The 288,358-nt window shown below is 39.9% G+C and overlaps 10 protein-coding genes, 3 long non-coding RNA genes and 2 other non-coding genes across 30 annotated transcripts; 5 read left to right on the top strand and 10 right to left on the bottom strand.

Annotated features, from left to right (window-relative positions):
* Window positions 1-18,255: 18,255 nt before the first annotated feature.
* On the top strand, window positions 18,256-23,402 carry LOC119890427. Its single transcript, XR_005442231.1, has 2 exons — window positions 18,256-18,296; window positions 22,527-23,402. It is a non-coding gene; the product is annotated as an uncharacterized LOC119890427 (long non-coding RNA).
* Window positions 23,403-56,039: 32,637 nt separating this feature from the next.
* Window positions 56,040-58,928, bottom strand: pou4f1 (POU class 4 homeobox 1). The gene is made up of 2 exons (XM_038701714.1): window positions 58,621-58,928; window positions 56,040-58,204 (listed from the first exon to the last, which is right to left on the bottom strand). The coding sequence occupies exons 1-2, from the start codon at window positions 58,741-58,743 to the stop codon at window positions 57,215-57,217; spliced, it is 1,113 nt and encodes a 370-aa protein (XP_038557642.1). The 5' UTR covers window positions 58,744-58,928; the 3' UTR covers window positions 56,040-57,214.
* Window positions 58,929-60,113: 1,185 nt separating this feature from the next.
* Window positions 60,114-66,312, bottom strand: obi1 (ORC ubiquitin ligase 1). The gene is made up of 6 exons (XM_038701886.1): window positions 66,154-66,312; window positions 65,814-65,949; window positions 64,088-64,179; window positions 63,448-63,669; window positions 63,014-63,102; window positions 60,114-61,897 (listed from the first exon to the last, which is right to left on the bottom strand). The coding sequence occupies exons 1-6, from the start codon at window positions 66,223-66,225 to the stop codon at window positions 60,544-60,546; spliced, it is 1,965 nt and encodes a 654-aa protein (XP_038557814.1). The 5' UTR covers window positions 66,226-66,312; the 3' UTR covers window positions 60,114-60,543.
* Window positions 66,313-72,337: 6,025 nt separating this feature from the next.
* On the top strand, window positions 72,338-92,746 carry LOC119890564. Of its 2 annotated transcripts, none has more exons than XR_005442257.1 (3): window positions 72,338-72,473; window positions 73,023-73,329; window positions 90,964-92,746. It is a non-coding gene; the product is annotated as an uncharacterized LOC119890564 (long non-coding RNA). The 2 variants fall into 2 exon arrangements; XR_005442256.1 differs by having other exon boundaries at window positions 73,006-73,329.
* Window positions 92,747-106,993: 14,247 nt separating this feature from the next.
* rbm26 (RNA binding motif protein 26) lies at window positions 106,994-124,414 on the bottom strand. 2 transcript variants are annotated; one of them, XM_038701366.1, is made up of 22 exons: window positions 123,928-124,414; window positions 123,569-123,687; window positions 123,315-123,433; window positions 123,060-123,151; window positions 122,692-122,966; window positions 121,377-121,652; window positions 121,036-121,281; window positions 118,411-118,551; window positions 118,166-118,306; window positions 117,781-117,889; window positions 117,489-117,645; window positions 116,769-116,966; window positions 113,661-113,762; window positions 113,489-113,557; window positions 113,316-113,414; window positions 113,140-113,214; window positions 110,103-110,270; window positions 109,724-109,828; window positions 109,326-109,529; window positions 108,556-108,642; window positions 108,208-108,321; window positions 106,994-107,729 (listed from the first exon to the last, which is right to left on the bottom strand). In XM_038701366.1, the coding sequence occupies exons 1-22, from the start codon at window positions 123,984-123,986 to the stop codon at window positions 107,640-107,642; spliced, it is 3,045 nt and encodes a 1,014-aa protein (XP_038557294.1). In that variant the 5' UTR covers window positions 123,987-124,414; the 3' UTR covers window positions 106,994-107,639. The 2 variants fall into 2 exon arrangements, with proteins under 2 accessions (XP_038557294.1, XP_038557295.1); XM_038701367.1 differs by having other exon boundaries at window positions 113,661-113,759.
* A 1,156-nt stretch (window positions 124,415-125,570) lies between these two features.
* LOC119890195 (cytochrome P450 27C1) lies at window positions 125,571-136,517 on the bottom strand. The gene is made up of 9 exons (XM_038701325.1): window positions 136,011-136,517; window positions 132,577-132,767; window positions 131,965-132,164; window positions 131,348-131,557; window positions 130,384-130,547; window positions 128,651-128,817; window positions 128,291-128,369; window positions 127,914-128,117; window positions 125,571-127,598 (listed from the first exon to the last, which is right to left on the bottom strand). The coding sequence occupies exons 1-9, from the start codon at window positions 136,299-136,301 to the stop codon at window positions 127,479-127,481; spliced, it is 1,626 nt and encodes a 541-aa protein (XP_038557253.1). The 5' UTR covers window positions 136,302-136,517; the 3' UTR covers window positions 125,571-127,478.
* A 1,956-nt stretch (window positions 136,518-138,473) lies between these two features.
* Window positions 138,474-150,105, bottom strand: ercc3 (excision repair cross-complementation group 3). The gene is made up of 15 exons (XM_038700499.1): window positions 149,914-150,105; window positions 149,061-149,260; window positions 148,675-148,911; window positions 148,476-148,525; window positions 148,248-148,383; window positions 147,689-147,859; window positions 146,682-146,886; window positions 146,051-146,365; window positions 143,906-144,090; window positions 142,488-142,690; window positions 142,285-142,381; window positions 141,888-142,005; window positions 141,677-141,795; window positions 141,139-141,288; window positions 138,474-141,017 (listed from the first exon to the last, which is right to left on the bottom strand). Exons 1-15 carry the CDS (start codon window positions 149,939-149,941, stop codon window positions 140,883-140,885), a joined length of 2,349 nt encoding a protein of 782 aa, XP_038556427.1. The 5' UTR covers window positions 149,942-150,105; the 3' UTR covers window positions 138,474-140,882.
* A 183-nt stretch (window positions 150,106-150,288) lies between these two features.
* gpalpp1 (GPALPP motifs containing 1) lies at window positions 150,289-152,951 on the top strand. The gene is made up of 7 exons (XM_038700500.1): window positions 150,289-150,488; window positions 150,630-150,753; window positions 150,827-150,922; window positions 151,033-151,285; window positions 151,507-151,671; window positions 151,787-151,888; window positions 152,028-152,951. The coding sequence occupies exons 1-7, from the start codon at window positions 150,401-150,403 to the stop codon at window positions 152,244-152,246; spliced, it is 1,047 nt and encodes a 348-aa protein (XP_038556428.1). The 5' UTR covers window positions 150,289-150,400; the 3' UTR covers window positions 152,247-152,951.
* A 95-nt stretch (window positions 152,952-153,046) lies between these two features.
* On the top strand, window positions 153,047-161,874 carry gtf2f2a (general transcription factor IIF, polypeptide 2a). 2 transcript variants are annotated; one of them, XM_038700501.1, is made up of 9 exons: window positions 153,047-153,191; window positions 153,887-153,960; window positions 154,243-154,267; window positions 154,621-154,759; window positions 156,012-156,071; window positions 158,816-158,897; window positions 159,369-159,468; window positions 159,931-160,074; window positions 161,168-161,874. In XM_038700501.1, the coding sequence occupies exons 1-9, from the start codon at window positions 153,126-153,128 to the stop codon at window positions 161,288-161,290; spliced, it is 813 nt and encodes a 270-aa protein (XP_038556429.1). In that variant the 5' UTR covers window positions 153,047-153,125; the 3' UTR covers window positions 161,291-161,874. The 2 variants fall into 2 exon arrangements, with proteins under 2 accessions (XP_038556429.1, XP_038556430.1); XM_038700502.1 differs by lacking the exon at window positions 156,012-156,071.
* A 92-nt stretch (window positions 161,875-161,966) lies between these two features.
* LOC119889707 lies at window positions 161,967-164,100 on the bottom strand. The gene is made up of 4 exons (XR_005442140.1): window positions 163,949-164,100; window positions 163,026-163,173; window positions 162,604-162,691; window positions 161,967-162,202 (listed from the first exon to the last, which is right to left on the bottom strand). It is a non-coding gene; the product is annotated as an uncharacterized LOC119889707 (long non-coding RNA).
* On the bottom strand, window positions 162,423-162,564 carry LOC119890869. The gene has a single exon (XR_005442328.1). It is a non-coding gene; the product is annotated as a small nucleolar RNA SNORA31 (small nucleolar RNA).
* LOC119890870 lies at window positions 162,828-162,963 on the bottom strand. Its single transcript, XR_005442329.1, has one exon. It is a non-coding gene; the product is annotated as a small nucleolar RNA SNORA31 (small nucleolar RNA).
* Window positions 164,101-169,920: 5,820 nt separating the features above from the next.
* Window positions 169,921-197,585, top strand: LOC119890162 (protein TANC1-like). The gene is made up of 26 exons (XM_038701268.1): window positions 169,921-170,023; window positions 171,562-171,692; window positions 173,535-173,823; window positions 174,554-174,835; window positions 180,486-180,602; window positions 180,748-181,038; window positions 181,887-182,014; window positions 183,844-184,075; window positions 184,938-185,104; window positions 186,717-187,025; window positions 188,239-188,439; window positions 188,589-188,692; window positions 188,860-188,968; window positions 189,323-189,445; window positions 189,534-189,770; window positions 190,063-190,272; window positions 190,458-190,539; window positions 191,905-192,038; window positions 192,122-192,245; window positions 192,344-192,519; window positions 193,125-193,257; window positions 193,651-193,680; window positions 193,765-193,856; window positions 194,000-194,146; window positions 195,154-195,254; window positions 195,403-197,585. The coding sequence occupies exons 2-26, from the start codon at window positions 171,612-171,614 to the stop codon at window positions 196,757-196,759; spliced, it is 5,256 nt and encodes a 1,751-aa protein (XP_038557196.1). The 5' UTR covers window positions 169,921-170,023; window positions 171,562-171,611; the 3' UTR covers window positions 196,760-197,585.
* wdsub1 (WD repeat, sterile alpha motif and U-box domain containing 1) lies at window positions 197,389-209,285 on the bottom strand. Of its 3 annotated transcripts, XR_005442195.1 has the most exons (14): window positions 209,200-209,285; window positions 206,899-207,310; window positions 206,365-206,552; window positions 204,900-204,986; window positions 204,174-204,267; window positions 203,234-203,267; window positions 203,065-203,105; window positions 201,250-201,350; window positions 201,092-201,109; window positions 200,590-200,616; window positions 200,244-200,423; window positions 198,772-198,906; window positions 198,388-198,619; window positions 197,389-198,328 (listed from the first exon to the last, which is right to left on the bottom strand). XR_005442195.1 is itself a non-coding variant. In XM_038701269.1 (13 exons), exons 2-13 carry the CDS (start codon window positions 207,294-207,296, stop codon window positions 198,468-198,470), a joined length of 1,455 nt encoding a protein of 484 aa, XP_038557197.1. In that variant the 5' UTR covers window positions 207,297-207,310; window positions 209,200-209,285; the 3' UTR covers window positions 197,389-198,467. The 3 variants fall into 3 exon arrangements, 2 of the variants coding, with proteins under 2 accessions (XP_038557197.1, XP_038557198.1); XM_038701269.1 differs by having other exon boundaries at window positions 197,389-198,619; XM_038701270.1 differs by lacking the exon at window positions 209,200-209,285 and adding an exon at window positions 208,887-209,059 and having other exon boundaries at window positions 197,389-198,619.
* A 1,210-nt stretch (window positions 209,286-210,495) lies between these two features.
* baz2ba (bromodomain adjacent to zinc finger domain, 2Ba) lies at window positions 210,496-274,666 on the bottom strand. Of its 11 annotated transcripts, none has more exons than XM_038702208.1 (38): window positions 274,428-274,665; window positions 262,494-262,536; window positions 239,134-239,307; window positions 235,216-235,407; window positions 234,972-235,133; window positions 234,100-234,296; window positions 233,788-234,000; window positions 233,106-233,663; window positions 230,449-231,208; window positions 229,625-229,894; window positions 228,856-228,916; window positions 228,613-228,721; window positions 227,700-227,801; window positions 226,896-227,118; window positions 226,286-226,378; window positions 224,949-225,010; window positions 224,594-224,659; window positions 223,860-223,925; window positions 223,527-223,571; window positions 223,219-223,251; window positions 221,257-221,322; window positions 220,789-220,929; window positions 219,993-220,247; window positions 219,455-219,678; window positions 218,862-218,936; window positions 218,550-218,781; window positions 218,394-218,456; window positions 217,608-217,752; window positions 216,416-217,227; window positions 216,017-216,269; window positions 215,616-215,771; window positions 215,194-215,354; window positions 214,885-215,099; window positions 214,049-214,184; window positions 213,790-213,936; window positions 212,886-213,187; window positions 212,104-212,247; window positions 210,496-211,945 (listed from the first exon to the last, which is right to left on the bottom strand). In XM_038702208.1, exons 3-38 carry the CDS (start codon window positions 239,303-239,305, stop codon window positions 211,789-211,791), a joined length of 7,068 nt encoding a protein of 2,355 aa, XP_038558136.1. In that variant the 5' UTR covers window positions 239,306-239,307; window positions 262,494-262,536; window positions 274,428-274,665; the 3' UTR covers window positions 210,496-211,788. The 11 variants fall into 11 exon arrangements, with proteins under 11 accessions (XP_038558136.1, XP_038558131.1, XP_038558133.1 ...); XM_038702203.1 differs by having other exon boundaries at window positions 214,780-215,099; window positions 274,428-274,664; XM_038702205.1 differs by having other exon boundaries at window positions 214,780-215,099; window positions 223,225-223,251; window positions 274,428-274,664.
* Window positions 274,667-288,358: the final 13,692 nt, after the last annotated feature.

Here is a 288,358-nt window from a genome sequence, read left to right as displayed (position 1 = left end):
ACATGCATTTTATATATTAAACTACCCAACAGTATATAACAATACAATTAACCTCACCTTGACCAGCTACATCATTAAACTGCATCAGCAGGGGAGGGTGATGTAGTAAAACCAGGCATATAATTTACATATATAGTTCAGTGTGAACAGTATGGTAAAATCACTGACAAATTCCTCCCATGATGAATATCATCATATTGTGCAACCCTATTTCATCAGTAATAATACTCCAATAATATGACAATGTAACATTGTCAGGAACCTTTTTGTTGCATATGAGTACTTTTAGTTTTGATAACTTAACTTAAGGAGTTTTACTTGTAATTAAGTATTTTTGATTTGTTGTATTGATCTGAATTCTTCTTCCACCACTGCATGGTGGTGGTAGTTAACATCACATTGAAGTCAAGTGAGAGCTATTATAGTCACATCGATTAAATAAATGAATTACCTGACCTAAACTAAATGAATTAACCTTAAATCAATTACCCTTGTGGCCTTATCAACCCCTCATGTGCCATGGTGTGTACAACCTGCAGAGGTTTAAATACTCTGGGACAAGCAAGTTAATGATGAAGCATCTTGAATAAGTCAAGAAAACAACAGTCCAGCAGTTTTCAGCTTGACAGTGTCATAACAACACTAATCCAAACAGACTGAAGTGAATACTGCAGTGAAGATTAGAAGAGTTAAGTTGAATCAGAAAACCAATAGACAACAACGAAATGTTTACACTCTGAATGACCCAATAGAGAAATCATTGGTGTTCATCCCCTGTGTCTGTTACAGTCAATTATGTATTTGTTAGTCTGGATGTGTTAAAAATCCTGAAACCAGAGGTCTGAGGCCCACACATGTGACAGCATCAGCATTTAAAGCCTCAAGCTTCCAATTTATATCTCTTTGCATAGTAGGAAGGAGCCAGTGATTTTGAAGACCCGCCAAATTTTTGACTTTTAACTAAAATAAAAAACGTTATTCTATAGCAATGATATGAGCCTAAAAATGTACTCTTATAATATCAGCATTGGGGGTTTTGCCGTGATCATGATCAGAAATACAAATGTCCTAAATAACAGAAAATGTATAATTTGTTTTAGCTGCCTTGGGTCATCATCATAACATTGCATCAGCCTTGAAATGCATAGGAGTATGCTAGACTATGAATCTTTATATTGTGACTATATCAAATCTATTAAAGCACAGATCTCAATAGCTCAATAGAATTCATTATATAAAAAGGGTGATTGCCCTGTCATTTGTGATCTCGGTATGTACAATTAAATGAATAAATTAGGAGTCTTCTACAATAATTAAGTAATAATAGATCACAGATAATTAATGTAACAGCCAACATTCATGTCAGCTGTGCAGTATGAAAACATAATCTGTATGCATGAAGCAGCACATGCTGTGTGCTGTGCTGTATGATATTTTGTTATAACTAACTAACCTCACATACCACTTTGTTTAATTCATGAACTCCCATTGGTCATCGCTCATTACACAAGCGATTAACACTCCTTGTTGTTCGTGTACTGCTGTACTTAACAAGTTGTCTTTTTATGTTACTCCATAACTAACCACAATGGCTGTTGTTTTAATGTACCACTTCTGAATTCAATGCAGAGAGACTCTTCTCTGGATAACCAGATCTTGTTTTTTCCAAATAAGAAATATAAGAATAAGAAATGTAGTCTGAACTGCTCAACTAGAGCTCCTTGTACACTTATTTATTTACATATTATATACATAGACTGCTTTAACGCACTATTCTGATCTCTTAGCATCTCTGCCCTTGACCATCTGCATGAAATCCAGACTGTTGCCACAAGGCTACTCTCTACGAAAAAAAAAAGACTGTCTCACATCACCCCTACTAAGATCTATTCACTGGCTCCTTGTTGCATATAGGATCCAGTTCAAAATTTTTACTTACAGAGCACTGCAAAGTAAGGCCCTGCATATGTGGCTGAGGTACTATGCCCTTATTCATCAAGCTGTTCTCTTAGGTCTAATAACCAAAATTTGTCTGTCCCACGCACTTGCCTTAAGACCTCTGGTGATCGAGCTCTAGCAAACTTTGGTCTGCTGATTCTGTGGATGTTTTCAAAAGGCAGGTTAAGATGTACCTGTTTGGACAAGCGTTTGGGTACAGTACGCACCAGGTCTGCAGCTTATGTATGTTTTTGTTTACTTATATCATGTACAGTGTACTTATCATGTGTTTTCTTACATACTGTGTAATTGTTATGGATGTTTAATGTATTTTACATTTTTATTACATGTATTGTGTTTTGCATTTTTATTACAAGCTGTGTTTTTAGTTAACTTCCTCTTCATGAGACTCGGGTGGTCATTTTAACTTCTGTTTTTGTAAAGCACTTTGTGATTCGTGTCTGTCAAAAGCGCTATAAAGTTTACTTACGTACTTACTAAAAAGCCAGATTTGTCCCTCAGGAGTTGCTGGAGACCAAAACAGAGCTAAAAGGAGAGAGAAATGTTGGATGCCTTAATGTTATTGTGTGCATTGTTCGGCCCGAATGATATGACTGGCTGGCCTACCTGCCTGTCTACCTTCCGACCTGCCAACCTACCTACAAGCGTGTTCTCTAGCTGTGTCATGCTATTTTCTCCAACATTGCCTACACCAGCTTTAAGTTGGAAAGCAAAATGAGGGCTGTTTCAGAGTTTAGTTCACTGTTGCATTCTACTGAATCCTAAACAGAATCCTAATCTGTTCAACATTCACACTGCCTTAACTGAACACCGTGAGTCATCCTGCTTCATCAGTGCTTCACAATCTATATCCAGAGTTCAACTTTCAGTCCTTTACTGTCCAAAGAAATTATACAATTCAAGCAATCACACCAGACTGTGTTTCATTCAATCTAATCAAGAAAAGTCTTTGGAAACTGCTTTTACCATACTGCACCAAAGCCATCTGCTGCAACCATCTGATAGACATCAGCACTCTTATAACGTCCAATTTGATAGCAAAGCTAAAAATGTTACACATACTATGTTTAAAAAAGCTCTAGAACAAAGGTTTCATTTTGTTTAATCTTATTTTATGCTTGCTCCTGCCGGTGTAAAATATATTGATGTGAACAATTTAAAAGTTGCTTTTAATGTTTTCTTCTATATTTTATTAGATAAAATATAGAAGCAATGTTAATATTAAAAATAACGTTACCAATTCAGCCAAGTTTTAATGCAGCTTGCTCTGAATTCAACAAATGTCTTCAACTCTGACTGGAAGATGTAACACCAGTCTTCTATTATTTTACTTGGAGTTTTGCTTTAAGGTGGTGGAAAACAGTTTAGAAATCTACAGCCAAGTGTGCACTGCAAGTGTTCATTTGGGCAACTGAAATAGCTGCCACATATGGGCTGTCACTCTTATGTTCCACAAATAATCCAGTGACAACTCATTCTCTCAGGCAGTTGTCCCCTTTCAAGTGGCCCCTCATCAAGAGAGAATTTGTCCTCATGGAATGAAGGTTGTCATTTACACTGGGTTTACTACTTATTACTGAATGGGAAGTCAGTGACACCTGTCAAAATACAGGGTGAGGAGGTGGACATGGAGCCATTCTACAAGTACCTGGGGGTGCATATCAACAACAGGCTGGACAGGACTAATAAAACATATTGTACAAGAGGTGGCAGGATACTGTTCTTCATAACTCTCACTTCTATCAGTGGTGGCCAGCACATGGTTCTTTGCAGAAGCGTGCAAGGGAGAAAACAGCACAGTGATGGATGCAGACAGGATCTCTACCAAACTTTTTTTATTCTGTTGTCTGAACCTGGATGACCCTGAGGCTGCAAGAGACTGAGACAAACACTAAACCAAATTCCATCCTCAATAACATTGCCCATCCCCTCTATGGTGATGTACGGCATCTACTTCAACACCCCAAGGTGCAACATGAAGGTCTCTTGGTGCTCATTTTTTCCACTCACTACCATTCTTATTCATTTCTAAATGGTCCTTCAGTCTCTGCGAACTGGGAATGTATTGAAGCAGTACGTCTGTGCTGACATGAGATTAACATTCTGGATCAAAACCAACATGTCCTCACACCTAAACAACAAAATAGGTAATTTGTCAATCCCATAAGTTTCCTGTACCAGCCCAGTTACAGGCATACCGCACAATAACTACATTACGTAAGTCACATAACATTAAACTTGTTGTCAACGTTGTGAATCGGTTGCAGTTTGGTTAGATTTAGGCAACATAACTACCTGTTTAGATTTAAAGTGACATAAGTCATTAACACTAACTCAACATTTACTTCTTCTTCTTCTTCTGTATGAAAGTCATGGGTCTGACCCATCCATTCATCCATCCATCCACCCCATCCAAGTTCTTATGTGGTCTTTCTTGCTCTTTATAATGCATCACTCGACTTCCTCCTTTGCGACCTTCATATGGCCACCAGATGTTGCGGCCACAATAAACATAAATATTGGTTGTAATAACCTGTTGGCGACCTATAAGGTTGTTTTTCTGGTGAGGACAGGCTGATTAAAACAGAGCAAGATATTTATATTCATTTACCTCTGCATGATTTCCTCCACATAATTCTGTATATAAAACAGCATGAATTACATTATTATGCATGTTCTGACAGTAGTGTTACTACGAACAGAAACAATGCAGACTTTGCATCATTCCAGCATGTACATGTATGATACCTCTATATTAGAGTTGTTGTAAAGGCAACAGTTTGCAATACTCAAATCCAAACCAAATTTATCAGCATTTATATTATAAAATTAATAATTATGAAAAACACAACACAGCAAAAGAGAGCGAGAGCACATATTATGTATTTATTCCCATTTTAAATCATCCATTATGAATGTATTAACATTTGTATCCAAAACTCTAAAATATCGTTATGTGAAAATAAAAACTGTTATTAAAATGTAATCATACATGGTAACTATCATACTCCTTCATGTCACCCACCACTGCAGTTGACTTAAACAACATCATACACGCCCTAGTTTTTACAGGCCCCCACACCTGTTTGTTTTTGTATTGTATTTGTGTGCCTAAATCTGTTTTGTTTCCTAATAAATCCTATTACTTTCGCTGCTGCCTGATTTTAAATTCTCATTGGGGATCAGTACAGTTTAATCTCAAACAAGGATAATAAAGCCTTTCAACCCTTTTCAGTATATGGTATTTGAAAACCCTCCATTGTATTTTTTAATATTTGTAATCTAAGTATTTTGTAAGTCTTTGAAATCACAGTTCCTTTAATTACTGAGGGATTCAGAAGAATTAGGCAAAATATACATATGTCTTTCTCAAAAATGCTTCTTATAAGCAGTACTTGCCTGAAATGTGATATATAAAGTCTTTCAATAGCAATTAAATATCACCTCATTCACTTCGGTGGAGTAGTCATTTTGAAACACCACTGTTGAGATTAATGGCAGCCTTTACCAGCCACTTGCATTTTATTTTACATTGTTTGCCCGCAGGTCAGATCTTTGTTTCTTTGAATGGCAGATTGGGAAATAGCTGTTGAGAGATTTCTTTGAGTACCTATCATTCATCTGAGAAACAACAACTTTGCTGCTCCTGTGAGGAGCCTCAAGTCAACAAGTCCTCTTTATCAGCACTGTGCTATTAGTTGAAATTGAAAAGCTGTTGAAAGCCTTTAAGTTCATGTCACTAAATTTAAAGATGGGATCCAGACCTTAGTCAAGAGTCATATGTTAAATGTGTATTTTCATTTATTTTGCTACTGGCTCAGAATGTCTGTCTCATATGGATGAAGTTTCAGCTGAGCTGAATATTACCCCCAGCCTGAAACCCACATGACCTACCAGGCCCACAAGTCCATATGTGGTTTACCACCATGAACTGATGTTCATTGCAAATCCATTAATCTTACAAGAGGGTGATTTTATATTGGAGACAAAAATTTAGCCAAACTGCAGCTGATATATAATATTTAAACTAAGAAGTAACGACATGAACTGGATAGTTTACACAAATGATTATTGAAATGTATTCCAGATATTGCTCTCCTGGGATGGGAGTGCCATGGTTTTAAATATTTATGGATTGTTGCATGAAGTACTTCTCATAATTAACAATACAACCCGTTGTTTAATCTGAGAGATTGAGAGCAGCCTCATATACATTTCGAAAATCTATTTTTCATTTTCATGCTACAGTTATAACAGATCATTTAATATAAGTAAGTATACTTATAAGTTTATAAATAAGTAAACTGGAGAAAACATCCATTTCCAAAGCAAGAATTTTGAGGTCTATAAATGATAAGCAAGGTGGGTCTGAAATTGCTGGAATAGTGCTGCAGACTAGCATGAGGTCGCTAAGGGACCAGAACCATTTTAAAGACACTGTAAGTAATTTTAGCCAGAATTTTTAATTGCATTTTGAAGATGGTGACTACATCCTTGATAGAATTAGCCATCAAACCCTCAAAAGATTCATCCATCTTTCTGTCAGCCATCCTCTAGGACATCAGGACCATGATTGGATAAAGGGGAAAATGTTACCCATTCTGTTGTCATTACCAATCCAACACTGGCAGGTCTATTTTTACTGTAAGTAATGAGGATGGAAGTTGGTTAATTCTGCCTTGATCCTTCTTGAAAGCCTAGTGGGGGTTTGGCCTGTGTAAAGAGGAAGAGGGATGTCTAATGGTTTCTTTAATGTGTAGTTTAAATATATCTTTTCAGTGAGACCTTTAAGAAAAAATGTACATATGAACAAGTGTGAATATCATCCTGTCATTCTTTTCAAAGCCTTACCTCATGCTTTTATGCGCTTAAGAGTGTTTGTGTGAGCTTGCTTTGATGATATTTGGGGGAGTGGATAGGTTATTGTAGCTGCAAAAAAACTGTATAGTACAAACATATACAGTGTTTGAATTACAATATACACAATATCACTATATAGTAACATTTATGCAAAATTAAAAAAAAACTGTTTATGAAAAAAATAACCACCAATGACAGCAGTATTTAGTTTTTTGTTTGGTTTCTTGACAAATCAAGGGACTTTTACCCAATGAGTTGTGTGTTTGAACTTCTTGTTTGTGAATGTTATTTTCTTAATTGGTTAAACTAACTACTAGTAGTAGTACTTTAGAGTACTAATCTAGCTTACTGCTATGCTAGCAACTCTGTGACTCTGTACTTAGGCACATCAGTGCTTTCACAGCATGCTAAAATGTCCACAACATGCTGATGTTTAAAAGCTAATCTTTGCCATGTTCTTCATCTTAGCTTAGCATGTTAGAATACTAACATTTGATAATTAGCATAGAGGTCAGCAAAGACAGGGGGTCACCAGATTCATTAAGATTCATCTTCTAGTGTACAAATCCAAGATATTTCAGTCTATAGGCCAAAGTGGTGAACTGACCAACATAAACATATGCATACATTTCACCATGATGACTATTCACATGTCCCTCCACACGGTGCTCCTAATTACATATCTCAGATTTTATGTTTTTCCTGGTGTGTGGGGAAAGGAAGAGAAAGCCCTGCAGAGAGATAGACTGAGAGACAAACACTGAGACAGAGATTATGCATGGTGTCTCCACCCTGCAGGGTGGTAAAGCATATCGAAGGTTGGCTAGACTGCACTGGGCAGCTGCTGTGGCGTAAAGATGTGCTACCCTGCCAGACACACAGATGTAGAGTAATGAGTCACTGTGTACTGGAATTTTGTCAAAAGCCTGCATCTCTGTTTTGCTCCTGTGCTCCCTTGTTCTCTCTCTCTCTCTCTCTCTCTCTCTCTCATCTTCTCCCTCTTTTTGTATCTCTCATTTGCTCTTTTTCTTTGTATTGTGTCTCACTCTGTTTATACAATAATTAGACTTGAATTTCAATTTAATAATATATCTTCTGTGCTGGGGATTGGCTCCAGCCCCCCCGCGACCCTGTACACAGGATAAGCGGTTGACGATGGATGGATGGATGGATGGATCTTCTGTGCCTATGCTTGTTTCCATTTTAAGAATGGCACTGACATGGTGCTCAGATGAGGACTTGACTCTCACTTGTGATCACATGGTATAAAATAAAGTTTAATAAGGTCAGATTACACAAAGCAGCAGCAAAGGGCAAAATTTGTAAAGGTCACAGGCAGGGATAGAAAGGTCTCAGCAGGCAGCTCAGTAGGGACAGAATAATATGACAGTGGGTAACAATTAAGGACAATAAACAAAGTCACTGAAAATGCTGCGTTCATTTTAAATTATTTCCTTCCCTTTTCCTCTCAAATATTGTTTGAGACAGAGACAACAGTGCAAGTATTTCACTTGTATTTGAGACTAAAAATAGATATGTGCAAACTGTAAAATGAGCATGTGTGCAAATAAAAAGTAGGGTATTACAATATTCAGCCCATGAGCCTCTATTGTTTTTTCAACAAAAAGGTTGCCAATGACTGACAGCCATCCACCACTGAGCCCTCTGCCATCGCAACATTGAGATTTTTAAGAAAGAAATGGCTCAGGAGATAGAACAGGTCGCCCACTAATCAGAAGTTTGGCAGTTCGATTCCTGGGTGCTCCAGTCTGCATGATGAAGTGTCCTTGGGCAAGACACTGCTGTGCCATTGGTGTGTGCGTGTCTGTGAATGATTAGTTACGGTTTCTGATGAGCATGCGTGGTAGCTTCTACCATCAGTGTATGAATATGTGTTAATGGGGTGAATGTGTCATGTAATATAAAGTGCACTGAGTGGTCGGAAGACTAGAAAGGCACTAGTACAGTCCATTTACCATAAAAGCCCCACCTTTTTGGCGAGTAAAATCTCGTTACTGAAAGTGCAATAAAAGCTTTGGGTGTAAAAAGCCAACAAGAGTAGTTTATCACTATGACTAGTATTTAAATTATTTTTATATATTTTTATGATCATATTATCTGCTTAATGAGGTAGCTTAAGCATAGTATTAATCATTCCTGCTGCAGCTTCCAGACTGTGGTGAGGAAGTACAGGGAAGACTTTGTTTTCCTACATGGCCAAAGTCAATGCTGACTTCGGGGCTAACGCCCTTCACTTCTACCCAGCAGCCGGGAAGCCACACAGGGAAACTTCGTGGGAGTGGCAGCTTTTATTCATAGGCAAACTATAACCTACACTGTACATTTACTGCCACTAGACAACATCACTGATTACCTTTCCTTCTGTTATGAGCACAGCCACCATCATTCTCTCTTTTGCTCGCTCAACCACACATGTGTTACTCTTACAAATATATAGGCTACAGGGAGGAAAACTACGGACAGACCCGGTGAGCAGGTGGGAATCAGCTGTGAGTGGGCTCAAAAGTGCAAAAAACATGGCATTTTATAATTTTTTCTCATCTTTATATGATAGCCATTTTTCAATGAAACTGTGAGGTACATTTTGAGTATATAAATGGACAGAAAAGTAGATCATTTTGCACTGGTTTGAGACTTTTTTTATGGGTATCTAACTGGCAGCAACCACAAATTTACAACAATGAGGCATTAGACTGTGTTAAAATGAAGTTCATCAGTTGTGTTGCTTTCTATAGATAAACTGTGGCCAACATGTTCAGAAAGCAACTAGCTGTTGTAGGGGATAAGTTGGAAAATAACATGTGGGTGGACCCTAGGACCACATGATTATTTACATAAAACAACACCACAAATAGACTACGAAGAATAAATATTTACATACACTAACAATAATACTAATAATAATCTATGAATAATTCAATAACACAGTAATCAATATAATTACAAAAATCAGCATAATTACTGTCTCAGAGCTCAATAAAGAATGGAAAATGAATTAATTTGTGCATTTTGTGCAATTTATTTATTTGGTAAACAGTATGTATGCTGTGCACATTAGTCAGTTAAATGTAATTTATCCATGTACGTAAATAGAACCTCTGGTATCCATTACAGTGGGTGTTTTTTTTTTCCTGGAGTGGAAATGGGTCACTGCAATTGATTGAATTCAAGATGATCACAGCTACAATTGTCAGTCAATGAGGAAACTTCGAGTTTTGTAGAACCAAGATTTGTTTAGGGGGAAAACTTGTTTACCTTTTAAGATAAGATAGTTTAGGGTGGAAATTCATTCAGTCAAGTGCTGCTTTGTACTAAAAAGTAGTTTTTTTAAATTATCATTTCTCTTAGAAGTTAGAAGGGCTCAAAAAATGCATAAATAAAAATGCAATTTTTAAAAGAATGTGAGCACAAAGTAAAGTAATTTCTTCATAGCTTAAACTTTGATTAAAACAATCGACAAACATTAATCTGCAACAATTCACGGAATCAATTAATGGTTAAAATCGGGTTCAGATGATAAAAAATGGGACCATATTTCTCGTAAAGCTGTCTCACAGTATCACTATGATGGAGTGTGAGGGTGAATTTAGCATAAAAGATGCCTCCACACAGGGGTGTCGCACAAAAATATGGACCCTGTACATGAGCATTCTTCATGGGCCCCCCTCTGCATGGCTATTCGTTCTCATTCGTTCCCTCCTCAAATGAGGACAAGAAACAGAAACAGAGTGACAGACAAGACACAAATAATATGTAAGCAACATTTCAAATGCACCTGCATTGTTTTGCATTTTGTGACTTTCAGTTGATTGAAAGACAATTTTTCCAGTCATATATTTCATCATTGAAGAATTCTTAAAAATAATGTTAAAATATCATCTCACTTCATTCATGTGGAATCAATATCGTGTATCACCTCATCTCGTGAGCTAAGTGTATCATCACACTCCTATTTATTAAGCATTAAAGACTAAGCATTCACTTGTTCCAGCTTCTCCAATGCTGAATGCATTTTAAGATAGTTTGTTTTAAATCATTAGTTTAAATATCTTTGGGTATTTGTCTATTGACAAAAAAAGCAAATGAAAGAACTTGAGATGGGCATGTGTCAATATTGACACATTTTATTAAAAGATTATTAAAGTGGTCTTATTATACTCATTTTCAGGTTCATATTTTTATTTAGAGGTTGTACCAGAAGAGGTTTACATGGCTTAATTTTCAAAAAACACTATATTTTTGTCATACTGCACACTGGTGCAGCACCTCTTTTAACACTTTGTGTTTGCCTTTCTTTTTCAGCTACTGAGTGAAACTTTTCACTTCCATTTGATCTTTGTTGGGAGTTGAACATGCACAGTACCTTGTTAAGCCAATTGGCTAGTAGCCAACAAGAAGCACAGTAGGGCTCTGACAACCCTGCAACCAGGGCTTCGGTTCAGCTGTACATGTTCCTAAACCAGCTTGGCAACCTAGACTGGAGCAAGAGTTTCAGACTGATAAGTTATTAATTTGTAACAAATTGATCTTTACTCATAACAATTTAACTGTGCACTGTCTCTATATCACAGCAACAACTTTATTTCACTCGATAGGGAGTGTGGAGGTGAAGGGAGGCAGCTAGCGGACGTTTTGTCCAGGCCCGCATTAAATTGCCTTGGGGCTGAGAGGTTTTATAGGCCCGCAATAAAAACACAATAAAAATGTTTAATGACCACGTTTGTCTATACAGTACGTATGATTGTACAGTAAAGGCAATGAGTCACCTTGTGACCAAAATCTATGCATTTTCTTGTTATTTCTGACCATTTCATCAACAAAATATATTCACAACCTGGAGGAGTAAAGGTATTAATGAGTGTATTAATAAATATTATAACATTAAATTAAAAGTATATTGCTAGTATATTAGTATATTTACAGGTTACACTTTATTTGGATAATCTGCCCACAGATAGTTTATTAGTCGAGATTTAGCTCTTTCACAAATAAAACCATTTTCAGATATTAGCCTACACCACTACAGCACTTATTGTTTGTGTATTCATTATAATTACAGATAATAGTATAGGCTACCATATAGTTTACCATTAGTTTCAATTTTGTGGAATTCTTCAGTCATTAAATTATTGTGGCAGAAAAATGCTCTACTAGGTGGTAAGTTTCTCATTTGTTTATACAAATTACTAACTTCTCCGTAATAATACCCGGTGTGACACCTACAGATGTATTGTAATAGCCGGTTAAAAAAAAGGGGCACAATGTGAATGTGTTTTTGCACAGGATTTGAGTAGTGTTTTTGAAAGTACAATTGCTCAGTAACGCCACAAGAGGGAGTTTCAGCTTATGTGGCTTCTGCTCCTCAAGGAGAGAACGGCCTGCTGAACGATCACAAGTGATATCTGTCTCTGCCATTCCTGTACAAAACAGGTTAGTAATGTGTGATATTCTGCTGCAATACATTTCTACATTTTAAAGCCTTCATTATGTTGTTCTGACAACGTTTTATGTGTAAAACAGTGGTTTATTCAGTTGAGAGACTTTGAATTGTAGTTTGCTAGCTCCTATGTAAAAAGTGTAACCAACATGGCGACCTTCCAACGTCAACGTTTTTTTGTTGATTGTCATTGCTCGTGGACATGTGTGCACTTTTCTCTGTATTTGCTAAAGCTAAAGTTTGAAGTACGGTTATTTAAAGTTAGTTGAGTTAATATAGTTGTAATGTGTCAGTAAGGTTAAAGACACAGAGGTACAGTATTTTGTATAATGCAGGCATGCATCTGTATTGTTTTTATATTTTGTATTTGAGAATGTTGTAAAAGTTCAAGGCTTAACAGTATCAAAGCTACTGGATGTATGATTTTGGTAAACAGCAGGAAGTGTGAGTAGCATAGTAGCAGTTGAGACAGGGAGAGGTGTATTTCTGTTGAACTGAGCAAGAAATTTGTACATGGATATGATTTGTAAAATGTTATTCCAGCGGTTTGATATATTAACCTCCATGCTGTAATGTGATGAAAAATGTGTAGTTTGTTAAATGGAATATTCAGGGATGTGATTTTTCCAGATTAATCCGAAATTCCGGATTTCCCGACCTGAAAATCTGACCCACGTGACGGCACCGGACCTTATGTTGTTCAAATCAGCTGTTAGCCAAAAAGCTAAAGGAAGTATGGAGAACAGGGAGAGAGGTATTTTCGACAGCTGTAAGTGACTTTATTGCCATTATTGTGTCACAGTTTACGATGCAGAGAACATTGTCGTCCGTTGTAAATTTTGTGCGACCAGCAAAAAGTTTTTGATCGCGAACAATTCTACATTTATACTTAAGCTAATTGAAGCATCACCTATAGCAACACAGCAACGTGAAACTCCGGTGTTCTGTCAATTATTACTATTATTACAGTACACATGGAGTGAGTAGTGGTGCAATATAAAATGATTCTGTAGTGGGAGCATTATTTGATAGGGGATATTAGTCTAGCAGAATATGCTACCCCTGAAATGATGTTACAATGTAATGTAAAAACAGAAGATGTCACAGGGCTCAATATTAAACTTTTTTGCAACTGGCCCCATAGGGCCACTTGGTTTGAAACTTACTGGCCCGAAGAAAAGGTTAACAAAACAATTTACTAAACAAAACATACTAACAGACTCAAACATGATGTGTCAATCACAAGGTAGTCCCGTCCAAAAGCATACGCTGCATTATCGTCTGTTTTCCCCTAAATAGGACCACAATATACTAAATGAACATCATGCTGTGTTGAAGAAGACTTGAAACTAGCGACTGAGACTATAAACTCATTTAAAAGTGTTTACTGAAGTAATAAATCAGCTGAGAAGTAGCATTTACCATTATTTCTAATGGACCTGAGGTGGAATAGAGATTTGCAGCTTTACGTTCCGTCTGCATGGTTTCACTTTCGACCCAGAGGTTGCCGCATGATTGAGATTAGAGAAATAACATTTGACAACCTCTCGTCACGTAAATACAACTCTGGATTGGACATCACCAAGAGCTGCAAAACAACTGCAGGATGTTGAGTTTCATTTATTTATTTATTTTTTAATAAACACTAATGTTGGCCAGTGAGTTGCTAGTTCAACTGTCCCGACGTTACGCTTTACTGGCCCCGGGCCATTGGGCTACCGTTATTGTCGAGCCCTGTGTCATAATACTGGGAGAGTTATAACTTTATGGGATTGGAAACGGGAACACATAAGGTAGAATTTTTCGATAGGGCAGAGTGACTCGATAGACTCTGCTCTCGATTTGCGCTACGGTAGCATTTTTTGACAAGGCAGCATATCGTCAGAACATCGGCCGTTACTGAGAGTGATGCTTGGACTCATCGGGAGAGAGTTGCGTTATATCCCAGTACCCAGTAATAAGTAGAGTAGCTAATATTACTTTTTCAGTATATGCTAAGTAACTAGTTGGTAATAGTTATATTATTTATGAGTAACTTGCCCAACACTGAGTTGACAATAAGGATCGGATAAATTGGGTATGTTTTGGTTATTGCTTGTTATAGGTTATAACAATCAATCACATAGGGCTATATAGGCTGTAATTTGCTGTATGAGTGGTTGCTTTTTAAGTCGTCCTTATGTTAAAGGTTTTGGCACGTTATAAATTAATTTCTTGTGAATTGTTGTGAAAGGGTTTATAAGGCCTTTTCAGATGGCTTTGATCTGCCTCATCAACAGACAGGCAAATAAGCGCTCTGCGAGGTAACCATGGCAACGGCTTCTGTGTAACTGGCACGATTCCATGGCGCGATCCCGTGAAACTGTCGGGCCTTCTCGTCTCATGCACACGCCTGCCCGCTGTCAGATTTGAAATGTCAAACTTTTTCCTACAGTTTATCAACAGACAGAGGCCAATCTGCTGTGTGATCTGAGTTTCCTGAATAATATAACTGTTCTTTAAGAATTAGGCCACCAGGTCTTAAACAGGCGACAACCTTTGCTGCTGTCTCTTATTCATTAAAAATAATAAATAATAAACTTCTACTGAGCTAATTTGAAAGTTAGTAGTTATATTATATAGTTATAGAATCAATTATTTCATGCTGCATGTTGCACATTTAGCTGTTGAAGCTTGGTAAAAAATTAATACAAAATAATAATTTTTATAGAGATGTTGCAATGTCGCAGTGGATTAGACACTTATCTTTGATTCCCACTGCAACACATCCACCAAATAAGTTATTGTCATGGGTCCTGCTTTACCATCCATGTTATAATAGAGCTGCAGCCAGTTTTATCGGGGTCTGGGAGGGTATATTTTCCTGCTTTTTTGCCCTTTGCCAATCACATGCCTGAATATTATTGTCAAAGTGGTTTAAATGAAGAAGAAATAAAGACAGAGAACAGCGTGCTCATCCATCACAAGAGACATCTCCTGTATGCTTTTCCTGTACAAAACAGGACCCAATATCTGTTCACAGGTCACTCATGCTTGAGGCCTGTAACACGTGCATACAGAGTTCAACATTTCTAAAGTTTGCTGTAGTGCCTCACTCTTTTTTTAATGTCCCACCTACTTCAGGCTGTGATTGGTTGGTTCGCAAAAAGTGATTTTGACAAGCCACTACGTAAGAGGGTGATGAAAGGCACCCAATCCCTGCAGAGATTAGCAGGCAGGCGAGAACGGGAAAAGGTGAGCGTCACGTAGTGCCCAGAAAACCTGATCCGGAGAGGAGAGTACCGATGCCAGTATGCCAAAGAGTAAAAAGTGACAGTACCGGTGGATACTGGTGTTCTGCCGATATGCTGCCTTGTCGAAAAATGCTACTATAGTGCAAATCGATAGTAGAGTCTATCGAGTTGCTCTGCCCTATTGAAAAATGCTACTTAATGTGTTCCCTTTTCCAATCCCATCAATTTATAACTCTCACAATATTATGAAATCTTCTATTTTTGGTTATATTATAACATCATTTCAGGGGTAGCGTATTCTGATAATCCCCTAAAATCTAATGTCCCCTATCAAATAATGCTCCCACTACAAAATCATTTTATATTGCACCACTACTCGTGTGTACCGTAAGGAGATGGGGAGCATGGTGAAATACTATATTATGCCATCTTTATTTAAGATATCAGGGGTAGCATATTCGGATAGACTAATATCCCCTTTCAAATAATGCTCCCAGACTAATAATGATTTATGTTTTTGATATTGCTGATGATCAGCCACTAACAGCAAGGTTGCACAGATTTATGGGCGTGGAAACAGACCACGCTAGTGGGTCAGAACCGCTAAGTAGCACATCTCGATTGGTAGCATAAATCGACAGCAAGGCATGGCAAGGCAAGTTTATTTGTATAGCACATTTCAACAACAAGGTAATTCAAAGTGCTTTACATAAAACATTACAGCAACAGGGAAATATAAAAAAGTTTAAAAGCAACATAGGAAAATTGAAAAAATACAAGTTACAGTGCAGTGTACAATCAGGGTTAAAAGAGTTAAATGGAAAATAAACAGAGAAGTACATTTAATCTACTCTCTCTAGCTAGTCTGTACTCGGGTCCATAGAAATCTTTGGGTCCACTGAAACTCCAAAAACCCTCGGACACTACAGAGAAACCAGGACATGTCCACTTTGATCCAGTTATACTTTGGACCCACCTGCGCGTTTACAGGTGGATAGAGGTTCCTGCAAATCACTCAGGCGTGAGATTTAAGACCACTTCCTTCATTCTTGTTCAATCTCACTCTCATTATCTTTTCACTCAATTACCTACTCATTTCTCACCGTGTAAATATTTAATTAAAAGCAATGGTAAAAAGTTCAGTTCAAGCACAAACAGCTTGTATATTGTGAGAAACAACAGGAATTCATGTCTACCATAAGCTTGAGCTTTATGGCAGAGCGTTCAGATGCAGCCAAACGAACACAGCAGCTGGTTTATTAATCCAGCGCGAGTTGCATGTGTAAAATACAGTGTCTGTGGATGAGAGAAGAGATGACTGCTGGAAGACAAGATGTCGTATTTAAGTTTATGTTTTGCTTGCTAAACAGCTGTTTGATAAATTACTATTAAAAAACATTCAGAGAGGATTTGAAACGTTTTTTTTCCCAATTTTGATCATTTTGGCACTGGTGATTTTCCTTTGGCGCATGCTAAAACCTCTTTGGGGGGCAGCAAAAATTTCTATGTGCAGGAAAACCCCTGACATTCTGATTGGCTGTCGTATCATGCTTCCCACGTGGGTCACTTGTAAATTGGATCAGTCAGCAGCCAAAAACATGAATATCAAGTGATGGACAGAAAATTCGACAAACTACAAAACAGTGTGGTGGGTGGTGATGGAGCAGTGGATAAGACGCGTGCCTTTGGTGTGAGAGACCTGGGTACAATTCCCACTGTAACACATCCACCAATGTGTCCCTGAGCAAGACACTTAATCCCTAGTTGCTCCAGAGGTGTGCAACCTCTGACATAAATAGCAGCTGCAAGTCGCTTTGGATAAAAGTGTCAGCTAAATGAATAAATGTAAATGTGATTATTTATTGGCTTATGATAGGCCCCATTGTCTTCATAGGCCTTGGGGCTTAAGCCCCAGTAAGCCTGTGCATTAAAGCAGGCTTGGTTTTGTCACTGTGTGTGCTGCAGCTCAGTGTGTTTCTGCACCAGTGTTTTTGAGGGTGTGACTCACTAGCCGCTAGGCGAGCATTATGACACGTGTTACATAGTAACACAGATAGGTTATGGAAGTAAAAGCTGGACTACAAGCAAGTTTTCAGGCAATTTGGGGTGGACTTTGAAAAAGGCCAAAAAGCATAGTAAGACCTCTTTAATCGAACGAACAACCGATAGATCAAAGGCACTAAAAATCATTAGTTGCAGCCTTACATTTTGTAAGATGTCTTTAAAATGAAATAATACAAACCACATCTAAATGAAAACAAAAATACTTTTTTAGCTCCACAGTTGTCCCTTCTTATATAAACTCCACACACCTCTTCCCACCCAGCAGCAGCTTTGGTTGGAGTTGCAGCACAACACTGTCGCCAAACAATGTTTCAAACTCCGAAACAATGCAATGTGTTATCACCAGCTACAGTGCCATCCGCTGGCTGGCTGGGCTGATGTGTGGACCCAATGTGGCTGGATGTGGAGGAGAGATAGGGAGCTCTGATACAGCCCAGGGCTAAAGAAGAGCATTGTGTGTTGCTAAATCACAGACTCACAGTGTTGTCTTAGTTATGCATCAGAGAACTGGATGCGTCTTCTTCAATCGCCCAGTTTCAGCTCCCCAATTCCCTCACTGTCTCTCACATCCTGCCAGTTCCTTTATTTAGTCAAATGTGTGAAGCAATGTGTACAGACTTAAACAGTGGAGACTGGTGGTCACTGTCCTACATCCTAATTACTCTTCCTGCTTTCTTTCAGGTGTTCTGATATGAGAAGGAATGGAAAATGGTTGGTTGTCGGTAAGGTTTTAGGGAAAAACATTTGAATCTGACTGACACAAAATATTGTTTAAGTACTGCAATAAGTCAGGGATGAAATAGAGAAAGACTAAAAGGGTTACATTGATTGGATGATTCAGCAAACCATAGAAAGAGAGACTGTGAAAGGAAATGGCTCAGATCGTAGTTTAATAGTATTCTCTCGATCAGGCATGAGCAAATCATCGGAGAGTGTGACCGACTTTGAGTTATCACCCCTTTTATTGTATCAAAATTGATCACATTATCTCCCATCCATCTCCGTACATTCATCTCTGGTGAAAGTGGTTGTCCAAAGCATATAATGGACAGATTAGAAGAAAACCTCTATTCTGGCAACACTCAATATTTCCCCATTAGTGCCGTGGCCTCTGGGATTAGACCTTTGCCACACATTAAAGATGTCAATACTGCTAATATTGCTTTTGGATGTCCTCCACCTTCTTAGAGCTACTTGTGTGTAACCAGATCTGTTTGATAAGATCTTTTGAACAGCTCTGAGACAGCAGGAGGACCTATAGGTCTTATCTTCTATTTGAGAATGGAAGACTGTGGGATAAAATGACCAAAGAGTGTTTTTCCTCAAAGTAGCTCTACTTTAGACAATTGGAGACCACATAACATTGCTTAATACACAACAGATTTATTTATTTATCATGTTATTCATTTTTACAATTTAAATACGCACTAGCTGTGACCCAAATCCATATTGCAGACTAAATCTAAACAAGATTTGATTGTGTAGTGTGTTCACACAAGAAAACAACATATACTAAAACAGTCAAAGTGAGAGTGTGCTGTTGATTAACACTATATTATTCCTGCAATGCATAAAGGAAATAGAGGAGCTTCTCATTGTTTTAACAAAATGTCGGGGGTGGTCACATTCTACAGCTGCAGTTTTATTGACATGCATCAACACATATTTAATTTATGTTGGAATAAAACATTTAATATAGATTAATAGTAAATAGTATATACTACATGTAGTATCATGCAGTATGTAACTGAGACAGACTCACGAGTCCCGGTAACATACTTCATATTGATTCTTAGCAGGTTTTGAGAGTGTAGTGTGTTCACACTAGAAAAGTGACAAAGGAAAGTATACTCAAGGCAGATTTTTGAATGTGCTGTAGATGAACACTGTTGTCACAAATGCAGTGCACATAGGAAATGAAGGAGCCACTCAGCTTAAAAAATTAAATTAATTGCAGGTTGCAGGTGTTGAAACCGCTCCAAAAACATCTTTTCAATTAAATCGACATTTTGATGTTTATTTGTGAAGTAGCATGTACTGTATAGAATTATTACTGTATGTACTGTAGTATTGATTTGGGAATGAAATTCAAAATCGGCAATGATGCATTTTCACCACAAGAGAGCACCATTGCACTTCATCAGAACACAAGAATTATTCCCGCAGTTCTGTGGATATTGTACTTGTATTGTAGACAATATGTATAAAATATATCATGCAACCTAACATGTAATACATCGAACATTTTCTAAATAAGTAAATGTGAAGTAAGGAATGGATGGATTTAAAATCACATATCAAGTGGGAAGTATTTCAAACATGGTTTTATAACACAAACCAAAATTTTAAAAATGGCCTTTATTTGATATTTCAGTCAGAAGTCAGTGTGTGCATTTTTGTCATGGATTTCCAGCATTATGGCCCACTTCTTGGCCATTTTTTTACACTGCTGGCTCATGAACTGTAGACTGATGTGTAGCCCTCAGCCCTGGATATAATTTCAGTGGTAAATGAAAACACATGCTCCTGCGTGTGTGAGAACGTCATCTCAGTACGGCAGTGCTGAGGTCATATCCATTGGGATGGCCTGGCAGTGTGTGGACAGGATGAGGAATAGAGCCCTACTTTCTGAGTTAGATAAATACCACCATCCGCCTTACTAGAGCATTCACCGGGGACAACACAAAGACCGAAATCAGCAATACATAAGCATCAATAATTAAGCAGCCACACAGAGTGAGAGGGTGAAGGGAGGGTTGGGTCCTGGACGGTGCACAACGTTGGCTCTGAAGTGATCCTAAATGCTGCTAATGTCTCTGAAGCTCTTCACAGAGCAAAAAATGGAGTAGGATGCATTTTCTTTTAACAAAGTGACACAGCTGTAAAGCACTGCAGTGTCTTTTCCTTTGTCTTAGTTTTATTTTCTTTCTTCCACCCCCCCACTCCCCACCTTTTTTTTTCCTTCTGTCTCTGTGTCACTTGTTTTCATTTGCTGCTAGTTTTCATAGATTTCTCTCTGACGACTAGACGTATTGGGTCAGACCTATCCTATGAACATGTACACCCTATGACTCAACCTGGCTGAGTATCATTTATTCATGAGAGCCACTATCACTAGTGCAATGGTGAAGAAAACAACAGTGACTGAATGATGCGATCCCTTTGGCCACCAGCAACAGTAGCTTGGAAAGTTGAAACTAAAATAATTGTTTAAACTTTAAAAAGTATTAAAACCTGCCTCAAGAATACAATGACAATGTATATCTTGAAAACAGAACCTAGTTAGGAATTCAGGATTTGTTTAGTCATCGTTTTCAACCTTTTTTAAGAATTCAGAGTGCAGGCAGATTTATTTTGGAAGGAAAGGGGACTTTGGTGTTATGTTCCAGGAGGGGCTTTGGGACAAGTGGAGGTCTAAGATTTCTTCCAGTGTCTCTTTGTCCTTGTGAAGTTTCCATCCCTATCTCATTCTTTTTCACCCCAATCTTTTGTACATCTCAGTTGCCCACCAACAGCAATGGAAAATACTTCTGTCAACTGCATGGAAGATGAGTTTGTGCTGCATTAGTGTCCAAAGTTTCGACAGTGTCACTTATAAATACGCCACTAGGGGGAGAGGTAGAGCTGATACAGGAGATGTGAAACAAAAGTGTAGGGTGAAAAGGGGAAATGGGAGTAATGTGGACAATGGGAGCATCTGAAAGGGGGAGGGGGTGCCAGCTTAACTGACTGAGAACATGTCTGAGACAGAGAGGAATACCTGATATAGCGGGTAAAGAGACAAGAAGAGAAATGTGAGAGTTGTAGAAATGTAGAGAGACAAAAACAGTAGCAACAAGAGAGTAAGAAAATTGTTTGTGTGTAGTTTTTGTGTATGTGGGTGTGAGACAGTAACCTGTGTTCCCTCCCAGTCATCTTTGGCATCTCGCTCAGCAGTGTATTTCCATTCGTGGGGCATGGAGAGAGCAGTGACCTAAGGGAGACCCTGTAATTATCCTCTGTGTCTGCGACAGGCCCGGATAATCAGTCTCACTGGGAATACTGGCAGAGATCTGTGAACAAGTGATTCTGAAAGACCTAATCCTCAATGAAGCACACTCATAGCTCTCACACTGGTAACTGGAGTGCTCTCACAAGATGCCTTTTTTTGCCATACTCACAGGTCACAATGTGTGTAATCCCTCGCTTATTCATTTTCTGTCTCTGCTTATATTGTATGTCTTAGTATCAGATGTTTGAATGAAATTTGGCAACAGGGTAAAAAGTTGACCAATCTTTAAACCATTTTTAGTGTCAGAATTCCCCAAAATTTTATGCATTTAAGTTGTCTGTCATGATACAATTTGTTTAAAACTCACACTAGTATTTATACTAATGGAAGTCTTAAACAATTTGAATCAAAACTTTCCCAGACTAACTTCTCTTTCCAGCTGTGGCATGCAGCTGTGTGTGAGACAGCCCCAAGCTGGAGGGCAAACTGAACTGATGTTTAGAACTTGTTTCAGATAATCTAAATTATTGGTCATTTATATATATTTTTTCACTTCTTAGGAGAATGTTAGATGTTTTAGGCCTACAAAATAGGCAGTTATCATGACCAAATAACTTACAAGCCACATTGAGTGCTGGGGCTTTAGGTAGAAAGCAAAAAAGTAAAGGTTAACATGCACACATGCGCTTTGAAGTACGCAAACACACAAACACACATCAGGATGTGCACACACAAACACAATAGTTCAACATCTCATAAATTTTTCAAAGAGGCTTCAGCAAGAAGTGAGCTATTTGGCACAAGTCACAAATATACAGACACAGGCAGAAATCACACGCACATAGCACATGAAAACACTTTTCAAAATCAATTAATCTGTCAAAAGGTATGCATGCATCCATTTATGTCAATATATTTATATTACATGTTTCTCCTATATTTCTCTCTCACTGTGCAACAGGAGATGATATCCTTTCATGTCAAGCTTCAAAGTGTTCTAGGTCAAAGTTTGTAGAGAAATAACGATGTGGACGTCTACACTCGTTGAAATTGATCATGTTGGGAATACTTGTGCAACTGCGCCATGCAAGATGAGGGGAGCAGCATTCCCACAGGGGGCCTGGAATCAATTACCATTCTCCCGAGGAAGTGGATTGGCTACCAAAGAATGACAACATGCCAGACAGCCACACAGTCAGGCTGTCATCATTTGATTTACACATAATCAACTCGTAATTGTATCACATTGGGCTGCAGGTACATGTAATTTGGAATAGAATATGAATTCACAGGGGTTTTGGCAGGCAACGCTATTGTGTCCCTCTGGTAATGAAGGAGAAGCGAGCGCTTTAATGTGGTTGGCCCCTGGTAGTCTTGTGCTGCTAACCATGCACAGTCATGGAGGCTTTGGAACCAGACTTTTGTGCTCCGACAGTTTGATCGACAGCTGACTTGACTGGCTCCGGAGTTGCCAGTCACTCCACAGCTGAAAGCAGCCCCAATGCAAGTGTCTTACGATCAAGAAAAACTTGAAAGGATTTTTCCCCCTCTCCTATATTGTATATATAGTGTTGTTGTGTCTCTCTCTCTGTCTCTGTCTCTCTCTCACTGAGTGATACTCCAGCAGTATCCTCTGGACACTGTGAAGTTTGCAATGTGGAACTACTCTTTGCAAAGTTTACAGCAAGAGAAATGGTGTCCAGGTTTCCGCTTCACTGTAATGCTGCTAGGTTATCAGGCAACTTAAATTATTAATTTAATTATGTGACACTCAGAGTGCTCTTAAGGGAAGTGAGATGCAATAAATCATCTCAGCTTTATGAGGTAACAGATGGCATAATATGGCTTCTTTCTTTAGCATTGTATAAACTTACTCTTGTAGTCCATCTATGACATCAGTGAGAAGGCTGCAGACTCCCCTGAGCATCAAAATGCAGACAGACTGAAAAAAAATCACATGACCGCTCTATTAATCTACTGTATTATGGCCTTTGATCAATATATATTTTGCTCTTGTTCAGCAAAAAACATTTATCAAGTCAACCTCACTCTGCAAAGGATAGCCTTTCACGTTAAGAGGACAAAGGGAATTCTGTTTAATATAGTTTTAAAACATATATATCACTGAAATACACTTTAAGACATTACCTGTACAGCAACTCTAAATGACAGTTCTTTTGTGAGTTGGATGCAATTGAAAGTTTATCTTATAGCACATTTTGGTCTTGAATATTTTTTTAACCATCCCGTTAAAATTAAATGTTTACTAACTGAAATTTACCAAAAAGAAAAACAGATGAAAAGTAGACCCTTAAAATGAAGGATGCTGTGACAAACATGTCAGGAACAAACACCTGCCCCGACCAAGTCTTGACTTTTGATAAAGTGTGTTTAAATTCACAAATCTGTGTCCATTAACTCAATAATCTGTTCACCTGTCAGGTACAAGCTGCAATCCCATTAGACAGGGACAAAGACAAAATTTAACCCTGAGGCTCATCTATTGATAGTGAAAAAGAAACCCAGTTTCTTTTATTAAATGTTCTACTTTAACCCCATTTGAGATATCTAAAGTACTAATCAGTATTTTTTGTGGTCATATAAAATAAAGTATATTAACAGACATGCGTAATGAGATGTAAGCAAACATTCCAAAAGTTTTGTGTGTGTCTGTAATATTTGTGTGCTTTATGTAACGCCACTCCCTCCTTCTATCTGCCATTATACATTTGACTTAGATTTTTATTAATACTTGGTTGAGAACTTTTTTCTCGTGGATAAAAATGTGGATGAGGCTCAATCTCACTCACACATCTGTGTCTTAAAATACAAACAGTACTAAGAGCTTGGGTAATTTGCAGGGCTCTAAAATGCCAGTAATTTCATAGGAAAATAAAAACTAAACAGTAAGTCTTAGATTCTAACTGACTCCCTAGCATTTATGCTATGACTTACAGTATATCATTTCAGTACGCTTTTTTCAGGCTTGTAAAGCACACTGTACTGTACCATTTTTTTCCTTCACCATAAAAGCATAGTACCTCTTTTGCAAGAGGATTTTAAGTTGTGATGATGGTAGTGCAAACATTATGGTGTGATACTGATTTCCTGTGTGTTTGTATTCACCTTTATTTCTTTTACTCTGACAGTTTCTATAACCACTGAACTAAACAAAATAGAACATTAATAACTTTCATTTTGGGTGACGGTAATTTGGTGTCAATACGCTCAGGCTCTCCAACATATCCTAATCTGAACATAAAATGCATCCTGCTAAAGGTTTCAACATTTCATGTTTGGCCTGCAGCCTTCGTCTAACCACTTTGTTCTTTATAACTCACCACGGAGCCACAATGGGGAGCAGGACATAGGCAGGCACCTTGGCTAAAAGGATTTATGACAATGAATGAATGAATGAATAAATGTTCTTTTAGAGTTTCACATTCTGAAATAAAAAGGTTTGACACACATTTAAGCCCCTTCCTAGCAGGTTGCTGCACAGCGTAATTAGAACAAAGAACCATATTAAATAAGGAGTTGTACTGTAGTAACAAGGATGTGAAATAAAAGCCTTAATGACATTATTTTGTTTTGTCTGGCCTGCATAAGAGATTTTTTTTGTTATCAGTAAGAGCAACAATCCTCACAACTTTTCAGTTCAGCCATAAGATTCTAAGTGTGGCCTTCATCAAAAAGACGTATTCAGTTGAGTTAAATTTAAGCGGCTCATGGATTTGTAATTTTCATAAAATTTGAAGTAACACAGCAACATGATTTAATAATTCATTGCCAATACCGTTAATTCTGATGAAAACAAGCAGCAACAGACACACACACAAGCACAAACAAGCACATGAACATACAACACCCACACATACAAAACAGGAAGTCATGGCAGCCAGCGGCAGCTCTGAAGCCAAAGGCCACAGCAGCTACAGGTGCACCTCTTTCTTTACTGCCTGACTGAGATGGATCTCAGCAATTTCTGGCGCTAGTGTTGTACTAAGTTGAATCTAAATAATTCAAGACTTGGAACACTTTTCAAATTGCTTTTATTTTGAACAGAATACAAAACAGACAATGAAAAACCTTTTTCCCTTTTCTGTGAGTGCAGACAAATTTCCTTGTTTGAGAAAAGGCATGGAAAAACAATGCATGGTAAATGATGTCATACATCCCTTCTCATTTCTGTAATATAATACACACCGTAGATTCAGACTTTCACAGAATGCAGTGCTATTTTTTTTTTAAAGTACGCCTTTATTGCAGCTGTTGTATTTCTTTTTTTTTCTATTTCAAAGAACGGTGCAGCAGCTTCGACATTAGTCAGCATTTGTACGGTCCATAGCTGCAGCTTCTGAGGAACAAATATACAAAGCAAGCTGTTTCACGCACACAACTCCTCCACTTAACAACTCTCCCACTGTCTGCGTTCTTTCTCCTGTGTTTTTGCAAAGTAAACAAACATCATTTCGAGTGATTCCTCACAATCCATCCCTCTGCCTCTGTAGTGTGCTTGAGCCTGCCTCGCTGTGCTTGTCAGAAGAGCTCCTTTAATCGCTCAGTGCCGCTTGTGATGTTCAAGGCCCGCTCCTCCTCCCAGCCATCTCCTCTCTTTATCTGTCAATCATGAGTGCTTGAAAAAATAGAGCCCCAATGCCTTTATTTCAAGAGGTGCCTGATCAATATCATCAATCCACCCACCTCCCCTGCTCGCACTCCCTGTATGTTCTTTCTCTTCATCTCTACCCTTCGTTCTCTTTCTTTACTTCTCTCTCTCCCTCCTCCCCCCCCCCCTCTCTCTCTCCCTCTCTCTCTTGGTTGCTGCAGCTGTATCCATTTCCTCCTGGCAAAAAGGGACTTTATGAATAAATGATACTGAATTGCTGAAGGTTCAGATACTAAATAATGAATTTCACCACCAAAAACACAACAACTTCTCCAATCATAAAATAGCTCTCCCCTTCCATATTGATTGTGCTTGTGCAACCAGATGCAGAGAGCACAGTCTGCATCCGTGCAAGGTAGAAGACCATACAAGGGAAAATGTATAAAATGATAGAGAGCTACCTGCTTTTTTAGCTATAGATATCTGTAAGAGAGGCTAACAGCTGCCTATGGCAGGAGCACTTTCCCTGAGCTCCTCTCTCCTCTTTGCCGAAGCACTGAGAGCGGAGTAGGTCTGAGGGAGGCGGAGGAGAGAAGAAAAAATCTGAAAACTTTCCTTCACGGGACATTTAAAGTAAGTGCGGTCATCTATTCTGTGCTACGGCAACGGGCAATGGCGTGTTGCTGAGTGTGTGTGTGTGTGTGTGTATTCGTGAGAGAGTCAGAGTATGTGTGTGGTTATGTGTGTCTGTGTACGAGCTGGCTTGAAGGAGAAAGAGTATTGGCTGGTGAGGCCATGATTTTTTTTTTCCTCAGGTCATATAGTTAGTTGAGGTGCAGCTGTAGTAGTGAGAGTTGCTCTGCACTGCCGAAATTATATTTTGATTAGTCATCTCATTGTTTTCCTACAATAATAATAATACGATGAGAAAACAGCTCACAAGCGCGAAAGTGTGTAAATGGGAATGTGTCTCGGGGGGTAATTGGGTTATTGTAAGAGAGGTTTTCAAATATTGTGCCCTATTCTTACCTTTGCATGCACTCCTAATACACTACCTTCTAATATAAACATACATATATTACATGCGAGGAGAGAGCAATTCAGTTGTAAAGATGCATGTGTGCGTTTGTGTGCGTGCACAGATGAGCAAACGCATCAAATTTACAACCTGGTGAAAGTGAGGGAAAAGATTGAAAATAATTACATTTAACATTAATCTTTATATTTCCATCTCTGTTAAACATATTCTAAACTAATTTATTTAATGTAGGCAGGTTCTAAATTTTAATAAGGAATTAAAGTACGTATATTTTGGTTTAATTATGGTTATGGGAAGAAACAATTATTTATATTATAAACCTCTGAAAATCGTGAATTTGTTGTTCAAAATTAATATCAAGCAGAATAAAAAGAACAAAACCTAAATAATAAATGCAAATCAAGGTGTCTTTCTTACTTTCTTTCTTTCTATATTTTTATATTTCTACATCTATATTTTTTTATAATATCCTGTTATTTGGTATTATTACATATTGATTTATTCCATTTATCCTATGTATTATTCATTAAAACACGTACAGTGGTATGTTATACTGTATGGAGGCACATAGTAATGCAGCAAGTCATTGTGTTGAGAAATAAATAATTGATAGCTCAATGAATATGCAAATGAGAAAGAGAGAGTGAGTAAGAGTCAGAGAGGAAGGAGTGTGGAGTGTTGTTGGTGCACGGAGCTAAACAAAAGGCCTTTGTGATTTCCATCACCCAATTAAGAAATATTACAGCCACCATGTTGGGACTACAACCGTTTAGAGTTGTTTGCGGTCCTGCATTCATGTTGCTTTGTGTTGGGAAGCCTTTGAAGTAATTGTGTTATATATTTCCCCTGATAGGGTTTTTCTTTTTACATGGTGAGATACAGTTTAACTGAATAGGCAATAAATCAGGGAAGGATGGGAATTTATTTTAATGAAGTTGGGTCTATTAGTATGTAAGAGATGGGTATTGTATTCAAAAATGTGCAAGTCATTTAAATAACATGTGTAGTCATCAAGAAAATCTAAGTATAGTGTAGTTTGAATGCAAAAATATTTTTTGCATCCTCTCTGTCTCCCTGTTTTACACCGGACACCGCACACACGCACATGTCATATTGTATTGCTTTCCCTGGTTTGCATTAGCCTTATAACCTACAAACTCAGGGAGACGAGAGTTTGTGCAGCAAGAGTGTAACAACCTTTCAGTGCCCAACCCTGAGAGAAAAATTAAAATTTGATGTTAATCAAGCAGCCTGAGAGCTGGAGATGACAGGTGCTTTCTACTCTACTTACCCCAGTCTCTTTCCATTTGGCATCACCGCTGAGCTCCAGCTCAAAGTTGCCCTTTTTAGCCCCGTCAAATGGAACTTGCCAATCAGTCATCTCATGTTTTAGCAGCATTTATGGTTTTGACCAAAGTGCATGACTGTGACTGATTCTGGCCCTGTGAATAATTTAACTGATTAATAAGAAAAGCTGTAAGATGAAAATGCAAGCTGTGGATTCTGTGTGCTACTGTCATGGAAAATGTTAAATTTGTTTCAGTCGGGCATACTGCACATAGTGTGTAGGTAATTTAAACTGTGTGTGACTGCTGAACAGCGCCATGTTTCCTGTTCATTATTTTTGTAGATATGACATGATGATATATATAAACATTAATACATTCGTACGACTTATGAAAGATATGTCAAACCTATAAATCTGTCTAACTCTATTCCTCTCATTCACTGGACCTTTTACCTTATCTTCAGATTATGGGGTCAACCCCCTTGTTTGCACACACACACACACACAGACACGTACGCACGCACGCATACACATCACCCCCAGGGACCCGGCTTTCAGACAGGAGTCACAAGGTTGAGTTGGTCATTATGGAGGTCCTTGACTAAGGCTCAACACAAACTTACAATCCCTAACATTCATCCCCAGTGAATGATACATGGAAACAAAACATGTGTATGTGTGTGCATGCATGTGACAGGGCCAACTGCCCTGTCGAATCAAATATACCAGCATGTTGTTCTTAAAGCTAACTACAATACAATATATAATGAGAAGCAATTTCCCTCAAATTCCATCATGCTGTAATCTACGCTGTCTGAACTTCCTTGTGCATTTGTCAGTGATTCATAATGACTGAATACTAGACCAGAAAAAGCTTTAAAAGATGGAGCTTCACTGCGTTTTAGAGCCATTTTAAATCTTATTTCCCTGCTTCCTGGACAAGATCTGAAAGAGAAAAAAAGATTTCTCTTCCACCCTGTCAAGCCCCTGAATTATTAGGGGCATCAATATCTTTAGCATATTGCCAAAGGCTTCCAGACAGTATCTGCTTTCATTATTAGTGTCAGCTCAATTATAGCTCACACCCAACTGTTTCTCAACATCTAATAGCATCAATCGACAAGGATGGTTGACGAGCCAGCACCCGCACACACACACATCCACACGCACAACCAACACTTTAAGTCACGCGCGCATGTACATTCACACCTCCCATCCATCCATGCTGTTGCGTTGTGTCATCTTGCTAATGTACACGGCTGAGAGGAAGCACAGGGCTCATAATGGAGGCCATGTTCTTAGTGGCGATGAGCAGCTGATGCAGCCTGGCCCATTTTCATCAAATATTAATGGCATGGAAAAATACACCCGGACTGAGGCCTCATCCACAGCCAAACTGGAGAGGCTGGGGGAAAGAGCAATGGGGAGAAAGTGCAGTGAGTGTGTTTAGAAGCACTGTCTGATGGCCATAATTAGGGCCGCTCCAATTAAAAATTCAAAAGCCCCAGTTTATTTGAGCACATGAATCTTCCACTGACTCCAGCATTTATTTCCCTTTTACAAAGTATTTTATTTTACAACATCAATTGAACTGGGCTTTTCTCCCTCTGTGTCTTATACTTTCAATTTCTCTCTCTCTGCCTCTCAAGCCAAAGAGCCGTTAAATGAAGGGGGGTGGGGGACAAAGCACAATTTTAAACGTGCTCAGCTCATTTTTCAGGAAACTCTTGTCAGGTTATGCAAAGGACTGGTAGCCATTAAAAGGAAAAGAAAGAAAATGTCACATAATGGAGACACAAACAATGAATTATAACTGTTGATAATGGCCACTTCACTCAGAGGAGGAATGCACTTGATTTCCCCCAGATATGCTCGGTTTTAATCCTGTAAATAACTAAAAATGATGACCAAAATTAATTCACAGGGGGTCTTTTTCATGTAGGATAGTATTTGACTGGCCCAACACCATTTTATTCACAATAACAGCCTTTCGCTTTTATTTCTTTTCTTCTTTCCTGCTCTGTTTAAGCATAGAACCATCACTGACAGCACTCAAAACAACCTTTGGCGTGGAAACAAAGCAGATAAAATGTGAGATTTCTGGCCTGTGCTTTGTTTGATTATACAAACAATTGCTTCACCTTTTGTGTCAGCATCACAAGGAGAAATGAGCGATGAAGAAGCGTGTGAAAAGAGCTAAGCTTTGGGGAAACACCGACTTCATTCCTTTTTTCTGCTGCGCTCCCCTATTTGCTCCCTATGCCCTCTTTTTATCCTCTCCATCACCCTCACGCTTACTACCTTTCTCTATTATCTTTCCCACTTCTTTCACCCATTTTCCACTCTTTCTTTCTTATACTTCCTACCACACCATATACCTCCTCTCAACACGCACACACACAAACATGACACACATTTGAGCAGTCTATTCCTCTTTTGAATAACACCTCTTTTATTAGTTTGGGTCTTTTCTCCCTTGCCCGCTTTAAACAGAGAAGGGAGATGGGATTCTAAAGAGCTGCCAGGGGCTCAGTTTGCACAGTGCTTTGATGTCATTGAGATGCTGTGAGAGCAAACACACACACAGACACACAGCCTCACTAGGCACCTCTACATAACCAGACAGCGTGCATCCACACTCTTAATACACACACACATATAAACATGCATACAGCACAGATGCACTTTTGGCTGCAGCACCACACATGTTCACACTTTTCCTTCCTTTTCTCTGTTTTCCTTGTTTTCCCCCTTTTCTGACCCACAACTACATTTCTTCCTTTATCTGAGCTTCTTCATGAATAAGGTGTAGTATTTGAAATAGGTTTCGGTTTGAAGGAAAAGCCTCTGACCCCACCAACACCTGACAATGTAGGTGATAGAACAATTTTAAACTGGCATAACTTAGCTCAGATACACACTGATTCTCATCTATTATCTTGATAGGTTAAGGAGATTTTATTTATCTTTGATAGAGGGGTCAAGAGCCCTGGGAAATGGAGGGAATAATCAGAAGTAGGGCCATGTCTTCATAATGTCCAAATGAGCTTGGTAGAGACTGGACAAATACGACACGTGCGCATTCAGCACTTCATATTCATGACCCTATTAAAGTGGTCTGGAGTCATTTTCTAGAGCAAATTTGATCAGCTCTACCCAAGGCATTGACGCTGATAAGTGTTATTTGGGCCTCGAACAAAATGAACGAGCGGAAATTGCGGAAATTAACACGTATAGTAATGTGCTCAAAGTGACAGGCACACACTGATTTTCATGTAAAATCTAGCCTGGATGGCTGTGCTTCTTTTCCAAGTGTTATATAACTCAGTGTCTGCCTCGTTCCTCTCTAAGTACCCGTGTGAGAAGCAGATCTTTATTTTGTGTGTGTGTGGGCGTGTGGGTGTGTGTGTGTGTGTGGGTCGCAGAGCCTCCAACCAACCTTGACTAACAAGCATATGTTAATTATGGAGGAGATCACAGGCAGGTCACCCAGCACTCTACCACTAAAAGAGGACTAAGATGCATTACTGGAGGGCATATCCAGGGATGGGGCTGGGTCTAACACCATCCTACACCAGCACCGCTCCTCCTTTACAGAACACCCACCTCATCACCTTCCTTTGCATTTGTTGTTCCTTTAAAAGTGTGTTCCTTTAAAGACATCTTCCCCTGCTTTAAAGTTTTTATTTCATTAATGATGTCCATTGCCCTCTAATATAAGGCACACATGAGTTGCATTGAACTTTGCTCTCTTCATTGGGCTAGCTGGTATTTCTACAACATATAACAAGTCTTTTGCTGCACGACAGACCCACACATTAAAGAATTGAAATAACTATATGTGATAAATATATGTCATACAGAAATGACAAAAGAATTTATGTGGAAGGGACCTTAACAAAGTTGTCAAAATCTGTGAAACTGCAATGTTTGTGTGGCTTTTTTTGCCCTTTTGCTGTAGAAAGTTTCAAAACCTTTCTAGGGACAGTTGGGTTACCTTCTTACACTACAAGCTAGAAAGACTACAAAACTCCTTTGGCTGTCTTCTTCACTCATGTGACCTTTTGTGTTGTAGTTGTCTGTCAAGAGTCCCTCCGTTTTCCATGGATGTTTGCAAGTATGCAATATAATAATGTAACCTGTAAGTGACTGCTCATGTTTAATGCCCTATTGGTATTCTTTTTAGCTTTTTAACCATATACCAAGATCTCACCATTTGACTGGTGAGTGCAATGTTATTATTAACAATAGGAATGGCCAAAACTATGAAAACAAGACACACGTTGTAATAAACCAGAAGTGTCTTTTAACAAGCTTCCAGAAAGCAGTAACCCTTAGTCACGCCAATGCTAAAATTCTCCCCTTTTGGTTTGTAAACCCCACCCCACCTTTCCCAACCCCCCTATGGCTTCTTCCTGACTCCCCTGCTGCTCCTTCCCCTCTCTCTCGCTCTCACACACACCCCTCTACCATATACCCCCTACCTCCTACCCAACCCCTAGGTCTTGCCCCAGAGCACATTGATTCTGCTGTATACCTAATTACTGCTCATAATCTATTCATTTCACCACCGCCAAAGAGGGCAGCAGCTGTCACAGAACACACCACCAGGGGACTGGAGGAGGGATACTGGGGCTGGAAACTGTGATGAGGGTGAGGATTAAAACTTGAAGCAAAGAATGACGGCTTGATGGCAGCAGTGATAACAATCACTCCTGAGAGGGCTTCATGCTGAACATGTTTTGCTCAAATTCTAAAAAAAAAAATATATAAGTTTTGATGTGTGATGGAGATATTTTGTTTTGGGGGGTTTTGCAATTCAGGGTTGCACTTCAACTCTTCACTGCTCTCGGGTTGCCACTGAGCAGAATTATGCTAGTGGAAGTAAAGCGTGTTGTTTAGGCAAACACACTCAGAGTTTTCCCTTGTTGAATGTGTTGAATGACACGGTAGATGGGAGTCAGACAATGTCTGAAATGTTCTCTTGCTGCCATTTAACCTTCGAGTTTTAGGTCCAGCCCCTGAGCACGTGCCTCAATCATTTGCGGTTTTTGACTTTGTGCATGTACATATTATTAAAAAGACAATGTAGAAAATATCAAGACGACCTATGAGTTCAAGATGTACACCGATGAGGGGAAAATGTGGCACTGTTCTATTTATCTATCACTGTATTCGCAGTTCAGATTCACTTCAGTGACTTACAGATTATATTAATGTGTCTTTGAATTAATTTAATTTATTATTTTAAAACTATAATAAAAAAAAAACTGAAAAATGATAGCTTAATCCATAGTTCCTTGTCTTTTTTATGTTAAGTTAAATAAAATATCTACAGTTATATTGATTCCTACATAAAGCAAATGTCCAAAAACATTTAGAGACATTTCTTTATTTTCCCTTCCTGTGGATGATAGATAAAAATATAAGCAGACATTATATTTACATGTATTTCCAGCACAGCTGCAGTCGACTTTGTCATCATACAGCTAGAAAAAATTTACATTTCAGCACATTTAGAGACCATTTCCCCATAAACTGTATATTGTTAGCATCCTCTCCACCTGTTCATATAACTCCGGATGCAACAAGTTCACACCCCTTATCTGGATAGGTTGATGAGCGGCATTCTGGGAAGCGCTGGAAATCATTAGGAGTAAGAGAAGAGAGAAATCTTGTTGGAAAAATGGGCACCAAAGATAAATTGCAACATTTCATCACAGTAAAATGCACTGAACGTCAGAGATTTAAGTCTGTGTCAGCAGAAATAAACTGATGAAATTTCAAAGGGAACAGAGAGAACATGGACTTGCCTGCGGTTTAGGGTGTTTTTCATTCCTTGCTGCATCTTGTTAAGCAGAGGACCTGTGGTTTAGTTTGCTGTCCAATAACACTCAGTTAATAAGAGACCATAGATGTGTGCACCTCTATTGCATTCAAAATGCCTCTCCCTTGCTCTCTCTCTCTCTCCCCCTCTCTTTCTCATTCTCTATATATACCTCTTCTTTAAATGATTCATTTTATTTTGTATACATATTAGCTGCCTGCAGTTTCGACAGGTGTGCAGTAACTGACAGTTCACACAAAATTTTCTGAAACTATTCCCCATAACTAAAAAGTGCTGCTGTATCACACATATCACAGTGTAAGACCTGTAATACTGAATGTGGCACTGCGGAAGTCACAAGGCAACATGCCGAACATGCCCAAAGAAATGCACCTCTCAGCCCGCCCAGGGGCAATCAGCATCTGTTTGTTTAATCTGCTTAATCTGCTGGTGAGCTCCACTGGGCGTGCCTAATTAGCAAAATTAATTTGTTAAGACATTAACGTCGTTAGAGATGGCCAAATGAGGCTGCACTGTTTTATGCAAATGCACTGTGGATTTGGCTGGCTGTGTTACCTCAATTAGACCCTTCTTTGATATCTGCCTCTTTTTCCTCTCATTCTGTGTCCTTCTCTTTCCTTCGCTTTCATCTTTCCTTTCTCCTCATTATCACTGTCAGATTTTGCTAATCATGAAATACTGCTATTGTATGACAGCAGAGCTGGGGCAAGGAGGGAAGATGGGGGGAGCAAGGCCCTGAAACTGCTAATCATAACAAAAAAAAAAAAATAGGAGATCTGGGTTTTCAATTAAGACGTACACTCTGGAGCTTCCACCACCACTATCACTGTTATCATCACCACTACCGGCACTGTGTGTGGTGTGTGTTTGTGTTTGTGTGTCGTAGCAGGAGCATTTCTTCCAGTGTGTTATCGGGGTAATTAGTCTCCCGTATGTCGCACCCCTCACAAGCCTGTTTAAGGGTTAATGAGGCCCCAGCAGCTTCTCAGCATGGGTTGGGGGGGTTATGTATGTGGGCTGGGGTTGGTACAGGCCTAGCTTCAATAAGAAACCACCCATAGGACGTCCCTTTGAAGTGTCAGAGGGTCCCCCCTTGTTCCGGGTGGCTCCTGTTTCATTTGTCTGAGTGGTAGCATAAAATATAGATGAGCTGCCAGACAACACAATCTATACACCCCTTCCCCCCTAAAAATCCTCCCTCACACATTACACCACCCTCACCCCCTGACATTATTCACAGATTAACCAACACCTCCCTGTCACCTGATAATGACCTTCCTTTCTCCTCCTAATCTAGCTTTGCAGGGTGACTGTAAAATTAGACACGCTAAGCTTTATTTATTTATTTTTGGCGTCATGGTAACAATAAATGAGCCTATTACCACCAGAGGACAAGTAAATTCCAAATATTATTTAAGATAATGGATCCACAGACAAAGTTTACAATGTGTATTTGTTAGTTTTGCCCTGAGGTAGGGTTTTGTAATGAAGGGTAATGCAATAGAGGTGCGAGTGATACTGCAGCCTTGGGGAGTTGTAGTTGTGGACTCCATTGTGGCCCTACTGTATTTCATCCTTCCTGGTCCCAGTGGGATGTCCAGTGGTCCATTTGAGCACCATCTCTAGTGAAGAGTCAGTCTCCATCGGCTGTGTAGACAGAAGATAAGGGTCATGTTACTCTGGTAAATTTTAACTGTGACAACTGACGGAAGGAATTGTTAAATTTACTAGCAAGTATATCATTTATATTGTCTGGACATAATCAATGTCCTCTTTGTATTGTGGAGGGTAAATCACCCAAAACTAAAATCTCAAACCTGTTTTATCATCAAATGAAGCTGAAAAAATTTAAAAAGCCTTATTAACTTTTTAATCATACTCAACTAATTAATCATATAGATGCTGATGACATTACAGGTTCAAGTTCATTGTTTATTTGGATCCCCGTTTGTTACCTAACAACTACTCTTCATGAGGTCTATATTATAGTAAACTATACAGTATGACCAACACTACAGACAATAAAACAGTCATGATTATACCTGACCCAATAAAATTGCATCAAAACTAAGCGCATGGCATATTAACATTAAAGAGAACAATTGACAGTAAAACATAATTGGCATTGTTCCACACCTATGCTAGAAATACAGATTGTGCTCATTTATTTTATAGGCATGCCAATATTGTCTTTCATTGCTTTTTATAATCTTTTGATTCTTGAAATCTGATGTATGGCTTACACTGAGAAATAGCTCAAGACAAAACGTCTTTCTCCGTTACAAAGTCTCCAACACACAGTCTTATGGAGAACAATTAAATTGTGAAACTGTGTTTTCAAAGTAAATTTAACTATTTACGGCCACACTCTTAATATTACACTTCACTTTCTGACAACCCGAGGACATGTGAAAATCATGAACCCTTTAGTTATTGATATCAAAAATGTGTACATTTCAAAATACTGAAAGTCAGTATGTAGTATTAAATTGAAAGCTGTACACCATGTGTCATAAGAAAAGATCAAGTTTATGTGTTACACAATTCATTTTAGCTGTTCATATGATATATATGATATTCATATTTTAAAAATCTTAAACTGAATTGTATCCAGCCACAGTTCCATGATGTTAATGTTTTTGCTTGTCTTTATTTCCGAAGCCTGCATCAATCAAGAGAAAGTTAGAGAAGACCATTAATATGTCCTCATGATGACAAAATGCATTAGAGTCGAGAGGCACAACATTTCATTACAGACTACAGGGACCTCTAATTTCATTCCAGTCCACTTTGTGGAAACGACAAAATGTTATTACGTTCAGCGGGTGTATCCAACATTACATAGCCACTATTTATTTTCACTTTATTTGCTTAAGTAACACAGGGGCTTCTGCAGGTAATTGGTTTAAGCTTGAGAGAGTCTCTGTGCATGAAAAATCATCTTTTCCTCCTCTGATCTCCTGGGAACCTTGACACTGGCCAACTTTAAATGGTTTCCTTGGAACAACTCTACATTTCTCCAGTCACTTTGTAAAACTTTCTCATCCCAATTATTTTTTTTGTTGGAGCAGGCTATTAGAGAAGCAAGGAGATTGCTTTGACCCCCGTCTTACTTCACATGTTTGCTTCAAAAGTGGAAATAGATAACTGAGTGGCCTGCGTGTCGACAAGGTCTGTTCTAATTACTGGAAGCATTCTTCATCTGAAACGGGAAAATGGTACTATACATGATTAAAGACAGCATATAGATAATAGAAATTTAAATAGTCATCCTTTAGGAGCAGTGTTTACTTTGTTCTATATAATTTATGACTGCTTTTTAAAGGCATCAGGTAAATCGTATGTAGTCTGGGTATGAAATAATATGATAGGAAAGCTGTAATTGAATAAGAATAATTGGAAAATTCAGTCTTTTGAGTTGTGTCTTTTCAGCGGAATGAAGAATGGAAATTAGTCTTGATGAGGATGGTTCCTCTCGCTTTGACAAATGCTCAGGAAATAGAGATAGGCCGTGCACAGAAGCCAATTGAGCAGCAGTTACAAACAAGATCACAATTTTTTCTCACTTGCTTGAACTTTGAGGAGGGTATAAGACATGAGAGCTGAGGATGAGAATGATAAGGAGGTGGAGGAGGGAAGGGGGCACTTTTAATCTTGAAATTATTATATCTGGACTAGTGAATCTTTATCAGATTGCTTTTCCTAATCATTGCACCCTGAGTATGTTTGATCTCCATGATGAACACATGATTAGTTTTTCATGAAACCGTTCAAGCAAAACGCTTGAACATGAGCTGTGGCTAGACACTGTTGATTTAGCTGTTTGAGAGGCAGCAGGCCCCTCCGTCTACCACACGCTAGCCTGAGCAGGAGCCCACATGGGAGTAGGGAGGGGTCAGGTAGGGTCAAGTCTATGGGTAATGATATATCACCTGCCGTATATTTAAGGTTTTGCTAATTCTCCGCTCAATTATGACCGTTCCTTTGACCTGTTGGCCTTGAAAGCAATGAGGCGACACAATCAATTTAAGCAGGGGTATACATTTTTGGCAGGGAAATGACACCGTCCGGATGCTGCAAATCACAGGCAGTGCAGCCCAGATGATCCCCCAGTGTTGACTTGCATACATGATAATATCATTGTCTGACAGATGAAGGGCATATTATGAAAAGTCGCCAAGAGCAACAAGAAAATATATGTATTATTAAAATTAAACATTTGGCTGTTTTTTATTGAAATCCCAGAGAAAATGTAAATATTTTGTTGGCTGATCCAATATATATTAATATTACAGTGAGATACAATAAAACAGGAAAGCCTGTAAAATGCCATTCAATCCAACAGCCATAGAATAATGGCTTACTTCAAAAGTTTAGTATTTGATAAATCTGTATTTGTTTGTGTGTTGACTCAAGATGAAACAATTATTTATCTATTTAATGTTTATGTTTATGGGGAAAGGTGAATAGGATTAAACAATGCCACATACTTTACCACAGCATTTATAGCTGAAGCTTGTTGTCTTGTTAGCCCTTAAAAATACATGAAACTCAACAATAAAATTCATACAAAAAAAACACAAGAAACGAACCATGCCTGAACAAATTACTTAGTTAATTGACAGAAAATTAATCAGCAACTTTTTGGATAAGTGACTGCTTTTCTTTGTCTTATGTGATCATAAATTGATAATTTGGGGGGTTTGATTTAGTTGGACAAAACCAGCAATTTGAAGATGGAAATTGTGTTTATAGACCAAACACATAATCAAGAAAATAATCAGTACAATTATTGATGATGAAGTCCTATGGTGCTGGCTCTTTACTATATACTGTGATAATCGTAAAAAAGTAGTGCATTTTAAAGGCTGCGATGTATTAGGAATTCCAATATAATACAGTCCAATACAACAGCACAACAAATTGCCACACGAAAAATGTCAATAAAGTTGACACAGTGTTTAGGTTTAAATCAATTATAAGTTTCAAAAAGGCAGTTTTTACTGTAAGACTATAGCTTGCATTAAAATGTACAGGAGTTTAACCTTGGGGAGTATGACATTGTTGAAAAATTCTTTCAGATTGGTATGATTTGAAGTCAAATTTGTTGAAAGATGTTGAATGACAATGACACAATGTCATGATAGTGAATTGACATCGCATCACTGCATATTAAATCTTACTTAATGTGAAGAATAAATAACACACCAAAGATTTTCTCGAGCATGGACATTTCCATTAGGCAGTTCAGAATGAGCTCAGTGTTTTTTAATATCTGTTGTGCAATGCGTCATAACATCACAGCACTCCTCAGACAAACCTCTGTAACCTCAAAGCTCCAGCACTCAGCATTTCACCATAATAGTTTGACTGCTCGTGTGAGCAGAGCGAGAGGGATGAAAAGAAGGTGAAATGGATTATTTAACCGACAGAGAGCAAAGAACTGCAGGGGGGTTCAGTTCTCCATCAGTAACTTTGTTCTGCTTGGATAAAGTAGAGAGGAGACAGTAAGTTGTGTGCTAACACGTCAGATGAAGGCTACACGCCCCTTTAGTTTTTGCACTGATTGAGTTAGTAGATGCACAAACTGCAGATGCAGCATATAATTTAGTCCTAGACCAATTCACACCTTTTGCTCTTCTATCATTTCTAAACATAATTTTAAATACATACATTAAAATTTACTGGACATTCACTAATCAATAGTGATATTTCAAGGATAGAGAATCTTTCAACGACTGGTAACTTTCTTTGTAAAGTCTTAAAATCATTCAGCAATACTGTGAGCTTTGTTTTTATTGCAGCCAACTTACTGCCATGAGAGAGTTCAGAAAAGCTTTAGGGACTGTGCAAAAGTTATTAGGTGGGGAGAGTGGGTCAATAAAGGTGAAGGATTATATATTTTTTGTCTTTGCTGCAGCGAGGCCAGTCTGAAATTTTTGGATGAGCAGGGGACTTTTAAATACATCATCCCATATTCTTTTTCAGCCTTCTTTTAAGTCGGCACCTTTGCTCGGTTCATTTAGTAAATGACAGTTTAGTTGTTCAGTTAGTAACTACCGGTTCAAAAATAAAGTGGCTAGAAAGTTTGGTAAATGGGATGCACTATATATATGTCATATGTCATATTTCTAATGTGAATTTGGTGACTATTGTGAAAATAATTTTCTACTAACATATTAAGTGGTTAAATATTTCAGGCACCTTATGTTTTACTGTTAAACAAGTTGGATCAATTCAACACTCTTAAATTCTTTTGCAAAACTTTTTTTTTCTAAGCCAAGTGGTAACCATACAGTTCTGCCGCACTCCTCACCCTGATCATTTTGGCACACTCCCCTATTTGAACCCACTGAAGACACTCCCTTATTTGAACCACAGTCTGTTGTGCGGCACAAGACATGGTGATTTCTAATTTAAACACTTCCAACTCCCATAACCCACTGCTCTTTATGAAATATGTTAAGAGATACTGTTGACAATTTATTCCATAATGTCGCAGAATGAGAAGTGTCTTGTTAATTGATGGAAATAGCTTCCCTGTTCTTCTCAGATGAGAATGTTTACAAATGAATGCAGTTTCTCATATTCTCATTCGCATGTAAGTGTTCTCTCCATGGGCAAGATGGTGTAGTTCATGTGTCCAGTAAGTGTTGGTCTTGCTTTTATTCATGTAGCCACAATAAGAATGGCTGGATAACTTTAGTACATCCACAAATAACAGTGTTCCTTGATTTTTTGGAGAGAATCTATTACTTTTCTTGTGGATAGTATTATGCCTATCCATGTTGATAGATTCAAGTAGCCTTTCCTCCCTTGTTCTTTGTATTTGATCCATATGATATTAGGTATATTGGGTCATAGACAAAACATCCTGCATATTTAGCCTATATGTTTTTTAGAGAGTTTTTAGAGAGAATTTAGAGTGTGCTGGGTTCTGTGGAAGTGAATAGCAATGAGAGTATGGAAACAATACACTAGTGTCTGCTTTAAGGGCCCGTTTCACATCTGGTGTACTTTCTTGCTCTACTGTTTAGCAACATCTTGTTTTGTGTTTGTATGACAACATAATTGTGTAGCTTGATCTGTCTTTCGACTCAGAATCATGTGGCCTGTCAAGTAAATTTAGGGTAAATTTTAACATAAATGCTATATAGTACATACATCTTGAAATTATTTCAGTAGTGGTGTTCTGAAGGATTTTTACCAGAGAGTAAGATAGAGAGTGTTTTTCTCTACAGGTGAGCACCTGTGGAATTGCCATCGATTGCATCATTGCAACAACTCCTAAGAATACTCAGTTTCTGTCAGTATCTCAATAGCAAGTATACAATAATCTGCCTGAAATACATTTAATGACACTGATCCAGATTTACTTTCATTGTGCCTTCAGTTCTTTAACAGATTGTCTTTTAATGACAATAAGTTTATTATCTAGGTTTATGTGCAGCGTTTTATCTGTATATTGCGTCCACAGTGACTACAAACATTAAACCGCTATTACTTTATCCAGGTGCAACTTGTTTCATTGCATTAGAGATCAATGTTTACTGTCTTAAGTCATACATTGTCTTGACTCTTGTGTTTTCAAGCAGCCGTTAAAGCTCACATTAACTATATACAGCATTGTTTCTGTTGTTTTTGTTGGAATGATGGCCTCATATTCACTTGCTTTTCCCGATACATATAGTTTTTACTTGCGATATTCCATCTTTCTGTGAGTCTAGAGGCTCTCCAGCTCGTTGTTTTCACAGGAACTCTACCAGGATGAGAAAAAACTAACAAGCACTTGTCAGTTCTCAGCCATCACTCTCCTGACAAGCCACTCTTGTGGACTTCTCCTCTTATCTTCCCTCTCTCTCACCTTGCAGTCATCTGAGAGAGCACATTTCATTGCATTTGTATGTGTGTTCAAGTGTGAATGTGCACCATTGTGTGTGTGTGTGTGTGTGTGTGTGTGTGTGTGCGTGCGTGCGCGCACATGCTTGCCTGTATGCACGTGCCTGTGTGTATACGTGTGTGCTTACATGTGTCAGAAACTCAACATGATCTTGTCTCCGGTGAAGGCCTTGGATCACCCGGCCCTGCTCACTCCAGACCTGACAGTGCAGCTGAACTAATCAATATCTCTCTGCAGTCAAAGGTGGGTTCTGCCATGAGGCCGCGGGGGTGCACTAATTGATGGAAACTCACCGCCGGCTAGCTCCATGCCCTGCGGCGCTGGAAGACGGAAAGCTAGGGCCTTCCACCGGAGTAGAAGGGGAAATAGAGGACAGAAAAGGCCGAGATCATAATCAGGGAGAAAGCTGTTTAGTGTTTGTCACTTGGCACAGTGTGATTTTACATACATGGGACAAGCTGCTTTTTGGGAGACATATTTTGCACTTTGGCATTTTTCGTCAGACTTTTTTGTCTTATTCTGAAGGGCAATAATGTTCAACATACCAATGGCCTTTTGGTATAGAAGTACAGAACCTGTGTTTTCATTTTATTTAAAACACACCCCCCCCCCCCCTATTTTATTTTCAGTTAGTTTATTAGGTCTCCTTGCCTTAAAGATCGTCTAACCCATAAAAACATTAGTCTGGTTTTAAATGTTTACTTTTAATGTCACATGACCTAAATTCATTCTCTCAGGCATAAAACGACTTTCAGATTTAAACTTTGGAGGAACAAATAAGAAATACAAATATGTATTTCATTTTAGTATAGACTTACTAAGGATTTTATAGCTGGATTTAATATTAATAGATTTCATGCTATTCATTTTAAATAAATAGATAATAGTGGTTATATTATACTCTGACATTGTATTTATTACTATACTTTGAGTTTATTAAAGTTTATTCTTTAGTTTCACAATTATAACCAGTTAATTGGCATATGCCCTTATAAAAACTACCCGAAAAATGTACTGTATACACTGTACACTGTACATACTGTATAGTAAGTATGAACCTTCTGTTGGGGTGTTATAAAAGTGTTATATGGCGGCCTTTCCTTTCTCACATGTTTAAGAGACTTTGTAGCCACATAAACGATCACATCAATAGAAGAATCACCACTATCAGAGTTTTCAGTCGAGGAAAAAACCAAGAGCGTCCCATTAGGAATAAAAGATAATTTGAGAGAATTCCCACTGACTTGCTTCTTGTTAAGAATATATTGTTATGGTGCAGACTAAGCACGCCATGATAATTACCATCAATAATTGAGTAAGGGGAAATGGTAGAAAGAGCTGCATTCAGTGCTTGCTAAATGTGCCTGAGAGATGCTGAGATGGACAGTCTGGCTAGCTAGCTAATTTGGCTCCTTTTTATGTGGCACTGAAGATTATCTTTATGTTTCCACCCGCATAGCTTTGGCTCTTATGAAGCCTGGGAAGAGAACACGTAGCGTTTCCTGTCTTTGCCATTCATCAATTGTTTGGTGGTACATATTGATCCCAAAGAGCATCAAAACAACAAGTGAAATGCATGTCTCATCCTGTAAGACATACTAAACTTCTTCGACTTTATTATATAAAAGACACTAACAGTTATAACTATTTCCTAATTAGTGATGATTATATCATAATAGATTTGTGAAAGGAATTAAGAATTTATTAAATTGATATTTATTTCTTTTTTATTTTAAAAAGCACATTTACACTTGTACATTTGTAGTAGACCATATATCTAGAAGCAAATATTGTAGGATCAAGTGGAAGTTGCTTCCTTTTTGCTTCTGTTTTGTGTTGTGTATATTATGCTGACGATTACCTTTCTGGAAATCGTGAGGCTGATATAACCTTAATGCAGAGCTAGCTCGAGGGCAGTTGTTGGCAAGAGCTATTTGGTGTGTCTTTAGAAGAAGCAGTTTGCCTCTGAAATAGGCTACAGATCTGTTGCAGTCCAATCATGCCCATGAAAAATGTGATCAGCAAAAAAAATGTAGTCAGCCTACTGAGAGAAAACTAACCTTGAAACTTACTAGATTATCAAAGTGTAGCAGCCTGTTTTGCTGCAATATGAGGAAACCTTTGGAGCAATCCAAATGATGATTAAATTGGAAGACTCTAAATACATTTATATCTTTCTCATACAGAAAAAAACATCAGGCAGTTTACCATATCTGTACGGATTCGGACAGAAAAATAATAAAACATTGTGAAGCACCCTTAATGCAGCAACTGTGTAAAGGACTGGAGAGTCTTCCACAACAAAGAAAGTTCAGAGTCAGTATTGACTGAAAATGATAACCTAACGCTAACCCCCTGGGAACAAGGTGCACTTTCCAAAATGTAAATCAGGCCTTCCCTGAGACATACAGGCTTCTCCCTCCCCTGCTGCTCAGAAAGCTTTGCCATTCACCTTTAAACAGCAGAAAAATAATCAATTGAGCATTATTAATGCTGAAATCATTCATGTGCTCTCCTCTGTTACCCTGCTGAGTGTAAAGCCACTGAAGTCATGTAGCCCATACAGTGGATTGCATTATATTGCATTATGCAATACACCTATTATGGCTGCACATACTGACTTGAAATCTATATTTATCCACAAATCATGACAGGAATTGTGTTACCATCAACTGAAATATTGATTTTTTTTCTTAATCATCCAGAGATGTTATTGTTTGCACTGATCATGAACTATTAACATACATTATGTCCTCCTGAGGCCTTTGAAACCTCCGACTCCCCACCAGTATCTTCTTCCTATATATTTCTTTTAATCCCTAAGGTTTTTGGGCACCAGTATCAAGAATTTCAATCTTGAGACAGAAAACAATCATGTATGTATGCTTCAATCTTTAATAAGCCATGTTTCCTCACCATGCTACACACGAGCCCTGACTCCATCCCTCAAAGACCCCGGTGTGAATTTTTCACAAACCATGTCTCTGTTTCTTGTTCATGAGCTGTCTCAATACACAGAGGGCTTTTTCTTTCATGGAGTACAGCCCAGCGTATTTATCGGACATTAGAAGAGTGCAAGCGGCGGAGTAGTACTCGGCAAAAGGAAGAGGAAAAGAATGAGCGCTCTCCTTCATTACCGGGGCCAAATATAAATCACTCTAATTATGGAGCCACTACAGTATCGAACCCATGGAGAGGAAATGAAATGATCAGAGAGCAGGTCGCAGCTCAACACAGAGCGAGTTAATGAAAATATTAATTACCTGATGATGTACTGGGAATCTGGACTCCCCCACCCCCCCAACCAGCCCCCATCTCTCTTACTCTCAAACCCCCCTACCACAGAGAGCATTTGTTTTAATTGAGTAATAATAAGACTGTTACATTTGGCTGAGTCACTTTATTTGAATGGGTAATTGACCAATAAAGGCCCATGATAGCCAATTATAAACTCCAATGTAGCACTAATTAGCCAGCAACTCAAGTGTCTGACTAACGCGGAGAACATTACACTTCAGTACAGATGGTTATTTTAAAAGTCATAAAATAAAAGCCAAGTGAGTTCCCCGAGTGACTTTGATCCACATGACAGATACTAAATTAGTTGCCTTTCTCTGGTCCACACACAAACACACACACACACGCCACCTCCCATCTAAAATTATGGTGTAATTTGCTGTTAATATCAGATTTTGGCCTCATGATCGATTTCCTCTGTGTTTTCATTCTGAATTATTCAGTGGTACACTTTATCTCCTCACCTTCCCCTCTCCTCGGACTGCCGCCCCTCTCCCCACAACCCTTGCCATACCATTTGTCACATTCGTCAATAAGTGTGTGAAATTTGGATCCTGACTGTGGGACAGAATGACTTGTAGGGTGTAGTTGTGAGGGTGGTGGGGACCCAGACAGATAATATTACACAACAGTCAATCAGGGTAATTAGAGGAGGTATCAACAGTAGTCTGGTCCACTGAGGTTTGAGGTAAAGTTGAAGTTCTTCTATTCTTAGGATCTGTTCATTTATTATCTTAAATGAATGACAGAGATCTTCTTTCGTCTTATGCTGAGGTTTTTTGAACATTTAACAATTTACGTCCAAGAGTGGGGATTCCAATTCTCAGGTTGGGAACTGATGGTTTACTGTACAAGGAGACCACATTAGAGCTGCGACTAACAATAATTTCTATGATCGATTAATCTGTCAATTATTTTCTTGTCTGTTTGATTAGATGTTGGTCTATCAAATGTCAGAATATGGCCAAAATGCTACAGTAGTCATAGTTTTGATTATCAAAATAGCTCTGGACCACATGTACATGTATACATGTAAATTATTTGAAGCTAATAATGGCGTTGGTTGGCTGATTTATTTATTGGTTTATTTGTCAGGGATAATGCTCATTGATCAAGAGAAAAAAAGAACTCTAAATGAGCTAGAGGTATCCTGTACAGCTAATTTCCATCGGTTGCCCATGGCCAGATGTCAAAAGGGCATTCAGTAAATGTGATGACTCGACATTTTCTTTTTAAAACTACAGAGATGTGGGTCAACAAATCTTAATTTGATTAACAAAAGGGATGTTTAAATATTCCCACGAAACAGTTGAGTTAGTGAGCCACTTTCCATGGTGGAAGTTTGGAGGACAAACTGATTATTCACATTGTTAATTATTCTAGATAATTACAACCTGTTAATTAATAAACTGGCAAGTGATTACTAAAATGACACCAAAACCACGCTCTGAAACACTGATGCATCAAAGTGACTGGTGCTTATAACTCAAGCATAATTAGTCATCTCAATATATCCAACTCGATGAGGTGACGCATTCAGTCCGCTGCCTATCTGGCTCACAGGGGAGTCACTGCATTAATTTTAAATAGTCCATGGCTTTCGTCCATTCAGAGTGACAGGCTAATCAGTACTTTGTCAAAGTCGACTCCAGCTCCACCTGTCAAAGCTAGCAGTCTTCTGTGGAGCCGATGAGCTCCCCCGAGTAATAAAACGGAGAGCTGATTTCACACCGTGTGACCTGCGAGGTGTGAAGTCAGGACGCTGAGGACATAACAATCAATGTCAGAACATGCGGTATTGATGAAAGGTGTCAGAAATGGCTGGAACTTACATGAGATCCTGCAGGCTCTCGGTGGGGGTCTCTTGGGCATGATCATGATTAATACAGAATGTTTTGTGTGGTATAACAGTGATGTAAGGCGGCAGCAGCAGCAACAGTCTATTGGCTATAGACTGTCCTGGCGTCTGAGAAGTCAAAGGATCTTGGTGAAGTGCCCTTGAGGAAAACATTAAACATTTACCTGCATGCTTTTATTCTGTTAAACTCTGCTAAAGACTATCTCACTTCATACTACATCACAGCTTTAGAGGAGGGCAGGAGGGTTTTTGCAGAGACATGAACACCACCCAATGGCGCAGCACTTGTCATCTTTATTGTGTGTTGGCTGGTTGATTGGTGACACTCAGGTTGAGGTGCTGATCTAACAAGTGTGTCAACTGAGTCGGATATTCCAGTAAGGGGATCTAGAGGATGATATTCCAGTCTAAGTAACAAGAGGCTAATAAGATCACAGGGAAACGATCAATGGCCAGTAAGCTGAGCTCTCTCTTTGTCTCCCTCTCTCAGAAACTTGTTTCCTCTTGCTGTTGAATGCTGTCTGATTTTTATGGTTCTTATGAACATCCTCCACAATTGATTAACCATGCCATAGATGATTTAGGGAGAAAATGCAGGTACTTCAGTTTTGTTTTTAAATTCTGGTAGAAACACATACAATTAAAAGAACTGGTGCTGAGATATTCATGCTTTTGCACTTTCTGAGGACCAAATGCTGAGAAAGCCTCCAGCATGAAGGCATTTTATTTGCCTCTCCACTTTGAGTTCATTCAGAATTATTTTTTAAGTTTAGGGCTTTGGAAGCATGGGTGCAGGTCAGGTCTAGTAAGCATTTGAATTAAGCTCAGGCCTAGGGTTAGAGCTGAAACGATTCCATTAATTAGTCGATCAACAGAAATTAATCAGAAACTATTTGGATAATTTATTAATTGCTTTGGTAATTTTTCAAGCATATTTTCTTGTTTCCACTCCTCTAATGTGAGTATTTTCTCTGTTTTATATAATTGAAAAGTAAATATGTTTGGGTTTTGGACTGTTTGGACATTTGAAGATGTCACCTTGGACTCTGGGACCTGTGTCATTTGTAACATGCCATTTTATATGCCCAATAACTAATCAATTAATCTAGAAATTGGCAGACTTATCGATAAAAATTATTGTGAGTTGCAGACCTACAGAGATTAGTAGGGCTGCAGTTATTGAAATTTTAAGGACTGTAGGTTAAGCTCTTCATTAACCTTGTGGTAACTGTTAGAGTTTGGGTTTACGTTAGGAAAAGGGTGAGGGTTAGGGTTTATGTTTCGTGGATGCCCTTCAACTTTAACATAACTTAATTTTTGTGCAAATTTGTTTCATGAAAATTATTTGTTTGTACAGTTTCACTAGAACCTGATAATTTGCACATTATGTAAGTTTTAATGTAACGTGTATGTGCATCTGAGTATGTGCATGTGTGTGTTGAAAAGCAGAAGCGAGTTAGAAAAATGTTTTTCCCCCTGTCATGGGACCAAAAAATCTAATTGCCATCAATCATCCAATTAGACTTCTGTTGTCTTGCTAAATGAGCCATGGGACTTTGAAGTTTCACAGCCCAGTGGAGTTTGAATCTTTAGAGGTTGGGGGGACTGGGGGAGGTGAGATACTGAGAGTGAATAGCTACTCTCTGAAAAAGACAAATAGGCTACTACTGCTATTGTACTACTAGGCTATTTGAATTGTCACTGACATTCAGGGGGATAACGATTCAGCCAAAAAGGTAAGTGTTGTGTGTGTGTGTGTGTGTGTGTGTGTGTGTGTGTGTGTAGGACTGCATCAACATTTGTTCCCTTGCATGCTTCTCAGCCCCAGTTCAGCAAATGAGTTGAACCAATCTTCCTTGGACACTCTTTCCTGTCTACTCCAACAACTCATGAAATATTTAACGTGCCTTGCAGTACCCCCCACCCCCCATCTCTCTCTCTCTCTCTCTCTCTCTCTCTCTCTCTCTCTCTCTCTCTCTCTCTCTCTCTCTCTCCCCCCTTTCTCTTTCACAGTTTTCTTTCTGCCGTTGGTCACGGCTGATGGTCACGGGATGAAAACGTTAATAGCCGCCTAAGCCCCGCTAGATTTTTAAAGTGCAAGTAGGCTATGCACACACCTGGTGAACTTCCTCTCCACACCGCTATATTATTTCGTGGGTGATTTCATTCCCATTTTATTGTATTCACGCTGGGTGAGTACAAAGGTAGCTGGATACAAATTTGACACCCGGACGATCGGCAGCTACCGGCTGTTTAATCAACAGTGATGAATATTTGATGGAGTGGCGGCGGGCAAACGGTGGCCGACACTCTCCTCATTATCGAAGTCCATGTGTACAGAGGAAGATATTCAATATCTACCGATGGGGAACTGGCCCCTCTCAGCCACATGAAATACCCCCACAGCTCCTGAACGAAAAACTAGATGTTATATGGTTCTAGAAAAGGTATCATTTATGGAGAAGTGTGTGTGTGGGGGGGGGGGGGGGGGCAAAATAAGCAATATCAGAGATAATAGGCCTACTGTAATTCATAAAATAGAGTATACGTTTAGTAGGTATTCAAAAAAAATAAATAATATGGAAACAGTGCAGTTGATAACAGTGTAAGTAAGTAAGTAACCTGGGTGTGGTTAAGTGGTGGAACAACATATGCAGACATGTGGACTTTTCTAACATTAATATGATTTTACACGTTTTTAAAAGGTGTTATACTTTTCTCTTAATATGCACTGAAGTAAAGGAATGATTCCTAACATAGCAGAGATTTTACCAAGTTTAGTTAACTCTTAAAAAACATTAGGTTCCTCAAAAGACGTTAACACTTGTGTTAAAACTAACCTGCCGCACAACTAATTTATGCTGTAAAGAATTTTTGCAAAGTTTCAAATTGACATCAAATTTTAAATTAATCAGCCTAATCAGTGGGCGAGCGCTTGAAATGGTTCACAAGAATCAATCAACCAGTTAAAGGGTTTGTTGAGTCATTTGGCCTACACCTTTAAACAGAACCTCGCTACTCAAAGGGAATCTTTGAAAAAGCTACCTTCTCTGCAGATGAATGTAAAATCACCTCATGTTTTCCATAAGAAGACCTCAATGTAAAACTTAAGTCAAGGCTACCATCGGGGGGAAGAAATGCACCGGGAGGACCGTGCAGCGAGTGTGATGTTCAGCACCAAGGTCAGCGACGTGGAAAACAGGGTCAAAGTAACGGTCCTAAAGCATGAAGAGCAGGCTACCCTCTAGTGTAATCTGACTGTATTTCATATGAAGGCTACAATACGTTTTCATTTCTGAATAGTTGGCAAATTATGATATTCCAGCACAGTGGAACATAAGCGGAACTACGTGTGCTTCATATAAAATGAGTGGAGTTCAGTCTGCCATAACTTAACTGTGAGGTTCATTGAAGTTGCAAACGATTTTTAAAGGTTATGAATGTGTGACGTCAAAAGCACACAGTGAAAGATATCTGCTCTAGTTGTGTGTCTCATTTGATCCCGGAAGAAGAAAAAAAAACTAAAGAACAACGCGTTTCTGCTATAAAGGAAGGAAACACTTGCGGTAATAGGCCCACGCTTATTCTTACCACTTTGTGGCTTCACACAATGGGGCTTGAGTATCTAACATTTGTTTGTAAGAAACAAAGCCTACATACATAGGTAATAATTTGGTAGGCTATAATATTCGATTTTTCTAGGTTACATGAAATTGCAGGAATAGCTATATGCCTATTTGTTGACGAACCCATAATTGCATTTTACTCACATTTTGCTTCAGTTTACACCGGCATTGACGTGGAATCCCCTTATATGGTGCTGCCTTGCCTATTGTTTCCGGTCGCGTGCGCTTCTCTCTTCCGCGCGCCATGTGTCTGCAGCACGTGTGGGTAATGACGACAGGGAAATGGGTTCAATACAGAGGTTAAAAGAGCACCGCGCCCGGGGCAATGGAGGCTCTTAAGAGGCAGGACTTGGGAAATGAATTTGGCTACATTTAGGCAGTAAAGCAGATTTAGCATAAAGTGGCATTAAGATGGCCATACATATTTTTTGTAGGTGAAACATCCCGCAAAGAACCAGTGTAGACGTTGAGGGCTGTTTTGATGTTTTAATGCTGCACGTCATCAGTATGGTTGTTGTGTCTGGGCCACACAAGGGAGTTAAAACATAGTCAGCTTTGTTTTGAGGCTTTCTCTATAGACTCTACATCAACTGCAAGGGCAGGTTGACAGTCAATTAAGTAGCCTACTCCGTTAGATAATTTGATGATTGAGGGATTAAAACTGTTACATGTAGTAGCCTAAAGGATGTGCATATCTTAAGCTGTACAGAGTGATGCTTGTTTCATTTTTATGAAGGCCTACTGTAAAGTGGACAAATGCAGGTGTTGCCAGTTACTTTCAGCAGATGCCAAAAGGTTGAGGCATGACACCAAACATAATCACAGGCTATCCTGTGAGCGATTTCAGGGCTATGCAATCATATTAAGAGGCACGTATGCAGATTTTTGTTACAATCAAACTGAACAGCAAGTCATTTGTTAGACGTTCTCACTGGTTGTAACTGTGTTTAATCAGTTGAATTAACCCTTTCAGTGAAAACTCCATATTAATCTATAGTGGGAAGAAATAAATGTTTAAGCAATCCATATGATTAAAAATAAAGCTGCAGGGTGGCTGTAAGGCTGTTTTAAAGCCTCAAACGTTTGTTCATAAAGTTAGAGTGTAATTTAGAGTGGACTCTATGGGAAACAGAACAGTGAAAAAGATTGCAGGCCCTGACAAAAAGATTTTAGAGAAAACTGCAACGGATGGTGAACTTGGAGAGTTGAAGTTGTATAAATGAACAGCTTTATTGATTTCACAACTTTAAGTGGCCCATTACAGTTACTACTTGATTGACTGTGCAGGGCTGGACAATATTAATGAAATTATTTAAAGTACCAAAAAATGTTGGTTTGGCATTCTACAGACTTCAGCTGTCCAACATATTTGGTTGACAATGCACTTTAATTAATGCTTGATTAAAGGCTCTCATTTTATTTGTTTCAAGTGAAACAATGGCACAGAGGTTAATCTTCACAATCTCCAATGGATTATGTTTTTAAAAATCTAAACTAATTATTTTAGTCACATCTTTGATGCAAGGCATCTGAATTGTTTCATCCTCCATTTCTCCTCTAGACTATAGAAAACTTTTTTGTGTCTTTCAGCTCTAGTTTTTTGTTAACGAAACCAACAACAAAAAGATGTGTGCTGACAGACTTTGATCTGTTTGTTATGTGTGTGTGCTCCATACAAATGGGAATCTATTCTGTGCTTTTTGGTATGCAGGCTACCTGCATATCCATGAAGCACATCCCCGTTTTTTTATCTGTCAGTAGCTACATGACAAGAGGTCAGCCCCTCAAGATCAAATATTTTTCTTATTAAATGACGGATTTATTAGACAAATAAGTTGTTCGTCTGACTCTGAACCCTCTGTGATTGAAATATACCCCTGTGTCAACAGCATCGCCTCTCAAACCGGGTCCCGAGCGATGGAGGACTGCCACTGCGGATTACTGAGCAAATATAAGCGGGAAATGAGAGCAGATCTGGGGGATCTACCCATCCACATCCCCGTTTTGACATTTCCGTCCAAAGGCCAACCTTCCTGCGCATTGTTAGATCAAGGAAGCCCTCGATGGGAGCTTTTGTTTTAAGATACAGCAGAAGTAGAGCAATGTCTGAAACAAGGAAAAGAACAAGACATAAGCCAATTCAACAAAACGGAACCAACGCAGTAGCCTATGTGTGCGCTCTCCATTTATTTTTACTTTAGCTAGTAGTCTTGTAATTATAATGATCTAATCCATCTTAACCTGGGTGCCTAACAGCTGCGATTAGGGTAGGTCCACTCCCTTCCGCTCAGAGCTATAGTAAAAAGTCATGCGCTCGTAAATCTGAGTGCCTGCGTTACCATAACGTGTGGTGAAATCATTATTTGGCGACGTGGTGTCAGAGAGTCTCTCATCTCGTCTGTCAGGAATCCAATTTCCTTTTATTTACATCCACGGTATAGATTAATTACTCCCCTGACTAGTAGCCTGAAGGAATTAAGTTATGAGATCCTTTGGTAGGCTCCATGATTAATCCATCGCGGCCTACAGCCTATATGCAAGGATACGAAAGAGGAAGAAAAGGATGTGATTAATGCAGAGATAGAATCGCAAACACTGTTACACAATAATAATAATTATAATTATAATATTGGGTGTGGTCACCTAAATTATCTGGACATGAATATATAGAGAAGGCCCTTACAGGTCCAAGCAAAAATGTTACCTATATGATCAGGCGATTCTGCGGCCCACTATTGATAGAGCTGTAAGGGTTATGATATCGGTGAAGTTACCGATGAAATACCCCCCTGATTAATAGAGGACTCTGTCGTAGCGGACTGACATATGGTAGGCGAGGCAGCTGGGGAAGGTACCTCAGGCATCCCCTACAGCCATTAACATATTAGAGGCTATTGTGCTGGCAGACAGTCCGACTTCATCCAGAGCCCTTGTGCAGAGAGACAGCACCCCAGAGCTGTTTGATATAGGCTTTCAATAATGCATTACTCTTCAATCCGCCAGCGGAGCTGTTCGTGGTGCTGAAATTATTGCCATGTGGCACGTGTGGTGCCGCGAGTTCAGTGTGTTCAGTGCCAGCGGTGTTGTGTTACTCTCGGTAGGTTGTGTTAGTTAGGGAAACATTGAACTCAGATAGATAGATAGATAGATGGATAGATAGATAGATATTAAGGCTACATACAGGAAATACATAAATACAGGTACACATGCCTGCTACATTAAGAAATGAACACTGATCAGATGCTGTGAAACGCGTCGAAAAGTCAGAATTTAATAAACTAAAGTTGATCAACTAAATCAAGAAACCTGCAATTACACCAATTACGCATAAACTCTCCAAGACAGTTTCTCCATATCCGTTTGTGCTGCGATAAAAATAAAATAGGATAAACGATAAAATATCTGGAGGAAATATTTTGTGTTTTCACGGTAGCGAGATTAAGTTTTTTGGAGGTAAATTTAAAAATATGTCCTGTTTTTTCGCTCTTTCCTTCTAGTAATCTTTACATTACAATTACAAACGTTTGGCATTATTTCTTATGAACTTTAAAGAATAAAGCGAGGCAGTTCAGTGTGGACTGGCAACATCACTAAGTATTGTAATGATCTACAACTTACCATGGAAAAAAATACTTTTGACAAACTGACATCTAAAGATGCTATCTGTGCCGATATATATATATATATATATATATATATATATATATATATATATATATATATATATATATATATATATATATATATATATAAAACAGCCTAACAATTAAGAAAGTGACTAAATCAAACTAACAATATTTTACTCACGTTAAGGAATCGCTCACACTTCTGTCCATGTAGCCAAAAGCTAAAGAAAAGCAATAAGGTGCAGCTTTATCTGCTGTTTAACAGCGGATTTCTCCATCCGCCTGCCTCCCCTGAAACCCGATAGCTGTCTGAAAATATTGCATTTTATATCAGCAACCCGCGATTAATATTGCATTACCTGCATTTAAAATTGTTTTATATATATGTATATATATTCGTTGCATTCGTTGCATTCACATATATATTTATATATATGTGAATTCAACGAAAAGGGAAGCCAACCAAAAAAATTCAAAGTATAAAGTGAATAGAAATATATGAAGGAGGGTGGAGGGTCAAACAGTGGTCATTTTAAATAAATCAACTTTTCTTCTTCTTTTCTTTAATCTCTCTCTCTCTCTCTCTCTCTCTCTCTCTCTCTCTCTCTCTGGTGTCAGCTGCTGAGTTATTCTGACTGCTGTGAAACTTCATTAAATTTTGATTGTTAGGTCTGTTTCAACACCGCAAAAGGCGGCAACTTTATCCAGACATCCAAAGTTTCATTTCATTTTCATTTAAAAGCCTATTCTGTTGTAATTAAGCCCATTATGTGCGCAAACGTTCAAATATATGGGCAGCTAAAAACACAACATACCAATTAGGCCTGCCTGTTTTAATCACTGTTCTAATTATAATAATTAGAACTGTTGTACCATTTAAAAATGTTATATTCCTTAAATTTGCTCAAACACTGATTGTTAGTCTATCAGGTAGGTGGCTATTATTATTATTATTTTACATGTTAGAAATTTAGTTTCACATTGGCACACAAATGTATTAGGGAAAATAACTAGGCAAAACAAGAAATGTTCATTTTTAAAAGTGTGTTTTCGTCTAACTATCCTTTAAAATCCTTTGCATGATGGCTTCTTAACCTTAAATGAGACAAACTGTGAAGTCATCCAAGCATTATTTCGATTGATGAACGTTTTATCTCGATGGTACAAATGAAGGAGAAAACGGTAAAATTAAGCAATTTTAAATCATACCAAAACTGACATCTAAAATTAAATAACGTCGGAATTCAAGTTGTGGCCATAAAAACACTTTTAACCAATCAACCAAATTGTACATTAAAACCTCAATAATTATGTTTAGTGAGGGCCCAATCACAACCAGAAAAACATAGTTTTCTTTCTTCAATTTATTAGAAGATTGCTGGAACACACCTCCCTGTTGGATTTGGCTTACAGGATGAATAGTACCAAGGAAAGTAAGAGGACAACAGAGGAGAGTGGAGAAGTTGTGAGAGAGGGAAGGAGACAGTGGGACATTTTCCATGAACGCCGCAGATTTGTAAACATACTTGTGCACAAAGTAAAATATTACTTACACAACGTTTCCGTAACAATTAACACGACAAACAACGTGGTGATCTTAATGTGAAAACAGGCATTTAACAGTGACTTACACCATCCACAACATCAGGTCTACCAGTAGACAGCTCTACTGTACGCAGTGAGTTTTTTTTCCAATGCATAGTGTGTTTGCACTGCAAACTGAAACACTTGAAAGAAAACTTAGTTTTTTCTTTTTTCCATTTTGATCTCTCCTTGATGAAGCTGACAAGGCTTTCGTGCTCTCTGGATGTGTTTGAAACTTTTCCAAGTGATGCCAATGGTGTTGATAGACCCATAATTTATTTCCAAAATACAGGAGCTCAACTCTGATAGGTGACAAAGTGATGTCTGTATATACAAAATCATTTCGAAATAACCGATCTATAAACCTAAGGGGTCTTTTGTGCAAATTCAAAATAAATATATCTATAGATGTAACAGCCTATAGAGGCTAAATTACTGCCCGTGAATACGGATTTCATGCAGGCCTACATTTTGTTCGTTAGCCATAAATGTTTGCAACTAAATTTGAGTTTATAGCAGCCTCCAAACTGAACTGGTGAATAAATGAACAGATTCATGAATTATTCTACCAACAACGACAAAAATCAAACCAAAACACAGTTCAACAATCAATGAGGTAATTCGTAAATGGCTATATTACTTCAAATAATAGGCCTATTTGGAGAAAATAACTCGCTATAGTATCAAGCAAATTACCTCTTTCCACGTGATTTAAAAGGCAATGTCGACGTCGCTAAACTTTTCCCTCGAAACAACTGAGCGAAATTTGTGTAATCTGTTATTTGCATACTTCACATTCACCGATAACGTGAAAATAAACAAGATATATGAAGCCTCATAATAAAATGGGTATCTAAAGCCCATTGTGTACCAACGTGTAAAATCGCTGGAGACAAAAGACTGAAAATGGTGTCTTAGTGTCCCTTGGTCCCCAAATTCAGTCACACAACTTTTTCTTTTCTTTTCCTCACCCATCAGTGAGTAGCTGAAAATTTCAATCTCTTCTGCTTCTGTCTTTGGTTACAAAACCACACTCGCACCACATTTTTTTTCAGGTCCAACTTTTCAGCAATAGCTGCTATTTTCTCGGACGACGGTCGAGGCTGTACGGCGAAGTAAGCCTCCAAAGACCTCTTTTCTGGGGCCGCTATCGAGGTCCTCTTGCGTTTCTTCTCCCCTCCGTTGTAAATGTCAGGTTTGCTCATTTTCTCCCTTTGGGCCCCCTCGGCCTCCTCCAGCCAGGCCTGAAGGATAGGTTTGAGCGCAATCATGTTGTTGTGGGAGAGAGTTAACGACTCGAATCGACAAATTGTACTTTGGCTCAGTGATCCCACGCCGGGGATTTTGAGATTAGCCAGAGCGCCGCCCACGTCCGCCTGGGTCACCCCAAGCTTGATCCTCCGCTGCTTGAAGCGCTCCGCAAAAGCCTCCAGCTCCCTTGGGTCTGTGTCCGAGTCATTGATGGAGGGGAGTCCGGTGTTAGTGAGACCTGGGCCGCCTTGACCCCCTCCGTGATGGCCCGGTAAGAGCCCGTGGTGGGTGAGAGGCGAGTTCATGCTCATAGCCTGGTGGGAGAGGTGACCCAAGCCGTGCATGTGAGAGTGCGGGTGGGAGGAGGTGGAGATGAGCCCTCCGCCGCCACCTCCGCCGCCCCCGCCACCTCCACCGCCGGTCCCGTCGTGCGCACTGGACATCAGGGCAAGGGACGGCGAGCTGAGGTGGTCCATGATGTCCGGGGGCTCCAGGTTCTGGTGATGGTGGTGGTGGTGATGATGGTGGTGGTGGGCCAGTGGGACAGTGGATGTCGACGAGCATGGCACTGGCACTGTGCTCATCGTGTGGTAGGTGGCGTCGGGCTTGAACGGGTGCGTCTTGCCCTGGGACACGGCGATGTCCACGGCCGCCAAAGCCTCAGCCCGGGCCAGCAGGGTCTCATCCAGGCTCGCAAATATGTTGTTCTGCAGCTGCAAGTGCGGAAATGAAAAGGGAGAGGAAGGCAGAATGAAGGGGTGGTAGATGGGCAAGAAAAGGGATGAGACACGGGGAAGAAAGGAAGACAGCAGAAAAAGAAAAAGACAAATAAATATAGTCAGTCGGGACTTCAGGCGACACATAACACAGCCGGAGTATTCCTTCAGAAGCGGCACGTCATAAAAATTAATACAAAAACAGTAAAGAAGGCTTTGCAAAGTGAGCATGCTTTCAAAAAGAAGTCTCTTCGAGTGATTGCAGTGGAATACATGAAAAAAACATTAAGAGCGCGTCTTGGCTGAATGTGCCTCGGAGCAGCCCTTGTTATTACGCACAGACATAGTTCAGCGCTACAAGCAGCCTAGGCACGAAAAAACGACAAAGTCGAAGTTTTGGGGGGATCATTTACCTGTGGAGTTTGTAGGCAGGCTCTCCTTATAGCTTCCGAGCTGGAATGCAGGGTGGTGTACTTGTGCTCGGGTAAAGAGGGATGCATGGCGAAGTGCGGCTGTTTGCTGTTCATGGACATCATCTTGGCGAGGTTCTCCAATTAAAGTGCACGGGAAAAAGGGGGGGAAACGGCTACAAGAGCTGGAAAATAGTCATAGATACACAGTGGTCCTTTGCCTATCCAGTAATGATGCCGTGTAGTTCGCTGTGTAGTGCGCCGAGTGCAGCCTTGAGCCCGGAGATCACAGAGATGCCTGCAGTCTCTCAGACGCACTTATCTGTCTACGGTTTCCCACTGCTGGGGATGAGAGAGGCTCTTACACCTGAGCGCCTCAGATCTCGTCAAGCCCGTGCTCGGCTGCTCTCGCGAGACACAAACTGCCAGAACAGTGAACAGCCTGACAGATAAAAACTGCTCACAGGGCAGGCGGTAACATCTGGAGACTAGACGCGTTTTTAAGGGCTCACTCCACTCCATCCAGCTACGGAACTTCGCCGGTCCCAATGCCTTTAGGCCTTATTCTTTACTTAGAGGCAATAAAACCATTGACATAACGCTGTCTATTTTAGCAGCCATACACTTTAGACTGATCTTCCATCTGTTTGTTGTTTTTATATAGAATTATAGGGAAGTGTAAAAAAAAATATGGCTTAGCATTTAATATCATAAATGATGTGATGTGTTTTTAATTAAAAAAATTAACAGCCCACAAAAATGCATGACAGGAAAGCAATATTATACAGGCGGCTCAGTATGAAAAGTTGACATTTATATATTTATTGACTTTATCAGTTCACACCCATGCCACATGCTTAAATGTTTGGTTACACGGTTTGCCAGTAGGCTCTTGACCCACTGTCCCGCTTCTCATCTTAACCCTCGGAAGTAAAGAGACCGCCGCCTTGTCATTGAAGCCCATCATCGCCAGATGAGCACTAAACAAATTGATTTAATACACCACCATAACCTTGTAGTCTTTACCTAAATTAATTAATCCCAATGAATTAACACTTCATTTATTCAAACCACAACGGTTACCCAATTAAAATTGCATGCAGCAATTAGAGGTATGTGAAATATACATGATATCGTTAAATTTGCATAATAAATAAGGCACTTCCTGCTACAATGGAATTACTGTGCTTGTGTGGTCTCCAATGTGTGTCGTTATAGGCTACAACATGCTTTTAACGGCATAACTAAGCTATGCCTTTTCGACTTTCAATGGCAGCAAATTAATAATTGTTACTGATATAATGCTAATCAGGAAAAGTAGAACAAAATATTAATACCGTTCTACCTGAAATCACAATATGGAAAATTCAACACAAAATACTAGGCTTTGACAGCAGGTAAATCCTCAAGACTGGTAGAGGTGACTTAAATCATATGGTCAAATCACTGGAAAAGGATCATAGAAAATACAGAAAAACACAAGATTCATACATTGTTTTTTCATTGCTTTACTATTTTATTTCCTAACACTCTTACATTGCAATGTTTTTTTCAAACTATGATTGGTTTTCATGCATGTTTGTCTTCAGTACTGAATGTCATAAAAATCATGTTTACTGAAATGACAAAAACATACAAGTAGGCTGAACGAATGTTTGACAAATTTGTGATGTACTACAGTGTAATAAAAATGTTAGTCCCATTAGTAGTAGATAAGTAGACTACACAAAACAACAACTATCTGATAAACCTGTCATATTTCATTTTTACAATATCACAGACAAAATGACAATTTCAGACAATAAGTTAGACCCGAGCATGTCATTCACAAATTTATTCTGAAGCAACATTGAGTTAATGTTTCCTGACCAAAAACATACCAGTGCGTCGTACAGTGAAAACACACAGGTTCAGTTTTTAAAACCTTCACATGAGCTTTGAAAGTTTTGTGGGACTGCTTGTGTTAAACGGACTGTGGGACTTCCTCTTTGTTGGCTGGTTGACGTTCAGTGCGTGTCTGTCTCTTGTGTTCACAGATTTACCAGTGCAGCAGGAAGAAGAGGAGGCAGAAGGGTTTACATGACCATGATCATGGCTTGCTGGACTGAGAGAGCCAGAGGGCCCGGCTTTATTCTCTTCCAATGAATCAAACAACAAATCAAAAGACAGTTCATCGGTCTGAGAGGGCCCTGCATGCTCTGCACTGGCAGGGTCATGGGCACTGCTCCCCCTGTCTGACACCAGCGCAGCAGAACATTCCTGTGCAGAGCCTTTTGGAGCCTCTTTGTCATTCAAGATGCCACATGGTGGGTGGCTCTTCTGGTCACACTGTATCACAGGTTTGCAACCACGGCTTGACAAGACATCGGGGCAGGTTTGTGGTTCTGAGATGAGAGTGTTGTCCAAGTCTGTGTGAGGAGAGGAAGCCAGGGAGAGCTGTGACCCCCGGCTACTGGAACTCTCTCCGTCCAGCATCATGGAGTCCAACTCTGAGATTTTGTCCAGGTATGCTGCATCCATGGAGGCCTCGCTGGACATCTGGAAACCATCTGGCTCATCGTCTACAAGATCAGTGGATATGGCTCCTTTAACAGAGCTTTCGTTACAAGGGCCTGGACAAGACTGGTCATTAGATTTAGATCTCTGCCAACCATCCCAGACAGACTTTGAGGGTTCCATGTTAGTATCTGGAAGCAGACCTTTGGAGAATTTGTCAAGGCTGTTGAATTGGTTCTCCATGGTGCCGCTACTCTTGCCAGGAACAGGGAATTCTTCAAAATCAAGCTTCCTCAGATAAGACACAGGTTTAAATGCAACTTTCTTTTCACGTATGCCAGGGCTTCTCAGAGTTAGGGACCGGAAGGCAGAGGACGGAGTGGTGGGCAAAAGGTCAGAGCAAGTGCTTTCCAAGTCCTCGGTTTTATTGTCTTCTGTCAGACTCTTATTAAACTCTTTCTTATCTGCAGATGGCATGATCAAACTGTGATTTCGAGAAAATGTTCGACATTCTGCCTCCGGATTGCTGCAGATCGACTCCCTCTCATTGTCACTCAAGCTTCTCATCATCATGTTGATTTTCTGCTGCTGTGTGAAAGCTTCTGACCCAGCCTTGCCACATGCTTCCTGCACCTCAAGCTGTCTCTTTTCAGACGTACTGACCCGAGACTCCAGGTCTTCAATGTACTGGTCACTGCGATCCAGAGCCCTCTTCAAGTGGTCCACGTCACGCTCATACTGCTGGATTTTAGCTTCCAGTGCTGCCACTGTGTAACGCCCAAACCTGGGGACAGATCATTTTGTGTCTTTAAACTGGTCAAGGATCATCATGACAGAGAGGCCAAGTAACATTTAGCTGAGTGTCATGCGTGTGACAAACCAAATGTATCTAATGCAAAACAGCTCATTTGAAAATAAAAATAATATAAAATAAATGAAACTGGTCTTAACTTTGTCTTTTAAAAAATACATTTCTAATGTGATCTGTGTGTTGTTGACTTGACGGATCACAATCAAATCATTCAGTAATAATTAACCTAAGCAGCAAGTCACTGCCTCTAATTTCAGACATTTTCATTAGAAAAACACTGAATTGAATTAGTTCATTATTCCCAATCCCTAAAATGTGCATCTACAGCCATTTGTAACAAATAATGTTGTCTGTACAGTTACCCATGACACTGACTTATGCTATGTTCACACTGGAGGCCTCAATGCTTAATTTCCGATTTATTGCCGAGATCCAATTTTTTTGATTGACATTATTATTATTTTTTTATGTGCCCAATGTAAGACTCCAGTGTGAACTGGCAATGGCCTGAAAGTGACCCGCATGCGCAAAAGAATAATATGACGTCATACGCAGCACACTTTCGTATGGAAGAAAAGATAAAGGCAACAGAGGTTTGCTCATACTTGTTAACCCTCCTGATTTTTCATTGCCCTTTCCTGTTTTTGTCCCCCGTGGTCACAATTCTCTACATTAATGAAAAATGTTCTTTTCATTGAATTCATTACAGTTTCTGGCAACTGCACAGCGCATATAAGCCCTATAACTCTCTCTCTGTTTCCGCCCGTACAAGTGGCACAAAATTGTGACGCACAAAGTCTGATATGACCATCCACACTGAGGTCGCATTTTAAAAACCTGTGTCTGACTTGGACCACACATTAAAGTGGAATCCATGTGACTGTGGCTGATCACACTGTTCAAATCAGATCTGAGTCACAGATCAAAAAAAGAAAGAAAAAAGACAAAAAGAAAAAATGATTTGGGTCACTGTGGCCTGCAGTCTAAAAGCAGCATTAGAAACATGCACCAAATGCTAAGTGCATGTAGACAAAGTAAAAGAAAGAATCAAAATAACTTATGCATCATTAAGACAAGAAAGATCCTTACTTCTGAGGAGATCTGCTCACCACCTCTGCCTTCAATCTCATATTCTCTTGCACAAGGTCAACATTTTGAGATCGTAATACCTTATTTGCCTGAGGATACAAATTTGCAGTACGTTACACGTTATTCCACAGAGGTAGCAAATTAACAGTATTCATGCCACACAGACCGAAGCATTAAGTACGCATATAATGAATCAGTGGTTCTACTGAAAGATGGTAAATAAACAACAGTGTCAGAATGTTTACCCTTTTGCTTAGAATGACAAGTATGTAATAATCACATTTATTCTATTCTCAATATTTGCAATTATTTTACCTGAATAAAATTACAGAATATAGACATCATCATTGAAATGTTTTTTTTTTTCCTTGAGCAAGACACTAGCTCCACACACATTGCTTTGTACCTTACAATACCTGCACCTTTGGGCATACCTCCTTAAGCTTGTCCATGTCCTGCTTTACTTTATTGCAAACATCCGTGGCAGCTCGCAGCTTGTTTGTCCATTCTTCCAGGACATAGGGGTCGACTTTTTTGTCGCCTGTTTGCACCGTATTAATGCTGCAGGGATCCAAAGCAGTCTTCAGTTGTGACTCCAGACTTAGATTTTTCATTTTCAGCTCCTCGTTTTCTCTGATGAGCCCTTCAATTTCCTCCTGTTAGAGAGAAATAATGTGAAAACAGGGTTTAACTATAACCACATTAACATGTCATCTTGATACTTACAAGCTTACCACAATGTAGAAAAGTTAGCACGGCTAGAATAAAAACTTTTTTTCCTGGATACTGTTGTAATCTCAAACAATAATTGCTTTCACAGAATATATACAGCCATATTATGTTGAGCAATTTACACTTTGTCTGCTGCAAACAAATAATGAGTAACAATAAACTGCTCTACCACATATTCTGAGTGTACCATTCAAGAAAATCTGGCAATTGAAACTTGATACCAGATAGCTTCTGCTTACATTTTTGTGGCGATAAACCTCTTGATGAACCTGTTTAAGAGCATCAACCTGCTTGTTATTGCTGTGAAAACATATGAAAATACATGGCATGACGCACCCGTACCTCATACTCCCGTAAAAGCAGTTCTCCTCTGGTTTTTCTGAGACATTTCCTCACAGAAGGGCTATCACTGTGATCACTCTCATTTGTGCCTCCTATAGGAAAAATACAAGTACAGTAACAGATAAAAAGAAAAAAACATTAAAGTAATGTCCCAATTCACTCAGCTTTGATGGAGGCTCTATAACGCATGAGTTACATTACCACAGAGCTGCTACCCAAAAACAAGTAAAGCGTTTAACTATGAAAAGCGGAAGTGCTGCCTTTTAAATTGAGTTAACGGTTATCTCAGCCTCCTAAGCCCAACTGCAGAGAAATGTGGTAGATTCTGTCTTGAAAACAAAGTTCTTAAGCCCTATCCTTGTAGCATTCACTTCACTTCATTTCATATTTTAGGTTGGCTTTTGGCTGTCTAACCCAGTGTTGGACAAGAGGATTAACATCTTAAAAACCTCATCCCTGTTTAGCACAGAATTTGGTCCTGGACATGTTTGTCCAACCTTGTCCAAAACTAAAAGCAGATAAAAACAGGTCTTGTTTTCATGTAGCATCTTGTTTGCAAACAATACACCCATGAGTCACCTTGTTTTTTTTCAGATGGGAAAATGTGCAAAGAGAACAGGACTTTTGAGGTGCTGTTTGCAGTCACTGAGCCCGGCTGATCAGAATTTGAGTTGTATTCACACACTGGGATCAAAAGGTATTTTATACTAGCACTTAGAGTGTTAAGTGTTATATTAATCCCATTAGATAAACAGATGCATTACAGCAGTGTTTCCCGACCCTCTCCTGGAGTACCCCTTGTCCTGCATGTTTTAGATCTCTCCCTGCTCCCACACAGCTGATTTCAGCAGCTTCAGCAGTTCATAACGAGTTGATCATTTGAATCAGCTGTGTGGGAACAGGGAGAGATCTAAAACATGCAGGACAAGGGGTACTCCGGGAGAGGGTCGGGAAACACTGCATTACAGCATGTGAAAGTTCAGGCGGCCCAGAAGCTGGAACAACAGTAATAAATGCTCTGCTAGTGGATGACGCACACTAGCTGGCTGGCTGAACTACATGTCAGTATAGACTGCAGTAAGATCCAAAATTATCAGACCAGCGTAAAAAACAAGGGAGAAAGGAAACCATGGATCTGTGTGATCAAGACTCATTTTCATAAAACAACACATGCAGGAACAAAAAAATAACAGCATGTAAATAAATTCCCAACATCACTTGCTAACCTCCTCCTGTCTGTCATTTTGAATGACTTATTTCTTCATGTCCCAACAGTGATGGGACATAAAAGTTGAAATTATCTTCTTTTCCAAAAAATTCACAAATGAAAACTTGGTTGAACCTGGCTGTCACACCTCAAAGTCAATGTTTACACGGCCTATTGACTGGTTTGGTGGAACAAGCAAAGTTAGTAATGTTATGTAATTTAATCTGATACAGTCCACTGTTTCCTATGAAGCTGAGGAAATCATTGTCCAACTCGCTGTCAAATGGGTAAATAGCAAACTGTTCATTTCACTCATAATTCAATAACTGAGTATTGATTGGGCTATTGATAAGACAAACATTGCAACTGCCTAAAAGTGACTGCAACCATAACAACATGTGTGGGTTAATATGATGCCATGATGACTCAACAGTGCGAGGCTGCATGCAGGTGAGGCTTCACAGTTTGTCTCTTGTCTGCTTTGTGACTGTTTTCTCTTGTTTGTACGGAGCTACTCACCGATGATTTCTCTGCAGGGGTTGTCTGCTGTGATGGGGACTCTGCAGGTGGGACACTGGCTAGCTTTCTTCAACCACGTATCCATGCAAGACGAACAGAACACGTGGTGGTTGCCACAAATGACCGGCTGCCTGACCTGCACGGAGAGAAACACCAGCAGATTAGTAGTTCATTTTGCCAATAAGGCACACTAATGCCAGGAAAGACTATCCTAACTGTAAATTACGGCTGCGTGAACTTAGTGTTACGTTAACGTGAAACGTAACAACAAGGTTACTAGGCAGCAGTTTATCATATTTGTTTAACGGCTGATGATTTCAAAAAGAGAGTCTTAGTTTACCTTTCCGAGACATATCTGGCACGAAATCGGCAAAGTCAGAGAAAGGGTGGATGTCTGAAAGTTGAGAGCCATGCTTTGAAAGAATCCAGAGCTCAAACACACACAAAACACACATCCCCCTGAGGAGATACAAATTTCCCACCGGGACCCGCTCCGCTGCGCGCTCAGTCTCAGAACTACGGAAAGCCAAAAAGGTCTAGAAGGTCCTGCATTCGCAAACGTTTAAAACAGTGGCAGTGTACTTATTACTCTCAGGGGTTGGAACCGGGTGGAATGTAACACATATTAACATACTATATAACATACATAGTACATTTGCTCAAGTAGCCTTCTTCTACTTTACCTGAGTTCCACTTTATGCTACTTTATACTTCTAATCCACAGAAATTGGGAGGCAAATATTGTACTTTTAATGCCACTAAATAACTGACAGCAGTTAGGCTACTACTTTGCAGATTCACATTAATCTGAAATATATAATCACCTAATAAATTAAGATTTATTATCAGAGATACTAATAAGTAGTTAAAATTAACTTAAAATTTTACCAGCTGCTACATTAATGATGTGTACATAGCCTAGCATCAATAAATATAATCCAACAGGCTAATATTGACATTTGAAATTGGCCATTCCACATAATTATAATGTTTACTTTTAGTTTTGATGCTAATACTTCTATACTTCTGTACCGTAACAGTATTTCTACACTGTGGTTATTGCTTTAATTAGGCTACGTAAAAGATCGGAATACTTATTCCACCACTGGTTAACGTTACTAAAACCTGTCGTTTCAAACTGTTCACCATGAAAAGGGTTGAGTACACAGAAACTCTCTTATGGGTATTAGCAAAAGATACCACCAATTTGTGCCATTGATAGAGGCAAAAAACTGTTGTTGCTGTCTTGGCAAAATATAGGCTAGCCTAAACATTTGACCGACATGGAGCAACATTAGCATTCATTTGGACTGGGATGTGTGGCCACCTATGAATGTAAGTCCAATTTTATTGTCGTTTTAGCTTTGTTTTGATCTCCACCATCTCCAGACAATATTTGTCTCTGTAACGTGTAAAATGTCCAGCTATCTCCACCAGTTAGTTAACTTTGTTTGCTTTGTAGTGCTGATTAGCATACATCAGGTTGATTAAAGCTCTTTTAGCTAACATTTAATGTGTTGTGCATTAGTGTTTTCTTTGAGAAGAAATAACAAAACAATTAACTAGAAATGTGTATGATTAACATGATAGTAAATGTAATTTTAACAGTACGTTCATAGGTCTTAGGCAGGGACTTAAATTAGTACCAACCACCTGCCAAAGACAGGGTAAATATTGTCTGTGGCAGGCAAACATTTTAAGTCAACAATATTCCATATTTCTACTGTCTAACTTACCACTGACTCAGTGTTTGAAATTCTAAAGCATTGTACAGAGTTTTCAGAAGTGGCTGACAAAAACATTGAGTGGCTGATCGAAATGTTCAGTGGCCTGCCACTATGGCAGGTGAGTAAAAAACATAATTTCAGACCCTGTCTTAGGTGAGAATAGATCGAAGTTGGGGAATTGGTTTTACCTTTTCAAGTTATAGTCTGCAGTACAGTTTTTCACCAGTGAATTTTGTTTACCCATTGTCTAAATAGTCCACCATGAAGTTTTACTTTCTATTTTATCCGGTGTTTTTGTATTTTCAGTATTGAGCACTGGCATAGAAGTTTGAAATTTAAATTGACCTTCTGCAACTGATTTAACTTGCATGTTCCAACACTTTCAAATAGCTAATATGAACAGCAAGTTACTGTCCAAAGGCGAGGAGGCTGTTTTATGGACCACTTTGTTTTATGGACAATTTACAGATTTGATATTAGTGAACATTAAAGGTAGACCTTACGCTGAAAGTTGTACATCATACATTTTCTAACACACTGACAACCATGCAAATGGAGAACACAAACTACAACATTTTGCAGAGCAAAAGTCAACTCATGGATTTGATGGACAAGGCAGCTGTATTACCCATAATAATCTAGGTAGCTACAAGTCATCCAGAGGGATGCTGAAATTGGGGTGTGATTTGCATGTCAGAAATTATACTGGCAAATAAATGTGGGGAAAATAAATGAATTAATATTAAACTTGCAGATATAGAGCAGAATGCAGATGCTTTGTATTTGGGTTAAAATTAGCTTGTAAACAAATATAGCTGCTACTCCTCCGTATTATTTACACAGTGAAGTTCTGGCAAAGCTTAAATCAGACAAGGACTTACTCAGTAGGTAAACTAGGTTGCTGTAGGTCAATGTGCTCCCAATAACAACTAACAAAGTACATTCTTAACATGTTTAGCTTTGGTTTTTCATATTTATTGTTTTGGTTGTATTCTTAGAATGATATATCACCATATGTTTTATAGCAATATCAAATAGAAAAACCTAGAAATGACTGCAAAAATGACAATTCCTTACTCAGATGCCACAAACAGCACATTTATTCATGAAAAACCTGCCCGTAATGATGATTGTAATGTAATCTTTTGCAAGTCTTCATCTCAATTAAATGATCTAATTTATAACGATACAGAGTGAACTAATATTAGCATAATATCCACTACAAATATTTCAAATTACATCCACCACAGTTTAGCCCTCCAGAGCCATTACTCATATCTAAACCAACATGTCCTGTGCTTCATTGTATCTCAAACGAGGACATCTTCTCAGGATCTAATATGATTAGAATTGACTGAATGCAGAAGGAGCTTGTACACTGATCCCAGTTTGAAAACATCTCCAGTACTTGTTTGGTTGTTTTCAACAGAATATTAAATGGATCACAGGCCAACACTCATTTTTCAGAAGACCATTGGTTTTAAGAGAACGTTTGAAGTAAATGCACACGATTAAAATGGATAAGTTAAATAAAGTTGGTTAAATGTAGTATTAATTTGCATAATTATTATATATGATGTTACTTTTTACTATCACTGTATAGTGAGAATTTATTAATTATATAATAATAATAATAAAAATAATCTTTATTTGTACTTGTAGCACTTTTCAAAAACAAGTTACAAAGTGCTTTAACAAGTGTAAAGACAATAATACCCAATATACAAAGTTTTGAAACAGCCAGTATATACAAACATGGAAATATTCGTTTTTTTGTAGTAACCATTTTTGATTGAACTAAAAAAAAAATCGGTGTGGATATGTTTGCAGTACCAGCTTTCATGTAAGCCCAAATTCGTCACAAATGACTTCAAAGAGCACCTGGCATGCAAATGCTGTGAGAGAGACTTTCAAGAGTGCCATAGTAAACCTGCAAATTGTAAATTAAGTGGTTCATGACTTTGTTACTGGAAAACTCACTCTAAAAAAAACAATAACTGACTGAAATGAAAGATATATCCATTTTCCGACAAGTTGCATTGCCCCCTGTAAGACTGCATTGCTTTACATCAGGCCAGTCATTAATTGGTGACAGTCAATTAATCACAGATGGTACAGACGGCTGCATCTATTGATCTTGTCCGGGTACTTATTTTTCATCCCTAAATGACACCGATTGCCAGATTTGACCAGCATGTGTAATGGACAGTGAAGAGCCAATGACCCGAGTGTCAGTCTTACCACTGGTCCGGATCAGGATCCCCTCCCCCATCTCTGGCAAATAGCATCTTTACCATTTAGCTTGGAAAGGTTTAGACTGCCCTAAGAGCACAGCAGCGAAACAGTGCGCTCTGGTGCTCAGATGACCTTTTCTGTTTAAGGCTTAATCTCTGACAAATGCTTGCCTTAATTAGCCTGATACCCCCTGCCTGGACAGCCACCCCCACCCCCACCCCTCAGCCTCTCTCTATCTGTCTGTCTCCATTCCTCTCTTTCTACTTTTCTTAGTCTTCACCAGTGTGGTTTTTGGAAATTCTCACACATCAGTGTGACATTGATAGGTATGAAATGACAGCCAGGTAGCCAAAGGTGGAGCAAAATATGGAAAATCTGTTTGAAGGATTGCCTTTTAAAGATATGATAAGACAAATAGGGTGTTCAAAACATACAATATACTGTGCAAATAGAAGCATTTTAGCATTGTGCCTAACAAGTTCCCATATAGTGGAATTACAGTGTATTAATCATAGAGGCAACTACAGTCTGGTTTAGAGAAGGTGATGTTTGAAACACACAGTGTAAAATATTTAGACATAGTCACCTATTTTCTATGCTAACGCATAAATAATGAATATCCAATTGTGTATTTGAAATGTGACAAAAGAGAACAAAACACAGAGAAAAGAGGCAATGTTGGGGAGAGAGTATAAGAGTAAAAAGATTAGCCAGTGCACATTAGGAGCTTTAAGACAACATGCAACGGCAACCTACAGGCCTCATCTATTGATTAGCCACTATCAGAGACAGTAGAGTCTGTGTGCGCCAGTGTTTGTGTGCCAATTCAAGACTATGCTTCATACGACTGAATGAGCTGAAAAATACCTTTAAGTAATTGAAATTTCATCGTAACAGCTTAATGGAGAAATTGTGCAAAATTTGAAAATATAAATATATAAACATCAAGAAGCAAATTGAGCAAATGTTGCTGATGACTTTCCAACACTGCTGAAATTAAATCCTCTCAGTTTTATCCAGAGACTGCAGCAGATCAGACCCCCCCCCCCCCCCCCCAATGCAGTAGCAAGCACGAGTAAAATAGATGCATGGCTACAAATCCTTGTTTTATTGGAAAGGGGCCTAATTATTAGGATGTAAGTCAGACTGTGACTGGAGGGCCGCCTCCTTGATGCGGGCCTGGTTTATATTTATCCCCTCCTCTGCAGCTACAGCAGCAGTGCCACCATCACTACCAGCAGTGTGTGGAGCTTTTATTACATCGCCCACAGGCAGGTTCAGCCCTGTCACAGTCACACACACACACACACACACACACACACTGCAGGACCGGCAGCCAGTTGAGTCCCCTCCACAGCAGAGTTACCCCACATCCCCATGCAGCCCCACATGGGCCCTTGGGACAATGGAGGGAGGGAGCGGGTATTATGGTAATACTATAGCCTGCTGCTCCCTTCCACTCTCTTGCAGCACAGCTGGGAAGGACCATCATTACAAGTATTGTAGCAATCTGTTTGAGAGGGACACATTGGAGAGGTTGGGTGACAGAAAGAGGATGAGTGCTGCATACATAGATCACATAAAATATGATTAAAATGTGTGTGAGGGGACCAGGAATAAAATGCAAAACTTGTTATGAACACCTTATATCAAGTCCACTGTCAAAATGGCCAGCTGTAAATCTCTATTTTCCCCTCTTTACTTTTGTATTTTATTAAAGGTTTCTTGTGTTGAGCTGGTCATATCTCAAGACACGGGGCCTGTGGCACATAAGGAATAAATAGGACATAAAGTACTTGAATCTCTAATGCCTCATATAGCTTTACCAATCTATATTGTAGTGTGTCACAAACTGGAAATCCATTAGAAAGTGACCAAAATCAAATAGCCTTGCAATACTGCAACTGCACTGCTCTTATGGTTAAATTACCCTGATTCTCCGGCCAATTATTTTGAAACACACATTAAATCCAGGAGATATCTATGAAGTCTTTATGGTAATTGATAAAAAAAAAGATGGAATGTCCAGTGAGAAACTCCCACAACACATGTCTCAGTGCTGCTTTAAATACCCATCTTGCAATAGATTGATGACTTATCAAGAAAGTCTGATCAGAATAAACAGCCTACTCCACTATTTTGCTAGCAGATTAGACCTTTGACAGAGCAGACCATCCCTCGCTGTTAGATTAGGCTGCTCAAATTCATCTACTTGCCTTGTTTTGGAGCAAAAGAGCATGCTGTGATTCAGAACCTTCCTCAGACTCCATCATCCTCACAGTATTTTTAGGAAACAGAGATATCCATTACAACTTTTTTTCCCTCCCTGTTCCCTCCTTCTCATTCTATTTCCAGCTCAGTTTTGAACAGAATGTTCGATTGATAAAGCACAGAATCTATAACACTATGCACAGAGGTGAAGGGTTATTGAATATTCTGAAGATGAACTATTAAAAATGCATATTATCTCATTATTCCTGCTGCCAAATAAGTGGAAACTAAATATGCCACAAGACAGAAAATGGTCCTCATCTTTTTTCTTTCTTGACCTGACAGAGGGCACGTGTGGAGGAGAGAGGGGAGGGAGGAGAATGGTCTTTTAAAAACCTCTTCAATGCACTAATGTCCCCGAAACCTGAACCCTTATTGGATCTAAGGGCATTATAAGACCAACGTCCTCCACAGCCTCTGTTTAAAGGTGAGGATTAAAGATGAGTGTATTAGTAACTAACTAACAGCAGTGTGTGTAACATCATGTTGGTGAAAACACAATGATGTTTAATAGTTGTATTGTGTGTGTTTTTTTTTGTAAAAACAGCTCCTTAAAGAGGGCTGGTGAAATAATGTTCAACAAAGACATTTGTCAGAACCCCCCCCCACCCACCCAAAACACACACACACACACACCAGGAGGCCTTATTAATTATTTGTAGCCACTTGACTTCATATTGTGCTGCCAGTGGCTTGGTCAAAGATTATAATTACCACTTCCCTGTTTGTATCATTTTCCATCTCCTGTGCTTTTAGTGCAGTATTACTTCTCTTGTCCCTCTCTCTCCCTCTCCTCCTCCCTCTCTCCCGTATACACAAGACCAAAAGTGCAGGCACATCATTTATTGATAAGACAAAAAGAATGTAATGAAATTATCAATGTTCTTGAATTAATTATGAACATGATTAAGAAAGCTAAAATCTCAGGAGCCGGTCTCTCATTACCCATTCACTCTTAGGGATTGCTTTCATTCAGGGAAGGAGAGGCGAAAAAGCCTTCCAGCAGAGCCCACTCCGACTCAGCCCTTCTCCCTGTGTGCCTGTCCCCTTGTCTCTGCTGCCGGGGCTGATTGACCAACTCTTCCAACAGACCGGCTGCCGGCTCACCCAGAAGGCTCTCTTGCGCCCATGCTTGCTACTGTGATGTAGCCAAGCACAGCTAGCTGCCTTGTGGCCTCTGACGTTTGCACGGAAAAGAGAGGATGCGCTCAACCTTCCTGTTCTACACCTGCTTTCAAACTCTGGGGTCTTGACCCTCCTAAAAAAAAAAAGAAACACTGGAGGTAAGTGAAACTTCTCAGACTTTGAATTAGGCTTAAACTGCTTGTCTGTTGTGAAGTATGTGTGCTTATGTATGCTTTTACCTAAAATCTTCTAAACTTTTAATTTATTACAAAAAAATACAATTTTTAGTCACAGAGTCAACTCTTTTTGAATCTTTATAATTGGAAAAATAATAACAATCACTAAAGGTTGTAGGAATACCAATGTGACATACGCAGCATAATATTTCAAAACTGTCAATCGGAGTATCTTTTTCCAATATAATCCATTTGTTTGATTATATTTAATTTAGTTTTCCCACTAGTAATGCCTAAATGATTCTCTAGTTAAATCATTTATGATCTGACAATTTCTGTTGTGGAATTTATGGCATATATTAAGTGGATTTATCCCACCTGCATAATGCAAGCTTAAGTCACAGTTTTTTTTAGATTAGTCTTAGTCTAGATTAATTTTGGAGTGATGACAGCAAAAATGCATGTCTGCCATTCACCCAAAATTTATATTGTAATTTATTTATAATATATACATTTAAATAATATAGGAAAATAGCATCCGTCTGCAGTGATCCATATTCATATCTTAAGATGTTTGTGATTTTGTTCGATGAATATCTACCTATAGTGTCCCCTCTGAACAATACCTATGACGCCCATTTTGTAGCATGGAACGCCATTTTTTTTATGAGAGTAGCATTGCACGTTAAACTAATTTCAGTGACTATTTATCCATTTATATTCAGTGAGAGCAAGAGAAATTCTCTGCAAGAGCTACATACCTTTGGTTCAGTCTATCTTTCTTCTGCTCACTCACATGGGACAAAATATGGGACAATACTCCCCAAAGTATTGGGAGTTTCAAACAAAGTCTCAAACCCACTGTCTCTTTCCTGTTCACACCATCTCTCTTTATAACTGTCTTTCTAGCTTTCTCTACACGTACACACACTCAAACATAAGCATACGTGCACACACACATCAGAATCATACTGTAGATATAGAAATACAAGCCTATGTTTTGTTTGACCTCCCAATACAAAAAGAACACATGCACACCTGCACATGGACATACTGTAATATAGTCACACTAACATGTACACAGTGTTTTTAAGATGATCCGAGATAAATGATAAAACAAACAATTTATTGTGAGATACAAGACAACACAGATTCTGACCTATTACCTTTTTTTTTGTGTGAAACAGACGAGTGCTCTTCCCTCCTGCTACAAAAAAAATATATATATATAGAGAGAGAGAGAGCGTAATTTTTCCCTCTCGACAATGATTTCATGATTTCTGCTGCAGTATCAAAAGAAGGAAAGATTCACTAGAAGACAGAGGAAACAAGAGGGAAATAGAGGGAGATCTCAGGGGTTAATGGCAATCCTCCTGTCTTAGGGATTGATCCAAGTATTGGATCGCACATAAAGCTGCAGTTACTGGATATTACCCTGCCGTTATCGGCCTGCAGTGATGGCCTGGATAAGAAGTGCTTACCAAAGAGGATGCTCCTCCAGGGCAGATACGGTTTCCCAGCCCTCTGGGAACAACAACCACATGCCTGCTGCTTGCTCAGGAACTTTCTACCTCATCGAGTAAATCCAGGGGCCTTATCAAGTTACTGGGCTACTGAACTGCTCAGAAAAAAGTTTAAATCTTCTACATTTTGAGTTGCATAGGGGCAAGGCAGTAATTAAATGGCACCTGCTTTTTAAAGATAAGAGTGTTGATTATTTGGTTTGTTTGGCTTGTGTTTTATGTCGGATGGAGTGGGGTTATCGCAGATTCACTTCTGAGCAGAATGCAGTTTCATAGATTTTTGCTGGGTTAGATTGTAAAGTTGCTGAGTTATTCTTAACAGAATCGTAAAGTTCACTTTTTGCTTCATGCAGATGTCACTGCACTTGTCTGGACAAATTATTGTAACTGCTTAAAATCCTTTAAATGAGAATGCTTCAAGGAACTGTCCTCAAACCAGTCCTGTCTGAATTTCCTCTTGTGGTTTTAATTCAGAACTGTATGGGGGTTAGCTGATTCCAGATCTGTGCCAAGGTGGGCAGCTCTGAGCATCTGCTGTATGTCTCTCTGTGGTATTACCCATGAAGCACCTGGCTTATGCCACACGCCAGCAACCAGAGCCCAGATGGCAGCTAAACAGACTAATTATTTCAACACAAAACTCTGATGTCTCACACCAGCACTGTGGGGCCTCTTTGGCTTTCTGCAGTTCCCTCTCTAGATCTGCCGAAGAGGATGTCTGCCACGGAGCTATAAAGATGTCAATTGGGTAATCACGATCATAGACAGGCCCCGGTACAGTGCTTGGCGTCCAGATGTAAAGATGGTCATATGCGGTGTCCTTTAGAGCAACAAAGGCATTTGGCAGAGTCGGATGGTGCATTGTCTTTGCCCTTGGTGCTCATTGATGCAGATGCATGCTCATTATATTCCAGAGTTGACAACAACATAAGTTTTGAGTGCATTGTTTTGCATCATCTCATGAGTATATACACCACCTGATTCAGAGTGTAGACCATTCCATTTCAAAACCATGTTGCAATTTTTTTGTAGCATTTTTATTAACTTGCCTGTGTTCTTCCTCGTGTGTTTTTAGACACTGACTGTTGGTGTAAGGTACTAAACTGCGTTTGTGGAATCAGGAAGTCAGCATCTATCTCAGATTCCACATTCAATCATTTATTCATTCATTCAATCATGGTTAGCCTGTCTGTCCCCTGGTGGTCGTACAGTGGTATTGTGATGTCTCCAGATGACACTCCAAAACAAAACTCACTTTCGCCCTCTATAACACTGGAGTAGGAAATTACATCATCCAGGACACAGTTTGTCCCTGTCTGAATGATAGCAGCCCTCTCAGCTCATACAGTAAATCTTGTGTGTGTATGTCAGACAGGCTCTGTATTGTTGAATCCGTCTCTAAGAATGTCAGCTGGCAGTTGCAAGCTCTCAACTACTCCAGCAACGGTGTACTGCAGCCTTTAACCAAATTACCCCTGGTGGTCCAGTAACTGAACAGTATCAACCTCTTTATCTGACATCAGAGGTTGCTGTTTCTCTGGACATTTTCTCTGAGGTTGATGAAGTGTTGCCATTAGGGCCCATCTCCTGCATCCACAGCCACATCAGAGGAAGAATTGGTTGTGCTTGATAAAGCTGGCACTTAGAACAAGGTGCAGGCCAGACAGCGATAACCTACTGACTCCAGTATTAAAGACTAGTGGGAGGACGGCCTACATCTTGATCTATTGCTTCTTGTCAGAGAAGAGTATTGCTGGCTGTAATCCTGTGTATTTTGTATTTATTATTGGCCGTATTCTGTGTGCAGGCATGAAGAATATATCTCCATGGATTGACATGGAGAGGTTAAAATACTAAGGATCTTCTTGCCTACAAAGGGTCATAGGTGATTTGATGCTCAGGCATTAAAACACACGCACACAAAACTTTGGACATTCATTTCCTAACTTCTTAAATCTGAAGATGTTAATTGTAAACAGGATATTTGCTTTCTTGAACATACTATTTTTAATGAATCTACACTTTTGAGGACCTCTACAACTCTCAAACTTTTGGGGGGGGATAAAATGTAAGACGTACAATGTTTATAAAAACATTTTTACTTTTAAAATGAATGTAGATATTCACTCCAGTTAGATCAAGTAGAAAATAAGCACTAATATAGACAAAAATACAGCCATTTAAACATAGGGTTAACAGAAATCTATTGTTGTGTGTTTGTAGACTCAGAGACAGATTCGCTGAAAAAAAGCAATAAACACTCTAATTTGTCCCAGTACAGTTATACCTCATCCTTTCACCCTCCTCCTCGTTCTCTCTCCCTAAAGTGTGTCCCATCTGCTTTGGGGGTCTCTCCCCAGCATGCAGGAGCAGGATAAGCACACCATTTCCCTGTCAATACTTTGCTATTAGCCTCTGCAGATCTATACATCACTGGGCTGTAGGCTATGAGCGGGTGTAGGGTGTTCTTCTTATCTGAATGGCTGAGGCTGAGGTTCTCCTCTCTGGTCTGCACTTTGATTTATGCAACCAGTAGGTTAATGAGAGATGGAGCCAGCCCCTTTACTCTCACCCTGAGGGGGTAAAAACGTGTGCATGTGAAGGGGTGGAGTGGAGTCAGAAAGAGGTCAAAAGATGTGCCCTAAAATGTCACAAAAATCACTCCAGTTTTCTCAAGAGTTATATATTATACAGGAAATACTGATGATAAAGAATTTGTGTAACTATCTGTATGTGAAAGTATAAAAAAGTGACATTGTAAATTCTGAAAAGCTTGTTTGAGTAATTGCCATTGAAAACTGGTTAATAGAAATATTCATTTAATAGTAATAGTTCAGCATTTTGGAAGATACACTAATTCATCTTCTTGCTAGCAACAAGTTACACCTTGTTTACAATATTGAAATATAAAAACATTTTATGGGTAGGTATGGGCCAGACTAAGCTAAATGTCTGGCTGTAGCTTCATAATTAATGGATCAAAATGAGAGTGGTATCGATCCTCTCATCTATCTCTCTGCAAGAAATCAAATTAGCATATTTCCCAAAATGTCCATTTCCTGTGTCCTGTTCCTTTAAAACAATACTGCTTTACAAAAGTTTTAATTCATAAAGTAGAAAATGAGGGGTACATCAGAGCATAGACAGAGATTCAAACTCTGTTTGTTTCATGCTATCAAACAAACACAACTGACAGTTTTTACTAGTGGGAAGCCAGTGAGGGATCATGTCCTTGTAGCTGCATTAAATAATAAAAATAACAATAATAATAAGAAAAATAACTTTATTTATAGAGCACTTATGAAAACAAAGGACAAAGTGCTTCACATAGAGACAAATAAATAAAATACCAAGATTAATTATAAAATGCATAAAGACAGTTAAATAATAAAAACCTATAGCATAAACAAAATGCAAAATGAGTATAATAACTACTGATGAAAGACAATCCTAAAAAGAGATGTGTAGCTTTTGAACACTTCACTAGATCACTGAGTTACATTGCCTGTTACATCAGTGAGTTTATGACCTGCAGATATTTGGCCTCAATCCAAGAAGAAACTGTCTAATGAGCAAGCTGTGTCAGTGTCTCTAGTAGCTTCCTCTCAGCAGTCTATCTGTACAGTTTGCAATGTAAGTGTGTGTGTGTGTGCGTGCGTGTGTGTGTGTGTGTGTGTGTGTGTGTGTGTGTTTGAAAGCAACAGAAATTCTATGTTCTAGGCATTTAGCTGTGGGATAGAGAAGGAACTCAGGAACTCACACACAAGCACAACAGGGGGAAGACAATCCACTGCCAGATAAATGTCCTACTTAGCTATTACACTATAGTACATTTCAAGAAGAAGTCACACCCCTCCCCCTGATTGCTTGTTACACACACACACACACACACACACACACACACCTTCCATGAAAATATCTAGCATATGGTTATATGCTTCTAGCTTGTTTCCCAAGGCCAGTTTCCCAGCTGGTTCCCTAAGAGAACAGAGAGAAGGGGGAGAGAAACAGAAGAGCAGAAAGGAAACAGGGAAAGCAAAAAGAAAAGGAGGTGCAGAGAGAGAGAGAGAGGGAGAACGAACAAGATATAGAAGTAAGAAGAGAAAGAGAAGAGGAGATGAAGGAGGTGGTCATGTGCCTCACATCCCTCCTCGGCCTGTGGCAGATGTATTGTAGGTTCGGACTGTTAAGTACCTGATAATTAGTTTGCCTGTGAGGCATCAGTCATTATGGTTCTGTAGCGACTAACAAGGTCCTATCTGGGACGACAGCTTTTCTCTGTGATTTACACCAGCTCTTACACCGGCGCTGTTACCCCCAACCCCCTAACCCCCATGAGTTTTTTTTTAAACAGCAGAATGTACTGCAAAAGAACATCTCTGACTGAGCGCCATTGGCAGCCCTTTTTTCCCCAAAAGTGAACCATATAGTTGAGCTTGAAGGTTCGCTATTGAACTTGGAAATAGTAGTTTAAACAAAAACAAAAATATGGGTCATGAAATGTGACTGAATGCAAAGGACATTTTTTAATAAGTGGACCTTGGGCATAAAAATCTCCACCAGATACGTTTTGAAGAAGTAGATGTACTATATGATTTCCGGTTAACAGCTGGCATTGTTCTTGTCTCAACAAGTATTGATCAATGCAGGTACTCCTGGATGTCTCTCAAGGACATCGCAGGCACAGTTTGTACAGACACTGTTAAGTACTGACCTTGAGTCTGTCTGTTGAGTGACACATAGTAGACCATAAGAGAGACTGCATTAAAAAGTAACCACTGCTAATTTTATGATCATATACATAAACATTTTGAAAGTTTCTTTTTTTTGTTCCCAACCAATATACATTCTATGCTAACTGTTGCAGATAAGATGTAGGTACAGTAGAATATTTAAAATGGTCACATAGACACAAAACAGAGAATCCAAAAGACTTTTTCTAATGAAACTACATTTTATATTTATCTGCCTCTCCAGAGAACAAGATGTTATAAAAAAAGTGCCCACTGAATGGGACAAAATGCACAGGCAAGCTATTACAACCTCTGAGAATTAGTTTAGATTCTAATTTGACACAGCTGGGAGCTGAAAGAAGCCATTTTGCATACTGCTTCTAATAAACCAACAGCATTGCAGACATCTTCATTACTGTGATTGCTGCTCTGCATTGTCTTTTTACAGTCAATAACTTGCAAAGCAACCTTGCATTTTCCCTTGAAAGGGTTAACATGATTTTCATGTGCCACTGCCTCAACATTCATCATGTTTCTCTGTAACCAGATCATAGCTTCAATCACAGGGAAGATTAGATAGTAGTCTATTAATCTCCCATATTAACCAGATCCATTTGTGAAAGCAAACGGCCCAGAGAGGCCATCCTTTCACTTGTTGTCTCTAAATCTGATTAGCAAGCATAACGACATGTTTCTTGAGGGTCACTGGAGATATAGATTGGCTTCCTGCATCTCGACTCTCAGGGGCCAGAGTGTTACAAGAATGAACAATTTTATGTTCAAGGACTCATGGGAATTTCTGTTGTAGTCACCTAGTTTATTGAGCGGGCAGATAATGGGAAGGTGGGTTCATTTGCAAAACACTGTGCAGTATATTGTTGTGAAATTTTCTCAGAGCATCCTCACTCTCAACATTTTACATACTTGCAATTTTAGAAAAAAACAATCTAGTGTCAATATTGTTGGCATCTGATCAGGTCTCAACACTTATGAGCAGAGTGAGAACATGTTTCATTAATAAACAAACAGGACACATTTGCAGCATTGTCTGGGCAGACTGGCTTCCCAGATGGAGTTCTAAATAAAAAAGTAGAAGTCTGGTCTGTGAATCTGTGCTGTGATTATGAATACATCTGTCCATTCATAAATAGCTACTACAGTGTGAGCTGAGGACCAGGGGTGGAAGAGGTATTCAGATCCTTTACTGGAGAAACAGTAGCACAGTGAAAAAGTACTATATTACCAGTAAACGCCCTGTTTTTAAAATGTTAGAAGTGTATATTGATGTGGCATTATCAGTGCTGTAGTTGTGTGAGTGAAACTATTTTATAGTATTATGAACAAAATATGCAAAGAATATTCATCTTCTTCAGTGAAAAGGCCAGGAATTTAGAATGTGGCTGTAGATTAACACTTTGTAACTGTAGTTCTGGGGATTTCCATGTGTACCTTAAGATAAGCTCAGGTTTATGCTCATGTACGTGTGTGTCAAGAAAAATTTTAAAACACTTCAAAATCTAGTGAATGCACTGACAAATTCATGGTCAAAAGCCAAAGGGACTTCTTGATTTAGAAAAGTTGACAAATCAGGGATATTGATTTCCAATAGCGCTACAACAATGCCATTCAAGTGTTCATGGGGAGATAGCAGGGTAATTTTTACACAGATTGCTACATGTACGACCCATTCAGAGGTCATGTCAGTGATGAGGATGAGGATGAAGAGTATACAGATGATGTCATTGGTCTTTATTTAGCTGTTTTACCTCAGCACACACTGGAAGAGAGCTAGCAGTAATGTTCTGCCAGGTATCTGGTGTCTCTCTCTGACTTGGCTGGGACAAGGAGGAGAAGCAGGAGGTGGAGGAGGAGGAGGAGGAGAAGGAATATCCGGTTACAGCAGGGAGCAGGGAGCGTGGGGACAGATCTGTTTACTTGGGGAAGTTAATTGATTGGGAGGAAAGGTGGTGAGAGGAGAAAGGAAGAAAAGTGGTGGAAGGGGCAAGGAGGGGAGGGTCTGGAGGGTATTGATCATGTGACTGCTCCTTCCATAACCTCCGATATGCTTCTGTGCGTTTATTGCACCGTAATGCCAAATAAGATTGTTTCTTGTAAAAACGGCAGGGAAAAACAACGTGTGCTCAATGAGAGGGCAAGTCAAGGCGATGAATCATTAAGATTTGGTTCACTCATTAAGATCAATTTTTACCTTTTTCATTAACACTTTGGCCTCCACAAAGGTTATGTCACAGAACATATTCTTCTGGACTAAGTGGGCCTGTCAATTAAAATCTGTATTTAAATGCAGCAATACTTTAGATACAAAACAAATTGTATAAGTCTGAAATAAATATATGCTTTTCAATATTACTGACTTGTCAAAACTAGCAAATCAAAATTTCCCTTGTGAAGATTCTCTTTACTCTTGTAGCATGTTTATGTTGTCGGTATTTATTATTTTAACAACGTTTTAATGCTGCCTTCTTGGCCAAGTCTCTCTTGAAATAGATATTTTAATATCAAGGTGAATTTTACCTCATTAAATTAACCAGTCCTGTTGCAAAAAAAGAAGCATGATTGTTTGTGGATGTGAGCTCCTTCGTGACTTAACTTTGCACTGCTTTAACAGTGCCTGTTTTAATCTGATGTTTATTGTCTTGTGTACTGTCTTTTTCACATCCAAGGTTATATTATTATTATCAGTATTATTACATTATCATGACCATGTAGTAATAGGCCGAGCGCTAATACTACAAACAAACAAAACCAAGCACAGTCATGCACATTGTGTCTGTCGACGGAGAGCAGTGGAGTGTAGTCTGCTTGCCATCCACTTTGTATTGGATAGACTACATTAATTATTTAACTGCATGGCTGTTAGCTATTATTACAGAAAAATAGTGAACTGCCTCTGGACGCTTTCGTCATGTTTGTATGTCAGTGCACACCTTGCCCTCGTGAGCTCACATCTTAAAACAAGGGCATGCTGTATAGGTCATATTCACAAAGCATGGTGCAAAACGCATTCCGTGTGTAGAAATCAATCAGATGAGATACAGCATGTCTGAATAAGATATAAAGAAACACGGCACTTTATGGTCTGTCTGCATGGTTTGTCCCACCATTGCACACACAACATTGCTCTGCACATGATGCTTTGCATTTGTTTGCATGTGTGTGCGAGAAAGAGAGAGAGAGATACTGGCAGACAGGTATAGTACAAGAGTGAATGTCTACCAGGTGGAACAGGGAGGGCTTTGAGGTGAGGGGGAAGTGGTTGCTCAGATTTGTTTGCAGTGCCATTGTTAGTTCTCCTCTCCTCAGTGTCGTCCCTTCCTGCTTAGATGGACATTTCTCTGTTATTCACTCTGAGGTTATGGTTTTAGATTGAGGGCAAAGCCCGGAGCCTGCTGTTTGTTTTGAAGGAATCCATTGTCAATACAGACGCGGCAGGGCTAGGATTGTTTGCAGAGTTAATAGTAGTTTGATGATGTCATTCTCAGTGACCTGAAGAGATACTGACCCCTGTTGTGTGAGTATTTCTAAAATGCCACCTGCACAATTATGGTTGGAGTGTCCCTGGGCTGTTGTATGTGGGGTTTGTTTTATCTAAGACAATCACACTCACACAAACACACATACACCCCGACACAAGCGTGTGAACACACACACACACTCACACAACATGCACTGCTACAGTTTAAATTGCTGACCCCAAACCTCCACATCTTCTGAAAACATGTTCGTTGAATGTCAGTAGAAATTAGGTTCCCCAAGGTGATGATGAAATAAGTTATTCATCATGAGTGACTTAGAGCATTTCACCGTGAACCTTTTACAAATATGTATTGGTTATTTTTTTGTCACAGCATAGTGTAACGCTCTAAAGTTAGACATTTTCAAAAGTGGAGTTATTTAGATGGGATTCATTGTATGTTGTTACCTGAATGACAAAAAAGGTTTTGGTTACATTTACACATGCAGACAGAAAAAAGATACATAGAGGTTTCCATGACAGGCTAAAATTGCATCCATCTAACACTCACTGTTACTCCTGCTCATATGTCTTTGATGCAGATCATTTTAAAAAATTCTGCTGACTGATCAAGTGTTTTGATGGTAAAAACACTTCTTTCCTTGTATTAGTTTAATCCTCAGATTCTTGTTGATTTTTTCAAAGAGGAAAAAATTTGATGGTAGGAAAAGGAAAGCAAAAAATGTTAATCCTCTAGAGAGATGTATAACTCATGCTTACAACATACCAGGCCTTCTGTGTGTGTGTGTGTGTGTGTGTGTGTGTGTGTGTGTGTGTGTGTGTGTGTTGGTCCTTATGACTAATGCTTTATGCTGTAGGATAATCCGCGTGTATAATGGTGAATCCTTGTCTCTGTGTCTTTAGGGCTCAGGGAGCCAACAGACTGGATTTAACTCAGGCCAAGGCCTGATTCAGTCATTGTGTGATTTTCTCTTTCTTCACTTGACGTGTGACATTATTTGTTTCACAGGTGAGCTGTGACTTTGACTGTGTGTATATTGTATCCATTGTACTAGTCTCTTTTAACACTGAATCTCAGAATCTACATGTTCTTCTTCAGTAGATGAGGATATGAAGAGATAACAACTGAATCTGTGATGTCATCAAGAGACACTGCCTGTATTAAGAATACGTCATTTTCAGATTCATGTTTTACAGAAATATAAGGATTTTTTAAATTTAGTTCTTAAAAAATGTGATCAAGACATGTAGTGAGTAAATAAAGTAATTGCAAGAATGCTTCTAAACTACCTCAAACATATCTTTGGCATTTCTGTACTGCAGTTTGTTGTCCCATATCAGCCTGACCTTTACACCAACATTCTGTATCTGCAATAGCAGCCAATGTAACACCTCAGATTTACTGTTTAACTTTTGGGAAACATTTTCATAAGATCAGTCACTTACTGTTTTATTTTGTCCCATGTCTTGTGAAAAGAAGTTATAAACACCAAGCATTTATACTTAATAGTCTTTTAGGCCTCAAGGTAGTAACGAACTTCATTGCCCTCCTCCAGGTGACGTAAACATAAATTATTGTAGTGTTTTCTGGATGGAGCGTCAGTTGGCTGTAGCTGAGGAAGGGGAGTATTGTAACAGATGGGACTGATGTCAGGTAACAATAGATAATTGTACTTTGGAGCCTCTGTAATAACTTCTTAAAACGTCTTCTTCCTCTTCTTCTCAGATTACCTTTCAAAATGTTTCTTTAAACTACTTTGTGTGACTGGTCCAATTAGAACTGGAGACTGGACTATATGTTCAAAAAACATCTGCACTTGCATCTAACTGAGTTTCATATTACCACAGTGCAGTGCTGTCCCTTTTCAGCAAGAAAAGTGCCACTGCAGGGGAAAAGAAAGTTATAATAGGGTTTACCGTCATCTTTTTTCAAATTTTCCAATTCATTAAATTCCATATTTAGGCATATGGTGTTACAGAGAAGCAGTCAGGGCAAAAAACTCTTCTCTCACCTGCCCGACTGAAGGAGACAAACAACCTCAGTCCTTTCATTTGCTCATTTGTTCCTGAAAATTCAGTTTGAAATCATTATAATTGACAAGTACAACACACACGTTAGTTTTTTACACTGTTAAGTGTTTACTGAGCTAAATGTGTTTTTTAAAGTATGTATGTACCAGCTGTATTATGTTGAGAGCAAACTGTGGGGCATGGCTGCAGTTGTCACTCCATCATGAATTATAAAAAGAGAGGATTCCCGTGTGTGTGAAATGGCATTGTTCACAGTTTGTGTCACATCAGTGCATGTTTAACTAGGCAAAACAAAAGCTTTTCAATATTTTAGTGTGCAGGGACTGACAGAGTGAGGAGACATGGCTGTTGTACTGCTGTTCTGCCTCCTCCTGTCTCGTCCTCTTCTATCTGGTGTCCTGTCCTCTCCCCTCCTGTCCTCTGAAGTGCTCTCCCCTCTTTTTAGATTACACCACCCTGAAAAACACCACCTCCAACTCACTGTCTCCACGTCAGACCAATTTTTGCACAATGAAGCCAACAAGAATTGACTCACAAACATCCCTCTTCCCCATTTATCACTTCTCCATCTGTCCTGTACCCCAGGCTACATTAGCTTCAGTGCATAACCATTTTAAGCCCCCTCCACTGGGTTTGTGCTATAGTGTGTACTATAATGCAGTGTTAATCAAACCCCAAACAGGTACACCAGGGTTTGGGTCTCAGAGGTCCAGTAAAAAGGCAACACTACAGAAATGATTAACTGGGGGGCTATTGAACAGATGTGGAAACAGAGACACAAGAGGTGTAGAGTGTAGAGTTTATAATATGGATCTAATATGTATTTACAAGTAAGTCTAATTTTTAGTTAAACGAGCTCACATGCATCAGAGCATCAAACATTTTTCATATTGTTCAGGGTTTTTGCACTTATGATCACAACACATGGGGTCCTCGTCTGCTAGTTAAGTCTTTGTGTTTATCTGCTGAGTCAACCCCAAAGATGGTCTTTACTGCTACAATCCACTTTGTGTCCTTGTGAGGGGACTTGTCTGATTAGGCGTTGGCTAATTTGGTCTGACGAGCCAGGCTTTTAAGTCACACGGCATCATGCATGAGGCCTGGTTAAAAGCTGATGGATGGATGAGACTGTCGAAAAGGCGAAACGCTACTGATGGGACTCTGGCTTCCCGGCACGAGTGGACACCATCTAGGGCAGTTGTTCCCAACCTGTGGGTCGAGACCATCATATGAGGTCGCAAAATAAATCCGGAGATGAGTCCTGAGATGATTAATGGGATAGCACAGAATCCAAAACATATTTTACTAGACAAATTATGTTCATACATATAGACAATGATTGCTAAATAGTCTATCCATTTATTTAGAAAAATTCAAGATACTGCTGTGTTTTAAGGGGGATACAAGTCATTTCCTGGTGGAACAAAATACAGGTTTAGGCCATGATGGCAGTGATTTCACCTTATTGCTGCCATTTATTAGTTGGTGGCCACATATTGTAAAGACAAAGTGACAAAATATTAAGCATCTACTTTATTTAAATCATTCTGCTCTAGGATATAAGCATTTTTAGATTTCTTTACCACCACAAATGCCATCAAAATTCATGTATTGTTCAAAGCATCATAAATACAAAGCACACTAATCAAACAACTATGGATTCTTTAGTACTGCTGAATCAAGTCTTGGTCGAATCCATTCCCTGCTGATACGGTAACACTACCAAGGTGGATATATCCAGCGGAAATCACAAGATGGAGAAGCAGCTAAAGCAGAGACATAGATAAGTGACAAAAAAAGCAGAGTAGTCAGATATTAATCGAGACATTTTAACTTTTTCATGAGAACGTTTGCCAGCTGCAAGGCGCTCTGCTGATGTTTAGCCTAAGGCTATGAGAGACAGGAAGGGATGTTACGCTATCATAGCGTTTGATCACCGGCATCACGGGAACACAGGTATCAGAGAGAGACTCATATCTCGACAGCTGTTTAGACTCTGTCGTGGGGCTTATTTAGATATTGGTGTAAATGGGATACAGAATATTTACCTCTGAAGATGTAAGCCAAGCTCTTTTTCCCTTTAAATCACTTTCAGAAGTCATGTATTGTACTGTCAGAGCAGTTCTTTGGAACTAAATCGACAGTCCAGGCAAATAAACATGTGTGTCAACAAGCAAAATATTATTCTCCACAGCTGTGTCATTGTGTTAAATGTACGTTAATGGGCATCACAGATTACAATTACTTGGCCCGCACATAATGGAAGTCAAATCAATGTATGGATCCTGCCCCCTACTGTCAATGATGAAAATGACATCAATAATCAATTAGTGGGTGTTCAGTGCTGAGGCCCTGCAGGCTGACAACTATCAAAAAAAATATGGTCTATCATTTAGATCCTTTTCAGGCAGAGAATTTGCCGCCCAGGCACCAAATAGCCTGCAATTATAGTACAGACATTACAATATGTTTTTGGTTTGTAATTTACTTTTATTATCATAATAATGTTTTATCTGGACATTTTCTGTGTGTGTGTTAACTGTTTATTCTGTTTAAGGAGTGCAATAAGTAGAGAAGCTTCTTTCAGTGGATCTTCAGTTCCACTGATTTTACACCCCACGTTCCCTTGTCATTCCCTCTCTGTCTCATGGAAAGAAGTCTTTAGGATCTGTCATGACCAGCCACCTCCTGTTGTATGCAGGGAACACAGCAACCTCTTCTGGACAAAAGGGAAAGTAGCAGGGAGTATAGTGAACCCACATAACAGTAGTGAGTAACACCTGCAATCACTATTAGTGTGACAAAACTAGGCATGCAGAAATTATGACAACGCTTCAGTAATTTAAATTGCCTTTTACTGTCATTACTGTATTGTCTGCTAAACAGTTGAGTTTGAAATCGAGCTATTGACTCTCACTGACATCTCAGAGGAAATGTTAGAATCCCAAATGTCTGGGATCACATCTAGACAGATAACTCACTAGTAATTTGACTTGTGAAAAATCATATTATTGCCTGGGGAAGCGTTAAAAAGTATTCCATAGTCAATGTATCTGATTAGTTTGCGTTGATGGTACACTGGTGAGCTAATCAGGCCAAAGGGATCAATGGAGCGACTGTCACGCTGCCTTGCATTCCTTCTATCTTCGGATAACTACAATGTAAATGACTGGGTACTAAAGGAAACCCTACTGGGACGCATACTAAACTCTGCCTGTGCTGCATTGTGCACATGGGAATCTCCACAGACACTTAGCCAGTTCTTAATCAGTAGTGTGCGAAAAATAGGTCCCTATTACACAGCCCTCTCTGAGTCTCTTATCATCATATTTGTCAGAGCTGCTTTATCCATTTCCAGATCAGTTTCCTCAGACTGTAAACTTTACAGCCCTTGTAGCAAATCCTTCTGGTACGATCCTTATTGTTGCTGATAGTCTCTGAACCTCTTTCTTCCTTCTCTCTCTCTCTCTCTCTCTCTCTCTCTCTCTCTCTCTCTCTCTCTCTCTCTCTCTCTCAGGCAGTAACAGCTTCGAGGCCACCAGATGCCCTCCCAGCCAATTTGTCTTGTCCCTTTCACAGACAAACTACTTGGCAAACAAAAGGTGGTGGCATGTCCTGTCGAGTACACCTGTAAATGCTTTACAGCCACAGTTCCATAGCTAAGTGGCGAATTATAAAAGGATCACAAAAGAGTTCTGATGAGGGATAAAATGAAGGAGGAGGAGGAAGTTGTGGTCCTATAGCATCATAGTCCCACTGATAAAACTGCCTGAAGACACATTAAGAGCAGACTAATTTTAATTTTCTTGATTAATTGTTTAATTCATTAATTGTTTGGTCTATAAAATGTCAGAAAAGAATGAAAAATGCCCATCACGGTTTCCCAGAGCCCAAAGAGACATCCTCAAATGTCCCGTTTGTCCAATCAACTGTTGAAAACCCCAAAATATTCAATTTTCTATTATAGAAACATCCTTTACTGAATACTGTAATTTAAAAATACTATTATTAATGCATTTGTGTGTAAGTGTTTTACTGTTGTAGTTGGTTGAGACAGAACAAATTTGAACTTTTTATGCTGTCTTGTAGTTATAAAAATGTATCTAATCTTATATTTCCCTCTGAACTGTAGTGAAGAAGAAGTACAAAGTAGCGTACAAGTTTGTACCTAAATACAGTTCTTGAATACAGCTATTTCTAAATGAGTGATTAATTGACTGATTGTTTCAATCCCACTGTAGATACATTTAGGAGGAGCGTGGATGGTTTGGAATTTCTGCAATTTAATGCAATCCAATACAACTCCGTCACAAGCTATGGCCTGCAAACTTACAACAGTTGAATCAATGCCTCGCTGACAGTCTTTGCAAAAACAGAACATGATAAGCTTCTTGAAGGTAGTGTTTCTTGCAGGACTTTTGTAATGGATTGCATTATGTTGTACAGGTGTTGCTGTTGTTGCATGTGAACCCCTTACTTTTTGGAAATTGGGAACAACAGAGGAAGAAAGAGAATGCTTCTTTTGATGTTTGTGCATGCTGTCTCCTGCCTCTGCATCTGTGAAAATGTGTCCCATCACCTGAAGATGTGTTCAGTTAAATGGGTGTGTGTGTGTGTGTGTGTGTGTGTGTGTGTGTGTGTGTGTGTGTGTGTGTGAGCCTGTCTGTGCACAGGCCAAGAAAACAGAGAGCCCCTGACTCCTTATCTTGACAAAGTTGGTTAATTAACGACAGAGCCTATTAAAGGGAGAATATTCAGCCAGTGATGAATGGCTTTAATAACAGGGCCATGTTCTCTCTAACAGAGACAGATCCTCCCGCCAACATCTCCCTGCCCACCAGATAAAACTACCCAGACTCCCATCTCACCACCCTCTTCATCTTGCCTTTTCCCATCGGCAGTCTTGCTCCTCTATTTTCTGTCTTTGTTTTCTTTTTCACTCACTTTAAAAAAAAAAAAATTGCTTTTCTCTCAAAGATTTTTATCTTTTTGTCTGTTTTTGACGCAGTTTGTGTTTGTAGTTTCACAGTTTAGTCACATCAAAATAGTCACATCAGAGAGACTTACATTTTATTCATGTGTTAACAAAAGCATACTGTGTACTTTCCACAAAAATACAAGCATGTATAGCATTTGTAATAAGTAAGCACCACCTTATCGTCTACCTGCATGAATGTTCGTGTTTTTGTAGGATGTGTTTGTGCATGTTTGTCTTGTAAAACATCGTTAGCCTCTTTGTGTAGGGGCCATGCAAATTGGACAGTTAAGAAGCGGCAGGGCCAATTTATGTTCCTGTGCAGCCCTTTAACAGGGGCTGTGCTACTGTTTTATGTGTCCTGGTGGGGTTGGGGGCAAGGTCTTACCACAGGGGTCACATTCATCACAGCCCCGTATTGTGAGGTCGAGATGTCTGTCCTCATTAGAATAGGCTGCTTCTGAAAGTGCATTCAAATGTACAAGAGTAAAGCAACCACTCCTCCATGTACAGAATCAGAACTGTGATAGTATTTCTGTTCTAGGTACTTGGTAGATATATGAGCAGATTTTACATATTCACACATACTTTCTCACTTAGAGAGATTTAGCCATGTAAATAGTTTTATTTGTCCAGGACAAATAAAAACCAAACTATATGCATGGCATAATATTAGCAAATGTCACTTTTATTAAATGTGAAATCCCAGTTTGTGGCAAGGGAAGGAGCTACTACCCAGTACTTTTAATAAGTTTAGAAGAAAAGGAAACCAATATTTTAAGGGGGAAAAAATAAAAGGAAATGTGTGAAGGATAACAATGAAATATATGTTTTTGTTTGCTTGTGTGTACTTTTCAGACTCAGAAAGGCCTGGATCCCAAGAATGGACAAAGCCAGATGGCACGAAAAATTGGGCTGCTGCAGTTTGGCTTTAGATTTGGACACACACACATACACTTTACACACCCAGTTCCTCTCCAAAGGGACCTTTGTACAGAGGTTGTAGCATCGGGCGCTCTCTCACAGGACCAAAGGCAGCAAGTCCATTAAATACACATGAGAGTCTAATTAGGGTCCCCCTCGTGTGGCGGGCTTGGAGGTAGGAGTCATTGGGGAATGACACTGCCAGGACCCTGAAACTCGGAGAACACACTCTGCAAATTAATAGAGAATGACCAAGAAGTACCTCTGTGACTGACTGGGACCTCTGCTTCCTTGGAGGCAAAAATGTTCAGTGCTGATTGCTCTCATTAAATTTGTTATAGTGATATAATTATGAAAATATGTCTGGAAAATGGGATGACTCTCGGTGTGTGGTTAGTTTGCATACTATGGTAAATTTGATATGAATGTTTAATATTTATATGGTTCATGTGACCTTTAAGTGAGACCAGGGAGAAGGTATTGTTCAGTATGCGTTTTAGTTTGTGGCCTCATTTTACCCAATTTCTCTGGTAATTCCAACCCATTAAACATCTCTGTTGTGGTCTTTAAATGAATGATAGTCAACCATCCTGAACAAGATTAACATAACTGATCATTTTGCTAATTTGTTCTGAATTCAAGCAGGAAAAGGGGACTCAATGATATTTCCCATTATAATTAGGTTGATAATAACATTGGCTGAATTATTGCATTTTTGTTATTCAGGAGGAAAGTCTTTCCTCTGGTGCGTGTCAGATGAGATATTAGTGCGGACATAATTCTTATTCTGGCAGCAGCATGGTGACTGATATTATTTAAATTACACCTCCTTGGGCAAAGTATTCGGAAATACTTTGCAGATGGGAATTCATCACAAAATGGTGTTGAGAAAATGAGGGGCATCAGGGCTTGATTACACTGACAAAAATGTCTTTTTTTTAGAGCGAAATGACATTAACGTTAACAACTGACTGAGGTGTGCAGTACACTGAAAACTGGCCACATCCTCCCATAATAGACGTATTTTACCACATCTAATTAATAATGTAATGTAGACATATAGATAGATATAGATAGAGAGAGAGAAAGAGAGAGAGCGCATTGAACCTTCTTCCAGCTAACTTCACAGTCTCTCACATGCCTTCTGGTTAACTGTAGTCTTTGCCACTCTCCCATAAAGCTCAGTCTCTCCACTGTCAACATCTAAAGCTTGTAACTCCTTCAGAACTGTTGTAGGTCTGCTGGTGACCTACCTCACTAGTCTCCTTGCACACTCACTCAGTTTTTGAGGACGGCCTGCACACGGTAGATTTACAGCTGTGCCACGCTCTTTCTATTTCTCAATCTCTGATTTAACTGCAAGGGATGATCAGTGACATGGAGTACTCTCCTTTTCTACATGGTGTTGGTTTTTCCAATGTACTAACTCACTTAAAAATGTATCTTCCCCATTGGTGTATTTAAACTACAATCGAGTGAAACCCATTGACTACACACAGATGATCCCCACTTAACTAATGACGTGGCTTTTAAAACCAACTGGCAGCACCAGTGATGATTTATTAACATGTTTATTATTAAAGGGGGTAAATACTTATGCAAACATGTTTTGTATTTTATATTTATAATCAAATTAAATCACTTTGTAGAGTATGTATTTTCACTTTGACTTTAAGAATCTTTTCTTTGTTGATCAGTGCTAGAAAAGCCACATTATATCCACTTTGACTCAGTGTTGTAATTTATTTTCATTAAAAAATGAAAACTTCCAAGAGGGATGGATAATTTTTTATAGACACTATAGATATATATATAGATTGACAGATACAACATGGCTCACCTGTGCAAGTTGGTGTTGTGTTTTGTATCTGTGAACTCCAGCAGCCTCCCACACTCCTCTCCCCACACTGCGCAACTCTGCTTTGTGGTCTCCTCTGCTGTGACAGCTTTGGCCTTTAAGCTCGGCACTGTTATCACTCGGGCTTCACATTTTAACAAGAGCGTCATTAACGTCATCTTGCTGAGAGTTCTGTCACAGTGACTGACAACTGTTTTGACACTCTCTACCTCGTCTACTGCACACACACATGCAGTTGGAGGGGTGACTTACAATAATGCAATACTAAAAATGTCAGCGGCTCCATTTAACTTTATTGGTTTTAAAGCCAGTGGCTAAGGCTTTTTTTATGGCCCACTTTCTTAAATATCTTACAATGAGATAGTGCAGTCTAAATTGTATTATACATTATAAACTTCTACAAGTATATGGCAGCAGCTACACAGGAAATGTGAAGCACACACTTTATGGCACACAATTCAATGTAAATGCATGTAGCGATAATCTAATTATCCTCATTTGTGGACCACTGTATGCTCACACAGATGGGCAATGACCATGTTGGCCAAATGGCCTTCTGTCTCAAACATAACAGTCCCTTTCTGTTTACCTTTAAAATGCCAATATATCTGACACATGCCGCTTCTGAGCATAGCTGTGAACTGCACATTCAGTGAACTGTAACCCCACATTTCTGGCCAGAAAGCCATAATCCAACACCATCCCAAACCTTTTGGTTTCTAATAGGCCTACTGTTCTATTATTATTATACCATATCTGAAATTACAGTGTAATGGGGTGCTGTTGTTTTTTTTTTTACATAAACCTGCCATTCTCAGAAGATTACAGCCACTTCGGAGGAAAGTTTATGTGTCTAGGTAGTTTTGCACTTTTTGTAATAAATGTTTTATCTCTTGTTTTCTTTTATGTACTGTATGATTGTAAGTCTGTCCAGCAGTACCCACCAATGAATAAGGCTATAGAATCTCATTTAACCCTGAATATATCTGCCTTGTGAAAAAGAATGGTAAAACAAGATTGTCATCCATAATCCCTTAAAAACAATCCCAAAAGCTGGCTTCATCCCATTTCACCAACATATTTACCATTTTAATATGAAGAGAACTCAGATTCCCAAAGAACCCGAAATGAACGGCATTTTGGATTATCGTGTAATGTTTCCAACATCAGATGGAGCAGGGAAAAATGAATTCTGAATATTTCATAATGCGTTGTGCCATCTTAGTTGAGGAAATTATTTAGGGACAGCATGCTCATTTTCAGAATGGATAAAGGGTCATTGCGAGGCACCAGAGTGCAGTAATTGGAAATTTCCAGTGATTCAACAGAGTCATTCAAAGATGAGTATGTCCACTCGATAGCTATGCATTCAGTACCCCATTAACCCCCTGTCAGATACCAAAAAATAATCAGCTCCATTCCAAACCTATCAAGCTGTTGCCATATAGGTTATTTGTGCCAAATATAAATCACACTTATATGACAAATGTGCAAATGTGCTTTTTTTCTGCAGATGAGCCCTGCCTCAACCACTGCCATCACAGCCAAGAAATGGTAACTCATGCACAGACTCACCTGATATTTTGATTTTAAACGCAAAATTGCAGCATTTAATATAAAAATGCATGGATTCTTTAGGCAATGTGAGTAAAGGTACAACTATCACACACTGATGTCAGTAACAGACAATGATAACTATTTTAGTGACTTCATTTTATCATGAAATAACATCAACAACTGAGGAAAACAAAACAACCAAACAACTTAAGGTTGGATAAATTACACACTTATATAAACACTCTGACTGGGATGTAAAAGAATAATTTTGTCGCCTCTAGAAAACATATGAAGAAATGTCAGTTGTGAAAAATGTCATCTTTAAAAGGCAAATCTAAATGTCAGAGAGACAGATACTTTACACATAGAGAGCACTGCCTTCTGGGCGTAACACAGAAAGGCGTGAGAATAATATTTTTCCCAGTTGAAATGAACTGCAATTACCCGGCATCAAGCATACAAAGCAGTACACTCAAATTCACACTCACATAGCCTGGAGAGGAGCATGGTCACTGTTCGCAACATTACTCAGGATATCATAGAAAGAAACACACAAAAAATGTCACAGGGAAAAATAGAGACTTAACAATGTTACAATGTGCTGTATGCTACTGAGAGGTAATGAATTTATTTTCAGAAATTAGCTGAAATTATTAGCAAAATAATTGGCCACATAATTCAGCAAAAAATAACAAACTTTTAATTGTTCCATCTTTTCAAAAGGAAGGATTTGTTTTGGGATTTTGCTTTTTTCTTGTGTATAATATAGTAAACATCTTTGGGTTTTGGACATTTGGTCAGAAAAACAAAGCAATTTGGAGACCTTGCACTTTAGGAAATAGTTATGGGCATTTAAAATAAATTCTTTTGCATTCATATTCAGAAATGATATACATATGACAGTAAACCTAATTAAGCTTTATTTATTTATTTATTTATTTATCAATCTTTGTAGACAGGTATTTATTGATGTACAGTATTTATCAAACACTTAGATAAAAAAATATTTCCTATTAAGACATATTTTATGTTTTTTGTTATGACAACTGCGTTTACTATATTGTCAATCATTATCTGACATGTTGCTTTATACACCAGCCTCCACTTAAGGGTGCCCACAGGAGGAACTGACATATAAATTAATAAACACTTATATATGCTTACAACTACATTATAGTGTGTTATAAAACATTTATTAAATAGTGTTTATTAATGCTAAATTAGAGGGGAAAGTGTTATCAAATATATTTTACTCAAAATATATGGAAATCACTGCAGCTAATTGATTCCTCAAAGCTCACTGTACAGCTAAGATGTTTTGCAACATAACATTTGCAGTTTTGTCAGCTTAACTGGTGCCTAAGAACTGTTGCATGCGAGTGTGTGTAAATGTTTATTTCAGCATGCGTATGTTTGTGTAATCCCTATCTTGTTTATTTGTGCATGGGTGAGAGTTTGGCTTACGGCTATTGGCACGGGGTCACAACTCTTGTAAAGAAGAAAGCAGAGACAAAGCAAGAGTTGAAGCAAGCCCTGTTTAAGTCTAAATTTTGCATGCTGGTGAATGTCAGTTTCATGAATATAATAAAGCCTTCCTTGGTCCTCAGTTTGTTTTTACGTTTGTTAGCACTTCCCAGCAGGGGAAAGGAGTATGAGCAGAGGCCTGAGTGGGTGATTCAACCCCATTTTAATCATCAGCGGGGTATCTGTAGGTAAGTAGCAAAAGGAAGAGGAGGACGACCAAATGGAGGAAGGAGACAATTGAGGTCCAAGTAGAGATGAAGAGGTAGGAAAGCATCGCAAGGTGAAAAAGGCAAAGACTCATCTGATCTCTGTCCCTGCTGTCCCAGGTCATGTGTTTTTATATTAATGGTTGAGGTCATGTGTCAGGTCAGGGAGAGCTAATCTTAACTCCGTGGCTGGAGGGCACCTTCAACCCACAGGGCATTTAGGTATCTCTTCATCCCAACAGAGAACCACCGGGCTCTTCTCTTAGCATGCAAATGAGACAGGAACAAATGTCCTGTCACTTCTGGGGCTCAGTGTCCCAAAGTGCTTAACACTCTTCCTGTCAACCCCCCACTCCAGCTGCTCAAAAAACCCCTCCTGCACTTCCCTCATTCCTTTTTCCTCCCTCTTATGTTCTTTAAATGAGCTTTCCAACTCCACTTCTTTCTCGCAATTCAATTTTACAAGGCCATTATCCCGGGTGTAATGTGGAGGTTAAATATATCGGGGCAGACGTTATGTGAAAATAATTAGTGTTAATGAATAATGCACTCATTCAGCTGATGAAGGATGGTTGTCAGGGTAATGGAGTGCAAGGGAGGGGCCCCTCTGATAAATGAAATTAAAATATTTAAACACTGTTTTACGATATTACTGGGTCCTCACACTCTTTCTCTGTTACCTACTCACTACACGGAGCAGGCCGGCCTCTATGTGACATGACAGGTGTGCCATTACTCATGTACAGCATCTCTCTCACCAAAGACAGAGCCCAGATACAAGGAGGAAATATCCATGCACCACACTTTTTCAGTACCTTACACTGCAGCTAATCATCACTGCCCTGATAATCACTTTGAGGACATCAGAGACGCCAATTCTATCGACAGCCGTCTGCCAGACCATTTTCGTTCCCTTTATTTATTGCCACTGCGCTCATTCGGCCTCTTATGATCTCATTCTGCACCCATTGTGTGACAATGAAGAATGTAGGTTTTAAATCGCCCAGTTTACAGCACCCTCCCAGCCAATTGGCCTTCTCGAATCAATAATGGTGGTAGACCAAGCGCTCTGTGACTGAAATGGTAAAGCATCAACACCATTTGATTAGACATGATGGTTAGAGGGTAGAGGAAAGTGCCATTGGCAGGGGACAGATATTGCATGAGCTAATAATACATATTGCTCAGTGCTTCATTTGCAAACTCTCTATAGGGTTTGATGACACTTCTGATCACCCAATTTACTAAAAAGCATCCACTTCTTCTGACTTTAGCCATTCTAATACCAGTTTTGAGATAGGCTATGTCTCTGAGATTTCTGCCACCAGTCCAATACAATGTAAGTGCTCACAGCGCTAAAAATGATATTTAAAAAAGACTCAAATCGACAGCCTTGCTAGCAGCTCTGTGAGGCTGTACATAGGTACATCAGTAGAGTTAAATGTCAACATGTTAACATGCTCACATTGATAATGCTAACTTGCTCATGTTAAACAGGTATAATGTTTACTGTGTTCTTAATTTAGAATGCTAGCATTTGCTGATTAGCACTAAACACATTAAATCTGAGGCTGATGGGAATGTTTTTAGTAATTCAGGTATTTAGTTTAATTGAAATGTTTGCAATCCAATCCAATTTTATTTGTAAAGCACATTTAAAAACAGCCAGGTTGACCAAAGTGCTGAAATTTTGACCTGATGACAGCACTTGATGAAACTTTTAGATCACTAACCTGAGGGGAACCTGAATGAGTGTGTCAAATTTAATGGCAGTCCAACCAGTGGTTGTTGAGATATTTCACTCAAAACCACAAATGTTAAGCTCATGGTGGCACAAGATGAAAAGTCAAAGGATCAGTAAAACCATGGGGATTCATCCTCTGTAAATTTTATTTGCACAGCCTCACAGAGCTAGTAGCATGTCTGTCGAATTTTAATGTTGTTTAAATATAATTTTTAGTGCTGTATGTCGGTGGTCTGGTGTGGTGGCTGTGTGTTTCATGTTTCCTGTTTTACTTTGTAGTCGTCTGCCTCCAGTGTCATCTTATTTTACTTCCTGTGTACCTGTCTCATTCTCCTGATTGTCTTCACCTGTGCCTTATTATCCTCAACACTCATATATAGTGGTTGTCTTCCTTTTGTTAGTTGTGTGTTCATTGTTCTCCACAGTATATGGCTACTACCAGTGTTTCCCGTTTCTTGTTTCTTGTCTCTGGTCTTTGGCTCATACCCTGAGTTTCCCTATGGATGTGTGGATTTAATTTTCTGTTTTTGACTCATGGACTTCTCACCAGTTTCATAATTTGGATCACTGTACTTTTTTTGGACTGCCTACCAACCTCACTTGTAAGATTCACCCAGTTTGTTAATAAAATCTCAATCAATTATCCCGCCGTCAAGGGTGTGTACATTTGGGCCCAAAACCCCCGACTCTAGTGTCGGCTCTACAGGTGAACGTAACAGTGTGAACCATAAATGAAACTACATTCACTTCCAGTGTGTTTGCTGTGCAAAATCAATTTAATTAAATTCCAACACCACTGTAGTCAAGTGGAAACAGAAATCTAGATCTCTAAGGGCAAATAAAAATTAAAACTATTATGTAGATACCACTTCAGGTAACAATAATTTTGTTTTTTTAATTTGTTTGTAAACTGACCCTTTCAAAAAAAAAAAAAAAAGACATATGTCCTGTTAAATCCAAAAGTGAGATATTAACATTTCTTAGTAAAAAAAATGTCAAATTGGATCTCAGATTGTTACAAATCATGCAGGTCTTTAAGTCAGGGTTATGTTCAGTTTTCACAGGACAATGGGTAGCTGGTATTAAACGAGGCACTGAAGTGCGCTACTCTTTCCCTGGGGCTTAGCAGAGACACACCATACCCAGCCACATCAGACAACTTTCTTTTATTAAGCTCATATTTTGCAGATTGGCGCCATATACATTTGACTTGTAAAACAGACCTAATTACAGGCCTGTAGTATGCAAGCCACACATCAAACAGTAAGTTACAGTAAAAGCCTATGATCTCGGTCGCCTTCTCTCTCTATTTTTCTCCCCTCCCTTGCGTCCGCACACCAGAAACACTGATTATAACAGGGACATTAAAAGGGAATTACAGCGAAACAATTTACACTTAATGTAGCAGTCATATGAACAGGGAAGAAGGATGGACAAAGATATAGCAGTATTAATAATACATGCTTTAATTAAGCAGCTGGGAATGCATAGAGCAGGATCAAGGCACTAGAAAGAAGAGTGGAAAAGCAGTGAGAGAAAGCTGAAGGAAAAGAAGTGAGAATGAGAGAGTCAATGACAGAGAAAGTGTAAAACAGAGTAGAGGGTAAAAAGTGGAGGAGGGAGGAGGATAGGAATATGTTGCTGTGGGTTTTCTGTGCACCATGATTCATGGGCAGTAAATATGCAAACGCCTGATGGCCATAAGGCAATCAGAGGAGCGCCACTCATCTACACGTTGCACAGTGGGCTATAATCCATCTGAGGGGCAAGGAATAATGATACCAGGAAGCAGGAATAAGAGCAGGGTCTGTTTATTACCTCAGACAGATCCATAATGCATACAGATGTGAGGGAGGCACGCAGCAGCCTCTGGCCAGAGAACTGCATTGAAAAGTACAGACAGTAATATTGTTTTTAGTGTAATGAAAGACAATCTGATTTAAGCACCTATTAAGGCAAATAAGTCTGCTGTCATAAAGTTTTAAAACAAGCGTAAGAGCTATAATGACCAATGACAGGGAGTGGAGAAGGGCTGAGATAGACATAAAAAGAGAAGGAAGAGTTCATCTGACACCTCAAAGGCACCAATAAATAATTTGCATATTGCAATATGGATGTACAGTTAAAAGTAAGGTTATAATTTGATCCAAATATGCACACATAAGACTTTCATCATCATTTAGACTAGACCTGTATAGATAAAACCTACCACTGGCAATAAAAATTTTAATTCACTTCTTGGTGTCATTGTGTTTACTTTTCTTCATTTGCAAAGAGACACACATGCATGTACACACATATTCCCACACAAAGACGTTGTTTTCCTGTCTCCTCACAGAGAACATTAACACCGGGATCCTACTAGTGCTTGAGTAAGTAATAAATTGTGTTGAACATTGATAAACTAATGCAATTACCTGCAGGGCAAGCAAGTCAGCTAATTTAAAGATACCGGGTTTGTTCATGCGGTTGGAGGCTCTGAATAGGCCCCAAGGGTAAAAGATGGCACCTTTATTACATCTGAGAGGTCAGCTTGGTAGCACTGTATTAGGATTGATCTTTTGATCCCTGCCTGGAACCACCATACTGTATACCAACCCCATCTGGCTGAGAAAAAAACAGCTTATCTTGCGCAAAGGGTTAACTCTGCTAGCCAGGCAGCCTAATTGAGCACCACACATCTCAGCTACACAGCAGAAACAGGAACCTAGAGGGTTGTAACAAGCCGGGCGTGACTTATTCACATAATAAACCAAGCAGATATCTAAATGAGCCATTGAGCTAGCCAGAAGGAGGGAGGCCATTAGGGCGGGTGGACCATGGGTACATATTTGTATATCTACAATTGCCCTATCATTTGCATATGTGGCTGGCCATAGAAATGGTAGTTGGTGTATGTACCCAGGGGCCTAATGACACAACAGAACAACTTTGTACTCATTCACAGTATCATAAACAAGTCATAGTCACATTCCTCTTATTAAAAAAAAACAAAAAGTGTTTATAGTGAAAACAAAGCACTTGGAGGTCAGTGTATATACTGTATATGTATAAATATATAAACCCTGGATATGATGTGAATGTACATTCCCTTGGTGAAGGCTTGGTTCAAAGAGTCATTTGTTATTACGTACAGATCAAATATAATCACTTGCCTTAACTATATTCTTACTTTGCATTCCATTGTTCAACTTCTCATTAAAACAAACCTAACCTGCCAGGCTTTTAGCAATTTGACCCATCTTCAAACTGTTATTTTTGGATATGGTACTAAAAAGAGTATTGTGTAGATAATTTTCCACTTGGGTAAAAACATGTACAGTAAACGTAAGCTTAAAGGAACATTTTGGGGAAATCTAAGGCTATTTTTCGCTTATTTACTCTGGCTCTGATGCTTAGCTTTGCATAAAAACTGGAATCGGAGAAACAGCTCGGCATGGCTCTGTCCAAACATAACAAAATCCTCTGAAAAAAAACTCTGAGCACCTTTAGCTCACAGATGAACACATTATATCTTGTTTGTTTTATCTGTACAAAAACAGAAGTGCAGTAAGAACACTTCATTGTTGGTTATTGCTTCAGTATTTCTGCTCCTGAAATTCCAATGATTCATTGATTATCTAAAAGCTCAACATGACTTCTGCATGATTCAAGATGAGTATTGACACAGGAGTCCAGTTCAGGAGTTAAATTTAAAGGCATGTAACTGTTGCAAACGTGCATCATTTTGAGTTTGTTGATTCTATATTTATTACAATTTTACAATTGGGCAGTTGTGGCTCAGGAGGTAGAGCAGTTTGCCTGTTAATTGGAAGATTGGGGGTTCAATTCCCCAGCTCCTCCATTCTGCATGTCAAAGTGTCCTTGGGCAAGATACTGAACCCCAAATTGCTCCCAATTCAGTCGGTGTGTGAATGACAGTTTCTGTTCTGACCAGTTGCTCTCTACAAGTACAGTCTTAAATAAATATGCACTACTCTATTGTGGGGATTAGAACTGCAAATGTGGTTTTGTTTTCGCTTTATTGGGACCTAATAATGACACTGTAGCCTCACCAGCTTTCTGACTGTGTGTCAATAGTACATGACAGGATTTATGTTACTGAATAATGTACACAATTGACCAAAACGGCTGCACATTTCCAAACCAGTACTAGGAAATCAACCAACAGAAGCTGGACATGAGAGGATGCTTAAATTCTCATTTCAGAAACCCCAAACCATCGGTCCTGGATCAATTGCCTGCTATTCTGCACTCGTATTAGTCTGTTATTTTGATCAGTTGAAACAATAACACAAGGTTGCCAATAATCAGTCATGTAGCAATGGGTCAAGGGTCAGCCTTTAATGTGACCTCTGACACATAATTAAATTGCCATCTTTAACCTCAGTTACAACCTGTCACAGAGCATTGGATTACATGTTGCAAATCACTCCACCAATCAATGACAGGAGGGAGGGCAGAGGGAGGGGCCTGCTGTGTCCAGCAGTGTCTGCACAGAGATTATCCTTAATGAAGTTGAACTGTACAGTGATCATGTTAGTGTACAACCTAATTAGATAGTGAATGACATACTGCAATAACACACACTCTTCCTAACAGGGAAAAGGAAACTGCAGAAAAATCACCAGAGAGCCACTCGTTGTGTCCAGTCATATGACTTGTTTCCACTTTAACTGTTGTAATGCAAATGTAGTACATTTAGATTAGATTCAATTCAGCTTTATTGTCATTACACAGAGCTAATGAAATTGCATAGAAGTGCAGAAATATAGTGTTTTATACAGATAAGTGCAGTTATGCTCACAATGTGTACAGTGGAGTCACAATATACAAATATTATACAGTATATGTGAGTTAAAAAGGAGGAGAAGTTGACAGTTAAGAGTGTGCAAATGCACATGTAAGGTTGTATGTACATTATGAACAGCATCTATCGATTTGGTGAGTATGAGTAAGAGTGTACACATACACAGTAGGTTATATATATAGTTGGTTATATGTAAAGTAACATTATTAAACAGTGTAGAGGTCTGTGCAAAAATATGAATAGTGCAAATAACATGTACATTAAAGTACTGTGAGCAGTCCAGTGTGAGTGCAAAGATGCTATTCAGCAGGGTCACAGCATATGATCACATTTTAAGCTTATATAGTAAAGTTGTATACCTCCAGCATATACGGAGCAACATTATCATTCATTTGGAGATTGTGTGTGTGACCCATCTAGTGAATGTAAGTTTAAAATTCACTCTATTTCAGGTTTTGAATGTACCAACTCCTGTAAGAAATATTTGGCTCTTTAGCTGCTAAATGCTCCACTATGGAGCTACTGCTATTTACCAGCTAGTCTAACTTACTGTGTCTGTCTGCCGAAGGTAGTGTACAATCGGTTATCGAACCTTTTCCTCTGTAAACATCTGCCTGCTGTCAAAACGACACGATAACAGTGGTGAGAGTGAAACAAAAAAGTAAACTTGCTGGTCGAACAGCTACCCAATGAGCTGAAACTCACTATAAAGCTCCATTATTTTTAGGGGAGCTGCTGATTGACATGATAATTCTCTGTAGGTTTGTCATTACAAACAACTCCTTTCACATTGTCATTTGTTATAATGTTATCATGAAAATAAAGATTATAGCCACTTTAAGTATACATTTATGGTACTTTACTTGGGTATTTATTTATACCACTTTATATTTTTATATTATTTATTTATTTTACTCTACTAAATTTGTGTGACAGTTGTAGTTATTTGACACAAAGTAGATGATGACCTCATTAACTAGACAGTTTAAATTACCCAAAAGTATATTAAGTTGTTCCACTTCTACATGCAATCCAATATTGTATTTTTATTGACTACAGAGGCCCACAAGAACCAAAAGGAAAAGCAACAGATCAGCAATAACAAGTACTGTCCCAGGAATAGGCCAATCATATCCAAATAACAGAGAATAAATAATAATAATTAGGGAGCAGCATCTAACAACCTGAGCCACGAGGCCAAGGCTCAGGTGGCATTATTCCCTGGCCTATAACATTAAAGAGTAAATACTTAAAGTATACTTCGCTGATAATAATAATACGGAACTTGTAATTTAATATTGTTGTACTGGTGTTTTTACTGACACCACTGGGTTTGGTATTATGACATTTTGTCTTGCAGCTGAGTAATAACAAAGATTTCTTTTATGTAACACTAAATTCCACTGGTGAAGCTTTACAACTGTGGCTGCCGTGCTCACACAGGCACTGATTCCACACCAAAACTGCAGCTGGTTTTACAGAAGAAAAAAAATGTGTCCCCAAACTCAAATAATCCTGAATGACTGTGCTGATTATGATTTAGGGGGCTGCTAGTTTTGTTTCAAACTGTGCCTTGCTTTGTGGCCAGGGGCCCTGTGTTGTTTAAAGAGTTGTCGGAGTATAAATACTAAATTAATCATTCTTTGGCTCAACTTGCTAGCGACTGAAATTTGCTTATGGAGGCCTATGATCACATAAAATATTAATGCCTTTACAGAGAACTGGCATTGTAGAGATGGGGGCAATGCATGTGAAAACATAGAGCAATGTGTTGGGAGGAGTCACTGTTGATTTGAGATCAAAAACACCTTCCTTATATTGTATCTTAACCTTAAACGGATAAGTGACCAAAACATTATTGCACATAATCCATTCATTAGGACAGATTTTGTACGTATTATTCTACAAAATTGGTTAAGTGGTAATTGGAGTTAATTGGCATGCTGCAGTGTTTTCGTGTTGTGAAAATGCAGGGATAATATTCAAATGAATATGAATAAATACATTAGAAGTGTGTAATGTTGTGCATTTTCCTAGTTCTTGCATATCCATATGACCGACTTATTGAGCCCCTGAGGACTTCTAAAAGATACTACAATCATTTTCACACACATTTTGACAGACAGCAAATCTCCAAGCAAACAAAAGTGAGACTTCGAACACACTTCTTTCTTTCCCTAGTGAAACATACTTTCATACATTTCATCTGCCTTGTCCATACACAAAAGAGGGGGGGGGGGGGGGGGGAATCAACATTATTACAGCTCGTTCCAGAATTTCATGCCATTTGTCTCCTTGACACAAATCAGAAAGTAAAGATTGATATAATGGATGACACAGATGCTGTAAACTTGTTAGCCCATATTTTCCGAGCTCACACAGAGCATATAAACATCCTCTGCCCACTGAGACACAAAGGGAGGCAGGCAGATCTCTCAGACATTCCTGCATACTGGTCATATCAGCATGGCTGTAGACAGCACGGGGCACAGTCCAAAATATTCTGTAACACATTTATTTGTGTAGCCGTTCCACCAAGTGCTACTAAACAAATGTCAGGAAATATGGTTATTTGTGTCAATCAAACCGGTGATGCGACAAGTAAAAGCTATAGGTTTGTGACACAACTACACAAGTGTGCATGTAAAACTGCAACCGCTTGTTTGATCACAAATGATGCTTGTGTGAGTTTGGTAGCACCACAGTAGGTAAATGAGATGACTGGAGGGGGCATTTAACACTCCCATGCTGAGACAGAGGGATGAGGGAAGGTCTTTTTGGTGGTGGAGCAGGGGAAAAGGGCTTAAATGATGAACAGCAGCTATTCCATAAGAGCAAATCTGATTTCTCACAATTATCTCTGCGAGCCTGACAGGCACCAGGGGTGGCACAGGAACACTGAACTAGTGGACGCTGATTGGGTTATTTGTCCTCTCTTATTCGAGGCTGAGGGATTGTGGGGGCTGTACTGTGGAGAGCCTCTCTGCAGGTGTATACCAACCTCATACAGAAAGCAAAATCCCTTTTTACCAGAACACCACAAATTATCCTCACTTTGGGTTTGCAGAAAGAAAAGAGTGACTAGTTGTAAAGTAGGGACAGTTCAAAAGTTAGAGATATGCCTTTTACACATTAGACATTTTGACATGTCACAGCAGGAAAAGCACAAGTGCAAATAATGAAGTTAATAATGGCCATTTCACTCCATTTAGGTGCTTCGCAGTTTTAGAGTCAGGTATTGTGCATGCTGGCTCACCGTTCCACAGACATGGCTTACTGGGACACTTATAAAACATAGCCATCGTTAATGTTATCACTTACACCTGTGTTTCTCCTACCATCACAAGTCTATTACAAGGCCTACTGGAGAGAAGGTTGTAAAAATGGTTTATGTTACAAGAACTGTACAAAACAAGTGACAAAACCCTGAAACATTTGTACAAAAAGAGGTTGATCCCAACACAAAACCAATAAGCAGACAGTACAACACCACAATGCATGTGTGATTAGAGTTGGTCATGTAATTGACATTTTAATTAAATTTGGGGTTAACTACACTGAATGCCTATCTTTGATTAATGTGACATTTGTATTAGTAAATGCCAAATCTGATATCTATCTATCGAGAGAGAGAGAGAGATCGGTCTATCTACACATAAAAACTGTCATAAAAATCAGTTTCTCTCAGTCATAATTACAATTTGGAAGTTACCGTGAAAGCTGGGAGTCCAAAACTCATTATTACGACGACACCAATATGTCATGAGCACAATGCAAGATACTTCTCGCTTATTGGAAGCCAGATACATACAACATGATTTAAAGGCCCTGAACACCTTGGCTCAAGAACAAAAGAACAAAATGATAAAAGAAATTTCTATTTTAATACAGCAGCACTTGACACCAAATAAAGACAATAAATATCCTTAACATTAGACAATATTAATGAACAACATAACATTCAAAAATATTGAAGCCTCTTGGAGAAGGAAGCGTTGTAGCTGGACACTTGACAGACGGCTCCTGCAAGAAAAACACAAAAGTTCTTAGTTGTTGTTGTATTACTATTTAGACCATATATACTTGAGAGATGGGCAAATAAAGATTGTTCTTAGGATTTTGCAAAAATATACAGTCAGATCATTTCATGTTCTTACCGTAACATGGAAATCAGTGGTATATATTAGGTTACCTTACCGATCCAAAACAAAAAAAGTGTTGATAAAAGTATTTTGTAGGAAGTTTGCTCTTTAGGGGAAGAGGAAGGTTTTGTTTTATGAAATGGTCTTTCAGCTCTTTCAGTGTTTTTTTTTCCCACTGCCACAGCATTATCTCTCTTTTTTTTGTATTTTCTTTTTTTTTTTGGCAGGATGTTTTCAGACCATTTCAATTCTTTATTTTTTGTACAATCCAAAGTAAAGCCAAGAATGGGAGAAGCCAAGCTTTCATACAAATCATTGAAACCCAGACATAAAATATTTACACATGAGCATTTAAACCAGTCAACCTAATACTATTCTGCAAAAGTTACAGTCTGTCATTCAGTTAAATTACAACAAAAGTTTTTTCTTAAAACTGACAATTCCAACAAATGTGTCTTTAAGTGATCAGCAGTCACATTTCCAGACAAACTATTTGTGTTTTGTTATTCACAAAAAAAACAAAAAAAAAAAAAATTACAGAAGTGTGTCTACATTAAGAGCATTAAAAAAAATCATCCAAAACCATTTTTAAATTGTTAAAATGAATCAAACTCGCACGTGGTTCTTCTGCCAGTTACTCATTTCTGGGGGGGAGTCTAGCCAAAGTGAAATGTGTCTTGATGTATAAACAGGCTTTGAAGTCTTATAAAGTTGCTGGATTGTTGCTTGTCCACACCAGTGCAACCAGGGAAGAGCGACTAACTGATCTTCATCTGCGCCAGGAGCGAGGCTCGTTGTCATCTTCTTCTTCATCGTCATCTTGCAGCAAAGCGTCGTCGCTCAGCGACTCTTCCGGGTACTGATAGGAGTGAAAAAGCAAACAAAAAACACAAACGCTTACATTAGGGCTCTCTATAGAGGATTAAAAAGTGAACAAAAGTAGAAAGACCTTTTATTTTGAGCATCATCAACTTGTAGCATGTATTTATGTAGCTGCAGACAGAACAGCTGCTTAATGAAAGTATAAGTGGCAATGAAACAGCCATACAAACACAATCCTTGCTGTAATGGGAAATGGCTCCCTCTTGTGTACTCTAAATGTAACATAACAAGAAACAGACATTGAAGAAGATTGTCTGATATGATATGTGAACAGAGAACATCCAAATATCTCCATCACAGTAAATATTTGTTAGAGGATTTTAATTCTACAATCAGTGGTATCTCTGGAAGAAATAATACCAATCTTACCCCTCTCCTCGAGGTCCTGATTGGCTACCATAGGTACTATAAAGAGAAGCATTTAAATATATGCAAAGTGAGAAATGTCCACAAACCTCATCCTCATCTGGTTCTGCCTCATCAGCATCCGCAGTACTGAGAGTCGTGACAGCTTTATGCCAGGCCAGGCGTAAAGTCTGGTTGTTGAATCTCACTCCATGAAGAGCCGCCTGTAGGTGGACGAAACATAGAGAGCAGAAGAAAAAAAAAAAAAAAAAAACATGGTTAGAGGAGAAAGACATTATGAAGTGTAAAAACGTTACGTCAAGAATTATGAAAATAATGGGGCTTAATCAAAGTACCAAGCAGATTTTGGTGCTCCAGCTGAAGCAATGTCTAATTCAATACAAAAAACTGGAAAATACCACCAACTTTAACATGTACATATCTGGCAGTTGACCCACCTGTTCTGCCTCCGCTCTCGTCTTGTAAGTGATGACCGCAGACAGATTGTTCTCATCAATCTGGCAGTCTTCAATCTCTCCAAATTGCTTAAAATTTTAAAAATGAACACACAATGTTTAGGTCACTTTACAAACTAATTCCTGTGCCATTATTGAAAAAATTATCTTATGTATTTCCTGTTACTGGAGGTACCTAATAAACAATTACTAAACAAATCTTAAATTACTTTTCTGGCCTTTCTACAATATGCTTTTAATAAAGTAGCTCCATTACCTTATTTTTACAGTTATGCTAAATTTGAGATTACAAGTTTGGTTTATGTATCAATGCTGTTAAATTTGACAGTTTTGAAAGTATTCATATTGAACATTGGGGGGACTGAGATTAACTGGTACACATTATTCAAAAGCCTGGATACCTGTGACTGTCATGTGGTGTTTGTGTGTTTCTGACAGCATGAGTAGATATCAATTTATTGTGTTATCACTTTGGGGTAATAATCAATTTCCAAATATAGAAAAATGTATAGGCTATGCAGATGTTCAGATTTTGTACTGTGCCTGATTTTGTATTTTGTTTTTTCTATTATTATTATAAATATTCTATTTATTATTCCCATACTGACCCACAAGCATTGGATGTTCACCCCCATAATAGTTAAGCTAGCAGTGCCCTGATCTCCCACCTACAGCTTCCATCAAAAGGTCATACTGGGTTGATACCATGTATTAACTCCTTTTCTCAGTAATGCAGTTTTAGGCTGACTTACAGCAAAGTGTGGGAGCAAGTCTACTCGGTCTGCCTCGGTGAAACCACAAATCTCCAGCGCTCGTGGCCGATGGTCCACAACTGCATGCAGTGGCGCACCTCTTCCTCGTCCTCTGGAGCCCCTTCCCCGGGCCCTGAGAGCACCACGGCCCCGAGGGTGGACTCCCCGGCCTCTTCCCGGTGACAGGAGTCCCCTTTTAGCTGCCTGGATGAAAACAAAAACAGGGATGGAAGGAAGTCAAACAGAGCACAAACATCTGACTGATCTCTTTAAACACATAACTGTTGAATTGTGGATCTATTGTGGAGATGAAACTCCCAATAGACCATTTAACATGACAAGAACACAATTTTTAGCACTTGATTTCAAACATTAAGGATCAAGATCAACGTCAATACCTCAATTTGCAGCTGGGTATACTTGATCTTCAACAAAGCAGTGTCCTCTCCGGCCTGAGTCTTCTTGTACAGGTCCAGCTCTGCATCTAGCAGCTCTTTCTGTGCCTGAACATATAATTATTTCACATCAAGGAAGATGACATTGCAAGGGGGAAGTAATAAGTCAAAGACAACTGGATATTGAGGGAAACAGATATCCAGTTGCTTGCTAAGTGAGGAGATACAGCAAGAATGAGGCCCAACGAATTTTATATCAAAAGCCAGTGGAAAAGCTAAACCAATCAGTTCAAAAGAATATCACAATCTATCAGGTTTTTAATAAGTAGCCGTGAGAGTGTGTGTGTGTTGCATGATGTCACTAGCTGGGAGAAAGCATTACCTGGGCCTTGCTCTTGGCTGTGCGTAGAGGGTTGTTGCCGCTTGAGATTCCTTTTATCTCCTCTTGCAGTTTGGTGATGCTCTTGGTTAACATGCCCAAAGTTTCCATGATTTTGGCTTTATCCTCTGCTTTCATTGCTTTGTTCTTCTCAAGTTTGGATATCAGGAGCTGTAGCGGATGAGAGCAGAAAAACAGAATCACAAGTTTAACTAGTGCCAAGGCCAATAGTCCAGTCTTCTAACCACTAGGCTGTATATGTTTTAATATATTTCCAAAACTATTAGAATTACAATAGGCCTATGTCAAAAACCGTATGGTTGTGCCTAGCTGAAGTCTCTGTACTTCGCACAGGTCGGGAAATCTGGAAGTCCGGTTTAATCTGGAAAAAAAACACCTCCCTGACTGCATATTTCTTACATACTTTTTTATTGTACAGTGATGTTTGAGGTGGATGTTATGTTTTGTTGCGGCAAAACATTCTCTGTATGTACAACGGGTTCACGCATGAACTATGTATTCAGTTCATTTTGCTATAAACACTGGTGTCATAATTGACCCCTCTCACAATTTTAATAAAATTGAAAAAAGTTCATGTATCCACCCTGTGATTCGAATCCTCTAAAATGTAATGGGTTATTCTATGGGCCCTGCTAAACCTTGCCACCAAGTTTCATGCAAATTTGGCCAGTAGCTTTTCCAGAATCCTGCTGACAGACAAACGGCACGGGAAAACATAACTCCCTGGAAGTAAAGAGTCACAGATCCCACACAAAGCTTTCAAACACCGTTGGTAAATCTACACAAAAACAAAACATAGGCTGACTTGGAGACTCTGCATGTTGCGCAAGAGGGTCAGACTTCTTTCGCAGCTCACACACTGACATCTAACTTTTTTATAGAGAGGTCGCGCAATCTAAATGCACACAGCGGATGGGGACACTTCAATGTACAAGAAGTGTATTAAAACTCAGGGTGTAGTTGTTCTGAAATCGAGACAGAATCAACGATAGAAACCACCACGGTATCCCCACCCACATAAAAATGCAGTCAAGTTCACGAATGACATCGTCATAACAGTTTGTATATAAATGTAACATCCATGTATCATCCAAATATGTTTTTTGATAAAAACTACAACTACTTTAAAATACATATTTTGTGGATTTCTATTTATTTAAAATAAAAAATGTGTGTTGTGTTGTTTTACATTCATGTACAACAATAAATTTTTTTGTGCATTGAAGACATTTCTGTGGAGAGTGTCATTTATCAAAAATCCAAAAACCATTGGTGTATCCTTCTGTATTCATTCAGTAATATCGTCTGTTGGGTCAGCCCTGTTTAAATGAGTGCAAGCCACAGGAATTACCTTCTTACTATGGAGCATTACTGACATTTGTGTCATTTATTTCTTCTTGAAAATATGACATTATTTAAGTGGCTTAACTGTTACATTAATAATTATGGCCAATGAGACATTATTGATTTTTTTAAATGAAACATTTTATTTTCTACATTTTTTGTAGTCCCTACTGTACCTGTGAATGTTGTGTGCCAAGACACCCCTAATTAAAACCTCTACTGGCCGTATTACAGAAATATCCTATCTTAAGTTAAGTTGCTATCAAAAATAAAAAAAGTAGCCTACACTGACACGTGATAGATAGAGAGAAAGGCAGCTTTTGTCTGAAGAGCAGAAGAAAACCGGTGGTGGCTCCTCTTGTCCTCTTCACCAACCCCGGCAGAAACCCGTATTGTGGGTCACCTCGGGAAAGTGAACTATGTAGGTAATAAAGGCTGTGGGCTAAATTAAAAAAAAAATGTTTTTCATAGTTTTCTTGTCTTCACTGATCTCCTATTGTAGACTTGTATTACGATACTTTTGTGACATCTAGCCTTTACATTCTGTTATATAATGATTAGGGGTGTAACGGTACACAAAAATCTCGGTTCGGAATGTACCTCGGTTTTTAAGTCACGATTCGGTTTATTTTCGGTACAGTAAGGGAAAAAAAATGCAAACATTAAATTGATACTGGTTTCTTATGAACTTTTGTAAACATCCATATTACTTTACAATTTTTTAAACAAACTTCCAAATTACACATAAATAAATTATATAAAATAAAAAAGAATAAGAAATAAAATACTAAATAAAATATTCTCAAAACAATATATAAAATATAATAAAAATATATATTAATATGGATTACAGTGCAGCATTCTTCTTATTCTTTTTATTCTGTCTACTAACTAAGTGACGGCCGACTGCTTTCGTCTTATCAACTTGTCTGTTGTTGTATTTCACTAGGAAACAGAAGAATTCCCAAACAGAAGACCTTAACAATAAGGGAAAGGTCTTAAAGCTCTGGCTTCTCTGCACTGGCCGTGATGCTCAAGTCACTAGTCAGCGAGAGGCTGAGCTAAAGCAGCTGCTTGTGTAGTGCTGTAGCGCTTCAATGCTGAGATTTGGTCCACCACTTAATATGTCCATGTGGAAACTCGGAATTTATGCATGTTCCACACTCAAGACAAGCATAATACATGCCGTTAAAGATTGCATTCAGTGCACATGTGCACCGTTCCAAAAGTCCTGTAACGAAACGGTCCGGAACGAATACATGTACCGTTACACCCCTAATAATGATGCATTATCTAGTGTTACATGCCCTACAGCCTTTTCTACTAACGAAATGTCATCAAACCACAATACATCGCTAGGCTCTGGCATAAGCCTATAAATGAATAAGTTCCACTTGTTGACATTTTGTTTAAAGAAATTAACAAACACTACCTGGTGGAAAAATTTAAGTTAGGACAGCCTAACAGTTATCCTAAAGTTTAATTTAAGATTTTGAGAAGTTAGGATGCTTGTGTTATACACTTTTCCAATCTTAAGTTAGGATAGTAACATTGACTTAAGAACTGTTCATCTGTAACGGCTTTTGTCCTAAATCAGGTCCTAACTTATTACCATGGTTACCTAACAGTTAAGATAGGATCTGCAAGTTTGTAATACGGCCCCAGATTATCTTACCTTCTGTGTCTCAATGTGCTTCTCCAATATTTCCTGCTTCTTCTTTCTCACATCCTGCTGTAGCCTTAGAGCTTCCTGTGAAAGGAATTATGGGAAATGATTATGTACTGTACCGAGTTGCTTGCTTCCCATTTCTACTCCCCCTTTTCCACCATTCCCTCCATTTCTCCTCTCACCTGTTTCTTCTTCAGCACTTCCTCTGAGGTTTTCTGGGCAGCCTTCAGGGCAGCAGGATTATATACAGTCTTTGTGAGGCCCATGGAAGTCGAAAACACCTGAAAATGGGAGAAAAGTGATGAGAAAATTCCAAAATAAAATTATTAACTCTGAACAGTGAGTGAACACTTACTTTTTCAACAGGAGCTGCTGGTTTGGCAGAGAACCCCAAACGGTCCTTCACTGACATTTTAGAAGGATTCTGCACAAATAGGGAAAAATATACATAATGTTTATAGACCATCTGCAGATTTTGTAAAGTAAATGTGAAAATGCACACTTTCAACACAATCTCCCACACACACCTGAGAGGCTACGCTGGAATCTTGTGAGGGCTCAGAGTTCCCAGTGAGCGCGGGTCCAAGGCGATCTTTGACAGACTGCTTCAGAGACGTGGCTGTGGGCTGCTGAACGACAAAGGACATGTTAATCACATTAAGTCTGACTTAATGCATTAGTGGCTATGTTAATATGCACTGTCAGACTATTTGTTGTCTTGCAGTGCTGAACCTTTAGATGCTTCTGTATCATGTGCTTTGTTTATTGACTTTCGATGTCTCCAAGAATATCTCAGTGAATAAGGTCCTCTATTCATAGTTTTCAGTCACGTGGCATGCGCGGTGACCTGGAGGGCAAAACAACAGACCAACATAGTGGCTCACAGCGCAACTCCCTCAGAGACGCCTCAAAAGCCATTACATTTAATTTGGATCAGCTCTCAACACTCAAAAGTGTTGGGCACTTGCGATCCATATACAGCACCCGTAGCCATATTTCTGCCGTTAAAAACCACCAGCGCTCGACCGTGGTAATGTTTACGTTTACCTTGAGGGGAATCCCTCACCTAACACAGCTCAGTGTTGTCTCCTCATCGATTAGTGCGTCCGAAAGCACAACAACCATCCAGCATTTTGGCAACGCAAAAGAAACAAACTCAAAGTAACATTGTATCACTTGCTTCCTTTTTTGCCCTCGAAGTGAGCGTTTTCCTTGGAATGCGACATCACGTGAAAACTATGACTTTAAGTGGAGGCAGCACTGGCATTAATGCAACATGTTTTTTCCAAGTGACAACATGCGAAAGCCAAGATATCAATGCTGTGGTGTGGCAGGCCCTCACCCCCTTGCGGGCCTTGGGTGCAGCGACAGCTGGGACTCTTGCATCACACTCCAGCTGACACGGCTCTGAAGTTATCAATGCAAAAATCTAACAGGTGACGTGTTGAAAATATTTCATATAGTATGGTTGTGGTGTCAGTTATTCAATTCAAAGTGGCTGACTTCTGGTTGGGTTTAGGGTATAACTCTCAAAAAACAGCTTCCTAGTTAATTGCGAATAATTACTCACCAAGGCGAGAGCATTTGACAAGAACTTTAAGATGGATGTGGTCAACCTGTTAAGAGGAGCATAAATGCCTCACTATGGACATTTTTGTCATTCAATGGACATTGAGTCCATTTGCTAAGTGGGGTAAAAATATAGAGGCCTAAGAAATTCATTTTTAAACGTGTCCTTTCCAGATGCCAGTAAGTGGCACCATCACTATGACTGGATATTGACAGTCTCTAAGAGGTTTATTTGTGAATTTTGGGACATATCTGACCATGTCTAGTCCATTTACATGCAACTTCCTTTTTCATGGCGAAACATCACAATTGAATGCCATGCCGTGGCCATGCTGTTTGAGCAATCAAAAAAAGCTTCGCAATTTAACATCGCATGGTTCTTAAGATGGGCCTACCCATATTTGAATTCGATTGGGTTAAAGCTCTAAGAGGAGTTTGTTAAAGTACGGAGCATTTAAACAGGGAAAACGCATGTAAATAATTCAAAATGGTCGACTTCCTGTTGGGTTTAGGGTATAGCTCTAAGAGGCTTATTTTTAAGTCTGGAGATGATACATCGCCCCCCAACTTTTTGTACAGTTAGGCAAAAAATTCAGCAGGGGCTGCTTTGTTGGCGCTATTGAGCCAATTTTCCACAACCACGCTCCCAAACCATATCAGACAATAAAAAACACTTTTGATGTACATGCCAAGTCTCATGAGGTTTTGAGTATTCCTAGGCATGTGAGGGCTACAAATGCATTTAGGGGGCGCTATAGAGACAACGTGCAATCCAAAGTCCCAAAAATGACAACAAATACATATATTACCCATTCGAGTCTGGCTGCAAAGTTTTGTGGCTCTTTGAGCATCCTACAGGCCTCAAACACCTGTTTAAAATATTGAAAATGACACAGGAAGTGCAAAATGGCTGACTTCCTGTTGAGCAAAATCTCATAAAAAAAAAAAAAAAAAAAAAAAAAGCAGAAATGTGGTCTTTGTAATAAGAGCAATAATCCCACCACATCAAAGAAACTTTGTCCAAAACCTATTGTTTGTTTAGGGGCGCAATTGAGCCCCCTGGCCACACCCAACCCCAATCACTGCAGAACATTGGATTTCCCACCAGACCTGAGGTGTGCGCAAATTTTCATGAGGATTCGAGTATATATCAAAAAGGAGTTCATCGGGGAGGAAAAAAATAATAATCTGAGCAAACCAATAGGTTCCTTGCACTTTCGTGCTCGGGCCCTAATAAATAATATATGCAATTGGAACCCTAACCCTCAAGGTAGGGGGCATCAGTGGGCATGTGTAGGCGTAGCGTGTATGTATGTGTGAGCATGTGAGTGTGTAGTGGCAGAAGAGGCACTTGCTGTAGAGATGGAGCCTTAACTTCACCGTTGTTGTGCAGAGTTGTCCTCACCTCGCGGGACTTTCAGATCATTTATCACCATTGATGAACCACACAGAATATTACATCATTTTTAAATAGTACTTGAATTATACCCGCGAGGAATGTATGCAGCTTTTAGCCGCACGGCATGCACGCAAGACGCACAAGACCGGTTAATGGCAGGCGAGTGGAGAGAAAAGATAAGACTCAGTTTAGCTGGAAATGTACAGTATAAGTTACAGTGACTAATGAACTACAAGTCTGCAGCATTTCAAGATTAAAGCGAACCTACCGTGTGTTACCCCTATTGAAGTATTTTAGGGCAAAAAATACCTTTGCTTAAACATTACATTACATGTATTCATTTAGCTGACGCTTTTTATCCAAAGCGATTTACAATTGCTGTATATGTCAGAGGTCGCACGCCTCTGAAGCAACTAGGGGTTAAGTGTCTTGCTCAGGGACACATTGGTGGATGTGTCACGGTGGGGAGTTGAACCCCGGTCTCACACACCAAAAGGTATGTGTCTTATTCACTGCGCCATCACCACCCTATCAAAGAACTAATTAATTAAAGAACTAATTTAGGCGGCCAAAGAAAATACTGGCAACATCTTTTCTTTGTGTTAAGACAAAACGTTTTACAACATAACCAAATGTTATGAGTGGCAGTTTTAAAATTAGCTTTTACCGTGGCTGGCTGTTGCTGAGGCTGCTGCTGTGAGTGTGACTGGCCCTGACCATGTCCATCACTCCCATCGTCACGAAACCAGTGCACCCTGATGAAGCGGTTGTTGAGGACAGCCTCTGTGCTTTGCATAGCCCGCTTGGCCTCGTCTGGAGAGGCAAACTGGATCAGCGCCCCCTCGGGGTCATTCTGGTAGGCCACCTGCAAAAAGAAATAAAAATGGTAAAGTGACACAGCTATATTAACAGTAACACTAGATGATGCATGTGAAATTTCACTCAACATTATTGGGTTATCAAATGGTTACAATAATGTGACTCACCTTACCATCTTTAACTACTACATTAACAGTGTATATTACTCACTGTATTATTCTTCAAAAAACAGTGCTTGAAAGCACTTGGAATAGTGTAGTTAATATATTTTTAAATTATCTTTTGGTTACCTCTGATTCAAGGTCATTTCATTGACCTTTGCAGATTTCACAATTAGGTACACTGCAAATGTTGCAAATCTTATTACTGATTACTGGTTTATCAGGTTGCTTTAATTGCCTAATTTCAACCACCTACATTTTGCCAAAGCCAATAACAAAGATTAAATTTAAAACCACACCACAAACCAAAACTTCACTGATTGCACTACACAGTAACTAAATACTGTATTGACTGTTAAACATCAAAGCTGTGCCTTTCATATCTTCAGCACCACATAGGGACTGACCTGTAAGTTGACGATGGTGCCAAACTTGCTGAAATGTTCATTGAGTTTGCTGATGTTGTTAAGCTCGGAAGGAATTTGCCGAACCAGCAGCTTGGTGTTAGGAAAGAATGGGGCTCTTTTGTGGTAGCCCTGGTGGTTGGGTTTGTTGAAGTTGGGTCTGAGCAGAAAAGAGGAATTATTAAACAACTCAATGAGGATGGTTTTAAACATAACTCAGTCAAATGTGCTTAACAAATAGATTTAATAGGCAGCATGAGACTTATTTTTATTTTACAGTACAATGGTGTCTTACTTGTCAAACCAAGGTTTCTTGGGGGGGGGGCCTCCATCGTGAGAGACAACTGGTCTCTTTCTTGAATCAGATTCCATAACAATCCTCATGCTGTTGTTTGGAATCTTGTCTGGTGAGGGACAAACACTGATAGGTCAGGCCGAAACTACAACACACAGCTCAAAAAGAGATCATAACTCTAGTGCAAGACTTTTAAACAGACAGCTGAAACACAAATGCAGTAGCATGTACTTAATACTGTCATTCTCCTTGTTTGTGAAGCAGCAACAGTCTAATATTATACTAACCAAAATACTAAGCATGTCAATGGAAGGAGGGAGAGCTACAATCATGTTTTAAGATAATTTATTCCAAGTTCAAATGATTCAGTTCATGAGAACAATACCTCTCTGTGGCTGGTCCACCTCCCCCATTGTGAGGCCAATCAGGTTGGGTCTCTGGGCATTGACCCGGTGGCGGTAGATCGGCCTGGAGGTATTGGTGATGCTAGGAGCCTCGGGGTTGTACACATCTGCTTCATAGTTGTCTGGTCAGCAGAGAGAGCATACTTTAACTCAAACCAGCACGGCAAGGTACAGTGATTTATAAATACAAAATTAAATGTGTAACAAAAAGACACACAGCCATTACCGGAGGTGAAGAGTGACACAGAGGCCTGGGGAAGTGAGGAGCGCATCCCAGAGGTGACAATGGTGGGAACAGAGCTAGTGATGGAATTTGGAGGAGCATCCATGCCTGACGGTTGCAGTGGAGGAAGAGGAGGAGGGGGACCTGCGTCAGATGGAGTAAAACATAATAAAAAATATTAAAGTTGCAAAATGCTTTCCAGTCAAACCAGTTTTGTAAATATGACTTATATTAAACTGGTTACTGTATTCCACTCCTTGCCTTTTAAAGCCCCCCTCCAGTGTATTTTGACATTTCTATGATAGTTGCAAAAATTGCTTAGTGGCTAAAACGGGGTGGGGACGTACGACTATAGTAATTCCATAAGTCATACGTCATTCTCCAAGTTCACGCAGGCGCACTGTCATGCCTCCTTAGAAAAAAAAATGTCACGCCGTCACGCCTTGTTAAGTCAGAGCATCAACCGATAAACATAGTTGTGAGCTAGCTAACCAATTTATCATGTAATTTACTTGGAACTTACAGTAGGTATGTCTCTCTGTCTGTGTGTCTGATGGTCGGTTTGTCTTTCTAGTTTAGTTAGAAAGACAAACCGACCATGACCAATTATATTCATGAAGATGTAATTTATTGCAGGGCTGTTTTACTGGACTGCAACACTTTTAGCTTGGTGTACCTTATTAACAGAAACTAGTATTTAATGTACATGGATATTCTGTGCAAACAAAAGCTAACGCCACTTTTTAGTCACAAGGTAGCAGCGTTGGCTCACAATACAAGGAGAATTTGGTCTTTTCTATATGTTGTCTTTACTTCTGTGTTTTTTCACACATGTGCAACTTGTGAACTGCATGATCTGCCTTTTCCACAGGTTTCTCTCAGTTCTGCATTTCAACAACGATGGAAGCTGAGAGGTTGCTGTGATGGTGTGTTATATTTTATAAACATGTTTTTCTTTCTCCAGCATACGCATCAGCCCTCATGAAGTCCACTGCACCTGTCCCGCTTAGCAGATCGACCAAAAGATCCTCATGGATGGATGAGGCAGTCGGCCTTTGTCGGTTAACGGTTTAAGAAGTCTTGGTTCATGGTTTTCAGCTTAAGATCTTTATTAATGAAGGCAAAGCCAGACCAGTCCTACAATTAATATTATCCTCCGCCAAAGACATACTCAGTCATATTTGTCTATTTGTAAGATTTCTAAAAAATCTCTCTAAATGACAGATTTAATCTGGTAAACAAATATGTCTCAGCCAAAGCTTGAGGTGTGACTTTTGTTGTTCTCAGCACTGCAAGAAAGTATTTTGCTTTGTCACTGTACTCAGTTAAAAGAATGACCTGTGTATTTTCATTTAGACCCAGTAAATGTTATTTAAAATATTTTTTATTAATAAAATTTTGAGAATTGTACAGCTTTGTTTGCTCTTGAGTCTTTTCTAGTTTAAAATGTTGTTCAATTTTGACCATAGTTTGACCATTTGTTGCATCCGCACATTTTAAAAAGTACCAATCTTATGTTTGTGTTATTGTTAATTGCAATTTATAAATATTAGAATACATTAATAGCTTTATATAAAACATGTTTAACCATTAATACACTATGCATCTGTTCAATATGATTGCAACCGCATAAAATGTCATTAATTTTATTGTCAACCTAATGAGGCTATATAAAATGTGTAAATACCCCATTCTTCAGGACACAACACATAAAGGTAAGGACTTCATAATGCAAACCTGCCTGTAAGCTGTATGGTATGCTTATTAATATAGGGACACAATATCTACAGCTAAAGCTGATGAAAATATCATTAGTGTCAGTGTGATATAAGTAGTGGTGATGTATAAACAATGTTGTGTTTCTTATAGACTACATTAACAGAAATAACTCTGATTCTGTTTTAATCTCTCCAGTTTACTATTTATCCTCTTAGTTAAGTTAAGTTCAGTTCATAACAAGTCAACTTTACATGCAGAAGATCAAGTATACGGTTTTACTCTGTAGACAAAATAGCACAGCTGGAAGGGGACTTTAACCTTTCATAAAGACGCTTTCATCGAACGCGTTCCCAAGGTGATGTGCCCGCCCCGAAGTTAACTTCCGTTCCGTTCTGTTTGTTTATTCACTGGGTTTGATTTTTTGAATGGGTCTGGTAGTGTGACCTTATCACATTTCAGTCTAGCCAAGTAACCTTTCTTTTCTTCGAATGGCAGCTAAGGTTATTTACTTGTTATGGATTGCTTGCGGACGTCTGCCAGAAGTTAAGTTTGGGCCAGAGTAATGCACATGCGCAGTACCGTTTGTTTATGTTGTTACCTTTGAAAGCGTCAATAGTCTTTTGTTGTTTGTGGTTTTATTTCCTGTTCACACATAGCAAATGCTAACAGGAGGCAGGCTTGACTCAAGCTGCTGCCTAGCAATGCAATTCTGAAGATTCTAGACAGGTAAATGTAATTATTCACACCCACTCAATTTAATCACATTCGGAATAAAATAATTATAATAACCCATTAAAAAATTTTTTTCATTTCATTTTTTTTTTTTTTAAATAAGGTATTAACTCTCGGACACTACACAGTTTAGCCCAAGCCACCACTCAAGTTTCAGAGAAATGTCTGAATTCCTACCTGCAACAGGTGGAAGGCTGGGAGGGAGGGCACCTGGTAGGGGCACAGGTGGCCGCAGGTTCACAGGCGGGGGGTTCATGAGAGGGGGTGGTGGTGGGAGGCCTGGCGGTGGAGGCGGCGGGTCCACACCTGGGATTGGTGGAGGTTGGAAGGGCAGCATGCTGGGCAAATTGACATCCTCCACTACAACTGGGTCACTTCCATGGTCAAAAGGACACATGTCTCCTCTCATGCAGAAGCCCTTTTCTAGAAAAGAAAAGCAGAAACCCGCAGATCAAACATGCAGAACCACAAAAATAACAAAGCTTTTAATGGGAAAAATTTCAATCAGCTTTCCTCACCATCATAGTCACGACACCGCTTCCTCTGTTGGAGAGGCGGCCCCCTACTAAAAAGGGCACGATCCACAGGGTGCCCAGGGCGGAAGTCTGACCAGCTCTCGGTGGTGTTGTTGCTATGATGATGTGTGGGGGCAATGACTGTAATGGTGCTGCTCAGTGATGGCACAGGGAATTGTGAAGTGGTTACAGTGGGGACCAGGGATGCTGGGGTGTAGCCATCACCACTCTCTGACCTGTCCACTCGATCATCATACTTCAGTTTTCCAGGATCTCGTTCTGTGAATAGACAAGAACAGCCATTTATCATAGTGACTGACATGGAACACCTGTGAGAAAATAGACTTGTACACACGTTACAAAATTATAAATCTTGTTTGGTCTTCATAGTTTTCATTCTTACTTGACCCATTCCTCTATATGCAGTCATGGTTTGTCTAGGTTGTCTAATTTTGATGTACATGCCAAGTCTCATGAGGTTTTGAGTATTCCTAGCAATGTGAAGGCTAAAAATGCATTTAGGGGGCGCTACAGAGACAACGTGCAATCCAAAGTCCCTAAAATGACAACAAATACATATATTACCCATTCGAGTCTGGCTGCAAAGTTTTGTGGCTCTTTGAGCATCCTACAGGCCTCAAACACATTTTTTCCCCTGGAGTGGTTGAAGACATCTCCCCTTTCAACATGACTAAAGTATTAAACAAGATGGCCCAGTAATCTGTTGTTGATAAGACAGCTGTCCTGTTATTTGCCTAACTCTCAAAATTTAGCTAATCCCCCTCAGAACTATCAGAATCTCAGACAGCAGAGTTTCTGTTGAAAGAAAATACTTTGACTAAGGTCAGAAGTAATTTAACTGATGCTGTTCTGCTTAACACACAGTACTATTAATTTTACTTAATAAGATAAGTTGATAAGATAATTCAGTAATTATATTCAGTAATTTAATCAATACTGTCAATTTCTCTCCGTGGTATCAAAAATGGTATCAATATTTTTCAAGGTATTGTATAGAGGTTAAAAATTCCAGTATCGTGACAACACTAGTGGAGATTCACAAATATATTCCCATTGAAGTTGATGTACAAATGATAATATATATATGATAATATACAAGTTCTAAATTAGAGGCACAGATACTTATCTGTGACTAATCCCATTAATATATCATCATACAGAAACAAATTCTAATTATATATAATTCATGAATAAGAAAAGTTCTCGGTTTCTGGTGTCACTGCCCTTACCACAGAAAACAATAGTTCAAACTGGCACAAAGTGATGATCATTTTAGATCCTACAATCAGGTTCTTACCTCTACTCCTGCTTCTAGACCGAGTTCTGCTGTGTGACCGGCTCCTACTGCGATCTCGCAGATCCCTATCTCTGTCCCTGTCCCTATCCCTGTCCCTCTCTCTGTCGCGGTCACGGGTGCGATCCTTGCTCCAACTCCGGCTGCGGCTACGACTGTAACTGCGACTGCGGCCTCTCCTGCGATTGTAGCGATCGCGGTAGGAGTCCCTTCTCGGTGGGTTGCGGTCATAATCCCTCTTTCTGGAGCGGTCATCTCTCTTACGATCATCTCCTCTCCTAAAGATGTGGGCAAACAAAAGCATTAGTGAAAAGTAAAGACAGAGTTAGAGACAGTTAAAAGAGAAAGTTGAAAAGGGCAGTTGTACACACCTGCTATCTCTACTGTAGCGAGAGCTTGATTGTGGAGGGCTGTGATTCACTCGCCGAGTAAACTTCTTGTCCCGTTCTTCTTCTCGATTTGCCTGAACAAAGAAAAAAGTAATTTCAAGTAAATGTTGTTTATCTAAAATAACTAGTGACATAGGAGGTTCTCCATATTATTTAGTAATATTAAGGGTACATGTGATGGAACACCAGTATTTTTTTTAAATATTCTGTGAGTTGTAGTTGACATTACAATAATACCTCGTCTTTTTTCTGCTCATCTTTTTCAACTTTGACCAGAGAAGATGGTTGCTCTGGCTGTGGGAGGTAGCTTTTGTTGTTAACAGCTTCAAACAGCTTATCCACAAATGGCTGGGTCTCTGAAAGAAGTAAATAGTTCAAATTAAATATAACATATTAACGTTAGTACACAGACAAAAGCACATGCGGGTTCACATGATAAATGAAACAATGCTTGCAAAGTAATGCTTTCACGAAGTATGGGGATTAATTACCTTTCTGAAGAAATACATCCAATTGGTCTATACACAAGGCTTTAAGTTCCTTTTCAGTTTTGTCTTTCTTCACCAAAGCAACAACATACTTGGCGAGGGCAGAAGGGTCTGCATCACAGCTGGAATTATGAACAACAAAAACACAAACGAACACCGAAATGATATAAGTTACACATGCATCGACAAATAACCTAGCAAATATAACGTTATCGGTAATTAATTGCACCCTTGCACTTAGTGCCGTATGTGTTTGTTTGAACTAACATTAGCGTGTGTAACTCAAGCTTGAATGAGATGATGAGCTGAGTTGAGAGGACAGCTGTGTCGCTAATAGCTAACATTAACGTTAAGTTACTTACATTGGCTCGAGGGTATCAGACAGCCATGTTTTCAAGGCATCAAGGTTTTCAATTATCATTTTAGATCCAGCCGAGCTTTCCCTTCACCACGGCCAGAGTTAACGCTAGCTGGGGTGACCTTACTTATCTGTTTTAAAGGATATCTGACATTAGCTGGTGAAACTAGCCACTTCCGTGGTCTTTGGTTAGGTTGTGGCGCTAAAAGCGACGTTAGCTCAACAGCCGCGTTAACGTTAGCAAGTTTAGCCACGTTAGCATACGTCTTTCCAGGCCCCAAGCGTGCTGCACGATTACTCCAGTCTCGTAATGTAATTATAATGGAATTGCAGACAGGGGCGACTCTATTATTTCTCAACTTTCAACCAACTAACTATGAAGGTTGTAAATTATTTTTTATCCGTAAGACCTAAGAAGCACCCACGCTTAACTTGCTACATGAACCCCTCTCACTAGCTAACATGCCATGGCGATTATTTACTTCCGCTTGTGTTCTCGTTGGCATAATATCGCGAGAGGAAGAATTCTGCCATCATATTGTCTGCACCACTGATACATATGGTATCACTGTACACACGCAAACTCAGAAGACAGTTTCTTCACTGTCGGTGAATTGCAGGTTGATTCTGACACACTGAGTAGGCCACATCTGTAAGTGTGTTAACCCAGAAGTCAAGTGAGAACTGGTATGCTTCCTCTGGCCTTCTCTGAAACCCTGAAATATTCTGGTGTGTAGATGATTAAAATTGAAATGGTGTTTAATTTAGTGAAAAGCCTGTACAAGAAGGCAATGTGGACTATCTAACTAGAATTTATTCTGGTTTCTCCAGTATTATATAGTAAATGATTTTGTAAGTGATTTTTATAATAAAAAAATTTAAATCACCCTGTGCCAGATAGTACTAATTTCTAATCAGAACCGTACTTACACAACAACAATGAATCAAAATCCCTATTAATTTGCCATGCAAGACATCTGGCTGACCTGGCCTGGGTCACATAAAAATGCAAAGATAAATGCACCAATAATAATAAATGTACAAAGCTTTAATCAAAGCTAATTATATAATGTTTTTGTTTTATCAGTGATTCAAAATAAGAGGTTAATCAGTAAATTGAATGTACAGAGTCATTTCAGGGACCTGTTTTCCAAAGTAATTTTAAGACTAAGATAATCTTAGTCCCATTGTAATGTATAAGAGCTAAAATCAACTTAGCATAAGACGTTTTTAGTAAACCAGGCCAAGCTCTTTTGGGAGAAAGCTGGAACAGTGATCTCTTTGTAACTGGTAACTTTCCTTTTGAGCAGCTCACAGTTAATAACAACTTTTAGTCCTACAGTAATGTCATTTACAGCTGTATAAATCTAATGTAATTTACATGAAATATGTGGGATTGTTGCGCCCTGCGGGATCATCATCACATGGCATTGAATGCACAATTTTTGGTGTCACCAGAATCATTAATTTATTGGTTACATCAGTGTGAATTTACATTCCGGAAACATAACTTTTGAAAACTAAAAGCCTTGTTTTCTTCCGTGTTTGTGGTATTTGTAAATGTATTAAGCTATTGCTATGTAATGCTCTACCTTTAATACACTATTGTGGACTAAAAGACCTTGACAAAGAACAAGACACACAATGTTTAAAATAACAATTACATTATTTTTTATTGTTTCCCAATTTCACTTGAACTGCAGTAAAAAGGTACACAAAAATGCAATCCTTCATAATGACACAATCCAACAACTCGTCCCCTTGCAAAAACTGTTCAATAAAATCATAATCCAACATATTCTGGTAAAATACTTGTATTCATACAAACTGCATTTTTTATTTAACCTTTATTTAACCAGATGAGTCTCATTGAGATCAAAATCTCTTTTGCAAAAGAGACCTGGCCAAGATGCAGCATATTAACCAAATTGTTTTTATCCAAATATATTGTGTGAAAAACAGATATACATTCAATTAAATGAGCAAATATTCTACTTTGATTAATTTAACAGTTAATTTTAATTTACTTTATAATGGTTAATTTACTCCAATTCATAGGGTGATAAAATTATTTATTTAAAAAATGTATTTTAGGAATCTTCATAAAATTTGAAAATATCACAGTGTATTTAAAGCTTCAATGATATACTGTAGATAATAAGCTTTATTTTAAAGCTGGAGTGCAGGACTTATGTATAAATTAATCCATTGGAGAGAAAGTTTATAAATGAGAATTGTTTCTTTATTTATGTTTAGTATGATTGTATATTTAGTGTTAATATGCTTTGGCAACATTGTACTGTATGTAGTCATACCAATAAAGCCACTTGAATTGAAAATGAAAGGAGGAGTTCTCTCTCTACATGGCTCTGGGCTCTGGAGCAACCGTAGGGACAGAGTAGGCTAAAGCGACTAAGATTTGGCAGAGCCTATGTAAAAAAACAACTAAGAAGTATCCAAGGAAAGCTTCTGCTGCTCCAGATTAAAAAAATGATAATTTTGCATTCAGAGAAATGATTACAGTCAAAACAAGAAAGTTATTTAAGGCTAGGACAAATATGGATAACTATTGGTGTCGCTTTCCACATTGGAGAGCACTGAGTGAAGGAACAAGGGAAGACATGGATGTAGCATTGTAAAATATTTGGACTAGTCTATGTAGCTATTAAATTTACATTGCCTAAATAATATATTGTCTTGAAACAGTGGAAATGTTTCTACTTTTGTAACTATTTATTAAAAGGAGCCTGGAGCAAGCTCACCTGTAGGCATACATCATAAGCAGGCGTCAAGAGTGTTTGTGTAATTACTCTCACTGCCAGAAGGGGAGACAAAAATTATTGTAGAGTGGCTTCTTCTTGAAACCACTATGTTTTTATGCATACTGAAGTGGCATTACATTATTTTAATTCATGTACTGCACTAGAGCTTATAGTTTGCCCCCGCTCACTATTTTGAATATAATGAATGGAAAGTCTGCAGTGGTTTTTACAAAAGTACAGATAATATACATACAGGAATATTTTCACATTATCCGTCCATTACTACTGTCGTGTCCACAGAAGAAAGTGAAACACATTTCTTGTCTGAGTAAAACCTCAGTCTAGGCTTAGTTTCTACAATATGAAAGTGAAAGGTGCACTAGAGGAAGTGTAATAAAAAACTCATAATAATGAATTAGCACTTTAAAAACATACAGTACACTGGAACTGAACAATTAATCAAAATATTATTAAAATCACAATATGGGCAAATGCAATATCCAAATGGCAGGATCTGCACATATTTTGAGAAAAAATTTTTGTGGTGCTACAGAGATGCCCCGTCCTATAAATCATATTCTCCGGGCCTAAGGAAACATAGTTGTTTGGTACAGACCCCAGCAATCACATCATAATCATTTCTATATTTATTTAGTGAAAATGAAATAAAAAAATTACTTACTCCCACTAAAGTCATTACTTGTATCATAATCATTACTCATAAATAATCGCAGTGTGATAGTTTCACATGTGGTATAGCTCTACAGTAGATGTTACAGAGAGGCGTCTGTGTCTAGTTTTCCCTGTCGATGAACTGCAGGTTGATGGGTGCAGAAGGGCACAGCAAGCCATGAGTTTTGGCCTTGACATCAGCAGTAAGAGGACATATGCCAATGTGGAACTTTTGAATGAGCTGCAAAAGAAGCAAAAACACAGGCATGTCAGTCTTGATATTGACACATTGAGTGCATCAATAAGTGTGTTCATCCAGAAGCCAAACTTTTTTAGTAGGGCAACTGAGAACTGGTATGCTTCCTCTGGCCATTGAGGTTGGCTAATTAGTATTTACTCTGGTTTATATAGAAAATGTTTTTGTCAGTGATTTGAGTTGTAGACAATGAAGGTCTGAAGATCTGATTGTAAAAGTTGTTTGAGTTGGTTTTCCTAATTTCTCTACTTTTATTGTTTGAAAATGTATACGCAGCATTCTAAATCTGGTCAAACCTACTCTTGTGAGAGCTAGATGCATCTCTAACTCTGCTATTCTCTTGCCGATGCAGCTCCTGATGCCGTAGCCAAAGGGAATCGAGCCAAAGTTGTCAACACGATCTGTGGAATCTTTCCGTATCCAGCGATCTGGTCGGAAGTCTAAAGCATCATCAAAGTTCACTTCATCCAAAGATGTGGAGTAGTGGCACAGGGCCAACTGAGTCTAATGAAGTGAGAAAACAGAAAAATGTCTGTTGTGTAATGAAAAACAGCCTGTTTACAGTACATCGATCTGTATGAGACAGATGTACGGGTAGGATCGTGTTCATCTGGTTTCCACTTCAGCACATGCACACTCTAGAAGACTTGCATGTATTTTTTCTCAATCAATCTTACCCCTTTGGGGATGAAGTATCCACCCACCACCAAATCATCCTGGGTAATCCGTCCATTGCCTGGGAGAACTGGAAAAAGCCTGCTCCCAGGGAGAGACGCACAAAGACTGTTATTCAACAGTGCTAGTTTATTCCATAATCTTCTCACAAAGTTTAATTCCAGGATAAACATACATGTGAAAGCAACACACAGAAACATAATGAAAAAATTACAAGATGCTCATGTTAACATATTGAACAAAAGCAAGCCCTAATTTTTAAAGTCTATCCTATTTGCTGAGTTGTTTCTCATATTGCAAGCTAGATTTTGTCAGCTAGAGAAGAAAAGCCTGGGAGAGTATAGAATCCATGCAGTTCACACCTGAGAGTCTCTTTGACCAACCCTCTGATGAGAGGCAGCTGAGGGACATCATCAGCTGTGGCGACTGTTCCAGGTCCCAGAGTTCTTGTCACTTCCATAAAGATTTGCTGCTGTATTTGAGGGTGCCGCGCTAACAGGTAGCTGGCCCAAGAAAGGGTGAAGGATGTCTGGGAAAATAGAACAGGGTCATTTTTTTTTTTTAAACGTGTTTTGAATGTGTAGTATAGTATTTTTCATTGGCTATTTGGAGATGGATAGATTTTTCATGATGTTTGCCGTTTGGACTACAATGCAATGACATGGGCAGATAAGCAAATTATTTTAAAAATATATATCGTCCCAGGTTCCATCTCTCTCAGTGATCATGTTGGAATTGGAGCTGATTAATGTTGAACAGCGGTTACCTTAAGTGGAATTACCAAAATGCAAAAGGCATCGGAGGACATGGTATGCACGACCCTTGAACCGGTTGAGGCAGAAGAACGACAAGCCGGAAATGTGTATGAGGAAATAAGATGCAACCCAGCCGACCAATCACAGTTCTTGCAGTCTGTGTCGCCGCAGCATGTAGTTACCTCCCCCTTTCCTCACTTATGCCCAGTCTGCATTGTAACTCTGGCTTGACAACATGTCTTGACAGTTCTTATGAGTCTGAGTAAAGGGGAAAAAGCACCACAGGGTCACGTAATGGCTCAGCTCAGTCCACCCATATAAAAAAAATCAGCAAAAACACAACCCTATAGACTGAATTCAGACCAAATTGCAAGGTTGTGTTGCATTGTGTGGGGGTGTGGTGGAAAATAACATTTTATGTGACAAACCAAATGAAGCTTCCAAAGCTGGATACATGAAATAAACCAAGCAAGGACACAACTCTGAGTGTATCATCGTTTGGTCCATGAACTTTGCCTGGATAGCGCCCGGTGTCAGCAATATTTCAGGCTGACTGTGCAGCAGTTTGACTGGTCTGATCGGGAGTTTGGCCACAGCAGCGTGATGCTGGTTTGTGTTTTACCAAAACCACATTCTGTTTCAATGTTTCTACCACAGGTTGCTCCAGCCGCCGCAGCCTAAACCGACTACCCACATTCAAAATGAATGGGAGGACCTGCATTTTTTCACCACAGCACCTGATTTGGTCTGAAGTCAGCTTTATCCCGGCTCAGAACAAAACACACAACAACCATAATTCTCATTAATCTGACAGTATCCCAAACAAGTGACGCATTAACTGCACACAGATGCAAATGCACGCACACACTTTAAGTGGGTGTACATTATTGAGGAACAGAGTTTGTTTTTCACCCCATTCATACACTAATGGCAGAGGCTGAAAATCATACACAAACTCACACACCCATAGCATAGCCTTTGGGAGCAATTTGGGGTTCAGTATTTTACCCAAGGACACTTAGACATGAAGACTGGAGGAGTCAATCCACATCTAATTCTATCAACTTAATACACAACACAGATGTCTTATGCAGAGGGGGGAAAAAACAAAAGCCCCCCCAGCCTGAGGGGGAACAAGCACTGACCTGGCACTGGCATGGCTACACGGGCACAGATATGGCAGCAGAAACCCAACCATTGAAACTTAAGTTCAACACTGACTCAAACAAGAAAATGCCACCTCCTGCTAAATCCTTGCTCACTGCACCTCTACACTCCTCAGACACGTCTCCGTCCTTTAACGTTTCTGAATAAGCAGATAAACAAACACACACACATACCGTGTCGACCCCAGCCAGTAGCATCTCTGTTACATTGGCGTAGATCTCCTCCTTGGTCATCTCCTTGGTAATGAGCAAGTGTGTCAGCAGTCCCCCCTTCACCTCCTCTCCCCGCTCCAGCTGGGCCTTGATATCTTTGACCCTCTTATCAATGTGAATATGGGCTGCGATCAGAGAGAGAGATAGTGGGATTACCAGAGGGAAGCGGGGGAAATGAAGGAAAGGATACTACATAATACATACTCCCACAATCCCATGGTACAGCAGTAGAGATTTATACAAGATTCAATAATTTGTTCTTCCAAATACATTTCCTGTTTTGAATTTTAAAACCGAACCATAGAGAAAGCATTTCCTAATATGTTTACACCTCAAAAACTATTTATGATCTTTTTAAAAGATCTGGCATCAACTCATTGGACTGGAGAAGATCCATTCAGGAAACGTATAAAGTGATACTTCAGGTCATATATCTCTATGCAAAAAATATCTCACAACTTTATTCTGAAGAAAAAAGGGAAAAAGGGACAAAAAATCTGAAATGGCCATTATACCTGGTTTTAGAAATGAAGTTCAGTTTACGTCATGGGGACCACTGTGAAAACTGGTTTATAGTTTCTTATGTGGCTCTGGAGAAACTTGGGCAAATCTGAACAAATAACTAATTCATAACAATGTCTCCATAGCGTCCAGCATTTAGAGCTTGACCCTTACTAATAATTCTAAGCATATCAGGATGTCAGGATATCTCTGCCCCCTACTTCAATTTTGTGTTTAAAAATCTTTTTCTAAAATGCAGTGCTAAATTGCTGGAATACACTTTTAATATGAAAGTACTCTACTATGAAAGTTACTGCAGGCAGGCAGACAGTTCACTGGAACATACTAATACACAACATACAAGTTAACTAAAATGTATTCATGTGCCTCCCAAGTAAAAAATGACAAGCTGTAAACCACTTGCTGAATTTGAAGAGGCCATCCCAGGAGAAACAAAACTCCTCCCACGGTTTGGGGATGATAACTCGGAGCCACTTTGGTATCGCTCCGGCATACATGGTTGTCTTGAAGGAGCTGAACATGAGGTGCAGTGCATTGATGTAATCTTGGGTTTCCTGCGGAATCTCATTTTCCAGACAGCCTAGTCGGCACTCATACAAAATTGCTGCCACACCTGTAAAGACAAAGGCAACGAAGAGGGTGACAGAGTTTCAATAATCTTTTCCGAACAGTTGAAAAGCTGCAACAAGGATTCCTCACCACTTACTTGTTTCTTGATGCAAGTGTCACTGGAATCTAACACATATTACATCAATGGTTTGTACATTTGTGTGCAGTGGTAACTATAGCAATAGCATTTCAGGACTTGACAAGCATCACCATGCGACAAATCTAAATTTCAGAGGATTGAATAACATGGTTTGCATATTTTTCTTTTTCCTGCCTGTCTTTCGTCCTCTATGATGGCCTCACTGATCTCCATCCCCCTTCATCTGTAAAACACCTGCACAATCCTTTTCAAATTCATCCAGCCCAACTTTTAATTCCCTTACAAACAACCTCTGTAGGATCTTTACCAACCTTCCATGGCATATTTGAAGAAGAGGTCATTCACATTGAGGACAGTGGCTCCATCAGACTCCTGGGATCGAATAATACGTACTCTTTTGATCAGGTCATCTACCACTTTGTTCACGTCATCAGAGAAGACCGCTACGTCACGGGGACGCATGATGAGCTGTCTGAGCACACTCCGCATCTTCAGCCAATCTTCTCCCTCCCTTGAAAACAGGATACAGGTACATTATATCAAATTTATAGATACAAAAGCAAGATGTCTATGAAGATTCTCAGTCATCCAGGTCATAGTTATCCAACGAAGGTTAAAATGAAGGGCAACTGGACTTGGTTCTGCTGCCAGAACTGAAGAAGTCCTTTGGATAAGGGACGAAATGTCTTCCAGTAGCTTCAACCAAGTCCAGTTGCCCTTCATTTTAACCTTCGTTGGATACAAAAGCAGACTATTTAGAAGTAGAGTGCATGCACACTAGAAGTGAGCTGATTTTGGAGAAGTTTTGTGCTGTGCCAATCTACACATATGGAAACTAAAGTGATTATCTTGTCGACCCCAAAGTAATTTATTTCAGGAGGTTCTTATCCAGACTCCAAGATCAATGGTTCATGGGGACTCACGCTGAGATGAGGCCAGTGGAACGGCCTCTCATGTCTCTGTACTCCTTCCAAGACTCCATGTTAGCTCTCTGAGGGGCCACGCCCTCTGCCCTCAGCACCTCAGCCACCATGTCACGGTCTGCCACAGAGACCACCATCTGGGGCCCAAAATGGGATTTGAAAATTTTGCCATACTTCTTCGTGTGCTCCATCTGGAAAGCAGTGATACCATTAAATTAGTGGTCACACGTATTTACAAAATCAAAATATAAAGTAGTATGGAGTATACCTACATACTGGCTATTAGGTTAAATACATTTCAGCAGAATAGTGTTGTGTGGGTGGCCATGCCAGTAGTGTCACTAGATCTCCCTAGCCATAACCAGTCTGTAACAACGGCATTATTTAACTCTTTTACCCAAGATAGGATCTCTTTATTTGTCTGAATGTCAGTAATAGTTTATATTTGAATTATGCAAATTGTGCTGTTCACACAATGTTTCTCTCCCAGAAATATGCTCTAGCCCAGAACACAGAACCTGTTTTATTATTATTAATCTGTTTTTTGCTCCCAATTTCAAAATACACCAATCTGGAATCATAGATGTAATTGTGATAAAGAAGAATTCATTTTATTTTAAAGACTGGATAGAGCAAGACATATGGTCTATTCAACATCTAATGTAGGACAGAAGCAATAAGACTATGATTATGACTTATGACTATTATTTATGACTATGAGTTTAGTCATAAATAAAAACTAAAATGTACTAGTGTGTTCTGTTATTAGAGCAATGCCGCATGCCCTTATTCAAGTTATTAAGGGGTCCTCACATCAATGGTACCTAGACTTTTCACATTATATCATTGAGTCATGTACCTTTTCAGACAAGCATTGTAATAACAAGATATTAAGATCTTCTCTCAAGAAATGTTTTCCCTCGTCTCTAAAAAAGAAGTACATATTGCAGGGATGTACTTCTATAACCTCTTAGAGAATTAGATGTGGATACCTTAGTTTACCTATACCATCTAAAGCTAAAGATGTACTGTAAAAAAATAAATGATGTATCCCTGCAGTGAATTTTTACGACTAAGGTTTAATATTGATTCTAATGAATGTAATACAGAAAGAGAAACAATTGAACATCTGTTTTTCTATTTTAATTGTGAAAAAAACTTTCACAATCTGATAGCTTAATGTGAAATAACTTGATTATTTAGCCTTGACTTATAATAGAGGAGACCAGGTATGGTTGTAACACTTTTTGCTTCAGCTACTATAACTCACTGAATTTTTTTGCTAGAGTTCTCGTGCTTTTATACGAAGTACCCACTGTCACGATCCTGTCCTGAGTGCTGTGTTTTTGGGTTTTTATTCTGAGGGTTTGGTTTGGTTTTGTATCTGCTATTTAGTTGGTTTTGGTTCCAGGTCTTTGTTCTTAGTCCTCGTCTTGTGTTCTCTGTTTAGCTCTGTGTATTCCCTTGTTCATTTACTGGTTCTGTTCAGCTCTCTTTGTACCGGTCTGTCATGTGTTATAGGTTGTTTCCTGCTTCTCAGCCCTGTGTCTTAGCTCCTAGTTTTGTGTCTTAGTGTTTTTATTCTGGTCAGTGTTCTGTCTGTTTCCCCCAGTTATCACTCTGCCTGCCTCTTTGTTCCCCTTTGCTGTCTCTGCCTGTCCGGTCATTTTCTCATGTCAGTCCTGTCCTATGTTGTGTTTCTACCCGTTGCTACCTTTTGGCTGTACCAGTTCCTTTCCACGTGAGTTCTGTTCATGCCTGTTTGTTGTGCTTGGGATAAATAAACCCTGGAACTCAATCTCAGCTCACAGTGTCTTGCATTTGGGCTCACTCCTGCTGCACTCACTCAGCAGTCCCTGACACCCACATTTGTTTTGTACAAATGGCACCAATTCAGTCCTCTACAAAAATATTACAGACCTTGTGAGTTGATGTCAAAAAAAGGTGGTGTTCCTTTGTTACAACCTACCCCGGTTCCCGGAGTAGGTTGTAACACATGCAGGGTAAGTTTGTCTACAAATAGCCAAAAAAGCAAAAATGAATGCTCACCATATTATCTGCTTCAAACACAGGTACAGTGAAATAAAAGAACAATGTTTCTCTCTTTCTGTAACAGCCTATGTCCGATTCACTTGCGTGCGTGTATGTGTGTGCGTGTGCTTCAATGTGTCTACTAGAACAAACTTACTTTAACAGTACACTTAATGAACACTACTACAATCACCCTAATTAAATAAAATCTTCATACATCTTTAGGTCTCAAAAAAAACATGTCTGTGTGTGTCAATGTGTGTATATTCTTTATCAGTGTCACAGTCACTGCTTGAAGTGGGCCAGTCCTCACCAGTAGGCAGTACTGGCACTTTCACATTTTGCTCCTTGGCTTAGTGGGACTTATGCCGACAATTGCATGCACCCCCAAATACTGCTTTTAAACACTATAATATTCTGGGATTCATCAATGGTGATAAATGATTAGAAGTTTATATTTTATGAATGTTAAGAGTTGTTCATATTTTATTTGTTATATTTTTTGTAGAAGTAGCCTACCATTCCTTGAGATTCAGCAAAAATATATGGTGAAAAAATAAACTTTTTTACCTCAATCATTTTTTCCCCTATATATTCTGAATGTGCCTGTTTCCAGCCATGACAACCGCCATGCCTGGGAGGAAGTAGATGAATACTGAAATTATCTTGGAATTGCTGTTGGTACAACGTCTCTCCTAATATTAGATTAGGTCTGATTTTGTGTACAATAACTTGATAATGATGGCTAAATACTTTTACACAAATGTAAATTCTTAAAAACCACTCCACATGTTGCTATATTTTTTTAAATAGGCCTGTCTAATTATTTCGATCCATTGAAACTGATAACATGCAAGTCCATTCAGTTTCATCAGAAGGTGAAACGGAATTATGTTTTTCGTACTTGCACTTGTAATTCGCATTTTTATCTTATTTGCATGAACTGTTTTTCTTGGAAGTTAGCTTATTATGCAATAAAAATTTGCTCACGCCAGACACCAATAAGTGGAGTGAACGTTCTCACGTGGTTTGGTTCGCCTGTAATTCCCTCTCAGTGAAAAGAAACTGAACCAAAGGGAAAAAGCTCAAAGTTTACAACCTTGTTAACGGACCAGACCAAACGAATTATAGGAGTGAAAACGCTAGAAACCATCTCTAATGGAAGTGTAAACAATTTATTACAATCATTTTATATTGTCTACTCTTACATGACAGGACGGTGGTGATTTGGAAAGAATAAGCATCACTGCGACCAAAGTGCTTGTTCGCTTTAACGCAGCACAGGTGGCAAATGGGGCTGACACTGAAAATACATAGGCTCTTTGCCATTAGTGGGAACCACATATACATTTTTTCATCTGCTAAACCAAACTAGTAGGCCTAAGCACAAAAAAACGCATTACTTGAATTTCATGAATTCTGGCAAACCCGTCCCTCCAGAAGAACTCTATCAAGTTGGATAGCGTGCTGGGTCCAGGCATCTCCTTCAGGGTCTTGATTCTGGGTTTCTCGATGACATTCCCCGGTGTGATCAGTCTCTCAGACATGACTTCTTCTCCAGCCGCGGAGATCTCCAAATCCTCCCGGGCTGCTGACTTGTGCGATGCGCGTAAAATGAAGAACAGCTGCTTATTTAGACGGTGGCCTTGAAAGTTCTTCCAGCACGTTGTCGTAAAATGATTCAGGATTGCCATTATTTGGATACTTTTCGGTGTTTCCGTAAACAAAAACGATATGAATGAGTATTTTGACAAGTCTAAAGTACAGAGTTCACATCTGCAAAAACATGTTCGCGGCACACGCAAACACTCCTCTCTGGGTGATAATGTTATGTTATCATGGGATTGTTGTGTGGAATCCTTTTAAATGGTTGCTTGTAAAACCTCGGCAGTGAAAGAGGATTGGACTTTTGCTTCAGAGGAAGGGAGGGACTGTAGCTATTGTCAATAACTGTATTTCAGTTTTTTTCCCCCCACCAGATTTTCGACAACTCTGCCTCTGATTGGCTATTAATTGCCGTCTTAAATGCTGCGTTCCAGGCAACACGGAACTCGGACATTTCCGACCTTGCTAGGTAACTGGTTCTCTAAGTCATCTAAGTTATTCACTAAAATGTAAAAAAAAAAAAGCCAAAACATTTGAAATCATTAGGAAGTATAATGCAGCCTACAACACTTTCTGTCTTTTGAAGATTACCTCTTCAATCACTTGTTTTCATTAAAATGGCATAATTTAAAATAACACCAAGAGCAGTGCTGAGGGTGCAACTGGGTGTAAACTTGACAAGGAGTTTGTCACGGTCAGCCATGTTTTTCGTTCACTTTCACCTGAAAAGCTTTGAGGTTGAAAGCCAGATATTTCAACTTGGAAATTTCCCTGTTCTGAGCCGTTTGGAACGCCGCAAAACCCTAGCACCAAAACTAAAACAACCTAAAATGACTAAAGTATAGCCAAACTCCGCAACCAGTAGGCATGCACATTTCTGGTCTCCTTTGATAGACTAGAAACCACGAAATATGAATCCACCGTAAGTAAACGTGTTACTATTAGCCAGAGAAAATTAGAGATGCAATAAAGGAAAGGATGGGTGTTCATCCTGGCCTAGTATGAAATCTAAATGTAACATACCTAAACGTCATTGAACCTCACCTTTACTGCCACAGTGCAGGTGGGGAATTAGCCTATGTCTGCATCATACCAAAGTCCCATTTACACCTGGTAATGTGATCTGTATCCGGATATGTTATCAGGATATTATACAATCCAGCCCTCAATCAACTGATAATAAAAATTGAAGAAAATTGAAATCACAGGCTGATACAACTTTTCATCATAATGAGACTCAGTAGTATGTATGGCCCCCACATGTCACATGCATTCCCAACAATGTCTGGGAATGCTCCTGATGAGATGGTGTCCTGGGGAGAACTCCTCCCACACCTGGCATTAGGGCATTAATGAGCTCCTGGTGTGGCGCTGTTGGATGTACAATGTCCCAGAGGTTCTCAATTGGATACAGGTCTGGGGAATGTGAGGGCCAGTTAACGCCTTCCTCATCCAGGAACTGTTTACACACTCTGGCCACATGAGGCCGGGCATTGGCCTGCAACAGGAGGAACCCAGGGCCCACTGTACCAGGGTAAGGTCTGACAATAGCTCTGAGGACTTTATCCCGTTACATAACAGCAGTCAAGGTAGCACATGGAGATCTTTGCGAACCTCTAAGGATATGCCCCCCCAGACTATCAGACCCACAGGCTTTTTAGATACAGTCTATGCCCACAGCCAAACTGGTCTTGCTGGAAGATGTTTCAGGCAGCATAACGTTCACCATGGCATCTCCAGACTCTTTCATGCCTGTCACATGTTCTCAGTGTGAACCTGCTCTCATCTTTGAAGAGAACAGGGCTTCAACTGTGGACCTGCCAATTCTGGTGTTCTTTGGCGAAGGCTAATCAAGCTGCACGGTGCTGAGCTTTGAGCACAGATCCCACTAGAGAATGTTGGGCAGCTGCCGTGTCAACGGATATTATTCTGGCTGCTCCTGCCACTGCTGTGTATGTTAGGCCTACATTTATTTGGGACAACTGTCAGTAGTATGCACATGTCACTGTTGGCTGTGCATGTGCTAATATGTTTATTAAATTTATTTTGTCTTGTGTGGTAAAAGGGGTGATTGCCATGCACCGATATTCTGCTGAAATGCACATAACTTTTGTGTTGATATGATTATTATTTGCAGTTTGCTTGAGACATGAGCAGTTTGTTTCGGTGATAATTCTCACTCTCTTTCATGTGTGCAGTCCTACCAACAGCCTCAAAAAACCTGACACCCAGAAAATAACTTAGGACATTCAGACAGTATCTGACGTGAAAAGGACTTTATTCATGCGTTTATCCGCACGTGCACATCATCCATTTACTAATCCAGGCATGTACACTGATACACAGAAACATGGCTGTTAATAGTTATCAGTGAGATCGGTTCTCTATCCTCCAAAGCAAAACCTGCATGAGTGTTTTCAGGTGGTGGTAGATCCGCCCAAGACTCCTTTATCAAATGATTTCTGACTCCCCCCCCCTAATATTTCTAAATGTCGTCCTAAACAGTAGAAGTTACATACTTTGGGTTACACACATTGTCTGTAAAGTTGATAAACCTGTCTAAATGCCCTAATTGCATGTATGTTTAATGTGTGTATTCCTAGCACAACACACTCACAAATGTATATCCAAGAAAAAAAACTTGGGACATTCAGAGTGTACCTGAGGTAAGATGGACTCTATCCATGTGCTTATTAAGTGCATGTACTTTGTCCCTGCTTATCCATGCTCTTAAGGTTTTAATCCACAGCATGTGCACAGATACAGCAGGAGGTACTCAAGCACTTGCACTTTGGGCATCTGACATAACAAGTGCATTTTTTGCAAGTCATTTACTGCCAACTGGAAACAAAATCTTGCAGAGGAGCCCCTGCCCCTTCCTCTTCGACACAGCCACCACAGTTAACGCACGCAAATGATAGAGTTTGCCCTAAGCATTGGCATTGTCACTGTTGTGGAATTCAACTTTAAAACAGCCAGCCAAACTTGAATCAATAAAGTTGACAAATGTTGGTACATCCTATCTTATCTTAAGATTAATGCTGGGTTATTACCAAACCACAAGCGATCTAGCTGTCGTAAAATAGTGTGGTCAAAGAAAAAAAAGGTTCTTCTATCAGGCAACAAACAAAAAATATGCATGCATTATGTGGTTAAAAGTCTATACAATCAAATTTGGAATTACATTTCTATGGCCAGTTTCTGAGAAATTAAAACATCAAGCTAAAACAGCCATTTTTCTTTTACAGAAGACAATTACAGTTAACAGAACTCACAAACCCTGCATCAATTATAAGGATATGAATCAGACATATCATGGTGTCATCTGTGTACCATTTGTCATTGTGATAGTTGTTCTTTGTGCTGTAACTGTATTGTCCATCTTCTCTCTCACTCATTTCAACACGTGAAATCCAATCTACCTCACTACGTTTCACGCATTCCAAGATACTAAGCCTGAAGTCTCCAGAGGACACAAAAAAAGGATTAAACCAACCGGGCCACAGACGTTGCCATTCAGAGGGAGTTATGCTCTAATGAAGGGTGGGCAGAGCCACCTGTTTTCCACACTCGCCACCTTGACAGCTTGCACAACAAGCAAGTCACCAACAAGTGGAGGAAGTAGATCCCCAACCCCTCACCCCTCTCTAGCCCCGGTTTTTAATCATGCCAAGTCCAAGTAAAGCTCCTTTCAGTCTTAAAGGGGAAAGAAACTTGCAGCTACACTTTCTTCACTCTTTTGCTTTTAGTGACCATTGTCACTATTAATTGCTCGCAGGAACAACAATTATGTGTTTTCTATAGTTTTACTTATTGATTTTCAATTAAACTCAATGTCGTGTTCCATTTTGCCAAATTTTAATCAATTAATTTCTTAGGAGCCTTTGGCAATTACTGATGTAAACAAGTTTTCTCCTTGTCGCTTGCAAAAAACTAAATTTATGAAAAGCTGTACAGAAAAAGTCCAACATTCATTGTTAGTTCTCTTCCACAGTTGTCAGTGAAGGAACCACCAACAGTATATAAGACAAGTTATTCTACCCACTGCCAAATGACTGAGAGCTCATCTTTATATACTAAGGCTAATATCACACATCCATCATACTTCAGAGCCCATCAGCTCATCCTAGATACAGACATTTGTGGCTGAAATGTACTGAAAATATTTAAAGCCTTCAAGTGAATTTTGAACTTAAATTTTACAAATTGTCTTATTTTGTTTCACAACAGTTGGCCAGTCAACAAAGAAATTTAAAAAAATGACCGATCAAGTGTGTTTTGTTTTCCTAATGAGAGCCAACAAAGGCTTGAAAGGAGTTTGCGGTCCATTTCATCTGCAAATGTTGTGCATGTAGGTGCCTAAGGGAGCTGGAGCTGAAACTTTCAAATTTATCACAAAGCAGCCAAGCCCTGTAGGCATCATTTGCCGCATTTCAACCATCATCACCATCAGCTACTATGTGGAAGTAATGTCCAGTATATCATCCTTAGCTTTAGATAATACTAAATAGTTTTAGGATATCTCCAGTTATTGCTCTGTTCTCCAGACCAGCTGGACCATCTGAACCTGCTTCTCATAGCCTGGTGCTTAACCTCACTATACATTACTGTGCCCCAATCTCGCCCTATTGCAACTGAGAAGTATCTTCAGGTGTCAGGGTTTGAGTCATCTACTTTCTGAAGCGCTTGAACAATGGATGGACGCCCTTGCTTGCTGCTGAGGCTTTGCTGCTTCGCTGATATTCCATGTAGACAGTGTCATCTGCACCTGACATGGAGCTCATGGTGCCTGTTCGCCTTGAGAACTGATGAGGAAGTGACAGCAAAAAAGTGAGAATATTGTTATATAAAACAGCACAACTGTAAGCATGCAAAGGCAATTACGTACATGTGCTTTATGATTCTAAGTTTGGTAAAAGTCCTTACCTGTGGTCGCCCGCCCACCTCCCCAGCCACCACTTCCTCCTCAGCATCCAGGTCTGAAGCAGCTAGGACCTTCTGAAGCAGCTGGTGTTGGTCATCTCTGGAGGAGAACATCAAGTCCTCTTCCTCCATACCTGCCAACTTTGTAATCACCTATGAAAAAAAAGAGTATGGTATAAAAGTAGTAAATGCAACAACAATGCGCTGTCACATAAAAAAAACAAGGATCAAGCACAGCTTTTAAGAAATAGTCTTTTTATTTCATGGCAAAACTGATAAATTGATACTGTACTTACATCAGGTTGTCCAAAAAAGTGAAATAAACCTTTAGCACCTTTAGATTCTGTCTCTAGTGCAATCTAGCCTCCAGTATAATTGTTCTAATCTGTGAGAGCAAACTTGGATTTGGGCTGTGAGATCCATGAAAGAAATACACAATCTGATACAAGAATAGGGTGAAATTAGTGGTGCAATTCTGTGAGGAGAAACCAATAATGTGAAATTGTGTAGAGTTGATAAGATGCTGAAGGGATGAACACACCTTAAAGCTGTATCCCTGGTCCACCAGGAACCTCTGTCTCTTAGTGGAGTAAGCCATCTCCTGGGTGTCCTGGGACACCAGTGAATAGAAGTATGCGTTGTACTCCTCTGCTACCATTCCTAAACAAGCAGACAGGTGGAGCAGGAATAACCATTATTAATTGATGGTGAAGTATTGTTTTTCTTTCTATTTTTCCCCCAGATAGACTAACCTTTCTTGGCTCGTAGGACTCTGCCAAGCCTCTGGGCCTCCTGTCTGCGTGATCCACCATGAGAGGAGATCTGGATCAGAACATTAGCTTCTGGCAGGTCAAATGACGTGTCTCCAACCTATTTGTTAGAAGGGATGCAATACAAATTCAGAGACATGCAATATTACCACTGTCTCACTTTGCCAGTATGCATTCACTGTTTTATCAAAGGCAAATGTGTTTCTGATGTTCTCTTACACAAACAAGAATCCCTGATAAGGAACAAATTGGAGAGAAATGTCAAAATGAGCACAGCACTCATGAAACACTGCGGTGCCTTCTACTGTCCACGAGCGGTGGCTAAATAAGTACAGTCCTTATTACATACAGTAAATCCATAGTGGATTGATTGGTTTACCTTGGAGATGAAAATGGTGTTGATCTTGGGGTTATGTTTGAAGTTCTGTAAAATCTGCATACGTTCCCCCTGAGAGGTTGGACCATAGATGTAAGGCCTTGAGAGGAAAATGAGAGAGCCAAATTAAAAACAAAGAAATCTTATCTGAACAGGCAATTTATAAAAACATTCAAAGTGCTACACTCTTTTTGAAAATAACTTACTTGTTGAGGCGAATGGCGTATTCCTTCAAGGCAAACACGTTGTCAGCAAATACAATAATCTTGTCATTGCGCCGCTCGTGGAAGTGAATGAGAAACTGGCAAGCACGGAACTTATTGGGGTTCATTGTATAAAGCAGGATGCGCTTCTTCGTCTTAATGGCCACATACTCTCTGTAAAACTCTGGAGACATCGGGCACCACACCTGAAGCATAAACACAGGTACGTTATTCAAATTGCTTCATCAATATGGAACATGCTCTCATGGTAATGCAGCCACCTCTCATAAAGTAATGGCAATAATTAAGACATACTGTATTATAACAAAAGTAGTTCAAGGCTATGTATAGACGTTTAAGTGTACTTAACGACAGACTCTTTTTTTCATTATTTGTTTGTTTATAGGTGACACGGCATATTAATCAACATTGACACTTAACATCAGTGTAAATGTGCAACAACTAAAAACTTCCTAATGATAAAAATCCTTTGCATGGTAAAGTTGCAAAGAAAAGACACTTTGTCCTAACAATCTTAAACCAACAATAGAATCAGAGAAGTATAAAAGAAGTTAAGAATTAATCCATAAAACCATTAGATCATTCATGAGTACTTGTTATCCAAGTAGATTTGAATCATATTAAGTTTGATTTTATAAATGCTATATGTACTGCATTCCCTTATGTCTATAGGCTGAGTATTCCGCAAAGTTCCAGCTCTAGTACATGCAAGATGAAATGGCAGAATATACACAGTATCTCACAAAAGTGAGTATACCCCTCACATTTTTGTATATATTTGATTTTATCTTTTCATTTGACAACACTGAAGAAATAACAGTGTAAATTTGCTGTCCCCTCAAAATAACACATCACACAGCCATTAATGTCTAAACCCCTGGAAACAAAAGTGAGTACACCCCTGAGTGAAAATGTCAAAATTGGGCCCAATTACAGCTGTGAGATTGTTTTATTGTTTTCCTCTCTCGCCACTCCTTTTCTCTCCTTGAATGTTGATTCAAGGCCGAGAGAGAATCTATGTTCCCCAAAACATAGAAACCAGGACTGTCTAAATGATTTGTCATGCCTTTGCTCTGGGCCAGACGCTTGAAGCTGCCCTAAGCGGCAGGTGTCTGGACCAGCTGATTTTCTTTGTTGTACTTCTCTGTCATTCTTTTTTATTAATAAATTCTTCAGAAACAATGGTTTGTTGTAACTCAATTATTTGCTCAATCCCTCAACAGGAATATATTTCCACGACATGAGACACAAGCCCAAATTATTCAATCAACTTTTTGCATGTCGCTCCACACAACTCTGCAAGCTGTCTGACTTAGATGACATAAAGACAGCTCAATCATATGAAATATGATGTTTGTGTCCCTTTATCTTATTTTCTGGTATCATAGTTTAAGACTCACCTCTGCACACTGGACTTTGGCAATGTAGCCATTGTTCTGCAGTTCCATCCAGTTGGCCTCGAATAGTTTAGGCCCAATTAGGAAGTTCAGGTCCACAATCTTGTCGTCTTCCCTGACCAGCGTAGCAGTGAGGCCCAGTTTGCAGTGTGCCTGGACAATGGTTAGAACACGACGAAACATCTTGGCTACAAAGAAAGCACAAAATTAATATGTTAGCATTAGTGCTGGGCAATAATAATTATAGCAATATATCTTTCCTCAATAAAATTATAACAAATGTTCAATAAATCATCAATAAACTCATGTGCATCACAAACGAATTGGCACTTAATTTCTCTTAAGATATTTATTTTGTTGAGGAAAAGGGACTGAGAAAAGATTTTATTTAATTTTACTCTTGTTTGTCTTTGTTGAAAAAACATTTAATGTTTTACCATAGGGGTGTGCGATATTATGATATTAGATTGTGAATGATTAAAATGTCTCCACGATCTGCCTTTTCAGCGAGATCGTTAGTATCGTGCTACAGTGCACATTCTATTAGTTTTAGTTCTATGGCCTATACAGAGTCTGCTGGTGAACAGTGTTACTTGTTGCTAAAGTAACCGTTAACCACGGCTAATTAGCTGCCGTTATATAATTAGCTCAGTTAACCATGCAACACTGATCATAGCTGACTCAGCTCAAACCGGGAGCTCGGACACATTCAGTGCTACTGGCTACTGTAAACGCCAATCAATATCTGCAACAAGTCCCTCACTAGCTTTGTGTTTTTAAATACGCAGAAGTATTTATAGAAATAGCACTCTGCTTTCTGTTTTATGGGAAAATCAAATCAAAAAAATCTTTAAAATGTTTTAAAAACAAAATGAATCAGTTCTTTGTTGTTTGAGTGAATCATGTTTACAATTAATAAGTTTTATTATTCTCTTTTTTTCCCTGGGCCAGTACAATTCTGATCTACTGGCCCGCAAGGTACACCAATAAACCAATAACTTGCAAAATAGTCTTAAAAACCAACATTAAAATAAATATACTATTTTAGTCTGAAATAAATCGTGATATGATATTTTTGCCATATCACCCACCCCCAGTGTTTCCTCTATATGATTCAGCAGTGCGCCGCTGCTTAATCATGACGCCACTACTAAAATTTCCCACGATCATTAAACTATGCGCTACAAATGTTTTCACTCGCACACTGTACGAGCACGGCAGCACTCAATGCTCGGCTCGCTTCCTCTCCTCGTTCTATGCAGAACATAAGTGACAGATGGTTATAAGAGCAGCGTAACTCTGAATCAGGAGGTGCGTAGCGAGTGTTTGATTGTCCGAGCAGCAGAAACTTACGGTGAAAGCGAGCGGAGGAAAATATTCTGGCAGTAAAAGTACGGTGTCTATTACAGTGTGTTAGCTTCTCAGGACCAAGAAAATTCTGTTGTTTCCCACCTGCTAGTAAAGTGAAGCCGGTTATCGCTAAGTTAGCTAACATCCCCCCTCCCCTTCAGACTGCGCAGCTGAGCAGGAAAGCTTCTGCAGCAGCTACATAGCTACTATGTAACTTAACATTAGCTCAATTTATAGAAAGTAACTGGAAGCTGTATTTTATTACTGCCTACTTGTCCAATGTTGAGAACATCAGGTACAAACTTCGACTAAACTGACATAGCCTGCAGCTCTGTCCTGTACAGACTGATTAAATTATTTTTCAGTTTTCAGTCTGAAAAAGAAAGGACAGTGGTGACTGGAGGAGCTGATTAGCTAATTACTGATGCAAAGTAGTCCTTTTATGCTAATGAGGAGACGTTTCTTTTTGGATTTTAATGTGCAAATAAAATGCATCACTGACCCCTATTTTACCTCAGATATGTTAAGATATCGACTGTTTGGCAAATGTTCATCATGTTCTGACCATAAACAATAGTTTAAAACCAAAATTAACCACCTAGTTTCTTTAACTTTCACTCAGGAGCAAAAATTATTGTGAAAACATTTTTAGCCATATCACCGAGCCCTAGTTAGCATGTAGATTAATCTCACCAAAATATGTGTCTTCTTCATATTTCCATATCCCACTGTATCCCAAAGAATTACTTCAAATTTGCTTAGCATAACACAATTACATTTGGAATGTTAAACGCTCACCAGGGATAGTGTGCACCTCATCCAGGATAATGAGTCCCCACTCCTGGCTCCGCATCCACTCCATGACCCTCTCAGCCTCCCAGGAGCGCTTGGTGGTGTGACCCAGCATAGAGTAGGTGCTGATGGCCACTGAGCAGCCAATCGGCTTATCCTTGGCGTCGGAGGTGAAACGGCAGATCTGAGAGTCATCGATAGTGGACCACATCTTGAACTGAGACTTCCACTGCTCCACTGACACTGAGGAGTTACCCAACACCAGGCAGCGTTTACGTACTGTGCACGCTGCTGTCACGCCCACCAGAGATTTGCCCGCTCCTAGAAAGCGAATGGGAGATAAAATTAGACAGCTAGCTAGCTTTTCACACACAAGATTTATGCAACAAAAAGATTAGTAATATTAAGTTACAGTTTGGGTTGAGAATATACTTAAACATTAAGAAGAATCTACTAAGTAGTAGAGCATATCCATTGTTTCAAATATCAAATATTTGTTTAGCATTTTATATCGTGCATTATTCACATATCATATGTAGGGTCTACCATTTTGCCATTTCAAGATTGTTTATTTTGGAATGAAATACGTGTCCTTTCTGTTTTGTTACTCAGTTCCAATGTCAACCAGCTGTCTCACCGCAGGGCAGCACGATGACCCCAGAACGAGCACGACCGTTCCCAAACATCTTGCGCAGACTCTTTTCCTGGTAGGGCCGCAACACAGCAGTGGGCTTCAGGTCTATGTTGATGTCTGGGTTGACTGTATCATTGCGAAAGTCGTACTCTGCTAGGAGGGGGTACTCCAGCTGAATACAACGCTTCTGCAGCTCTTCGATCATCTCCTACACCAAGGCGGAGAAGAATATAACAGTTCAGAGTAGGACATAAAAATATGATTTCAAGCATGGTTCTTGATTTGAAATTCACCCACAACATAAAAATGACTGAGACTAAGAGACTAGTAATGATATATGCTGTCTATTGCCTTCTTTTATTTTAAGGACCAAACTAGTTGTTTTGTTACTTACAAATTATGCATATTACATACTATACTTGTATTACTGCTTCCCATTTTTCAAAGGCATTCTATACATTTGCCATCTTCCAGGCATCTGTGCAGTATACAAATCAGCATGAAGAGCCTTGATGTTTGCTTGTAATCGGTAATCCCTCCTTTCATTATCAGTCATTTTGATGATCATTTAAGTCATTCATCAAACATTCTCTAGTTCCAGGTCCTCAAACGTGAGGATTTTCAGCTTTACTATCTTTTATATCTTTGTAAATTCAATATCTTTCATGTTTTGGGCTGTTGGTCAGATAAATAAACTAAGCTAAAAAATAATCACCATGGACTCTGGGGAATATTGATTGGCTTTTTTCTCTTACCTATTTTCTGAAAATTTAAGCAATCAATCATAAAAATAAGAAACAGATTAATCATTAATAATAATAATTGTTAGTTGCAGTCCCAGACAATAATATTCGAAACAAAAAAAACCCCAAATGATTCTTGTAAGATACTGTTACAAAAATCACAAGCAGGATAGAAAATCAGTTTAAAGCCATATGCAAGAATGGTCAGCAGTAATGTTAAGAAGGCAGTAGTGAAACGGCAAAAATTAAATAAAATTAGATGTGTACCTGGCGAATCTCAAAGGACACAGTCTGAGTCTCTTCTTCCTCCTCCTCTTCTTTATCCATCTGCTCATAGTAACTGAAGATGTCCTCAGGGACTTGCTGGGTTGACGTTTGTCCATCGCCAGGCAGCTGTGAGGTGGAAGTACCTCCCTTTTCCTCAATTGACTTGGAAATCTGTCAGAAGGAGACACAGAGGGACATTTTTCAGTGTATGAGCAGGACAACAAGGCCTGACATGACTGTTCAGTTCCTACATCACAAGACACTCTTCCTCATGTCATCAAAATTAATGTGATAAAATGTGTGCATAATCCCATTTTGAAGAGTGACTACACTCAAGTTCAAAATCATGGTCGTGCTGCCATCTAGCAGTAGCTGCATGATTTGTCCTCAACCTGTGAAGTACAGCACATCACAATGCACTATAGTTTAATGTTACATGACACTTGGGTGTGACAGACATTTCTAAATATTCAAGGGTCATGCCAACAATGTCTTTCATCAAAAGAAGATTTATAATGGTGTTAGGAGTAACTTAACACATAAATGTTGTATGGCATACCGCTGACTTGCTGTGGATGACTTCAGTAATAAGCTCAGTGTCCGCTCCATCTGCGGTACGGAGACGACATTCACGGATAACGCTGTCCTGCAGAAGGCGCTGGATCACATCAGGGAAGGCACTCTCAACAAAATACCTGAGGGTAGATGGGCAGCACAGTTACAGAAGAGCGCAAGGTATGATTAATGATGCAAAGACAGAAGCAATGGTTGTTGAAATTACTTTTACCTATTGTGCTTGAGAACCATCTTGACTTTGCCATAGCTCATTGTGCAGAGCTGAAAAAAGGAGAGGGATTAAATGTAGTGATTAATTCAGAAACCAAATTTGCACAAATAATATTAGAAACAATACATTTAGAAATGTTACAATAACCCCTCCCCTCCATCCGCTTCCTTCAAAACACCAGATACTCTCTCACTCAGACCTTAATGAACTGTACAATCCCATCAGGTACAGATGTCTTGCTGAGCTTCTGCAGGTACTCCACAATATCAGAAGTCTGCAGGCCCACACTGACAGCCGCATACAGGGAATAGGCCGTCAGCTTGTACTCGTGGATATGGTTAGGCCTGCACACTGGCTCTGCAATGGCCACCAAGAAATCCTGGGCGTACTTATACACTGGTGAGAAGGCTTCCAAAAAGATGTGTCCATCTGGAGCCTGGAGGAAAGGAGAATGAAAAAAGCATAGGAAGAAATCCAAAGAGACATCCTTTATGATATTGTGTAAAATCAGGAAGAGGATCACAAGTTTTTAATTTGCCAACTGTCTCAAGTAATCAAGAAATCAATAACCCAAACACATCTTACCACCCATAGGGGGCGTGAAGAGTGATCATTCTTCAGCAGCATCTGAGCACGGTAGTCTTTGGCTCCATACTCATCCAGTTTTATACTGGACTCATCCACTTGTTTCCCTGCAGCAGCAGGTATGCCTTCCTGAGACTCATTGCCCACTACCTCCTCTTCATCGTCTTCCTCCTCATGGAAACGTTTTTTGGACTTCTTTTCTGTAGCCAGACAGTATGAGTTAAAAAAAACATTCTCGGTAATAGGGGTGGGCTCACATCACACATCACATCTTTTGCTATACAAGATATACATATATATACATATATCCTTCCTTTAATACAGCTTCTTCTGCTATTTAGTCATCTTGTTACCATGTATTGGATTTTATCATTAGAGGTCACAGGTAACTTACACATGTCCCTGTGTGGTTTATCACACACGCATTTCAGTCTGTACGTTAAGTCCATTTCAGTGTTTGTTTTTACTATTCAGTTTGACAAATATCAGATATGTTACACCCATATGGTACCTTATGTATGATCTCTTCGTTTGAATGTAATGATGTTACAAAAAGCACAACGTATCGCTAGACTCTTTACTAGTTACTATAAAAATATACAACGTTACGTTAAGCATTTCAGTTAGAAGAAACGACGAAGACCCGCCATCCCTCTGAACTACCCTTTCTCTACAACTATCAACAGACTCCCGTTAGACATTAAAGACCCCAAGTGCAAAACTACAGTGTGATCAGCAATACACAGTAGGGAAATGTGAGTTTCAGTAAAACGTAATCTTTCAGCTTGCCAAATAGTTAACGTTAGCTAACGTTAATAGTTAGCTAGGCTAACCCCTAGCCGTAGCAACTCACCCCGATCTCCTTTATCCTTTTTACCCATTTTACAAATTATTAAATAGGTAATATCTTTCAAAAGACGTCAGGCATATCTTCATAATCTGACTGATGTCCTCAAACACAAGACTGTTAGGTGTGATACAAAAGCTGCTACGAGATACGACCCAGTGCGGTGTCGTCTCCAGTACACCACAACAATAAAGAAACAAAACTTCCGGCCGCAGCCTTCAAAATAAAATAGTTTGCGGACGATCAAGAGCTCCGCCACTGAAAGAAAACAGCGTGCCAACTCGTCTCGTTTCTCGTGCTTTTATTCTTGCAGCACAATAGCTTCTTTCTGGTTTGCGGCTTCAGCCAGAGCTAGCTTGACAAAAAATACTGACGCTTCACTGTTTACTTCCGGGGGAAAGGTCAAAAACGTCCTTCGAGGTTCTTCTGGTTTATGGGACAGATTTCTTAGTTGAAAGTACTTGAGTGAGTTATCAAGCCATCAGTGTCAAATATGTCGTCTAATAAACCCGTCGGACCTGCCTTACCCCCGATGTTCAGGAAGGAGGAGAGCGATGAAGAGTCTGTTAGTGAAGAAGGATGTAAGTGTACGACAAAATACCTTTTGTCAGAGACTATCAACCACCTTTATTTTCGGTTAAATGTTGTAAATTATATCGGTAAATCACTAATATTCATATCAGGTTGCTTTCCCTATAGTAGTTAATGTTTTTTTGTTGTAGTCTCTGGCCCTGCTTTGCCTCCTGGTTATAAACGGGGAGAGCTGTCGAGCTCCTCGGATGAACAGGAGGTGGCGGTCAAAAGAGCGAAAACAAGTCACACATCTGCAGACAGATCTGCAGAAAAGTAGGTTCATTAATGGACTAGAAGTTATAGAACAACTTTCAACAAACAAAACACTAACGTGTCCTTTGAACAGGGAGGAGAAAACAAAGGTTAAAGAAACAGATGATGATGGTTTCTTTGGACCAGCCCTGCCACCAGGATTTAAGAAACAACAGAGTTCACCAGAAAGGTGAGCCAATTAATTCTACAATGTGTTTCAGTGTTTTATAAGATGTGTACACAGTGAGTTGTGGATAAAAAGTGAATTATGGAAGCTGTAACTTCATAGTGTTCCCTCAGGCCACCTGTGCTTGGACCAGCTTTGCCTCCTGGGTTTCGCAGAGCAGCATACGAAAACAATGATAATGATGATGGTGAAGATGAAGAGAGTTTCCCAGGGCCTGCCCTCCCCCCAGGCTACCAGGTTGAGTCCTCCAGCAGCGAGGGAGAGGATGTGATTGGACCCATGCCACCCAAAGGCCCTATTCAAGACTCTGTGGCTCTGGACTTTGAGCGCAGAGCACGGAGGATGAGAGACAAGCTGACAGGAGATGTGAGTCCCCCCACCACACACAAATTTTATCTGCATAGTCTACACTGTACAAACTCTTCAGTTAAATGCTCACAGATTGACCTGAGGAATAAATGTCATAGCATAGAAGCACAATAACAATGTTTAAGCAAAATATCTTGCGCTGTTCCTTTTTTATGCCTCTTAAAGTTTTCCTCCCCTGCAGTCTGAATTCAGTCCCATGTGTATTTCTGTGTAAACAGGACACACCTGAGGTGCTGAGCAGAGAAACATGGATGACAGAGCTGCCACCAGAACTGCAGCACATTGGCTTGGGGGCTCGAACTTTCAAGAAGAGGTCGGGTCCAGAGAACAAGGATCGCTCCATGTGGACAGATACACCAGCAGACAGAGAGCGCAAGAACAGAGTAGCTAATGAAAGATAACTTATATACTTACATTTATTATTGGTTATTCTTATCAATCATGTTGTAGCCTATATATTACTTCCCTGTATTTCATGGGCCCATTCTTGTCTAATAGGAACGCCTTGAGAGAAAGATGAAGGGTGAGGCGGAGAAAGAAGATATCCCACAAGTCCCCCGGAAGGACTTGGAAATGGCAGAGAAAGTGTCTAAGTATAATGTAAGTGTTATTATCTCATTATTATTTTTTCCTAAATGTCCCCATATAGAATTTATGCCATATTTAATGTGCATTTTATAAGTGTTCACATTAAATTCAGGATTACTTAAATTTCTCAACCCACTCCCACTCTTATCAGGAGTCTAAACGTGCTGAGTCTCTGATAAGTTTGCACACAAAGACAATGAAAGAAAAAGCAAAGGAAAAGGCTGACAAACCAGTGGAGAGGAGACCATTCGATCGGGATGAAGACCTTCAGGTGAATCGCTTCGATGAAGCGCAGAAGCAGCGGCTGCTGAAGAAATCTCAGGAACTGAACACACGGTTCTCCCACAGCAAAGACCGAATGTTTTTGTAAAAAAATTTTAAAATGTGAAAATGTGCCGACTACCAATTACAGTCTGGCTGGTGACATTTTTGCAAAAAGTGTTTGTATAATATGGAATATGTTTCTACAGATAGTCATGTGTTATAAAAATGAAGAATTTAAATTGTTGGTCTATGATATAAACTAAACTGAACTAAATAGGCTATAAAAACATGACAGACATGTCCACTTATGGGAGTTCATGTCACTGAACGGGCAAATAATACTGGGAAAACTGGTATTGTTCATTTAGAAAAATGTAGCACCATGATTCATAATAGACAAAAATACCCCAACACAATTGCAATGATAAATGAAAATTTACCCAACTGTAAGTGTATGTAATGACATAAGATAAATTATTGGTTTGTTAAGTACTGAATCAGATCATCTCCTTTTGACGTAAGAAGTTTTGACCAATATTTAACAAGCCCTTTTTTATGACTGCTTTTTGGCCAACCAGATCAATAAAAACTTTGGCCCTCAATGCTCAACCTTGCTAGTAATGCAGCCCTTTGTATATTGTGATTGATTTATTTGATGTTATGTAAAACTTTGTACAGATTGCTGGAAAATCCATTGTTATGTTGCATTATCCTGTAGCTTTGCAATCTTCCATTTGTCCAATAAGAGGCTTTGCAAATTTGGCTTGTGTTTTTAAGTGGATTAAAGTTTGTTTTTTTTAAGCCCATATGTGTTGTTTTTTTTACCTATGAATTCTGATTTTTGAGCGTTTAAGGGACGTACTGCACATATTTGTCAAAAATAAACGATTGATTTGGACCTTCAGAGTCGCCATACTTTCTTATGTCTTTTGCGCATGTGTGTCGCGGATGCATTAACAAGCTAGCAGAAGCATAACTTAAAATCATGTCTGAGAAAGGAGAAGTGGATTTAACTGGTGCCAAGCAGAACACGGGTGTGTGGCTTGTAAAGGTGCGTATATAGCTTTTTAATAACGCTACTTAATGGGATATAGGAGAAGTTATTAATTTAAACACAAAGAAGGCTACAGTAATGTAGCTTAGCATCTACGGCTAAAGAAAGAAACCGTGCATTTAGCTAACGTTAGCTAAGTTCAGTAACTGTCTGTTATCTAAGTCACACTAGTCGGAACTAACGTTACTCGTAGCAAAATTATTTTTGATGCACGCCATAACCCTTTTGATTTAACTAGAGACCATCGTTTGGCGATACAGCTAGAGTAAGATAAACAAAATGTGGTCAGAGTAACAGCAGTGAAAGCTTTGTGCTTTCTGGTCTGTAGAAAAGCACCTTGGATGGATGGAAGACTTAATAACGTTAACGGTTTGCACAGCATAATATGTAACTGCCAAAGTAATTTTAGTAATATAGTTAAATCCTTACTTCATGCCTTACTGTCAGCCTTCGCAGCATGTGAAATTGTGAATGAACGTGGCTCCAGACCATTGTTCTCCAGACACATTTAACACATACCAACACTCTGGTTAGTTGTATAACTTCATGGCAACAGCAAAAACACGGTTTTTAAAGAAATTTGAACAATTAGCATGTGAGAAATTACCGCATATAAAAAGGAATAGCTCATACTTTTATGTTAATACCCCAAGGACCATTTTCATACAATATACCAATGTTTCTTCATGCAGGTGCCTAAATACCTTTCTCAGCAATGGGCAAAAGCGACTGGCAGAGGCGAGGTCGGGAAACTCCGCATCTGCAAGTATGTGAAACAACTGAGCATCAAAAAACAGCCGAAGCCAGCCTGCTATGCTAAATATGTGCATGTCTGTGTTTAAGCCAAGTGATGTAGTCTGTAAGCATCATGTGACTATTACATTTGTAAGGTGAAGAGAGGGAATGGAGATTTAGTGTGTGCTGGTAAAGGTTTTGTGGTGAACTAGATAGTTATAAGTTTTATTGTTCTACTATAACTAATGCATTTCAAATAATATCGAACACCTTGTCAATCAATTAATTTTTTTCCAATTATTTTATCTCCAAGGAAAGGAAACCAAGGAAAAGCAGAGGTAAGTGATGGTTGAAAGAAGCACAATGCATCCTGGTGATGGACATCTGCCACACAGTGTGTCCTTTTGCTCATCATTCTCTATTTACTGTCAAGTGTAGGGATGGAAGCATTAGTGAGAGCCAAAATATCATCTAATTTATTATGAGTTTGGGAAATGGATTACATTATGCTTAGCCATTGTATATAAGAGAAGCATATATAATTTAATTTAGCTATGCTTATGAGAGTTTTGTATACATGTAGCAGTTCATTTTAGTTATTAGTGTATTGGACACCGTATAGTGGAAGCCAGATCAAAAGTAAAGAAAGGGGGCTGCAAAGATGCAATCTGAATGACACTGCTCTTTACAGGTGTCTTTCACTTTGAACGAAGAGCTGACTGTGATTGAGGGTATAGAAGATAAGACAGTGTCTGCGCCCCGCGAGCACCCATTCACCATGCAGTCAGTGGGAGGTCAGACATTGGCGGTCTTCACCGAGACTTCATCAGGTGAGTTTCTGTTTTCATATTTTGATGCCAGAGAAAGCCAAGTCTCTGCTTTCAATGCCTGTGCTGCAAGACGAGGCACTTGTAGTAATCCGCCAATTGTATTAGTTTTCCGTGATGTGAAATATCTGTTTATACTAGCACAGAGGTAAGTTCTGTGTGATCAGGTGATGGAGGTGCACATCCTCCTACTCTTTGTACAGCTTGCTGTCTTCATGCACAGTCTTTCCCTTGCCTGCCCTGCTTGTCTCTATGTATTGTGAACAGAGTGTAAAGTTGTCCACAGTTTTAACAGAGTACATACAAGAAAAATACTGTTCATAGTGGATAAGTGAACACTAAATGGAAAACAGAAGATAGTTTTTTGGTTTGTAGTCTGTTGGAAATTTGTCTTCATTCAGTCTGATCTGTGTTTCTCTCTCTATGGGGAATTTTAGTTTCATTGTTTCATCTTCTGTCAGTCATTTACTTATGGTTTGACCTTTCCAGTCCACTGCCAATCACCTCAGCAGATTGGGTATCTGCTCAGGCATAATGGCCCCATTTGGAATTAATTTAACATAGAGTAGATCAACATCAACACAAATCATCGCTGAATTTGGAGTTGATTTAATTTGAGCACGTGTTTCTTTGGTTTGAATTTCACCAACTTTGTCTGCCCTCTTATTGTAATGTAGGTGTTTTGTTGCTATGGGTGCAGGTGAGCTTATGCTACTGTGCTTACTTTGGGACACCATCGTGTGTGTGTGTGTGTCTGTGTGTGTGGGGGCTGCACAGTTGAAATGGTAGGCTATACATCTTTTTTAGCCATAGACATTTGATAAGTACGACTTGATATGAAACTTGGCCAGTTGCTAAAAGAAAAGTTGGACACAATAAGACATCACAACATACAACATTCAGTAGAGAGGTAAAAACTTTTTTTTTTTTATCGAGAAATGCAACATACAGTGCATTTCTATTTTCTAAAAATGTATCCTGTTTCAAATAATTTCAGTATTTGTACAGCCCTGTCATGGTTGTGTATTTGTGGTGGGACAGGGTATCTGTGCTCGCTTGTTGGTAAGGGCATGCTTGCTTTGCTCACACACACGCGTGTGTTCTCGTCAGAGATTACGCCGAAGAGCTCTGTGTGATCAAACGTTTCCGTGTGCGACTAAACCCTAGGTGTGGTTCTTATTGTTCGATCCCCTCCTCCCTCCGTCTTCCATCCCCTGTATTTTCATGTTTACCATCCCTCCCTCCCTTCCTGTAGGCCAGTCAGAAGAGCGATCTGATGGCAGCAGCTCAGGTTCGGGGGCGGGGGCAGGTCCAGGTGAGTCCTCCATTTCGCCAGCGAGTGACAAAGTTGCACCACTAGAAATCAGACACACTTGAGTGTCTGTTATTTTTTGTTAATAAATGGTGTTTGTACACTGCTCAAAAAAATAAAGGGAACACTTGAACAACACAATGTAACTCCGAGTCAATCAGACTCCTGTGAAATCAAACTGTCCACTTAGGAAGCAACACTGATTGACAGTCAATTTCACATGCTGTTGTGCAAATGGAATAGACAACAGGTGGAAATATTAGGCAAATGGTTCTGCAGGTGGTGACCACAGACCACTTCTCAGTTCCTATGCTTCCTGGCTGGTGTTTTGGTCACTTTTGAATGCTGGCGGTGCTTTCACTCTAGTGGTAGCATGAGACGGAGTCTACAACCCACACAAGTGGCTCAGGTAGTGCAGCTCATCCAGGATGGCACATCAATGCGAGCTGTGGCAAGAAGGTTTGCTGTGTCTGTCAGCGTAGTGTCCAGAGCATGGAGGCGCTACCAGGAGACAGGCCAGTACATCAGGAGACGTAGAGGAGGCCGTAGGAGGGCAACAACCCAGCAGCAGGACCGCTACCTCCGCCTTTGTGCAAGGAGGAGCACTGCCAGAGCCCTGCAAAATGACCTCCAGCAGGCCACAAATGTGCATGTGTCTGCTCAAACGGTCAGAAACAGACTCCATGAGGGTGGTATGAGGGCCCGACGTCCATAGGTGAGGGTTGTGCTTACAGCCCAACACCGTGCAGGACGTTTTGCATTTGCCAGAGAACACCAAGACTGGCAAAGTCGCCACTGGCGCCCTGTGCTCTTCACAGATGAAAGCAGGTTCATACTGAGCACATGTGACAGACGTGACAGAGTCTGGAGACGCCGTGGAGAACATTGCCTGCAACATCCTCCAAGCATGACCGGTTTGGCGGTGGGTCAGTAATGGTGTGGGGTGGCATTTCTTTGGGGGGCCACACAGCCCTCCATGTGCTCGCCAGAGGTAGCCTGACTGCCATTAGGTACCGAGATGAGATCCTCAGACCCCTTGTGAGACCATATGCTGGTGCGGTTGGCCCTGGGTTCCTCCTAATGCAAGACAATGCTAGACCTCATGTGGCTGGAGTGTGTCAGCAGTTCCTACAAGAGGAAGGCGTTGTTGCTATGGACTGGCCCGCCCGTTCCCCAGACCTGAATCCAATTGAGCACATCTGGGACATCATGTCTCGCTCCATCCACCAACGCCACGTTGCACCACAGACTGTCCAGGAGTTGGCTGATGCTTTAGTCCAGGTTTGGGAGGAGATCCCTCAGGAGACCATCCGCCACCTCATCAGGAGCATGCCCAGGCGTTGTAGGGAGGTCATACAGGCACGTGGAGGCCACACACACTACTGAGCCTCATTTTGACTTGTTTTAAGGACATTACATCAAAGTTGGATCGGCCTGTAGTGGGGTTGATAAGTTTGATTTCCATTGATGATTTTTGTGTGATTTTGTTGTATGAGTATTTCATGAGATTATTTCATTCATTCAGATCTAGGATGTGTTATTTTAGTGTTCCCTTTATTTTTTGAGCAGTGTAGTATCACAATAGTAAGCCACATACATGTTTTGGAAGATGCATTCGTACCAAAACTTTAGACCCATTGTCTTCAGGTAGAGCCCAGTTTTGCCCCAAAGCATCACACGGGCCTCTTCTGTTTTAGAGCACAATTGGAATTCATGTTGAGCTTTTGCACCATCTTTGCTGGAAAATGGGAATGGGAGTCTGTGGTTAGACTGGTGGACACTGGGCTTGAGCAGAGTGCTACCTGCCCAAGCTGATGGTTGTGATCCAAGTCCAGTTGTGACATTGTGTTGGCAAAGGGATTTAATGTCTTGACTGTTAGTTTAGATCTTCTTAATCTAAGTACATTAGCAAACATTTTCAAAACTACATGTAAATAGGCTCAGACTCTGAGATGTGATCAAGTGGTGCTTTCAATTATGTGTTAATGAATTGGGGATTTTTCGTGTTCTTTTACCTGCTCTGTATTTAAACCTAATTGGTGTAGATCACTCATTCACATAATTTTCTTTTCGATTGATGAAACTAATAAAGCTGTTGTATAGTTGGTCCTCAGCTACCATGACAAGCAGACTCTGGCTTACCCCTGGAAGGCCAAAGCTATATCTGAATAATTGATTGGTATACTCAAGTATACAAATGCACAATAGCATAGAAACAACTACACATGGTGCATGTAAAGAAGCCATATGAAAGAAACTGAAGAAATCTGTTTCTTCAGTTTCAACAGGACAATTGCACTGAATTGGGGAGTTTTTGGTAGAAGAAAGAGAAATACATTGATTAATCGGAATTAACTGTGGAAAGAATAACAGTAATAGCACTGTGTGTGTGCGCGTGCGCGTGCCAAGGTGGCCTTTTGTGGTGTGTGGGGGGGGGGATTTTTTTTTATATATGTCAGCTGTAACATTTGACAGATTATAAGTGCCGTTACTGACCCTTAAATGCTCTAACATCTTACTTAAGGGAACTAGACACATAACTAGCAAAAGCAAACTGTTTGAGTGTATTATTTCTCTCTGTAAACACGTTACCCAATCGTTCTATAATAGTGTCTCTTCTTTTATCCTTTCTCTCTTACACACATGCAACAGCTCACCCTTTCTTGTGTATGAGATAAACATGCACTAAATACGCATCGGGACATGTGGACTTCATTGAGGTTTTAATTAATTCTCCTCTTCTTCAGATAAAATAGCCTTGGAGGGAGTTGTAGTGCAGAGAGCAGAGTGCAGACCTGCTGTCAGTGAAAGCTATATGAGGCTGAAGAGGTGAGTATTTTCAAAATGGTGTGCAAACACAAGCTGGTATATTAAGGACCCGAACCTGCATTCCATTTGCAATGTTGGATGTAGGACTGTAACTTATTGTGTATGTATGTCTTTTAACTATTTGTGGACATCTTAATGGCATTGTTTCATGTGTATTGCATGTTCTTTTTTTAAATATGTCTCTACGTATAGATAAACTTGATTTTGAAAAGTAGAAACCCTTGTAAAATTAAATATACACTTTAACTCCTTTTTGTAATTTGAATAATTTAAGAATCAAAGGTAATCTTTCAAATTTTAAAGACACTAAAAGCACACAAATAACATATTATTAATGATAATGCAGAGCTATTGTATTAAATTGCAGTACATCATACAGATGTGTTGTTTTTTTAAATAGGTCACTCCGTGTACACAGTATCTGTCTTTTATTGTACTTGGAAAGTAAACTAATTGTCATCGTCTTAACAGGTTACAAATTGAAGAGTTGTCCAAGCCAGTCAGGCTGTCACAACAGTTGAAGAATCCTGTCACCAACAACTACAAACCTGTGGCCAACCATACTTACAATGTAAGGAATAAACCCTACAGGGGATCGTCTTGTTTCATTAATCTACTCAGTTAATTTTCATAGAAAAAAGTTCCATGGAAAATGTAGCCTGCACATAAAACCTACAGTTGCATGCTATGCTTACAGTTAAGTATTCACCATACATGAAACGCCCATGGATGCTTATTTTCAACCCGTTGCTACTAATAATGTATACTTTTACATTACTGCTAAGCATATTGTTAACCAAGGGATGAACTTCTTTTCTCAAGCAAAGTTCTGGTCTTTTTTCACATTTATGTTCCTACAAAATGGAAACTTGAGGGAGAGTAACATATTGCATTCTTTAGAAAATGATTACTAGTGTTTAAATGTTACTTTAATGAAGTAATAAACTTGTCACATGCAAAGCCACTGGTATGGCTCTGTAAAGTGTAGCCCTATATGCGATACCTGAACTGTCTGTTTTTTGTTTTTCTGCAGCTTGAGTATGAGAGGAAAAAGAAGGAGGAGGGCAAGAGAGCAAGAGCTGACAAACAGCAGGTGCTGGACATGTTGTTTTCTGCTTTTGAGAAGCACCAGTACTACAACATCAAAGACCTGGTGGATATCACCAAACAGCCTGTGGTAAGACTAGAGGGCAATGTAAAGGCTGTAGTTACTACTGTTTATACCGACTGATTTCACAAAATCAGAGATGGGCACTATTTGTCTTTACTTTTAAGTATTTTGTTATTGGTATTTGACAGGGCTGAAAAAGATACTTTAGAGGCGAGTCATTTTGTATTCTCAAAATACATAAAAACAAGACCTGGTCAGAATGTAGTATATGGTTGGACCTCTCATGAAACCATGAAGGCCTTTTTGCTCTATTTAACACAACCCTCCCTTCTTCAGTTCCATCTAAGATGGTTCACAGCTGCAGGAATAATATTGCATCTGCACAGAGGGCAGGTTAACACCAGAAATATGACTTTAGAACTTAAAGTCAACTAAATGGGCTGGTTGGTTGCGTCTCAGCAATGTCTGTTTTTGAATTGGACAGAGAGCAAGTTTCTACATACTGTACAGGACTATTTTCAATATTTTTGTTTTTCCACTTTTGCATAGATGCAGCAGTAGCATTCAACTTGATGTTCTTCCTTCCACTATGGTTCAAACTCCAAACAGCCTTGTGTACATTAGAAAAATCTAAATGTTCTGCAATCATGTACAAATTCAGAAGAACAAATCTGTTTTCCTCCTATATTGATACATTTAGGGGTATTTTATAACATACATTTTGAGAGAGACATTTTGGTGTATCTTTGCCCATTTCTGCACACTGTACTACTGGCCAAGAGAATTACATTTACAATAATGAATTCAAAATGTAGGCCAGAGCAAGACTTTTGATTCCTGTTTTTGATTAAACAACACTGCTTGTTATACCCTGAAAAAGCAACTAAATCTGGGTCACTTATCAGGCCATGGGTTGTCTGCTGGCCCTGATGAACATTTTTCAGTTTTACCGCAATCAATACAGTTGGCTATTAGAATAAAATGATTAAATGCTGTTGTCTACTGTATTTGAATATAACTCTGGTATCTCAACTTTAAAAGATTTGTGGCGCAGCTCTTTCTGTTGAAGGTTTTCATTATATGCAGTTGTTATAGCTTTGATTCACTGAAAGTATTATATTGATCTTTTCTAATATTTGTTCCTTTTTCCTTCTCCCAGATTTACTTGAAGGAAATCTTGCGTGATATTGGCATCTACAATGTGAAGGGAACACACAAGAATACCTGGGAGCTCAAGCCCGAATACAGACATTACCAAGGCGAGGATAAGACTGACGAATAGCTCCTGACCTTCCCAAGGCTGATACACCACCTCTTCATTTGATGGGGGTCCCTCCTGTAACAGGCCTTGGTTGGATGTGGGAGTTTTCTGATTTCCTTGCATCAGGTCTGGAAAAAGAACATGCTGGAGGATGAGGTTAACAGATGGATTTGTTTTATCCTTGTAGGGAAAATTTTTAAGTTGTACCCAAGTGTGCATCATTTCCCTCGCAACTCCAGCACAAAAAAGGAAAATCCCCCTGTAATTGAATTAGTTCTATCCAGAGGAACAGGATGTAGCATTTTAAGCAGATGCATTTACAAGCTGTTGTCAGTGATCAATATTCTGACAAGTATACAGAGGTAAGGGGGTTTAAAGCTTACAAGGATGGATGTGAGAGTTGGCTTTCACCACTAAGCTTATGTGCAGAGGAAGTTCCTTGTGAGACTTTAAATGACATTGTGCATTCCCCTTAATACAATAAGGTCTCTACAGCAAGACTTGGGAAAATTTTAGGTTACTGTAGTAGCCTTTTGTGCACCATGTTGCGTTAGCAAATGTAATTTTTAACATGTTTTGTTAGAAATAAATGTTTCTAAAATTTGTTAACCCTGTATTTTTACACTTTATTGTATCTACTGTAGTAGAAAGTACAAAGGCATAGTGTCTCATGGTAGACCAGTTGAAGATGTTTTGATAGTTTCCTTAACTGTTTATTGTAACTTTCACAACATGAATTACAGGGTTCAACATTGTTTAACAAGTTTAAACTTAAGTTCACAAATGCTTCAGAGATCAATGTTGAACAATTTCTTTAAAGTAGTGTCCACACTGCACATAGCATGCTGATTCATACTGCTCCAATGCATTATATGAAGGGAGAGAACTGTTCCATTGGTCCAGCCTCCATCAGGTCTTTCCAGTCTTGTTTACCTGCAAGGGGGAGTGGGGGTATTTAGATAAACAGGGCACATTAATGTCAAAGTCATGCCAACAGATCTTTTACAGCAACTAAATGGCAAAATGCTTTTACAAGCTCCCTGCTAATTATGACAATCAGGAATGAATGTCAAGTTTATCATTTAGTTTAGGAAATAGTCAGTCCCACTAAACATTTCCTGTTATCTGACCTTGGACCATACTGAACAAGCTGACATGTATTCCTCAATTAAAAAAACAAGACAGTAGCTGCTATAGAATGTAGCAGTCAGTAAACATGAGGAAGACTTAGTTTAGCATCTCTATGCAAACCCAGAAGCCAAAAGAGCCTGCTTCAGGTCTATCAGTGGATGCAAATTAATGTCAACCAAATAAGTGTTGCCAGAAGCGCTCACCTGCAAAGTATCAGTTCTGTCCAAGAATGCTCCATGTCTGTTCTAGCTGCTGCATCTTTGGCTTCGGCTCCAAGCTTAAACCTTGAGCCTGGAAAGGGTAAAAACAAGACATTCAGGGTCTTTACAGAAAGGTGCATGTAGTATATGCACATGTTTCACATTCACAAGTGGTTAATCAGTTTGTGTTTAAAATGGAGGTCCAAGCTGTTAGACATTGGTTTTATATTTATCCTCCCTGATTCAATCCGAGACGCCACGGAAAAGAGGCGGTCAGAAAGCGCAGGGACATTTAATATTGCATCTGATTTATTAAAACCCAGGATTTCTCACACCAGAGAGCCCAGGCTGTCAAAGATGCAGCTGGTGACCAGGAAAACCATTAGGCTTAAGCATAACTCTACAGTAAACACATTTTTACATACATTTTCACTCATGACTTTCACACTAGCCATCCTCTTGTCAGAGCTCTGACTGGTGTCAGCCATGATTTCACTGTGATATGCAGAAGTTTCAAGGGCCATCATCCTCCATCTGGCTCATACGGGTGTCCACCACATGGTATATGGTCCGCTAAGGAGAAGTTGACAAGTTATTTGCCAGTGAAGTACTGCAAAAAGCAGATACTTTGTTCATTTCAAGTTTCACTGAAAGATTAGCTGGGTTTCTAAAGCAGTATCAGCATATAAGGTATACAAATCCAGTGATCATTGAGAATCCAAGTTATCCCCTTCTGTAGGTTACAAACTAAGGGCACTTTAAAGACATCGGGTTTATGTGAATTATGAATTCTTGACAAAGTGGATACACTTCCAGTAAAGTTAGAGACGTAACGTTAAAATAAGTTAATCATTGAAATTCAGTTAACGTTAGCTTGTTTTTTAACGTTAATTTGCTAGGCTTGCGTTACGTTGACAGTAAGTTACGTTCAGCTGTGCAAGCTAACATAACATCGCCCACGAATTTAATTCAGTAAGCATTTATTTAGTATTATACAATAAAAATGTCGAGATTATTTAGTGTTGGCTATAATACTCAAGTTAGCATAAAGTAGCTAGGTGAGGGTACATTTCCGGTGCTATACTAATATTTGTATCTCTCCTTGCCTGAAAACCACTTTGTCATTCTCACTACCCTGAAATACTGGCCCCGTTTGAGTACCTGTTTCGCTGCCTTAAGTTGGCTAAGTCACGTTAACGGATTCAGACGACACAAAATGGCACCAGCTAATTTACACGTGTCCACACGTTGCCTAACGTTAGATATTTTTAACCGAGGTTAAAACTCTTAAAAGCTCCGTTAGCTGTTAGTTTTATTTCTCCCACAATGCAAGGCGTTAAATACTTACAACAGAGCACCTTGCTAGAGATGACTGGACAGCTGAGGTTGTTTTGCATTATATACACGGAACGACTCTCCATCTCCTGAACCTCTGGTAAGAGCACAGTCTGTGAAAAGACCGACTGGCTTTCAGCGTCCAGATTAAATAGGTTACCGGTTATGATCCATTTCCGCTCCTTTGGGTAAGAAGAGGGAACTTTAATTTACATTGTCGCCCACTAGTGTTCACAGTTAGACACGACTCATGTTTTCCGTCATTTCCATAATGCGCTGGATCGATGTTCACTCCGATAAATGTCCTCACAATCCATTCTCCCTGCAAAACAATGTTAATGTCTTTATTTTATTTTAAATTATTTTGTCACAAGACGTCAGTAGAAATAACGTTATAGTATGTAGTTTAACTGTTCTAACAATGTCCCAGAATCAGCTTTATTGGCAAAGTATTCTTGATCATTTCATTTAACTTTTGTGCCGTTGTTGTATATTATTGTCTTCTCTCGGTAAAATGTCGTGGTCCGTTGTCAAGTTTCTTGTTTGTGTTTTATTATTCTTGGTTTCTTGGTGCTTTCGTGCCTGGTTTTAAAGGTCTGTTGTAGGGACCTTGTTGTTCTGCTCTTCTGTCTGTTGTTTATGTTATGTTATTTTATTTAATCCCAGTACACATTCCCCCCAGGAGGCCTTTGTCTCCTGCTTGGCAGTTATTATAAATCAGAATCTGTTCTTAATGAACATGCCTGGTAAAATAAATGCATAATAATAATGTGTACACATACAAGGAATTTGACTCGGTTTTTTTGTTGCTCTCAATGTAGGCTACTTGCACACAGTTCCAAGAACAGTTTGCAGGAACATACATAGAAAAAGACATTCAGCTAAAAACAAGAACAACAAAGCTTAACAATGATAGGTACATATAAATATTTAACTGTAATGTACATAGGCCTATAGGTAGTAACATCAATGAACATCAACATATAGATACACAGTCAAACTGTTTCTGTAAATTGTAAACAAGAATGCAATAGTGCAAGAGTGCAGAATGCTGGAATAAATACTGAGTGATTAATGTAATAGATTACTTTATATACATGAAGTGGGTGGATATTTAAAAATAAGTATGTATGCATAGGCTACATGCCAGCATGCTTAAATTTTTCTTTGGCAATAATGATGTACATGTTAAAAAAAACACTACTACAAAACACTTTATGACACTTGCCAATTTCTGTATCAAAGGAAAAAAGCTTTTCATGAGGGTAAAAATTGATGGATTAATATTTAATCATTTGTATAGCCTTAATATCGTATAGCCTCTTTCTCTTTTTTTAAAGTCAGTTTGATGCAGGAATATTAAATATGCCGCAATCAGTTTCAGCCAATGTTATGTAAAGTAAAGAAATCAACACAGTTTCATTATGCATCGCAACATTGTTAAACTTTGTGAGTATGTTGTTGCTATCATTATTAATGTTATTATTTTGTCAATTATTTGGGGTAGTGCTGGTGTTATAGTAGTAGCAGAGTGATATAAAAATGAAGATCAAATGAAAAATAACAAAAAAAAGCTCAAAATAAAACATGAAATCATTAAGGGTACATCAAAAGTGGAACACAAGCCAAGCACGCATGTGCACGACGCAAGCGCCCGTCTCCTCTTCCAACACTGTGCAAGTTGACTGAGGAGGTGCAGCACTTCTTAATTGGACTGCGCAAGTTTAAATGTTCTTCCATCAGCTTCCAATGGATTTATGTGGAGACATGCAGGCATCAAAGAAGACTTAACATAAGGTAACTCAAGGCATAATTTTAGGATGGCAATTTTATTTGTGTGATTATATGTACTTATGATTAATGTCAAGAAAAAACATTCATTGTTATAGACTAAATAGTTATCATGGTATTCAAAAACCACCAATTAATTCTTGTTCTCCAACAGTGGGGGTAACGTTGCCTAAAATAATGTGCTAATTGCTACTTCAAATAAACATTTTGCTTAGACTTCCACAGGCAGCAGAGAGTGAAGCAACAGCCCAGCTATGTTCAGAGCAGTGTTTGGAACCAAGAGAGAAGGAGGAGGGAAAAAAGGAGACAAAAAGAGCCGGAGACATCCAGGTAAGAACAAAACCACTGAAACTACCTGTGCAACAGAAGTGTGTGCATGTCAGCTCAGTAATAAGACCAATATTGCACCTTTGGGGTTGTGTTTTTTAATGTTGCCTTAATTAATATTTTACCACAGTTTTTATCTTATTGAATATGCTTTTATTTTGTCCGTGATCACAAACATGTAGCGGGAGAGAGTTATCTTATGATGTACACACTATGTCTTTCATTATTTGATGGCAATATTCAGCTTCTCTTCTCTTGGGTGATTTAAGTAGAGCCATTTCAATTAGCCTAATTCATCAGTGTGTTCTGTCCTTCACACAGTGTCCCAATGCTTGCATTTAAAGTGTGTCAGGAGAAGTTAGAGTGGGTTAGGCAAACATCCTGACCTACTAAAAACATACTGAATTTCACAAGAATTTTGACTGGGCTACAGTTGAATGGGGAGAACCTGCGCACTTCTTATAAATGTGTTGTATCTGCTGTAAGCCAACTGAACGTCTTTGTACCATTGTAGTGAAACGTGAACTGAAAGGTCCACTGAACAACTGGAGCAATTTGCTGTTGAAATGAAACTAAGATGTTATATATTTTATATATTCACAGGCTGAACTTGTCAACTTGCTGCAGTACAGAGGAGATTTCAGACTGCGCAGTGGAGATAGATGAACATAAGTGGAGCTCAGTATTAGAGCAACCATGTTGCCCATTAATATTTAATAATTTGCTGCTCTGGGTTGCAAGAACAGAGAGGAAGACAGAGAACTGTGTCAGTCTCATTAAAATGATATAGTATATTTACAGAACATGGGACGGCTATGATCATTTGCAGGGAGATATCACTTCTCCTCAAGAGCTTATCATGAAAGGTTTCAAGGCAATGATCCTTCTACACTTTTAGGAATTATTTAACAGCATATCATGTGAATTTGTGGTGGACCTCTGAGTCTCTGTTGTGCTCATGGTGATAACAGCAAAAACAGGCTTGTTTAAAGTAGGTTAGAAGTGAATGACTGAATTATACCACAGTGAAAACCACAGCAATCTGGTATAACCAATGGAAGTGGCAACAAGGTCTCTGGAATCATCTGGCTTTGTGAGCTCTCATAATGTTGAAAAACAAGGTGAGGCTTAATGGCTACAATAAGAGTAGACATGAAAATGATACAAATATTGAACTGAAATATAGCAAGTGTAGCCTCTTTATTGAGTGTGATCCCATTACTTTAAATAGATGTTCTGGCATTGCTAACTTTCCATTACCTCATTCAGCAATATGCCTCCAAGGCAAGATATGTTTGCTCTGTCGCAGCCTTATGTGAGATGTATCTTATAGTGCTCTCACTGCAATATGTTAAATCTGCTGCGCAGTTCTGTTGAATCAACTCTGCCTTTTTAACAATGGGGAATCATTCCAAATGATGCTTCTTTAACTATAATACCTGCCCTTCTCCATGTTTTCTCTACACACTCACATCTTTTCCATGTATAGGTGGGGAGGTGTATGCTCACAGCACCTTGCAGAAGGGCAGTGGCGGGCGTGCCACGCACTTCCAGGGCCATGACAGCGGCTACACTGAAAGCCCAGTAAAACTGATGAGACTGACCAAGGGAGCATCTATTTCTTTACCATCCTCCCCTCTTCTCCCTCGCCAGGCCAACATAGTGCCCTCCCAGTCCTGCATCAAGTTCACAGGTGGGTGTAATTAAAAAAGCAGTAGTAATGAAAAACAAAGCATGGATTCCTTATGAACAACAGAGAATGACAATAAGCTGTGCATTAGGGAATAGTTGCCAACATAGCAGAATGCTTTCATGAGTGTTTGCCTTTATTAGCAGAGAGCTTCTGTGCGTTCAGCTGTTCCATATGACAGCAAATACAAGAGTATACAGATTGTGGCCCTAGGGCCCAAAGCCATGTGACAGATTGTCAGAGTAAATGATTGAACAAGATAACTTAAGGCAAGGAACCCCTATTAGGTAGGTCAATTTTGAGGTATTCTCTTTGTTTGGATCTATACATTGAGATCTGCAGACTGCTTTTAACACCCTGCAGCATATTGGATCTGAAAATGCTTTTAAATAAAAACTTAGATTTTTTCCCCCTGTGCAAAGAAAGTTCCAACCCTCTAAATCAGTACTCTTGATGGTGTCTCTATTTGGTCCATTGATAATTACAAATACTTGACAAAATATTGACTATCTTGCAAAAAAGTTCAAATTCACAATGGGCGTTCTATACAGGCTAAAGTCCTGTTTTTCTATGGCATCAAGAAAGCACTTAGTTGGTGGCCTTTTTTTTGACTGAGATTGATTTTGGTACAGGTTTGCAGCACCGTGTACAAACTTAAGCCCCTGCATCACTCTGCCCTGAGGTATGTCACTAATTCTAGCTTCAGGACCCATTATTGTACCTTATACAGCATGGTAGGATAGCCATTCCTCACTTTGTGTAGGTTAGAGCACTGGTATATTTTAGTATAAGTAAATTTGCTACTTACATAAGTCAGAAGTTTAAATTTTTGCTAAGCAGCCATAAGCTTAGCCTAGCTGTTTTACCTTGGTTCATCGTCCTGGAATAATATGCTCAAACTTAAGACCTTTATCTTTTAAAATTAGAATAATGGATGCGGTAACTGCTGTTTGCAGTTGCTTCATTTGTTAACAAACACATTAATAAATATGGCTACCTTGTTTATGCACTGGACTATTTATTTATATGTATTTTTCTGTTGTACGTATTGCTGCTTTTTTAATCTGATGTTGTTGAAGTGTTGGATGCTGCTATCTGACCATGGCTAGGTCTCACTTGTAGTTGAGATGAGTGAAATGTGCAGAAAAACACAATTTTTAGTGGCAGGAGACTTCAATAATTTCTTTTCTGATTTCATTTTTATAATGTCTTCTACATAATAATTTTTTTTGCCATATCCATGTGCACATTATTGTTTTGCTAAGTACAAATCAAAGAGATGTTATCCACAGTTTAAACACATTTTGAAACTAACAATATAGTTTGTGCATGTTCAAGGAAATGTTAGTTATTTGAAAATGTACTTAAAACATGATACTAAAAGTTTTGTGACATTTTTAATCAAGTAAAATCTCATAATTGTTGGATGAAAGGTAAACAAACTCCATGTTTACTTGGCTCACCTTAACAGAAGCACTAGGTGGCAGTGTCCTGCAGCATGTGCATCCATTCAGAAAAAGGTGATGTTACGTTTCATTGCATGCAGCACTGCCTTGTTTTTCCTCAGTGCACTCAACGAACATGACAAGAAAAAATGTTTACTGCCATGGCCAGCCTATTTTGGTGATCATGCAAATTCAAATATATATCTGTATGTTAGACTACGTAGAGTGTTTCTGAGTCCACATGCGTGATTCATACACAGTTTTACCTTGAGTATAAAAAATTAAGTATGTTTCAGTGCTCGCAAACATCTCATTCTTGTGAATGATCTCCAGTCTGCGCCTCCAAGAACCCTCAGATGTTGTTGCATAAATTGAGACACACCCACACACATCAATATGAGTGCACCACTGTCCCTGCCATCTCTCTCTCTCTCTCACACACACGTATACACACACACATTAGCAATGTTAATACATTATAGATAAACGCCAATGGTACAGCAAATATTGTACTGTTTGCATGCATCGTTCGCACTCTGTACATACTGGTGTATACTCCTGGGACACAATTCAAATTCTGCACCACAGATCTCATCTGGGAAGGCTTAATCTCGCTCTCTCTCTCTCTCTCTCTCTCTCTCTCTCGCTCACTTTCTTTCATATCCCTCCTTATCTCCACCCTCCCCTCCCACCCTGCCTGCTCGCCCTCCCTCTCCCTTCTCCCTCTTTGCTGTGGCCGAAGGACGGGTGAGGAAGCTGGAGAATGTGGATGGCTCTTCCAATGCGAGAGAACCCCTTGTCTTTGCCTCGTGCCGTGGCAAGACAGACTACAGAGGTGAGAACAGGAGCGTGTGGGCGTGTGTTAAGCATCATGTCTGTTTTTCCAGGTATTGATCAGGGAAGCTGAATGAGGATGAACGGGGTAGAGGTGAGGGGAGAATGAATGATGAGATACAAGAGAAAGTGAGCGTGTGGTTGTGTCTTAATTACATCTAAAAGGCTTTGAATTAAGTTTTTTTTCCTTTCAGGTGTATGTAGAGACAGTGATGTCTGTGTAATCCTCAGTGTATTACTGAGAGTTAATTTGTTTTATCACAGTTTCTTACAGAGTCTTTGCCCTAACTTATCTGCATGTTGTTTGGACAGTTAAGGTTAGATTAAAGACACAAATGGTTTAAATGCCCACATCTCAGACAGCTCTCTTTGTGTTTTTGACCAGGGGGCTATCCTTAGGCTAAACAGATTTTTTGAGGCATCTACCATACTGGTTGCCAGGCACCTCTCAGCTTCCCGTTTCCAATGGCAACTGCTAGGTGGTTTGATGAATAGTACTGGACATTCAGTATGTCCTCATGTTACTCCAGATTGGTTCTCAGTGCTCTGCTGACTAAATGCAAAGTTTTCTCTCCTCCCCCTCTCTCAAACACACATCCAGCCTTCCCACCCAAGTCTTCAGCAGCTTTTCAAGCTGTGAAGTGAAAAGAGTATTGACAAAGGCTAGAACTAGAGTGCTGTATGGTACAAAAATTACAAGACTCGCCTATCAAAACTGACCTTGATCCTTCACTGTTTGAACACAATTGGTTGAAAATAATAAAGATGTGATGCAGTACCTTTTTAAAAGGAGAGTGAGCCAGCAAGACAGAATGAGAAGAGTGCGAAATGAATGTGATGTCTAAACGCAAAGATGGTTGTGAGGAGGAGTGAGCTGTTCCTGTAATCTGTGATGTCCTGTCATCCTGTTAATATGCCTACTCAGTATGCATGTTACTCAGCCGGTAACAGTTAATAGGTGAGGCGTGAGAAGCAGAGGAATGTATTGCTCAGCTGGTTGAAGCACAGAACATGTGAAAACTATTAAAGCCTTACTGTGCAGAGTTGAGCGTGGACCTTGGAGGATCTGGGGTTGAAGGTCAAAGCATCAGGGAACCTTAAACAACCACACATGAATGCAGCACATGGCCTGTGTCAACCAACCCCTACAGGAGCAACAACGAAGGCAGAGCCAAAGCCCTCCTTCTTTCTGCTCCTGAGTCGGCACCAAGCTCATTGAAATTCACAACCTGTTTCCTAACTGAGAGCACCTGGCAGGCGTGTGCACAGGCAAACTCACAACCTCACACGACCTCTTGCTGCTGCCTCAACCACGGACTGGAAAGCCACTCTCTGTGCATTCATAATCAGGGCAGCTGGGGCTGTGCTGACCTGTGGATGCATACATTTCTCGCAGTTCACTAGCGATGATACTGGGTGGGAACCTTACGAGCGAGCTGAGCTGAAATGTGAGCACCAGTTAAGATGGCTGTTTCATCTGGCCTGCTATGTTTCCATTTGATTGTTGATCCTTGTGTCCTGAATGTGTGTGTCTTTCAGACCTTCACGTGGAGCCCCAGCCGGGCTCCTCCCTTTCTACCCAGGAACTGATGACCAGACTATGCTTCTTATTGGGAGAAGTAACGCCAGACACTGCTAGCTCTCCTATGGAGGACAGGAGGGAAAAGAAGGTAGGGCAGCATATTGATTACTGGCCCTTTGCTGTCAAGTCATATAAAAAGGCAATGGATGGTTTATGAAAGTACCTTCTTTTTTTAGCTCTCACAATGCTATCAGGATCTTAGTTTCTTCTTTAAACATTTAAATATGCCTTGCTTAAGATTTGTTGATTGTTATTTAAAATGTTGTTGTGTGCAAGGAAAGCTTGTGTTACTGTCTGTGATTTAACCACTCCTTTGGAAAAATGGATCAATATATATTTTCAAACATTAATAATTGCGTTGCTATGCTTCCGCAGGGCTCCATTTAAATACTACATGCCCTATTACTTCAATCCCCAAGTATGAGAGTTATTGTATGTGCTTATGTCTCTTCATCGCTGTGCCTTTGTATTGTTCAGCTTTGGCCCATTTTCTCAGCCTCATTCCACCACCTGAGCTCCAGATTCAGTCAGTTTCACAGAGATAGCGAGGCTCATATGAGGAATGTGGGTTGTCCTGGCTAAGATAGATGAGGCTCTGGTATAAAGGGAATAACAGTGAGCTGTTTCAACTCTCCTGCCTCATCTCCCTACAGTCTCTGTGTTGCAGAAATGTTGCATCAATAATGAGGAGGCCTGAAATGCACGTGATCAAACTACAAGCATAAGGAATGTTTAAAAAAAGAGATCTTTTTCTTAGAAAACATGTCCATTTATTAACAAAATTTGTCTTAAAAACATTTCTCATGGCTCTTTTAACACTCTCTTTATTGGTAAAAGTTTGTTGATAAATACACACATAGGCAGCGTTGAAAAATATTTTTAAAGACCTCTTTAAGAGACAAGTGAGAATACTATACATGTATGTAACATATATTATTTCCTCCTCTTAAAATAACATAATGAAAAACTACAGCCTCAAAAAATACCACAGTTACACCAAGCCCTCTGTTATATAATAAGCCTTGTATGATTTATCGCAGGGCTACTATAGTAGGTTGCAAGATATTGTGTGGATGTACTTGTTATTATGTATACACCATGTATATATTTTCTTTATTCTTTGAAAACTGAGCTTAGAAGGTTATTTATCAGTAGATGTGAAACTGCTGAGATGGAGCCTTGACAACTGTATGAAAAACAATTTTTTTCAACCTGGCTTTTTGTAGTTTTTTTCCACCATGATGACTTATTGTGTTCAAAATAATTTTGTGCTTTCTGTGCTGTAGAGCTTCACATGCAGTTGCTCTAAGTTGCTATCCAAAACACACGCACACACACACAGTGTTCAAAAAGCAACTGAAGCATAGCCTTTAGACACACACTGTAACGGTACATTCATCTAGTGTCAGGTTTCCCATTTCCTGAAATGTGAATATATTGTGGAATTAGATGTGTAATTTTAACTAGTACCCTCATTCTGAAGCTGCATGCTTAAGATAAATCCTGGCACCTGTGAAATCAGCCCTGTGTGGAACAGAAGAATGACTATATAGTGACTTTTACGGTAAATTGTATATGTCTACAGCTAGTGATTCAGTTTTGAAGACGTCATCATGAAAAACTGGGAAAATAACAGCCAGGATGAAAATAACTGGAATTATCCTTTCATTTCCCATCTGTGTGCACACACAAACATACTAAGTCACAAACACACAAAACAGTGTGCATGAAGGCAAACACTGCCACTGCAGAGTGGAGTGGCGATTGACACTGTTCATATACTACAATTGACGAATATATAGATTTATTTCCTTTCTTTCCTCTTTCTCACTGCACAGAGTTTATCAGGTTGAGTCCCTACCAATGTATCTTGATACATCTGAACTGCATGTCACGTTAACCTTTTAACCTCTGCTCTCCCGTTTTTTAGGGCGACACCTCTGCCCAGGGGGGGAGTCCCAGCTCCACTCTGACCTGCAGCACTGCCTCCCCCTGTTCAGAGAGCCCCTCTTCCACCTTGAGCACCAGTGCTGGAGGCCAGCCTTTACCCTTACCTTCACCAAACTGCAGCTCCAGCACCAGCCCCTGTGGGACCCTCTCCAGCCCCGTACCCAGCCCTACCCCTTGTCCTGCTCCAGGACCCATTACCGGAAACAGCCCTGGGCCTCCTTCTCAAAGCCCGACCTCCACTCTGGAGAGCAAGGACAGTGGAATCATAGGTGGGAGTTGTTGCTGCGTATCTGCTGAAAATCCTGGCTTGGTTTTATTATGTATAGCCACATTGTTTGAATTCAGATTGGTTTTTATACTAGATGAAGCATGTCCAATACAAAAGCCTTGCCATGCATCACTGGAAGTAAACTAAAAAACATCACTGGCCTATTTAACTCACTGTGGAATCATCAGAAATCCCAGAAATGACTGATGTCACTTAAGTGCCACACCTTCCTAAATGGTGATAGGAAGTTAAATGCAACATCACGTAGTTGTAAGTCCTTGTCAAATGTGTACCCCTAACCCACAGCTAGTTTCTCTGCGTTGTCTGTGCCACTTCAGCCTCAAGGCTTCAGCTCCCTCCTGTCAAAACTGGGACACTGCTGTCTTTGTTGCTTATGGGTCTGATTCTCTTAAAATAGGACACTTTTTTCTCCCTAAATAGAGTTTGTATTTATAGTTAAATACAAAAGTGCAAAGGGTGCATCAAGTACAGTAAAACTCATTGATTGATGAGTTTTGAGTGTACAGCTGATGAAACAGTTATGCGTATTTTATTGCTGATTGAGTAAATGTGATTTGTTGAAGTTACTTTGTTTGGGGTCTTCAGTCAATTTTAACTGATAAAAAAATGCACGAAAGCAATTGCATGCCATATGTTCTTCTTTAGAAGTGAAATTCATGTTTCTATTTTTGCCTGCCTTACCTAACCCATATTTTATTTGCGCGGCTCAGCAACCATCACTAGTTCCTCTGAGAATGAGGAACGCAGTGCCTCCAGTGAGGTTCTGACTAAGGATGAAGGCCTGGGGGATGGTGCTGGTGCAATGGCCCGTGCAAGCGAGGACCACCATCTTGGGCCGACCAGGGACAATCTAACCACCAAACCAGATGAGGCCTTACCTAGGACTGACATAATCGAGCCCAGGACTCCACCAGCTCCGAAGAGACCCCTCCCACAGCATCACTTACACAGCACTTCCTCGCTTATGATGCCCCGTCCAAATTCTGTGGCAGGTAAGTTTAAATTTTCTTATGTGTTATTCTGCGATTAAAGGAATAGTTTAACAATTTGGGCAGTTCAATACCATTCTTGTGTCAGTCTATTCAATATGAAGCTGGAGCCAGCAGCCTGTAAGCTAGGCGTAGCATAAAGAGTGCAAACAGCGCCTGGCTCTGTCCAAAGGTAACAAAATCTGCCAACCAGCACCTCTAGAGCTCACTAGAGTCTTGCTGTCACCTTGAGGTTGCCAATCAAGACTCAGGGAAGTCGCTGCTCCCAGCCAAGAAATAGTCCCACACATAACCCCCTGTGAAAATCATAACGTTTTGTTTTTACACTTCCATTTTTGTATGGATTAAACATAATGTTAATTAGTGAGTGAGTTGCTAAAGCTCCCATTATTTTGTAGATGAAGTAGGTTAATGAGAGTATGAATGTGACAGCTGTGACCCGGGGGATTAATTAACAAACTAACAACTATTGACTGAATGACAAACTGATTGAATTGATTGTTGATCTGACATTTTCCAACTGTTCATCTGATATAGGGAGAGCATAATTTGCAAGATTTCAGTGATGCAGAACTAAACTTCATTGCGCCGTGTGTTGGTGCTCTACTTACCACTGATGCTGGATACACACACTGAGCAGTACCAGTTAAATGTCCTGGGAGGCCTCCAGTTGTCATAAAAATACCCCCCTCCCTCTCCAGTCACGATCTTTGCTTGTGCGCAAGGTTCTTTTTCTTCCCTTAGATGTCAGTTCATTTGTGGTGGAAGAGATTCCCTAAGGAGTGGATTCACAGTAACGCCTGCCAGTTTCTTCTGTCAGCTGGTGCTTTTATTTAGGCACCCTTGATGAAAATCAGAATAAAGATGAAGTGAGCCACATAGTACTGTAGCCGCTAGGATTGTACTCGACATTTATGAAAGATTAGACCACAAAGTAACTGTGTATACATAATGATATACATTAAGAGTTTATAGCAACAGTATTGTCAGGTTACAACAAAGAAGAACAGGCTACATATCAGAAATCAAATGAATGGAGGTTTAATAGAAATATCCTCCAATACTTTAAGTTTTAACATAAACACCATTTTATAAAATATACGATGTACTATGTATAATAAACATGTAGCATAAATACATTGAATACAAAACAGCAACATGAAGAGCAGCAGAACATCAAGAGAAAACAAACAACAGAATATGTTGATGATATGAGCATTATATATATATATATATACACACACATGCATGTTCACTGTCTGTTCTCATTAAAATCCTCATAATCAGAAGTAGCTCATGTTCTCAAAGTTGAGATAAATACTGACTGTTGCAAGCACAGGAATACAAAAGGTAGTCCAAGACAGTTTGCAGAGTCAATACAAGTTACCTGCTTCATCACCCCCCTATTGAGTTGAGACTGGGTTCATTTTTGGCAGGAAGCATTGTACTGTATGATTGCTGCACTTTGTGAACAAGTCAGAAGCTGACGATGCACAGTAGCTGCATCAACCACAGATACAATGTTTAGTGTTGTCCATGCTTTCAGTATGTTTTCCTGGTATTTAAATTAGTACCAGGAGTCTTTCACTAGGGGTCTATGATGCTGCAGTAACAGCCTCTTAAATATCTTTATTAGGTGAGTGGTCAGTGCCACTGGCCTGTATGGGCACTGAAGACTACTGTTTTTAAAAATGAGACAGTGCTAGAGGTTTTCCGCAGTGGAGAGACCATCTTCAAATTCAATTTAAAGCGATAGTTGTACATTTTGAGAAATATGCTTATTTGCTTTCTGGAGAAGAGTAAGATGAAATTGATATCTGTCCATTACATGTAAGGTTACAGTGAGGCAACTGTGGTCTTATCTTAGCCCAAAGACTGGAAACAGGGGAAACAGCTAGTCTAGCTTTGTCCAATGGCAACAGAATCAACCTACCAGCGCCTCCAAAGCTAACTAACTTGTTGTATCTTATTTGTTTAGTTTAAAAACCCAGGTGTAAAAACGGCTAAGCTAAGCTAACCTAGAGCTGGGCAATAAAACAATAATGATAATTATCATGATATAATTTCCTCAATAACAATATAACACATGTTCAATATATCGTCAATAAATGTTGATTTAATTCATTTGAGTCACACAACAAATTAGCACTTAATTTTTCTATTAAGATATTTATTTTGTTGAGGGAAATGAACTTAAACAAGATTTACTAATAATATTTTTTTAAGATTATAGTTTTGAATGTTCTGCCTCAGATTTGTGAAGTGATCCGCTGTTTGGCATCAAGTGTTTATCACATTCTGACCGTAAAGAAAAGTTTAATCACACAATTAACCATCTGGTTTCTTTTTATTCAGGAGCAAAAATCAGCCTTTAAAGAAATAATGATTTGACATTTATCGTGATAATTATTGATATCGAACAGTATGAATTTATTTTATCTTGATAACATTTTTGGCCATATCGCCCTGTCCTAAGCTAACCTAACCTGCTGGCTGTAGCCTTATGTTTAATCGACAGGTATAGAAGTGGTATCGATTTTCTCATCTAACTTTCAGCCAGAAAGCAAAGATGGGTATTTCACAAAATGTTGAACTATTCTAAAGTTGAAGAGGTTCTGTAGAATCTGTATCAGCCTGGACTGTCAAGGGTGGAGGGATGAGCTGTCCAGGTGTCTCTGTCATATCGTCTAGAAACATGTTTTAACTCACTTTATCCTTCGTCCACTCAGCCATTTGGCCTGACTGTCTTTAGCCAGCAGTCTTTCTCATCCCACTCCACACCTCCTTCACACTGTTTTGCTGCAAACTGTTCTTCACCCTCTCACTGTGGATGTTCTTTAAGTCCTCAATTCTCCACTTCAGCATTGCTGGACAATTACAGTAATTCCCTCCATGTACCCGGTCCTAAAAGCCCTCTTCTACCTGTTGAAAGGGATTTCAGGTTCTCGGTGTTCCGAGGTTTATTATTTGCTTTGTCCCTATCTATTTTATTTTATCATAATTGCAGTGTTCACACTGTGACTGATTTGTCTTGCATCAGGGAGCCCCTCATTGTCCATTGGGTACTCCACAGAGCAGGTTCCATGTGCTCTTGACAGCCCTGTAAATCATAACATGGATTCTGTAGCTTTCAACAACACTCACTATGAAGCTGCAAGATTATGGAGACACACAGGGATGCTATATTTTCAGTGTGTCTTTACTCCCTGGGTTAAATAAAGTAAAGGGAGTGATGGTCCAGTATTACACATGTAGCAAACATGAAACATTGGTTAAGAGCAAAACACACTTCATGTTGTATGGGCTCACATTGTGAGTGTAGACTGAATTAGTAATTTGTCATGACGAAGGATGATTAAGGACGTCACTGGCCAGCATCTTCAGGCTGTGACCGTAATTGCTTCTTTAAAGCTTTAAACCCGTAACAGCTCAGAGATGTAGTGCAGCTCCCTCAGATGCTCTGCGATAACCAATGACTGCATTTAACATGTAAAGTACATGATTAGAGTTATGTGAGTTCATCATCTGTCCAGGGGTTGCACTTTCTTGTCTACTGTCTGTTTGACTGGTCTATCTACAGTATTTCATAGATGAGTGCTACGTGACTCAGGCCCTTTTTTTTATCCCACTCTGAAGGGATTAGAGGCAGCAGTAATGCCAGATTTTCAGATTTTACAGAGGATTTTTATATTACAGCAATGAATGAATGAAATGGACCAGTCTGTGACTTGCCATTGAAAACAAACTCTTCTTCTGTCTGACAATTTTTTCCAGGCAGATTGAGTATATTTTGGCAGTAATACTATATATATTAATACTAATGCTATTTATTATTCCATCACTTAAATGTAGATGTCATCCTTCCTTACACACAGCCCAATAACACAAATAAGAGCAAACCTAAACATGCAGAAAACCAATATCATTATAACCCAAGAGGTCCCAATAAGCATAGACACTTCCGGTTGCAGGGACTCTAATCTAGTTAAATGGCTCTTTGCCATGAACCATAAACCACTTGAATTAGATCCCACTTCATTAACAGAGAGAAAGAGAACTAGGGACAGCCAAAGACTAGACTAGAACAAAAGTTCTTAACCTTTTATCTTGCTAGCTGCTCCAACAGATGAGCAATTGAACAAAAATTATATTACACCTTAGGAGCCACAATACACACTCCTGACCCCACACTTTACAATAACGCTCAACTGTGCTTAATGCTCATGTTGTGAACTTTTGCACATACTTGTCAGCATTGTATTATTGTATTTTTGTATACTTTTGTATACATTTTTTGATCTCCTTACTTTTTATATGTTTATATTTCTATTTATGTTCATGTGTACTGTAAGCACCAATTTATATCAAGGCAAATTAACTCGTATGTGAAAATGCACCTGGCAATAACCCCAATTCTAATTCTGATTCTGACTTTCCAGAGCATTCTGACAGTTTCTGGGGTTTGAATCATACTCATTTTTGTTGCATTTTATATCCCTATACCCTATTCTTTCTCACAGGTAAACCCAGTGAATGATTAAATATAGTCAAAACTGCCAAAACAACAACAACAGCGACAAATTGATACAAGACGTAAAACAATGCAATTGAAAAGCTCTGAAACAAATTCAGCCTTACTTCACTTTTGTGTTAAACGGTTCATGTCAGTTTGTTGTGTGTTGATCATGTAACTGAGCTGCAATATGTAAAAATATGTTTGTAATAATCACATTTTTTTCCTAAATGATAAAACTATTTTGCCCACAAAACATTAGAAATACTTTATAATACAGTGCAACTAAATACAAAACCACCATAAGCTACAGGCTGAGAAATGACAATAGAGTGGAATCAACACCTCTCTGACACAGCGTCAACATTACAAATCTGTAATGTTTCACTAATATTGAATTGTCTTTATTGTAGGACTGTTATATTGGATTGCATTTGAGTGTACAGCGCTTCCTATTTTTTGTTGCCTAATGATATGCCATAACAAGAGAAAGATTTTTATCATTTTTGAAGAAGACCAAATTTAAGAACCAGCTGATTACACAAAGCCTATTTCTTTATTTTGCACAATAGCCTGGACTAAAGACTGTAATGTCTTTAAAACTGCAGAAAGTAAGCCAGGCTGACCTGTAAACTCTGCGTTGTGAGTAGGTGGATGGATAGGCGAATGTGGGAGTAAACAACTCTTTCTTTTTTGTTTCTTGCCCTTTTGCACGACATGTTCTTTATTTTATTTAGCATGTTGGCTTTTATGTATCTTATTTGGTCATTAGAAGAATGTGTGCAATCCTGATATTGGCAGCGGATGCATTTCTGCGGCAATGCTTTCCACAAATTATCACAAATTTGATGTCCTGACGTGTGAGACAGTATGAAACATTTGGTCATTGCACACTCATGTTAGCTTGAGATTACAGGAACGTGAGATGAGTTCTCTTTTCTTTCCCTCTCTCTTCCCTCCTCAAGGGCACTGAGTGCTTATCACTGAGAGCAACAACTGTTTATGTCTCATGTCTCCATGGATACAATAATTGACTCTAGCAATGAATTTGACACTTGTGTGGTATGCATGTGTATTTTGCACATTGCCTGCATCTCTCTCACACCCTCAATCTATTCCCCACCCCATCTCTCTTCACAGCAACCAGCTCCACTCGCCTAGAGGATTTGAGTTATCTGGACAACCAAAGGGCTTCTGGACACAGGGGCTCTGTCCGTAAACACAACACAGCTGGACGCACAAATGATGACTCCAAAGGTATTTTCTGGCTTAACCTCGGGATCAGTGTGTAAATATACCTTGGTGCAGAAACATCTGCAGACCTGTGTGGAACATGAATGCACTTCCCCAATGTCACTGCTTAAACTACACACATCTACATCTTTTCTCTCCCTCCGTCCAGGGAGATTGGTGCCATTCAAACAAGCTGACATCATGCTAAAACCGCTGCTGTTTGAAGTTCCCGGCATCACCGCAGAAACACCTTTTGTCGGCCGGGATTGGCTCTTCACGCGTCTGGATGAGGTCCTGAGAAAAACGAGCAGCTGTGAGGGACGCGGTGCTGTCATTGTGGGTAACGCAGGATCCGGCAAGACTGCTATCATCTGGCGGCTGGTGACGCTCAGCTGTCATGGCATGCGCACGCCACAGGGAGGTCCCAGCATCCCTCACAGCCCCAGCTCCTCCCCTAAATGTAAGAATCCTATCTTTATTCATAGCAGTGTAATTTGTTTTTTGTGTGTATCCCAAAGCATTAGTGTAAGAACACAGGAGAACGCTACAAGTTGAATTCATACATTCTCCCGTGTGCTCCAATAAAGTCAGAGTCTTGTAAGATACTGGAAAAAAATATCACTTTTTGGGAAGGAGCTGGTAACTGGGTCACGCACTCTTCTTTCAAGTTCTCCCCTGAGGTTTCTCTGCTGATTGCAGTTGTGTAAGGAGACAGAGATTGTTGTTTTGAGTGGCACTGGAGCTGTTCTCTGGTCTGAAAAAAAAAGGATTTTGCACATTACATTATAAATGCATGTTGCATGCTGTGACGTGCAGGTGATTTTTGTTTTTCTGAATACAACGTGACACACCTGGAGTTATGAGAAAAAGAATTGCCACAAATACAGATTCAGTAAGATTAAGATTACAATCTGAGGACAAAGCAGTACAGCAAAACTAAAATAGTGCTCAAAAGGAATACAGTGCCAATCATTTTTGAGCATCATTGCATTATTCATTGATAGCTGTCCTGTATGTTGTCATTTTGATGTAAATTTAACAGAGAGTATAGCATGAAGTGTGCAGGAATCCAGACGGCACTCTTTGAAACAAACATTCTTGCTGCCATCTGAGGTGGTTTTGCTTGTCTACTATGACTATGTCATAGTTTCCAGTCTTGCTTACAGATGCACTAATTAATTGTAGCAGTTTAATTGTGTTTCTTCAAAGACTTCACTCCTGGCATTCCGGTGCTCACACCAGAGACTTTGTCTAACGAGTGTAAATGGCAGCTTTTCATTTGTTGTTGTTGCTTTGTGCTCTGTTCAGGTGGGGATAGGCAGGGAAAAGCAGCCTCTAAGCAGCCAGCTGATTCCCAGCTCAGCCAGAGTGCTGTTGCAGGAACAAGCGATAGTACAACACAGAAGAAGGAGGCTGTCAGATGCCTGGCTGCCAAGGTATGTCAAAACACATGCACACACATGTTTGTATTTCTATACTTGTGAGGACTATCAAATACATAATTCCCTCTCCAGCCCCTTTCTCTAACCTTAAAGCAATTGTTTGACACTTTGGGAAATGAGTTTATTTGCTTTCTTGCGGACCATTAGATAAGTAGATCAGTACCTCTCTCATGTCTGTGTGCTAAATATGAAGCTGAAGCCAGGAGTGAAACACCCTACATGGCTCTCTCAAAATGTGCCTACCTGCACCTACAGCTCACTAATCACGTTATATCTCGTTTCTTTAACCATCAGAACTACATGCCTTAACCGACTTAATTTACACCTGTTTTAATGTTAAGCCCAAAACCAAATCTCCAAATCAAACAGCCCTTTACTTAACCACAATGTTCATACTCAAAGACTAAAAAACATTTAACCACACAACACACTTCTGTATAGTTCTTGTTTTTTATCCTGTCACTGAGGAGACCCGCTGACTCATCGGCAGTTATAACAGACAAAAAGCAGAAATTGTATTTACATTATAGGAATTCCCAGAACTTCTTTCACCAGATTTACAGCATCACGAATAGCACTATAGGGAGCTATGACTGTTACAAGCCATTCTAAAAGACTGAAGAGGGATCAATTCAAAGAGATAAACACACATGACATAAAACTTCAACATCAGAGTGTTCTTGTCTCTTTTTGGGCACACGTAGAACATGTTGCTGATTGCATCACATAGATGAAAGCTTGATGGACGCTTCTAAATTTACTAACTTGGCCTCAATAAGAGTTTCCATGGGAACTAGTCAGACTACTTGATGTGTGAAGTGATGGTGAGGAAGTTCGCTCAAAAGTAAAATCATTGATGACATTATATGTAGACTACTCATGGTCTAGACTGGGACTTATTAAAGCCCTATGAAGCCATGAAGGAATACTAAAGCTGTATATTCCTCTGCAAAAATGCACTAAAAGTTTACAGATAACTACTATTATTCTTCCAGCATAACAGTTGCCATTTCTCTCTGTGTTTTTGTTTGTTTCTTTGTTTGTCTCCTTTATTGCAAAAACTCCCCCTTATTCGTCGTGATATGTTTCAGTAATATGTTGAATAAAGCTCTCGTTGTTGAGTTTCATGGGTAAATTAGGACTCAACTACCTCTCTGATTCCTGCAAATATGATTTCTGGTTTATATCTGGGTGTTATTTTATTGTAACATATTGATTTTATATTCTGTGATATTAGTCTGTTTCTCTTCTTTGTTATGTAGTGGAGTAGATGTAGAAGTGGCATGAAAATAAAAGACTAGTAATATCTGAAATTTGTATCTAAGTACAGTGCTTGAGTATATCACTTTTCATGACTCAGATTTGCCAAAATTGAAATTGTTCAACATTCAGAAAACCAGTAAGGTTTATCCTAAATACCTTTTCACCAGATTATTTGCCTTTATACCTCATGATAGGATATTGCAGCCTGCATGGCGCTGTGCATGATTTAACAGTAGATGCAAGTTTTAAAAGTGCATGCACAATGGCCAAGAAAGAAAGCTTTTCAGATTTAAGAAGTAGCTGTTTCATTTTTCTCAGACACTCCAGACCAACTTTACATTCATGTGAAGTCCCTCCCGTTAGATACACCTTTCTTTTTAAGAACAATAGTCGTTTATGGCCCAGTGCAATTCTGACTTGTATTTTTCCACCACTTCCTGTTCTATGTCCACTGTACATTGTCGCACAGATCATTAACACTTGCATGACTTTTATTTAGACCTGAATACAGATATGTTTGTGTAATATACAGATTTTCACCTGCTTCTTTCTCCTGTCAGGTGGTAGCCTACCATTTCTGTCAGGCTGACAACACCTACACCTGCCTGGTGCCAGAGTTTGTGCACAGTGTCGCCGCCCTGTTGGCCAGAGCACCACAGCTCGCCCCATACAGGGAGCTGCTGGTACAAGAGCCACATCTACAAAACACACTCAGCCTGCGATCCTGCGTTCAAGACCCCATTGCTGCCTTCCGAAAGGGTGTTCTAGAGCCCATGGCCAGCCTGCGCAAGGGTAATAAAGTCTACACACACACACACACACACACACACTTTAAGATAAATGTGATATTCAACTTTAAAGACCTTTTAAATTTTAAAATAGTATCAGTTTTAAGGTGGAAAACTGTCTGCTTCCCTCACCCTGCAATTAGGGACCGTGCTGCCATCTCCTGTGTGAAATAGCCAATTAATGACTCTGTGATGGGCCCATAGATTATTTTCCCTAGTTAAGGTCAATGATTTGAAATACTGTGGAGTGTGAAACAGATGTCAGGTCATTTACATTGGGAAATGATGAGTGTTATTTTTGCCCCAGTGAATCATCAGCAACCCATAAGATTTCAAGGTCACAAAATACTCTGGAGGGGCCGTGAATGTTACAGACGTATTAGCCAGCTCAGTTTCTCATGATACAGTCAGTCAGCTAGAGTGATGGGTTATTATGGTCCGGCCCTCCACAGTCTGCGCAGAGGACTGTTTTGTCTACTCCATCACGATTAAGCAGGTTAGGGAAAAAATGGAGAGCCCTTGTGTCTCAGTGTATGAGTCCTCACAGGCTTGCAGGGTGCATTGACAGCTTAGATGATGTGAAACATGATGGATATGTTCTTTTTCAAGCTAATAAACAACAATGGCCCCTGGCCCCTTTCAGCAGAATATAATCAATATCAGCAGTTGGTGCTTTTCTCAACATATCCTGTGCTGAAAAACAAAGATGGACCCATTTTTAGCCATGAAAGGTTTTGTACAAAACTATCGTACCATGTTTCTTTGTTTCCTTATTATATGCTCTTTGGAAGGATAATGTAATATATCTGGTCTTTTAATGTGCTTCAACCCATTTCTTCTCTATCTTTTGCTTTATGTGTATTCAGAGCGCAGGCTCCCTGAAGAAGACTACATCATATTGGTTGACAGTCTTAATGAGGCAGAATTCCATAAACCAGACTATGGGGACACCATTGCCACTTTCATTACCAAAATAATCCCCAAATTTCCACTCTGGCTTAAGTTGGTGGTCACAGTCCGGACAGGCCTTGTGGTGAGTGAGAATATTAACATTACAGCATTATGATGATCTCTGAACCACAGCACACCTGTCTCAATGGTTCAGCCAAATTACAATTTACAAATTTTCTCACTTATCTCTTGTGGTACCAAGCAACAAATCTAACCTTCAACCCAGTACAATAGAGGTGATAGTTTCCCCCATGCCTGAATGGGTTTCTTCTTGCAAAGACTTAGTGGATAATAGATAATCGATGTATGAATGGATGTGTATTTCCAGACAAAATGTCCCAGTTAGTCTGAATAATACACAGATCTCACTGTGAACAATTTTCGTTGGAACTACTTTCTATCAAAAAATGCCACAGTGCCTGTGTTAGCTGTTGACACTGAGGTCTGTGGATTGAGAGGCGTAACAAAGATTCTGTTTCTGGAAAAAAATGTTGCTAGTTTATAATTTAAAAGTGAGTTCTAAATGCCACAAATTGAATTCAGTTTATCTCTGTTGTATCAGGATGTAGTCCAATGAATGATTTTTCCACAACTTGTTAATGCTGTTCCAGCACTTGGCAGAGCCTTTATGCCAGATAGAACTATCTAGATGGCAAGATAGAGGTACTTAAAGTGGGAAAATAGTATTTTGTATTTTGGATGAAGCATCCCACCAAGTTTCACCTTGCCTCACATGAATCACAGAGGTATACCTGCTTCATCTGAGCTCCCTGCACACACCGTGTAGTTGAATGTTGTGCTTTTACTGCCATAGTATAGATATTGTGGCTTTTGGCACTGTCGCTCTCTCTGAATCTGATGTATTTTCTCAATCCGGTTGGTAATCCGACCAAACAGCAGACGCGTCTGTCCAATGCCAAAGCCAAGCCTCCAAATGCCGCATGGATTATGCCCTCAATGGACGGTAATACTGGAGTCTGCTGGGAGTCTGGAGCTTGACAGCCAGCCAGTCGGTTACATAATTTGATTAGTGTTTGGAAATACACAAACCACATTTGGGGTAATTTTCTTCATGATACATTTGAAGTCAGCAAGCATTAAATACCAAAATTTAAAGATGAAGAGTTCAGCTATTACCCCACCCTCCCTGTATCCCCTCCTGATAGAATCATCATTCACACTTTCCCTTTTCACAAGCCATTTAACTGGCAATGCTTACTCTCGTATAATAACCTGGATATTTCACAAACTGTTGAGAATGCATTAAGTGGAGCACAGTCCAGAACTAAAAGTCAATTGCTTGTTGTTGAACCGAAATGTCATTCTTTGTTAATGAGGAACTGAGTTGCAATAACATTTTTTTGTATCAGTCATAGCTGGTTTTGGCCGGTGTTGAGCAGCTAAGGATGGCAAGAGAGGAGATGAAATGTGACTCTGAGAGATGTCTGTGAGCAATGTTGGAGCTTGAGTCATTGTCACACTATTTACTGTACTGTATCCCATGGCTCTGCGTGAGTCAGAGGCAACAACATCTGAGGAATGGGTCCTGATTTTGGTGCTTTTAATTTGTCCTTAGCTAATGCACCAAAGACACGCTACCTACTGTTCTTTAAATATTGAGGTGTTTGTGCTCGTGTGTGACATCTGTTTTTACCAATAAGCAGCCATAAATTAACTGTTTTTTTCTCCTGCAGGATATCACTACCCTTCTTCCCTTCTCTGGCATCTCTCTGGACATCCTGCCAGACAGCAGTGACCTGGGTGCTGACCTGAGTGACTACATCCATCACCGGGTGAGCAGCAGCACCCAGGTCGCTGCTAACGTGACCACGCCAACAGGCTCGGCCCCCGATCAGCTGCTCCTCAGCAAGTTCAGCAGCCACCTGTCAACACGGAGCCACGGCTCTATTCTCTACCTTCAGCTGACCCTGGATTTGTTCCACAAGGGCCACTTGGCTCTGAAAGGAGGAAACTACCTGGTGGTGCCTGTCTCCCTGTCAGAGGTCAGAAATATAGAGCATTGATTTCCAACAAGAAAAGAGTATTTGTACCCCAGGCGGTTTATTTTCCAGGGGTATGTGGAAAGACTGTCAAAAAGATTATGATTTGGCATTAAAAAAATAAAATAAAATAAAGAATAATAATTATTAATAATAATATATATATATATATAATAATTTTATATATATATATATATATATATATATATATATATATATATATATATATATATATATATATATATATATATATATATATAAGCCTGAGGCTTGAAGCAATCAATGTGCATAAAATCCCCTCACAAAGTACACAGGTGACCACCATTGTTCAGGCATGTTTATCACAAAAAGTGTACACGCACTCTATTCACATCAATAAAAGATAAAAATGACAGGATCAAAAGCTTTATACAAAGTGCCAAAAATAATCCACAGTGACTGAAGTAAATGACAGACACATTTTACACATGTTACATAATCAGTGTAAAATAGAACAACAGATGAACAAGTGAAATTTGATGATTCAATGATTGGATAATAGATGTAAAAAAGCATAAAGGTGTGCTAAAGATGTGCAGGCCCAAGTGGGCAGTAACATTTACTGTACATACGAGAGCTTGTGTAGATATACAATATGGATCATTTAGTAGAATTATCTATTTCAGTGGTTTCAAAGATTAACTCAAAATAATCTCAATTTACATATGAAGACATATGAAGAAATGTCTGGAATGCACATTTGGCTTTGCTCTTGTTTTTTTTGTTTTTTTTGCTTTGTTGTTATTGCTGTTATTTACATGTTTACCTTCAGGATGTTGCATGTGAGCTTCCAACAATGTTGTTAATACGGTAAAGATCCAAGTTCCACAATACCTGAGTCAAAGAGATGTGACAGATCAACTGAAATCAATTGAGAACACAAGATGTTGGCAAGCTCCTATTATTTCCCTTTTGCAGTGGCTGGTTTCATTAATCCATATCATGTAATGCATTATAATGCAACCATGACCACCTACACAAACATCTGACATATATGACTTGATCATGTGATCATTTTCCAATTTTACAAGTGAATATGTGCCACCCCAAAAAAACATTCCCAGAGCTTGATTGGTGCAATGCAGCTCGATGCTGGCTACATACGTACACAGAAATGGTAAATCTCTGACAACATCATTATCTACATGTGCTAACTTGAAATATAAATATCTGTTAGGTGTACCTGCTGATGTGTCGAGTGAGTTTTCCGGATAAAGAGGTCTTTGAACGGGTACTTCCAGTGCTAAATGTGGCACTGGCATCTCTGCACCCACTGACTGATGAACAAATGTTCAGGGCCTTGAATGCAGGCAGTGTGATGGGGGAGCTGGAGTGGAAGGACTTCCAGCAGAGATTAGACAGCCTGGCAGGATTCATGGTAAGACTCTTGATATGACTGTATGGAAGGGTACATAATGATTCAAGCTTTTGTTTGGTATGAATGCTATGTTTGTTTTGCCGTGACGTGCATCATTTTCACTTAGACCTAGGACTTTAAAAGTTCCATTTACATTTTTGTGTTTGTAGGTGAGACGCAGGGATGGCACACGGATGCTGTGTCATCCCTCCTTCAGAGAGTGGCTAGTTTGGAGAGCAGATGGTGAGAGCACAGACTTTCTCTGTGACCCAAGGTGAGACTAAAAGTCAAAGGTCATACAGCAGAAGATTCTTAAAATGCATGTACTATAAGTCAATTGTGAATACTCCCAGAAAAAAGTAAATTCTTGTCAAAAAAGAAATCTTTATTGGCAGGGTAGAAGCCAATTCTGATAAATAAGCACTCTCCCCATGTCTACAGGAGTGGCCACGCTCTCTTGGCCTTCATGTTCTCTAGACAGGAGGGCAAGCTGAACCGGCAGCAGACTATGGAACTGGGACACCACATCCTCAAGGCTCACATATTCAAGGTAACAGGAACTGTGTATGTATATAATTTGTTATGTAGGTTTATGACTGAAACAGTTTGTACCTAAACCCTTGTGAATCTCATCAATTCCCAAAGGCTTCAGGGAAACAAGATCATGTAATTTATTTTATATTAGTGCATAGAAACACACAAATAAGAGTGAACCCATGTCCCTACCATCACCCACACACATTAGCACTAATCATATAAACGCCCACGGTACAGTGAACATTGTACTTTTTACATGCATGGCTCACTGTCTGTGCACACTGCTTTACTCCTGGGACGCAATTCAAATTCTACACCACATATCTCATCTGTGTGAGCTCTTTCTATCTCTCTCACACACTCACAGGGTCTGAGTAAAAAGACAGGTGTGTCCTCCAGCGTTCTCCAAGCTATGTGGGTGAACTGCAGCACGGACAGTCTGTCCGCTGCGCTGGCTTCCCTCAGGAACCTATATACACCCAACATCAAGGTGACATACACATGCTCTACATTAGAACAACACTCAAAAGCCCAAATATATAATCTTTACAGAGATCTTCATCTTTTTCATCCTGCAGGTAAGTCGTCTGTTGATGCTAGGTGGCGCCAGTGTGACCTGGTGTACAGAGGTGGTAGGACATGCCCCCATTCTGGCCATCCACGCCCACCTGGGGCATGTGGAGATGGTGGCTCTGCTGCTTGAAATGGGCGCTCCTGTAGATGGGACCACTGACAGCGGCATGACGCCCCTCTGTTTGGCTGCCGCTGCAGGACACACCGACATTGTCAGCCTGCTCTGCAAGAAAGGGGCCAAGGTCAGTGTCATTTCTGTACAAAGAGGAAGAGACTCAAATGTGGGTTTGGAGGCCGTGACCAGTATAATTACCATGGTTAAATCAGATTTAAATCTGTGACAGAACACTCTGTCTCTCAAAACCTTTACACCAGTGATATCCTGCCCTAAACAGCCCTGGTTTCATATTCACCACCATTTCAGGATCTATTCTGGGAGACAGATGACATAAACAGGCCTGATCTAGGCCAGCGTATTACAGGCACCAGCCAGGACCAGTGTTGTAAGTCCTTCTGTGTACCCCTCTGTGCCAGGTGGGCCATGCTGATAAGAGTGGCCAGTGTGCGCTGGTCCATGCCGGACTGAAGGGCCATGCAGAAATCATCAACATCTTGCTGGGCCAGGATTGGGGAGCAGAGATCCCCACTGACCCACAGCAGCACCACAGCAATGAGACAGTGACTGGGAAAACACAGGCAGCGCAGCAGGCGCTTACAGCTGCAGCTAGTGTAGGACACACACAGGTACGTATCAGCTCAAGGTCCTATTTTTTTTTTTTTATGTAGAGCATGGTGCCTGTCCTTGCATGATGTAAAGGATTTATTAGATGCATTTTTTTTGTTGTGGTTTTTTGTCTGTGGGTGCTTTGGTTTTCTTTCTGCACTGCAAGCCAGCAATACAGAGGACTGTAAAACTGTGTTGTCTGCAGGTGGTGAAGAGCTTGCTGGACTTGAAAGATGAACAGCTGGCAGTGCAGATGGACGCTCACGACTCTCTCTGGGGAGAAACGGGTAAATTTCTCCTATCAGTCAGATAAATTTAGATTTCTCACCTCTTTCTGTCCGTCAGTGTGGTTCTAGAGTCATGCTCAAGGGCTTTGTGGTTGTATTTTAGACACATTCTAGCTCTGTACATATGTTACAGCTAATTCACCTGAATATGAATGCACAGTGAGCTCTTTGACTGGAGCTGCAGGAGCTCAGTAACAGGATTTCACGATGCTCTGGTTAATATCAAATAGGTCATTTGATTGTAAATAGTTTTTTTGTTTTTGTCAGAAATTGCACATCACGTTTATCACACAGAATATCTTGCCCAGATGCATTTGTAGCATCTAAAAAGCAGCTGTTACTCAATTGTAATACTTTTACCTCTATCACAGATGCGATAGTGCAGCTTGCAGAATTCTGTTAGGTCCATTTCCTGAAAGCATGTCGGATGAAGCCTGTATCTCTACAGCACTATTAGGGTATAATTCTATTACACAGTCCAGTTTGGTGGTGAGATGGAAAAAGTGAGAGCACGAAATAGGCTTTGAAACATTCACCTTTGCATGTACAGTACTATAGCTTTGTTTCATGTTTATGTTTAGTGTTAGTATCACTGGATTACAGTCCATTTGCACAGATAAAATGATCAGTCATGGACATAAGTCTGATTACTTAACCAGGAATATGCACTCTTTTTAGGGAATACAGTTACCCAAGATTTAAGTGCATACAGTGCTTTTTAATATTCTCTTTAATAAGAATATTATTTTATCAAAGACTACTAGGCAGTTTTGTTTCTTCTTTGTCTCTCAGATGACAATAACTTATCTTTAAATGCAGTATTAGACGATTGATTTGTTCACTGAAGCATGTGGTCACATGAAACATGATGTCATTTATCAAGGGTACTTGGAGATTAGAGAAAGGCATCAATACCTTGCCTCTATCCCCAGCTGCGCAATTACCTGAAGGACTCGCACACTGTGATCATCGTTTGTCAAAGTAACAGTGGCTGGTTAAGGAGGATGCAGCTTATCTAGTGTGTACAGTTATGTTTCGAAATAATTGTTTTTTGCTTTCTTTTATTGTTGAAGAGGAGGAACAAGACAGAGAAAGTGCATTTGAGCAATTCTGATCTCTAGTTCTTGTCAGATATCTAGATCGGTATTAAAACCGAAAGTACTAAAACTTTGCCTCAGCAAAATGTTATGGTGCAACAAATTCCCCAAAGCTACAACACCTGTGTTAGAATCAAATACATGATGGAAATAACCACCCTTGTTTTTCACTCTGTTTCTCATTCCTGCTCCTACATTTCTCCTAAATGTGTCAATTACATATTCTTCTCCGCCTCGTCGTCTCATCTCTATGCCGACTCTCTGTCAGTGCTGAGCGCAGCAGCAGGGAGAGGGAGGATGGAGATGTGTGCATTCCTCCTGGAGCAGGGGCCAAGCCTGGAGATACCCAACCGCAGGGGGATGGGCCCGTTGCTTTGTGCCACCAAACACGGGCACACACAGGTGAGGCGGCACAGGATGTTCTTCATTTGACCAGTTCTGTCTTTTTTCCCCATTGATTGAAATACTTTTCTTCCCTTTCCCAGGTAGCAGAGTTGCTGTTGAAACAAGGTGCAGATATCAACGTCAGCGACAAGCCCGGTCGCACTGCACTGATGCTGGCTGCCTCTGAGGGCCATACAAGCACTGTTGAACTCTTGCTGTCAAAAGGTGAGAGTCCCCACCTGCCCCATTAATATCTTAACATGTTTACTGAATGTATATTACCTGCAGATTAACTGCAATATTTGTATTGTTTGTGGTCCCAGGTGCCTCTCTGTCCTCTGCTGATCAGGAGGGGCTGACAGCACTTAGCTGGGCCTGTCTGAAGGGCCAGAAAGAAGTGGTGCAGCTTCTGGTGGAGGCAGGCGCAGACGTAAACCAACCGGATAGACAGGGACGGACTCCTCTTGACCTAGCTGCCCTAAACGGGGATGCAGATACAGTGGGTTTTATGTTGTTGTTGAGACGATGTTGACAATGGAGGGGAAAAATAGAGATTTATTTGATATACTTTTATTTGCATTTACTTGTAAATATTCCTTACCAAAACAAAAAAAATTTCCCCCTGTAGTTTGCAGTTAAGAGACCTTGGTTGAGAAGTGTATACTTGACAATTAGCTGCAAAGCATATTAATTGTTAAAATAGGATTAGCAAAGTACAATACATAATTGTCTCACACTCACAAAAACACATTTTAAGCTACTTTAGACAAATTAAATAAATTATACTCACTAAAAATAACAATAATAATCATTTGCATCCACAACACAGGACGTGAATTTGTAATCACAGTTCATGTGGAGAAACTTCAACCGAGCATTTTTGCTCGTATTCATGTAATCTATTGATCAGCGGGACAGTAATCAAAACTATGGCATCTGATGATCAAAAATCTTCCAAAATCATTCAGGATGAAAAAGGGGCAGACAGCGTTGTTGCTAATGTAGTCAAGCATAAAGTGTATAAAGACCAAATGATTTAAATATCTAATAATTTACCTTTTAAATATAAATATAATATGTTGTTATTATTCCACGCACGGCCAGGTGCATTGCCTGGTGGAACATGGAGCAGTGCTGGAGAGAGCTGATAACAACGGTGCCAGAGGTTCAGACCGGACGACTGGCTGCCAGAACCCGGCCCTAGTGGCCTCACTGCTTAAGAAGGGATCCAAGATGGGTATAATTACCATGTTTTAAAAAGTGCTACAGCTATCATTATTATTATTATTATCATTACACATAGCACCCACCTATTTAAACAGCTCCACAAACTGCAGTACATCCTCTTAAATGAGCATAAAGTTGAATCAACACCTCTCTGGCTAAACTGACTATTCTATCTGACTTCAACCAATCAATGAAGACTTAGCTCTCTTGTATATATTTGTATGTATGTGCTAGACTTTTACACCTGTACACTCTGCATTTATATTCCTTTACATTTGCCCATTTTACTTCCATACAGTATATTGTTACACTCTATCCTGCAGCACCAGCAGTTTTACATCCACTTCCTATAACTCCCTCTCTCCTTCTCCATCCTCTGTTGCTCTCCTTCATCAACTGGAAGGCTACAAAACGGCTCCACATGATCGATCAGGTACATGATTTATGTAAGACACAAAGTAAAAGAGACTAGGTGAGACATATAATAGAAAGATAAATATTTGTACCCCTCCATCAGGTCATGCTACATGGGCTATGGCTTCCTCCAAACCAGACATTCTCCTCATCCTGCTGCAGAAGCTTATGGAGGAAGGGAACATACTTTACAAGGTATGTTATGGTGAATGTTATAGTGTGGTGTGAGGGTGTGGGAAACCCTGCAACCTTTTATTGTAGTAGACTTCAAACAAGGTGTTTTTGTGGATTAGCTGTCAAAAATGGCCTTCCCTATCTCCTTTCTGTGTGTTACTCAGAAGGGACGTATGAAGGAGGCAGGCCAGCGATATCAGTACGCCCTGAGGAAGCTACCTCGTGAGGGACAAGGAGAGGAGCTGAAAGGGCTCAAGGACCTGCGAGTCTCCCTCTATCTAAACCTTTCCCGCTGCCGCAGGAAAACCAATGTAAGGCCCACAGCTGTATTAAACTACTCATACACTATTTAACGCTGGCAGGTTCATTTGACGCTGATGAGATGGCAGGAGGGCTGGCAAGGCGAGGTAGATGGTTCCATAAGATATATAATTTATCTGTATCAACATAAAAAGATAATGACAGCAGCACTGTAAAAATATCTCTGCTTTTCAGATCTAATTTCATGTCTCCCTGGTAAACAAAATGTACGTGTAAGACCTGGAAGCAGGTGGTGACATAATGAATAACTGTGTGCTGTTAGTGTAGAGATAGATGTGTGTGGCCTGCAGCCAGATTTGGAACCCACCCTGGTGATGACAGCCGTCCTAACAGACTGTGTAAAAATGCCATCCTTAGGGTCACTGTGGCCGATGAATAATGGAGCAGATAATGTGATGTGATAAGGTCACTCTCTCTGGCAGACCAAGCGGACTCTCTTTCTCTCTGTCTCTACAGGGGGTTATTTACAGTGGACGTGCGAGTGGGCTGGCTAAATCCACATATTATATCAGAATGCAGGCAGTAAGGGCCAGCAGAGAGACTACATGATACCATCATTAAACATTCAGCAGCAATACTCACAATCTCACATTGAAGGTTGCCATTTTGACCTCACTCTCAAGGATGGAATCACAATGTATTTGTGTTGTTAAATACTCACCTGAAAGTGATGATGAGAGCAGTAAAAACCATCAGAAAAACAAGCTGCTCTCTGTCAGTTTCTCTTCCTCTCTTTTCCTCTGTTCACTGGTCAATAAAAATGATTGCAGCGTATGTTCTGTTTCATTACACAGGATTCAATCTTCCAGATCCATAAAACGAAGATACAAACACAAACACTATTTTTACTGGAATTGGCTCAGATTAGATTGGAACATGTTTGCTTTGCAGACATGGTCACGTAAACACACAGCTGACCATAGTTTGTTACTGTGCTGTGTATGGTATTTACATTGAAATTCAAAAACTAAATGCACTTTCCTATCTGAAAACACAGGATTTTGGCATAGCTGAGGACTTTGCAACAAAAGCCCTGGAACTCAAACCCAAGTCTTATGAAGCGTATTATGCCCGAGCACGTGCCAAGAGGAGTAGCAGGTACAACCATAATAAATAATGTATATTATTTCAAAGCAATATCATTTTACTCAATGGAAAGTCAGACATATGAGAATCAGCAATTAACTGGGATGCTACATCTCTGTGGCACTGTAAAGTTAAGGTTTTTTTTTCTCATGCTCCCCAGGCAGTTTGCTGCAGCGCTGGCAGACCTCCACGAAGCAGCACGACTCTCCCCGTCTAACCGGGAGATCCGGCGCCTGCTGGTACGGGTAGAGGAGGAATGCAAACATTATCAGAAGGCATCAAGCAACAACATGGCACAAGGTTACAACAGGGACCCTCACACCCACCACCATCAAGCCACAGAGGAGGAGACAGACGTCTATTCACAAGGAAGTCTAGAGAGACAAATCCAATCAGAGCAGACTGATGCAGAGAAGGAGGAAGGTGAGGAAGCAAGTTTGCAGTGTGGGAAAAGTCCAGACTTTTGGCCTCTGAATCCGTACGCTCCGAACAGGACTCTCCCTGGAGGTGTGGCCTTTGGTTTAGCAGATCAGTCGCCATGTTTCCCTCAAGAGGAATATGTGCAGAACCAACTGTTTGTGGAAATGCCTGAGCATGTTCCTGCTATGAATAGGCAGACCCAGAACCAGGGCAGCAGGACTCATCACCACTGCCACTCCCTCCAGTCAGGGAACAGAGTCGGGGGCAGGCCTCTCTCTCTGTGTGGCCCCTCCAGTCCTCTGCCAGGCAGACACATCTCCACCTCTTTGAGGCCTGCGCCAGTGCTGGGTATTGACATCGGCCCTGGATCGGCCAATGAACACTCTGGACACAGCCCCACGGAGCATTTTCACCCCATGTCCCCCAACAGCTCATCCCCACCTGGGCCTCTCCAGATGTACCAGCCCCGCTCCTCCAGCTTTTCCAGGGGCTCTGATAGACTCTCCACCCACTCTGCGGCTCTGGATGGCCTGGCTCTTGCTCTGGGGTCTGGTATGGAGGTTAGGAGGGAGGGTGGTGGAGGAGGAGGAACAGCAGGCTCAAGGGGCTCCAGCTCCAGTCAGGCCTCTAGTGGAAACCTATCAGACGGCGGCAGGCAGCAGGTGTCGGACACCCCATGCCCCATCAAGAGCAGTGGTAGCTTCAAGACAAAACCTGAGCTAAAGCCCCGGCCCTTCATGGGAGTAATGGACAAATCAGTGCGAGTCCAGGGCCAGCTGACCTCTGGCCTGAGCCGGCAGGGAGGAGGAGGAGGGGTGGAGAGTTTCAGTATGTCCGTAATGGAGTTTCAAGGGTTCAACAATGAGTTCAAACGCGCTTCATTCCAGGAGCAGCTCTCTGGAAGTCAGGCAAACAGCCAGCAGCAGGGCAGGGAATTTGGAGAGCGGCTCCACCAGCGAGAGGCCAGAGGCACGGCATCCTCCCAGCTACGCTTCCCCGATGGGAGGCACAGACAGGCGAGCTTAACGAGAGACAACCCGGCTCTGCATATGGCTCCCATCAAACCCAAACGCTCATTTATAGAGTCCAACGTCTGAATATAGTTTATCAAAGCACAGATACAGGCTGTTTTCAACAAACTATGTCCCACATAAGGTAGCAAGGGAGACTGGTTTGAGTGTGGCTCCCTTCCCTGAGCCTGTTTCGTAGAGTTATGCTGCTGCCCTGCATTTACAATCTAGAACCAGTGTTCAACTCAGGCTACTATGCTTTTGCTTACATGTCTACAGCTACACTAGTGTATTCAAGAAAACCAGACATACCTTAAGTAGGGATTTAAAAACATAAGTAGTATATTGTCTAAACTTTAAATTTATTATATCAAATACAGTATAGAAGTCAAAGAAAGCTTTGTGCATGAATATAAAACAACCTCATGCTGTTAGTTGCAGGATATGACCATTTCTATTGTCAAGTGTCTTTTAAATAACATTTATATTTGTACGGTGTACACTATATTTGCAGATGATATATTTCCCTGTAAGTAGTTATCTGTCAGAATTACAGGCTTCAAAAGAAATCACTTTGTGTACTTGAGATTCTTTTTCTTGGTACATTTGATAAAAATGGCACTGTACATGACATTGTTGGAAACTTCTTGTCAAAATCTAATATTGAATTGATGGCTTCAATATCCATGTTATTTATTTTTGCATAGCAGAAGACATTCATATGAAGTGTTTATTGATTTATTTGGACACACAGAGAGAGCATTTACACGAGCAACAGTTGAGGATAACAAATCTTAAGAGACTTCTTACATTGCTGTATATGTCCATAGTTGTCATATACACTTTACAGTTATACTATGGATTGCAGAATGTTACCACATGATTATTGTGGTATAATAAAATATTAATGGAGGACTATATTTCTACATCTACTTCTTTCACAGTATAATCCAGAAAATGTTGCCTAAGCTTCAGAGTGTGTATGGATAAATAAGAGGTCTTTCTCAGTACAACCTAAGTTATCAAAACTGACATTTAACCAAGCCATGAGAATAAAGTACTTGTATAAAAATGTGGACAAATCAATTTCTGAATATTGCAAAAATGCCTTCATTAATGTCATTAATTTCTTTTAAAGCTGGATGTTTGTTTGTACAAGAAACACAACCCTAAACCACTTTAGCCAAGAACTATTCCCACAGGGTTTGTAATAAGCAAGGCTTTGCAATGCTCAGACAATCCAAAGACATGCACATGTAATGCTTAACTGCAGATAGTGCAAATAGTGTTTTCAGTAAGTAACATTAATAATGTTCAATTAAAGCTCTGTTCAGCTTTAAGCTAATTTCTATGGGTTGTTAGTATTGCTGATCCAACTGCAAATCAACACTCCAGTCTGTAGCTCATGTAGCTTTCAGACATTTTCACCATTATAATAGGTATTATGAGCGTAGTGAGAAGTCCACCACAACAGTCAAGTTGTGGGCCAGACAGCTCAAAATACCTGAAACTCACTATAAAGCTTTGTTAGTATAAAAATATTGATTACAGCCGCTTTATATCCCTGTGACATCAATATTGCACGGTATCTGTAACTGATTACTAGCATTTTGGCCAGTACATTTATGTTTACATGTTTGCCTTCCTGCTCCCCAGCGGTCAAAAATTGCAGCTTGCCAGTAAAGAAAGTCAGACACACCTGTCCTTGAAATGCTGTAGCATCCCTGGGAACACTCGATTCTGGTTTCTGTCTACTTTAGGGACAATATTTAGGGCACAGAGGTCTTTTCGGATGCTAGTTGGTGGTCTTCCAGCGACCAATAGCCATCTTCAGCGTGTGGTTAGGGGTGAGCAGAGTTGTCAGTAAGGGGAGGTTGGTCATAGGGCTGGAACGGTTCTTGGTGTTGATCCAGCTCTCGATGGCCTCTCTTTCATATGAGTATCCATCTGTTCGGAGATGTCCACAGTACACTCAAATTAAACAAACAAATCCATTGAAGAAACAAAAGTTTGGAGTCTGTGTCTGATGAGTTCATGAACTTAAATGTTGTCATTATATGTAAATTGTGTAAGGAGGAAAAGCTGTGATCTTTGCATACCAGCAGCAATGACTGGTTCCCTCATTAGCTCTCTGGTGATTGGACAAAGGAACTCATCAGGAATGCCTGAACACACTGAATCACTCTTCAGCTCCTCCACCTTCCTCAGGAGTTTACTGCGCAGGCCTACTGACTCTATACACACACACAGACACACACAGACACACACAGACACGAGCAAGAGAATAAGTACATGTGGCAGAAAAGAAAACAGACAAGACTTTGTGTGCTGAAATTACAAAAGAAATCACTGGAGCATCATGTGGAACAAGCTGATCTGACAAACACTAACATACACAATAATATCAAGGTTCTGAGCATTTGTTATTCCTGCGTTTAGCGCTTTTCACTCTTGGATGGCAAATGTGAGCGTGGGTGAGAGTGAAGATGGAGGGAGCAGACCATGTCTGCTGACTGTCTGTCCAATTCGAAGTTAAATACTAAGCTGGCACTCAAGGGCATTTCAATTTGAATACTGTTGTTTGAGAAACACTGTTGAGCATATCTGTTGCGTTATTAGAAGCATTTATTAACATATAAAAATGAATGCTCTCATAAAATAAAGCGCTAACTAGAGCTGAGCACAAAATACTGTGTAGACTCCCTGATACACTTTATGGTACATTGTGTTACATTTTGTTATGCTGCCTCTTTAGAAGGAAAGCTCACTTATTGATTTCACTCCCACCTTTGAAAAATATGCCTGTTTCTTTCATTGCAGTGGAAAACAAAAGCACGTTTCTCCTCAATACTCTTCTCTGAATTAGTTGTGATGAAAAGGTGGGATCCGTGCTACGTTAACTAAAAGCAGAACAATGTGGACACAAGCTGTCCCACCACTGAAGCTGTGCAAACTGAGGAGTGATTGACAGCGACTGTGGGATGGAGATGACGGCATGGCAAAACAACAAACATTTGCTGACAACTACTAATGACGAATATTGGCCTAGCTGAGACTGACTGACATCAACAACATAACACTCCTACTTCAGCCTTGTGGTTGCAAATCTTGCAGAAAAAGTCAGGAATATAAAGTCTGGTTAACATAAATTTCAGACAGACTTGGAAATAACCAAGAAGGCCTAATGATATTAGGTATAAATCCACTTTATACCTTATGGGGATTGGGTTATGTAACTGATGAAGTGCTCCAGATTAAAGTCAAAACTGCTGAAGCCCCAAAGCTGAGTACTTTTGCAGTCCAGCCTAATATTATATAATCTTGCCGAGTAAAAACCCCATCAACATTCATTTCTTCACCCTTACTTTAATTTAATGTCTTCTTTTATCCATGTACATGTACAAAAATCCTAATCCACACATTTCTGTGTTCATTCTAACAAGAGACCAGGCGTGTAATACCCATAAAACCGGGTTTATATTCTTAAATTTTTGACAAAAGCAAGAATTAGGACTATGAGAGATTATTGCAGTGGACCGGCTGAGCTGTGTGTGATGTTCGTCTTCCTCACCTATGTGCATCTCTGATGCCAGTGTTTCCTTGGTGAGACTTAGCAGCTCTGTCCCATCTATGTTGTTAGCCACAAATTTGTCCACCAACCCCCCGAGGCCTTCCTCCACCAGCCACGCTGACACATCATCCTCCGACCAATCGCTGACCAGCAGCTTTGATCGGCCCGCTGAGGTTCTCCCTGAGAGGGCGAGTCAAAGCAAGACGGTCGGTCCCCGGCAGCTGCAGCACCTTCTGATAAATGGCCAAGTATTCCCCATGCAGGCTATCCTGGTGTCTCATTTAAGGAACTGCACTGATAATTTTTACAGGCACCCCAGCGTAACATTCATTTTCTTCCTTCTTACCTTCACTTGATGTCAGAGCAGACTTCTCTGAAAGTAAAAAAAAAGAAAAAAGAAAAAAAAGGAAGGAGCAACCGTAAACATGAGCAATGCAATCTCTGAGCAAACTCGCAACAGACTGAAGAGTGATTAAGGAAAAAGAGAGCCCTCTTGTACACAACATCTGTGTCCTTCACCACCAGCTGAAACTAGTTTAACACATCTCAGCGCACGGATGAAATAAAAGCTTCTAGTATTGAGGTGCAATAAAATAAGACTGCTAAAGATTGAAGGGACTACAAATGACATTCATCTTTCTTAGAACAGAACATATTAAGTGAAAATACATATACAGCATCTTCAAGATTTTCTGCCGATTTTCAGAGCTGGCAAACAGAACGCCACCTGGGAATGAAAACAGGAGCAATAAAACCTGGTCTATGACTGCTCCTGTACTGTTTGCGGTTGTTTAGTGTACATTTGGCAACGTAAAAAACACAATGTGCAAGATAAAAAGAAAACTAACCAGGCAACGACTTCCCGCCTTTCCATTGGACGCAAGGTGCAGAAAAGGAGGCAGACACAAAAATAGATTGCAAGTCAAAACAAATGCAATAAATCATCAAAATATAAATGTTACTCTTTGGAGTAGTGTGTGTGTCTGTGTGTGTGTGTGTTTCCCACCACTGCATCCGTCCTCCAGCCTCCAGATGTTTACAGTCTTATCCATAGATCCTGTAGCAATTAGTGGTGTAGTTGGAGAGAAAGAGCATGCCGTCACGTACCTGCAGCAGAGGACAGTAATCACCTGGTGTCGGTCTGTTAACACTGAGGTGTAACTTACTCTGTATAATAACAGAAAGAAAAAAAATGTTTCCAAAGAGATCTATCACACAACGGCAAATCGCTGAGTCCTAATATATTAATTATAAAGACAAAGTAAAAGAACAAGAATGTTTTTTTTAAATACACATAGCACCAAATCTGTAAAAAAGTATGATAATAATTCTGTGAGCATTAGAGGTCCATTCAAAGCATTGAGAACCTGAAGCCAAAAGCCCCAATTCTTTGTCCTGGGCTTCTTATTAGCTGTAATGTCCCTGTCTGAAGATCTGGGGCTACAGTTTGACTCTTACAGGGTTAAAAGGTGGGCACTATGGCTCAATACCAGACCTAAATATGTTGCAGGGATGGAAATGTTCTCCGTCAGAGGGCAAATTCAGTGATGGCTTACCACATTGAAGATCTAAATAAGCATCAGATTTTCAGACAAGTCAAGATTGTCAAAGTTAATGAGGACAGTCTCTCTAAAACCTGAGCTAGATTTGCTCGGAAATGTTGATCCACAAAAGCTGTTTGGCTTCAAACAACGTCTCATAAAACCTCCGATAAGAATTTAGAGAAAGACATGCACAAACCCAACTTCAAGATGCTCTCATATTGCTATACTACCAGTGTGTCTAAAGTCAGTTTCCTGGAGGTATTTTGTCAAATGTTATGATTTACTTTTTTGCCATTTATCCACTTTCTCTCGTCTACTTCTCAACTTGCCTCATCTACCTCCACTTCAGCTAGCGCTTTCCCAATAAGTCTTTCATTTTCCCCATCGAAAGAAAGTGAGCTTTCTGCCTTTCAATCACAGGTGGCTTGATGGACTTATAAATAGCTTGCAAGTGCGATCATTCAGCTGTGGCTTATGTGTGCGTTTAAGGGGAAGAGACGGAGTGATAAAAGTCCCCCCTTTTTATAAAAATGCTAAAGGCATGGTTTGTGACCATATTGGGTCATAATCAATTAAATGGACTATGTGTGGTGTCTCTGATTTCCCGACAAGTGATTTATTTTGGAAATGACATTTACTGCTCATGTTTTATATGACTGAACAATTTGTGCTTTCAAAACTAAATAACACCAGAGTGGAAATATATCCATCTGACGTCTCATCATATTTGTCCAGTGGAATTGAGGAACTAAATAAATTAGGTCCAGAATAGCTTAATATACCACCAATACCTGTTTTTTTGTTTGTTTTAAGTGTTCGCATTGCAAAGCATCTTGCAGTAGATTTTCCCCCAAAATATCTTTATTAAAGAGAGACTGAACTTGTGTATATTTGTAAACAGAATAGTTACCACCAGCAACCAAAAGAACCTGTGAAAGACCTCTTTTAGGAATTCCGCACAAACAACATCCAGGAGTGAGAAATACAAATTATTGGTTTCAAATGTTTTACCAGAAAAACACAATTATAATTTTGATAAAATATGTTTTTAAATATTGAAGATTTAAATATTGTCACTACATTCTCTCAATACAAGATTTTTTTAAAGATACAAATATGTGAAAGGACATTAAATTATATAACTACTTATACACATTATATTGTAAGATAAGAGGAACATTTATTAATTTACTTTGGGACTTTTACAAATTCAGGCTAATATTCACTGAGCAAGTCCAGCAAACAAAACTTAACCACATGAGGAAATGAGTATTTACCTCTCATGCTGCTTCAATGTGTAAAGCAAAACTGCATTTTTCTGCAAACAGACAAAGTGTAACACAAAACAAATATGACTGTTATCTTATGAATGGAGCCGTATATAATTTAAGTATATGGTAAATCCTTTTACTGCCATGTAAATCAACAAAGAATAGAGGTACTTACAGCATCATAGACTGTAACAGTTTTGTCCACAGAGCTAAAGGATATCAAAATATAAAATTGTGATATTGATTATTTATTGAGAGGAATATTTTAAATAACAAACTATTTGTTATAGCATGCTCAGATCCACAGTCACTTATGAAGAATTAAGCAATCCATGTCTCCCTCCAGTGGTTCAACTTAAGTACTGCACTCTTATAGTTGTGTGGCCTACTTATACAGCCAGGCAAACAATCTATATTTCACATCAATCTCTTGATCCTAAATAGATCAAGAGATCAAGAGATTGATATTGATCCATTTATGATCAAGAGATTGATGTGAAATATGGATTTAGCATATGGTTTGCAGCTCCAGCAATTACTTGTGAATTTTCTTGAGGGAATCAAGATGGTTAAAAAAGGAACAAACAAGTGGTTTTGCATGTTCCAACCCAATTTACATGATTTATGTAAGTGTACTAAAATATTTTTGATATTTTCTTACATTCCAGGAAGTAATTGGTTTGCAATACTTACATCACAGTGAAAATTGTATCATTTTTTATTTTTGTTGTCAGAGTTGTGTTTTTAGTGTGTGATAATGCAGATGGGAAAGTGTTTCCTTGCTGTTGGTGCAAACAGCAACCTTTGCTATATCTCCTGAACAGCCACTGGGCAGTGGTGCATTTGTCACAAACTCACTCTTTAAAATAACATTACCATGCAATATTAACACAACTTAACCAAAAAGTAAAGATGAGTGAATGATAGCTGTGCTGGGTTACATATTTCAAGCAAGTTTTAGTCCCTGCAAGTTAATTTTCATACTGCGCTGCCACAGACAGAAAATATTGGCTGCCCGGAAAAAAAAGAAATCTATCTAAAAACTTGAAATAAGCTTTTGGTAAATGGTTGACAGAAAGGTAAACCAATATTCTTATCCTTCTTTAAGATCCTACCCAGACACAAGCAGCTGCCCATCTGAGGAGTACGCACAGGAGAGGACTGGAGCCGACTGGCCAGTCAATGTGTGCAGGAGCTGCATGTTATAGGCTACAAAAGAGAGAAACAACTGCAGTCACACACAGAAATGAGTCAACTATTCCCCTCTGACAGATGTCAAACTGACCAGTAAGCCATTCAACAGTTAGGACTTTTTTTAATGAAGACTGGATTGTGTTGCGAGTGATGAATGTTAATGTTGCCTTGATAAAAAATCCACCAAAAAAAGTGAGAGACAAAAAGACAGAAAGAAAGAAGGGGAGTTGTTGAACGCAGAAAAGTGAGGACATTTAATTTGCCAAATCTGTGCATAAATACAAACAATAAATAGCCTGAAAAACAGAGGGGGAAAAAAGGTTGAACAGGCAGGTACTCTGGATTTAATTAAAAGACAATGTACTTTTATTTCGCAGCACCAGTGATTTGCCTTGATTTATTGGTGCTGATATATTACAAACCAGTTACACAGATGAAGGGCTGTGCCTCTGAGGGCTGTAATCAGATTGAAGTTAATTGATACAGAAACTGCACACATCAATATTCAGCCTCAGAGTTGTCTCTAGTCTAGACAACTACAGTATGTGCGGAGTGGAGTTTCTCCAACACAGAGTAAATTAGCCACTGTCTAAATACTGATCGATCGATAGATAGATATTCCAGCTTGTAAAGATATGTCACTCTACCTCCAGAGTAGAACTTGTTAATGGTCCAGATCTTGAGGAGACTGTCTTGCCCACATGATGCCAGATGAAACTGCACAACTTGACCACCTAAAAGAAACAAACATTGCATTACACCAAAGAAATCGGAAATATATGTTATTTTCCCCCAACAGTGAAATTAGACAGAGGCAAAACACATCAGCTGTGCGTCACGTTTCTGTTGATAACACACAACATCACTGACACCACTGACAGGATTCTGACAAACCTTAGGGAAGGGTGGATATCAATATTACCACAATTACACTCTTACTCCAGGAATCCAGTGATTCCGGCTACGGCACCGAAGCGTTTCAGCACCGTGCAGCCTGCCCCACGTTACTGACTTGTTATTAATTTTATATTTTTGTGCTTCTACTGCCTTCTTCACAGCTCTCTGTGACCCCGTTTTATTCTGTCAACTTCAGACTGCATTTCCCACAAGGAGCATTTTGCCTGCCTGATTTTGTTGACATGTTTAGATTTTGTGGATTTGGTAATTAGTGTTTGTATTTTGTGCTTCCACTGTGATTTAGTAGGCTACATAGTTAAATGATTTCTTTTTGTGTCTGTTTTAACCGTGTTTATTGTTGTTTTACGAACGGGAGTCTCCACAGGGTGTTTTATTTTGAATATTGCCCGGATTCTCTTTGCCGTTCTGTCTCTGATTTCCTGCCTGGTTCGATCTGCTCTGTACTGCTTGACCCGGCTTGCGTCAAAAATAGCAGCAGGTACCTGCTACCTATTCTCTGTGGAGCGGAGCGGAGAGCCACTTCTGGGACACGCTGCGGCCCATCTGGTGGACTCACAAGAATTGACTATAATGGCCACAATTAGCTCCTGCAACCATGGCGCAGCCGTAACGCGCCGTAGCCGGAGTCAGTGGATTTTAGGAGTTATACCACCACCTTCGTGTTTTATAAAGGATGACTTTTTCAGTATTTGTCTGAAGAATGTGACAGGATGTAGGATACTGTAACGAGGTGACATGCGGGCTTTATGTAAAACCCAACTCCAGCAGGCTGACATTATTACAGTGATATCAGTATATATGTCGACAAATATGCAAAAGCAAGTTTTATAGGCTGCAGTGTCATGTACAGTTGACCCTTAATTTTCTTAATTTCAGGTTTATACTTATATAAATACCTGTATATATATATATATATATATATATATATATATATATATATATTTTATTTAAAGTTATTCATTCTAATTTAACTGTAAAATATCCTGCCTCTTCACATCTCGGCCAAACTTTTTAATTATCAGATGTGAGGGACTCTTTCCCAAAAAATGTATGCAACAAAAATGAAAAATAAGTATATTTAATTTAATAACACTCATTTTATTGTTAGGATTTCTTCTTCTGCCAGAAACACCTGACTAGGCCGTGTCCCACAGAGCAGTTGATAAATGGTCAGAGCACAGCAATGGTTCTCACCACTGAGGATGCTGGGAGCGAAGGTGCAACAGGTGACCCCCAGGTCGTGGGCATTTTTCTCTGCATGGAGCTGGTTCAGGTCCAGGTCCCACAGACGGAGGTCTCCATAGGTGGAGCCGGTCATGAACACCTGACTGCAGGGGCTGAAGGAGCAAGCTACCAGTGTTGTGTCATTCACTGCTCCGGTCCTACACAAGCACAACACAAAAGCAGCAGCAGCTGCATTAAATAGGCACATTGTTCAGGTATAACAACGTCGGGAGAGTTTTTGCAGAGGTTTTCAGCTCCTTCTGTCAAGATATGAGAGACTTGTGCTGTGCTGTATTTCTATAAGTAATGGGCCAATGCAATAACCAAATTATATTAATTATCACTTAATCTGCTGAGTATTTGTCCAATTAATCTAGCAGTCATTTAGCCTATAAAATATCAAAACATAGTGAGCTAAAAATCAAACCTATGACAACATTTTTGCAAATGATGTTGTTCGACTAATTGTTTCTGCGCTATAAAAATGTAACTTGTCAACTCTACCTGCGCAGCTGTTTGGAGGAGAAATCCCACAGAGCTAAAGTGCCATTAGAAGCACCTGAAACAAGGTGGGCAGAGTCCGGAGAGAAAGCGCAGGTCCTCACAGGACTGCGACCAGGATGCTCCAGGACGGCCTCGATCTCACCCGTGTCCATGGACCAGACCAGTGTGGTGGCGTCAGTCGAACATGACGCAAGGAACTGTCCGCAGGCGCTGAAGCAGCAGCAGTGCACGCTGTAGCCATGTCCTGACAGCGGTGAAAAGGGCAGCTCTGAGAAGTCATGGGTGTTGTATATCCTGAGAGTTTTGTCCCCAGAACATGTGGCTAACAGTTTGGCAGAGAAAGCACACCAGTTGACATCGTCTCCGTGGTCTTGTAACGTGCAAATCAGAGACGTCATTTGGAGAGCCGGTCCTATAGTTCACAGAGAGGGAATGATGGGAAAGGAGAAAATGGCTCACAGAGACATGATATAGGAATATATTTCAAACAGCATCGAAAAACACATAAGAATACATTATTTAACTAATTTTATATTCCTTCCTCATTAGCTCACATTGTTCCCTCAACAAGAGCAGTTTTAAATCTTTTGGAGTGGGTCCTGTCACAAGTCTTGATAAACAAATTGCAAGTCAATATGCTGATCATTAACCGTACACCGCATTAAAGCTGAAACTAATGATACTAAGTCTGTTGAGTTTTATCAGAAACTCCAATCATTAAAAAGCCCAAACATTTGCATTTTCCGGCTTCTCAAAGATGAGAATTTGGTTTTTATCTATGTAAATTGAATATAAGTAGTTTTTATTTAACTCAGTCTGCCCGTCTGTCCTGTGCATTTCTTAGGAACTATCCAGACTTGCCATTCTCCATCCATCCACCAGATGCCCACAGACTGCCCCACCGCTCCCTGTCACCTCACTCCCCAATCACCCCCCACAGTATGTATACCAACCCATCTCCACCTGCTCTAGGTCTGATCACCAATGTTGCTTCGTGCCTTTACTTTCGAGCCACTCGAACCCTAATCTGTACCTGCCTGTCACTTTTACCTGCCGTATTCCTGTTTACTAGTGAATTCTGTACTGCTTCTGTCTGGACTTGTTATAGTTGTTTATAGGCTTAAGTATCATCACTTTGCAATTAAATAACTGAACTGTTCTGTCTGCGTGATCATCAGCATTTTGGGCCTTTTCCCCTTGCTGTCTTGTCCACACCTGCTTGACAGGTTTAGATTTCTGGACAGACAAAACAAGACAAGACACCACATTGGGCTTTTAGAGATTGTGCAGCGGCACCTGTCAAAACTATTTTCTGACAATTTAATGGACTGAATTTTTTACTTTTTTTTTATTGTTAGTTGCAGCATTTTAACATTTGGTTAAGTTGGTTAATGTATCATGAAGCTGAGACCTCACCCCAATGAATACACAGGTCTAACTGAACACTCAAGATAATTAGCTAAGTTAGGCCTGCCTGTCATTGTCTATTTCTTTTCAGATCTTTATTGACCCACAAGAGGAAGTTCTTTTAGAGGCATAAAACACAAACGTGAAACATTAACATGAAAGGGCTGAACTATGTCTATACAGTTCATAATAAGACAATGGGTGTTGCGATAAAAGCAACAAAAGCTGCAACCCAAAGAGTAACGATAAGAAAAATATCTTGCTAAGCTGTGCAGGGAACCAAGAGACAGTTTATTTTTTTAATTAAGAGCACTTATTGCACGTGGGATTAATTAAATAAGACTTTTTTTTAATTGTTCAGGGATTTCATCAGGTTAAAAGTTTAGACATTTATCTTATCTTTTTGTTACTTTTATTCCTCAAGTCAAGTCTTCAGGGGGTCAAATCTCAAAAAAGTTAAGTCTTAATACTATTTTCTTTAGGTTTGACTGGAGTCAAAGTTTCAAGTCTAGGGCACTGCCCTCAACAGTAACTAGTTCGCTTTTGTTATAATTTAGTCCATGTGTCCATCTGTGCAGCACCTCAGACTTTCCAAATGGCTCGTTCAAGTTCAACAGCAGACCAGGAAAAAGGCACATAGGCTATAGATGTCCTTTTTAAATATGGAAACTCCAAGACTAAGACACCAAGAAAATGTGTTGTTAACATTACTGTAGCTAAGGCTCGAAAGCTAACGGTGCGGCAGAGCCGAGAAGCTAATTCCTAAAATCAAATATTGTTCACCAGCGCGAAAAAACGGTGACAAAACACCTCAACGCACACAAACTCAGACGGTAAATAAAATAAAATGTAATTGTAACGCTATCTACATCTAACTACAGCAGTGTGTTGTACCTTTCTCCGTCGCGTTGTCCGTCCACTTGAATTAATGTTTACTTCCTCATCGCACAGCTGACCGTGACGTAAGCGGGTTACGTCACTCTCTGTGTAACTGAACACCATCTGAAGACTTCAGAAGGTGTTCAGTCAGGACTTATAAATACAAATTTCATTGCGTGAACACGGCCGTTTGGAATCCATTGGAAAATGATTCATGTGTAATATTTTATAATTACACTTCTTATGAATACTGTTGGGCTCTTAGCACCTATAATTCATCACTGTATGTGTTTAGTAGGCATATTTGGTGTGCTCATTGTCAGGCAGATAGTGATATTGTATCTGTGAATCCACCATGTGACCATTTCACATGGGCAAGGACTACACTTCAGTGGGAAATATTGCGTTTTGATTTTCTCCACTACATTTATTTTACAGCCTTATTTTACTTTTCAGGTTAACACAGAGCTACAGACAAAAAATATGATGAATGTGTAATGCTGCTTACATGTTGACGCATCAAATGTGAAACACTGACAGAAGCCAATCTGAATCCAATACTGATGTAATTTCACCTAAATGACATCAGACTTGCAATGGATAATTTTCGAGTGTGGTACTGCTACTTTTACTTGAGTAAATGGTCTAATTAGTTCTTCCACAATTGACTTCATGCATTTTTGTAGTTGTGAAAACTTTGAGGTTCTTTAAGGTTTGCATTCAACAGAAATAAATTACTATCTGAGATCTGGAAAATAGGAACTTGCCATTTTTGCCATCTGAATTTGTCAAACTGATTTGAGCACATTTCCATTCTGTCGTACTTCTGCTTGCACTTGGAGTTTAAAACTTTGTCATCCATATTTTAATTCCCAAATGTGTGTTAATTGCGACTACTTCCAAAAGGAAAGAGAACTAAATTTTCAACTTTCTGCTTTAAATCAATCTAATTTTAAGATTAAGCTCCAAGCATCCTTATGAAATTAATGTTTTTGTAATTCATTAACTTAACAACTTCCTTTTTTTAAATTTGCATAATTTTAATGCACATTTAAAGATATATAAATTTTTGACATTTGTGTTTTGGCACCAGACTTAGGTATTGGATAAACTTTCTATGAACTTTCGACTGTTAAGCTTGAAAAGACCTCCCCCCATGTGAAACTGAATTCAGAATCAGATTATGGTCATAAATGCATACATGATTTCTAATTTGAGTGAACAAAAGTGATTAATCCATCGATCTACCACAACACCTTTTCTCAAAATCAGCTCTGTAGGATGGAATTGAAATAAAACAAGTTTAAGACATTTACGTTGAAAAACATCCTTTTAATAGGTCCGTGCCACACACTAGTGAAAAATAAAGCTCCTACAAAAGAATGATACTTTTATTCCACAATATCTTAAATAAAGTAACTTCAAGTACTCTTGACTTGGATACAAAAAAATCTAGCTGCCTCCATCAGGCCACAACACACAGCAAGGTTCAACACAGTGGTTACAAATGGCCTTAGGTCCTCTGTATTGTGGCAGATTACGAGGAAATGCATCATGGAAGCATAACTGAATGCTTGTTGTTCCTTTTTTTTTATCTGCTATGGTGAGGAATGATTTCTGTGTCACTGTCCAACTTTGGAGGCCTTGTTGGATTGAAATCATATTAAAAAAATAATGCTGTCGTAAGAATGAAAACTAAAAACAATAACATCCCCTACATGCCCCTGTTGGAAGGGTAGGCACTACCAAGATTAAGGATACCACAGTGTTTGCAGAGGATATGTATATACTGTACAAACAATATTTATGATAATGTTTTCATCACGTTCACTAAAATAGAATGCTACAATCATTCTAAGGCATAAACAATATCTTAATATTCTTAAACAATTTTTACACGTCGTTCCAAACAAGACATAATATTGACATTAATAAACAGTATATACACATGAATCACCATTGTCTAACTGTTCCTCTGCCGTTCCTGTAAATAAATGCAGTTTTACAGTTTGAACAAATGAATACAGTCCTCTGATGCCCCAAAGTACTGAACAGTGTAAACAGTTTCAGGTTTTTTTTTTCTTGGCTTTGTTTGATATTTGGGAGAAAAATTATAACACAAAGACACATTCCTTTTTTTAATTCAAAGCAGTTCAGCTGATTCTTCCTTTTCATAGAAAATGAAGTGGACCTTGATTCATAAATAATTATTACAAAATTAAATACATTCACTATAATACGATTAAATAACAAAAGGCTATTTACAAGTAGTGGAAAGTATTCTAGCGCAGACAGTGACAGTTGAGGATTTATTCAGTGCAGTGTTCTGAGACAGGGAATGGTATTGCACTACAACACCCCATTTCACTGGGACTCTTTGGGGCTTTTATCCCTGTTGTAATAAAATCCAGCTCACCTCATGTAACGGCTTTTTTTTTATCAAGGTGACATCTCTCTATAGCAGACCATGGGTTCCTTAATGAAGATTTGACTTCTTCCATCCTGCAAAGCCACATTCTCCATCAGAAAATAAAAATAAAAGTAAAACCTGGTGCTCCGATATGAAAAGTTGAATGGGTTTATGGGAAGAATCTGAACAGACTTTTAGTTTGTTTGTTTCAGAAGCTCAGTCCAGCGCTTCTCAAAGAACTTCCTCATGTTATGACCAGCTCGACCAATGTCTGAATTGTCTTCATTGAATTTTTCGCAGTTATCAAAGACCAAGTTGACATCAATGATGAACGTCTCCAGGTTTTGATACCTGAAATGAAAAAAAAAGGTCTTATGGTGAGAAAGTACAACTTACATACAGCTGATACATCACATACTGTGGTGTAACTAAAACTGACTTTAAATTCAGTTCAAGGGCCTTGAAGGCATTCAGTAGAAAAAGAACAAAAAGAAGTGACAGGAACTTACTGGCTGCTCACAAGCTTCTCACGTATGGTGGAGAAGTCCATCGGTTTCTTGATAACCTTCCTGTAGCCAGGAACCGATTTCAGGTTGACAGGTGTGAGAAAAGGCCATGCATCCTGATGCCGCTCCAACTCAGCAAGGAGTACCCTGTTGAACACACACACAAATACACACACACACACACACACACACACACACACACATGGTTAGACAAGAACTTCATTTGTTGGACAGCTGTCCTTTAAAGAAGCTGTAATCAATATTTGAAATTTTTTATATAAACGAAGAATCAAATATGTTACTCATGAAAATAAACATACAGATAATTATCAACAGACTGCAGTTTCCTTCAGCTCTACAGAGCGTTGGTAGCATATTTCAGCTCATTGTTTGTTGTTGGTTTTACAGCCCAAAACTTTGCTGTTTTGGTTCACATTTTGGGCCGCAGTAGGCAGCTAAATTTCAGCAAAAAAGCTCTGGAAGTCTTTAATGATGTCTGTGTTTTTATACTAGCCAAAAAAACTCAGCCTTATAGTTATAGACTTTGTGCTGAAAAAATATTTTAATGTTGGTAGAAAAGGCAAAAAAGAGGATCTTAAATGTCAGTGTTAAATCACAAAAGATTCTTACATACAGATAAAGTGAAAACACATCAGCTCCCTGCGGCTGCTTGATTCAGTCCTACAGTAAATGGCAGCTACTGTAAAACAGTTTGAAAGAGGGAGATAAAGAAATGAAAAGAATTCAACATAAAAGACAAGTATGAGCAAGTCAGGGGCACGTACCTGCATAATCCCAGGTCCCTGTTGTTGTCTCTAGCTGTCTTGGCTCGCTTCACACACACAGGGCTCTCCTGATTGGCTGCTGGCAGAGCAGGTGAGCTCTCCTCGGGTTTCCTCTTCCTGCTGGTGTCTTTTGCTCCTTTCTTGGGTGTGCTGCTGGCGCTGGCCGGGTCATCCTCCGACACTTCCCCGTTACCTGCCTGCTTCCCATTCTTCTTTACCTCTCCACCTTTCTTACCACCTCCTCCACTGGATGCTACTTGTTTGCTTGGAGGTTTTTTGCTTTTGGGAGATGGACCACTTGCCTGCAGAGAGTAAACAATGCATTTTCTGAGCTCTGGTGCAATTAAAACTAATAGTATAGTGTCCACTTCGACCAATTTATTGTACTAATACTGGCCTTTTCCAAACTATTAGTTCAATTTGTCATATCTTACACCACCAATATTAATTAGTTTCTTCCCTGACCACATCTACATAAAAACATTCTGTGTTTTCCAGCTTCATAGAATTTTATTAGTATGAATATGAATGGAAAGTTTTATTGTCATTTTATAGGACAAAGGCTAGATCTATGCTGCAGACAATAAAAGGTGAGGGGAAATATAATAAAACCTTAGCGGAATTGTTAGTTAAGATGTATACCAAATACTGTAATGGCAACGTTGCCGGCCCCCAGTTTGAAGGACCGGTGATGTTGCCATTACAGTATTTGGTCTCTCTCTACTCTCCACAATTCTTTGAAAGCATGAAAATGGTTGAATTAAAGTAAATCCATCAACAGTTTTAATAAAAAAATGTCTGTTTTGGCTGTTAAATACCAAAATTGGAAAATGCCTTAAATGTTGTGGTGTGAATATTTTCCTAAACTTTGAAATTACAGAGACATTATAATTGGATCTGATACCTTCGATATGCAGGCTGGGCAGTACCAGTCTCCCTCTGGGATACTGGTGATCTTGGGTTTGTGGCAGTAAGTGTGGCAGCCTTTGTCACAGCCATCACACAACAGGAGGAGGTCCTCGTTATCTCCTTTCCTACACATCTGACAGTACTGAAAAAAAAAAGAAGCATCCATTAAAAACAGGTGTAAATTTCCTGAATAGAGTTTGTTTTTAATTAGTGGGGTGGAGATATGATGTAGATCTATACTACTTGCTGCTCACCACTTTCATGATGGACCTCTCCCAAGCAATAGATTTCTGCAGTTGCTGGATACACATGGCCAACTGGGCAGCACTGCGCACTTCAGTCAGGGCCTTCCTCCACACCTTCATACCATGAGCCACCTCCTCCTCACCGCTGGGAGAAGACAATGAGGAATGATGGGAAAGTGACAAAAATGTACACATATGTGAATATTTGGGCGGATTTGCACACACACACAAAGCAGTTAACTGTATCCGCTCAACCAGCCGCCAACAAGACAGCAGACCAGAAAGAGCTCCAGCTGTGCAGAGATAGGCATGAGGATTTTGGGGTGGCAGGGCACCAGGTAAACACCGATTTTGTTATGTTCAGGGGACATTCATGCAGAAAGAGGGAAGGAGTAAAACCTGTGTAAGTGTATGCTGTATAGTGGGAGCCATGAGTATGCCCATAACCAAGGTTACTGATGCACAACACCATGCAGATGACTGCAGAAAACAAACAAACCAGTAAATCAGTAAACAATGCCGATACAGGAAATGAATCTGAGAGGAGTCCCCCTCGACCCCAAAAAAACTGCACAAGATCAAAGAAACAAACAAAAATGCAACAAGCCACCACAAAAATCTGCTGTGAAAGCAACAAAGACCCTCACTTTTTGAGATATATGGAAAACATAAAGCAAACACAGAGAGAGAAAAGGGTCTTAGTGGGAGAGTGGGGAGCTTCGGTTGGAGAAATGACCTACCCTTCCCTGTCAGCACTAGTGGATGGGGCGGGGGCAGGGACAGTGACCGTACCCACATTATCCAGCCTGATCTGAATGGTGGTACCTAAGGGGCTCCTCAGGTACCTTCTCTCGATGTTGCGCTCCAGATCAGCCAGACGTGTCACTGCTATGTCCAGCGGGTTGTCCGGATGACGCATCACCCCGCCCTTCTCCACCCGCTCCTCTGGATGCTCCTTGTCTCCTGAATTTACTGACGCTGGCGTCGATTTGGTGGGAGGCTTGTGTTCGTAATACACCAGGTCCTCTCGCTCAGACTGAGGGTCCGGAAATGTCCAGCCCTGGGAGGGGAAGTCAGCTGTTTGGTCTTTTCTGCATGTTTTTTTCACACTACTAAGAAAATCTTCAGGGTGTGTTCTTGTGTTAGTATTTTACCTTGACCTGCAGGCTGGCTGCAGTGACTTTCCTTTCCAATTCCTCTACCTGCTGCAGCACAGCAATGTCCATCTCCATCGCCTGCTCCTCAACACACCAGCCCCGCACTGACTCCACACTGACCTGGCTCTCCTCCAGCTCATGCAGCTCGATCATGGCCGCTAGATGGACAACATGAAAGATATCAGTCAGCCTCAAATAAACACACAAACACACTCACTGATGTAGGTAAACACATGAGCAAGGTAGCCAAACAAGCACAGATATTCGGGAAATTCAATCATAAGTAACACTGTCTTTGCAGTGTATTCAGGGATCATGCTTTGAAAGCTGAATGGCAGCACACCAAATCTGTATATCATACTATGATTTTAAGAAAAATACAGCGATTACGTGCTCAGAGGAAGTGTTGAAACACTCACCGTCTTTGTGTTTTGTGCAGACCTGGGGGATGATCTCTGTGTATTTCTGCATCTGCCTCTGGAGGCCCTTCTCTCTGATGCCTCGGCTGTGGAGAGCACTGACTAAAGCCCTCAGCTGCTCGATGTCAGACACCCGCCACCACCCTGTCAGCATCTCTGAGACAATGAGCACAAACAGGCATGTAAGCTAGAAGACACTGAACATACATCACTGTAAAAAGCTGCTTCATTCAGTTATGTTATACCCAAATGAAATTGCGTACAGCCGAGCAGAACGTTCCCCAATCCAATTATCTTGGATTATTCAAGCAAGTGAAATCTTTTCAGGCAGGTGAATTCTTTTCAATTAAACAATGGGGGTTGATTATGGCTTCTACTTTTATTTATTTTTTGTCACTCACCGTCTGGAATAGGCCGAGGTGTGGGATGGTCCAGGGATTTGGGCATCTCCAGGGTAGGAGAGGGCATGGATAAGGTTTTCTCAATGCGAGGTAAAGGAGATTCACTCTTACTGGAGACACTTGCGGCTGTGTTGCCCTCCAGAGAGTGACCCAGCATGGGGCTGGGGCTGCTGCACAGAGGCAGGCTGGGACTCATGATGCCACTGGGCCAGCTTCCGAAAGAAATTCCTAGCAATGAACCACCTGTCTTCACCTGGGGATAAATGAGGAAAAACAAAAGGGTGAGGGAGGTGGAGTTAGAGGAGAGCAAAACAGCTACAATTAAGGTAATGTGATACATGGCAAAAATAACTGTACAGAACACAGCTATCTCTATTTGCGTCCAGCCAGCAGCCTCACCTGCAGGGCTGATAGTGGGTAGTTGAGGAGGCCAGCTGGGTGGTGCGGGCTGGCGGACGCTGAGGCAGCTGAAGGGGTGAGAGGCAGGGCTGGGGATGGAGGTGGGGATCTGGGCCTGGCTGGGGTGGAGGACGCCTGGGGAGACACACGGGGCACTCCTGGAGGAGTTGTGGTGATGGAAGCGAGGTCACAGGGGTTGCGAGGGAGCAGACTGAACCAGTGTCCGCTCCTCTCTGTGAGGACTCTGAGCAGCTGGTCGTTGGCTTGGAATGAGAGGTGTGGAGATGGAGCAGGGGATGAGGTTGGAGGAGTGTTCCCTGGGCTTTCACGCTGGGCTGGCAGGCACGGGACGGATAAAGAAGCTGAGACCTGGGGAGGGATGTGTGTAGTGTCATTAGTGGTCACCATGGTAGGGGTTGTTGCTACTGAGGTATTGTGAGTAGGGGAGGATGATGTCACTGTGGTTGTGGCAATAGGGGTGCCGATGGGGCTGCCATTTTGCCTCACATGGAGACCCTCCTTATCCTCTGGCTTCACAGTTTCTTTGTCAACATCCTTGTTGACATCCCGGAATGTGCACAGTTTGGATACACAGCCTGGTTGCTGATAGAAGAGGGTTGGGGAGTTCTTCTTTCCCTCATGCTCCTTTTCCTCCTCTTCCTGTTGCTCCAAGCCTTGTGTTCGAATGCCCTGCCCATCGAGGCTGGCAGAATTCTCCTTCTGCACCTCAATCTCCTGAGGTTCGTCTTTGACCTTGACCTCCTCTGCTGCTCTCCTCCTCCTCTGTCGCTCCTCCTCCAGTTCCTCTGGAGCTGCAGGGAAATGAGAAAGCGTACAGTTAATGTAGCTGAAAACTCAACTACCGTGGCTGATTATACTGCAACATTATTCTACACTTGCCTAGGAAGATAAGTAGAGTTGTGTTAGATTATTATAGTTTACAGATGCAATCACAAATTAGTCTTAGAGAATTAAGATAAAGTAAAACATCATCAGCATATTTCACACTGCCAAAAACAGCTGAACATGCAGCTAAACAGATACATTTACAAGATGTCTTCCTTCATACAACATCAAATCTGTTCCTATGATTTGTATTTTTCACTTTTTGAGTGTAAGTAAAATGTGTCTATGCAATCAGAAGCATCATAATTTAAGATCTCATCAAACTTGTGCATTGTACTGTAACTACCTTCTCCACTCTCCATGGCTTCAATGAAGACCCCTCCACAGTGTGGAAGTACCCAGTACCGGCGGCGATAACGGTCCTGGCCATACATCATGGAGCGCAGAGAATGGGATATTTCAAACAGCTTTCTTCTGGTCTGATGATGTTGCTGCAAAGGTACAAAATATACTATACTTGTGATTTCTATACCTTATTTTGATCTATAGACATTCAGGTAAACAAAAGACACTTTTGCTACTAAATGTCCTTTTGTAATCACCGTGATATATTAAGCATTGCATGCTATACTAATGAGGTAATTTATTAAGCTAATTAATACCTTCATTAGCAACAGCAATATGTCAGTGTACATGTTTATAAAATGTACCAAACACATTCGTTGTTTTTAATACACACTGTATATCAAAGCATTTAAAGGTTGTAGATATTAAGAAATTAAGTTAGGTTTTCCAAAATCAAATATGTTATCTAATGTGTAGGGAGGTGTTTGTGGGGTTGCCTCTTATGTATTATATTAAATTGTATTTAAAAAATAAACACATGTTCATGGCAACATACAAGAGAAGTCCTGCATAACCAAACAGCAATAATACTCCATGTTCCTGTGGTTTATCTCTTTCATAGTTGTTTCCCCAAGAGACAATTTTTTTAATCTCACTGCATGTCTCATTTTTAATCACACATTATCAGTGTCAACCAACCATGCATTGATTTTCTGATGCCTTATACGTTTATGTTAATGGCTGTTAACTTTGTCACAGCACTTGTACATTCTAAGGAAGAACATACCTTGGCTAATTTCTCAATCTGCTTATCCAGCTCCTCGAGACTGGTGGCTTGGTCAACTTCATCCTGACAGGACAAAGTAAATACAGTAAATGTCTGTGAGCAACCCTCCAAGGTCAGTTTTGATAATGGATCTGTAGACGGATCTATCTTTTTCACCTCATCGTATGTCTCCACTTTTTTAATCTTCTTAATTTCTTCCTCCTCCTCCTCCTCCTCCTCCTCTGCCTGATCATCACTGTCATCATCGTCTTCATCATCATCGTCGCTGTCTCCTCCCAGTTTCCTCTTGCGTTTGGCGGCAGAGGACGGAGTGCAAACAGACTGGTTCTCTTCCACACCCATACTGGCCTCCCTCCTCCCAGTACGTTTGGCATAAATGGTCTTCAACCTGCATCAACACACGCAGGTTCAGCATGATAGTGTACAGAGAAGTAAAAGCATGACTTTTTAGGATTAAAGAAAACTTACTTCTTCAGCTTTCCCTCCATAATGATCTTATCCTTCCTCATGTTTGCCATCTGATCAAGGCTCTTGTCAATCTCACTGCAATAGGAAATGTAATCCTGTTACATTTGTGCATATGTACATTGATGTTTTTGTTATTGGTAAAGTAATGGCAAATATGTTGAGTGAAAGATAAAAGCTCAGTGAGGCTGGCAACTATCTACAGCCAAAGTAAAAAGTTTAATAAGCTGTTATCCCGGAGCACAAATTAGTACTTGCATAATTTGCTTACAATCAAAAGGACTTTTACTGCTCTCAAATTACTGCTCCCTACAGCAGCTTTATTAAGCTTTTTCCACTGCATCAATAAAACATACCATTATTGGCTAATGAATAACTTCAGTGTTAAGCAATATAAAAGTAAATGCAGTACACAGTAGATTAATATATTAAAAAGTGTGTGGTTGGTGAATGGGAGTGTTTCAATTTGCATATGAATCCAGAGGTTGAGGAAGTATTATACACCATCCAACTATATGTCACAAAGACAACTCAACAAGTACTCAACAATGTTCGGTCGGACAGTCCCACTTTTTACTTTCAGCTGCCTCTCGTACCTGATAACAGTTTTGCTGCAGGCCAGCTCGTTAGCCAGAAAGCCCAGGATTGAGGCCTTCTGGGCTGGCGTGTGGGCCTGGAAAGCCTTGGTCTTCAGACTGAGGGCCAGAGGGGCCAGTTCTGTATTGGCACAATGGGCTCCCATGTACATCTGTAGCACCTCAGACACATTATCCCTATTGATGCCAACGTTGGTCAGGTGATCCCCCAGCATGGTTTTTGTCTGATAGAGAAGGAGCGGTTGACAAAAAAAGTTGGTGAACACATCCTTGACAAATTTAAGTTGATTTGACTTCTAACCTTGTTATCTGCCATTTTAACAATGTAATATGCATAAGCATGTATTCGCAGTAGAGGAAAAAGTCCCTAAAAATAACAATATTACAATAGAAAAAACAGTACAGAAGCATTAGCACTAAAATTAGTACTCGAAATTAGTACTAGAAAGCTGGGTGCACTTGCTCAAAATTACACAATAATAATATATAATAATAATAAGGTGCATTACATGACTTAATGAGCTTTGAACTAGCTCACCTTTTGTCCGGGTGGCAAACCGGGATCACAGACAGCCAGTGAAAGCAGTTTGACCAGAAGGTCTTGGACATGGCCCATGCTGTCGCCGACATTGAGCAAGCCCTCCTGCAGCATGCCCAGGGTGGGCACATCCACATTCAAATCTAGCCCCAAAACCTTTCCGAAGCCTCGGAGGAACTGCATCAGCATCAGGCAATCTGACACAGCACGTCCTGGTAGGATGAGTCCAGGAATCCGGGAGAACTCAGGGAGAGGCTGTGGGTAAAGTTTGGATTGTTAGCTGTTTTTGTTGTTGTTGTATTTGTTAGTAATACATTAAATGTAATTTGGACTACAGAAACTGTTTATGATTTAAACAACTATGGGAAATGGGAGAAAAGCTGTCATTATATCTCACATCTGTTGACTGTAATCAAGATGGGGCTTTCCAATTCATAGTAATGACTAATTTTCTACCTTGTGCAGTACTCCCTTTTAACCACTTGGGGGCACACACTTCCGCATATAAAATGCTCCCTACCATGAGGTACTGACCCTCAAGAAAATGTCCAACTTACTATTTAATAATAATAATAATAATAATAATAATAATAATAATAATAATAATAATAATAACTGCCAGGACTTTTGTGATTGTGCCACCCTGCTGCCCTAAATCTACATGCAACACTCAAATGAGAAAAGCTGACCATCTGCTGCACATCACAGTGTGTATGAACTAAAATCTACAATTTTTTCTGTGTGTGATTAACTTTACATTCACACCACTGACCAGATGAGCTACTGTCGTAACTACCTTATGATCAGACAGACACATGTCTTCATTTGGCTTCTTCAGCTCCCTCGCTATCTCCAGCTCCAGCCTCCGTTGCTCCAGTTTACGCTCTTTGTTCAGGCGCTTCTCATCCCTTTTCTCCTGCCGCAAGCGCTCTCGCTCCTAGAGAGTCCAAAATTCAAGGGAGCATTAGGGAAGCAAAGTGTGCGTGTGCTCATTTGTGTGTATGTGAAAACAGACAAGAAGGTTTACTTGACTTTGCTGAGCAGTATTAGAATTCAGCCTAATGCTGCTATGCATTCAAAGGAAAAGTGCTTGAGGGCCAGAATCTTTTGAATTGGTAAGTGTGTAGGAAAAAAATGAATGGAGGGAAAGAGTGCACAAAAAGGAGAGAACGCAGGAATCTATCCAGGGAATAATGACTTAGGCTCTTTTTATGGAGTGGACTGTGTGTGTATTGCTGCATTTATGTGTGTGCATATGGGCTACCTCTGCTTTCTTGCGAGCCTCAACAGCCTTCATCAGCATTACATGTTGCCTCCTCCTTTCTCTCTCCTAGAGTGGCAAAAAAACAGAGGCACATTAACAAGCACACATTGTACATACAGTGCTCAAGGTCGACTAAATTTAGTATGTATTGATGTAAAATTGGGATGGACTAAATTCAATAGAGCCACCATACTTGAACAAACACAAAACAACGCTTCACATGTATACACTTTCACATGTATGGTGGAAGCATAAGTGAAGAGTACAGTAGTACGATGACAACCAAAAAGCAACACATAGATGCGATACAAAGTAGATGTGATGACAGGCTCAAAAAAGAGAAGCAGCTGGAATCGGTGACGGCGCCTTTAAACTAAAGCTGACGCAACAAAAGCAACAAAATGCTGGTTGCCAGAAGTCTTCTGATATGCCACATTGGCGTTATGATCAAAATAATAAATTCCATCACATGAGTCACTTCTAATGTTTATTTGACATATCATTCTCATAATATTTGGTGATGGGCGGCAAATACTAATGGATGGTAAAGGATAGCTACAAACAGGGCAGTTCCACTTCAGTGGTTTTGGCGGCTTAAGTATTAGCACAGTATGTGACTGCTGAGGATGAGACATCTATGTTGTTCTTTGGTGCATGATACACAGTCTCCTGCAAAAGGGCACAGGAATCACCGGTGGCTGAATATCATTTCATTTGATCTCTTTAGGTTTCCCGCTCCACCATATCAGGCTGTCATTTCCTCTGTGATCCAACAGAAAGACACTTTGCCACTATTAGGGCTTGCCAAGGACATTTCCAGCACATAGTGACTAAAATTTGCTGTTTGTGAGGACTGTTTTGTCAGTGTGATAAACAAAACGGGCTAGATGCCAGGCACTCTGCTACAATATGTCCTTCTTGGTTTGATTTATCTACAAATAGAAAACTTCAAAAAGGACATTCAAAAAGGATATTAAGCCTGTGGCATTCAGCTTTTTTTAGCTTTCCAATTCATCAAAAACATTGAAGGTTATTATGATAACAAACTACAATATATCAGAAGCAATACAATTGCATGTGACAACTGTAAATACCAGGATTATTTCATGTATCTCAATTTGCCCCCCCCCCCTTCATTGTGCTCCGAGTAGAGGGACAAGGGGTTGATGCAACAATCGGTTCAGAGTCCACTGTGAAACAGATAGGCAGACCTGTAGATTCAGCTGCGACTGTGTTTGAGTGAGAAGGGCTACAAGCAAGACAGCCAGGCCAAAATAAAATGCTACACAGAACCATATTTGTCCCCATGGTGGAACTGATTATATTGTCGTTCTACAGTCTATCAGGGTATTGTTGAGCAACGGTTGTGCTGTACCCTCACCAAACTGGTGGGAATCTGTAAGTATCTCCACCATAAAGGCAAAATGTTTCTCAGTAGCTGTTTTCATTCTTTGTGCAGAGTACAGGAACAGTGAATGACAGAGAGGCTGGGATGGGGCAGGTTAAAGTCCAGCACTCTGTGGACTGGAGAACAGATGCACGGACGAACAGACACAAGCTCGATGTCTGGGCCAAAATCGTCAAGCACTCATGGGTAACACAGGCTAGTCCAATACAACAGTTAGACAATGTACAGTATGTGATGGATGGAAACTCCTCGAGTGCACTTTCAGACAGTGAGTGTGGATTGGCTAGTAGCCTTTGCAATGCATTCTGAGTAGAAGGAGGATGGGGGAGGGGGGACAGAAGCTGCCTGGCCACCGTGACAGGGTCAGTTGTCCCTCAGGACGAGCAGATGGAGGCAGCATACTGACTCTTTTTCTCTTTTGTTGGTTTTGCTGGAAAGCCATGCAGAAGAATGTAGTATGACAGCAGCCAGTGCTACACTTAATGCATTGCTATGACAACCATAACACAACCAGTTACACGATGCAGGTGTTAGATGTACAAAAATAAACATACCCATACCATATCTAGTCTATGCCTCTCCAACTCCTGGCAGAGAGAGTTGGCAAAATATTATGGAACAGAAGTAATATCCAATACCAATAAGCATGGGTTTAATAGACTTTCATTAAATAGATGTTTGGTAATTAACCACATTTCTATATACTCACACATACCTGTATTTAAATGCACACACAACCACACACACACACACACACACACACACCTGCAAATTCCTATTCAAATGAAGTTTGAGGTAAATGGTTTTATTCAGCAGAAACCATTACGTTCAAGAGGCTTAGCAAGTTGTAGTGAATGCCTACCTGGTGTTTGAGAATCTCTGCCTGCTGTCTCCTCAACTCTTTCTCCTTGAAGGCAAGAAAGAGAAGATGAGGGAAAAATCAATATGCTTCCATTGTGCCAATATCATGAAAATCACTACAGACTGATGGAATTTCAGCACGTTTCAAAGGGCCGCTGTAATTTTATTGCCAGCTACTTCTTAAGTGGAACAAGCCCCACATCATGGTGCATAGGAAATAATGTAATTCATGTGATTCTTGATCAAAAAGAGTTCCATGTCACGCATGTTTGAATATTATACTAACTGTAATTTTACATCTGTTTCAAGGGTTTTGTTAAAAATATAAACATACCTTTATCCGTTTTTCTGCCTCCATTATTTTGGCATTGGCGGCTTCTTGCTTCTTTTTTCGTTTGGCCTATGAATAAAGATTAAGGTCAAGAATCACAGAGACAGACATATATCAGTCAGTCTTGTTTGAGGGCTTTGCTGCACTTTAACTGATTGTTTGCAGTTTTCTGGTTTGAGCAAAGATTTTATGCTCCTGAATGCCAGTGAAATTTGTAAAACACAGCGAATGAATAATGTATCTCTTTAACACCTAATTGTGAATATGTTGAAGCCTCCCGTTAAGAGTGGCTTGTCAACCGTGTCAACTCAAAATTGATTTAGTCCTGCTAAAACACTTTGAAGCTCCTACAGTATAATTGTGTGCGTATGTGTGTGTGGATGTTCATGCATCTTTGTATGTGTGTTTGTGTGTGTGGAAAACAGCACCTTTTTTTTTCACTCGACCCACTTATGCTAAACTGTTACTGTTGTCTGATGAAAAAAAGACTTTTCTGTCCAATTTAAATAAGGTCTGAAGAGGCAGCAACAGCCATTTTAATATTCAACAGCCGTCAACCAAGACCAATTTAGCATTAGTTCCATGTGGAATTATGCCTAAGAAGACGCAACTCCCTCCAATGCATGCTGCTGTTCAGTAATGAGCTTTAGGAAGATTAAAACACTATAGACTGAGGGGCTGTAGCTATCCAGGAATGTTCTGCTTAATCAGAGGTGCTGTTGGATCAGATTCTGTACCTCCAAAATTTGCTGCGCCCTGAGTTCCTTCTCCATCCGAATTTGCTGAATACGCTTGATCTTTTCCTGTTAAAAAACAAAACAAAAACATAATCTCTTAGTATTTTAGACATTGGAAAACATCCTTAGATGTAATCACTTTCCAACCACTCTATTCCAGTTGGGAGGGGCAAAAAGACAATAATAAGTTTAGTACTAGAAGTAATGATTATAATTGAAAAGCAAGCTTTAAAGCACCACAAAATAACTGTTCAGCATTTCCTGCAGTGAACATGGGGACTATGCGTGTTAGGACACTTAGAAGAGAAAAGAAAGAAAAAAAAGATTTGTCAGCACACATATGAAGCGGACCCACCTGCTGTTTGAGAATCTTGATCTGCTCTTTCTGCTTCCTTCTCTCCTCCGCTGCCATGATAGCTGCAAGAGTCATGTCAGTGTTATGTTAGTGACTACAAAAATGACCTAGAAAGCCGGGCAACCAACTGTAATCATATCTGAGAGAATTACACTTGTTATGCTTTGTTTATTCAGGAGGTCTCACTGAGATCAAGATGTATTTTACAAAAGAGGACAAGAAATTCTGACTACTAGTTCACAACTAAGATGAGTCAGTCACTCAAAAGTTAAACAAAACACACAGACATACTCATTAAAACAATGAGAAACATTATTAAAAATAATAGCATGTATAATTTTGAAGTCACTCAGAGCTATGAGTGACTAACTTTAAGTTGTAAGGTGCATAGTAGGTGCAAACACACAGAAAGCAACTTATCTAAAAAATGTGATGATCAGTAATGAAGCTTTGGACAGATTTTTATCAAGCAAGTCATCTACTAGTTGCAGCATGCATTATTTTTTATGACCAGGTCGTAACTCCTCTTAACCCTAATTATTTGTAATCAATTGTGAGTTGACCAGTGATTCTAGGATTTTAGACAGACAGGACAGTGTATACAGAGAGTTTTTATGTCGCCATTGTCAACAAATAAATTCATTGGATCTGAATTTCCATATTAAGGCAGCTGCAGCTTTGGGGTGGTGATGGAGCAGTGGATAAGATACAGGCCTTTGGTGTGAAAGACTCAGGTTCAAATCCACTGTGAGACACCATTGTGTCCCTGAGCAAGACACTTAACCCCTAGTTGGACCAGAGGTGTGCGACCTCTGACATATATAGCAATTCTAAGTCGCTTTGGATAAAAGCGACAGCTAAATGAATAAATGTAAACGTTGAATTAAACATGTGTAAACATAATGTTGCAATTGTAGAAGCACAGATCAAAATTGTCTTCTACAGTTTGAATGTATTGGTGCATTATACATTTCAGAATAGTTACAACAGTATAACCGAGTTTAGGTGAGGGCTAAGTGAATAGTCAAGAAACATTTTGATAAAATTTCTTTTTTTACTTTTGAACTGTATAGGAATAAAAAAAATGTATAAGCATGATGTTTGAAACCAGCACCATGGCAGCAATAAAGATTAGAGCAGAAAGAAAATTAAAGCTTGTGCTTTAAAGTGATGAAAATAAATATGAACGTACATACAAACAAAGGCTCTATAAGCAGAGTGAGTGTACCCAGAGGCCCCGCAGGTCTTAATGGACTGACCAACCGATAAAAACACAGCAAACATCGTTACAGCTCTGTGCTCTTGTAAACAACACACACAAAAAAACGTGAGTTTACCTTGCTGTTTACGAGCTTCTTTGGCTGCACGTGCCAATGCCTGCTTTTCCAGTTTTCTCATCAATTTCATCTGGGCAGCCTGTCTGGCTATTTCTGCAAAGAGCGGGAAGAAGGGCATTGTCAGTGAAAAGTTTAAAGGGAAATACTGCTGCTGTAGCCTGACCTAGCAAATTTGACTGAAATGATTTTGTAAAATCCGAACAAAATAAAATACTGAAAATGTATTTTTTCCTTATAAGGATTTGCATATGTATGCACTTTGTCTATTATACTTTTTAAATACTGAGGTATAGCCTCAGATTAAAATATGTTTGTGAGGGTAGAACCATTAAAAAGCTTCTACGTTGTAATAACAGCATCTGCAGCTATGTTAATATCAAAGCCACACAAAAGCCCAGAAACATCAAAAAAAGACAGTATCTATACCACATATGAAGTGGGTGGATCTAACAAACAAGCATGACAGAAAAAACTGACATGTCCATTTACAAAAAAAAATATTTAAAACTGCAACCCCGTCCTTGGCCTATGCTACCTGAATAATGGCTGGTTGATTAACGGCACACACACTTATGACAAACATATTTCAGGGCTCATTTCCTCCATTCACCTTGAGCCTCTAGTTTGCGCAGAAGTTTGACCTCACTGGGACTGGGGCCCTCGGGTACCAGTGGATCGCCCACATTCGGGGGTCGTCCCTTCCTCCGTCGGGAACCTTTGCCACCTTCGCCTGCTAACTGACGCTCTGAATTAGGGGGGCGACCCCTACGACCTTCCATCGCCAAAATACGAGGAATAACCTCCTCTTCCTTCAAAAGGCTCCACTGTAAACCCTAGAGAGAGAGTAAAAAGTAAAGATAGAGAGATCGGGAGGGGTGGCGAGAGATGAAACGTGAACAACATTTTGACATGCATCATGTCATGTGACTAAAGAACAGTTCAATCATTAGCTAGCAAGACTAATCCAGCTTAAAGTAAACTGTTCTTTTTGAAATTATATAATTACATTTTCTACAATACACAGTAAAAAGCTGGCTAAACAATTTATTAAAGATGAACTACTCATTGCTGGTCTGTCTTGTTTTTTCTGGCCCCTCAGCCCTGTATATATTTACACATATTTTCTCTATTCAGCTTCCAATTATACACACATCCATATCCTTATTTATCTGTTTTGTATATGTATTACAGCCACATAACAGCATTTATCACTGGTCACCTGTGGAAGTAATGTCAGCTGATTATTACATTTATCCATGCACAGTGAGTGGTCTAGGAACTAGGACTACTGAGGGTTTTGGTTGATTCCTATCCATGCCCTGACAGTGACTGCTGCATGAAGCTTTGCCTGCCACTAGATGAAAAGATGAACAGGGATCAGGGAGAGAGAGAGAGAGAGATGAAAGGCAGTCACCTGGGGTCCTTCTCTGGCTTCATAGAAGTCACCAACCCTTATCTTTGCACTGAAGCTAAAATTATCACGCGTGATGCCACTTATTCCATTTCTGGATAGATACTACAGAAGAGAAAATAATAATGGCGTTGGTTTAGGCAGAAAAATAATTGTGAAATTAGCGACATTGAAAAGCAACTGGGAGGCACTAGATTGGAGGGAGTTAGGTTATGGTGTGTATCTGTGCAGTGCTACAAATCATTTTAAAAGCAAGGGGACAAAAAAAGAGCAAAAGCTCTAAGGAGAGAAAAACGGTTCTGACCTTGGGGTGCACAATTCAGGCCCTTTCTTATTTATCTGTGGCCATGCTTGGCTTTTTACTGCCTTCTGACTGACTAGCACTGAGTGAATGAGTACACATTTTTCTCTTCGCAGTACCACACTCAAAGGCAGTTCTGACGATTAGTGTATTTGAGCTTCTGATGAAGCAATCAAAGGAGATTATAGACTATAACATACTTTACAAATGGGGCCAAAGCTGTGCATCCCAACACTAACCATTAATCTTTTTTTTTTGAGGGCGGGGGGGGGGGGGGGGGGGGGGGGGGTGACAAAAGTGACACAAGAAGTGAATCTAAGAATATCATCTCTCACTATTAGGGTCACAGAAAGTGGGGTGGGGGTGGGGGTACAGTGCAGCTGGAGCGAGAACATACATAATATACAACAAATCCTGATGCACAAGCATTTGTTTGAACAATGTGGATGAGCAGTGTTGCAATTATCTGCAAAAATATGCCTAATAAATCAAAAAACCAACAATGATTCCCACTGTATCCCTGTTACAAACTCAACTGCTCATCTGTATGCTTCAAAACATTTGCTTCTGTATCACGGATGTCGACTAAACTGTAGCGCTGTGAGGCCGAGATACCTTCATCACATCTGGGTACTGCCTTAGTTTTTTGCCACACGGGCCGTAGTAGGCCACCTCGCCCTGCGGCCGCCCCGCCACTGATTTGATTCTTGTTTCTCTCCGCCACCTGGGTTTTTAAGAATGAAAACAGTGTGCATCGTACATTTGTGACCATGCGTGGAGGTGGTCATGAAAGTGACAACATTTTTTGAAGTGAACCGCTTTATAAGAGCTTTCTTTCGCCCAGCCTCTTGTACATACCCCAACTCCAGAGGTAACATCAACTCCTTCTCATCCATCACCCTCTTCCGCTTACCTAAGCCTGTGAAGGGACAGAGTTCAACCATCAATCTGACAGCACAACCTATGTGTGGAGACCTCACACATACTGCTGCAGCAGTCCAAGGCCCTGAATACACCAGTGCCTGGCAGATAATCAAGAACTGCGTTTACAAGCATCACGTGACCACAAAAATTGAACACACAATTGTCTAGGCTGCTATATTGAAATCATAAAACTAAAATGCCAAGTTCGATATTTAATAATTTAGATCATATGTTTTTCTGATGAACAATGTCTGTTTTTAAAAAAAAAAGAAGAATAACAGAAAAAAAAATGAATTACAGAAGGAGAAAGACTGGAATGTCTGCTTAGAACATTCCTGGCAAGCTAGACATATGTCCTATTGAGTAATCTTTCCGCCTTGAATGAAGGCTGACATGAACCTGGTTGCTGTACCAAACAAGTTGTCAGGGCTCTTAGGCATGTACCTACAGGACCTCAGAGCTCCAGCTAGGCACTGCCTTCTTCCTTCCTCCCTAAACAATCCAATCATTTGAAGATGATGGGTTGATCTTTCATTCAGGAAGAGAGTTTTGCTTTACTAAACAAAGCACAGCCTCTGCTGTATATTATCGCTTTTTTTATGGTAATGTATATGCCTGTGTGAAAAAATTAAACTTCTGCTGTTCACAGTGACATAAGTAGGCACATTTAGCTTTTAGTTTAGCATTTGTCCAAACAAATTACCTAATGGAGAGGCTAGGCTGTAGGAGGAAGAGCCTGGAGAGCTGTGATAGGCCAAGGCACTGGAGCTGGTGACAATGGTGGGAGACTTGATGACCTGTAGGTTGAGAGGGGAGCAGCTGGTGGCGGTGTGATTGGTTGAGGTGTTCAGTAGTTCTGGGCCTTTGGTTAGCCTGCGGGGAGTCATCTCCTTTTTAGATGATCCAGACGGCAGCAGCTTTAACTCCTTCACTTTCTTCCCAGAGACATCACTGTCTGAGTTGCTGTCAGACTCTGAAATGGGAGTCCAGGACACTTGATGAGTAAGGAGCTGATATTGAAAATTAATGATGAATTATCAATTCACCAAAACAGGTGGACTGTATTTCTATGATTTCAAGTGGATTTCTTAAAGAATGCAGACTGAGCTGAGAGAACCTTATCTTGATTCCAGCTAAAACAATTAGTCGATTAATTGATTAGTTGATCTACGGAAAGATAACCTTCAACTATTTTGATCGATTAAGTTATTTTTTAGGCAAAAACACATAATATTGTGTAGTTCCAGCCATGGTGAGGATTTGCTGCTTTCCTTTGTCTTATGGGATTGTAAAGTGAATATTTTTAGGTATTGGACTGTTGGTCAGACATTTCAAGGAATTTAATGTGATTGCCATTTTTCACAATTTTGACATTTTATAGAGTGGATGATTAATTGACTAATTGAGAGAGTAATCACAGGAGTAATTTCTAATTGTTAGTTGCAGCGCATATGTAAATATTTTTATCACCAGCACATTATTAAATTATGAAAGGTACTTTTATTCCTCTACTTAGAAGGTACACACCTGACAAACTATCATCTGAGTCCTCTTCATCCTCCTCCTCCTCCTCAAGGTCGTCATCCTCATCATCATCATCATCCCCCGAGTCGTCAGATTCCTTGTTAGCTGGGAGACCAGCTGTGGGGTTGCACGTCCCAGGGATCCCCACTCCAGGAATTCCAACTCCGGGGATACTAACTCCAGGAATCCCAATCCCGGATTCTCCACCACGAAACAAATCTACTAGAGACTGTACCAGATGGTTCTGAGAGAAGCCCTTCCAGGCAGCTAAAGTGTCTGCTTGTCCTTGTCCCTGTCCCTGTCCCAGCCCTGGTGTCTGTCCCTTACCCCTGGGTGTCTTGTTCTTTCTGGACCCATGGCCTGTGGCATGGGGTGAGGTAGTGGGGGTCTGTGATGGGGTCCCAGCCTGGGCGGTTGCTTGGGTCCTGCTCGCCCCTGTGCTCAGATTGACAGGCATAGACCCAGCATCAGAGTCGCACTGAGGGGACTTGCTTTGAGAGGCAGAGTCTTTGCGAGGTTTGGTGATGAGGGCCAAAGGTGCGTCCTGAGTGGTGCTTTGGATGACTCCATTGGGGTGGTGGGGTTCAGGGAGCCCCAGCAGGGCACTCGAGAGGAAGAGGTTGGAGTGATTGTTCTGGGGTGGAGGAGGTGGAGCGGTTGGCAATGGTGATGAAGACAGAGACGTCCTCTTGGGAGACTTGTTTGGCCCCTGCTGCTGCTTCTTTAGCTCAGCTGGGAACGTCTGCCCCTGGGACATGAGAGTCTGGGAATAGAGGAGGATGAGAGAGGGAGAGAACAAGGAGAGGCAGGGAGTCCCGGGGAGGGAGGGAGAGGGCAAGGCAGAATGAGAGGAACAAAGAAAGGTTTGGAAAAAAATTAGAAAAGAAATGGGACAAAGTGGAGTTGCTCTAGCTGTCAGTTTGTATCACTGTTGATTGTTTGAGCAGGTGACAAAACTACAATGCCAAACACTGGTACAGTTAACTGTGTCTAAGCCCCTTTCTGAGAAACAAAAAGAACATAAATGCAATAACCAAAGGCATTGTACTCGGCCAAGTTCACAGTATCTCTCTAAAATTGTAATTACTTGTCTGCACATTTGAAAAGCTCATTATTATCATCATGCAGCTGGGCATGTTTGCCTTTTTTACACAGATGACAGGTTTGGTTCAATCTGTGTTTAAGCAAAGGCAGGTTAGACTTTAACGTTACACTTTCAACTGGATGTGATATGAAGTGAAACAAATCAATTTCACAGACCATGAAATACAGTAACAGTGCTAAAACCACAGGGGGAATTTAGCTTGTTGTAAACTTCTCTATACTGGTAAAACAGGAAAGGGGAAATGATTTTTACAGAATAAGCTGATCTCAAAAGGTTTAGCTTATTGATTATTGTGCTATCATTCATATTTAATCTGAGGAGAGGGGATTTTTTATAGTAAAAGCACAGAAAAATGTCGATTTTTGTACCATTTCATCTGAACCAATTGAAAAGTATAAATTATACAGAAGCACGTATGCAGACACAAAGGATGGTAATGAAACTAAAATTATTAACCATTTTCAACAGGCTAATCTTTGCAGCAGTAGAGTGACTGTGGCCACAGAGCTTAATGAACTATCTACGAAATTAAGTTGTAGTAGCTTTAAAGTTAAACTACCAGCCGAGACAGTGTGATAGACACTTACATCCAGAGGTGTAAGATGCTAGAGAGTGCTAACTTGAGCAAAAACTATCTGGCCAAAATGACAAAAAAAACCTTAACCTGTATGAGTACTAAGTTAGATTGTGAAGATACTAGACTACCTTGTGTAAGGGACTACACGTGGTAGACAAGGTACACAAGGCTGGAGGATATCAGTTACAAACAGTAGCAGAGTGCATGTTGAAAACATTCCTAGTGTTCATTACAAATGACTAAATGACCTATCGGGACAACTATTATAATTAACTATAGTACACAATAACAAAACATTCACTTAATCTAAACTCTTTTCTCTCCCAGGGTTAGCACAATAACTCAAGACAGTCACACCAAATGTAGAAACAGAAACATTTCTTGGCAATAACTATTAAGCGTCTATATCTAATCCCAGTGCTCTACCAGTTAACTCAAACAAGTACTGCGTCCTAAACCAACTATACAAAACAAAGAGTCTCTCTGATGTCCAAATACAGTTGTAAGCGTTCGCTTAAGGCCATTTTATAATTTTAAAGAGGCCCTTTAGAATATGTTTCTCTCTGATACAAAATACCAGCCTCTTGTGAATGAGAAACTGCAGTAGTCATTGTTATGATTTCATTTTTAAATTGACTGTACAGCTCCAAAAGTAACAGTTATGTAGCATCTGCCAGCTATCCTGGATCTTGTGTTAAATAAATGTGGTAAATGGCAAGCAGATTAAAAGAGGTGCCGGTTATGGTGTGGTAATGAAGAAATAAATGATAGAAACTGCAAATCTAACTGCACACTCAGCTCCAGTGTATAAATTCCTTACTGTCAATTTGTTAGGAATAACTTTGTTCACTAAAGCTGACTGTGCATATTTATCTAGTCTACATCTGATCTCCGTGTATATGCAAAGTAGTGTATTCTATTTGTGTGGATGGGGTAAAGAAAATACATTATTCAACTGCTGTTATCAGGTTGGCTTACCTGTTTGAGCCTGAACTCATTGATCTGCGCAAGTGAAGCTTCCAGCTGTTTCCTTTTGTTGGATTTGGCAGCGCCAGGAACAGCGTGCCGAGGTGGCTTCATTGTGGACTTCTGGGAGTTTGTCACAGATGAGGTCAAACCAAAAGGTTTTGGGGAGGTAGACGGTGGGAGAGTCGAGCGTGGTGGAGACGGGACGGAAAGAGGCTTAGGGGAGGAGCAGAGGGAAAGGGGCAGGTGCTGGGGGGAGGAGGGCAGCAGTTTGGGAGGTTTGGGAGAGGCAGTGCTGGAGAGTGCCTTTGGAGATGTGGTTAGGGCTATGGGGGAGGAAGGTTCCCTACGGGGCTGAGCGAGGAGCGCCAGGGGCTTTGAGTTGGCAGCCAGGCCAGTGGACTGGATCACACTGAAGTGTTGCTGTGGCCCCTCTGTCCGGGACCTGGAGCTGTGCAGGGCCAGTGGCGAGATTTGGGACAAAGCAGGAGGGGAGACAGAGCAGGGTAAGGGCACAAGGGTTGGCGGGTTGGAGTCAGTCTTTGCAGTTCCAGTGCTGGATATCAAAACCTGGGGAGGACATGAAATATAGAACTGTTAGAACAAAGAAAAACCGATCCCTTTGTCTCTGTATGTTTTTCTTTCAGTTTAACAACAAAAAAAAAGATTCACTCTTTCTATAATTCTTCTTTACCTTTGTTTTCTTTTTTGTCCGCTTCTCAGAGTCTGATAATTCACTCTGTTTGTCCTCTTCTTCGTCATCCTCATCATCCTCATCCTCATCTTCATCATCCTCTGCCAGATCTTCCAGATCACTGCTGAGTGACCCGTCACTTGAGCTGTCTGAGGATGTGCCTGATTCACTGTTGCTCGCCACACAAGTGTCTGCTGGCTTCTTTCGTGGCTTCTGAGTTCAGAGAAAAAACTGCAAGAATCAGCTTCACTAATAATGCATTTCACATGTCACTATATTTCAAACTGCTGAGGAACCTAAAGCCAGGCTGACCTTCTCTTTAGTTTTCTGTATCGGCTTTTCCACCAACTCTGCTGGATTGTTCTGAGGGCTGCTACGGTGACTGTTAGTGGGGTCTGATTTTTTGGTTGGCTTGGTCAATGCCTGAACAGGAGCTGGACTCGCAGAAAAGCTCCCTGATTGTGTGGTGGGAGGACAGACCCCGCTGCCATTCACTGCCCCATTCACTCCTAGAAACACAAAACACATCCACTTTATCAGCCCCATCGTTTCTGAGAACTTTGCTACACAGGATAATGAAATATCTGGAACTAACTGCAGAATGGAATAAGGCTAATAAAAATATTGATTTATACATGTATCTCATCAAACATGCTGGCTGCGGGAGGCACAAGCCCAACATGAGTGGTTTACATAATAAAAGATAAATTAAAAGATACTGTGAAATTAAAAGAGTGCAAGAAACAGAGATTACGAGAGGGAACACGAGGGAAAGAGGGGGAGAGAGAGGTTGGCAGAATTACTAAGTGAGGACTGAAAGTCATTAAATCTGTCTTGAAAAGGAGAAATCTCATCACAGGACAAAGTGGATTTAGGTTGTGGAAGAAACACAGATAGAGTTGGTGGGAGGGAAAAGATATTGGTTAGGTTTTTTATTTTCAGCACAAAGTGCCATTACCTCTTAGAAAAGGATTTAATTAATCTATTTATGCTTAACATACACGTAACACATATGATAGGGAAATGTGGAGAACTATACAGATATGATGAAGTTCCATTTAAAATAAATGGATCCTTTATCACTTACTACTCTCTTGCTATAATTCTATTATAATAACCAATTTCCTTTGCACGCAATGTAACTGTGAGGATTGAGGAATTGGTCCTCTGGTTGAGTGCTGTACCTTTAGGTGGGGCATGGCTATTCTTGCTAGGCATCCTCATCTGAACAGGGCTGACATTGTGGTTGGGCTGAATGTGAGGGGTGAAAAATGGAGGGAAGCTGATAAAAGACGGGAGAAAGGCAGCAGCTCCCCGTCCATGGGCCTCAGCAGCTCGCCACCACTCTGTTGGAGAAGAGAGGAGATATTAAAGATGGATCCTTATTTAGCCAATTGCTGCCCAAAAGTCAAACTGTCCCTGTCTTACCAGAGAGGGCTCCTAGCTGGGGGTGAGCAGCCAGAGCAGCTGACATGCCCAGGGAACCCAGGCCTCCAAACTCAGGCCTGCCTGCTCCAGCAGTGTAGATGGCTCCGAAGGCTGGGTGGTTGACCAGAGGGAAGGCACTTGACAATGTGGAGCCAATGAAGGGCTGCTCTCCCACTGCTCCAAATAGACGGCCTGAGATAGATCCAAACCAAGAGGACGTGTTCAAATATTTACATAACTAACAGTTGTGTATGACAACAACACAATCCACCAGCTACCGAAACAAAACAACAAGTGGAGATATGTTCTTAACTTCTGATTTATTCAATTTTAATAAACACACAATCCCTAACGTTCCTGACAAACAAAGTCCTGTAAAAGGAAAAATTATGCTATTTGTAGTATTTTTGACATTTCAGCCTTTGTGTTTGAACCAAATCTTCAAACACAAAAAATAAAGGCCTGCTTCTTTGACAGTAAATAGGATGCTGATTTGTTAACAAATACAGTGTTTGAGCTTATTGTTAAAATCGTACATTTTCTTGTTGATAGTTGTTAGGATTTAATGGTGTTTTGTTCTTTTCAGTTCTTTTCTGTTTCAGTTACAGAAACTGACTAAACAGTCCTATATCACAGGATTAAAAGATGAATTCCATACAGGAGGTCAATTTTGCTTTGAACTCTAGCGTCTAAAAATACTCACTTCTGACTTGATTTTACTATTACTACAAATGTATCACATAATTTCTTTCATAAAGTGCAATTTTGACATTAGTGTACAGCTGGCATGACAGCTGTTTATTGCACCTTTAGCATAACTCATTGCCCAACTGTTAGTGTTGTATGTGTTTATTTGTGTAGACTGAGAACATTGTTCTCAAATTACCTTACTGAGCTTTGGGTGTAAAAACTAGATTATTGAAGGTGTCGCTTCTTACCCACGTGACCATAAAATAATTAAATGCAGAATGACTGTCTTCTATTTGTGTAACAATTAATTTCAGATTTTACTTGAGAGCATGCTGCACCTAATTTTAAAAGGCAGTGGTACTGTTTCTGAGCATGACAGTCTATTGCTTCAGCATGCTGCTTATGTCTGTACAGTAAAACATTCACATTTAAATTACAGAGCATTTTGTCATAATCCAATTTCAGCATACAGCTATTTGTGTATTGATATTTCTTCAGTTTAGAGTGTCAGAATATGCTGCGCTGTGACAAATACTGGATATTGTCAGTGAGAAAAAGAAGTGTGCGTATAAGGCGTAAAAAGCTAACCTCCTTCTATTCTTTTGGCATTCAATTTCCGCACAGAAGAATACTTCATCAACATCATCATCATCTAACGTTTTCCTGAGCACAATCATTTCTGGCAGGGGCGACTGCCACGTATTACCTCCTCCCAGAGTCAGATGCAATTTGGTGTGAGCATATTTCATGCAAATTCAATTTCTATTCCAGAAAAGGAAAGCAAGCCTGCTTGATGCCTCTGCATAAGCCAGGTAATACACATGCAAAAAAAGTGATGACTGAAGAAAAGGAAAGTGTTGTACACAGAGCAGATGAAAATGTCAAACCACTATACACTTGCACACACCACAGAAATGTAAAACAGAGTGACAATGGAGCACAGTGTTTTCTGAACTAATGCAGTCTGGGATCTAATTATCCAGAGGGAGACACCGTAGGGCCAGTTGTTTGTGCTCTATACCAAAAAATGATGAAAACTGTAAATTAACATGATTCTACAGATGCATCTCAGAGACTATTTTTAAGTTAGAATCAAACTGTTTGTGGTTACATGGGGAGAAACAAAGCCTTATGGGCATGCCAGAAGTGTGAGAGTATAGCCCTTTTTGTTGGTCTCAAGGCCCCTCTACCACAAGACAGCAAAATTTGCCTTTTGAATGTCATTAGAATATGCTGAATATGTAGCGCCCGCCTTTCCAGCGTCAGCTATCGAATACGAAGATAAACGACTGCAATGCAACCCCCAGAAAGGCCAGCCACAGCATTCACTTATGCCTGGGGTGCCCACCTCTCCCCATACACCACTTTCCTTTCTAGGCATCTGCAAATGCCTTTTCAATATTAATGCAAGCTTCCAGAAGGCGAATAATTAAATCTAAAAATCTGAAGCGAGACAGAAGCAGAGGAAAGACATACCTAGGATTACCTTACTCTCCCTCACTCTGTGTCTCTGTGTCTCTCTCTCTCACTCCCTCGCCCTCTTTCTCATTCTGCTTCAATCCTTCCTCCACTCTGACAAACTGCACCGCCTGCTTTTTTCATGTTTGGATGCTGCCGAAGGGGGATTAATTTGTTGTTTGTTGCAGTCAATCAAATTTCCACAGACAGATTTAAGTTAATTGCATCCGTGAGTTGATCCCAGAAGAAGAGAGTGCTACAAGCGCCGATCAGCTTTTATTCTCCAAGTGATATCCTCATCAATGACACACACGCGCGCACAAACAGGCACACACACACACACACACACACACACATAGTCCGTACTCATTTTTATGTGTGTATTTTTATGTTCCTTATATTTTTTTCCACTTAAGTGTTATTGGCACATTGGCAAAGGACGTTGAGTCAATGCCTGTACAGCCTGTGATGACACTATAACTCTGCAATATGTAATTACTGATGTTACCTGCTTACACAATACACACAATTATTGTTTCTTATTATTATTTGTACTCTGGTTGACAATGTTTTCCTTTGAATTCTGATACTGATAGGCTTCTTTGTGTATACGTATGTGTATAGGTTTTGTGTTTATGTTTGTTACAGTCCACACAAAAAACAAGGCATCATATGATATGAAAAAGAACTGGCTTGCTCAAATCCCACAAAGCGCAGCAGAAGTTCAGAGCTAACAGCCTGCCTCTCAGCATTTCATTTGACGCTCAGTCCAAAATCGCTTATCTAGAAAATCTGAGCACACATAATGGCACAGAGGGATAAGAGGGATGTATAATGCATAAGGAGGAGATGCTCCTAATGGCTTCTTCTTTGGGGCAACACTGAGGAGATGGAGGACAAAACAAGGGACTTTATTTTGCTCTCTCCATCTTCCTCTTCTTGTAACAGAGACACAACAATCATAGAGAAAACTGGATATGCTATTCCCTACTCCTGGCAAGCTTGATTTGTGTGTGTGTGTGTGTGTGTGTGTGTGTGTGTAGTAGGCCTATGAAACAACAGCAAGACATTAAGAAATGAGGAGAGAGTATGAGCAAATGACTCGTTCACTCTCACAAGGGATATTTGAAAATACACACAGAGATACACAAACACACACTCACACCAAATATACACACTCCTCTTTGCCTAATGGCTTTGACCAATACGTAGAAAGGAGGTTGGATGCCGGACAGGGCTGACTAGACACTGAGTGGCTGACAAATGTTAAATCATGCAGGCAGAGGCGTACTCTCTCTCTCTCTCTCACACACACACACACACACACACTCACACACACATACACAGTGTCGTGCTGAGTCTGACTCTGAGGCAGCTGGAGCCAGAGAGCTGAAGGTTGTCAGGAGACATGGCGAAGCATGTGTGTGTTTCTCACACAAAAGAACCCCCTAATTGTTTGGGATTCATTAATGCAGCAGCTTTTCAATTGCAACCCAAGCTGTCAGGAAAAAAAATTATCTTTGTAGCTGGGAGAGAGGTGTATTCACACAGGCTGCAAAATAACTGTATAATTAATACTGGAGGAAACTCATTTTTCATGGTAAAGAAATGAGGAGGATTCTGAATGCTATCAAGACATGAAGGTGACCACATTTGGCATGTTTTTATGGTTACATGGAAGCTGAATATGTGCTGGTATTTTTTTTGTTTTCTGTACACGTGATGTTTGAGAGACAGAAGATCAACAGAGGGAGAAAAAGTGGTTCTTACCAGAGGTGCTGAGGGTGGATCCTAGTGCTGAGGGGCTCGGGGCCAGGCTGCTCTTAGAGTGGGGAGCAGGGGATGATGAAGAGGAAGAGGAGGAGGATGAGGCCGCAGGGGAGGAGGTGCGAGCAGCAGACAGGGTGGGCGCAGGGGAGGCCAGCCGCTCTCCAGACTCCATATCTGTCAAACACAATCCAATCAGCCGGGTTACAATAGCAAAGCACACCCAGCCGAACACTCACAAACACACATGCTTAAACACATACACAGAAATGCACAGCATAGTCTAGCAAGTGTACACACACACACACACACACACACACACACACACACACACGCACCTCCTGACACTTTCCCTTTCACATCTCACTTCCCCTGAACAATATTTCTATTTAGCCATGCTCACTGGCTCCCAGCTTACATTGATTCTATATGGGGTAAGAAGGAGGATGACATCTTTAAGGACTCTGATACCGGACAACAAAGAAAGTTTCACATTTTGATGCAAGAAAAAAAATCAGTGCAGAGAATGTGTTCTGCAACAGGACAGTCACTTTTACCAAGATCTCACACTGCTAAGGCTGAAGTGGGATGTCTGGAATGAGATTAGCGAAAAACTCAAAAACAAAATGGACAAATACTATTTCACTTTGTCATTCACTCTCCCTCAGACACACAAGAGCACACATGTGCGCGCACGCACACACACACACACACACACACACACACACACACACACACACACACACACACACACACACACATCTGTGTTTAACAACCAGGATCCCTTTACACCTCCTTGATAAAAAAAATTATGTCATTTAAATTTAAGAGTGCTTTGAGGCCTTTAAAGACAACATTCCTCCCTAAGTCCTTTCAGTTGGAACTAGAACTAAATGGAGAGGCTTTTAGATGATGGGTGCATTAACCAACACGGTAGCTCTCCATTATCAGTCTGACAGAGCCATCAAGCCAGCCATTATCAACCAACCAACAACATAAACCCTCACAAGAAACATTTGGCCATTCTGCAGCCAAATATTTTACTTACATTATTCAACTTTAATCCCCCTTTGCTTACAACTGAGAACACAATGTGCCTGTGCCCACACATCTGCTAACTTGTGCAGCTAAATAAATACAAAACTGTTTCCAAACACATGAATTTGAACACACACACACGAACGCACACTTCACACAATTCAACCCCCGCTGCAGACAGACACACACAAAATCACCTCCCCTGTCTATCACATCAACCTGACTCTTTTTCTCTCTTCTCTTTTTCCATATCCCTCTACCTGACACTAATCCAGGACTGAAAATCCCCTTCAAAAGCACGGTTTGCAGATTGTGTTTTACAGGCAGGCTTTGTTATTGTGTCATTACACATAAACAGTCTCTGCCTCCATCTCTCTTTCCTTCCCTCTCTCCTGCCACCCCTCCTCCACCCCTCCTCCCTCTCTCCTCTGCAGTGGGAGCAGAGCCACTGATTAAATCTCTGAGACAAAAGCTGCTATCCTCTGAATATCAAGTATCAGCCTTTCGCCAGGAGCAACACTGACAAGAGAGAGGGAGAGTGGGAGAGGGAGAGAGGGAGAGAGGGAGAGAGGGAGAGCGAGAGGCGAGGATGACAAGAAAACCTGCTGCAGTTCACGGGGAGGAGGCTGGTGTGCCATCGGACTTGGGCAGCCATGACTGCCATTGCTGCAGTGAAAAGATGGTGGTTGTATAATTACGAGCAAGGTCAAAGGTCCTTTGAATAGCCTCTAATACAATGTGACAAGATGTGGGTTAAAGAGCCAAACAATCAATATAAATGGCTAATAAAGGATTGTTACAAGAATTAATTTATGGCTGAGTGAAAATATAGTGTTTTATTGTAATCTTAACCAAAAACTGTTTCCTCCCCACCACATTTTGTTGCATGAATGGCTGTCACACTCTGTGCTCCCTCACTTCGGCTGTCACCCTTTAAATGTCAGGTTAGGGTGAAAAAAAACAGAGAAAAAAAGGATTCTTTCACAAAATAAAAAAAAGAGTGATTTTTCCGTGGCTGCTCCTGACAAAAAATTTAAGTATCATTAGAAGTGTAATGAAAATGGAGAGGCGCTGTGGCCCTTCATAATTATCATAATGCACATGAAAACAAAAGGCTCGTGTCTCAGAGGACGAGCAAGCTTATGTGATGTCAGCTGGTAAGTGAAGCAGATCATTCCCTACCTTTTCAGAGGGAAAGAAACAACAGAAAAAGAGGGAGAGAAAGAGAGAAAAAGAGATTCAACATTCAGGGTTAAAAAAAAATGGACAAGCAAGACAATACACTCTGATTTTGTTGTGGGGGGGGGCAGACAGAAGAAAGGAAAAGAGTGGAGAAGATGAAGGACAGGCTGTAAACCATTCCTGTCGTTTCTCAATATCTGCACTTAATGTCTCGCCTTGTCAAAACGTGATGATGTGAACAGAATTGATTTCCCCCCTAACAAACAACAAAAAAGCAATCCCTCCTTTGCAGAGGTGTAAAGCAGAGCTACCCTCCCCCTCATCTCTTCTCATCTCTCACAGTCTCTCAAAGGGCCTCTTTCTGGGATGAGAGATGGAGAGAGAAAGGACAGCAGGGGAAAAATGACTGCGAGGCAAGTCCATCTTCCTCTGACAACTACAAACTGATCACTTAGTGCAATTAAATCTAATAACAATAATAAGATTGAGCTCAGCAATGTACCACCGAATGCACAGCCACAACAATGATTGCAACAATAATGGAGCGCCAAGGTATTTAAGGATCCAATCCTGACTTAATTATGAGAAATTAAAATGGATTTAGCATCAGAATTAGCTTGATTTTATAGGTAATTAACAGCACACCACAGTGGCAGTATAAGGCGAGCGTTATAATCTCCGTGAACGGCTAAATCAATTTGACTTGAACAACACCAACCAATCAACGCGGAGCAGTGCAACCAGAAACAGCAGGTCCCGCAGATGCAAGAAGAGGCAGAATTTATGCTAATGGATGAACTATGATTTATAAGATGTGTTCCACTGCCGGATTCAGAGTCACGTCCACAAATACACCACAGCACCCAGCTGTCAACGCATGCAGCTAATAGTGGCTGGATGCAACGGCCCTTCAGGAGATAGTGTAGCTATAAACAGCTCTGCGGTTTTATTATTGCATGTGGCCTTCATATAGGAGCCTTCACATGTCAGTATCATCTGAAAGGAGGACAAAATTGTATAAAGGAGAGATGGAGGGTGTGCATTTGGGAGGTGGTAATGGCCTGTACTGCTTGGTATGTGGCCTTATCATGCCTTTGTTTTTGTGGTGCTGTATGTCTGTGTTGCGTGTATGCAACGGTGCTTCATTACGTGTGGAGCGGCTTTACAAAAGACTGCCAATACATGTGCCTATAGAAGTGTGTGTGTGTATTTGTGTGTGTCACACAGCCTCAAACTATTCAACCCCCCTGTGTGTTTCACTCCTGCCCCTTTCCTCCTCGTCCCTTCAACACACACACACACACACACACACACACACACGCACAGTAACAGATGGCTGATACTAACTGAGATAATCCGCCAACAGAGTCATCAGCATGGATCAGTGGTAATCAGAGTGTGGACACAATGTCTCTTCTCCAGCCGTAATGGAAGGAGCGCCTGGCGCAAGAGAAGGGAAATGCATTATTCCCCATGATGCCCTGACCCCATTCAAAGACACACGGTGGCTCACAGCTCTCTTTCTTACTGCAACCGACAATGACTGTATCGTCGCCGCTTCCACAATATTCACTCTCTCCTCTGGATCTCTTTCCCTGCTTCTTTTATTGTGATCTGCAACTGTGTCAAACACAGACCTCTATTTAGCTGTGTTCTGCTCCGAGCAGCTAACAAGAGAAATGTCAACATATCAAGTGTGTCACGATGAAGGTTGCTGGTAAAGAAGAGGATCGAATGAGTAATCCACCATTAGCACTTCTTGTTTAATTAGTGTATGAGAGCCATTCCTTCTTTTTTTCAAACTTTCTCTGTATTGCTCCAAACAAACATATTGACTTGTTTTTATATTACCAGTTCCAGTAAATAATGAGGTTCTTTCTGAGAATTGATAATACTTTTCTAGTGTCCACAAGCTCCTCTGGTTACCAGGTGACAATATGTCAGTCAGTTCTCATGAATCACACTTTAGTGAAAGGCACTGCACATGCACGCACACACACACACACACACACACACACACACACACACACACAGAAAGGCACTTTCTGTTGCAGTTTGTAAAAGTGAAATCACTCTGCGTGGCTCTGAATCAGCAAGAACATTGTTTATTTCTGACCCTGTATAGCTGTTGCTCACACTCACTGTTGCCTCTCTTTGTGTTTGTGTATGTTCATGTGGGTGTGTGTTTATGTAGGCACGACATGTACACATGGATGTGGATGTTTGTACTTTGCATGCTTGTTGGCAATGAACACTAACAGAGCGAGATCATCTTGCTTATAGCAGAGTGCACGCACAAGCTTCCTTGACCCCTTTTCTCCTCCCTTTATCCCTCCCCTCCCTGCACACACCGTCAGCCAGGAAATGACATAACCAGGCGTCTTGGCAAAAATTAAGTGACAACCTTTGTCCAGTGTCAAACGTCAACTCAGAAACATTTAAAGAGACAGCGTGTACTATATCATGCTGCACCTCTCGTTGCAGAATCTGAAAGGCCATAACAGAAATAATATGATTTATTTAAGGGCTGCTGATTGATCATTTGATCTGTAAATGTCTACATTTTGTGAAAAATGTCCATGACAGTCAAAGGAAGTGTTTAGATCATAAATGAGCTTATTAATTGGCTAATTGTTCCAGCCCTGTTTTGATAGTGGTGTAATGGCCTGTGCTGCTAGTGTTATATCACTGTAGCATTTGTGTAACTTTAGGAAAAGACATCAATGAGGTAAATTCATGAAATACAAACTCTATACTGAATCACTGAATCAACATATTAAATAGGATATTGCAGAACCGCATAAGCGCTTTGAAAACTGACAGTGAATTGAGCCAAGGAGTGAAAGGAGTACAAAGAGACAGCGTGCCCCAGTGTGGCCTGTCTAGGTGACAACAACTAGAGTGACTCAGACCCCTCCCTCGGCTCTGCTCCTGCCCAGTGACAGATGGCAGAGCAGGGCATGTAGGGGATGGGCACCATCTCTCACCCCGCCTCAGCTAGCCTTGGCAGTGGTGCTGGCCACAGGTCTTATTACAGCCACACCACTGCCTGCCTGCCTGCCCTCATGTAACACTGCAGCTTACCACGCTAGAGCTGCTTACTGCCTGCCAGGGCAAAAAGGTAATGATATGGTCCTGTGTGTCACAAATTGTAGAGCGTGGCGTTAGTATTGAAGAGTTTCCAGCTTCAGTATTCACTGGGCCATGGCGTAAAACACACGCGCGCATACCCATGTCGCTGTAAGAGGCTTTAGATAAAATATAAAACCAAATGGCATGCCACACGCATTCTGTATATTTTTGAAATGACAAGAAAACAGCTCTTGCCAAATGGCTTTATTTGCCATTTCAAGCATACTGTAGATGCCAAAGGCTGGAATCAACACCCCTACTCACCATCCGTCTCTGCTGGGTTCCCAGTGACAATAATGTGATTTTGGGACATGGTGATGACTCGGTGGAGAGGAATAGGATAGGCTTGTCAGTTGTGTTTGATGTCAAACCTATGTGTGACAGAATAGTGTTACTCAGCTCAACCAGACATAGCACTACTCCCATTTCCTGGCCATAAATAGAAGAGAATGAGCCAGTAGTGAGTGTGTCTGTGTGCATGCGTTGAGAAAGAGTGTGCACACAAGCACGCCCATATGCACCATTCTAAGTATCATAAAGTAAGCTCAAAAAGAAAATTCCCATCTCTTATGCTCATTCGCATCTGCATCCAGCCAAAGCTAATTATTCTCCCCATGGTAACCTAGCAGGGTCTTCACATCAAAAAACCAGAAGTGTGCATCAGGCAATCATCCCTGATGAATCTGCCCTTCTCCCTCTGCTAGCCACTCACACTCATCTGCCAGTCTCACTGCTCATTACAGTTTTTCTGCAGACTGAACCAGATCTGCTCACCACTGGCTGCATGTGTCTACAAGAGTCCATAATGACTTTGGAGCAGTTTGGACAGAAAAACACCATCTCGATGCTTTAGAGAATAACACATGTACACACATACACACATTCAATTCAATTCAGCTTTATTGGCATGAATGTCAAACAACAATATTACCAAAGCTTAAAATACAACACACATACACACTCTCACCACATGCATCGTATGCGAGGTGAGTAAACCAATCCCTGTTACGGTTAATTACCATTTAGATTACATACTAGTATATTTTACATTTGCTCTAGTCCAATTTTCACAACAAGAAATTTATTGTATGTAACTCAATGCAAGGAACAAAACTGCTGATTTGCAAAAATATCTGCCCTGAGGCTTTAAACATTGAGCTTAGAGACTAGGTGCACAACTCGCTTCACAAAATACACCCCACATATTAAATACAGTAGCTAAAAGTCTTCAGTATTTAACAAGACATTTGCAGACGTTTGCAAAATGTTAAATCAACGGAAAATGCATTTTTAATTATGTCTCATTAGTTCCAGTGACGCTGCCCAGGTTAGCAGCACTATAATACTGTAACTGGTGTAATACGAACTGCCATACTTTTGTGTTTTGAGTCTGGAGGAATACTATTTACACTAAGATTGATGCAGGTGAAACTGACAGCAAACTGACGCTTTAAAGAAACACTCACTTCATATGTTCCAGCTGTAAACATTTTGTTTTGGACATAACCTACATCTTGTTTCTTGCATCTCAATAGACACCTGTAGGCTAAATCAAGTTTGTACAATGCAGTCTCTCTCAGATTAGGTTAATGTAACCAGAAATGTTACAGGAAATTACAGGAAATGATCATGCAATCACTACATTAATATTGTAAACATTTTCCTGCTTATATGATAAAAAAAACTTGTTCACTGCATGCTCTGCATTACTTGATACTTTATGTTCCTGAAATGACTCCAACTGAACAGCACCAAATGTAGTACTTTGTTATTTGAATAAATATTTTGAATTCTTAATGTACTATCTTATTTATTTATAGTGTGTGATTTTCATCATCAAGATTCAATGCAGTCATATAAAATTTACACAAAATATGTGATATAAACTGTGGATTATCATCGGCAAGTGTGATTTCCTGTTTATATCTAAATAAGATATCCCGCGTTCTTCAAACTGCACATATTTAAATAAATGCAGGAAATACAAAAATACATCAAACTGAATAACAGGAAATAGCATCAGTTATCAGGGAATATCAAGGAAAAAGAGAGAGAGGGAGGAAGAGAGACAGGGGGGAGAGACAGTGGGGGAGAGAATGAGCACAGTACTCCAGATATGCATAATGCAAATGACATGCATGTCAAATGGCAAAACAAACTGACAGTGACAGAACAATGGAATAGCCAGAGAGGAGCAAGCCTTGCTTGAGCGATCAGTGGAGCCCCTTTTGTCCATTTCCATGGGAAGAAACCATTTAGAGTCAGTTCTGTTCAACTGAAACTTTACTTGCAGGAGACAACTGATATCACTGTGCAAATGTGAAACAATTCAGATAAAGGGTGTGATGGCAGAAATAGCTTATTCATGACTACCAGTTGTAAGAGCCTGGGTTGAAACTGTTCTTTGTGCACATATTGTGTTTTTCGACAGAATAGGTAGCACATGTACAGTTAGAGACCCTAATTTTCCATTCAGCCACGCAACACCTCAGTAGCTATATTCCTTTTTCACTGACCAAACTGTCTAGAACGAAGGAATCAGTGAAATGTTTACAGATTAAACTGTAACATTGTTTTTGATAATTTAGTTTAATTCACCTTACACCTCCACCTTACAGAAAACAAAGAAACTAAAAACTCTCTTGGCAGTGAACCATGGTACCTACACATGCTTGTTTATATGTATGACAAGAATGACCAAAAACAGCAGCTTCTGATATTACAAGAGAGGACTAGTCGATCAAAATAACATTTATCTGCATCTGTTTTTATAATACATTCATCTCTTAAGCCATTTTCAAGCATAAAAGTCAAACGTTTTGTTTCTACCTAGTTTCAGGTGTGATGTTTTGCTGCTGTTTTTATTCTATATAATAGTACATTTTATCTGTTTGAGTTTTAAACTGTTGGTCAGACACAACAAGTAATCTGAAGATGTCACCTTGGCCTTGCAGGCATTTTTCTGGCATTTTAAAGACCAAATGATTAATCTATTAAATCAGGGAAATATCTTTTAGATGAATCAATAATGAAAATGATTGTTGGTTGCAGCCCTAACATAAACCATAACATTTCAAGGCCTTGATTAATTACCAGTAAATCATTGTAAAACAACTAACACATGATCTCGGTATTCATTACCCGAGGAGATCATGGCAAACCCTAAAATATAATACACAGTTTACGTGAAGTCCTATTTGATCTTCCCACCACATACAAAATGCAGAAATATGATTGGCTCATAGTAGCATTTGGTTGTTTTTTTTAGTTCCCCTCCTGCAACTTGCTATGTATCATTTAGCTGTTAACATTACTTAATGAAAAGGCTGCTCACATCTCTGGCTTGATGCCGTGTTTATTGTCTCTTCTGCAACCCCCCACCTTAACACCTTTCTTCCACCTAGTCTCTTCTCTCTCACTCTGCATTTTTACCCTTTCTCTGTTCTTTCATGCTTTGTTGACATCAATATTACCAACACATTCACGTAATGACTTCATTAAAAAGGACCCTTTCTGTTCAACACAGAACAAATGGTAAACGGCAAATTAAGGTACACATGAGTTTAACATCAGGCAATAAACAGAAAACATGTTAGGTGTTTATACAATCCACAGTGTTGCATGTATGTACGAATACTGAAATCAGATGATGGTCTTAAAAACTATTGAGTAGTTTCAGAACAACAATCTGGCAACATAAACTCTGATGAGAGGAAATCCACCAGCATTAAACTCAATATGTCAATCACTTGTATTCCTCTGTTCAAACGGCTGCTTTACTTAATGTTAAACATGTGAAAATGACTGGCTGGAAGAGAATAGTGTTGTATTGACAGAGAGTGAGGCAAAGCAGCGGGCAGTCAGCCACTGTGTTCTGCTTCACTGCAACATGGGAGGGAGGCCAGCGTGGACACACACACCCCCCCCCCCACCACACACACACACACACACACAGATGTAAAAACACACATACAGGCAAGCACACACTTGCACAAATGCACACATACACACAGTGATACTCTCTCTTCCTCACGCTCCCTCTCCCTTCACACACACACACACACACACACACACACACACACAAGTACACAGTGCAGCAGGTGAGGTGCCAGCACATCACAGCACTGCCATTTTTCAGTGTCTTGCTCAGGGAGAAGCGCTCTGACATTTTATGAAGCACTCTGCAGAAATCAGCAGCTTGTAATGGCGGCTGGACTGTCACTTCTTTCCACTCTTCACACTCCCTCTATCTCCCTTCCTCACACTGCTTTTAAGATATTATCTCCCATGATTAGCATAATCTAATCAATTTTACAGAATTGGCTTTTAATTACAGAGAACAATCTCTTCTTCTTACTCTGTGTTTAAGCTTTAAATGTCTTAAGTATTTTTTTAAAAACTGGCAAACTAAGGCAAGACGTAAAACACCAGAGAAATGTTAGAAACTGCTAACCACCACATGGGTGAGAAAAATGAGTATCGATGGCTAAAGGGTACAAATGGCAGAAAATGGGGAAGGGGAAAAATCATTTTTAAATTGAAGTAAGATTTTTTAGATGTTTTGAAATGATGAAATATTCAATCTAAATGTCCCTGTTATTTGAGATGGTAAAAATCTAAATGCATTTAGATGTGCAAAATTGAAAGCAGTTGTTTTCTCACATCTCTATTTGACCCTTGGAATCATGGCTGCTGACATTATGTGCTTGCTGGAAAGGCCTAATGATTAGAAACCCAGCTGTTAAATATGTCCTCTGCATAAAAACAGGGATCTATAACCATGATTAACTCTTTGGCATGTTGTTGTGCCTGACAAGCTCTCGGCTGAGCAATGATTAACAGCTTGTGACTCTACAAACCACTGCTAGCACATTAACACAATGTTTAGATTAGCCAGCCCTTCATTGAAGCCATTACTGCTGTAGCTAAGTTAACAGGCGTCTTCGGAAGCTGGGCAGCCTGCAGCCTGTGGCCTGACAATTTACAGTGATGACAAAGCTTGGCAACCATGCTCAAAACTTTCCCCCCAAAAGTTTAACTCAGGGCCAGTACATTTTAGAGTAACTCAGAATAGTATGCCCACAGGAAAAAATGTGATTCAACTTGAAATATGTGGGAAGTGTCGAGGCCAAATCTCTCAGTGTAGGTTACGCTATAAACCTTAAACTAAGCCGATTTCATTAATGTGACATTAGCATTTGTAATGGGAAAAGGGGAAAAAACCCTTGGGACATCTTTGTACAAAAACCACACATACACATGCATGCGTATGCCCACGTTCACACATACACGCACAAACACACATAAACACATAAGCCGCAATATCAGGCACTAATTTACATCCATATTACACAAGAATATCAAAACACAGCCAAAGCACAAACGAGAGAAAATAGTAGTATTTGCATAGGTTTTATAATGAGATATCTCAGCTTAGTCTCTGTAAACTATCTGTGACAGTTAGTAAATCTGTTCTACCTTTACTGATGAACTAAGCAGATAATTTCAGACAAATAAACTCTGGCATTCACTCCCACTCTAACACTCAAGACAGAAAGTAGGGAAGGAAGACAGTGTCGAGAGCAAATCTACAACAGTTTCATCACTTTTTAAAAAAACTTGCCAATACACGTCTGTGGTATTCGACAAAACAATTGCATACATTACACTGACGTGTTCTGTTTGTCCCTTTTGAGACTCCACGGCAGTCCTGGCAAGCATCTACATGTTCATTTGTTGTTGAAGTGACTGTAAGGTTTTAATTCATTAAATATTGAGCTGCTCATTTTCAAATTGAACAAAGTAGCTTTAGGGCCTGACCACTGTTGATTAGTTTAACTGTTATTTGTGTGATTCAGTGAATCATTTCAGTCAATCAGTCATTTTAGCCAACAGTGAGATAACCCCCAATGATAGATTTTATGGAAGTGTATAGGTAACTTTCATAATGCGTTAAGAAGATAAAGCCACAATAAAAGCATATTGTCTGGTGTCTTCCAATACTATTTTAATGTGTGACTTCATCATCAAATGTGACAGAAGTTATATTTATTCAGTGTTATTCCCAATCAGGTAAATCTATTGTAGTGTGGAGAAATCTTAAAGAAATTGTGGATCAGACAGTACCCAAATGGCTGGGTATTATTATTATTATAAATTGTAAACATTTATGGCTAACTATAAGGTGAGTATTTTAATATCTTATCTAAGATTTTTGTTTCCTCTGAAGATATAGAAAAGACCCATTTTCATATTTATAAACATTCAATATAAAACCTAGAGTAGTGGTGGGGAAAAATAGCTTGTATGCCTTTGGTTTTGGTTTGCATCCAAAAGATTTCTCAACTAGACTTGCATTTTTCTTGACTGAGCACTGAGATGCTTACTGCCTTCAGTGACGAGAAGTCTTGTAATGATGTTTGCATTCCCAAATAATGGAAATGGCCTATAATCACAATATAAAAGCTGCTGTGTCTGGATTTCGAAGACATTTTGGAGGGGTGACATGTAACAAAGGTTGGAATAGGACGTTGGAATAATCTTAGAAATTAATCAAACCTGTTGGTGAAATATAAGTGTTTTCTGTTTTTTTAGGACAGTAGAAGAAATTTGTTGCAATTGTTATGTAACTTGCCAAACTGCTCACAGCTGGCAAGCATGTTACTAGAGCAAAACTATTTTTGCTTGTTTCCAAATGTTTAGGTGATAAATTAAAGCAAAATGTCAATTCAGAATGCATCAGGAATGATAAACAACTATTGAGTGCAACAACTATTAATCATCTTAGCTTTGAGCTCCACTGATCCATGCACTCGTTAAAATGTTTGTTTAAGTGTCTTTTTCTACTTTGAAAGTGCCGGAAAAGTAGGTATGGACGTGTGTTGAATTGAGAATTTTGTGCCATATACACACGCACAGGGAAAATGAAAAGGATAAATACGTTGAAATGTGATTCAAGTGAAGCCAATCAAAATACTGCTGTTTCACAGTAAGGTTAACCATGCATTTTTAGAGTTAGAGATCTTGTCAACTAACTGTAAATTTTAAAGATTTAATAAAAGCAAAAATACAGGACCACTATGTCAGTATCCACTATGTGAGTTTGCCTCGAGTCATGCATACTGTTACTTTGACACAATTTGTTCTTTCTTTCTTTCTTTCTTTCTTTCTGCTCAGTTATTGTGACATCTGATTCAAAGCAGTTCTGGAAAAAAGCTGGTCCCAAAAGATTCAATAAATGATGTTCGCAAAGTGAAAATGTCATTGTCCAATCCTTGTGTTCATGTTTCGGTGCCCCTGCCTACCTTTTTATCATTGTCAAATGACAAAATCAGGACAGGATATATCTAGCAACATATCCAGAATATTACATCTGCTTGGACCTTTTTTCCCAGTCAAGAGAAACATGGCTGAGAAACGTTTTTTTAATTCTCTGCATTTCAATGTGTGATAAAAATATAATACCTTTGCCCTTAAATACAGCATAAAAAGAAAAAATTGTGTCATAATGGGAAACAGCTTTACTCTACCATTCTGCCAGTATCACTTTTCTGCTGCTCTATCCAGGGCATTTTTCTCCCCCCTGGAGGCAAATGTAGAAGACCCTTTTAAAAGTCCAGCTGTGCCTTTAAAATAGTTTGTCACACCAGCAATGGGGTGCTCTGAAATGCTGTGCAGAATATCCACAAAATAGAGCTCTTTTTTTCTCCGTGACATGGCCCTATTTCCTGTGTCACCACACTTCCTGTGTGATTTCATATAAAAAGTCAAAATATTTGAGCCTCCATTGTTGACTGTGTCAAACCCAGTCTTGACACCACTGCACTGCAATCACACTCCCACATGACAATACACACTTGACTATAAATACACACACACAGAGTTACCTGTGTTAGACTGAGCGTCACCGGTGTGTCACAGTATCTTTTCATGTGAAACTATATCCACTGGCCCATCCTAACACTTCCTTATAGTTGAACCAATCACAAAGCTTGCCATCAGTCCCCTGTTGTTACCTGATATTATTTAAGGAGGAGCTAAGGAGGGAAAAGAATAATAGCTTTGGCTCTACATGAATGTATGTGTGTTAGTGTGTGTATCTGTGCCTATGTCATGACGAGTAGATTCCTTGTGTGGTGAGGCTGAAACCGAAGCTGCCTGGTCCTGTTGTTGATAGTCGTGTCTCACCCACTCACTGCCCCAGAGGGAGCCAGGACCAAGACCACTGCTCAGGGTCTGTCTGTTCACACACATGAAACACAGGCTTGGATTACACAGGGCTCAAATATGACTCATCCTAAGGAGGGGGTGGAGGAAGGCCCTCTCTGTTGTTTTGCACAAATGCACACACACACATGCACACTGCCCGCAATGATGGCTACATCACAGGCTCAGAGAGAGGACCTTGTGGTTCCACACACCTGCCAAAGACAGATGTTAAGAATAAATCAGAGAGAAGCTCAGATTGAAGAGAAGCTCCACACTGCCATAACTCCACTAACTCACTACACAGTGCACTAACTGGAGAGCAAACAGCTGCACATGACAACACACACCAGTGATGAAAGAAACAATAGCATGCATGCACCTGACATGCATACAGAGAGAGGCTACATCGTGGTGGGAGAGGGAGTATTTTCCAGTTTCCATCTCACAGGCTCCACTCGTTTTTGTGTTTTTAGCTCTGTTCTGTTGCTGTGTAACCAACTCCTCATGGAGGGTATTTAAGTGCAATTGTTCTGGAAGAAGCCGAAATCCTCCAACGACAGACAAACAAGTCACAACAAGGCTGAAAGCAGTGTGGGCGGTTTGGAGAGGAAGCTCTTGTTTTCCACTGCTGACTAGGTGAATTTCATGATTTCTTCATTTAAATATAGCCACACTGAGCTATGAAGAATAAACATGCTCACAAAGCTTGCCCTTTAAGTACACGTGTTGCACAATAATATACTTTAAAAAAAGCTATTTTGGGGGACCGTGACCTCTAAAAGCATAATTCAAACACCAACACAACACCATCTTACATCCTGTCAGTCAAAGTGGCACACTTCCTGGTTCCAGAAACCATGTGTCATAAAAAAGAAAACTCGGATGCATCCACATTGTCTATGCTGGCAGCCATGTCTATGGGCATCTTTTGTCGCTTGTGTTTTTTTTTTGTCGTCTAACAGGCTGGGAGAGGCAAAGTGGTCTAAGTAAGTGGTGTGTGTGTGTATGTGTGTGTGCTATGCATGTGTGGCGTGTTTGTGTGTGTGTGTGTGTGTGTGTGTGTGTGTGTGTGTGTGCGTGTGTGTGTATGTGTGTGTGTGCTATGCATTTGTGGCGTGTTTGTGTGTGTGTGTGTGTGTGCTATGCATTTGTGGCATGTTTGTTTGTGTGTGTGTGTGTGTGTGTGTGTGTGTGTGTGTGTGTGTGTGTGTCATAAACAGACACCCTTCACGCTTTGTGGCCCAGAAACAGGATAAAACAGTGAGTTAACCAGCAGCACACTGACATTATCTCTTTGCTGTCCTGGAATGCCAGCCTGCTGTGAAACTCCAAATATGTGACGTCCTGTCACACCACATAATGTGTGTAAGTGTATGTACGTGTGTGCTTGTGCCAACTCAGGAAGGAGTGAGTATGGGTGTTTTGCTTTGTCTTTCCGCATTAAAGGCACAAAGCCAAGTGTGAATGTCTAGGTCTTACTACTTGATAAGTCCTCAAATACTAGAGACCATGAGGTTCACAAGCAGTATGACATTATGTTGGTAAAGCAGTCCAAATCCAAAGAATCAATCAAAAAAGCAGCAAACAAATAGCTTTGAAGATTGGCAACAGAAACATGACGAATTTGTTGACAAAAAGTGTCAGTGTATTTAATTTTTTAATCTTTGATCCAAGAAAGTTTGCTGGGTAAAATAAAGACCAACTCTGGGCCCTTGTGATGCCATGACTCTAACATCCGTGACTCAAGAGGTCAGGCCCATCCAGGCTGAGCATTAGGGGTTAAGGGGATGAAACCAAGTGTGAAATGTGAGAAGACAAGCCAACATGGTTTCTCAGGCAACAAATAGAAAGGCGACAAACATATCTCTGTGACTGCGGGGAACGTGAGGTATGTTAGGAAGAAAGACTGTCACGTCATCCATGATTCATATGGGAGCAAGATGGGAAAGGAATTAGAGTGGCTTTTTGAACTGGCTGAGTTTAGACATGTTAATCAGTAATAGCCTGTTGTACTTCAGACGGGAGGAGTGTGAGCGCATTGGTGTGTGTGTGTGTGTGTCTCTGGCAAGTCTACCGCCACTTGGACTTGAGCTGGTTGAGGCAAAAGAAAGCTCCAGACCAAGAGATAATCCATCTGGACGGTTTCCTCACAAAACATATGGAAAAATGTTTTTTTTTTTTTCTTTTCCGCCCACAACCGCTATTAATATCTTGCACAGAACATTTGCTCATGTCCCACTAAGGACTGGAATTCCTGCCGAAACACAGTCATCATGGAGGATTAGAAAGAGGCGGTCAGGCATTTTCACGCACTCACCATATGCATCACTCACCATATGCATCAGTGTGCAAGGATGAGCATATAGTCACATAAACACACATAGTCACTAGTCACTAACAGCAATGCACATCTCTCTCTCTCTCTCTCTCTCTCTCTCTCTCTCTCTCTCTCTCACACACACACACACACACACACACACACACAGATTTAGGTAAATTGAAGTGACGTAATCTGGACTCTCAGACATGACATGACTTATTTAGCTCAAGCCATTTACACAAAGATAGCCTTTTATTGCCGCTTTGGAAATAATTCACTCTAATATCAACAAGGACCCCTAAATAATCACACCAACTACCTGACAGAAATTGTTCACAGCAGCGGCCAAAAACCTGTGTTAAAATGACAGCGCTGTAAATTGTTTTAATTATAGCCGACACAGATAACAGCCTGTGGAAACATCAACCTTTTCTTCAAGCCCTCTGCAAGATCCAAACATACAGTATTCCCTAGAAAATGCAGTTTGTTGTATGTGTGTATGAGGGTGAGTGTGTGTGCATGTGTGAATACAATATTCATTTTGCTGCAGGAGGACAATCTATGCATAACAATGAGAGGCGCTAATGAAATCAGCCATCAACCTGCGATACATACATATTAAAGCAGGACCTCAGAGTGTCATTCGCTTAGTGCATCATTTGTTCCCACTCTTTTTTTTCTCTCTGCCACCTGACCTTTAGAGTACGTAACCTCCCCCACCCGCACCCCCACCACCACCACCACAACCACACACACACACACACACACACAGACACATACACACTCTTCTACATGCTATAAATAGGAAGTGTACCAGCAGCACTGTGGCATTATGCATAGATGTGTTTGTTATGCGGCATTGCATGGACATGACAATATATTTCAGAAATTCGTTGATTTATAAACTAAGAGCTGAGAAAATATGCTCTTTTTGGATTTAAATCTAGACAACTAATGTTTTGATGATTTTCAAAAGTTTAGCCATCTATCAACCACCTTTTAACAGATGACATCCAGCATTACAAATGGTAGCCACTGTCAGAGCTTTACCTTCAATATAATATCATATCATCCCAGCTGCCACACAGTGCTCCTCCCTTCCCTCTAAGCATGCTTCACGGCTCTGGTCTCTCCTTCTCTCCCTCTCTCTCCCTAACCCCCACCCCCACGCTGGCAGGGAAATGGATCCCTCCACCTGACAGTGGCCATTTTGAGCCTTCTCTCCACTCCTCTCTACTCCTGCTTCCTGGTAAACAATGGGAGAGGGATAATTGATCAAACAGCCAGGGAACCCTCTGAGCAGGGGAAGGTCACCGCCCGCCAGCCCAGCTCAGCTCACTGAGGAGGGAAGGGTGGGGGAGGAGGGTGTATGTGTGTCAATATGTGTATGTGCATTTGTCTTTTTGTCTACATGCATACATTGCATCTTTGCATGGGTCTGTGCAAAACACAGAGGTAAAGACACACAAAAGTGGAGTGTATTTAAGCGTATGTGTGTGTGTGTGTGTGTGTGTGTGTGTGTGTGTGTGTGTATGTGTGAGAGAGAGGGTGTGAGTGTGTGTGAGTGTGTACGTGTGTGTGTGTGTGGTGGTGGTGGGGGGGGTCTCTCTGACGCTCTTGAGCTGCCATTTTTCTTCCCTGACAAAGACTCCATCTGCCACAGAGCCATTTGCTGCCTCCCGAGTCGGCAGAGCATTTTGCATGCCGTGTTCACCTTGATGTCACCTCTACATGGCTCACGCCTTGCTGATGCTGTACACACACACTCAAACACACACATTTCTTTTCCTCTCGTATACGCACAGACGTATACGCTCATTGTCTCCCACTCAAACGAACACACTTTCAGTTAGTGTCATACATACTATCTTTACACTTTCTCTTTCTCTTACACACACACACACACACACACAGACTGAGTGTGTATGTGTCTAGGCAGCGGCCCTCCCTCTCCTCTGCATGGCTGATATCACTGTGCAACCATCAGCGCTGTGCATTGTGGGAGTGTCTGTTGGGGCAGAGACGCGACAGGGGCTGAGGGATTCACACGCCTCTGAAAGACAGCCAGAGGGAGAGAGGAGAGAGAGGCAGGAGGGGAGGGAGGCAGAGAAAGAGAAAGAGAGATACGGAGGGGGCCGGTAACTGGAAATGAGAGATGGCATTTTAAAGAGGAAGCTGAATTTCACCTGCAATTACCGTAGCTCCAGGGCACATGGCTCGGTTAAGAGACATTTCATTCCAAAGCCACTGCGTATAGCTGCCGCACTGAGCCCTGAGAGGCGCATAAAGAAGGAGGGAGAGAGAAAATAGAGCGGTTGTAACTCTCCTCTGCCCAAGATGGCCCTCAGCAGATGCAGTGATGAAAGAGAGGAGGCAGCCGGGAATGTAACTGGTAAATGAAACCCAGCAGAAAAAGCTGGAGAGGACAAGTGAGGAGAGGGAAAGAAAGAAAAGGAAAGGAAACAAGGACAGATAAAGAGACAGAGGAAAGAAAAAGGGTATCTCATTCACAAGGCCCCAACTCGGCCATCTGCACACCAGACCAGACAGCTGAACTGGGCCTCAGAGAGCACACAAACTTGCACACACACACACACAATGAACAAAGAGCAAATAAAATCCAATAAACACAGATACTCACACTCTCACAGTTAAGTACAGGGAAAGCTGGATGTGCTTAATGATTAATATCATTCTTAGTATTCGCTCTCTTCTTTCACTGAAACTCTCTCTCCCTCTGTCTCTGACTCTCTCTCTCTCTCTCAGTCTCTCTCTCTCTCTTTCAGAACTCCAAATGGAGCCGTAATGGTTTCCCCGAGGCTCAATGTCCTGGCTAGTTTCACCAGGCACACTGCTGTGTTTCATAGGAGAAGTGTGACTGCACAAATACAGTAATGAGCCCTCACTGGGAGCTGGGGGCCTCCTGGCGCTGCTAATGGCTCCTCTGGACTGCAGCTGTATCCAGGTTACAACCTGGCCTGGCCGACAGGCCCTGGGATGCACAGACCCAGTAGGGACAAACTATTCCCAGCCACAGGCACATGTTGTACTTAGAAAAATGGTGTTTGGTGTGTGGGTGTTTGAAGTAGGGGAGTAGAAAAGAAGATCTGGGGAAGAGGGTTAGGGACAAGAGGCCATGGTAGAGACAGAGACCAGTTGAAGAGATGTGGTTTGACCATAAATGCAGCAGATAGACCCAATAAACCTGGAGGCTCTCATAGGGCAACAGTTGGCGTCGGTCGAGAGTTGTCGGTGTGGGTGTGGATGTGTGTGTGTGGGTATGGATGTGTGTGTGTGTGTGCTATGCATTTGTGGCGTGTTTGTTTGTGTGTGTGTGTGTGTGTGTGTGTGTGTGTGTGTCATAAACAGACACCCTTCACGCTTTGTGGCCCAGAAACAGGATAAAACAGTGAGTTAACCAGCAGCACACTGACATTATCTCTTTGCTGTCCTGGAATGCCAGCCTGCTGTGAAACTCCAAATATGTGACGTCCTGTCACACCACATAATGTGTGTAAGTGTATGTACGTGTGTGCTTGTGCCAACTCAGGAAGGAGTGAGTATGGGTGTTTTGCTTTGTCTTTCCGCATTAAAGGCACAAAGCCAAGTGTGAATGTCTAGGTCTTACTACTTGATAAGTCCTCAAATACTAGAGACCATGAGGTTCACAAGGAGTATGACATTAAGTTGGTAAAGCAGTCCAAATCCAAAGACGCACGCGCGTGTGTGTGTGTGTGTGTGTGTGGTCTGCTTAATTATCACTATAAAAGAGTAACCCTTCGGCACTTACATGCATGCACACACAGAAACTAATAACAACTTGCTGATAGTAATTCTACTAATAATAACCAATTACTAACAAATTTGGTAAGGATTAAAAAATAAAGCACAATCCATATATTCATTAAACACAACAGTATAACCAGCAAGTACAACATAGCATCTAAAATGTGATTGCATACAAGCAGATTTTAACCTTTAAACTCAATAAATCATGTGACGAATTCATATATGATGTGTGACCAACCAGCACCAGAACTTTATTTAACCACAATTGTGTTTCTTAAGACAGCTAAAATCTCATACTGAAGTAGATGCAAGTGTTACAAAATGTCACTCACCAACACATCAGTATTTTTGTATTTGGCAAAAATAAAAAAAAGATTTTACTCAGAGTGAGTATGCTGTGGATGATAGTTGGTAGGTAAGAGCAAGTGATGGCAAAGGCTTGATCATCTCTTGTTTTCAAACAGTGAAATAGGCATTAGGGCTGAGTCCAGGCAGCTCAAATTGCAATCCTGTTTGAACGTTGCTAAAAGGTTTGTGATGTATGGGGTTTAAAGGTCTACTCCTAATGTTTCATAAATTACTGGCATGCAATTGTGTTACATTATGACACCCAAAACTCAACATTGTGTGTCCAATATCTCCCCTAGACTACAACAAACATGTTAACACACACACATAGGCCGCTTCCATTGTTGCCCTCTCTGGGAAAGCTCACAGCTTGGGTTCTTTAGCTCCTGTTTTGTCTGGCCCTCCATTCAAAATGGCCCCCTCCTGACCACGCACATTATCGTCCGGGCAGGCAGCCCCCGAGTGGACTGAGGCTTCCCGGGTGTGAGCAGTGATTCATGGCACAAGGGTCTGTAAAAGAGCAGCCTCGCCCCACGCTGAAGCCCTTCATGGGGACAAGGAGAGCTGGGCAGTGAGGGTGAATCAAAAGCCTGGCTAGAGGACTGAACCCTGTCAAGACCACACGGGCCAAGGGAGGCAGAGGGGGAACAGTCAGTGTTTTCGTGTGTGTGTGTGTGTGTGTGTGTGTGTGTGTGGAGAGAGAGCTGGAGTGGGAGTGAAGGAGGCAGAAAGACATGGATGGGTAAGCCCAAACTAATACTGGAGTGTGTCTGTTGAATCTACACTGCTCCCTATCCTGAGGACAATCTCGCAGCAGCTTTTTAACAATCTTAGCTCCGAGGCAAGTACAAAGTGCTAAATGTTTAGGCGTTATCTCTAACACTTCCCCAATCTAACAGAGCTACCAGTTTAAAGGGCACTGGGAAAAAAAACACTGTGAGAAACAAAGAGGGCTCATGAATAAGAGGTGAAAAATGATAGTAGTTGCGAGGATTGATGAAACCGTATTCAGGTTTTGTGACAGGCAGCGAGATACACAAATTCTTTCCCCTCCAGCTAAAAGGTGTAATTTCCCCTTTTACTGTCACAAGAGCCATGTAAAAATTATCTGTAGCTCAGTGACTGACTGCTTTGAACTAATTTATAACAAACAACATGTATGCACGAATCTATCTATCTATCTATCTATCTATCTATCTATCTATCTATCTATCTATCCGTGCAGATCTAAACACTCAGAATAGAAACACTGGCATGCTTCTCCGTTGTAACACATGGTGGGATGCGGATGGAAATGCTGGCCCCACAGGACACACTCACTCACACACACACACACACACACACACACTCTAAGAGCGGACTGCTGTGGGGCTGACGCAAGACTATCTCTGTCTCACGTGTCTCTCCCCTACGGCCGCCCGCTGCTCCTGACCTTCGAGATGTTTTTCTCTCTCCTTCTCCCTCTCCCTTTATTCCTCTCCATTTCACACTTACACAACACACACACACACACTCACTCACTCACTCAGTCAAACACACACACACAGACACACACACACGTACATTCTTTTCTGCACACCTCCCAGCCACTATTTTGTCATTAAAAGGCATTGCATTTCAAGCTTGGATCAAGCAGATGGGGCTGCGTAAGCATTGCTGCTCTTTCACACAGCACCTTGGCTTAAGAACAGATAGTCCACTTGCATTACAGCACTCACCCCGCCACATGCATGCACACAAACACACATGCGAACACACACAAATGCACAACCTTCCTGGAACCAGAGAATCAGCCCGGTTGTGGATGGCTGCTTCATGTGGGTACTGTGTAGCTGAGTTGTGTAATGCCTTGCTGATGTAGTTGAATACTTTAAGACATGTTCTACAAAACAAGAACGCTAAACAGCAGATAAAGGTATCATCTTTTACCAGAGAGAGCAGCCTGGTTAGTCATTCTTATCCTAATATATTTATTAGTCTTTCTGAAGACCAATGGTTCGTGCCTTCTAGTGGCAAAACACTGACAAAAATACAGACATAAAGTTCAGTGGGTTCATAACACACACAATTACACACACATGAATGTAATATAATTATATCTCCGTGCCATTAGACACATTTCTCTGTCTTTCTTTCATTTTCTCTCACTCTCAACATTTGCATATTCCTTTGGGTGTTTGAGTTGAGAAGCTCTTTCCTTTTTCCTTCTCTTGTCTTCCAAGCAACAAATGTCAGCTAATTACACCATAGCTGTTTGGATGAGCTCCATCTTTCCCTGTGCTCTGCTGTGCTTGCTCTCTATGGGGCTGCAGGAAAAGTCAGGCAGCCAAGACACCAGTTAGAACAGCCAGCGGTGGGGGTTGAGCTACAAGGCTACACCCCCTAGAAATTGATTCCCCAAGAGAGAACTCATCAATACTTATCATAAATGATACAACCAGCTTGCACCAACCTGCAGGGGATATAATGTATCAGCCACAGCCAGAGATGAAGCAGTAACAGTTAGACCAGATAGACTCAAGTCAGGTAACACACAAGGCTGGAGAGTCAGTCACAGGCGAAACAGGTATTTCCCTGAGCTCCGCATTCAGTAAAAACCTTCTTTTAAAAGATCCCATTGAAATGGTGACACACTCATAGGCACAAGGCTATCAATTCAGGCAGCAGAGAAAAGTGCAAGTCATTGTCTGTGTGGAACAACAAACTGCCACCTTGGTGTGTGTGAAGTGAAGCCTTGAGGACGCAGCCGCGCCCCTGTGTACAGCTAGCTCTCACACAGAGACAGAAAACAGAGAAAATAAAATAAAGAAAGCAAGGAAGGGACGGAGAGAGGAGCAAATGAAAGCTGCATATAGCAATGCACAAACAACTAAACACAGTCCAAGATCCTAACCTAGAAGCACTGTAGGGCACCATTAACAACCATTTACATTCAGCATTGGCACTGAACAGATAGCAAACTCAAAGGATGTTTATTAGGCGCGTACGTTTCAGACAAATATTCTGATTAAAATGGAAGAAATCTAATTAATTGCTTGATTCACTGAATGAACCCCGAATTTGTAATGTAATCATAACAACTGCTTTTCAAGGGGCTCTTGTTAAATTTAATTGGGGGAGAAAAAAACATCCTCTTTCACTGAATGAATGAAAATCAAATTAGGCCTGAAACTGGAGGAGTCTGCAAATTTGCTCTGGCGTAAAAAAAAAAAAAAAATGTAAAAGCAGAAGTGTGTGAGAACATATATTTTTAAAAGTCACGCATCAACTATTTTGTAACATGCAAACATATACTAAGGGGCACAGAGTGAAAGAGAGGAGACTCTTTAGTATACTGTGTACTCACTGTTAGAGATGTCTTCAGCTCTTTGACATAACTGCTGTAACACCTGTAGAAAAAGCAGAAACAAAAGATCCCTGTGGTTCAGGTTAAAAATGCAATATGAGTCATAGGAATAAAATGTTTTTCCAGCATGCTCTGATTTGTATGATGATGATTAAATGGTTAAATTATACAGTATTACGATAATTCTGGAAGATTTTCTTTTGAGATCCTGAAGTGGCTGAGGCCCCTATAATTTCCTGGGTATCAAAGTTACAGTTATACAGTAGTAGTATTTGGGGTTTTCAGACACATAAAAACAAAAAAATACAGTGACGTCTGAAACACAGCTGTGGCTGCACGCACACACAGAAAGATATTCACACACACACACAAAAAGTCTCTTTCTCCCCAAGCCCTTTCTTGCAAAACCTGTTTGTTAGAAATGGATCTAGACACTGGAGCTTTGAGTGTGAGGATATTTTCCCCAAACACAAGACAGTTCTTGCAGAGAACCAAGCCTTACCAGCATTCTCACGCCCATCTCTCATGCATTGTCTCTAAGGCCCTCCTGTGCTCTTACAGCCTGAGCCTAATCTAAGCAGCTCACCAAAACAGACACCACCCTGCTACGTATATCATACTACAGCAAGCCAACACACACATGCATCTTGACTGACGCAAAACTTTGTATAAGAGTTTTCAGCTACTAGGTTATCGATGGCAGTTACAAATTGTGTAAGTATGACAAGATGGTATCAAAAAAATTGTATACAAACTTCCAAGCCTCCTCATACACATGAACACAGAAAAGCAGGCTCTTATAGACAGACAACACACAAGCAGTTTAATAGCATGTGTGGGTAGCTATCTAACAAGGTTTTGTTGACAGTATACACATCCATCTGGTCAACAGCAACAGAATCAAGTCGTGTGGATGCTTCATCAGCACAGTTGTATTTTATATTTCTGCTTTTTAGTTTAGTGACCTGCAAATCCACAGTTTAAAAGAGACGTAATTTGTGCTGCTGTTTTTTTAGTAATTCCTATAGGTGACACTTGTGACAGCCACGTTAAAATACCAGCCGCTACTGGTGACGGCCACGTTAAAATAAGAAAATGCGTAGATAGCAGTTCATGAGCCTAAGTGATTTTATCTTTCTAGAAGTCCTCCAGTCACGTCAAAGTCTGTGCCATATAATGCAACACATATCTGCTATTACAGCTCAATTAATCACTGAACAGAAATCACCTATACTGGAGGTGTTCATAATAACCACACTCGTCGAGCTGCAATGGTTCCCTTCATCACCTACACTCTTACACAGACAGACAGACAAACACACACACACACACACACACACACACACACACACGCATGCACAGACTACAGACACACAACACAAATACTTTGATAACTCATCTCAGTGATAATGATAACAGAGAGCCAGGTAGGCTGAATTCATCTTCAGCTTTTTCATAAAGGCCTATTAGTGGATGATTAAAGGATCTCTGCTCATAGGGCTTCAGCACAGAAAATGATTTGCCAGCCACGAGGCAGGTGAATTACACTGGATAAGAAAGCCAGTGCTGTCTGCAATCATTTGCCTGACTGAGAATCAGGATGTTAGTCTATTAACCTCATTTTACTGTAAGATCTTACCAGTTTTACATCAATGGCAGATGGATAAAATATCACAAAAATATCACTTTTTCAATTTACTCCTCCTTCAACTGCAGTGTCCCCATAAATCATGTCGGTTTACAGCTGCTACCAACAATTATTTTCCTTATCGATTCATCTGCAGATTGTTTTCTCAACTCATTATTGTGGCATATCAAACGCCAAAAAGTAGTAACAAATGCCCATTAAAATCTCATTAAAAGCTAAAAAAAGATATTCAGTTTACTAACACAAAAGACAAAAATGATTTTGCTAGAAAAATGATGATGGATCGATTATCACATTAGTTGCAGATTATTTGATCGACTAATGAATTTATCAACTAACACTTTATCTTTATCAACTTAAAACTTGACTTAAAAAATGTCAAAAGGATGTTTAACATAAAATAACACACATATCATTGAAAATGAAATGATTACTAAGATTTTATCATTTTAACTAAGCGTTACTTTATTGAGAGAGAACACATGTAATCATGTTTTTGAAACTAACACAAAACTATTTGGTATGGCCTGTAACAAAGTCATACAACAAATTACTACACCGAACTTATTACGTTTTTAGTAACAATCAAAATGTCATTTTATAATAACCATCATTACTTAGTAATTTCCATCTAATTAACTTGAAAGGTAAAAAAAACAAAATTAAAAACAGAACTTCTGCAAAGTTAAAATTACCTTCATTTATACTCCAGGCATGTTTGCACATGGACAGTGTACAACTTAATGTTATGATGTTTCTCTGAATTGTCTGGTTTGGTTTCCCTAATCTACCCCCCTTGCCTCAGCCACGCATGTTGACTTTACCTCAGGATTCATACAACGACTCACACGTATCTGCACAGGGTTCAATACAAGGGTCTGACTTTTGTAACAGCCCCAGAAAGAGAGAAAGACAAGGAAAAGGAAAGAAGTTTACATCATGTTTCATGTGAGCCTTCTTTACATAAAAACTGTGTTGGTATTTGAGCCTGAAAAACAAGTGTACTCTGAAAATACACATATTCAGATTGGCCTAAAATCCCTTCCTTTTAATATTTGATGCCTTGTTAGAAGAGCGACACTGGTGAGGTGTTTGTCTCTGTTGTCTCTGTTGATCTCTGGCACACCGGGCCCTGTGGGAGTGAGCTAGTGAGACTTGGCCGCAGACATTTTCCTGAAGCCCCCAGAACAAAACAGGCAAGTCTTGACAGTCTGTCCGCCACCGAGTCGTCACACAATCAGTTGCAGGAAACCAATCCCTAAATAGCAGTGATTCATCTCTTCATCACACACAATGCCAGTACACAGTGCACAAAGAAGCTCTCTCTTCCTCTCTCTCTCTCTCTGTCTTACCCTATCTGTCTCAACCCCTTCCCCCCAGTGTGGTCTCTCATGCTGCTTAAAAATAAGTGCTTCTCCCAGCTTTCTTTGCCCTGTGATTTACTGGCAGTGTTTAACTGCAGGGCAGCATCTTTTATTGTTACATGATCTGGGGCTGAAAGCTGACAAAATGGAATCTCTGTGCAAGTACCTTTGTATGTGAGTAAGTGTATGTTCAGGGCAAAGTAGGGAGCGGGTGAAGGAATAAAGAACTTGTGTGAAAAACGTTTGTCTAAGTGCAATTCAAATCCTCCCAGCCTCCCGGTGCTGTGTATGTGTGTGAATATATGTGTGTTTGTCATTCCACTAAATGGTTTCTTCCTTGACTTGATGGAGCAAGTGCCATCTCAAGGGAACGGGTTACACCACACTCACACACACACACACACACACACACACACACACACAGTAAAGCGCTTTGAGACTGGAAAAAAGCTCAGAACATTAATGCAATCCATTTGTGAGAGGTAGAATATATATGAAATACCAGGCGGTATTGTGTATGTTTGTCTGTGTATGTACACGTATTGCTTTGTTGCCATGATAACTCTTCTCTGAATGGCAGAGAGGCTGCCGCTGCATTAGCCAATCCACTTACTTTGCCTGCTTTTCTTTGCAAGATAAATCTCATTCAGACACGCATTCAACCTGGTGACTGTCCACAGTTGCTTGTGGAACAATGATATCAGTACAGTATGCGATCAGATTGTCACCAGTGGATAATCAGGCTAGCACAGGCCTATACAACAGGTTCAGTGTATCTTTACAGCCTCGATGATCCATCAAGAAGACGTGTGAAGGTCAGAGTAGCCGTGACCAACACAGCTGTCACATCTCCTCCCAGCACCCTCTTGGCTAACTGGCCTTCCAAAACACTCAGCACAAAACATGGCCAACTGGGGAGCACAGGGGCCAAGGCCAGCAGAACATGTCTATAACCCAGGCTGGGCTTGTACCATGACATAATTTCTCTCCATACAATTACACAAGTATCAGGGACCAGAGCTGTTTTGGAGCAATGAAATTGCAACTATGACAAGGAAACTGTTGGCATACCCCACAGCGAAAAACATTATTACGTCTATTAGTATTGGTTTCAAAAATTAATTCAACATCAATATAGCCACAATTTTAAATGACTACCAGCTCTGTTGTATGAGAGGAAAAAGGAAAATGCTACAGTGGAGCTGTGTGGAGACCAGATGTGAATCCACTTTGATTTTGTGTGTTTGTGTTTGTGTGTGTGTGTGTGTGTGTGTGTGTGTGTGTGTGTGTGTGTGTGTGTGTGTGTGAAGCTTCTATTAAATGGATCTGCTGTCTCCTTGATCAAGGGAGTCAATAAAGGGCCAGTCCTGTCAAACCCTCAGGGGTAAGAGTGTATGCACATATGTGTCCATCCGTGGGTGTGTGGGTGGGTGGGTGTGTGTGTGCGTGTGTTATGGACAGAATCTGAAGTACTCTGACAGGTGAGTGATTGAGTGCTTTCATTTCCCTCCAGCGACAACGAGACATGCACACACAAACACATACGTAACACGCGCGCGCACACACACACTCGCACAGTGGAGGATGGAGAGAGAGCACACAAGAGAGAGAAGGAGAGATCTGTTGTTTCCTAAAGGATCCTGCTCCTGCCTGCATGCTTAAATTAGCTCTAAATGTTTGGATTACACACGGGAGCTCTCACAGAGGATTTAGCAGCCGTAGCCTAGAGTCCGGGAGATGTGTGGATATTTCCATCTACATCCATACACACACAGTACATGAGCACACGCAAAACGTGTCCTTATACATATCACAAACATATGTCAATAAAATATCACTCACTATATTCCGCAAACCCTTGACAACATAATATAAATTGCATCCATCTAACTCAGACAAAAGGTGGTGAGAGGAATTTAAAAAGCAATATGCAGCTCTAGATAAACGGTGTAAACAACAACACACACTATTTCATTCATCAGGTTTCTGCTATGGGGAGACAGCTTTCCACATTACACTTTTTTTAAGAGTGCAGTGTTGGCTTCTATTGGTGGGGGAGGATAGGCTACGCTAGCAGAAGTAGAGATGGAGAGAAAGGAGGAGAAAAAGAGAAGGGGAATGAGGGAGGTCAGCGCCCCCAGTCTCAGATAAAGGCCCTCTCCCTCCCTTCTGCCTCGGCTTTCGTAGCCCCTGCCAGGATCGAGAGGCGTCTCACGTTACAGCTGTCTCTCAGTGTCATCGTTCAGAAAGAGAGAGCACACAAGCAAGAGAGAGAGACAGACAGACAGAGTGAGACAGAGAGAAAGAAAGACAGACAGACAGACAGACAGACAGACAGACGGAGAGGGGGAAAGCGGGACAATGCCACAGACTGAGCAGGGTTAGGCTTTCATAGCTGGACAAGAGAAAAACAACAACAGCAGCAGGTTCAACTGGATGAGGAAACCCTTGTGGTTTGGCTGCCGGGTGGTGTATTTTAAAAAGTGATGTTAATGCAACATACATTTTCGCTACAATGTGGAAGCGTTTTCGAAATCACTGAATATGCTTGGAGCTTTTCAAGACAAATTATTTCGAAATGTGGTGTGTACAGAGCTAGTCAGATCATTTCCTCTACACCACCTGGGACTAACTGAATTTGCTATAAAGAAAAAAAGAGGAAACAAATGTTTTAAGACCTTGTTTTGTGCCCAGTAAGAACAGAGAAAGAGAAACACACTATACTGAGAGAAAGAGATGCTAATGACTATAAGACTAACAGAGGATGACTTCTGTGGATTAGACAGTGTTGAGTCGCCTCTCTACACATGAGTATCCATTTTTAACCTTAAAATACTAAAAACAGCAGCTTGTCCCAGGTCCAATAATGACTAATCCACTGACTGCTAGTATTTCAGCCTAGGCTGCTAACAAGCTATGACCATGTAGGTCAATAGTGAGTTAAGTTAAATTCAGAGTGAATGTTTATTTATTCTCCATAACTTTTTTCTGGACAGAAATAAAGGATATCCACTGAAGTCCAGATAAAACTTCATGAAGGAAAGGGTGCTGTATGCAGATTTTTACTCCAAACTGTAGCACTTACACAGCTGACACATTGAGAGCTGACTGTAGCAGTGGGGTTTACATAAAACTTGTTTCTGAGCAAATACACATAGCTATTGTACAGCTCAAAACTGCTTTCCTATTTGTTTTTCTCTATCCTTGTCATTTCTCATGGCGTTCCGTAGGAGTTAAATATTTAAAATTCTGGCTTAGCTTGGAGCAGGCTTTGCCAGCACAGCTAAAATAAAAAGCATTTGTGGCAGCAGTGACCAGATTTTAAATGCTGAAGATCAATAAACGGGGGCTGTTGAGGCGCAATCTCATGCATTTGTGTGTGTGTCCTGTCCCTATGCGTAAATGCCTGTGTTCTGACAGCATGTGTATGTGCAGATGTTTGTGTGTGTGTGTGTGTGTGTGTGTGTGTGTGTGTGTGTGTGTGTGTGTACGTGCATCTTAACACCCACCAAGGCTCACAGCTCCCCTGTTTGCTACAAGCTATTCTATAGTATCACCAAGAACCCCACTGACCCAGGAGGCACACCAGTAGAGACACCAATATCATTCCCATTCCTGCATCTACCTTCATCCCATTTCTTTTCCTTTCCTAGTATCCTTTTCCCACCTGAGCGCAGCCAGCATGGGTGAATTCTCGATAAAAGTGTAAATATAAATATAGGACCCCTGCTGCAGATTGAGAATGTCAAGTATCAAACTAAATAGTAGGTTTTCCAGACCTCATCGCCATCTCCATAATCAAGTTCTTGCTGAAACAAAATGATAGGCACGTAGACAAGACAGAGAAGGAGGGGAGAAAAATGACAAAACAACGAAAACATATTGTTTGGTTTTCTTAGGAAAAACAAAATCCCTTGCATCGTGCATACTCTGTTCCAATCCAGCCTAGTTCAGATAATGTTAAGAAACCCTGAATGTCTCCATTTCATGAAGCCAAATAACACTGATGTGACTCCTTTTCAAGAACAGAAATGCATTCATACCGGTACCACATTTTATGACCACATTTAATGGATGCGTTCAACTCACATAAAGTGATAACCTTCTTTGCTGTGTCTTTAGCACAAACAGTGAATTATGAGGACTTGTATGCATGCCGTTATATGGTTCCACAAAAGTACATCTGTATTTTCACCTCCTTGCTAATGTACAAAACAAAAACAGCCCTGAAGTGGAAAAATCATCAGGACCTTTTGAGACTTCATTAAAAGAAACTAGCCTGGACTTTCCAAACAAGGCATCTCTTTGGAGGGGAAAATCAACCTTTTCACCTTGCTAGTGGAAAAACAGGCATCCCAACGAGACAGAGCAAGCACAAACAACCTTGACTTTCATCAAGGAAATTCTCACATTGAATGATAAATAGAGGCCCAGGGGACAAACAGCAAAGAACCAGCTTATCGCCTTTCCCTCCCAAATTTGGCCGCTCTGTCTTCTGTCTCCTGAAAGTCAACACAGGGTGACCCACTTGCACTTTAAACTGCTTATTGTTTGGTAATTAATCCACCATATGTAATCCACGCAAAAATGTTAGGACAACTAAAATGGGTGTTGATTTGTTTAGTCTTAATTAACTGATTTGTTTCTACAACAGGGGGCATATGTGCCCTATCTCATTAGCGTAGCTTTCAAAATATAGATGCATTTCTCATTATACAGAAAGGGAGACACTTCTGGTCAAAGATAGCCAGACTATTTGACAAGGCTCACGTTAAAAGTGGCTGTCACTGAGCATGCACTTTAGACAATTATTTGTGTACCCTGATGATTATCAGGACATCCAGTGAACATGCAGTGTTACTAAAATAGCAAGATAACATAAGGTTAGGTAGATCATCTGAGAGCTAACCAACTTTCCAGCTGAGAGGACATTAACCTGTGAGGCCATGTAAACACGTATCAATAAGTGAGCTGCCTGCATGGGCCTGTAACACACAGCACAAAACAGTAGGCCAAGACAGACACACAGCAGCACCAGTTTGATCTGAGGCATTATCAATCTAATGCCTGGAAGCTTTTAAGGTTTTCGCTAAAACACAGCTTCTTCTCAAAAGACCATTAGCCTTTATAGGATTAATGTCTACTTCAAAATCATCTGTTAAAAGTCCTCAGTTTCTTGGTACATTATTCCATTTGTCATTATTGTTTTCTGTGTAGTGTGCATGCACGTTCATGCGTACACGACTGACCAATGGGGACGGATGAGGAAATATGATCAGGACTCTGTCTAACATTAGTACTTAAATCATTTGGTTAACACAGAGCAGACCTCTACTTTCTCTCTAAATTTCACAGTTCTGTGTCAGCGCTAACATGCAGAGATTAGACAGCGCTCCCAGATGGCCATTATTATCAATAGATTGTTTGCAGGTCTAATTAATCTGCGTCTAATATAAAATGCTGACATCCATGTCATAAATATTTGGATTAGGAGTAATGACTAATTGATTGTTAGGGATGCGAAATACTGAAACATTTACTAAAATGTCTGATAACTGATCATTTCTGTGGTCATTTCTACCTATCTATATCGATATACATTTCAGGTTAATATCCAGTTTTAGATTAGAACTGTTCTGTAAGTGTGATCTGATCCAAACACTTCAAAACACAGCTTGATTCATTTAGGTCCTGATTTAAGACCTAACACTATAGTTTTATAGTCTCTGCAGTCAGTCAAGGGGATGAGAACACTTTTGGTATGTTTTGGCTTAGCATTACTTTATTCTTTCATTTCTTTTCTACAGCATGTGAACCCTTAAACACTGACTGACCACGAGGGAAAACATTTTTAGTTGATATTAAAATGTGGAGATGAGCTCTACTCAATCATTACACAAGTTTCTAGAAATACTACAAACGTAGCATTTTAGCTTTGTCCATTCAAAACATGCCAGTGGAATGTCACATTTAACATCACATCATTCACATGTCCGATGTGCTGGACATCATTTTAACATCACTCCCAATACGAATTGAAACTGTAACATACTGTTACACAAGCCTTTCCTCGTACCGATGACTTGATCGATAAATCATGCACATCTAATAAATTTCACTTTACTTTCAAAAGAACAGACTATGGGTTTCCACCAAAAAAAAGATAGCCTCATATTCAATAGTAAAGGATTATAGAGAATACAGCCATGTGTGCGCATGGGATTGTCTACTCAAAAGCTGTCCAAGTTCTGTCAGATTCAGCACCCCCAGACACAGAGCTCGTGAACCTAATTTCACCTAATCAGCTTAGTCAATAGCAACCGTTTGCTGTGACTTTGGTAGACATGCAAATAGGGCTTAACTATGTCTATCCTTAATTCCTAAATGTTCAAGTCAAGCAGAAGTCCTCCTTTATCTCTTCAAAAACAGTTCCAATTTGTGAGAGAGAAAGAGAAGCAGAGAGAGAGAGAGAGACAGAATAAAACTCCAGCCGAGAGTTGTTGTTTTTTTTCTTGGCCTGGCAAGGAGAGACATCTCTGATTTGAGTGTGCTTGAGGTAGCACAGTGTGCTTTCATTTCAAACCAACATGGCAAACAAACTCTGACAGATTTGTTCCCCTTTTTTCACTTTTGCTCTTGCTCACTCTCTCTCAAATTACAGGAAAACACACTGCACAAATATATTAGTACTTCTTGTTGGTTTGTATGTTCAGCTGCAGCTCTTGCACACACACAATATATTCAAACAAATCTGCACAAAATGACAACTAACAATAGACTGTCGTGGTAGAAAACTAGAAGACACTGTTCCGTTTCAATTCACTGATACCACTAATGGCTTCTTAGCAGCTCCATGAAATCAAGCAGCTGTCATGTCGATGCATCAGCAGTGAGAGGAGGGAGAGCCATCCCCATAAGGACAGAGGCACCGCGCCTTCATGTTTGGCTAAACATCTGCTCCTCTGCACTCCAGCTTTGCAGCAATAAACGGGCAAACAAAAGAGGTGGGAGGTGAAATGATCAGATTTTCCATTTCAAAGCATTTGTTCGGTTTGTTTTCTTACCCCCCCCCCCCCCCCCCCCCTGCTTACAGGACATGTGAGATCAAGTTTTAACTCTGAGGGACAGAGCAAATGCAGCACTAAAACAACACCTTTTTAAAAGATGGATGACAGAAATGAAATAAGGTCACCATTTTCCAGTCACTGGATAATTCATTGTGCAACGAGTCTCCCATCTAAGCTGTTGCAAACCAGTATTAGAGCTCATTGAGGGGTGATTCAAACTGTGTGTGTATGTGTAGCTGACAAGACATAGGCTACATGTGACAGTGTGCATGTCTTAAACTTGTCAGTCTAGCAGATCTATCAATCATACATCAATTCAATTGTGTGTAAACAACAGCACATCAATTTACCAATGCATGCTTTTTTAATCACATAATTTGTAACTACTTTGTAATTGAAATGTTGTATAATCACTGCTATTTGGCAGGGACATCCAGTTAAATTTCATTTTGACTATTCCTCCCTTTATAGGATTCTTGGTAATTATCCCTCCTTCCTTCCTTCCTTCCTTCCTTCCTCACTCATTCATGCTCAATTGCAAATATAAACATAAAGCAGCAATGTGTAAACTTAAAAATCACATTCAACATGTTAGCTTAAAAATAGCATAACTACTTTTATTTAATTGTGACTGTACCAAAATACCACGTCCACCTGCCTCTCCAACAAACACCATCCTGACATGAACACTACGTCACTTAATATCAGCTTTTTAAAGCAAACGTCTCGTCCACAAACACAAACTACTTCCTCTCTGATATATAGATAGAATGGGCTTCACAAAATATATTGGCCACCTTCATTTCCTTTCTAAAACCTCAGACAGGACGCGATCATCGGTCACGGTTTTTTTCCCCCTAACAAGTCTAAAACTTTGGTAAAAGTTGCGGGGAAAAACGTGGATCCATTTCCTTTTAAAGTAGCCCGTGTGTTTGTGTGTGTGCGAGAGTGAGAGAGAGAGAGAAGAGGGGAAAGGTAGGGGTGCTTGGGGAATGGATTTAAAATAACCAAGATGGCGAGAGGCTTGTTGTTTTGGAAGGGGCAGAAAAAAATGGAGGATATTGTAATATACACAAAGGGATAAATTTCAACAACTCGGCCAAGCGGCTGCTAGCTTGCCTGCGTGCCTCTCGGTTTGAGGAAGCGACCGCGATAGCAGCTCCCTGGCAGGCTGGCCAGCAAAATGACTAGCAACACGAAAAGCTCAAACTCTGACCCGCTTTGGAAACAGAAATGAATATTATACGTCAAAGTTAACCCGAACCGAAGGGGATATTTATGTATTTGTCGCTAATTGTTTTATTTTCGCGTCGAGGGACTATTAAACTGGATGTATTTTAACGGACGGGCAGCGAGGACCAACGGCAGTCCAGTGCCTGGTTAGTTGCCCCCTTTACGTTGACGGTTACAACATCCAGCAGAAAATACGCACCCAAAACCGTCAACTATACATTTACACGGTTGATAAAAGCAAAACAGACAACACCATAGACCCTAAAAGTTTAATTTCTCCACGATAAGACAAGTTATCAAATACAACAGCCTGAGTGAACGGTGCGAGAGAAAAGGAGAGAGGGACACAAAGACGATTCCCACTATCAGGTCACCACTCAGAAGAGGGGGAAAAACACTTCGTTTTTATATTAAAGAGAACAAAACTTTACGGATTTGACCAAATGTACCGCTACGGAACACACCGACTGAATTAATTACAGCGTAACAGAAAGCAAGAAACTATCTATAAACCACTTTATACAAGCTGAAAAAAAGAAGCCAAGAAACTAGAAACGAAGCCAGCTCTACGCAGCTCATCGCTGATGTGGGGAAAACAGCGTCAGTGAAATAAAACACTTACCTTTTTTTAGTTTCGACACTTTACTTATTTCCAGCGTGGGCTTTTAGTTCAACCAACACTTCGGGTTGATCTTCTTGTCGCCTCTTTTTTTCCTTGGTCGGTTTTGGTTATGAAAGAGGTCGGGGACGAATGATAAAGAAGGGAATTGGGCAGTAATTGAGTCTCGGTGTGTGAGTGTGTGTGTGTGTTAGTTACTAACAGCAGATTGAAGGAGACTCTTCTCAAGGTTTATTCAGCTCCACTTCAAGGAACCGACCTGACGTCAGCTCACTACTGCCACACAAAGAAAACTTATCATTTGTGCAGCGGCCGTAGTAAACGAAGGATACAGTTATTGACCGTTATTACTTTAAATGCGACATTGCCATTAGCTCCACAGCACTGTTGTAGCGGTAACTTTATTTATGATGTTGTTTGTGGCATCTTAAACCACGCAGAACTAGGGCGATTATCGCCCACGAGTGTAAACAAATAATAGAAAACAAATAAAGAAATAGGCTGCTTAAAAAAACAAATAGTTTTCTCATAGAAAACACCCAACTTTCACATAACTTTAATCAGTTTGATTCATTATTATCATGTCGATTATGGTTTGAATATCTGCTTTAAGAGGTGGATTTAACGAAAATACATGAAATTATACCTGCACACGAAGATTTTGCAGCTTGCAGAGTAAATAAACGTTGTGCAGTCTTCTTCATATTTTGTTTACTTAAGCCTATAGATTTGTTTTGAAAGGCGCTATATGAATAAAGTTGCATTCATTGTGAGTATAACCTGGAACCAGACAATATTTAGCATTTTTGCTTGTTCAATGACTTAAGCGATGAAATGGTCATCAGAATTGTTGATTTATTTTCTGTCAATCGATTAATCGACTTTATTTAACCTTATTTGACTAATCGTTTCAGTTTTAATTGAGTGAAAAACTGAAGGCATGTTGAACTGATGTGGAATCAAATCTAAAGGGCTGAATATAATATTATCAACCACACATTAATATACATTTATTAAGTTAAAAATATAATCTTAAATTTTCCTTTAGGATCTGTTCATCTTTCTATCCTACATCAGTAAAATACTTCATGAATTAAGTAACACTCATTTCTCAACACTGAGTCACTAAAATTCTTGTGTGTCTCACTCTTAACTGACCGAATGATGATCCCTCAGTAGACGATACATGATCAAACACAAATCAGTTTTACACGGGCTCAGAATTAGAAGGCATTTGCCAAAACGAAATGGGACAGATCTTCCTCAGTATAGGATCAATACATTGCCTGGCAAAGACAGCCATCTGTGCCTAATTGTATGCTTTACCTCCTCTTCTGAACACACAATAAGCAACAGGCTGAACGCAGGCCCTCTGACCCAGACTGGGTTTCCAGACGGGGGAAGATTATTTCATTCAACTGGAAAACAACAAGGGGGTGGGGTGGTGGGGAGGTTTTTTTTTTGCAGATGGAGTGGGCAACTGTTCTTATATGCCCCACCCTGATTAGGATGAGGATGGGTCACAGAGCCAGAGCCAACTGGTGTGTCTCTCTACTTGTCACATCACCCCTGGTTGTATCCATTTTAACAGGTATTATACTGGATTAACAAACTGTTCACTGTTAGTTTATAGACACCTCATAAATCACACACAAACAATGAACTCATTGTTAGCAGCTTGATGGAGTGTTGGTTTACAGGCACATTCATATTAATGCTTCATAAACATTATAAATGACCATAAATGTATCCAGTTTTTTCTTTCTCTCACTCTCTCTCTCTCACTCTCTGCTGTTATGTCACACCATTCAAAAGTGTCACCCTAACGTTTTTGATGTTATTGCAAGAATTGCGAAGATGTTGCTCAGAAATAAATCATTTTCGTGTATATAAAGAGGGAAAAAAGGAAAGAAAAGGAGGTGGTGGTTGGTGGGGGTTTGATAAAACATTCATGATCACCCGAGTTTGGAGGATGGACACAGAACCCCTTATTCAGCGTGTGGTGTGCAGTTAAAGCCATTTCATAAGCTCGCTCTCCATGTTCTTTGGTCATTGATTTTCTTCTCTGCCCCTTTCCATTACCTGTTGAGATGGGGGGTTTTGCTCTTCTTCAAACACACACACACTCACAAAATCCTCTCTATCTGTCTCTCTAGCCACTGGCACCCTGGTGTATTTCTCCATCTCCTCCGCCTCTTGTAGCAGGAATGACAGGACATGAGGAATGACAGTGGCTCTGTTTGTCATACAGTAGCAGCAAGAAGCAAGGATTTTTAATTGCATTGGAGAATCTTCATTAAAGAGAGCACATGGGGGCGGGAATGGGGGAGAGGGCTGCATGGGGTGGCGTCGGGGGGCACTCTGAGCACCGTCATTAGGAGAAGGCACTAGCAGCATAGAAGGGTGGGCCCTCTTTGCATGCACACTGAGAATGCCTGCCGTACCTCGGTCATTTGTAACATAATAAGTGCCAGCACAATGACTGCAATGCGAGAAAGCACACCACAGGGAAGAGAAGGGGGAAGGGAGACAGCATGTCTGTCTAAAAGAGGGACTTTTTTTGTCTTGATTAGAAAGTATAATGAGCCACTAAAGAAACAGGAGAAAAAAAAGAGATCTCTCCTGAGACTGATGGAAAACAAATTAATCTGGTGATTTGGATTTAATTATTATTTTTCTATTAGTCCACCATGCAAAGACAGGGACAGCCGTCAGAAGCGAGGAGCTGTGCTTGCATTTATTGATTTTTGCCCAGACACATTCAGGGAATACAGATTCATCTGCTCTCCTCCCCACACAATTCGCTATGTGGGATTCCATTAACACAAGAAGCTTCCAGCAACTCTAAGATGTTTAATTTGAACACCATAAATGGAGCTTAAAATAGTGTTCACACACAAGAAAAGTGGCCCAAGGATGTCTTTCTATGCAATTGAATTAGTCCTCACTTATTGTTGTGTCCTACATAATATCTATTAAATAAACACCCAATAAATTAAATTAAGACTATGTTCTGCTGTATAGAATGAGTCAGGCGCTATTGTTCCTCCCTGCCTCCAACATCTTACACTGCTATAATAGTTGAGTTTAATTTAATCTTTTGTTTTGGATTAATGTAAGAAGCCTGCAACCGGACTGTAATTATTCTTCCCATCCATGTAGTATCTTCTCTTTGTAGCATCCTTTCAATACGTCAGTAGTCTTGGAACACAATGCCTTGTGAGATGTAATGATTTGCAAAGTCAATGATTTGAACTGCCTGTGTGATTAAAGCACAAGGGACCAATTTGCAGCTGCTATATGTAGAATATTGGTGTGCCTCAAGTAGCACTCATATTCTCTTGCTGACATGAAATTCTGTAATTATGCCAGATGAACGCTGTTATTGATTGGCATCCTACTATGCCTATTGCAATAAATGTAATGGCTTCTGGTGTGTAAACCCAATCGTAGATATTTTGAAAGCCGAACTGCGCCTAATGGTAAATGGGAATCCATATGACAGTGAAATATGCATTACTCCTTGACCTTTAACCCCAGAGACATCAACAGGAAGCACGTTGTACTTTTAGTAAATGCATACAAAATGAACTAGATAAAAGTGATTTGGAAGATTGACGAAATATTTTTTTCCATGCAAGGTTGACTAATAAACCCCTGCACAGTCTAAATGAGTGTACTCAGAGAGTGTTTATTGTGGTGAATGTAACTGAGTAGAACCTTCTGTTGCATGATGTAATACACAGAAGGGAGAAATCATCATAATAGCAGAGTAGTAGAGTGAGTCATTTGTTGATGAGGTACATTCACACTGTCATTCAATGAGGGGATGCAGTCTGCGTGCACATGTTGTCAGTGTGTGACCGATAGAGAGAAAGAGACAAAGAGAGAGAGGGAGCATTAGTATGTTCCTTTTCTGGGAACGAGGAGTCATTTGTGCCAGGAAAGTGGAGAAACAAGACCCAGCCCTACAGTGATGCATCTCCCCATGAAGAATTAGATCACAAGAAAATGTCACTCCAACCTGAGCAAAGCCAAACGACCTTGAATGAAATAAAAACAGATCTTTACCCATGTCAGTGTGTATACACCACACAAAATGTCAGCAGATTTTCCATTTACTAAATCTGCACCTAAGTCCTGTGGTTTAGCTAAGGTAATCAACCTGGTATTTGTCGAGATGAACATCACCCGGAGGGGGGGGTGGCTGCTGTTAAATACAGTTACTTAGATATAATTGTAAAATCTAAAAACAAGTGACATGAAATTTCCGTTATTCATACTGACATAAAAGAAAGAAAAAGAAAAACAGATGCCAACACAAAAAACCTGACATTACTTACATTTTTTAACTCTACAATCTCTGACACATGAAGCTGAGGGGATTTTTCAAGGGAAATTACTTTCACAGTTGAATTTCAAGCTTCAGTGCATTACTTTATCATAGTTTACATATAACTAGCTTTGATTTCTGTCCACTGTAGCTAGCATATATCTTTGACAGTGGAGTATACTTTGACAGATAAGTGAAAATTTTACATTTTCTATTACCATTACTGAGATTTTGGTGTTTCCTTTTCTGACCCACATAGAAAGTATGTTAGTTATCACTGTTGTGCAGGTGTAACATCAATGTGTTTTTTATTACAACAAAGTTTACGTGGTCTATTATAAATAAATACACTCACATTACTAAAATAATGCATGGCCATTACCTGAAAAATAAGAAACATTTTTGTGATGCCATGGAGACTAGACCTTCTTCTATTAAGTCACCCACTAGTGATTTGTAATGCAATGGTAAGCTTTTATAGGATTCCACTCAAATGCTAATCCGCAGGAGGCTCTCAGCTCATATTGACAGACATCATTGTTGTCAGTCATCTGAGATTTAACAGTGTTCAATTTCTGCAGGCAGAAAGCTTTCTTGTTCTTTTAAAGCAGGGTGTTTGACAAGTTTGATTTGGCAGAGAATTCCCTAAGCATTTGGATCAAAGCATGGAAAAGGAATAATGTTATTTACACTGCAGTGTACTGAAAGTGAAACTCGTAACTAATCTCAAATTAGCTATGCCTTGTGTTACATGACCAGGATTTACTGTGAACACCTTTTTTAAGACACACCAGACTCATGTGAGTGAGAATTTGGCTCCTTAATTGAAGGGACATTGGTCCTTATTATGCAACAACGCCAGCCACCTTTAAAAAGGAAATCATCTGTCATATAAAAAAAAATAAAAAATTAAAGACATAGTCACTGATATAAATAACAGATTGGGATGTCTAGTGTGTCTTTCACTCTACTGTAAATTAGAAGCCCTGGAAATTCTGAATAGCAAGAGTCACACTGAAACTGCCGACAGGTTTTTTTAAACTGTGAAATGAATCAGTTCCTTGTCCATTTAAGAAATTGCCGAGTGTTCATGAAGAAAGCCAAAGAGAAATAAAGAGTACAGAAAGCGTTTGTTTGTAAGGATTAGTGTTGTGACAACATAAAAAAGGACAGTTAAATTAAAATGCGCAACTGAAAGGTTGAGTTTGGTACAAGGAGAGTAGGAAAAGAACTATAGGAATGGGTTTCATTCCCTTTAAATGTCTCTATTCAACTATATTTTGAACACATGTCAAGGTAATGTACAAATACAAAACAACCATTGTTGTTACATACATCCATACTGTGGCTACAGGATGAGCAAAACTGAAATCATTACTTGTCTGATCTGGCATATGTTTCATGCCTAAATAATTGTGAGAGCTGCCTGAAACATGAGTTGTTTCGCCCACACATGACCACATGTGAAACAAAGCTTACGTAACGCAAAGCACCTGTGTGTATTTTGATTTGGAAACCATTAAAAAAAACACTGAGAGCATATATTTGTGTGCATGGTGAATTAGGCTTTGTTTTGTTTTCCATTCCATAGCTGTTGTTATGTTTCCTACATAGAAATAAAAGCAGAAAGCACAAAAAACAAACCCAAAGTAAAGTTGATGCTAACACATTGTATCAAAATGCTACCTATGTTCTAATTATAGATCTCACCTCATCTCATTTGAATGTGGAAGAAAATGTCCACACATACCATACGAGCTATTTTCAGTGTGACAAGGCGATCAAAAATCTATTGATCAAGCCTTCATTTCTAGAGGTGTGTTTGAACTGTGCATAAACCCCAAGAGCAATTATAAAATGTATAATAAAAAGACCCCCCTGCAGATATAATGTCCATATTCATAATGCTGGCAAGCGCCCATGTACTCTTTCTAATCAGCAAACACTCGGGACAGTAATGTTGTTTTTTTTGTGTTTAGAGAAATCTTAGTGTTTGATGTGAAAAGTCGAGAGAGATATGAATAACTTCCTACAAGATACACACTATTAGTAAAAGCTTTATGAACACACTGTGTACTTCAGCCACAATTGTTAAATCTTGAAAAATGTCCATGATAGTTCAAATCAAAATGAGAAAATATAAGTAAAAATATCTCTAAATGAAATAAGAAATATTAGTAAAATTTTTATTTCTCATCTAATCAGAAATGTCTTACATGTTGATCATTCACAGAAACCTATACAAACAGACCTCTTTGAGTTCTTTGCCAATTTTAAATGCATTTTAGGATAGGGTGTTCAAAGATACTGTACGTTTTCTGGCAATTTCTCTGTAAGACAATCTTTAATCCCTCAGCGTATTAACAACTTGGTTTATATGCATCATGAGCTGACATTTGCCTCCAAGCCTGATTGCTGAGTGCTTTAGAGTGCTTCATCAAAAAAAAACTCAAACTATGTGTTCAAAGACACACCTCCTTATGGCACCCAACAGCACACTCAAATCCCAAACTTTCCTTCAGCTCACTGTTGATATTTTGAAACCCAAAACATCAACAGTGAGCTAGGAAGAATTTTGAGAATTTATCGAGTTATTGGTCACAATAACAAAATCAGGGAGAGGGAGTGCATCTTTACTGACTGGGTAGCCACTCGGATCCTAATGGGAGTAAATTCCTTATAAAAGGCAAATGCACTGGGAACTGTAACAATTAAGCCTACAGTATAAAAATAGGACACAAATACACAATAAACACATTGTGCCTAGAGTGGAAAAAATCTGTTATTCTGAAGTCAAAAGGTGAAAACATCTGTCAGTCAGCCTGTCACACCTGCATGTTTGAAAGTTTCATTATGAATAATGGCCGATAAATGAACCCCTAAATGTATAATGGTGTCAAATTTACAATGATACAGTGCTTTATATGTCAATTTAGCCTCTAAGTTTATCAGAAATAGAATTTGAACAAAATACACACTTATTCCCTGAAGTAAAATTACTATTCATTAAAAAAATTGTAAATGTGTGCATTTCTATTAGTGTGACTGTGCATATTTGTAATTTAATAATTAGTAGTCTCTACTAATTTCTTTGACTGGCAAAATAAATGATTCAACAGACATGTTCACATTGAACTGGAGTGTTAATATAGCTGGGCGGGACTCATGTAGGACTCGTGTTTAGTTGCTGAATAACAATACATTAATGTTCTTTTAAGTAGATTTTTATCAAACAGTTTTCCAGCAGGAAATGCATGCATGTATGGGGTAGATATATGTCCATGTTTGACCAAAAATATAGGGATATATAAGAAATATTGAATACATCATTTAGTTTCTATCAATTGAATGATAGAAACTGAAACAAAACAAAAGAGTCAGGACCATGAGGGTAAGAACCCATCCTCTAACCTTTGTCGGATTGTTCAAATTATCTATTTGTTAAAGAGCATCTGAGCATAGACTTAGGTGGGCCTGTGGGGGTGGTCTTAAGACGGTTTTAGGACTGACGAAAACAGTCCCTGTGTTAATTAATACTGGCAGGCCACTGTTCCTCCTGGCAGTGTGCAGGCAGACATTCTGGCCTGCCCTCAGCCTGGTCAAAAATAGGGCACCACACAGCACAGTAATGATCACAATGGTGACATCATCTTTGCCTTCAATGTGCTCTCCCCTCAGTGCTCTTCTGAACAAAGAGCAGCAGGCATGCATTGAGGGAGGCAGATGTCACTTTGTGTCTGGGGAACATTAAGACCAACAAATGTTCTTTGAATCCTTGGAAAAACCTTTTAGTTTAGGTTTTGTGCGGAAAAACACTGCTTTGCTAAAAGTCACTAAATGAAAAATGGGCTCCTTCTCTTTGTGAAAGGTGTGTGATTTTTCATTTTGTCTGCAACATATTTCAATAAAACACTACACTGATAGGATTTATATTTACTGATGGCAACAGAGCAAACCTATGGCAAGAGAAGAATGTCTGCAAATAACTCACAAGCATGTTAGATGGTGCCCCTCAAACATGTGACCTAAAGTGTTAACACATGTGGCCTTGCATTTTCACCATTGTTACTGATGTGTTCAGATGTATGTCTCCAGTCCTATGTTTGAAGCAGGCTCATACATACTTTAAATACAGCCTAATGTCATCGTCAAATGGACAAAGCAGACACAGACATTGCACTGTAAGCATGCAACTAAACTCCAAAAACATACACATCTTTAGCCACACTTGGCCTGCTGTTTGTTGATCTACACAATTTTTGAACCTTGAAACAATTATATCTCTTAGTGACAAAGCAACACAACAGAGGGAATTCCCACAAGACAACAACTTAGAATATGTGCTTAGTAGGTTCACTCAACTTTGCTGTGTTGCGTGTTTGTTTCCGTGAAGCTTCTGTTTGATTTTTGCTGGAAATAACTCAAAACCTTAGCCTAGATGTCATAGAGGTTTCTGAGAAGATACATACCCTTGCTTTTTGCACTCTTGAAGACACTGAGCTTGTATTGTAGTTGTCCTATAAACCAGCCTTTGTGGTATTCATGTGTCTCCACAAACAGAGAGGGAGGAAGGGAGACAGAGGGAGGGAGACAGAGCGAGAGGAAACAGATTCTCAAGACCTGGACGAGCCGTGGGAAAAGAGGGGTCTTGTAGAGGAAAAGCAGAAATGTCTCAGGACATTCCTTTGTGATTACACAGTGGTGGACAAATCCAGACATTCTTGCAGTTATTCTGTATCTTGAGGCTCGATTTAAAGTCAATATCATGAGCAGAGTGTAAACATCAACATCTCCATGTCCCTATAGTTTTGTGTGACATTGTTATAGTGTTGTTTTGCGGTTTTAAAGCCATTTGATTTGGATAAACAGGCCAAACCTAAGGGAAAATTCACCACCAATTTGCACTAATTATGCTTTCTTTTTGCACATCAGGAAACTTTGATTTTGCACCATGCCATCCTGTACAGCTGAAATTAACAACAGCTCAGAGAGACAGGTAAGTATGCGTCTCATATCCACATAAATAAGAGGATTCAACTAAGAGGAGCGCACTGCGTGCAAATCTCAGGTTACATGTCTATGATCTTAGCTGAAAGAGTAAGCTGCCCCCAGTGGAAAAGAAAGCATGTTCCTCCCTTGTCACAGCTAGCATGAATGAGAAACAGCTCCAAGGAATGCTCTATTATCGTCCTATCAGCAGCACTGGGGGAGGAGAGCTTGTAGTCTTTCTTCACGTAGCAGTGTGCAGAATCATGTGTCTAAAGGGGGGGGGGGTTACTGGCATTGGCCTACAGACCCGCAATTGGGTTGAGCATCCTCCTCCCCAACTCACCAGACCTTGCACTTCCTCATTTGTCTAGGTCAGGCGTCCTTTTTGTCAGCAATTAATCTGCAGCTCCGCCCTCCTATATTTATCCCTTTCACTCTCTGTTTCTCCTTCACCTCTTGGTCTGTTAGCCTTGGGTAGATTTACACTTGGTTTGATCACTGTTCACTGATGTATACATGCAAACTAATAATGGATCGCTGGGCCTTTTAAGTGCTACATTTTTTTTACCAAGCATGATGAGCATCTTGTTGACCTTCACGTTATTATGCATCTGCTGTGCAACAGTGCTCCCTCTCCACTCCGAGCTGACCTTTCTGGACCCCCACACACTTAACATGAATTCAGTGTGTTACATTTTTGTATGGTAAATGAATTTTTCTCAGTGGAAAAAAACACAGTAACATCTATAATATCTGCAACATGAAGACAAAATGAATAAAAGGTATGCCTTTAGATTTATCTGTGATCAGTTCTTCCTGGGGTCTACTAAATTAGATGTCAGTTAAAGTATGCAAATCAAATGAATGCTGCTAATCCAGGATTTACTGTGATGACGGGATCTATAATGCCTTTCAAAGCAATTATTCAAATCCATCTAATTAAACCTGTTGAAATTGGTTTTAATTGCCTCCCTGACTAAACAAACACTAAGTTCTGGCATGCAAATATAAATGCAGCTCAATTGCGTCTTCCAAGGATGTGGAGAGAAAAACAGTGAACTACAGCGCCTCTTAGTGGCTATTAGCTTCCTTTGGCTTTCATAATGACGTCAGCCCTGGAGTGCTGTGGAGATACTGTGGATGTGTGCGTGGACATGTATTGCTCATGTTATGGGGACATTACACAGTCACATTGTGGGGGCTCACCTTCCTTTTGGGGACAAAACGCAAGTGCACATTACAAACATCATTAAGTTTTAGACTTGGTTTAATGTTAGGTTTAGGTTTAGGTTAGGGGTTTAATGTTGGGGTTGGGCAAGTAGTGGTTATGGTTAGGGTAAGTCCAGAAATAAATGTAAGTCAATGTAATGTGATGGAAACACAGTTGTGTATGATTTTGATCATTTTTTAAGTAAATTTGGACCATCATCAATAGCAACAGCATTAAAAAATGCTACAAATGACAATTATTGGTCAGTAGTTCTTCACTGATCCTTCTGGTCACCACGCCCATGCTGATGAACCATATGGCTTTATGAAGAGTTTAAACAGTGGCCATTAGATCAAAAGATTTGTCCCAAGCAGTCTATACATTTAGAGAAAGACACTAAATGGCCCTTCTTGATAATGTATGGCCTTCAGTAATTAATCTTCTGTTGCTTTCTTTTCTGCCGTCATTTTGTCTCGTTAATACACTCTTTCATCATTATCTGTCAGTATAGTTTGAGGCTACAGTCACAAGTCAGACAGTCCTTGCTTTCATTTATATCTTATGCAATCTGCACCTGGCTTTATATGAGAGAGACCACTTCAAATTATTTTAGAGCTACTAGCTACAGCCTTTTAAAAAAACATATCTAGATTTGTTACACGCCAGTTAAATTACTAAAAAATTACCTGATTGTAAAGCTGGTTATTTAATTTTTGTGTGCATGTCAGGACCCTTTCTCCCTCTATCCATCCACCACCATCTAACAAACGTTCTAACTAGTTAATAAATGCAAAATGCAGCTCAAAACATTAAAAAGTCACATTTAGAAAAATCATAGCTTTGTTCAGAAACAATGTTACTTTACAGAGACTTTATTGTAAACAGTTTTCATTAAAAATATAATCTATAAAACAAGTTGTCCCTACAAAGATTCAGTGTGTTCAGTAGATGGTGCTCCAAATGTCTTCATGAGGAGTTGCTAAATGATTAGATGTCTTTTTTGTGTTCTTGACTCTCATAGAAAACCACTTGTTATGCATTTGGCATTTACTCAGCAGTGCTGAAAATCATGTAAGTAGCTGTAAGCAAAGTTTTCGCTTATTAATTTTGACTTGTATTTACAGTGTCTCCCCTGGGGCAGTCATTTTGAAAATGTCAGAATGCCATGATGCACGTAAGATGCATCACATGCCCCAGTTTTGTCAAAATCCAGTGAGTGGTGTGTATTAGATATTACACATGAACGACAGATACTTGAAACTTGAATATAATAAGAATTACATAAACTTTCAAACCAATACATTCAATATCAAACTGCTATAATTTATATGTTTTAACAGATTTATTCAACATTTTAATGAATATATCAATATCATCATGGCACTGGCAAATATCAGCAATTCAAAACACATTTTTTGCTGTTTCTCTTCCCATACCATGATGGCTAATATATGCCTTCATCACATTAATTGTATAATTTGTAAAGTCCTCTCAATTCTCATCTAAATAATTCATAGTCACACATTAGCTGTGAGGTTTATCAAGCTGGTCGGCCATAATCATAATAATTAGATGGCAAACAATGATTGAAAGTTGTGTTGCTGTACCACACTGTAAAAATAATTAATTACAAGTGAAACCCCTGCAATTATGTTAAGTAAGTATAATAAGCAAGATACACTTTCAAAAGTAAGTGTTCATTATTAATAAATGCAGAATGACCATTGCAGAATGTTAAATATTATAGTGGAGCTTTAAACATGTGTGAATGTTGATTGATTTGTTTAGATTTTATATATTGATGGGTAGTTTATTCTGTAACATCTATTCATATTTTATGAGACTATCATATCATTTTTTATGTAAATCTAAATTTGAACTGTAACTAGTTGTAAAATAAATAAAAAGCACAATATTTCTCTTTGAAATGTTAAGTATCAACTTCAGAATCAACTTTATTGGCCAAGTACTATTTGTGTACACATAAAAATAATTTTGACTTTTTGTTGCTTTCAAAGTGCTCACAAATATAATAGCAACATTTGTCATCAATAAGACAATAGCGAAACACAGACAGAGTGCCAAGGGTAAACAGTTACATTCTGCTTAGATTTTTATTTGACAATTATGATACATGTTAAAATAATAAATATAATAGAATTAATCATTTGTAGGTACCGTGGATGTTTAGTGTTATAGGGTTATTGTACAGGGATTGTTCCTGACACTAGGTAAATTTTTCCCTGTAGTAATGACCTGTGGAAAGAAACTGTTCATGTGTCTGGATGTTTTGGCATACAGAGCTCTGTAGCACTTCCTAGAGGGCAGAAGTTAGAACAGGTTGTATGAGGTGTGAAGAGTCTGCAGTGATATTTCCTGCCTGTTTCCTCCCTCTGGAGATGTATACGTCTTGAATGAAGGGCAGGTTGACACCAGTGTTTTTCCTGCAGTCCTGACTGTGCAATGTAGTCTATTCCTGTCCTGTTTGGTGGCTGATTCAAAACAGGCAGTGATGGATGCACAGAGAACCGACTCTATAATTGCGGTATAGAATTGGATTGGCAGATCCTGGGGCAGGTTGAACTTCGATAACTGTTTGCAAACTTAAGTTTAAGATGGGTCTCCTGAGGTGCAGTCATTGGTGTAAAGGGAGAAGAGCAGAGAGGAGTGCACACATCCATGAGGATCACCAGTGCTGATTGTCCAAGCGCTAAATGTAATAATGTGTTTTCCCCAGCCTCACCTGCTGCCTCTTGTCAAAGTAGCATTGCATGTAAATACAATGTAAATAAAGGTAAAAATAAAATATAAGTGCCTGAAAATTGTACTTAACACAGCACTTGTACTTAGTTACTTTCCAGCACTGCAATGTAATGTTGCAAATGAAAAATCAAACTCAAACAGAACACAGGCTGAACTGCTACCTTTATGAAACAAAATACTGAATTAACATCTCATCTGGCCTGGGAAAGCCTCAGAATACTGCCACCGGCCCCAGATAAGCGGAAGAAGATGGATGGATGGACGAATTAACATTTCAGGAGGAGAACTGCAACTTCAAATAGTACACAATGTATAATCTAAAAAATGAGGCAACTCAACTGCAACAGTGTTGTACCCTGTACTATCCACTGTATATCTGTTTTATTCATGACTTATATTCCAGACATTAAAAGATAAAAGGTGTTTTTTGTTTACAGCTGGATTCACTGGCTGATGTGGGCTGCTTTTTATGCAGCCTTTGCCAATATCCCAAACTCACTGACAAATCTAGCAGTGGTAATGCCTAAAAAAACATGGTATTTTCCACAGGGAATACACTTGCAGCTCTCATGATGTTACTATAGCTAGTTTCTTGTGTCTTTTTCATTCCATACATTTTACAAATGACCTAAATTTCTG

This window comes from Micropterus salmoides, unplaced genomic scaffold (genome assembly GCF_014851395.1).
Source record: "Micropterus salmoides isolate LMB-PRFRI ecotype aquatic unplaced genomic scaffold, ASM1485139v1 Ms_hic_scaffold_6, whole genome shotgun sequence".
Taxonomy (NCBI): Eukaryota; Metazoa; Chordata; class Actinopteri; order Centrarchiformes; family Centrarchidae; genus Micropterus; species Micropterus salmoides.
This window is presented reverse-complemented; position numbering and strand designations above follow the sequence as displayed.

What these genes read in the sequence shown, in the direction of transcription:
- LOC119890195 (XM_038701325.1), bottom strand. Translation starts at nt 136,301, where the DNA reads ATGGCAATCCTGAATCATTTTACGACAACGTGCTGGAAGAACTTTCAA. An exon ending in CCAGAATTCATGAAATTCAA is followed by an intron (nt 132,768 to 136,010) that starts GTAATGCGTTTT and finishes ACTGCTTTCCAG; the next exon opens with ATGGAGCACACGAAGAAGTA. An exon ending in TTGGTCAAAGAGACTCTCAG is followed by an intron (nt 128,370 to 128,650) that starts GTGTGAACTGCA and finishes CCCTGGGAGCAG; the next exon opens with GCTTTTTCCAGTTCTCCCAG.
- obi1 (XM_038701886.1), bottom strand. Translation starts at nt 66,225, where the DNA reads ATGGCTCTCAACTTTCAGACATCCACCCTTTCTCTGACTTTGCCGATT. An exon ending in ACATGGACAAGCTTAAGGAG is followed by an intron (nt 63,103 to 63,447) that starts GTATGCCCAAAG and finishes TTGTATCCTCAG; the next exon opens with GCAAATAAGGTATTACGATC. An exon ending in GTGAGCAGATCTCCTCAGAA is followed by an intron (nt 61,898 to 63,013) that starts GTAAGGATCTTT and finishes ATCTGTCCCCAG; the next exon opens with GTTTGGGCGTTACACAGTGG.
- wdsub1 (XM_038701269.1), bottom strand. Translation starts at nt 207,296, where the DNA reads ATGACGTCTCTGATTTGCACGTTACAAGACCACGGAGACGATGTCAAC. An exon ending in GGGCAGCTGCTTGTGTCTGG is followed by an intron (nt 203,268 to 204,173) that starts GTAGGATCTTAA and finishes GATATCCTTTAG; the next exon opens with CTCTGTGGACAAAACTGTTA. An exon ending in TGCTCTGACATCAAGTGAAG is followed by an intron (nt 200,424 to 200,589) that starts GTAAGAAGGAAG and finishes TCGCCCTCTCAG; the next exon opens with GGAGAACCTCAGCGGGCCGA.
- LOC119890162 (XM_038701268.1), top strand. Translation starts at nt 171,612, where the DNA reads ATGACCAGACTATGCTTCTTATTGGGAGAAGTAACGCCAGACACTGCT. An exon ending in CACAAATGATGACTCCAAAG is followed by an intron (nt 180,603 to 180,747) that starts GTATTTTCTGGC and finishes CCCTCCGTCCAG; the next exon opens with GGAGATTGGTGCCATTCAAA. An exon ending in CGTGCCAAGAGGAGTAGCAG is followed by an intron (nt 195,255 to 195,402) that starts GTACAACCATAA and finishes CATGCTCCCCAG; the next exon opens with GCAGTTTGCTGCAGCGCTGG.
- pou4f1 (XM_038701714.1), bottom strand. Translation starts at nt 58,743, where the DNA reads ATGATGTCCATGAACAGCAAACAGCCGCACTTCGCCATGCATCCCTCT. An exon ending in CCTGCCTACAAACTCCACAG is followed by an intron (nt 58,205 to 58,620) that starts GTAAATGATCCC and finishes CCGCACTTGCAG; the next exon opens with CTGCAGAACAACATATTTGC.
- ercc3 (XM_038700499.1), bottom strand. Translation starts at nt 149,941, where the DNA reads ATGGGTAAAAAGGATAAAGGAGATCGGG. An exon ending in ATGGTTCTCAAGCACAATAG is followed by an intron (nt 148,384 to 148,475) that starts GTAAAAGTAATT and finishes ATCTACCCTCAG; the next exon opens with GTATTTTGTTGAGAGTGCCT. An exon ending in AGTCCTACGAGCCAAGAAAG is followed by an intron (nt 141,796 to 141,887) that starts GTTAGTCTATCT and finishes CTGCTTGTTTAG; the next exon opens with GAATGGTAGCAGAGGAGTAC.
- gpalpp1 (XM_038700500.1), top strand. Translation starts at nt 150,401, where the DNA reads ATGTCGTCTAATAAACCCGTCGGACCTGCCTTACCCCCGATGTTCAGG. An exon ending in GCAGACAGATCTGCAGAAAA is followed by an intron (nt 150,754 to 150,826) that starts GTAGGTTCATTA and finishes TCCTTTGAACAG; the next exon opens with GGAGGAGAAAACAAAGGTTA. An exon ending in GAGACAAGCTGACAGGAGAT is followed by an intron (nt 151,286 to 151,506) that starts GTGAGTCCCCCC and finishes CTGTGTAAACAG; the next exon opens with GACACACCTGAGGTGCTGAG.
- baz2ba (XM_038702204.1), bottom strand. Translation starts at nt 239,305, where the DNA reads ATGGAGTCTGGAGAGCGGCTGGCCTCCCCTGCGCCCACCCTGTCTGCT. An exon ending in GGGCGCAGCAAATTTTGGAG is followed by an intron (nt 223,926 to 224,593) that starts GTACAGAATCTG and finishes CTTTATTCATAG; the next exon opens with GCCAAACGAAAAAAGAAGCA. An exon ending in CTGCACAAAACACAAAGACG is followed by an intron (nt 215,355 to 215,615) that starts GTGAGTGTTTCA and finishes TTGTCCATCTAG; the next exon opens with CGGCCATGATCGAGCTGCAT.
- gtf2f2a (XM_038700501.1), top strand. Translation starts at nt 153,126, where the DNA reads ATGTCTGAGAAAGGAGAAGTGGATTTAACTGGTGCCAAGCAGAACACG. An exon ending in GGGAAACTCCGCATCTGCAA is followed by an intron (nt 153,961 to 154,242) that starts GTATGTGAAACA and finishes TTTATCTCCAAG; the next exon opens with GAAAGGAAACCAAGGAAAAG. An exon ending in TGGCCAACCATACTTACAAT is followed by an intron (nt 159,469 to 159,930) that starts GTAAGGAATAAA and finishes GTTTTTCTGCAG; the next exon opens with CTTGAGTATGAGAGGAAAAA.
- rbm26 (XM_038701366.1), bottom strand. Translation starts at nt 123,986, where the DNA reads ATGATAATTGAAAACCTTGATGCCTTGAAAACATGGCTGTCTGATACC. An exon ending in ATGAGCAGAAAAAAGACGAG is followed by an intron (nt 123,152 to 123,314) that starts GTATTATTGTAA and finishes TTCTTTGTTCAG; the next exon opens with GCAAATCGAGAAGAAGAACG. An exon ending in CGCTACAGTAGAGATAGCAG is followed by an intron (nt 122,967 to 123,059) that starts GTGTGTACAACT and finishes CCACATCTTTAG; the next exon opens with GAGAGGAGATGATCGTAAGA.